Genomic DNA, 288358 nt, shown 5'->3' on the forward strand with positions numbered 1-288358 from the left:
TTGATTTGACATGTTTAGTTGCTCTCGACTCTCGAGTAAAATAGTATTTACCTCCATAATTGATTCTAACTTGAAACTAGAAATAGGAGCTTTTAATTATAGAATTGATTTTTACACTCAAATCCATTGTTCAACTCAGTTTTACATTATCCAAACACAAATCACTTTAACTTCAACTTAGTTTTTAGCTGAATCCAATATACATAACTAATTCACTCAAAATCAATTTTTGTCACCGCAAAACCAAACACACCCTAAATATAACTTTTGCAAAATTAATCCATCATCTTACCAAACATGCAAATAATCTGAGTATAAAGAATCACAACATACTATAAAACATAATTAATCAAAATTACTAATGGTAACAAAGGATTGTGCGCATACCTGAAGAAGCGCTTGTGGATAAGCGGTGCCGTTGTTACCATGCCATGAATCTGAGTTACACGAACTGTGTTAGAAGATGATATTGTGATTGTGAATCTAAGACGGGTTTTATATCTTGTTTATTGATTTTGCTTGATTTGAAATGTATAAACATCAAGGGCATTTGGTCTAGTGGTATGATTCTCGCTTAGGGTGCGAGAGGTCCCGAGTTCAATTCTCGGAATGCCCCATTTTTCAACATTTTTTAGTTGTATCATTAATTTTTCATATATGCTGCTGCAAGCATTTGTTTGTTTGTCTTCAAAAATAGATTGGCACTAAAATCTTTTTGAGTTGTATCGTTAGAAGTCGCACATTGGCTAGAGATATGGTAAAGATGGTCTTTATAAGTGTAGTGCAAACCTCAACACTCAAGCTAGCTTTTGTGGTTGAGTATAGGTCTCACAAATTCTAATATGGTATCAGAGACTATCCTAGATCCATTTGTTGTTTGTTGTGTAGACCTCCCATATTTGGGCCACTCGTTGTTGTTGATTCCATGTTTCAGCATGTTCAGTTCTGAACGTGAGAGAGTGTGTTAAAAGTCTCATATTGGCTAGAGATATGGTAATGATAGCCTTTATAAGTGTAGTGCAAACCTCAACTCTTAGAGCAACTCTAGCAATACTATCTGTGCATCCGCCAGCTAGAAATGAGGTATTTTGCAACATGGAGATGCATGACCTCAATATTGATACCATGCAATTTCTTTTTGAAAAAATTGACCTTCAAATTTGATACTATCTCAAAACTATGCAACACCATTTTTTAAAGACGATAAATTCTCCCAGAAAGGTAGGAACCTTTACCAATCATCACTGTGTCATCCACAAATTGTAAAGTATGAAATGTAGCTCATCACTAACCTTGTAGCCATGAAAATTACCGATGCCTACTGCCTTCTGCATCAACTGAGTGGAACATTTAGCTACTATTAAGAAAGAAAAAAAGGGGTAGTGGATCATCTTGCCTCAATCTTTACCAATCGATAAATCTTCCGTAGGACTACCGTTAACAAGTACAAACATTGAACAGTTTAAAATACAAGTTATCGTCCAAAAGTGAATTATCTAAAACCTTACTTTTAATAATTAAAAAATAATAACTTGAAAAGATGACGAACACTCTAGAGACTCCTCAAAATGTTCAATGTCTGAAACTCTATCTCTTGCAAAACTTATTTCCCTCATTCTCGTCTTTTAATTCCTTATGTAATTTTCATCATTCTTTCTCTCCGTGTTTCACTTTTCCCACCGGATCTGCAAAAGTAAGGGGAAGGCGATCCAAAAGAAAAAATTGAAGCTTGAAGGGTAGCAATGAAGAAGAATAATCAAGAAAGTAGTATGGTTAGGAAATTGGAGAAAAGGTTATGGGTAATTAGGTAAATATACTTCTCACCAAAAAATAATAATTTGAACTCAATTTTACTTTGACGTGAAAGCTCCAAATTGCTGCTTCGGAGTAACTCGCGTTTGGAGGCCAAATCCACGTTTCAAAGAATCTATTTTACAAATATCCAAACATAAAAAATAAAAAAAAAAAAACTTCAAATCATGTTTTGAGTAGTAGACTCACGTTTGGAGGCAGGAAACACTGAACCAAACAAGTACTAATTCATTCACTACCAACATTGCAAATTAAGTAAAGACTAAACTTACAAGGTCCACATTTTATAGGACCAAGATACTACCAACATTCACATCACATCTCATTTGATCTAATAATGAAAAGAAGTTTGTACATGGTGAAAAATTTATCTCATTTGTACACCATAAACTTAACCAGAATCATATATTGACTTGTTGCATTTAAATTCGTTAATTGAATTCATATGAATACTACATTCAATTAGGACAAGATATTTGAAAACATTTTTAACTCCAAAATAAAAAATTAATCTTAATAATATTTTTAGATTTTGTTTTTAAAATAAAAAATAATTTTTTAAATTTTACTACTAAATCTTTTATATTATAAGCTTGTATACACAAGCAATTCCTAAACCCTAATTTGTTTTCTCTATTTTCCCTCCATTTTATCTTGCAATTTTTATTAAAAAATAATACAATTTTGTCTTGACTAGGATTCGAACCTACAACCCTTCAATGCAAGACAATATTTCCAACCACTATGGCAAGTATACCAATTATGATTAAAATTATGTGCAATAATTGATAAGCACCATCAATTTTAAAAGTATATCATATTAAAATTATTGTTAACTATATTATTTATCACGAAATATTTTTATGTCTTTTCTGATCAATGATTTTTTTTTACTGGATCATAAATTTAGAGAATAATTATCATGTGAGATTTGAAAATTTATTATCACGTGTAATTTGGCAAGTTATTATCAAACTCAATTCTGCTAAATCAATTTTTTTTGCAATACAACCAAACACAACCATGGTCATGTCACTAATCACATATTTATTTTGATTTTAACATTGCAGATTTAATATTAACCGATGATCAATTGATACAATATGCACTAACAAACCAATTGTGATTTAAATTATGTCCACAAAGTGTTAAGCTCCATCAACTTTCATAGGAAAGATTTCATACGACAATTAAGCACCATCAATTTTAATTGCACAATTTAAACAATTAAAAACCGATAATCTCTTATCTCTTATATTATAAGCTTGCTAACATAAGTTAACCCTAAACCAAATTTTTTTCCCCTCTCATTTTCTCTTTCTTTTTATTGCAGCTTTATATTAAAAAAATACATATTTGTTTACGATAGGAATCGAACCTGCATCTCTTACTTACAATAAAACATTTTAACCGCTAAAACATGTGCTTCAATTATGAAAGAATTTAGGAATCCTAATATGTTAACCCTGTTTTCAATAAATTTGAACGGCGGAATTAATCACAATTTTTATTTATTTATGGATGTCTACTTAAGTTTATGTTCTTGATTGTGTCTTTAAATTTTTTTTTAACCTTTAATTATCATCAATATTTTAACCTTTAGTTATCAGCAATTTTTTTTAATAAGTAAACAAAATGATGGGGTTCCAAAATTATTTTAAAAATATATAAAATATAAAATAAGCACATAAACAAATATAGAATAATTAGTTCATGAAATTCCCTATAATACTCTTATTGAAAATGCTCTTAGAATTTTTATATTTTATTTTTTATTATTACATATTACGGCTGATTAGACCCATGGACCCCATGAGTCAAAGTTCTAGTTATTTTATTTTTATTTTCGCCAAATCAAGTTACCGAACGGTAAAAACTAGAAACTTCTTACTCTGAATTTCCCGCGCCAGATTATCTTCGTCCTCTAACAATGGAAAAGCCGCGAACATTCGAGACTCAACCGTTATAACAGAAAGTTCTCGATTCGTTTCAAACGACACCGTATTACCTCATTATCTAGAGAGAAATAGAAGAATCTAGAACCAGTTTCATTCACCACACTATATAACCTTTCCTTATTCGTTTCCATTTCGTTTCATCGAAGCATCTCAATATTCTCTCTCTGCAATTCGCTATCTCTGTGTGATTCGTTTCTCGATCGAGTTTCAATGGAAGAGGTTGAGACATTCGCATTCCAAGCTGAGATTAATCAACTTCTTAGTTTGATTATCAACACTTTCTATAGCAACAAGGAGATTTTCTTGCGTGAACTTATCAGCAATTCTTCTGATGTAAGTTCGCGTTACTTCGATTCCTCGTTTATCATCATATATTGATTCATCGATTCATCTGCATTTCAATTACTAGTCGATCTATAACTGCAATTGTTTTCGTGTTAATTTTTGAGTTATGAAGTTAATTTTAGTTTCCTAATAAATTTGTGTTTGATTTAGTCACAGTCTGATTAATATTCTGTTTATCAATTTAATCTTTAATTAAATTTTTTTTCCAGTTAGTTGCTTATATGTAGTAGTTAATCAATTGTTTTAGCTTATTAATTTGTTTTTGATTCATTCACATTTTGATTAATAATTAATTTTCCAATTTAATCTTAAATTACAACTGTTTTCCTGTGAGTTGAGATATGAAGTTAATACTATTAGTAGTTAGTTGCTTATATGAAGTAGTTAATCAATTTAAGTTAGTTTTAGCTTATTAATTCGTGTTAGATTCATTCACATTTCGATTATGATTAATTTTCCAATTTAACCTTAAATTACAACTGTTTTCCTGTTAGTTTTGAAATATGAAATTAATACTATTAGTAGTTGCTTAGATGTAGTAGTTGATCAATTTATTCTGTATATCAATATGCATTCTATTGATTAAATTAAATTAGTTTCTGAAATCTGGTACTTGAGTATTGTTGATGTTACTATAGATTGAATTATCAATTTAATCTTCAATTAAAGCTGTTTTCCTGTTAGTTTTTAATCAGTTCATCAATGTGTATTCTGTTGATTAAATTGAGTTAGTCTCTATAATCTGTTACCTTTGACATTACTATTTATTAAATTGAATTAGTTTCTGTAATGAGTATTGTCAATATTTCTCTTAATAAGCCTGTTTGTTTCATGAAGTTTATGCAATTCAACTTTCACTAACGGTGTTTTTGGATCTAATTTTTGATGCAAAAGGCTTTGGACAAAATTCGTTTTGAGGGTTTGACTGATAAGAGCAAGCTTGATGCTCAACCAGAGCTTTTCATTAGGATTGTGCCTGACAAAGCCAACAAGACTCTGTCCATCATAGACAGTGGCATTGCCATGACCAAAGCAGGTAATGTCATGATTCCTTGTTTATTAGAAGATTGTGTATGTTTGAATTGGCAATGAATTCGATATTCAAATTGGCATCATGATTTTGTGGATGTTTTGAAGTGTAGCTTATGTTAATATTATGGTGGAAAGATGTAATCCTGTTAAGCTTGTTTAAATCTAAACATAGTACATTATAAGTGTTGTTCATTTGCAATTACGATTTGGAACCTTTCTGAAAGTTCCTTTTTGGTGTTTCTTTTTTATAGATTTGGTGAACAACTTGGGTACTATTGCGAGGTCTGGAACCAAGGAATTCATGGAGGCATTGCAGGCTGGTGCCGATGTTAGCATGATTGGTCAATTTGGTGTTGGATTCTACTCTGCTTATCTTGTTGCAGAGAAAGTCATTGTTACCACCAAGCACAATGATGATGAACAATACATTTGGGAATCACAAGCTGGTGGCTCATTCACTGTTACAAGAGATACTGATGGCGAGCAACTTGGTAGGGGAACCAAGATCACTCTTTTCCTCAAAGAGGATCAGGTAGTTTACTTATCATAGTAATTCTCTTGGATTATGAATTTAACTTCTAAGTTTTCCTAGCAGAGACTAGTTTATGGATTGAAGAATTTTTTGAAATTTTGTTCATGTAGCACTACATATTTTCAATGATTAAATTAGTGCTTACTGTTTTTTAAAATGGTTAGTATTGAAAACTATATATTATATTAAGCATTGTGTTGAATAAACGAATTATTCATTTTATGAACAGTTGGAATACTTGGAGGAGAGGAGGATCAAGGATCTTGTGAAGAAGCACTCTGAATTCATTAGCTATCCAATTTACCTCTGGACTGAGAAGACTACTGAGAAAGAGATCAGTGACGATGAAGATGATGAGCCCAAGAAGGAAGAGGACGAGGCTGTTGAGGAAGTTGATGAGGACAAGGAGAAAGATCCCAAGAAGACAAAGAAGATTAAGGAGGTTTCTCATGAGTGGGAACTCATCAACAAGCAGAAGCCAATCTGGCTACGCAAGCCAGAAGAGATAACAAAGGATGAATATGCTGCTTTTTACAAGAGCCTCACTAATGACTGGGAAGAACACTTGGCTGTGAAGCATTTCTCTGTAGAGGGACAACTTGAATTCAAGGCCCTTCTCTTTGTCCCGAAAAGGGCACCTTTTGATTTGTTTGACACCAGAAAGAAGATGAACAACATCAAGCTTTATGTTAGGAGGGTGTTCATCATGGACAATTGCGAGGAGCTCATACCAGAGTACCTTGGATTTGTGAAAGGTGTTGTTGACTCTGATGACTTACCACTCAACATCTCTCGTGAGATGTTGCAACAGAACAAGATCTTGAAGGTGATCAGAAAGAATCTTGTGAAGAAGTGCATTGAGATGTTCAATGAGATTGCTGAGAACAAGGAAGACTACAACAAATTCTATGATGCTTTCTCTAAGAATTTGAAATTGGGAATTCATGAAGATAGCCAGAACAGGGCTAAACTTGCTGATTTGCTCAGATATCACTCTACAAAGAGTGGAGATGAATTGACAAGCTTGAAGGATTATGTCACCAGAATGAAAGAAGGCCAGAAAGACATTTACTACATCACTGGAGAGAGCAAAAAGGCTGTGGAGAACTCTCCATTCTTGGAGAGACTCAAGAAGAAGGGCTATGAAGTGCTCTTCATGGTCGATGCCATAGATGAATATGCTGTGGGACAACTGAAAGAGTACGATGGAAAGAAATTGGTTTCAGCAACTAAGGAAGGATTGAAGCTGGATGATGAAACTGAGGAAGAGAAGAAGAAAAAAGAAGAGAAGAAGAAATCATTTGAAGATCTCTGCAGGGTCATGAAAGAAATTTTAGGAGATAAGGTGGAGAAGGTAGTTGTCTCTGACAGAATTGTTGATTCTCCTTGCTGTTTGGTGACTGGTGAATATGGATGGACTGCAAACATGGAGAGAATTATGAAGGCTCAGGCTCTGAGAGACACCAGCATGGGAAGCTACATGTCTAGCAAGAAAACTATGGAAATCAACCCTGATAATGGCATTATGGAGGAGTTGAGGAAGAGATCTGAAGCCGACAAGAACGACAAGTCGGTCAAGGACCTTGTGCTGCTGCTTTTTGAGACTGCTCTTTTGACTTCAGGTTTTAGCCTTGATGATCCCAACACATTTGCAGGAAGGATTCACAGAATGTTGAAATTGGGTCTTAGCATTGACGAGGAGGAGACTGGTGCTGATGATGTTGATATGCCTCCATTGGAAGAAGATGGTGCTGAGGAGAGCAAGATGGAAGAAGTGGACTAAAAGCCTTTACAAGTTTTGAGTTCTATTGTTCATAATTGGTCATTGAGTTGCTATTACTTTGTTAAAATAGGTGAAAATATGATGGATGCTTTTTTTGTCTTATCATTTTTTGTCTTGAATAGTTAATGGCGCTGGGTTTTGGTTTTATATGCGGTGTAACTACATCTATTGTCTCATCAATCAAAATGAAAAACTAGTCTTTTTCTTTCCATTTTTTGGGTACAAAACTAGTCTTTATAAAACGTTGTTTAATAACTTTTGTGGTAGATTCAGTTAGTTTTGTTCTCTAAGCTATAAATTGTCTATCCAAACATAGTATATTACTGCAATGTTATTGGCTTCAGGAAAAACTAAGAGTGATGTCTTTCCCTTGTGAGAAGAAAGTTGGTAGAATCGTTGGGTGAAGTTAATCTAAGCCCAAAACATTCTTTACTTGCAAACCAATTCCATTATCCTATAACTGCACTGTTACTTCCAGTATTCTCATTCTCATACGGATAATGTGTTATGTGCCTGTGAGCAACAGAGAGAGTGATATCAATCCGGCAATGTGCTTTGTTTGGCTGTTTTTACATGAATAGAGGCCTATTAGGATGCATATGCTGAATGATGTGGGGCGGGGGTGAGGTTGATCCTAGAGTATTCTGAATAACCAACAGAAAAATCAAAGTTAAGGAAAGCAAATTTTTATGTTATCGGTTTGCCAATTCACACTTTTCAAATTTTGATGAAGTTATATTTTCATTTGAATTGGAATAATCCAACCAAACTTTATGTTTTCAAGATTGGTTTTATTTTAAAACAATATCAATTTTAAAGTATTCATGAATTGTAATAGTATTTATATATTATAAACATTTTTACTTGAAATTTTTTGTGCAACATAGGTTTTACTTACCTCGCGGCCGAACCCTGGACTACTAGGGCCCCGTCCCCTAAGAACCAGAGTGTTATATATAAAAAAAAAAAAGGGTCATTCACTCTAATACTACTCTTGCCACTCATTTTAATACTATCCTTGCTTAAACAAAACTTAATACAAATTGTGATGGAATGTAGTGCAAAAATGCTGCTATGACAACACATAAATTTATTCAACAACTCATTTTGCCTAAAATTTCTCTTTAATGTTTTTTACAAATTGTCAACCTTAAAAACTTGAACCAACCATCATTTGATCCGAAAAATATCACTCGTTGTAACATTTGATTCCCATATACAAAAATTCACCAAGTATTTTTTTTATTAGTCATATTAGTCCACAGATTTGTTTGTTTTTAACTAAACAAAATTTAGTCTTCAATTATTATCAAAAAAAAAAATTAGTCTTCAAATGTATTGGATATGAACGTTTTTCTAATTTTCATATTTTCAGAAACTAAAGTAATAATGAAATATACCTTCACAGATAATAATGAACTATTTGCCCTTCAAAACTTGAATTCGATTACATTGAAAGAAAAAAAACCTTGAGTACAAGTAATTGTCATTTTGTAGCAGTGCTGGTAGGAACAAACTCTAGTTGATTTACCTCCGTTTTTCTATATATAATGAGGTAGTCTTTGAGACTGTTTCACAAAGCTTAATAATTTTAATTTGTAGTGGAACCTTCTCATAACTAGAAAAACTATACATTTCTACATTTTTATTGTCTTTTATATCAAGGTTGTTTGATATATACACGACATAAAAATGAATGAAGAGAATCAAGGCTTTTCTTAGCTGCTAACAGCAATTACAAACTAGTACAAGATCTTGTGACTGGAACCTTTCAGCTTCTTGACTTTCCAATGCATTTTACCTAATACAACATTATAGAATTCATTTGCTGAAAAATGAACCAATCTTATGAATCCAACCCCATCTATTAAGTAGCAGCACTCTTCAACTGTTCGTCGTGTATCAGTCTATCTGGATTGAGATAGTTATTTGTCTCATGATCGACTTCATAGGATGAAAGCAGCTTCTTCTGCATGAAATACGAAGCATCTTCATCAGTCATCAGGGAAAGGGCAGATACATATGTAGAGTCTTTATCGCAAATATTAGTGACAATTTTTAAACTAATGAAGTTAATATGCTAAACGATCATACAAACAAGACAATAGAAATACTAGTATTTTAAAAATAATAATTTGATATGTCTCTCTCTCGTACTGAAACTATACTGGAGATGAATCCACAGCCCATACTATGTGGGTTTTGTTGCGTGCGTGTATGTGTGTGTGTGTGTGTGTGTGTGTGTGTGTGTGTGTCTTAAGCTAGCTACCAAATGCATTCATCATACCAAATAAACATTAAATTCAGAACCTTCATACTGTGAAGTCAAAGAATTGATGCTAGTGACTAGTGAGTTGTGTTTCTTCACGGATTTCAGCTCAAGTTGCATAAGAATGGATATGACAAATAGTAGGATAAGAAGCAAAATGTCGAAGACAAGGTGGATGCCTTGTAGTATATTAAGAACCATGACAACATAAAACATAAGTACCCAGAAAACTACGACTAAGAAACTAAGGTTTACCTTGCCAAAGGAAACCTGTTTTAGAAAATTAAGCACCACTAGCCAAATTGTGTCCAATAAGTGGTTAATAAATAGCATTGATACTTATTTCTAGGGGAGATTGCACTCACCTCGTCTGAGGTATACTGAAATGACGCATCACCTCCCCTCGGGTCTACTTAAATTATACACCCCCCTATAATTTTACAAAATAGATGGGAGTTGAGTGCAATTTATCATTATTTATACATCAAAATTAATTTCAGTGTAGAGGATAAAGTTACAGATTAGATGATGTCTTGAGATAGCACTACCAAAAATCATACTTTAATTCAGACTGAAAAGTAAAACAAAAAAATGAACTAATAATTTTATACCATAATAAACTCTTATGGTGCTTCTACAAGGGTCTAATACAGGCATATACTCATCGAGACTAGAAGATATTTTTTAACAATCTAAAGATCAGTGGCACGGTACTTACATGATCCTCAAAATCTGGGCTAGTTAAATTGATAGACAGATTTCTCATCAACAAAAGCACCTAAAAGAGCCAACATAACACAATTGTTAGTACTTTTTAATAGTCACAAAATTCATTTACACAATTAACACAAAACACATTTACAAATTCATCTAAAGATCATTTACTGTCATTTCAAAAAGTAGTTATGAAGCATTGACACAAATACATGACACAACACGGCGCTGGCATGTAGATACTAGTTATAATTTGAGAAAATGTAGGTGATTGAACAGATACACATGTGTTGGTGTCGACACAAACGTGTGTCATATACCGGACACACTTTCAATCTAAAGTGTCGGTGCTGAACAGAAAGTAACTATTATCAGTTGGAAGCATTTAAAAAAATAATTGATCAGCTGATCAGAATAACAATACCGTCTCAACATCTATTCGGTCCATTTGTTTAAGTTTCTGTAGATGCTCAGTTGCCTCTGGATCAAATACACTGCCAATGAAGTTGTACACTTGAGAAAAATCTGGAAGAACTGCATTAGAAATAAATAAAAATCATTAAAATGCTAATTAATTTATCAAGAATATAGTATATATAAGAGTTAACAATATGGTAAAAAGGAAATAGTATTATGAGAAAAAAGAAAGAAAAAGTATTTAGCGGGAGCCTGCCTGTCATGATAAAACACAAGAGATCACGACTTCCAGGGAGGGATAACAAATGCATGAAATGTAGCTATCCAAAGATAAAACACATTTGCATGAAATGTAGCTATCCAAAGATAGAAATTCACGAAACATAATATTTGTATTATCATTATTAGTGGAACGTGGTGGAATACAAATAAAAGCTCAATAGACATATCTTTTGACCTTGAAGTTAAATCACAGATCGAGTAAATATTTTGGTGTACAAGATCATAGATTTTGGGCCTAACTCAACTCCACAAAGACCAAACTGACTTTGTGAGTCCACAACTGCCCAAAACCTTCCTTCACACTCAAAACTGAACATCTAAGGTATGGACTGATGTTAGTGAAACAATAAATATTTTAAAACACAATCTGACATCCAAGACTAGACATTTAGAGCATGGAAAAATGTGGGTGGAATAACAAAGATCTTGGCACAATAAGAGGTCTAAGACACGCTTTGATTACATTTTGGACTTATAGCCTAACTCAACCTACAAAATTGGCTTGTCATTGTCAAAGTCTGTAAAAGCCATTTTTAGGCCAAATTTCTAGCCAATGTTGGTGGATAAGGCAGGCCTGAACGGGTCTACAATAGATTTTGATATGTTTTTAGTCTATCTTAACCTTACAAAATCAGCTAAATGGTGAGAATTCCCCATTTTTTATTTTTTATAAGCATTGCCTAGCGCATGTCTCTGGTCGATGTGAGACTACTTTTCGAAACTCGGGATTGAACATCTGATACGACTAATGTGGGTAGCATAACAGAGATCTCAACACTTGTCAAAAAAGATGGGTGAATTCAATTACTAGTAAGAACCCACATGACATAGCTTTTGTATAAGAAATTGGGGGAACAGCAAAACATACATGGTTATATAACATAACTTTGTTGTGCATACATGAAACCACAAACGAAAGTCAACTGAAATTGTAAAGGTAAATCATTAAAGCCTTGCCTCTCAGTGGAAGGATTTTATTCCCTTGACTATTAGATTCACCAACAGGCCACACTTTAGGAGTACTTTCACTGCTACTGCAAGAATTATTTACTGTTGGCACTGCAATAGACATGACATTGCAAGCACAAGAAAGTAGTCAGTATTTTCTTTTGGGGGTTACAAGTTTCTAATATCTTGAATAAACTATGTCAATTATTTTCATAGAAAAAGATTTGGAAGAAAAATCTGAACTCCAGAAATTGTAGCATTAAATACCTTGCAATAAATTGGTATTTTGTAACGGGTGGTTTGACCATGAAGACACCACAGTGTTCATAATAGGAGTTTCAAGCATTGGTATGGATTCATGCTTCAGTATAAATCCAGGTTCAAGCAAAGCCGATGAAGATTGAATAGATCCTGGTACTTGTGGAAGTACAGGAGCTGTCAAATATCAAATACAAATCATTAGAAAGAACTGCAATTATAATATTTCACAGAAATAAATATGGTGAAAGATAATTACCACTTTTGGAAGCTTTTTGAGGATATGGATGCGCAGCTTTTCTTTTAGGCCTGGGTGGAGGAAGATGTTCATTTGCTCCACTCTTCTGAACCTTCAGAAAGTATTTCTGTGCGTGGCTACGTATCTACATAGTCAGCAGAGAGCATTGTTTTAGTCCTTCTTAACATAATGTGTGCATACCACATTGAAACATGAAAAATAATACCACAACACAAGCCCAAAACGCAAACATTCATATACATTCATATCTTTCAAGTCATCTCCACTGTTGACACTCAATCATTTGCAAGCCGAGTCAATATAGGCTCCTCGAGTTTGACAACTTTAGTGGACACTTAATCAATAAATAACATAAAATATTTTTGTAACATGTTTGTGGAAATAATACTAATATTGTTACCTGCAATTGATGTCTTCTGTTTGACATGATCTAATTCTTGTCAGAGGTTTTACTTGTTAGTATATACAATATTGCATAATTAGAGTAATTAAGAGCGGAGGATGGTATAGTAAGAAATTAGTTAGTAAGTTTATAAGTTTGTTACGTGGTTGTTAAAAAGTTGTTATTTGGTTATTCTGAGAAAGTTTTTATATAGCCCTCAATTGGTAGAGAGGAGGATGGCTTTGAATAATCAAATTGTGACTAGAGAAAGCTCTAGCGAAAGGAGAGTGCTTCTTTAGGGTAGTATTGAGCGCGAGGTTATATCTTAATTGTATACCTTTAGTATCATCTCTTTCAATCCTATTAGCTATCCTTGTACTCTCCTATTTATACATGATACTCTCTAACTTATCAAATTACTAACCATCTAACTTCCTTAACAAATTCTCTATTCTATATATTGACATTATCCAGTTGGGACATTTCCCATCATTCACACATGGGTGAGCACTCACAGAACAAGGGAGCTGAAAGCGGGCAATTCAACTGTGCAAAATCTCATGACTTTTGTACGGTCAACTGTGCAAAGGAGGTTTTGATTGAACTGGGAACTATAGCATTAAGTATCATTCGGTGGGACGCTTACAGAATTTTAAGTTTTTTAACAACTACAACCTATTCACCATGAGGACAAAGTGAAATTCCACGGAGGGATAGATAATCCCTAGTGAGCGAGTTAGTCGGTAGAGGAGTTAAGGAGATAATTATGAAAACAGGGAATGTTAGCTATAGAAAAAAGAGTGAGAAAGACGCGTTGTCACTCGAGAGAGTTCGGAAAGTATCAGCATAAAAAGTATAGACTCTCAAAATTCTGCAATTTATACTATAATCAGGAACTCATATCATACCTTAATGAATTTTAAAATGAATCAGATTACCATAACCAACAAAAACCTTATCACTAGTAAAAAATCAGGATAAAAGCTTATGTTTTTTATGGACCAGTGGTCGAAAAAACCATTCCTACTAGAGCAATGGGGTATGATATGTCAAGGAGGGTGACATGAGAAAACAATGAGAATATGGGAAAAGATATGACTTTTGACATGTACTTTCCAACATGCTTTGGTTCCATGGGATAAATTTGAAATCAACATAACCAATTAATCAAGTTACAAGAATGATCATGGGTTTTCTACTACTCCTACCTTTTTTAAAGAAAAATTAACATGGAACATTATATATCACATGAACTCATACTTATCAGTGAAAACCCATTTTTCTTCCCATGGCTCTGTTTACTTCCCTCCCAAAACACTGTGAACAAAAAATTGTAAAAGAAAATGAGAAGAGGGAATACTTACATGTTGCAAACTAAAACAAAAGGTCTAGAGTCTACACTTAACTCATTAAATATAATGATGCACTTCTGGTAAAGATTTTAATTCCCATTTGAAATTACCTGTATAACGGTCTTTGATCCAATAAATGCTTCAATCTTTTTCCAGTCACGGTCAAACCTGGATACAGAAATAAAGGAACAAATAAATTTGAGGATAATACAAAATGGCACGCCAAGAACAAAAAGGATAGGAAGAGCCACATTCAGCATTAATTTGAAACACTATTTCATTTAACGAAAGCAATTAGTTTTGACCTTTTAATGAAGCCATGAAAGCCCTCTACCAAAAGAATGCAATGATTTACAGCACTCTCTCAAGTTATCGTGATAAATAAAGTAAATCAATTATAATTCAATGTGTATATGGTTAGAAAAAAGTGCATATATTTTCAAGAGAGGTCGTGAAGGTTGAGATGAAGTTTTTATCGACATCTACATTTATTACTAGAAAGTGTTGTGTTTCCGGCTCTCTTTGGTGCCTACAGATGTTTCAAAGAAGTTCTATTACTGAGAGGCAAAGAGATACACAGCGTTGCATTTTATAGCCACTTTGGCTTACTTGTCTCCTCTTATTACTTTTCAGGAGGGAGGGATTCTCAATTTTCGTAGATGTATTTTCTATTTTTTATTTTGATCATATTTTCTTCTACAAAAAAGGAAAAAAAATCTTCCTAAGAATGACACATAAAATTATAGTAAGAAGTATCCAGATAACATGGCTTCAGGTCATTTTGTGTTGTATAATGGAAGATTAATAATATATTTACTATGTTACTACAATTCCAAATCCCATGTATACAAGATACACATTTTCAACATATAAACATTCTAAGTAATCTGAATCTCCATAACATTCTGAATGTTGCTATAGATTAATTAGTCAATCCTTTTATTTTTAGATGTTTTCCAAATATAACTTTATCTAGATGCCATAATCAATACAACTAGGTCCAATTATACCTAGTCCCCCTCGTTCATTTATTTTCATAATGTAAAACAAGTTTTTCTTTCTAATTAAAAGTGGAAATATCAAAATGAAAATAGTATATAATTCAAAACAGCCAACTCCAACTTGACCTAGTGTCACCGAGATAGGGGAAGGTACTTCTGGTCATCTGGGAAACAGGAAACCATTTACAACTGTTCAAACATACACTATAAGTATCCCAATGATTCCATTTGAAATGGAATAGAATTTACAGGTTGCTCGAATACAGTTTTAAGTGCCATTCTAGTACTAGTATAAAGCCAATGATAATTTCCCCATTGCTTTTCTTTAACAACTGAAAATCAACCTCTCAATCCTTATTCTATAACTTGTCCAATTGATATCTCAAATTCATCTCTTTGAACATGGCACACACATGACACAGGGTTTGAACCAAAAGTTGCATTCAAATTGAGACCATAATAACAAAATAAATATGTAAACTTACAAAAAAGAACAAGTAACCATCTCTAAATCATTTTTTATACTCTCTTACAAAACAACTCACACATCTTCATCCTTTCTAATAAGAAACTATGCTATCATTCACATTAGCAAACTATATGGGTCAGTTTGCTTCGCAAAATTACTTCTGTTTACATTCCCAAACTTCATTATTAATCTAGAAAATATCAATTGAAGATGTATTTTCTAAAGGAGCAATGCTAAATCAACAAACGTCAAACATTTAGAAAATGAGAAAATGGTTCACTCCATGTTTGCGGAATTCACAATAGTAAAGGCCAGAGGGCCAATGAAATCCATTCTTCACTCTTCGTAATCAGTCTCGTGCCATTAATCAATTACCATTTTTACATAAGATGGTTAAAGAAAATGAAAAACACAAAACATTTTTAGCAAAGAAAAACACAAAATGCGGAAATATTGTCTTGGAAATTGTGTATTCAATTCCTCAAGTTTAAAAGTGATTGTTTTTAACAAACAATTTCTAATCAGCATGACCCTTTTAGTAATCAGGGGAAACTAGGAAATGAAAACATAAAACCAAGCATTTCTTTTTTTTTGGTATTAACTATTAACCCTTTGGTTCCCAGAGGAAGGAGAGAGGGGGGGGGGGAGGGGGGGGGGGTAATTCGCAAGGTAAGTAAAGTCCGGTCAAGAATTGTTCCCACCAAAAATTGAACTTGGATTCTCCCGAACGATTCTTCCTGGGGGAATTCATTAATCACTTGGGCCCAATGTTTTGGTTTAAAACCAAGCATTTCTTTCACTATTGTTTCACTCTATTAACTAAGCATTAAAAAAATTCAAACTTCACCCTTACCCATTTACCTTTTCCACTATAACATCTTCAAATTCATAAAAAAAAATCCCCAATTCAAAAACCCTAATTCCACACCTTTGCACCAATTCACCACATAAAACTCACAAAACTATTACTGAACACTCACAACCACACACTCATACTACACTAACCAAATTCTCAACTAAAACACTACAATTCAATACCAAAATTTCCATTTGCAAAAAAAAAAAAGTAATAAAAATGTGAAAGAAAAAAAAAGAAGTGAAAACATTACAGTTGAAGAGCTTCAAGGAACTTGTCATGTTCAGGTTCAGTCCAATTCTCTCTAGACTTAGTTATAGTATATGGTTTGCGAATTTTCTTGGAGGCATCATCGGAAGAGTTGGCGGCGGCGGAAACGGAAGCGAAGGGGCCGAAACCGGGTACAGCCATGGGATTCGGATCCAAGCAGAAACCTTCGGGCGGGTTCGGGTTTTTGGATACCATTGGAAGATTTTAGAGAGAGAAAGTGGGTGAGAATTACGGGTTTTTTGGGGAGAGAGAGATGTTAAGGTCGTTGTGTTGTTGATGTAATGTAATGCGATTTGGTGTTTGGTGCGAGATTTGACCAATGGTTGAATGCCACGATGTATATTACAAGAGATGTTAGGTGTTTTTTTTTATATAAGTAGAGAAAGTTGGGTGTTTGTTTGCAGCTGGTATCTTATACGAATGCTAACTAGTGTTATTGAGCTACTTCCTCCGATTATATAACTAAAACTAGTATAACTGACCCGTGCAATGCACGGGTTAATTTTCATTGAAAAATATTAAAATATTAATAATAATATTTTGTGATTTATTAATTAACAAAATTTATTTGATATATTCAATGTAATTTATCTAAATATGAAAAATGATACAGATTTTAGAGATTTTAAAGGGGAAGGTCGGAATGGTCTGACGAAGAGTGAAACTCATCCACTCTCCGTTTCCGATCGACGTGTTATTTTCTCCCTTGTAGCCATCTTCACTGGTCTTTACTACAATGCAAGGATCTCATGAACATAACAAATTGAATAAAGAAATTCTATATTATTTTTCAGATGAAGATCAACCTCCCCGTGACCATATTTTTAAATGATTCTCTTGTTTAGAAAATAAAATTGAGAAGAGTGTTAATAACATTTTCTTAATATATTCTATATATAGTGGTGAGACTCACATGAGTGTCACTCACTTAAAGAGCGAGCTGAGTAATTGAAAGTGTTAAAAAAAATAGTGTTTCTGGCCTTCTTTATTCATAAACATGTTCATGGTTTTTTTGTCAAGTAACAGATGTGGAAACTTTGTACTATATAATAGTAAACACTACAAATAATGTGGATCTACACATATTTTTTTTGAACATCAAAAGAAAGAATTCTATAAATTGCAGAAAAAAGCACTAAATTTTTTCTTTCTTTTTCTGTTTTCACAGCCAGTTTAATTTGATTCGGGGTTAATTCTGGTATCAAGTGATTTATTTGATTGATATACAACATATGAATATTCAAATGCATTTTGACATGTATTAACATCTAATGTATTACAATAATTATTATAATCCAGTTAAGCATATTCCCTATTTTTATTGCACTAATATTATATGAAGTTTGAATTTTAATAGGATGATCTTATTCATAGAAAGTTTAAATATGGTCAATGCATAAATAAGTCATTATATTGAATTGAATAAATATAATTGTTAAAAAGTTATTAGAGTAAAGACATAATTTCTTCTGATATAAAAAAAAAAATACACAATTCCTTCAATAAAGGATCCAATTTAGTCATCATGAAAAAGTTAAACCATCTTTTTAGTCTATGTCAAGGCTTTAAATTGTGGTTGCGGTCATGGATGTGGTTGCGGTTGTTGCGAATGCGGTCATTACGGTCGCTGCAACGCGCAATGCGGCTATTGCGGCGTGAAATCATTTTGACATTTCACAAGCTATATAAAATGAAACTACTATGTAACTATATTATTTATTCATCATTGCATAGTCTTAGTTTATTCCATAAACACTAATTTGAATGTGCTTAAAATACACGGTTGAGAGATGGTTAAAAGTAAGATTTTTCATTAGATTTAACACAAATTATGATTTAAAGGTCATAAATTTTATTTTTTTGTGAGAAAATTTGAACCAACATCGTCGAAAATGTCTGATGCGGCTTCTGATGCGGTTGTGGTGCGGTTACGATGCGGCTGTACACGTGAATATTGTGTTGTAATTTTTGTCTCTAACATGCAAAGATCACAAATATTTGCAAGGATCATGAATCTGCAATATACAATGAAAACAATTATAATCAACAAAAAAAATTACAATCAACAAAACAAAATTATCTATATTAAGGACATATGCATTGTAAATAGTCTAATCTGCGTAGAAAATAAATTCATAAATAAGTGCTCAATAAATTCATAAATAAGTGCTCATAGTATTTTATTGGTCATAGAGATGTATAAAAACAGTAGTACAAAAATAAGCCAACAATGAAGCAGATGAAAATGAAATATACTACTCACACAAAATAGACGAATAGAGAAAGAGAGTACCTTTAAATGTTAGCTGAAACAAAAAAAAAAGTGTACAAAAATGGTTAGAGTAGAACAATATAAACGTGAAAATAAGTAAGTGAACAGGAAAAAAAAAGTGTGCTATACCTTTTAAAAAAAATGGAAGAAAAACAAAATGTGATAAATAATGGTGAAAACTATACCTATATATTGATTCCAGGCACTAAAACGTTTTTGCTGTTAAATGATATTAATCATGATTAGAATTTTCTTTTTATAAGTCAATGAGGATTTTCTCAAAATAAAAAAACTTAATTAATGTCAATAAAGAGCATAATTACTATTCACACAAAAATTTTGCTACAAAAATAATAATAATACGTGATTGACACTAATAATATATTAATGAATTAATATGTAATATAATGAATCAAATGATTTGAATATATCCTGATTTAATTGAAGAACATTAAATTCGATTTATAAACAATAATTGAAAAATGATTGAATTTCCAAATTAGCCAGAGATTCTAAGTAAAATGATATCATCATGTATTAGAGAAATTGCAAAGGCCTTCATAATTAGCCACATAGGAATTGAAGAAATATTAGAATGCCACATAAGACATGGATCAAGGAAATAGTGCCACATAGGAATTAGACCATGAGAGAGAAACTCCTAAACATATAAATAATAGATTTGATTTTTTAGATATATCAAAAATTTAATGTATTTAGTTAATAATATAATCTCTTTTTCTATAAAAAAAAATATAGACTCTTTCCACAGCAAACAGAGCTAAGATTATGTTTGGACGAGAGATTTTAATGAGGAAAAGTAATGTTTCGAGGGAATTAAAATAATTTGAGTTAAAATTCATTGTTTGGATAATAATTTAAAGGATATGTGAAATTCCAAGAATTTTGAAAATGATTTTTTCCTTCAAAAAATGAGGAATTTTAAAGTCACACTTAATTAGACAGAATTGACAATTCTCTTGTGTTTCTAATTTGATTAAAATATAGTAATATTATTAAAATTTGAAAAAAATAAATTGGCCGAAAACCTAAAATCGACTATAACCCCTAAAATCAGTCGAAAACCCAAAAAATCGGCCGAAAAACCTAAAATCAGCCAAAAATCCTAAAATTGACTATAAATCATAAAATCGGCCAAAAAATCTAAAATCGGGCAAAAATTCAAAATCCAAACACACTCTAAATGTTAACAGCTTATCCCAAGGAGAACAGACCAGATATATTACTTTTTTTCAATGAATCTAGAAAATCAAATTTTATTTATATACGAAATCAGAGTAGTACTAGTTAAAGAAGTAATACAATAATATAGCATTGGAGATTGTGCAACTTATTTTTTCAAAATATAAGTACACTTTTTCAATACAAAAATTATCTTTTTTAGTATCTTAACATTTGGATTAATTTTTGGATTTGTCATTTTTATTCGCCCCACGATAAATAGATTGTGTTGCACTGTTGTTTTGGTCGTAACTATTGTCGGATAATTTCTTTTGTGCAAATGTAAAAACATCTTTTGGTTGAGATTGTTAGAATACATTTAGTGATGATCATTAAATATATGCAAATTTGTTCTATACATGCCCTACTATTGTGTGTGCATGAACGAGAAGGTTTTAAATCTTTCATTTCTAGGGTCATTTTCTCAAAAATGTTTAATCTATTATTAGCTTTTGATTTTAATTGGTTCATATAAAATTAATCTTCACTTAGAGTTTTTATAAAATTTTACGGTGCTTACTTTTATTGCCCATTTTTTAGTTGACGGTTGGATATGCAGATGATAGTCTTTGTTGTTAAACCAATGTATATTATTAAACGATTTTTTTAATCAATTAAATGATTGTTTTTAAGATATATATATGTTTAATGTATGCATGTTCGTGCTTAGTGTGTGTATGTGCGCACATGCATGCTAAAATAAACAAAGGAACCACTCCAATACACCATTATATGAAAATTGAAGATCACATTTTCCTCCACAAAAAGTTTCAAAATATCAACTATTTTTTAATCAGAAAAACAAAAATAAAAAGCACTTATATTGCACGAGATGGACCCAATAGTGGATTCTGATCCGTTGATTTAAAGGAAAAGCGACCAAAAACAGTGGGAAAACACGCTTTTGGGAGGATAAGTGTGTCTTGGGTAGTTGTTGATGTACATTGTAATTATGAAGATACCGACATGTACAAACACAAAACAGGGAATCAACCAAGGAAAATATCTTCTTTCTACCAGAGGAATTTCTTGAGGTTGAGCTTGAGTTGCTTCCAGTTAAGCATTCAGCGGAGTAGAAAGAGTCTCTGACACATACAAAAACTATTCTTTTGACAACTGAGATAGACAATCAAAGAAATCTTCTGAAAGAAGAAGAAGATAGAGTTTCTACGTCAAAAAAAATCTTCCCAGCTCTGTTCCGTGAGCGGTATAGCAAAAAATCCCACAACAAAGGAAGAACATAGTAAGTTGAAAAACTCTACCACCCTAGGAGGAGACGACAATGGAGAGTGATGGGTTGGGTTGGGATGGAGTGAAGAGGAGAGTGAGACATTGAGGAGAGTCCAGTAGGTTATGTAAATCGATCAACTTTGTCTTGGTAAACCCAATACCTTATCTTTTTAGCTTTGAATCCAACAACAACCTTATAACATCATCGTGATACTGACCAACATTAGAACCTGAAGTTAAAGACGATACAAAGGATATGAACGAGGGAGTAGAGTAGGCTGAAAAAAAAAGAAATTGAACGCAGCTTCAACGGGACATTTGGAAAGAAATTTCTGTCTTTTAGTTTGAGGTGGAGGAGATGAAGTTGATTTTGAGCTCCCAATCTTCAAAAATATTCTTCTACAGTAACTTCAAAATGTGTGTGTATGTGTGTGCGCACATGCATGCTAAAATAAAAAATTTATTTAATTAATTTATTAACTTTTTTCTCATCAATCCATATATTAAACTTGAAAATCTATTTAGAATAAAATATTTTAAATTTTTTTATAAAATATTGTTAACATATAAGTGATATTATTGTGTTTTTTTTAAAGTAATCAACATTCATTAAAAACGAAAATATTAAAGAAATAAAGTACAATGAGGGGGACAACAACCAAAACCCTCGTCGAATCTAAAATTTGGCAAATCACTCCTATTTCTAAAGAAATCAGCACTAATCTCATTAGGAAAACAAGACCACCAAGTAAAAATTATCAAATGAATAATTTATTTTTTTTGTCGAATAGAAAGGGGTAAATTTGTTTTATTATGCTATTGACCCATGTATATTTTTAAATAAATTATAACCAATATGTTCTAATTATTCAAATTTTTATTTAGAGGATATAAAAAATTTAATAAATTTAACTTTTTGATTTGTGATAAATACTAGTCTCACACCCGTGCGATGCACAGGTGTTATGTGGTATTTTATATTATAATGTTGAAAAATTATTCGTATAAATTGTAACAATAAGTATTGTGAAAATGATAATAATAATAATAATAATAATAATAATAATAATAATAATAATAATAATAATAATAATAATAAAAGTGATGTACTTATCACTTCCTCCAACCAATATATTTTCAACCTTATATGTTGATCCTTTCAACCAATTTTTTTATCTTTGAAATCAAACTCTTTCCCATAGTAGCAAGAATCTTATCACACCGGATGATCAAAGTAAAAAAAGGGAAAAAGTCAATAATAAAAAAACATCAATAGAGATTTTGTGAAAATGTGAGAAGTATATCAAGATATTCCACTTTTTCATCAATAAACAACATATTCATAGACGTAACCTCAGTTTGGTTTGTATTTGTCCGTTATATTCCACACATGAACTATTCGAACTTGCAACTTTAGATTTGCTTTTCCAGCTACTATAGCAGACACATGAGGGTAGATAGGAGCTATGGTTTGAAAGAGTGGTTTTTTTTAACTAAAAACTAAACTCAATAGAAATGTATGCATGAATAAAGAAGTAACTGCTATACTAATTATATATACCTATATGTATAGAGAATGAGTAGAGACCATCAAAATTGAATGAAATATGATAATGATAATGGTTATATATTTCAATCTCATAACCTAACTTTTGTCATAACCTTCACTCTTCTCTACAATTATAATGTAATTAAGTCAATAATGTATACACACTTCGTATTTTTTTGTGTGACTAAATTATAAACTCTTTGTTGTTTCTATGAAAACGGTTGACATTTAAATGGAATAAATGTTAAAAGAATCCAACTATGCTCATCTTCATTGTCACTAAGGAATGTTATAATCTATATATAATGTGTGGTACTAATTATTATTATATTTTGGATTATTATTATTATTATTATTATTATTATTATTATTATTATTATTATTATTGTTGTTGTTGTTATTTTGGGTTATTATCATTTTTTTTTATTTTGTGTATTTTATTGTTTTTTGTTCACAATAGTTAATGTTTTTGCTAATAATCTTTTGTCCATTCTTTATTTTATTGTTTTTTGTTAATCAAAACTATAACATCTTGTGACATCAATTTTTGGATAATTAGATAAGCATAATTCTTTATTATTTATTATGAAATTGATATAATATAAAAAAAAATAGAGATGAGAATGATATAATATAAAGAAGTGATGTGACATTATTGTGGGATTTAATTGGATGTAAGTGGGTGATGTGGATTAGGGTTAAGATGGATAGTAGGAGAACTATCTAGGAATTATATTATTATTATTATTATTATGAGTCAGGATCCGTTGACACCAACTAGTTTGACACCAAATGTTACACCTCTCAATAACGTTTTAACCGATATAAATTTTATAAAATCCACCGTTGGATTGAAAGTTTACATCATATAGATCATTTGTGTAAAATTTCAGACAAATCCAAAATCATTTGATATGTTATTGAGATACATCAAAATTAACGGTTTTTGTATTTTTTTAAATGCCGTTAATCTTTATGTGTCTCAATAGCATATCAAATGATTTTGGATTTGTCTGAAATTTTACACAAATGATCTATATGATGTAAACTTTCAATCCAACGGTGGATTTTATAAAATTTATATCGGTTAAAACGTTATTGAGAGGTGTAACATTTGGTGTCAAACTAGTTGGTGTCAACGGATCCTGACTCTATTATTATTATTATTGTTGTTGTTGTTGTTGTTGTTTTGGGTTATTATCCATTTTAATTTTTATTTTTTTTTATTTTGTGTATTTTATTGTTTTTTGTTCACAATAGTTAATGTTTTTGCTAATAATCTTTTGTCCATTCTTTATTTTATTGTTTTTTGTTAATCAAAACTATAACATCTTGTGACATCAATTTTTGGATAATTAGAGAAGCATAATTCTTTATTATTTATTATGAGATTTATATAATATAAAAAAATAGAGATGAGAATGATATAATATAAGGAAGTGATGTGGCATTATTGTGGGATTTAATTGGATGCAAGTGGGTGATGTGGATTAGGGTTAAGATGGATAGTAGGAGAACTATCTAGGAATTATATATATAGATATGTCCCGTGTATGATTTTTTATATAAATTATAATCTATTCTATATCTATACTATATATACATGAGTTTTGGTGTGGACTTTTCATCATAGTTTTAAAAACCGGACCGGCCGGTCGGACCGGTCCGGCTGGGAACCGGAAGGTTTGATGGGTCGGTTTACTCACAGAACCGGTTAAGCAAATAGACCGGAGAAAACCGGCGTGACCCGGCCGGTTCGACGGTCAAACCAGTAAACCGGATAAACCGCCCGCACAATGAACCGAACCGGTTTTATGTTGGTTTGAAAATTTGATAAAAATTTCAATAATTATGCTGGCAGGGATTTGAACCTCTGCATGCACAGCAAACATCCTTACCACTAGGCCAAATCAATTTATGTGATAAAAATACATAAAACTTAAATATATTTAATAGTTTATTTATGAAACATGTGCTATGATATTGGTACCACCTAATTTTTTTTTTCTAATCATCTCATGTCACATATATCCAATTTTTTTTTAAAGACATATATTTAATAAGTATTGATAAAATACATAATTTAATTATTTTATTTTTTAAAATGTATGAATTTTTATTATTTATTTTATAGATTAATTTTTATTAAATTTTATAATTATGAAACTTAAGATTTGAATTTTTGTATTGACCGGGTTAGCAGTTATGCGGTCCGACCAGTGACCCACTGGTCCGACCATTGACCTAGTGACCCAATGCTTTGGCCGGGTCGATCACCGGTCCGGGTTTTAAAACATTGCTTTTCATAGTACTAATGATTTTTTTTAGTAACAACAAAAATCTTTTATTAACAAACTCATTATAACATAAAACACATTTTTTTAGCAGCAAAAATTTTTTATTAACAAACTGACCATAACACAAGGCACGTGCCTGCCTGACCCGCTAGTTATCAATAACAAGGGTCATGTTAACTTGTGCCCTAAGGGCACATGTTAAGCTACATAAAAATAGAAATATAACATTTAATGATATAAAGAATTTAATGTTTAGATAATTAAATACACCACAAGTTCAATAATTTTTTTCCACATTTATCTAATTTATTTATTGATGAGAAAAATTATTCCGTTGCTTAAAAAAAAAAACTGTTTTTGAATGCACATGCGTGTTGATTTATTTATTTTTGATATTGAAGTCTGATATTATAAAAAAGACAAGAGAAAATTTATTTAGAATAAATTCACGAAACTGATGTTAGTCTTCGTCAGCCTAAGCTTGCTATTTTGGAATAGCCAAGACTCATTTTTGGATTGGACCGTGTCACCCAAACAAAATATGGCTGCGCGGTACATATATACCATGGACACGCAGACCGTCAGATTTCACTAGTGCGGTAATCCGCCTAAACCTGTCTCCCGTGACAATGTCTAATAGAAGGTTCTAGGTCCTCGAACCTATAATATGTCGGAGTATGTGCATGTACTACCATTCCCTAGGTCAACCATTCAAACGGTGGAAATTTAATGATCCAAAACAACCTTACAATTTAGATCTCGAAAAAGGATAAATTGAAAATAAATCTTCTAAAAATTAAATAAATAAAAATTAAATTAAGAATGATAGTTTTGTTTCCTTTATCGTCGCTGATGATAATAGACTTTAATATTATCCATTACAAAAATATTTCCCTAAAAAATATAAAATTATATATACCAAATACTTACAAAATAACATTTATATTTATATATATATATATACCAAATACGTACGAATTAAGCGCATCACATTCTTCCCAGCCGAAAACACCTTCAGGTACTGTGTTCTTTCATGCACTCATATTTGTATGTTTTTGTACTTCTGTTTTATGATTTTTGCCATGAAATTAAAATAGTACTACAATTCAATTCTTTATGAATTAATCCTACCACTTGTTTTTCTGCAGTATACTTTTGCTCAACTTTAGATTGAAAAGAAAGTTTTTATTATTTCATCACTATTTTATAAGGTAAGCATGTTGATTGCCTTGAATTTGTTTGTGTTTTTGCCTATTAAGCACGAATAAGAAACGGACACGACACTGATGATAAATTGAGTAAATATCATTCATGGTAATCGTAAGTGTCGATGCCAAATTAGTGTTGAACACCGGTGTGCTTTGAAGCACGGATTCCGTCATGGATACCTGACACGATATGGACACGTCGACACCGCTAATGTATGTAAAATACACATGATACCAACACCGCTACATATTTTTTAAAGATCCAAATTGATAATCCAAATATATACATGTGCATCTAAGTTGAACAATTTATTTCCTTAAAAATTAAAACAATATATGTTATTATTTGACTTTTATTTATCCATCTACTAGTCACAAGTGTATTACTATTAGTGTTGAACACTGGTGTGTGTTCGATACCAGAAAAATTAGGTGTGTTCGATACCTTAAAAAATTAGGTGTGTTCTGGTATCGAACACACCTAATTCGAGGAGTGTCCGTGCTTCATAGATTTTTTTCTATTGTGAATTTATTTTTTCAACTTCTACAATATCAGAGATATAATTAGCTAGAACTTAGTTGGTTAGTTACTAGTTTGTTAGTCTATATATAGAGTATAATCACCTTTGTAGTTAATTGATAGCAACAATTCTACAAAAGCTAGCAGAAACATGGAGACAGTATTCAAGAAACCATTCATGAAAAATTTCCCTTCTTGCCAGAATCTCAACAGTCCCATGTCTATTTTGAATCACTCCATGATATCCATCAACCTAAGCCTTTAAAAATACACACATGTAGTATTATTACCATCATAATATAGCATAATCCAATATAACTAAATAAAAATCACACCCTGCATCATATATACTGTCAAACTATGAAACACTGACACGAGACTGACACCGAAAAATAAGTACCAATAATGATTTAAGAAAATAGAAGGGATTAACATGTGTTGAAGTCGTATCAGTGTCAGACACCGGTCACAACTGTCATAGAACAGAACATCAGTAGGTATGTTTGATCTCATATCCAGCTTTTAATAAGAAAATCGTCCCTCTATTCGGAATATGTTCAGTAGGATCATCAACAATTATCTGCACGTGTATTATACCGAATGCAGTTATTGGAATTCTATCCACCATAGCTCCTAAAAATCTATGTTGCACCGCCACTTTATTCAAAGATGTCCGAGATGCGACACTGACACATGTAGTTACATTCAATCACTTCTTTTTTCTTAAATTGTTACCATTGTCGACGTGTACATCAATGTTGTGTCTGGTGTCCGTGTCTGTTTTACCGCTTCATAACTAAAAGCTGCACTTGACAGATCCATACTTTTCTTCTTCAGTGAACTATTTGCCCGTCTTGTTATCTCTATGTGGTCAGTCAGGCACCCTGTTACAAATTTTAGCAGGTGGCATCTGTTAGGAACACAAAAATTAGATTGTAAAGAAAAACACTTTCAAGGGTTTTCACCTTCACAATAGAGAATACTATTCACAATTACAATATTCAAAGATGGTCTCTTTATAACCCTCAATTAACTAACTACTCTAACAACTCATAACTATTTTAACTACTCCGAGTTCCGTTTATTCAATATCCTAACAATACGCCCCTCCTCAAAAAAACCTTGTCCTCAAGGTTGACATAATAGATAATTGGCTCAATGGCTTCTCTTTTCCCTTTAACATAATCTTCAAAAATGAAGTGTTACCACCTTGCAGCTTGCTCCATTTAGAGTGTTGCCTCCAGTATTCCACAAATGTAACTCTCCTTTTTAATGTTGTCACTTGTATTCCAAGGACAAAGACCTATTCATAACACCAAGCATATAAATCTGCCTCATAAACACCCTCATCATAATTATCAAACTCAAGCTACAAATGATTAGGTTCCTCCTTTCTTCTTTGTTCGACAAAGGTCCAACAACACAGTCACCACCATGGGATCACACGGCTCTATCTTAACACCAAGCATATATAAATCTGCCTCATAAACAACTGCACAAGAAGGTGTTTGCAGTAAGTGCAAACTTAGTTTGGAACTTCCTCACTAGCTTTAATCCATTTGGCAGAAAACTCAGTCACTCTATACATAATTGGTGCTTCTATTTAAGACTCATATCCATCCCTATTATAGGGATCCTTTGCCGTAGGCCTGATTTGCTTCAACGGCAACACCAAACGAATTTGCCAAGATGATGATCTGCCCATCAGAAGGTCTTGCGTCAAGGGTGATGCGCAAACATGATCAGCTTGTCATCAGAAAATGGTGTGCGTCGGAGAAGGAAATAACAAAGATGACAAACACGCCGGAGGGACTTGCAGTGGCGATGCGTACACACGGAAAACAACGAGTAAACCAGAACGGTCCACATTGAGGATAACACTCTATGAAACACTGTCACTTCGACCCCAGTAAAAAATTTCAAAAAATTGAGTTAATTGAACGTAAGAGGAGTACTAGGGTCACACCTTCTAACACACTCCTTTAAACACACTCCAACCAATTAAGGCCACATCATCCATTTTTTTATTTCTTACCTTGTAACCGGTTGAGCAAGTTGGATAGTTATCTTGTCTTTTTTCTTTTTAATATTTTATTATTTAAATTGTAAATTTTTCATCTTCCACATTCATGCTTTTCAAATTGCAGCCTTGTTATCATGTAAACTTTTGTCTTCCACTCTCACGATGAACAAAAGCACATCAGCAACAACAATCAACTAAAATTTTAGAAAAACAACATTGGAAACAAAACACCAGACACGCAACCGAACAGCAGACCGGCTGAAGAGTTATACAAATCATCTTAGAAAAAAACTAGGGAAAACTAATATATTCTTAAAAAGCTTATTCGAATTGAATTTGAATATCGATCAAATATTCTGATCGATCCTTTCGTAATCTAATGCAAATCCTGCATCCATAACAACTGTATGTTATTTATTACTCCATATACCTTATGAATCTATTTTATGAAGGGTTAATTTTTTTCATCCATATTTGTTGGTCAATGAATTTCATAATAATCAAAACAAAAACTATTATAGAAGTACCAGACAATATTATAATGTGACATTTATGTGATTTATTAAATATAATATTTTAAAAATGTGACTATTTTGCTGCTAACTTTGAATGTTAGATATGACTGCAGAATATATTGTAGATAAACAACCTATGATGAAGACATCAATGCATAGTGAAAGTGAACAAGAAGTAGATATAATTAGTACCTTGCCTGATTCTATTGTAACACACATCATGGAATTCTTGGTGACTAAAGAAGCTGTACATACCAGCATTTTGTCCAAGAGATGGAAGCACCTTTGGAAATCGCTCGCTATTTTGATAATTAACAGTAATCAATTTGACAAGGCTGAATTTTTCAAGAAATTTGTGCTCAAGGTTTTGCAACACCGCGATTACTCTAGTGCCTTGCGTAAAATTGTAGTCAAGCATAACGGGCATATTCACTTTCATATTTTGGCCAAAATAATCAATTATGCAGTATCATACGAAGTGGAGCAATTCAAACTCGACACATTCCTTCGTAATGATGTACGTAATATGTTGCTTTTTCACCCCTTGTTTTACCTTCAGTCTCTAAAACGTCTTGATGTGTCACTCCGTAAATCTGGTTGGATAGCTCAACTTCCGGTAACTCTAGACCTTCCACAATTAGTATATTGTCAATTACGACATTTTTCCTTTACTTCAAGTGATGATAAAGATTTTTCCAATCCCTTCTTAAATTGTAAGAAGCTTCGTACTTTAGTCATCGACAATTGCAATCTAAGTAACGGGAAAATCCTTTGTTTGGTTAGTGATAAACTTGTTAATCTAACCATCCGATTCTGCTTTTATTTTTATAACCCTTTCAAAGTTACAATATATGCCCCTAATCTAGAAGCATTTACTTTCGCGGGACGTCTAAATTCTACCAATAATCATGAAATCTTTGAGCATAACTTGGATTTTATCGGAGAAGCAAACATCGACGTTTTGTGCCATTCATCTATACCCGGGGTTGAAGAGACCTTGAAGAATTGGTTCAGAAGGATCAGTAATGTACACTCATTGTCACTTTGCTTGCAAACTCTTGAGGTATACTTTAAATTATTAGTATATTTTTTCAATTAATTTTTTTTTTGAACAAGATTTTTTTAATTAATTAATCATATTTACTTTAAATATTTGTTATTAAATGTGTGTCTTAACATTTGATGTGCATGCAGGGTCTTTCTCACATTCCTGATTTTCCCTATATAGAATCAATGGGATTTAGTAAATTGAAGTCAGTGATTGTTAGACGGTTTGCTGAAACAGTGCCTCTACCAAAAGGTGTATTGGACTACTTACTTCAAGATTCTCCACTTGCAGAATGTAGAATCATTCAAGGTAATAATATTAATCATATGTTTGGTATCACGACAGTGCATATCAAAATTATGGTGATCCATGATGATTTTATTTGTTGGTTTCACAACCAGTATCCGGTCCACTGAACCGCTTAATCTGATTTGAGGGTCTGTTCCAGCAACAAGTTGCGGGAGATCAAACCGTGGTCATTTCTACCAAACTTATGCATAACAAAGTCTAGCGTTGTTCAGTCTATTTCCGCCCTACTTACGAATTATGCCCTTCAATGCTCACTTATATTTTTTCGTTTCATCGGCTTAAATTGGAACTTACCAATTTTTCATTTTTCTTTGTTCAACTACATAGGAGAGCCGTTGTACTCCGAGACTTATGATTTAACGTAAAAATCATTCGTTACAATTTGCAAAGCATATTTCTTCTTTGAGGGGTAAATTATATCTTGAAGAAGCATATTTGTCGGCAACATGTTTACCGTGAAGCTAATCAAGTGGCTGATCAGACTATTTCTTTAGAAATGTTTAATTCATCTTGGAGAATTCAGGTTGTATTACATTATTTAGAGATTTATAGTTTGCTTTGAGTCTTATGCTCCTTTTATTTTTTATCAGTCCCTAAACTATTAAAATACTTCGATTTAATAAACTATTTTGTGTTTTTGGGCAAGGAAGTCCGAAACTTTGTGTTTGGAAAACTATAATAAGTTGTGATTATAGTAAACTCTCTTGGACATACAAGGGGGACCGTACTACTTTCGTTTGTGAGAGGAACCGGTACAAAAACTTTGTGTTTTTCTTCTCTCCTCTCTCTCTCTTTGTGTGTTATTATTCCGCTGCACTTAACTCTGTTTTGTAGAACACACAAATAATTTTAGAAAAGCAAAGCACAATTCTATATAAATTTCTACCTACTTTAATTTAATTTCACTTATATTTTAACAATATTGTATAACAAATTTCTAGCTACTTTAATTTATTCTATATAAATTTTTTACCTAAGTATAATAATCACTAACAACAGGATAATTAGTAATCATTGATTAATATAAAAAACATACGGGAAAAGTATTTGTCAGTGATACAAAAAACAATTTGGCTAAAAAAACTATTATGTTGAACATGAATATGTATGTAAAATTAATATACAAGATTATGTCCGGTGGAATATCAGTTACTTTCTACTGATGACATTGGTTGGGTTTACAATTACTGAAACCTGATAACCAGTGGAATTTTCTGGAATCCATATATAAAGAGATACATAGTTTTGGTCGGACTTTTCACAATACCAACAATATCCTTGATTTTTTTAGTAGCAATAAAAATATTTTATTAACAAACTCACCATAACATAAGACGTATATTTTTTTTTGCAGCAAAAATCTTTTATTAACAAACTCACCAGAACATAAGGCATATCTTTTTTTAATTGGACATAAGTTAGAGCGTTTATCTGGCCCGCTAGTAATAATAAGTTAAATATATTAATTTGAGTGCTTTTTTTTTGATGAAACTGGTTCGAGGGTCAGTTCTGACATCAAGTGGTTCTAGCCCCCTCCCGGTCGTAGTTGCGGGGGATCGAACCGTGGTCCTCCCTACCAAGTTTAGCGCCAATCACCATTGAACCAACTAACGATTGATATAATGCTTTGTGTACAACATTTAACGATATTACTTAATCACATTGGTCAACATTTTTTTTTGTTTATAACTCTCTGGTTCCTAGGGGAAAGGGGCTTAAGTAGTCCAGAGTTCGGCTGCGAGGTAAGTAAAGTCTGACCAAGAAATTGTTCCATCCAGGAATAGAACCCGGGTTCTCCCGAAATCCGTCCTTTTTGGTGAAACTCATTAATCACATGAGCTCAATGACTTGTGTTGGGTTTTTGTATGTTGGTTACATTTTGCAAAAACATATTTTAGACAAGTGTTGAGACATATGTGCATACATCAAGTGTTGAGACAGATGTACGTACATATGGAACTACACCTGTGTAGTCTGACTGCGCGCCAGCTAGCGTTATATTTTTATATGCAATCTTTCGAAAATTTACTTGAAGAATTGTTTCGTGCTTACTTATACAACAAGGCGCACATGGTTTATTAGTCTTCAGAAGGCGACTGTATTAGGTTACTTGGACCTCAAATATTATATAAAATTAAGGAATCAAAGATTTAATTTTATAATATAACCTCTGAAGATTTTCTTGGAGCAAAATATTAATGGTTCAAGGCCCACGAAGGTTTTGCTATATAAAGGGTGCTGCTAACCCTGTTTTAGTAACCGAAACCGAAGCTGAAACAAAATAACAAAGATGTAGTCTTTTAGGGTTTCATGTATTTGAGCAACTCTTTAGGAGAGTTGGTGTAAGTGAACCACTCGGGTTGTGTGATGGTCACTATGTCCTCACTTAGAAACCTGTAGGTAATGAGTTGAGTATTATACTTGAAGGAAGCTTGTAAGCAACTCCAAATTGTTAACTTAGTCAAGGGTGTTGGCTGGGTATTTGTCATGGAAGTTTGTCTTCTTGTTTATTCAGAATTGTTCTATTGATCCAATCGCTGTCTGTGATTGAAGAGGCAGTTTTGGAGGACATTGTCTAGTTGACATGATTCTTAATTATGGCCGGCGCAAGATCCTCTTTCTAAGCATAGTTAGAGTGAGATGAGTAGACTCTGGATTTTTTTCCTTACGTACTAACCGACTCTAAATTTCTTATAAGGTAAAAGTTAAATTTGTTATTAAATCTAAAAATAAAAATATATGTAACATGAGACAATGAACTTCCAATTGTTTCCATTATTTTACTAGTTAAATTTGGATGTAGGATTTTTTATCGTAGAGAATCTAAATTCATGGTAAACCACTCATATATATATATATATATATATATATATATATATATAAGGGAAAAAATCCATAAAAAATAAGAAAATACAACATTCTCTCTTAATATTTTAACATATGACACATCCAACAGGATCTTGTTCCACACTTGCAATAGAGGAATATTGAGTGTATTGAGGTTGTTGCATTTGATAATAATAAAGTGGATAAGTTTCAAGTAATTTAATTTGATCTTTGTTCACATTTGGCTTAGATTCTTCCTTCTTTTTCTCATCTTTTGCAGGTCCAGCAGAAACTATTTCAGTATGACACCACTTCCTTAGTTTGCTCACTGCATACACTGGATCAATTTCTCCAATTAAGGTTAATTTTTGGTCTTTCATGTCTACAGAAACTGATTCAATCCCTGCAAAATAATATGTAATACAATTTTAGCAAAAAAATTAATGATATCTCAATATTATATTATTTAGATTATTTTATATTTATTTCAAAGAGTTTAACAAAACTCATACATTAGTTGTTTCTTTTATTCATAAATTTGTGTGGTCTCTTGATTTGGTCACTCACAAAATTGAAAAAAAGATAGAAAGAGAAAAGAATAAAATAATGTGTATTTTTAAATAATTAAATAATATGTATTTTTCTGTGAGTGTGATCAAATATTGTGATCAAATACTTGTGACCATTTAAGTATTTTTTTTGAAAATATATTTACACTAAAGGTACATACCAATTAAATCTATATTATATTTATATATAGTATGTTTTCTCATTTATTGAAATCAAATATTGAAACTAGACATATATAATTGACATTACCTGAAAGGGCAGATCCTGTCTTCATAGCTTTTTGCTTGATTCTATCATCATATAAATCCACCTTCAATACTACTTTCTGTAACAAAAGAGAGCAAAATATTTTAGATTCAATTCAAAGCAAAAAATTAATAGTAAAAAAGGGAATTCAAAGCAATAATAATAATAATAGAATAAAACTAAGAGAAAACTAAGCTTATGATGAAGGAGAAAAGAAATTGATCACACATGAATCTAGTTCTTACCATCATTTTTTGTGAAGCTTAATTATGATGACCAAGTAATCCAAATTGTATAGAATTTGAAGAGGAAAAGAGTGTGAGATGAAGTTGTGAAGTGAAGATGAGATTTGTGCAATATTTAAGTAGTAATAAGTCAACCCTAGTCAAGGAATTGGAAAGTAGTGTGGTCCACTTTAATTAATTTGTTTGTTTCCAAACGCGGCAATGGTTCTTTCTTTGTATCTTCTTCATTTTGTCCCCACATCTTTCCTTCTTAGAAAGTGTATAGTTAGATGAACAATTCAACAATCATTAACATGAATGATAGTAAGCTTCTAGGAAGATCGATGAATGATAACTCATAGGAGTAGCTCATTAAAAAGAATGGAGCAAAACTTAATTAAAAAGTGACAATCTCATAAAAACACACTTTAATTTTCCATTAAAACTAGTAACTTATTCCTGCTAAATCACGAGTTGCGCATGGAGGGGTGTGTCTGTTAAGAAGTATATTTAGACGGATTTGTTTGTATTATGTATTTAAATTAGAAGAATGTTAACGTGTGTCTTATAATACATGTTTTGTGTTTTTTTGACATGTCTTAAGAAAATAAATGTAGGAATTATTTTAGAACTTAGTAATTAACTTTTTAAGCATTATATTTCTTGCATGCAGAATTTCTATATTAAAAACATTAACATGTGTCCTTGTATATTAAAATACATTACTTTTATTATTATTATTATTATTATTATTATTATTATTATTATTATTATTATTATTAATGTTGTATTGAATTTTGTTGTGTTTGTCTTGAATTATTGGGAACAAATAATTATAAAAGTAAATGACGAAAATAAAAGTGTAGAAATAAATTGTTTAGAAATAAAGTTTATGTCAAGCGCAGTACAGCTGAATTTGTCTTGTCAAGTTCCTAATGTTTTAACAAATCAGACACAATTTTTTTAGTGTATTTTTCTGAACTATTTTCCAGTGAACAATAAAATATATACTTTTTTCCATATATTTATAAATGTATATTCTTTTTTTTTTTTGAACCATATAAATGTATATTCTTATACATATAAAAAATAGTAAAAATCAGCCACTAGGATTCTATCTCCTTTTTTTTAAAATGGCATCAGGATTCTCTTTTTAATTCTTACTACATATCAAACATAGTAGAAATCTTGAATATAGAGTGGTTGTTGTACATGATAATAGAATGGATAAGTTTCAAAGGGTTTATCCTCTGACTTTTTCTCCTCTTTTGGTTTTGAAGGTCCAACTGAAACTACTTCAGTATGACAAAACTTTCTTAGTTTAGAAACTCACTACTAGAAAAATCTTAAATACCGACGGAATTTAGAGACAGAATTTATTTCTTCTCTAATAGAGACGAAATTAGAGACGGAAAAAAGCTGTTAGAGACCAAAATTAAAATATATGTATTAGTCACGGATTTTAGAGACAGAAATTTCTGTCTCAACAAAGTTTTGTCTCTAAATCCGTCTCTAATTTATTATTTTTATAATTATAATTGAAAACAATAGTTGGAGACGAAAATTAGAGACAGATTTTTTCCGTGTCTAATAGTTTTCGTCTCTATATCCGTCTCTAATTAGTCAACTTGATATTGAAATAGTCAAACATTTGTCAGAGACAGAATTTATTCGTCTCTGAATTAATCTGTCTCTAGAATCCGTCTCTAAACGAAATAACATTGAAAATTCATCCCGCCATAAATTTCACGCCAGTTTTTTTATTGCCCGCTCAAAATTTTAAACAAAATGATTTATTTTATTTTTTTTATAATTAGACTTTTTTAATGTTATAAAACACATTTTCCTGAGTCACAATTTCCCCTTTCTCTTCACGATGACTTAACGCTCACAAACTCATTAACTCAGTCCCTTTCCTTTTTCCGCTGATCTAACTCTGTCGTTCAAACTCAATATGCTAACTAGTCACGATTTCATTTTCTATCACACGTTATCACCACCGCCAGTCACGATTCTCACCACCTTCGATCACAATTCAAAGGTAATGCTCTTCTCTTAAGTTTCTTGATGTTTTCTTTCTCACCCATCTCTTAGATTTCTACAATATTTTGGGAGGCATTTTTAGTGGAGGGTTTACAAAACCTTGAAAATTGAGGGGAATAAAAGAGAAACTCTCGAATTCTTTTATTAAATTTCAGGGGTTTGTTTTAGAGTGCATTTGTACTCTAAGCTTTAAAAATAATAATTTTGTTTTAAAATATTTTATAAAATTCTAAAGATAATTTCCGTTCGTTTACTATCATAAATTTTTATTTTTTATTTTTAAATGTGAAGCACCTAAGTTCCTTATTTTAAAAAAAAAAATATATTCTAAAAAAACTATTAATATTAAATTTTTATTTTAAAATTAAAAATAAGACTTTAAAAATCTATTACAAACACTATAAAAATAATAAAATAACTTTTTTTAAAAAATAAATAATTATTTTCTTAAAAAAATCTAAAACAAATTCCCTCTAATCTCTGCAAATACGGAGTAAAAACTAAAAACAAATTCACCAAGCGCTCTCCAAATTTTGGTTTCCCCGCTTTTCACTTTACTTTTCCCCCTCTTTGCTTTCAATTTTTTCGTCTTTCTTTTGCAGTTACTCTTAAACCTTTTGCTCTCAGATCATTCTTTCCCAAAATTATTAAAAAGAAAAAACCTTCTTTCCCAATCTCTCTTCGAACCTGAAGTATATACCTCTCCTTTCAAGATCCGATCAATCCACTGCTTTGTCGAAGCTTGATTGGAACATTAACGGCAAATACAACTTATTACGCGATGGGACCATGACAACGCTGATGGTTCAGGTTTTCTCTCTTTTCTCGTTAAACAATAGATCTAGGTTTTCTGAGTTTACAGTTTTTCTATTAGTAGGCCCTTTCCTCTTAATCTCTTATACCCTAAAACATCCAGGAATGCAAGAATTGCTGCCGCGTAAGCTAAGAGGAGAATAGAAAGTTCGGTAGAACACATATTTGAAGAGGTTTTGGGCGTTAGGGTCAGATTTCGAACGACAACAATGGTTTTCTTCTTCCTCGACTCATCTTCCTTTATATTTCTACGATTTTCATTTGGTATTTCTCAAAATCTGTAGATTTTGTTTTTGGATTTAATATTCTTAGATCACTAGCTATCTATCAAAAGTTTAGGGATTTTTTGGTTTTACATTATGATTCTTACTGTTCTTCATGTTGTTTGCTTACTCTGCTTGTTTAAAAATTATTCAGTGTCTGTGTACTATACTCTGCTGTACTGAATAATTGTTAATAAATAGTTGGTTTCGGGTGTGTTGCTGAAATTGGGATACAGGTTAGTGAAGTTTCAACCTTGTTTTGATTGAAAAAAAAAAAGCATTTTGATATGAAAATCTAGGTGAATTAAATTTAGAATGTGGGAAGATGGTTTATTGATTATTGGATTGGTTTTGACATATGATAACCATATGCCTTGATGAGCAACATTGTTTTGATCAAGTTTCGTTAATTCATTTTCCACCGATAATATTTGATAATATTTTTTGATCTCTCATGATACCTTATGATTTCCCGTTTTACTTTGCTTGTCTCATGATACCTTATGATATCTCTCGGCAATCATACAAATAACTTCAGAAGTTGAAGGCTCTCTTATCTGAGGTGGTTGATTGTAGTGTCTATGTGACATGTTAGCTAGACCGGTACTAGATTGCAATGATTCTAATTTTGTTATTGATTTTATTATCATGTATCTACCTTGTTTGTCTAAATTAATGTTTGAGTGGTCAATGCATTGCAGATCATTAGCCGTGAAGGATGAGATATTCTGCTTGTTTGAAAGAGCTCTAGACAATTTAGGGAGCTTGAGACAACAATATGGACTTTCCAAATCTGGAAATGGCGTAGACGGAAGATCCACTGCATGTTATGATTTCCATTGCTCCTGCTTCTGGTAAAGGAACTCAATGCCACCTGATCACCAACAAAGTGACCTATATATTATTGACTATGAGTTTGAACCTGATTTAATGTTCCAGAGTTCTCTGTACTATAAATTAGATAAAGCCACCTCCACTGTTCATAACTGACAAACATAAATAAACACTATAATGATTGTCTCTGTTGTCTTTTTTAGTATTATTTGATACAGCATACCTTTGTTAACTTTAACTGATGTCATACTGAAGTTGCATTAGGCTGTCTAGTTATTATATGTATTGGAATTAATAAGATTGAACTATGAGTGAAGGGATCTGATTAGATTAATTTTCATTTAGGATTGTTATCAATTTGAATGCTAATATATGCTAGTATATGACATGTATCCTTTAGCACTGATATATATCATGTTTTGATCTTATGCTTGATACCGTATGTTTTGTGGCATTGCCTTCACTCTCTTAATAGGAACTTTGATAAGTTGTGTTCCTTTCATGTTCTAGAGATTCTATTTTTCTCATGCTGGGTTTTTACTATTGTGACTTCCATAAATAAACTATTATGCTTATTGTTTCTAAGTTTTGTTTTGAAGCTGCATGTGTAGATATCCCTTTTTATCTTTTCTTTAATTATTGGTTCTGTTTTTCTTTTTCCTATTGTAAATGATGTTCCTCTTTTGACAGATTATTTGAAGGATTTATGCAAAGTGAGTGTGTGGAAGAGTGAAGCAACAGAGCAGGTATGGCCAGTAACTCTGCTTCTGGTGAACCTTGTACATGTAAGACTAGTGGAATTTGTTTGTTTGTGTCTATGACTACTTTAACTTTGTGGAAAATGTGAGTGTCAAATTTGTGTGTTTTTGTTTGCTCATTTTTATGAAGTCTGAAATCAATTTTAGTTTTAGTTTTACCTTGTAAGTGTCGTGTATCTCTCATTCTCAAGATAATGAGTTTTTTTTTATTGGTGCTTCACATGCTTAAAATCTTTGGAATGATCCTTGTATCTGTTTGCAGTGAAGAAACTGAATGTTATAGTTTTCAAGGACTAGAGTGATGCACAATTTCTTGAACTGATATCCAACATCTAATAAATTTAGCATGCCAATATTGCAAATGTAGAAAACTATATATTGAATATTGTCATGTTCCAATATTTAATTATCTGTGCTTCTTTCTGGTCAATAATTAGTATCCCAAAACGGGTTTTATACCACAAGCGCCTAACATCTAATTGATCGATATTAGACAATGATTTGATTCTAACCTCCACATAATGTCATTTGGTAAGTATCCTATCATTTGATTATATTATTTTAATAAACCTAAACACTTTTTCAAATTTATACTCTAGACTTCCCAAAGAGTTCCATGACCAAGTGAAGGATACAAGAAGGAAAATTTGTTCCAGACCAACTTAAAAGGTATGCCATTAAAACTTGTCAGCTTCTTTCAAATTCTATATTTTTAATTCACATAATGTTAGTTAGTTCCTACACTTATATGATTTGACAACAATTAATGTAGTTAATTCATGCACATATTATGCTAATTGCGCTAATATTTGATTTTGAATTGGTTTTAGAGAGTTACATAAACTTTGGTAGAGCTAGAGGAAGAGCTAAGAGTTGCTTCTCTACATGATGAGAGGAGATTGATATGCATAAACTAAATTGTTTGAGAGAAACTCTCAAAGAGGTGAGGATAGAAGACAACATAGCCAACAATCTGATGATTGGTTGGAGGCATTAACAAGAAGGGAAACATATTTGGATTAGGATCTCAAGCAGCCACTATCAAAGAATCTTTGAAATCCAGTGAAGTTTAGTTTTAGTTATTTTCCGTTATGTATTTTCGTTAAATCAATTATATGTATTTTTTTGTGTTGGACAACTTTAAGTCTGATATTATTATGTAGTGCCGTAGTAGCGCATTTGATACTTTGTAAGAATGACATACATTTTTATGTTAATTTGCTAATTTGGTGTCGATTTTTTTTTTAATATTCTCACATTCTAGAATTATATGAATTACATAGAGTAAATAAAAATTAATATTTAAAAAATTGTATAAGCATTTATAATTACTAAACAGACAAAAAATAATAATTATTAGACACGGAAAATGTGTTGTCTCTATGGAGACAGAATTCTATGTTTAGAGACCGAATTTTAGAGACATAATTATTTAAATATAGAGACGGATAATTCTGTCTCCAATAGAGACGGATTATTGTGTTTTGAATTCAATGTTTAGAGACAGATTTTTATTTGGTAGTGACGGATAAATTCCGTCTCCAATCAGAGACAGAATATAAAATCCGTCTCTGATAGTTTAGAGACGAGGAAATCAAAGACAGAATCAAATCCGTCTCTAATTCTGTCTCTAACATGTTTAGTGACGGAATATTTGTATTTTAGAGACAGATTTTGCCTGTCGGTATTTAAGATTTTTCTAGTAGTGACTGCCTTTACTGGATCAATGTCTCCTAATAATGTCAATTTCTTCTCTTTCATGTCTATTGATATTGATTCAAGCCCTGCAAAATTATTACAAAATATAATTTTAGTTTAATTAATAATGAACCATTCATGTTATATGGTGTATGTTTTTACAGAAAACACCAATTTGTATTAGCATGCATGTGAAATAAATTATTTGAGCTTATCTCTTTTTTTGTCAGATAGTTTAGTGGTTAGAAAAATTCTACTCCGAATCCTATATATAAAAAGCAATATTCCTATCAACTAAGCTAAGTTCACAATGACTATTTGAGCTTATCTTGTCTTATCATAAAAATATTTGAGTAAATATTTTGTAGAGTTTATGAAAAATAATTTTTCTTATCATAACCCTCCAATTATCAGGAAAATGGACCCATCACAATAGAATTTTTTTTTTTTTTTTGTACAATGAAATAAGTTAATGTATATGAGAATCACTACCTGAAAGGCTAGATGCTGTCTTCATAACTTTTTGCTTGATTTTATCATTATGAATATCAACCTTCAACACTACATTCTGTTAAAAAGTAAATCAAAGAACTATTAATTAAAGCCAAACATACAATTACTTCCATTATTATTCTAAAATACACGAAATTACTTCATGGATGAAAATAGAGTAAATATATTATATGAGAAAAATAAAGAAATGGATTTCATGATTCTAATTTTGACCTTCATTGTTGTTGAACTTAATTTGTGAGCGCTAAGTAAAAATTGTTGATGTGACAATTGCAAAGGAATAAGAAGAGGGGCTAGTCGATGAAGAAGTTTGAGTAGAGAATTGATGATATGAAGTAAGGAACAGAAATGGCAATTATATATATAAGGTAGATAGGAGGATATGAAACACTTAGTTAAGACTTAAGTCAACTAGTCATTTGAAATAATATTGCTTTTTAGTATTAAAATTATTTTAGGATACTTTTTTATTTTTAACCGTGTGAACTGTGAAGTGTGAACAATAACATTAAAGTTTGAATCAACACATTCACATTCTCACGAAAGTTCCCTAATTAATATAAAAAGTTCCCTAAATTAATACTACAAAAATACTCCTAGGTGTTAGTTAAAAATTAATAGTAAAAAAGGGAATCGGTCAAATGATAAAAGTTTGCAATCATTGTTTAACAGAGTACTACAAAAATACTTCTAGTGTGTTAGTACTAGTAGTTAAAAATTGTTTTCTTCTTGCTTCTTAATTTCAAGTCAAGTCAAGTATGTACCAAAAGAAAAATCATAATGTACCAAAAAAAATTCAAGTCAAGTCATGTTTGGTTAGGTAGGAAATAATAAAATACAATTAATTGGAAAGAAATGTTGTTGAAATGAAAATATCTGAGGTATCGTCACCGATTCTCTTGTCTTCAGGCGATTATGTTAAAAAAGAAATTTTGTCATTTAGTTATGTTTTAATTATTTTAAAGGGTAGTATTTATTTTTATTTTTTTACAATGAGAGGATTGAACTCAGAATTTATAGCATACTAGTCAAACCTCTCACTACTAGACGAAACCTAGTGACTTATTTTAAAGAGTATTTAAGTAACTATTTTTGCTATTTTGAGCTTTTAAATTAATAAATGCATAACATAAAGATGAAGGGAAATCCATTAAAATGATAAAAATGGGTAAAAATATCATGATTTCCTAGTTTTTATAGTTCTTCCGAATTTTGATGAAGTTATAGGAGGCTCCGTCAGTGGCGTAGCTAGTCCGAAAATGACACCAACTAATTTGACAGAAAATATTACACATCTCAACAACGTTTTAACCGATATAAATTTTATAAAATCCACAGTTTAATTGAAAATTTATATCATATGGGATCATTTGTGCAAAATTTCAGACAAAGGCAAGACGTGACTATTTATGGTATATTAAAAAATATTTAATATAGAAATATTTTTTAAAAAAATTTGTGCTCTTATCGTATGTTTTTAGGACATCCATTAGCAAGACACAATCTAAAAAATACAATTAATTGAATAGAAGTCGTATTAAATTGAAAATTGGTTCGTTCTCTTAAATACGTGTCCAAATAAAATGGATGGAAATAATAAACGGAATATATCCATGAAGGTCCAAAATGAATACATTAATTAAGTTAATAAAAGATATGAAAAGATGATTAAATTACCTAATTAAGCTTATTTAATGTATTTATTTCATAAAATATTTTATTAACAAAAAGGCAAAATTGCCTTTGAATTGTAGGGGTTTTCGAATCCTAGCGTTCAAATGTATGACATTATGGACTTATAATTATTTTCATTTCTAGCAGGAAATAACAGGGGACTCGATGTCTCGATGGTTGAATTCGAGCGACAGTTAGAGTCAAAGAGACAATTATTCTTTTCAAAGTTGATCAAGAGATCATGGGTTCATGCGCTTGGAGAGCTGGTGAAGCACGTTTCATAGGCAGTTGTTCATTCTCATGTCTATAAATAATAGTTCCTTTAGTTGGAATAAGAGCTACAATTCAGATACAGAAAATTCAGAAAACCCAAAGTATTTTTTTTTTTTTTCGAGAAAAAATGGTTAAGTGAAGAAAATGTATGAATTCGTGAACCATTTCTTTTCTTTGTAAAACTTTTGCATTTTAATACAATTTTTATCATTCCACTGCAATTTATCTTCTGAAATCTTTAAATGGTTCTCTCATTCGAGTTAATCTCTTGCTTGATTTACATTTTTCTTCTGTAAGTTACTCGTTAAATCCTTTTCAAATTGGTTTAATAAATGTTTGTTTTAATGATGAACATTCAAATCAATGCGCAAAACATGTCATAGGATTTACTAGTTGGTCATGCAAGTAATTAATTTAAACTAGCGGTTGTTTACGAAAAACCAGCGTAAACACCCGGCCATTCCAATAATATTTTTGGTAGCTACTGTTTGAGCTACCAGACGACTTATACTAATTTTTAATAGTGATTTTCTTTTCTTTTCTACAAAGCGACTTTATTAAAGAAGGAACTTTGCCACACGTTTGTGTTTCTTGATTATTTCAAAGAAGAGTTATGTACGGCGCTTTTGTGGTTTTGAGTTTTTTTTTTAAGTTTAGTAGTTTAATGACTAAAATTTCCACCTTTAAGGTAGATAAGTGGAATGACCGGAACTCAAACTTTGTCTCCTTTATATATAATATAATATCCTGTTAATTAAGTTAAGCTCACGGGACAATAGTTTTGAGCTTCTAAACTAGAAAAAAGTAAAAAATAAGGGTAAAGTGAAAACGGTAAAAAGAGAAAATGGGCAAAATAGTATGTGTTAAAAAATTTACGGAGTCTAATATTTATACGCATCACAGTAGTCTTAATGGCCAAAACGACATGGCTTGCAAAATTTATCCTTGCTCATTTTTTCTTGATAAAAAAGTATATTTTCAGTCCCTCCATCTCCTAATAAAAACCTACCTTGCAAATTCTACATATATTAAAGAAACATTGTTTGTCCAATTGACGTGTACATTTTATGTAAGGATATTAATAAATGTCCTTTGCTAATTATAGCTACTTCCCTTGTTCCAAATTATAAAGAAGAAACAAAAATTACATTATTTTAAGAAAAATTAAAACATATGGTATTGTGTTGTTGGATCAGGTTGTATGCAGTATGATCCCTTTTTTTATTATGAGAATATTGTATACGATGAATGAGTTTCGGGTTGGGTTTGATACTACCCAAACCCACGCCCATATATTCGGATGCTGTCCGAACCCAAACTCAGTCAACTCGAATTTCGCCCGTTGACTTGGGTTTAAATTCAAGTGCGTCTATCGAGTTTAGGTTTTCCTGCCATTCCTAGTAACTCAGTTAAAAAATCATTACAAACTTTTATCATTTGACCGATTCTTTTTTTGTTGTGAGGGAACTTTCGTGTGAGTGTGATGATTAATCATACTTTAATGTTCACACGGTTATAAAAGTATCTTAAAATACTTTTCAATTAAAAAACAATTATTTCAATTGACTAACTTGACTTAACTATGTGTTTCATATCTTCCTACCTTATAAATAAATGCCAATTCTCATTCTTTTACATCATCACCACTACTTGAAAACACTTCTTCATCAACTAGCCCTTCTTCTTATTCCTTTGCAATTCTCACACTAAAAATTCTAAATTAGCTCTCTCACAAACTTTGACAACAATGAAGGTGAAAATTAGAATAATCAAATTCCTTTCTTTATATTTTCTATCATTTAAAATTCTTTCATGTTTTACATAAATGATGTTTCTATCAACTGAGTTAAGTTCACGGGACTTTCGAGTCTTCTGGGCTGTTTTCATATATACATGACTAATTCTTCTTTTTTTTTTTTAAACAGAACGTAGTGTTGAAGGTTGATATTCATAATGATAAAATCAAGCAAAAAGTGATGAAGAAAGCATCTAGCCTTTCAGGTATTTAATTTCATATATCATATAAATTCTATATAAGCTCAAATAATCTAAATATATTTAAGTTGATTTTTGTGTTAAAAAACACACTTTAGTGGTTCATTATTAATTAAACTAAAATTATATTTGTAATAATCTTACAGGGGTTGAATCAATATCAATAGACATGAAAGAGAAGAAATTGACATTATTAGGAGACATTGATCCAGTAAATGCAGTTTCCAAGCTAAGAAAATTTTGTCATACTGAAATAGTTTCAGTTGGACCTTCAAAACCAAAAGAAGAGAAAAAGTCAGAGGATAAGCCCTTTGAAACTTATCCATTCTATTATCATGTGCAACCACCACAATATATTCAAGATTTCTACTATATTTGATATGCAATAAGAATTCAAGATTTCTAAAGCCTTTTAGTATGTAAAAAACAACTTTTTTTGCTCCACTGTTGTACAAGGTTAAATAATTGAATAAGTTTGGTGCAAATTTTAAGAGAAGGGATGATCTTATTTTTAAATATTTCTCAGTTTTAATGTATCGATGATCAAGGCACATTGAAGTGGCCCAAATCGAGTAAACAGTCACTTTCATCCTCGAAAGTGTCATCCGCTGTCAAACAAGTCCCTGAATCAATGAAAGTTAAAAAAAACTCCCTGAATGTTAATTCCGTTAGTCATTTTAGTCCAAAACGTTAAACATCTGTTAACTTATGATGATGTGTCTCAGAACACGCTGATGTGGCAAGTTGACTGTGTTATTTTTAATATTTTGTTGAATTTTTATGTCCACTTGTGTTTTATTCTAATTAACATTAATTTTAAAAATTAAAAAAAAAAAGTTAAAAGAAGAAATTCATACCAACTATCTACCTTCCAACCTGGAAAATTCATCCAAAGTTGAGAAACATCACAATACTATAAAAATTATCACAATAACAACAGCAATTCGGTTGAACATACATGAACCACCCAAAAATCTATTGACGTGTTAAGGAATGAAGTTTGGATGAAAACATTAGGGGTTGTGATTGAGAGGAATGGTGGCTAGATGGACATGACGGGGGTTACGGCGGTGTAGAACAAGTTGCTGGATCTGGTGTTGATGGAGTAAGGCAAGGTGTTGCTGCAATTCCTTTTTCCCCTTCTCTTGTAGCAATTTAGTAATAACCCTGGTTGGTTCTTCATGGTGCTAGTTTTTTAGGTTGGGTTATTTTGCTTTTAAAACTGCTGGGATTTGTATTTTGAATGAGTATGCTAAGAGCAAGGATGTGGTTGTTGTTTCTAGTAGCAGTTGAGTTTGGAAAATGGGTTCATTTCGTGTGCAAGTTTGATTGTTGATGAAAAATAATTGTTTTTTGTTTTGATTTTTTCAATTCCAATTTATAGCCTTCATTGATGAATCTATGTGACCAAGATAAAATTGAGGTCAAGATTATAGGTTGAATGTGGTACTTGAATAATTTATTATCTTCATTTCATTGAAATGGGGATTATGTTTCTTCTTCTTCATTTCATTGAACGTGGTACTACACTGATGCTTGAATTGATGAAGATTTGTGAGGGAGAGAGGAGGAAGAAGATGAAGAATAATTTTGATTTTCACTGTCAATTTGATCCTTGCATAGGTGGCTGTGAATTTGAATAAAAAATTGTAACATATTGGTCAAATAGTCAAAATTTGGGACATATCATAAAAAACAAACAGAAAAATAACGTTAGGGACTGTTTTGACTAACGGAGGTTCGAATCAGGGACTTTTAAATGTTTTATGTTGATTCAGGGACTATTATGACAGCGAACGACACTTTCAGGGATGAAAGTGGCTGTTTACTCGGCCCAAATCCATTCAAGTTGATATGTAGTGATTGCACGCATTGTCCACGCATTGTCCATGTCCTGGGTTCGAAACCGGTGGCTGGTAAAATTTTCGTCGTTTTTATTATAATCAAAGTTGTTCATTAAAATAAAATTTCTCAAAAACTAGCAGGACACCCGTGCGTCCGCACGGGAGTCGCGGCGTTGCCGCTCCTCACTTGGTAAGATGAAATTTATTGGAAAGTAGATTAAAAGATAAAAAAAATAGAAATGATATAATATTTGGTAAAACAAATAGAAAAAGAACAATGGTAAAACCGATCACCAAAAAACTTTAGGTCTCCATATTAATATAGGAATATAAATATAGATAATGTAGAAATTATGAAGAAAAAAAATAGGCTACCTTATTAATATATTAGTAAAAACATAGGTGTTGAAAAATCACAAAAAAAACTTATGTCCATGTATTAATATGAGTATAAATATAGTCCCGTAAAAATTATTAAAAAATAGGCAAACGTATTAATATGTTAGTGAAAATATAGGTCTCGCAACAATCATCAAAATAATTAGGTCATCGTATTAAATATGAGTATAACCAGTAAAATTGTAAAAAAAATAAATAGACAACTTGATTTTTATTTTATTTTTGTTACAAACAACTTAATTAATATATAATTAAAAGTATAAGTCAAGTAGAAACCACACAAACAAAAAAGTTTCCATATTAATATATGAGTTTAAATATAGATCCCGCAGATGTTATAAAAGAGCGGGCAAGCTTAATAATATGAGTAAAATACATAGGTCCCCATGTACCAAAAAAAAAACACATAGGTCCCCATAAATCACACAAAAGATTAGGTTCTCATATTAATATATAATTATAAATATAGGTCTAAAAAAAATAGTAAAAATTGAAAACTTCAGTAATAAGAGTAAAAACATAGGCCCCGCAGAAATTACACAGAAGATTAGATCTTTGTATTAATATATGATCATAAATATATGTAATGCAAAAATTATGAAAGAACGACAACTTTATTAATATATGATTAAAAATATAAGTCTCGTAGAAATCAGAAAAAAATATAGGTTCTCGCATTAATATCTGAGTATAAATTTAGGTCCTACATAAATTATTAAAGATCAGGAAATCTTATTAATAAGAGGAAAATCATAGAAACCGCAGAATTCACACAAAAGATTATGTCCCCGTATAAATATATGAGTATAATACGTAAAATAATAAACAAAATAAACAACTTTATTAATATATGATTAAAAATATAATGCCCGTAGATATAACAAAAAAAGGTTCCCGTATTAATATGAATATAACCCGTAAAATTATTTAAAAAAATAGATAACATAATATATTAGTAAAAACACAAGTTCCGCAAGAGTCCCAAAAAATAGGAGATTTTCGTATTAATATATAAGTATAAATATAGATTTTGCAGATGTTATTGATGGTCAATCTATTCCAAAAAAATGGCCAATGTATTGATTACACAAAATATAAAATACCCATGAAAGTGATGATGTGTCAAATTATTAAGTAGGGCTAGCATGAGATTTTTACATGTATCTTATTTTCTTAGGTCCCTGTATTAAATATACATATGAGCATGAATATAGTCCCGTAAATATTTTTTTCATATATGAGTATAAATATAGGTCCCCCAGATGTTATAAAAGAACGGGCAAATTTATTAATTTGAGTAAAACACATAGGTCATGCATAAATCACACAAAAATTAGGCTATCGTATTAATATATGAGTATAAATATATGACACAAAATATTAAAATGGAAGTAACCATCTAAAGAAAAATATTAAAATATTAAAATTAATTATTAACTTTCAAATATGACACAAAATACCCTTGAAAATGATGGTGTATAGGATATATCGATGCCTAGTTAATAATTGATTTTTATTTAATAAAAAATTGAATTTTTATAAAGTGAAGTAATTTGAATTTGGGTTACATACAAAAAATTGGATTTTCAGATAAGAAGAAAAAAATCGTGGGAGAAGTAACAAATAAAGTGGAGTTTTGTGGTTACAATTGGACATTTAACTCATATTGATTATATGTTGGTTCCAAAAATATAACAAATAAATTTATATGGCTTAGTGGTAAATGCAATAAGAAATGTAACTAAAAGGTTAAGGGTTCAAATCCTGCTGACTGCATAATTTTTTAGCTTTTTCTACTAACTTTTTTTGATAAAGACACAAAATAACCCTGAATTGATTATGTGTCAAAAAATAAAAAAGGGGCAAATTGAGAATTTCATACGTATTTTCTTTTCATATATTGTAGATTGTAATGCATGAATCGAACCACGACCTCTCAGTAATAAGTAAATTAATCAACTAGGACGCATAACTCAATTATGTGAATATTTGAGTTACGCAATATTTAAATAACATCATTGATTAAAATTAATTATCATAATCTTCAACCTCTAGACGGGTCAGAATGACTGACCCGGTTGAAAAACTCACTTGACCCAAAACTGGAAAACGCAATTTCAGGCTACTTTAACACCAAAAATTCATGTTTTAAACACATAATCATGAATCTAAAATATTACCATATGATTCAATATTTCTCTCAATCTAAAACGCTCTTAATCTGAAATCGAAATTTGTAAATAATTAAAGCAAAATCCTGATTCTGAAACTTCCGATTTCATACAACTTTAACACTAAAATTGAAACTTAAACACAGAATAATGAACCGAAAATATTTCTTTATGGTCCAACAATTTTTCTGTATCTGAATGGCCAAAACATGAAATTGAAAATTCTTAATTTCAAACAAAAAATTCCAAAATTAGGATAGGAAAATTGCAAGGCAGAGGCAGATAAGGTTTTGATACCAAATGTTAAAATTTCCAACAATTTCATAAACAAAATTCAACCTTAAACAGCGGAAACGAAATTGAAATTAAATAGCCGAAATACCTCTCTCGTCATTACTCTTCCTTAAAGATTGTTCTTGCTACTTGAGAATTGTCTTTGCTTGATGATGTTGAGGCTCTTCTAAACCTTCTACAATCTCTCTTAGATGGTGTAAGTTACTGAATATAAATATGAGTCTTAGGGAACCCAAACAAAAGGGACTGCACTCTTTTATATAGCTTTTGTCCATCAAAAATATATTTTATGTGCAATCATAAAAAACATTCTACAATAATATTATATTATATATAAAAAAATATTAATATTAACGGCAATAATCCAACTATCAAGTTTCCATTGATGGTCAACACTTCATCCTTGGCATTACAATATTTCATCTTTAGGTGAACAGTTGATGGTACTGCCCCTATTGCTGCCAAAGTGGGTCTTCCCAAGATGCAAGTGTAAATGGGCTTGCAGGATATTACTAAAAGAAAATTGCTTTTTAGGCCTCCTATTTGCTCCCAAACCCCCCAAAAATGCCAAAATGCCCCTAAGTTTCAGTTCGGTTTCTACGACCCAAATTCAACTTGTTTCGTATTGCAGTAACCGAAACAGCATCTTCCAAAAACACTGCTAACTCGCTAATGGCTTTCATCTTCCTATCTCACTTTTCCTTTTCTTCCACTTTCAACATCACCTTTGTCTAATGCTTCCATCTTCATCTTCCTAACTTGTTAGACGTTTATGGTCCTCTTTGAATCCTTCTTCTTTCCAACCCAAAAGGTGACGGGTAGATCCACAAAACCCCAAGGGTGCGTAGCGGATCTGTTAAAATCTTTGAGGTATGTACCCTTATACGAAACTAAGTCCTTCTTTTGTAAACAACTTTCATAAATGATGTCACAAGAAGGATTCTTGAGACGTCATGTTTTTCCATGGTGGCAACAATGATTATGGGGTAAAATTCATTTGGTATCCCTCCAAATATTCCTCGTCGCTAAACCCCAAGATTGGTGTGTCAGTCCTTCTAGAGGACGGTGGTTCTTGATCCAAACACATCACAAGAAGGATTCTTGAGACGTCATGTTTTTCCATGGTGGCAACAATGATTATGAGGTAAAATTCATTTGGTATCCCTCCAAATATTCCTCGTCGCTAAACCCCAAGATTGGTGTGTCAGTCCTTCTAGAGGACGGTGGTTCTTGATCCAAACATCGGAACCGTTACCCTTCTACTTATACTCCATTACAAAAACTTGTTGCACCGTTATCCTTATCTTGTTTCATTGTGGTTGTTAATGTTGACTTCCACCATGGTGAATATTTTGATGAAACTTAAAGGACTTATTTATTACCTAAAAAACTTAAAGTACTTAATTATTATAAATGTAAAATTTAAAGGACCATTGGATGCATTTAGGTTAAATTAAATAAATGGAAATTTAAGAAATACATAAAGTAACCAAGATATTATATTTTATTTTATTTTTTGGACAAACTAGGAACCCTGCTGCCTACGCGCAACTCCAAAAATTATTTTTCAAAATAACTAAAATGGAGCGAAGATTATATTTTAAATAGGATACACAATGATTGACATTTGCCAACAAATATTTTTTCACAAGCACCCATCAGAGATCAAACTCGTGACAAAATTTATCGTTGCTCATTTTTTCTTGATAAAAAAGTATATTTTCACTCCCTCCATCTCCTAATAAAAACCTACCTTGCAAATTCTACATATATTAAAGAAACGTTGTATGTGCAATTGACGTGTACATTTTATGTAAGGATATTAATAAATAGTCCTTTGCTAATCATAGCTACCTCCTTTGTTCCAAATTATAAAGAAGAAACAAAAATTACATTATTTTAAGAAAAATTAAACATATGGTATTGTGTTGTTGGATCAGGTTGTATGCAGTATGATCCCTTTTTTTATTACGAGAATATTGTATACGATGAATGAGTTTTAGGTTGGGTTTGATACTACCCAAACTCACGCCCATATATTTCGCCCGTTGACTTGGGTTTGGATTCGAGTGCGTCTATCGGGTTTAGGTTTTCCTGTCATTCCTAATACCTCAGTTAAAAAATCATTACAAACTCCTATCATTTGACCGATTCTTTTTTGTTGTGAGGGAACTTTCGTGTGAGTGTGATGATTAATCAAACTTTAATGTTCACACGGTTATAAAAGTATCTTAAAATACTTTTCAATTAAAAAACAATTATTTCAATTGACTAACTTGACTTAACTATGTGTTTCATATCTTCCTATCTTATAAATAAATGCCAATTCTCATTCTTTTACATCATCACCACTACTTGAAAACACTTCTTCATCAACTAGCCCTTCTTCTTATTCCTTTGCAATTCTCACACTAAAAATTCTAAATTAGCTCTCTCACAAACTTTGACAACAATGAAGGTGAAAATTAGAATAATCAAATTCCTTTCTTTATATTTTCTATCATTTAAAATTCTTTCATCTTTTACATAAATGCGATGTTCCTATCAACTGAGTTAAGTTTACGGGACTTTCGAGTCTTCTGGGCTGTTTTCATATATACATGACTAATTCTTCTTCTTTTTTTTTTTTTTTTTAACAGAACGTAGTGTTGAAGGTTGATATTCATAATGATAAAATCAAGCAAAAAGTGATGAAGAAAGCATCTAGCCTTTCAGGTATTTAATTTCATATCATATAAATTCTATATAAGCTCAAATAATCTAAATATATATAAGTTGATTTTTGTGTTAAAAAACACACACTTTAGTGGTTCATTATTAATTAAACTAAAATTATATTTGTAATAATCTTACAGGGGTTGAATCAATATCAATAGACATGAAAGAGAAGAAATTGACATTATTAGGAGACATTGATCCAGTAAATGCAGTTTCCAAGCTAAGAAAATTTTGTCATACTGAAATAGTTTCAGTTGGACCTTCAAAACCAAAAGAAGAGAAAAAGTCAGAGGATAAACCCTTTGAAACTTATCCATTATATTATCATGTGCAACCACCACAATATATTCAAGATTTCTACTATATTTGATATGCAATAAGAATTCAAGATTTCTAAAGCCTTTTAGTATGTAAAAAACAACTTTTTTTGCTCCACTGTTGTACAAGGTTAAATAATTGAATAAAGTTTGGTGCAAATTTTAACAGAAGGGATGATCTTATTTTTAAATATTTCTCAGTTTTAATGTATCGATGATCAAGGCACATTGAAGTGGCCCAAATCCATTCAAGTTGATATGTAGTGATTGCACGCATTGTCCAGGTCCTGGGTTCGAAACCAGTGGCTAGTAAAATTTTCGTCGTTTTTATTATAATCAAAGCTGTTCATTAAAATAAAATTTCTCAAAAATTGTAATGCATGAATCGAACCACGACCTCTCAGTAATAAGTAAATTAATCAACTAATAGGACGCATAACTCAATAGATATTTTTGATTCAAAAAAAACTCAATAGATATTTAAATAACATCATTGATTAAAATTAATTATCATCATCTTCAACCTCTAGACGGGTCATTCTGGAAAACGCAATTTCAGGCTACTTTAACACCAAAAATTCATGTTTTAAACACATAATCATGAATCTAAAATATTTCCATATGATTCAATATTTCTCTCAATCTAAAACGCACTTAATCTGAAATCGAAATTTGTAAATAATTAAAGCAAAATCCTGATTCTGAAACTTCCGATTTCATACAACTTTACTAAAATTGAAACTTAAACACAGAATAATGAACCGAAAATATTTCTTTATGGTCCAACAATTTTTCTGTATCTGAATGGCCAAAACGTGAAATCGAAAATTCTTAATTTCAAACAAAAAATTCTAAAATTAGGATAGGAGAATTGCAAGGCAGAGGCAAATAAAGCTCTGATACCTAATGTTAAAATTTCCAACAATTTCATAAACGAAATTCAACCTTAAACAGCGGAAACGAAATTTGAATTAAATAGCCGAAATACCTCTCTCGTCGTTGCTCTTCCTTAAAGATTGTTCTTGCTACTTGAGAATTGTCTTTGCTTGATGATGTTGAGGCTCTTCTAAATCTTCTACAATCTCTCTTAAATGGTGTAAGTTACTGAATACATATATGAGGCTTAGGGACTGCACTCTTTTATATAGCTTTTGTCCATCAAAAATATATTTTATGTGCAATCATAAAAAACATTTTACAATAATATTATATTATATATAAAAAAATATTAATATTAACGTCAATAATCGAACTATCAAGTTTGCATTGATGGTCAGCACTTCATCCTTGGCATTACAATATTTCATCTTTAGGTGAACAGTTGATGGTACAGCCCCTTTTGCTGCCAAAGTGGGTCTTCCCAAGATGCAAGTGTAAACGGGCTTGCAGGATATTACTAAAAATTGGGAAAGGATTCCCTCCAGTGTGCTTTACACTGGATTTTCTCCAGTTTTATTTATCACCATTAGATTGTCCTTTATTTTCTTTTTATATTTTTTTTATAAAAAATTGGAAGGTCATGATGTCACATGAGACACTTTTCACGGGAGACGACCCACTCCCAGATTAGACGTTTATGGATTATGGCCCTCTTTGAATCCTTCTTCTTTCAAAGTGATGATGGGTTCAGGTGTGATTTCGACATAATGGACGGTTGATGAACTAGGATTATGGTTTGTAGCAGCGGTCTTGCTACTTGTGGTTCTTGATCCAAACATTGGAACCGTTACCCTTCTACTTATACTCTATTACAAAAACTTGTTGCACCGTTATTCTTATCTTGTTTCATTGTGGTTGTTAATGTTGACTTTCACCATGATGAATATTTTGATGAAACTTAAAGAACTTATTTATTACCTAAAAAACTTAAAGTACTTAATTATTATAAATGTAAAATTTAAAGGATCCTTTGATGCATTTAGCTTAAATTAAATAAATGGAAATTTAAGAAATACATAAAGTAACCAAGATATTATATTTTATTTTATTTTTTAGACAAATCAGGAACCCTGCTGCCTACGCGCAACTCCAAAAATTATTTTTCAAAATAACTAAAATGGAGCGAAGATTATATTTTAAATAGGATACAAAATGAATGGCATCTGCCAACAAATATTTTTTCACAAGCACCCATCGGAGATCAAACTCGTAACAAAATGGAGGGAAGATTATATTTTAAATAAGATAATAGTACTTCAATTATTCGTAATAGACATGGCCAAATAAAAATGATATCAAATAAATAAATTCAGGATTTAGGATTCCTCATGACTCATCAATCTTGAAGCCATTTGTGATATTAGTAGGGTGGCATAAAGCAGGACATAATAAAGTTAAGAATAAATAAAATGGCTTTTCAAGTCCTACACGGCTGTACTATGCTGACTAAGTGAGACCAATGCTATATCACAAATTAATGTTGACTTTAGTTGACTTTGTCTCTATTATAGAATTTAATTATCTAGCACTTTGTATATAATAAAACCTTATGCAAGATTTTAGTTTAACAGTTCAATTAGAACATCCTTCTTCATCAAAACTTCATTAGCAACTCTACTACACTACCTTCAAATCAATATGAAGGTGAGAATTAGTACCCTTCTTCTAGTTTTTTTTTTTTCCTAATTAGGATATCAATACCTTATAAATCCATTCAAACTATTTTTCAATTTTTTTTCCCTTTCCATGTTTGATTTATCAACTATATCATCTTTTTTATTTATTTTAGTTAAATTAAGTGATTTTTGCTACTCAAAATTTGAAATCCAATTTTAGTAATCAAATTACAACCCTTTTTAATATTTTTTTTTTAATTTTGAATATTCACTTGGATATTAATTTTTTAAATTTTTTTATGTTAGAAATTATAATAATTGTGAAATCCTAAAAGCTCTTTGATTTTCTCTATGATAGAAAATAGTGTTAAAGGTAGAACTCTACGATGATAGAATCAAGAAAAAAGCCATGAAGGCAGTATCTGGAATTTCAGGTATGGAAATTAATTTCAATATCTAATCATCTTATGAAATTATATACTCTTTTTTTTTTTACTTAAAAAATAAAGGTGAAAAAGGAGTATTAATTTTTTTATTTTTTTTTCAGGGGTTGAGTCTGTTTCAGTGGAAATGAAGGATCAAAAAATGACATTAATTGGAGACATAGATACTGTTGATGTTGTGGGAAAGTTAAGGAAATTATGTCATGCTGAAATAATTTCAGTTGGACCAGCCAAAGAAGAGAAAAAAGAAGAACCAAAGAAAGAAGAGCCAAAGAAAAAGGATCCAAAAGAAGAAATGGCTGATCTTGTTAAGGCATATGAATCATATTATAATCAATTGAGATCACAACCAAATCCTTATTACTATTATAGAACTGTGGAAGAGTCTCCTAGTGGATGTGTTATTTGTTAAGAAATTAAAATATTAATTATGGAATTTGAGAGAGTAAATAATTGAGAACAAGAGAAAAAAAAAGATTGAGGTTCGATTTTATTGGATCTTTTCTTGTTTTTAGATTTTGGCATTTTCTCTTATCTAATAAGCTAAGAAGAAAGGGATGTTCAAGCATGGGAGAATAATTTGTACATTATTTTGTGGGGTAGGCATATTTTTAATTTTTGTTGTCTTGATAATATATAGTGTATTCAAAATTATGGTTGATGTTTATCTTGTCTTGAAAATAACAATTGAGATATTTTTGTTGTTTTAATTTCTATTGCCTCTATGTGTTGTTGTGTATTTGCATCTTAGTAGTTGTATCAATGTATTATTAACTCAAATTAGGAGCATGTATGATTATGAAATTTTGTATCTCAATTTTAATATAATTGTCGAACATATAATTGTGTTTGTCATCTGCAAATCTTATTAGAAGGTGGATAGAATTTTCGGGCGATTATGTTGTATCCAAACATTTATTACTAAAAATTAAATTATAGAAATGAAAAAGAAAAAAAGTGGAAAGAAATAAGAACATTGCTATTGCAAAGCGTATGTAACTAGGATGTGCGTAATTATTAGTCATTTTTACTTATATGCTATCGTTACAAAATATTTGTTTTACTTCTAAAATATTCTTAAAAATATCCGAGATACTAATTAGCATGACTTCTTTTTGATAAAAAAAATAAAATAAAATTAGCATGACTTCTATAATCACTTATATGCTATCGTTACACTTTTTCGTGGAGATCACTGTACATGTTGTTCCAAATTATGTATGTCAAAACATCCTTTACAATGCCCAAAACCTAACTTGACATAAGGTCAGAAATTAATCTAAAGTAGTTAAATTTAAAGATGATTACGAGTTATGATAAAAATGTGACAAGGATGATTGTGATAAAAATAGATTTTAGTGAAAGGAAGAAACTATGCAGTATGCACACGACAATACAATAATTTTTTTTTTTTTTTTTTTTACAGAAACTTTACAATAATTGTTAAATTCCTTATGGATGCTGCTGGGCCTACATGGATACGTGACAAAAATGCATGATGTTATTAATACAACTTTATTTATTACGTTTCCTTCACAAAAAAAAAAAAAACTTTATGTATTACTACGTTAAAAAACTTTATTTTATTTTCTTTTATTGTTGTAAACGCGTAATGCAGTACGTAATATTGTGAATTATTTAAAGTTAGATTCCATTACATCAACAAAGGTAAAAGGACTTTCCCATATATCATTATCACACGAAAGGAATGTGCATCTATATTATATCCATGGCTGCTTTAATTTATTTCGTTCCATCTTTCCGTACTAGAGAAAGGCTAAATGGTGACGACGATGGAGTTCAGCTTAGGGTTCGATGACGGAGAAGGTTTATGGTACATGGTTTGATATATTATGGTGGAAAATGATTCAAAAATGGTGGTCGCTAGCTAGTTTCAATTGGATATTAGATGATGGAGAAGGGTTCGATGGTAGAAGTTATGGTCACAAAGAACGATTATGCTCACAAAGTGAAAATAAGTCGGTCATTATTTTTATAATAACAATAATTTTTTCTGAATAAGAAATGAAGGATTAGAGAATCAAACTTGTGTGTGTTCCTTAGCCAAAGAAAGCGCTCCTTAAGTAAGCACTAATTATTGTAGATCTCATGTCTTTCAAAAAAATTAAAATTATTGTAGATAATAGTGTTTATCCTCAAAGACACTTTTTATTAATACTTTCATAATAGATTTTAATGAAAAAATTGTTGAATATTTTGGATCTACTTTAATTATTTATTTAAAATATAATTAAAAGTGTATAATATCAAATACAATTACTTGTCATGTTTAATATAAGGCTTAATGTGAACGGGTCGTGATGGGTTGGACCGTTCTTTCTAGTCAGCCTATTGAGAGGTCCCTGCCTCCACTGATGAGTATATATTCTAGCCATCTCATTAAACTAGACACACTGAAAACATAACACGCATAAGGACTCATCAGTGAGAGGTAGAAGCACCGTCTCAACTCTCTCACTCTCTCAGATTCAATTAACATGAGGATTGATCCGCTGTCATTCCAGGTACACCGTTCCCATATATTCTCTAATATGATAATATGCTATAACTTGTATCTATTGATCTAAGGTTATTATATGTAAATTCTTTCAAAAACCACTATTATATTATTATCTATAATAGTGCGCGACCCAAAATCACTATTATATGCTCTCTTTTTTCACGTTTAATAGTGATTCCTAAAAAATGCTATTAAAATGGTGCTATTAATTTATACAAAAAAAATGATGGTATTAAAACTCAAAATTGGCGCCTAAGGAAATAGGCTACCAACTAAGAAATGTCCAACAGGAAGGTTTCATACTTTCATGACCAATGGCATCTAGAAGATTATTCCCAATTAAGTACTAGTAGTTTCCAATTACGTAGGTGATAATAATGTGATGACACAATAATATTGATTAACTCGAATTTGGATCGACGGTGTATGAATTGTATTATATGAATTGTTTTTCTGTTTGTTATTGTATAGTGGAGATTATTATATTTACTTTACGTATGAATGATCTAGCATAGTCCATTTTCTCATCTTTTTTTCTAGGAGGTCCTTCGAGGAAAGTGTGAAGTGGAAACAAGTAACTCTTAAATGATAGCTACACTATAATAATATAAATAAGAATTAAAATTACCGATGGAATGAATGTTAACCGTATATTACTTACTTAAATGCCGTAAAAAAAACCGTATATTACTTAAATGATAGCTACACTATTGATCGTGTCTGATCAGAGGATGCGATCGCGCCGGCGTTGTGCTCTTGATTGCCCTTATTGAAGTGGATGGGGGTTGTGTACCTGCAGACACTCCGACGCTCAAGTCAGTTCAAGTGTGGAGTGAAGGTTTTCTGTGCTGGATAGTACGTACCTTGTGAATGGCATGGGATCACGTATGTATAGCCTCCAGCGTTGGGCCAAGACTCTTGGTGGCATTAATGACCATCAAGTGGCTGCCGAAAAACGGCTAGAAGCCCTTGATGAGCAGTTAATGTTCATCATTCCGGTGGAATTTGACGTTATGAGAGGGTTTGGAATATAACCGTTGGGATGTCGAGCATCCGTGACATGTCCGCGCATTAGGTGCCGCTCTGGCTATATAAGCTCGTATGATTGGGTTTCCCAGCTTGTAAGCTCGGTCCAGAACAACTATAGTATAAATAAAGGTTAGAGATACTAATAATAAAGTAGTTTAAGTAAGAGTTTTGAATCGCTTAAGAGTTTTGATCAGCTTAAAAGAGAAAATTTTCATTATAGATTTTTCGACAAATATGAAGATTAGTCATCATTAATGCAGTGAAAACTAATTCGTACCTACATTATAATAATGAAAAATAAAAATAAAACGTTAGGCGATGAGAGAGAAAAACAATAAATAGAATCTTTGATTCAATTAAAAAACTTGAAATCGACAAAATAATAACTATAGGAAATGAAAAAACGGCGTGTAGATGAGTATTGAGTAGGTTGTGGTTTATATTTAAAATCACAAGTGTGACAACCGAAAGCTCCTTGAAGCCATGGGAGCCGGGAAGGATAATAGCATTTAGCATACCGCCAACAATTGACTTACAAAGTCTCCTTTTAATGGGAAAATTGCACTCACATGCCATGGGTAAATGTTTGTTTAAAAATTAGAGGAGTTATGAAAGTATTTTAAGAATCGGTTTGGATTGATGAAATATAATGGAATAGAGCGGAGTATAATAAAGCGGAGTGGAGTGGAGCGGAATAGAACGGAGTGACTTGGAATAAATCTTTTATTCTATTTGTTCGGATATTTTATGACGTCAGAAACAGACTACCGAGCGAACCATGGCAAATTCGCATATCCGTGCTGCAAAATCATGTTTTCACCAGTTAATATGATTCTTATCTTCTTTGAGTATGTTTGGTTTGCTTTACAACAATCGATTTTGTCTTCTAAAATCAAAAAGTACCGCGAACCTAATCAGCATACCGACTCTGTATACCCCCACGTACCTAATTCTATGAGAGTTGGGAACCGTGTACCCAAACCCGTACCGCGTACCAAAGTGAATTGCAAATCGTGTGACCCTAAAGCTTGAAAACTATTTACTCCTTAAAATAGTGATGATATAACAAACTAAGGGATAAAATTGCAACAATAAGAAACAAACCCACATATCAGATAACAAAGTGAAAAAAAAAATAACTTGAAAAAAAATAAAATAAAAGAGGAACAGGTTCAAAAGAAAACATAAAACCTAAAACTTGAAAATTATTTCCAATACGAAATTTCAACACAAAAATCAACATATTAGAAGAATCAAAAGAGAAAGGAAGTATGGTTTTATATTTTTTTGACCTTAAACCAGAGTATAAACAAAATAGGGTTTTTTGCATGTTGTACCTATCAGGTGGTAATCGCACGAACGACGATGATGAAGATGATCGATGGTGATGAAGATGATACTGTGTTTTTGTTTTCTCAACCTAACTGTTTGGATGAGAGATTCTAGAAATTCAAGAGATTTTAAATACTAAGCAATTCAATTGATTCAATTGAATTTCGTTGATTTTCAAATTTCATTGTTTGGATAAAGTGTTGAAATTCCATCAATTGTAAAATTCTTTTGTTTGGGTAATGTAATTGAATTTCCTTCATTTACTTTTATTTATTTTAATAAAGTCGACCATAAACCCAAAAATTGGCCGAAAAACCAAAAAAATGAGCCAAAAATCCTAAAATCGGCCTAAACCATAAAATCGGCAAAAAAACCTAAAATCGACTATCAACGATTAAATCGGCCGAAAAACCAAAAAAATCGGCGGAAAAACCTAAAATCGGTCAAAAACCATAAATCGGTTGAGAAACCTAAAATCGACTATAAACCATAAAATCGGCCGAAAACCATAGAAACCGAAAAATCGACAGAATAACCGAAAAAATTGGCCGAAAAACCTAAAATCGGCCAAAAACCCTAAAATCGACTGAAAAACCTAAAATCGACCAAAAACACTAAAATCGACTATAAACTCTTAAATCGGCCGAAAACCCAAAAAATCAATCGAATAACCAAAATTCGACCCTAAACCCAAAAAATCGGCCGAAAAACCTAAAATCGGCCAAAAACCCAAAAATCGACTATAAACCCTAAAATCGACCGAAAAACGAAAAATCAACCGAAAAACCCAAAAATCGAATATAAACCCAAATATAGGCCGAAAAATGGGTTTATAGTCGATTTTTGGGTTTTCGGTCGATTTTAGGTTTTTCGGCCGATATTGGTGTTTATAGCCGATTTTCAGGATTTTGGGCCGATTTTAGGTTTTCGGCCAAGTTTTTTGGGTTTAGGGACGATTGTAGATTTTTCGGCCGATTTTTTTGATGTCGGCCGATTTTCGGTTTTCGGTCGATTTTTGGTTTTTCTGCCGATTTTTTGGGTTTTCGGCCGATTTTAGGGTTTATAGTCGATTTTTGGGCTTTTGGCCGATTTTAGGTTTTTTCTGCCGATTTTTTGGATTTTCGACCGATTTAGTGTTTTTCGGCTAATTTTAGGTTTTACAATCAATTAGTAATTTTTAAAAGTTTATAAGAATGAATTTCAAATTCTTTGGTTTTAGATGTCATTTTGAAATTCTCAATAACATATCAAATGATTTTAAATTTTTATAAAATTGAACATGGATGATCTAAATGATATAAGCTTTAATCCAACGGTGGATTTTGTATAATTTGATCCCTCCCCATTTTCAATTTACTTTAACTTACTTTTAGCCGAAATCAATTATCAAAACCAATTCTAGTAACCGTCAAACCAAACGGAGGTTTGTTGATTAATTATCTACTATATAAGAAAATAAGATACTAATGAAATTCTCAATTTGCCCCTTTTTCATGTTTTGACACATAATCAATTCAGGGTTATTTTTTGTCTTTATCAAAAAAGGTTAGTAGAAAAATCCTAAAAAAATTTCTTAGTATGATTCGAACCCTTAACCATTTAGTTACACTTCTTATTACATTTACCATTAAGCCATATGAATTGATTTGTTATATTTTTGGAACCAGCATATAATCAAGGGTAAATAGTGTTATACCCCCCTGCAAAATAGGCAAGTTTTGCGTTACCCCCTGCAAAATATTTTTTTGAGATTACCCCCCTACAATGTCAAGATTCTTTGCGTTACCCCCTTGGCTTAACAAGTGGGCATATGACATGGAAAAATCTTGACGTGGCATGACACGTGGAAATTAATTTATTTTTTATTTATTTTTAATTGCCAACTCATTAATTAATGTGGGTTTTTAATTAAAAAAATGAAAAAAAAACTTAAAAGTTGTTATATTTTTATGAACTTACTTAAAAAAAAGTTTTGTTTTTTTTTTTTTTGACTAAAAGTTGTTATTATATATATAAAAAAAAATTCTTATATATATATATATATATAATAACTAATAATATAGTAACAAAAAAAAAACGAAGATGAAAAAAAACTAATAATAATAATAGTAAAAAAAAAACTAATAATAATAATAATAACTAATATTATTATTAGTTAAAATATGTGATTGCAGTTTTTTTTTTGGTTATATTAGTTAAAATATGTGATTGCAGTTTTTTTTTTTGTTACTCTATTATTATTAGTTATTATTATTATTATTATTATTATTATTATTATTATTATTATTATTATTAGTTTTTTGGTTACTATTATTATTATTAGTTTTTTTTCATCTTCATTTTTTTTTTGTTACTCTATTATTAGTTATTATATATATATATAAGAATTTTTTTATATATATAATAACAACTTTTAGTCAAAAAAAAAAAAAACAAAACTTTCTTTTAAGTAAGTTCATAAAAATATAAAAAAATTTAAGTTTTTTTTTCATTTTTTTAATTAAAAACCCACATTAATTAATGAGTTGACAATTAAAAATAAATAAAAAATAAATTAATTTCCACGTGTCATGCCACGTCAAGATTCTTTCCATGTCATATGTCCACTTGTTAAGTCAGGGGGTAACGCAAAGAATCTTGACATTGCAGGGGGGTAATCTCAAAAAAATATTTTGCAGGGGGTAACGCAAAACTCGTCTATTTTGCAGGGGGGTATAATACTATTTACCCTATAATCAATATGAGTTAAATGGCCAATTATAACCACAAAACTTCTACTATATCTACTATATAAGAAAAGAAGATACTAATGAAATTCCCAATTTGCCCCTTTTTCATTTTTTGACACGTAATCAATTCAGGGTTATTTTTTGTCTTTATCAAGAAATCTACTATCTACTATATAAGAAAAGAAGATACTAATGAAATTCTCAATTTGCCCCTTTTTCATTTTTTGACACGTAATCAATTCAGGGTTATTTTTTGTCTTTATCAAAAAAGGTTAGTAGAAAAATGCTAAAAAAAATTCTTAGTATGATTCGAACCCTTAACCATTTAGTTACACTTCTTATTACATTTACCATTAAGCCATATGAATTGATTTGTTATATTTTTGGAACCAACATATAATCAATATGAGTTAAATGACCAATTGTAACCACAAAACTCCACTTTATTTGTTACTTCTTCCACAATTTTTTTCTTTTTATCTAAAAATCCAATTTTTTGTATGTAACCCAAATTCAAATACCTCACTTTATACAAATTCAATTTTTTTAGTTTTTAGTTACACTTCTTATTACATTTACCACTAAGCCATATGAATTAATTTGTTATATTTTTGGAACCAACATATAATCAATATGAGTTAAATGACCAATTGTAACCACAAAACTCCACTTTATTTGTTACTTCTTCCACAATTTTTTTCATTTTATCTAAAAATCCAATTTTTTGTATGTAACCCAAATTCAAATACCTCACTTTAAACAAATTCAATTTTTTAGTAAATAAAAATCAATTATTAACTGGGCATCGATATATCCTATACATATTTATTAACTGGGCATCGATCATCTGCCTCATTTTTGTTAATATAGGTAGATTACATTTTTTTTTTCTTTTTACCTATAAATCCAATTTTTTGTATGTAACCCAAATTAAATTACATCACTTTATTTTTATTTATTTTTTAATCTAAATTACCTCTTCTCCCACATTTTTTTTCTTTTTATCTACAAATCCATTTTTTTAATTACCTAAAAAAATAAAATATTAATGCTATATTTGTCTACACATATATTTTTTTTAATCTTACTTAAAACAAAAATAGTTGTCCTTTTATTTTATGTTTCCATTTTTTTATTTTTTAAAAAGTTTTATATGAAAAATTTTCATCAATAAGCCAGCAATACTAACTACCTAAAAAGAATAAAATATTAATGTTATATTTTTCCGTTTATTTTATATTTGTCTACACATATTTTTTTGATTTTTTTTAATATCAACTTTATTTATGGACTTCCAGCCAATATTCAATTAAGTTAATTTTTAATTCAACTAAATATATTTAAGAACAAAACTTATAAACAATTCCATAGAAACAGTTTTTTTTTTTGTACAACCATAGAAATGGTTTTTATTGTGACCAATTGAAACATGACACATGGATTAATTTATTCCATATCACTAATTTCAATTTTAATAAAATTCATTTTGTCAATTCGAATTTCGTCGAGCAAGTGGAAGAGAAGAGTAAAGCGATGGAGATCACCACTACTCTTTCCTTCAATTCATCCGTTCCTTTTTCACCTTCTCAACTTATGGCTTAACAACATATATATATATATATATATATATATATATATATATATATATATATATATATATATATATATATATATATATATATATATATATTCATCAATGGGAGGACTCAAACGATTTCAGTTTGTTGGCCTTTCATCAAAGTCTCTCCATGGTTAGGGGTTATTGTCATGTTTATACTGTTGTTGTTGTTGTTGTTGATTTCACTTTCAATGATACAATAAATGTTGATAACAACGGTGGAAATTAAAAACCTAGTTTCACTTTTAGATTTTTAGATAATGGTGAACTGACTGAGTTTAATAAATTATTAATGACGAATAAATTAATTCAGGTGTCGCATTTTAATTGGTGAACAATATCAACAGTACTTATGGAACTGTTTCTAAGTTTTGTCCTATATTTAATTAATTTAATATGAGAATATGGTGGGAGAAAAATGGAACCGTTTCTAAGTTTTGTTTTATATTTAATTAATTTAATATCAAAATATGGTGGGAAAAATTGAAAAACTCCCGAAAAAATGTTGACACTAAAACAATAAGAATTCTCAGTCATCTCGAGGGGATTGGTCTCTGCAGGGTTGTGCGGATGATACTTTTAGTTTTTTTTAAAAAAGAATTAAATACAAAGTTAAAAAATAAATGACTTTTTTTTCGAAGTTTTTTTTTGGAAGATATTTTGTTGTTGATATAAGGACTAATTAATTTTTTGAGAAATAAATTACCTTTTATTTTACCATAACAAAAAATTCACTTGTCATCAATACATTGATCATTCTTTTGAAATAGATTGACCAATACATTATGCAAAATTTATATTTAGTCTCACGGAACTTGTGTTTTACTAATATATTATGTTGTCTATTTTTTTTTTAATAATTTACAGGTTATATTCATATTAATATGGGAGCATAATTTTTTGGTTATATCTACGGGCCTTATATTTTTACTCATATATTAATAAAGTTGTATATATTTTTATTAATTTTACGAGTTATACTCATATATTAATATGAGGACATCATCTTTTGTGTGAATTCTGAGGGACCTGTGTTTTTCTTCTTATTAATAAGGTTTCTTGTTCTTTAATAATTTATGTAGCACATATATTTATACTCATATATTAATATCAGGACCTTTTTTGTTTTTAATTTCTACAAGATTTATATTTTTAATCATATTTTAATAAAATTGTTTAATTTTTTATAATTTTACGGGTTATAGTAGATCATATATTAATACAGGGACCTAATTATTTTGTTGATTTTTACGAGACCTGTGTTTTTTATTAATATATTAATAAGGTTGTCAATTCTTTCATAATTTCTACATGACATATATTTATACTCATATATTAATTAACACAAAAATAGAATCTTTTGTGTGATTTCTGCAGGGGTGTATGCTTTTACTCTTATTAATAAAGTTTCCAGTTTATTAATATTTTTTGTGAGATATATATTTATACTCATATGTTAATACAACGACCTAATGTTTTGTATAATTTTTGTGGGACCTATGTTTTTTACTCATATTAATAAGCTTGCACGTTCTTTTATAATATATGTGGAACCTATATTTATACTCATATATTGACATCAAAACTTATTTTTTATGTTGTCTATTTTTTTTTTACAATTTTATGGGTTATACTCATATTTAATATTTAATACGGTGACCTAATTATTTTGATAATTTTTGTGAGACCTATATTTTCACTAACATATTAATAAGGTTGCCTATTTTCTAATAATTTATACGGGACTATATTTATACTCATATATTGAATACACAGACATAAGTTTTGGATATTTTTACAAGACGATGTTTTTACTAATATATTAATAAGGTAGTCTATTTTTTTTCATGATTTCTCCATTATCTATATTTATATATATTTTTTTTAAAAAAAAATTATATTTATACTAATACAGGTATCTAAGATTTTTTTGTGATGGTTTTACCATTGTTCTTTTTCTATTTTTTTTTTTACCAAATATTATATCCTTTCTGATTTTTTTTTATCTTTTGAATTACTTTCCAATAAATTATTATTTCATGTTACCACGTGAGGAGCGGCAATGCCGCGACTCCCGTGCGGACGCACGGGTGTCCAGCTAGTTGCAACATAAAGCTCAATCACACCCACCCCCTAGTGATTTTCTTCTTATCCAAAACTAAGTTGCAGCAACCAACCGCACACAGTTGCAGCATCTCATATTCTTCTTCTTCTCAACGGCCGTTAGAATGTCATTTTCAGTGTTAAGTTGTTACGGTGTCAGCGGTGCTATCTCTCTTTCTCCTTCCAACAATTTCTGTCTTCCAATTCCCAATTTCAATTGTCCCCGATTTTACTCTCAACCTCATTCCAATTCCCAATTACGTCACAATCTTGTCAACCCTACACCATCATCCGTCTTCGAACTCGGTAAGATGTTAACTTCCCTTGTTAGAAACAAGCAGTTTCACACTGCTATTTCACTCTCTCATCAAATGGAGCTCAATGGAATTCAACCTAACTTTGTTACTTTGAACATCTTACTCAATTGTTTCTGCCGCATTAGTCAACTCAATTTTGCATTTTCTGTATTGGCTAAGATTATTAAACTAGGTTATCAGCCTAATACAATAACAATGGCTACACTTATGAAAGGCATGTGTCTTAGTGGTCAGGTTATTAAAGCTTTGGATTTTCATGACGATGTTATATCAAAGGGATTTCAGCTTGATCAAATTAGTTATGGAATCTTGATTGATGGCTTATGTAAAAATGGAGAAACAAAAGCTGCCCTACAGTTGCTTAGAAAGATTGAAGCGTTAATGGTTAAACCAAACGTGGTAATGTACAACACAGTCATTCATAGTCTTTGCAAAGATAAACTCGTGAGTGATGCCTTTCATTTATATTCTGAAATGATTGTCAATAATATTTATCCTGATGTTGTCACTTGCAATACTTTAATATATGGCCTTTGCATTGTGTGTCAATTCAAAGAAGCTGTTGGTTTGTTAAATGAAATGTTGTTGAAAAACATCAGCCCAAATGTTCTTACTTTTACTACACTGATTGATGGTTTATCTAAGGAAGGAGAGGTGAGAAAAGCTAAAAATGTCTTAGCTGTTATGATAAAACAAGGTGTGAAACCAGATGTTGTTACTTATAATTCTTTAATGGACGGGTATTTCTTGGTTAAAGAAGTGAACATGGCCAAATATGTATTCAACACTATTGCTCAAACGGAAGTTAAACCAGATGTTTGTACTTACACAGTCATGATTAATGGGTTATGCAAGAATAAAATGGTGGATGAAGCCATGTATCTCTTGAAAGAAATGTATTTAAAAAACATCTCTCCTGATACTATAACATACAGTTCGCTTATTGATGGGCTTTGCAAATCGGGGAGAATCTCTGATGTTTGGTATCTTCTTGATGAGATGCATGATAGAGGCCATCCTGCTAATGTGATCACTTACACTTCTATATTGGATGCATTGTGCAAAAACCATCAGTTTGACAAGGCAATTGAATTATTGGCGAAGATCAAAGACCAACGAATTCAGCTAAATATGCATACATACACTATACTTGTCAATGGACTATGCAAAAATGGAAGACTTAAGGATGCACTAGTAGTTTATCAGGATCTTTTGATTAAAGGCTACCATTTAGATGTGACGATGTATACTGTTATGATTAACGGGCTTTGTAAAGAGGGATTGATTGATGAAGCATTGTCCTTGTCAAATTTTATATTGGACCTAACTCATCCTCACAAAACCGACTTGTAAGGTGAGGACTGTCACTTGCTTATAAACACTACACAGGCCATATCTCTTAGCAATGTGGGACTAAATCCACCCCTTCACACCCAACACAATGAAGGTGTTGGAGGCTGCAATGAAGGCAACTCAAATGCCGCAATTAGACAGATGGGGGCGGACCGCAATGAAGGCAGAATATCCAACACACCCCCTCACGCTTCAGGCCCGGCCTGAAGCGTGGACGATGCGGGAAACCCAACAATAGATCTAGGATAGGCTCTGATACCATGTCAGAATTTTAGAGGCCTATACTCAACCACAAAAGCTAGCTTGAGAGTTGAGGTTTGCACTACACTTATAAAGGTTATCTTTGCCATATCTCTAGTCAATGTGGGACTTCTAACAGTCCTTAATGTCAAAAATGGAAGATAATGGTTGCACCCCTGACGGCATAACTTACACAACTCTTATTGATGCTTTGTTCAAAAATGGAAAGAATGAGAAGGCGATGAAACTTTATCGTGAAATGATTGCTAGAGGTCTTTTATAAGAGTCGAACTAGGTGAGATGCTTGCAAGCTACAATTTGTTATTTTGAATTAGAAAACGACCATCTAATTTTTATTTCTTTTCATATTTATAAAAGATGGTTGGTGCAATTGACTCACTATTACATTTTTTTTCAATTTTAATTAAAAGTTATACTTTGGTAATTTCATTATGATATTTGTTACGGCAATTGTGTTTCACTTTTTTCATTCTTTAATAACTATCCTTTACTTCCTAATTTTTTATGAATTTGCATCATATTTTTCTAGGATTTTTTTCACTCACTGTCATTGTTAGTGTTCAATTTATATTTTTCAATGATTTATATTTATGAATCTGCATCATAAAGGGTATGCCCAAGCTTGCATTGCCATACCTTCCATATGTTGAGATTATTTATGCTAGTGGGGAAACTGTTGATGATGGTGCATCTTTCCTGCCGGAAATTGCCGCCAGTATGTATAATCTCAAGATACTTTCCATCAAATTTTTTCATGAACTCAAGATACTACCAAATGAACTCAACACTCTCAGTTCCATACAAGAACTACACATTTCATGTTGTTAAAAGCTTGAGTGTGTACTGCAAGGTTTGAGTTCTCTTTGAATTTTGAGCTTTGAATGTTGCAGTAGCTTAAAATCCTGGCTCCAACGTCCAACAAACCTGACTTGTCTTGAGAGAATTGAAATTGCTATTTGTCCCGATCTCATTTTACCAGCTACTATGAACATGCTAACTTCCCTTTGTCAAGTGAGAATCTATGACGAAGATAAAAATGGAACGTTACCAAATTTCTTAGAAGGTATTCCCTCGCTGCAAAATTTATATTTGTCAAGTTTTCCTTCTCTTGTAACCTTGCCAGGCTGGTTGGAGACCATGACTTCTCTTCAAACATTAGAAATCAATTGGCGTCCAAAATTAACCGCATTACCAGCTAGCTTTAAAGAACTCATAACCTTGCATCAATTACGTATTTATGACTGTCCTATGTTGGTGAACCAATGCAAGAAAGAAACAGGGCAAAAATGGCATAAGATAGATCATGTTCCAAAATTTAAATTGGAACTTGTTGAACTTGAACCGTCATTTTATGGTAATTTAATGAATAGTTTTCTTTTCTTACTATATCTCTAGTTTTATCATCAAATTTATGGTGTTTTTAACATATTGAACTTTGTGTGCAGAGAAAACGATGTCATTATGGAAGAAGTCGAAGCAATTTCTGCGTCGCCATCAGGACTATTACCATTCAGAGGATGAATCGGACAATATAATTGATGATGACCTGTGAGTATATTATTCAAATCATTGTTGTAGAGTGTGTTTGGGTGCCAAGTGCATATTCATTTTCTCACATTCAGAAGCATATTGTACCGTGTGTTAACCGGTGAAAGAATTGTTTGATAAAGGAATGCTACTTTTGTTGGTGTCTAATTAAAATTCATAAGGAATAGAAATTTCAGAGCACTTATGTTCCTGTCCAAGCTTGTTAAAATCGCGAGTTAAGTCAGAATCGTATTCCACAAGTCTATGTATCAATTTTATGTTGACTGCTGTAAACTAGAATTTCAACAAATTTGTAAATGAAATCGAGTTGACAAAGCATTTTAGGATTTATTCTCATTTTTCAAATTTGGTTCTTTTTAGCATTTCATCTCAGTTTTCAAATTGTAAATGAGATACACTGTTAAATCAAGATATACAAGGAGAAATTCATCTACAATGAACACTTTAAAGTGCCTGGAATATGTTGTGGTGATTATGTAGGAAATGCATACCCATGCTGACAAGTTTGACACTGAAACAGAATGTAGGGATGAAATCAATGATCAAATTATGATGCAATAATTTAATTTCCAAAATGAAGGGAAATGCATAGCCCATGTTTTCTTTTAAAGCTTATTATCTTCTTCCTATATCACTTTCTTATTTTTTAGTCAATTAATATGTGTTTTTTTCCTTCAATTTATTGCATTAGTGGAAAAGGTACTTGTATGACTTCTAATGAGGAGGAAGTCAATGAAGAAAATGATAAATGTGATGATAGTTTAGAAGCAAATATTGTTCATGTAGCCTTCGATGCCATCTCTTATTTTCGTCCAATCATTTTTTTATTTTTCATTACATATTTTATTTGGATATGTACAGGTACATCCGTTAAGGTGGATAATTCTAATAGGTTCACAAATAGTATTTATTAATTTTTTATATTAAACACTTTTTTTCAAGCAAAAAGAGAAAACTTAGTTGATATAAATTAAGAAGGTATCGAACTAGGTATCATCCGGTAACATCAATTACTTCGTAACAAAAAGGAATTTGCGCAAGGATCTATATTAAACATTTATTGTGGACATATCGGAATTATCCAACTCAGCGCAGTGTATGGTTTATATCCAAATAAGATGTGTACTTAAGTGTTCAATTGTTTTTTTTTTAATTTTATATGGTTTAGGTGTGGCTACTTTGATGTTCTAGCTGTTTTCACATGCAATCATTTTTTAGGAACACTCTTTTGAAATAAATTAAATAAGTTCAAATTTTGTAAAGAAGAAAAAACGGGTTTATAAAAAAAAAACCGCTATAAATATTCCGGAAAAAGCTAACTTATTTTTAGTAAATTTTATTTCAGAGATTTGAACTGATGAGGATTATCCATCTTAGTGGTTGGGAAAAATTCTCAAGCTAGGTTATCAGCCTGATACAATAACAATGACTACACTTATGAAAGGCATGTGTCTTCAGTTGGAACCTTGATCAACAGCTAGGTTAAAGAAGCATTGGATTTTCATGACGATGTTATATCAAAGGGGGATTTCTGCTTGATCAAATTAGTTATGGAACCTTGATCAACAGCTGCCCTTCAGTTGCTTAGAAGGATTGAAGCATTAATGGTTGAACCAAACTTGGTATGGTAATGTACGGTACAGTCATTCATAGTCTTTGCAAGGATAATCTTGTGAGTGATGCCTTGCATTAATGGTTTCTAGCTACAATGTCATGATTAATGGATTATGCAAGAATAAAATGGTGGATGAAGTCGTGAATCTCTTAAAAAAATGTAATTAAAAAACATGTCTCCTAATACTATAACATGTACAATTCACTTATTGTTGTGCTTTGCAAACCGGGGAGAATCTCTGCGTTTGGGATCTTCTTGATAAGATGCATGATTGATAGAGTATAAGATAATTAATAATTAAATAATTTATATTATTAACGAAAATTTATATTAACGAAAATACCCATTTTATTTTCAAATACAAAAATATTATCTCTATATATCTCTCCGGTACAGTTCTGTCATGTACTATATTATGTTGTTTTGTCCTGTACTGTTCTATCCAGTTCTTGCTGTTTTACGAATCAAACGCACTCGTAGGGTTTGTAACATTTTAACATAATCAATGAAATGAATCAATTTATCTTTATTTATTGTCTTTTATTTCCTATAGTAATTTTTAATGTCTTTTACCTAGTTTAGTGTAGAAACCTAGTTTCTTAGCTTGATAAAATTCATCTTCCTATCAATGATAGAGGTCTACGTGCTAATGTGATCACTTACAATTCTATATTGGATGCTTTGTGCAAAATCCATCAGGTTGACGAAGAAATTGAATTATTAGCGAAGATCAAAGACCAAGGAATTCAACTAGATATGGATACATACCAATGTTTTAAAAACCGGATCGGAGATCGAACCGGTGAGAGCTTCGGTTCATGGTTCAACCGGTTCAATCGGTTGAACTGCTATTAAACCGTTATTGAACCGAATAATTAAAAATAAATATGATGCTGAAGAATAAATAATAATTTTTGACTCAATAATTTGATTTTATTTTACATAGTAAAAAAGAAAGTTAGTTCTCCAAAAAAAAAAAGTTAGTTTTATTTTATAATATATTGGGCCATTATTTTATCAAATTGTATTGACCCAAAAACTCAATTATAAGCTAAACCCTAGAATTGAAATATCATCTCATTCCTATTAGTGAGCAGCCTCCACTCCACTTTCTATCTTCTTCTCTCACGTAATTTCTTTCTTTTTCTTCTTATTTTCTTGTTTCTTCTTTTTCTCTCTTACTCAGATCTGTTTCATTCCTTTCTTATGTATGACCATCAAGAAATAAAAAATTATTGTGTGACTACAACAAATCTATTCCTTAATTTCTCAAATTCATCCGTGTATTTTTTTCTTCTTCTTTTTCTTATAACAAATAACAGTGGCATTTTCATGTTTCCGTTTGACACTTATGTTCCGGTGAAAAGAATAACTCTACCGTAGTTTGAAAATAGAAAATAATAATTTTTTTTGAAATTCCATTTTTTTTATTAGAAGAGAACCGGCCGGTTTTTCCGGTTTCCGGTTCGCCGGTTTTTTCGGTTTATACCGGTTCAGACCGGTTCAAAGCGGGTTTATCCCGGTTTAATGGACTAGCGGTTCTGGTACTTGTTCTGGACCGGTGTTGTGTCCGATTCACGGTCGAACCGGTCGAACCGGCCGGTCCGGTTCTTATAACATTGATACATACACTATACTTGTCGATGCACTATGCGAAAATGGAAGACTTAAGGATGCACTAGAACTTACGTTGGTAGCATGTGTAAAAGCAAACCAGTTTTGTGCCCTTCATATGCTGGAATAGTTACATGCATACAACTGAAGAGTTTGATCTTCACTTACCTTGACAGGTCATCACGGGGAAACTTTGTTGAATGCACCAAATGAAACATCTGAAAGATAACTAAGTTAACTAGGTTCTGTTTATCTTTGTTATGCTTGTGATTTTCGACGATATTGGAACCTTACTTTCATGGTTTGTCAAATGTATACTGTGAACCATACACTCAACCCATTTAAAAACTTGAGTTTGTAATTGAGAGGAAAAAAATTGACCAAAGATGATGCTAGAAAACTGGTTTGTTATGATGTATGACCATACATTTCAATGAATTATTGCTAATGTTTTGCTATACATTTGTGCTTAGTAGATTTCAGAGTATCCTCCTAATAGTAGAGATCAAACAAGCTTTATGTATATGAGGTAGTGATGTAATACATAAACCCTAAAACTTGAAAATCATTTCCAATACGAAATTTCAACACAAAAAACAACATATTAGAAGAATCAAAAGAGAAAGGAAGTATGATTTTATATTTTTTTAACCATAAACCAGAGTATAAACAAAATAGGGTTTTTTGCATGTTGTACCTGTCAGATGGTAATCGCACGAACGACGATGATGAAGATGATCGACGGTGATGAAGATTATATTGTGTTTTTGTTTTCTCCGACTTAACGTTCTCACTCCATTTTTACGTTTGTTTGAGAAACATAAGGGTTTGATTGAGAGAGAGAGAGAGAGAGAGAGAGGCTGAAGCGTTAATAGAAACAAAGAGGGAAAAAAATTATTTTAATAATTTTGTAACTTTTTAATTTCAGTCAAATTGCCCGACATGGCATCCTAACACCGTACACCACGTCACCTTTACTAGCCACATCATCACAATTAACAGAACAACTAACGAAGGAGGCAATTTGATTGACGTTTTAATATTTCAAGGGGTATTTGTTTATTTCCAAATTTCATGGGGTATTTGACAAATTTTGAAATATCAGGAGGTATTTGGCGTTTCACTCATTAACTATTTGTTGTTTCAAATTGGTCCCCTTACTTATATTTTGTTTGCCAATTTGGTCCTTTCTACTAACTTGGGTAAAAAACGTTAAGTATGCATACGTGGTTGTGATATGGCAATTCATGAAGTGAAGGTCTGTTTGAATTGATGAAATGTAATGAAATGGAGTGGAGTGGAATAAAGCGAAATGAAGATGGACGGAATTGAATAAATTAAATATTTTATGACGGAACACAACAAATTTATTATTCCATTGTTTGAAAAGTGGATAGAATTGAATAAATTATAATATTTTATTACATTTTTAATTAAATTTGATTAGCATTCTAAATTAATATTTTTTTTTTAATTAAAGTGGACAGAATTGATTAAAAATATAGGAATAATTACATGGCTAAATTAGTTATTTGTTGATTAATTATTGCAACGTAAACCTAAATCATACCCATCCATCCCCCATTGATTTTCTTGTTATCCAAAACTAAGTTGCAGCAACCAACCGCACTACCACAGTTGCAGCATCTCATATTCTTCTTCATCTCAACGGCCGTTAGAATGTTATTTTCAGTGTTAAGTTGTTACGGTCTCAGCGGTGCTATCTCTCTTTCTCCTTCCAACAATTTCTGTCTTCCAATTCCCAATTTCAATTGTCCCCGATTTTACTCTCAACCTCATTCCAATTCCCAATTTCATCAAAATCACAATCTTGCTGTTGATGATGATGCTGATTTTTCATTCAATGGAATTCTCGATGTCAACCCTATCCCATCATCCGTCTTCGAAGTCGGTAAGATGTTAACTTCCCTTGTTAGAAACAAGCAGTTTCACACTGCTATTTCTCTATCTCATCAAATGGAGCTCAATGGAATTCAACCTAACTTTGTTACTTTGAACATCTTGCTCAATTGTTTCTGCCACCTTAGTCAACTTAATTTTGCATTTTCTGTATTGGCTAAGATTATTAAACTAGGTTATCAGCCTAATACAGTAACAATGACTACACTTATGAAAGGCATGTGTCTTAGTGGTCAGGTTAATAAAGCATTGGATTTTCATGACGATGTTATATCAAAGGGATTTCAGCTTAATCAACTTAGTTATGGAATCTTGATTGATGGCTTATGTAAAAAAGGAGAAACAACAGCTGCCCTGCAGTTGCTTAGAAGGATTGAAGAGTTAATGGTTAAACCAAACGTGGTAATGTACAGTATAGTCATTAATAGTCTTTGCAAGGATAAACTTGTGAGTGATGCTTTTCATTTATATTCTGAAATGATTGTCAACAATATTTATCCTAATGTTGTCACTTACAATACTTTAATATATGGCCTTTGTATTGTCGGTCAATTCAAAGAAGCTGTTAGTTTGTTAAATGAAATGTTGTTGAAAAACATCAGCCCGGGTGTTCATCCTTTTAATCAATTGATTGATGGTTTATCTAAGGAAGGAGAGTTGAGAAAAGCTAAAAATGTCTTAGCTGTTATGATAAAACAAGGTGTGAAACCAGATGTTGTTACTTATACTTCTTTAATAGATGGGTATTTCTTGGTTAATGAAGTGAAGGAGGCCAAATATGTATTCAACACTATTGCTAAAACGGAAGTGAAACCAGATGTTTGTACCTACACAGTCATGATTAATGGATTATGCAAGAATAAAATGGTGGATGAAGCCATGGATCTCTTCAAAGAAATGTATTTAAAAAACATCTCTCCTGATACTATAACATACAGTTCGCTTATTGCTGGGCTTTGCAAATCGGGGAGAATCTCTGATGTGTGGTATCTTCTTGATGAGATGCATGATAGAGGCCATCCTGCTAATGTGATCACTTACACTTCTATATTGGATGCATTATGCAAAAACCATCAGTTTGACAAGGCAATTGAATTATTGGCGAAGATCAAAGACCAACAAATTCAGCTAAATATGCATACATACACTATACTTGTCGATGGACTATGCAAAAATGGAAGACTTAAGGATGCACTAGTGGTTTATCAGGATCTTTTGATTAAAAGCTACCATTTAAATGTGACGATGTATACTGCTATGATTAACGGGCTTTGTAAAGAGGGCTTGATTGATGATGCATTGTCCTTAATGTCAAAAATGGAAGATAATGGTTGCACCCCTGACGGCACAACTTACACAACTCTTATTGATGCTTTGTCCAAAAATGGAAAGAATGAGAAGGCGATGAAACTTTATCGTGAAATGATTGCTAGAGGTCTTTTATAAGAGTCTAACTAGGTGAGATGCTTGCAAGCTACAATTTGTTATTTTGAATTAGAAAACGACCATCTAATTTTTATTTCTTTTCATATTTATAAAAGATGGTTGGTGCAATTGACTCACTATTACTTTTGTTTCAATTTTAATTAAAAGTTATACTTTGGTGATTTGTTTATGATATTTGTTACAACAATTGTGTTAGACTTATTTCATTAATAACTATCCTTTTCTTCCTAATTTTCTTATGAATCTGCGTCATATTTTTCAAGGATTTTTTTATTCCTTGTCATTTGTTAATCTTGTCATTTGTTAATGTTCAATTTATATTTTTCAAGGATTTATATTTATGAATCTGCATCATAAAGGGTATGCCCAAGCTTGCATTGGCATCCCTTCCATCTGTTGAGATTCTTTATGCTAGTGGGGAACCTGTTAATATAAGAACTATTTTCCATCTTTCTTGACGGAAACTGCCGCTAGTATGTATAATCTCAAGATACTTTCCATCAAACATTTTCATGAACTCGAGGTACTACCAAATGAACTCAACACTCTCAGTTCCATACAAGAACTACACATTTCATGTTGTTATAAGCTTGAGTCTGTCCCCGAGTGTGTACTGCAAGGTTTGAGTTCTAGCTTTGAATGTTGCAGTAGCTTAAAATCCTTGTTCCAACGTCCAACTAACCCGACCCTTAATTTTATGGTTATTTAATGAATATTTTTTCTTTCTTACTTTATCTCTAGTTTTATCATCAAATTTATGGTGTTTTTTAACATATTGAACTTTGTGTGCAGAGAAAACGTTGTCATTATGGAAGAAGAAATATCGGCGTCACCATCAGGACTATTACCATTCAGAGGAAGAATTTGACAATATAGTTGATGACCTGTGAGGATATTTTTCAGAGGAAGAATTTGACAATATAGAAACAAATTGCAGCTCATATGAAACCAGAAGAACCAGAAGCACGAAGAGTAACAACGACACGAGGAGAAACGACGACTCAACAGAAGAAACAAACAAAAAACATCAAAACGGAAGAGTTGGAAGAAACATCTAGAAAAGAGAAACAATCTGGAAAATGAAACGAGAGATGAAGAAAAGATTTCTACTGCGTACGATTTTTGGTGAGAATGAAACGACAGAGTTTGAAAACGATTTTGCTGCCTTCAATTTCCAGGTTTGTTTGTTTCTTTCAAATTCTTCTTCTATTTCTTCTGAATTCGATTTGTTGCTTTCGATTAGGGGTTAGGGTTCTCTGATTTCGATTTATTGCTTAACGGCCTTCCTGCATCTCCTTGTTTTTCTATTTCTTAATTTTTTTTATTTTTTTATTTTTTAACATTAATTTATTTAATATTTAATTTAATAATAGTGATAATAGCCCACCAAAAAAAAGCTCACCAAAAAATAATAATAATAGTGATAATAGAAACCTATATATATAAATTCATCTCCTTGTTTCAAAATAAAACTTCAAAACACAAAAACCCTAGCTGAAGAAACAATAAACTCGTCAATCCCTCAAACGAAAAAAATTCGCACTAGCCAGCCATTTAGATGGAATGGAACCCTCAAACTGGTCAATCCCTCCGCCAATGCTTCCTCGACACTCTCTCCCCAGCGCTAGAGCCTTGCCGTGTTGCCGAATTTCGCCTATCAGAAGCCGCTGGCCTTACCAACTTTGGCCTTGTCATCCTCCGCCTTGTCGCTGAACCAGACGAGCAGATTGAATCATCCATCGACGAGCAGATCCGACTAGCTGCCGCCGTTAACTTCAAGAACCACCTCCATCTACGATGGTCATCGGAAGACAATCCGGTCACTGAATCCGAGAAAGAGCAGATCAAAACCCTAATCGTTCCTCTCATGCTCTCTGCAACTGCCAAAATCCAATCTCAGCTTAGGGAAACCGTAGCTATCATCGCTGATGGTAATTTATCAAAATCATGACCCTCACTCTTCCCTGAACTCGTTTCTAATCTTCAGAAATCATCTCAGGATTCAGATTATGTTTCCATTAACGGTATTCTCGGATGTGTTAATTCAATTTTCAAAAAATTTTGTTGCGAGTATAAAACCAATGATCTCTTGTTTGAATTAAAGCATTGTCTAGATAATTTTGCGGCTCCTTTGCTTGAATTTTCCTTGCTTATTGGCGCTGCTGCTGCGGCACCGGAGCCAACTGTTGCGACCGGACCCCTTTTTGAGTCGCAGAAATTGTGCTGTATGATATTTTACTCGCTGAATTTTCTAGATTTACCTGAGTTTTTGGAGGATAACATGATGGAATGGATGACTGAGTTCTGAAAATACCTTACTAATAGTTACCCTTTTGTCGAGGGGAGTGGAGCTCATGGTGTTGCGCTTGTGGATGAACTTAGGGCTGCAATTTGTGAGAATATTAATCTGTATATGGATAAGTATGAGGAGGAGTTTAAGGAATACGTGACAGGTTTTGCACATGCTGTGTGGACTTTGTTGCAGATTGTGTTGCAGTCAACTAGTCGCGATCAACTTGCCATCACAGCTATCAAGTTTTTGACCACGGTTAGCACTGGTCCTCACTCCTCACCATACTTTGTTTGCTGCTGATGGGATTATACCGCAGATTTGCCAAGGCATTGTGATCCCGGTTGTGATGTTGAGGGAAGATGACGAGGAGCAGTTTGTGATGAATCATATTGAGTATATTAGGAGGGATATGGAAGGGAGTGATCTTGATACAAGGAGGAGGATTGCATGTGAGCTTCTTAAGGGGATTACCAAGTATTACGGAGATGTTGTAAGACACATTGTTTCAACGCAAATACAGAGTTTGTTAAGTTCCTATGCTGCAAACCCGGCAGTGAATTGGAAGCACAAGGATTGTGCTATATACTTGGTAGTCTCTCTTTCAAACAAGAAGGCTGGAACCAGTAATGTCTCCACAATCTTATTGATGTTCAATGCTTTTTTCAATCTGTGATTGTCCCTGAGCTGCAAAGTTTGGATGTGAATGGGTATCCAATGCTTAAGGCCGGTGCACTAAAATTCTTTACTATGTTCCGGTCTCAAATATCAAAACATGTAGCATTGCAGTATTTACCAGATTTTGTTCATTTCCTTACTGCGGAGTCAAATCTTGTTCATTCTTATGCTGCAAGCTGTATCGAGAAACTCTTAAAAGATGAGGGAGGTAGGGCACGCTATAGTTCGGCAGATATTGCTCCAATTTTCCCAATGTTGATGAACAATCTTTTTAGTGCCTTGGAGCATGGTAGTCAATCCCGGGCGATCCCAGTGGGATCCCGGTAGAGCAGAGCGGAGCGGAGCTCTGCCGGGACGGGATGGGATGGAGCGGCGCAGCTAAGCTTCTCGGTGGGATCCCAGCAGGTTCCCAGTGGACCGGAGCGGAGCGGGTCCCGGGTTGCCATCCCGGGTTAGGACTGAGATTTTGTTTTCATGGGTTTTAAAGGCCATTTTTGAAATCTCACTCATTTTAGTAAGGGTAAAATTGGTTTTTTACCTTTAAAACTGTTACTTACTCCTAACTAAACCCTAGCCGCAATTCATTCTTTCTCTCACGCTATCGTACTATCTTCTCTCACTCTCAAGATCCAAACTTCTTCAACCTTCATCTGCTATTTCTTCTTCAACCTTCATCTGCTATTTCTTCTTCAACCTTCATCTGTTGTTTCTTCTTCAACTTCGGATGATTAGACTTAGACTTTGATGATGAACTCGAGTTTTAATTTTTATTTACTTTATTAATCTAAATGTTGGAGACTTGACTTTTGTTGGTAATTTTTAGTTACTTTATGATGAAGGTGTTTTTTTTTTTTTTTTGACAAAGATGAAGAAGGTGTTGTAGACTTGAGATTTGTGTTTTTAATTTTTAATTTATGAATGTTTTATGGATTTTGAGATGTTTGTTTAATTTTACATTAATTATATGTTTATAGTATTATTTATGTAATTTATAAATAAATAAAAAATAATAGCAGCATCCCGGCCATCCCGCTCCCCGGGATGCCGCTATCCCAGTTTTGGGGTTGGCCGCTCCGCTCCGGGATCCGGGATTAACTACTATGCCTTGGAGCTCTCAGAGTCTGAAGAAAATCAATATGTAATGAAATGTATAATGACGGTTCTTGGTGTTGCAGATATACAACGTCATGATGCTCTAGTTTGCATTGAGGGATTGGGGTCACTTCTTTATGAAGTTTGTAAAAATCCAAAAAATCCATTCTTCAATCAATATCTCTTCGAGTCAGTAGCTATTCTTGTGAAGCGTGCCTCGGAAAGGGACCCATCTCTTGTGTCTGTTTTTGAAACAAGCCTTTTTCCTAAGTTTGATATAATATTTTCCAATGATGTGGCCGAGTTTTTACCATACACATTTCAGTTGCTTGCCTCTGCTTGTCGAGTTAAACAGACCACCCATCCCACCAACCTACATGCAGATATTTGAGAGTATGTTGTCACCTGATTCTTGGAAAACCGCTTCAAATGTCCCTGCCCTCGTGCGTCTACTGCAAGCCTTCCTTGAAAAGGCACCAAACGAGATAAGCCAAGGGGATAGACTGAACAAAGTACTTGGTATATTCGACACACTCATACAATCATCAAGCACTTCTGAACAAGGATTTTATGTGCTTAACACTGTCATTGAAAGTCTTCAGTATGAATTTATTAAGCCTCATATTTCTTGCATTTGGAACGCTATTTTTAGAGAGATCCAGAAAAGGCAGACAGTAAAGCTCCTCAAGTCTCTCTTGATATTTATCTCACTCTTTCTAATTAAACACGGTTCTTCAAATGTAGTCGATACTATCAACGCCGTCCAGCCTGATTTATTTAGTGTGATTTTGACCCAGCTCTGGATTCCTAATCTTAAACTGATTACCGGAGATATAGAGCTCAAATTGACTGCAGTTTCTTCAACCAGACTCATTTGTGAATCTCCAGTTCTTTTGGATTCTGTGTCCTGGGGTAAATTGTGACACTTCTTACCCGGCAAGAACAAGATAGGGTTGAGGACCAAGCTGACATACCAGATATTCCAGAAAATGTGGGTTACACTGCCACCTTTGTCCGACTTCAGAATGCTGGAAAGAACAAAGAAGACCCACTAAAAGAAATAAGATATCCCCAAGAATTCTTTATTGCTTCATTGTCCCGACTTTGTGCACATTCCCCTGGAAGGTATCCAAAGATTATCGGTGAAAATGTCGATCCTATGAATCAGGCAGCATTGCTTTAACTCTGCAACACTTACAACCTCTCATTAGTTTGAGTAAGTTGGTATTTGAGGTTATTGTCTTTTGTTTTGATTGTGCTAATTGGTTTACTATCCATGACTTTTTCTTAATCTACCCTTGATATATTTTGTGATACCGAAATATTGTCCAATTTTTTCAAACTGTTTGTTCTTATTCTGTTGGTACTTTTGTTCCCGAATGTTTAGCATTTAAATCTGTTTTCTGTGCTTTTCTCATTCTCTTGTGGTTTAATTAATGTTTGATCAATCTTTATATAATTTCACTGGCTGCAAAGTTGTTTCTATGCTTCTCATCAATACGTTGTCTATGAGTTAAGTGCTTTTTTTTTTTTTTTGGTTGAAAGTGAGAAAGATTATAGATTGTTTGTTTGTTAGAATGAGAAAAGAAAGAATAACTTTCTCTATCCCTTTGTTTGATGAGTAGAAAAGAGAGAAGACAGAGAAGTTATGTTACTTTTAGGTCATTATTATATATATAAATGATCTCTCTAATAAGGTATTCATTCTACTTCTCAGGACTTTGTGCTGGAATCTGATTGGGCACTACTACCTGGATCCTCAGCCTGTTGCAACATTTGATTGGTCTGTTATCCTCAGCCTACCGCCAATGGTGCTTCTTGCCTTTCTTGCACCGACACTTTGAATCGAATGCATGTCCAGTGTCCAACACATATCATTGTCCGACTCCGACACACACCAACACATGTGAAATTACATTCAATAATATGATTTTCTCAACGACACGTATCATTGTCCGACACCAACACCGAGTCACTGACACGACTCCGATGTATCACTGTCTGGTACCGCCACCCACGTATCAGTATCATATCATTGTCCGACACCAACACCGAGTCACCGACACGACTCCAACATATCATTGTCTGACACCGCCACCGACACCGCCATATCAGTATCATGTCCAGGGTCTGCATCAATACTTCATAGCTTCTTGCATTGCAATTGCAGCAAAGTGATTTTAACAACTATTATCAATTTATCATCATCCAGTTTTGTCAGTGTCGTGGTGCGGTGATGAACTTAGGTTTCCTGTCATTTCCATTTTGATTTCTGTAGGCAATATTTGTTTGAAATTTAAATTGCCATTTGTTCTATTGGCATTTTAGTGTGAACTTTTCATGTTCCTATTTCAATTTCCTGTAATTTTGTGAGCAAGTGGTAGTGAACACAGCTGCTGCAGTCAATTTAGTGCACACTTGCATATTGAAGTAAATGACAGAAGGGTTATTAATAACGATTCCATGTTTGATTTTTATTAGATTAAAAACTATTATTGTTATTAAGGTTAAATGTTTGTCTATTTTGAAGGAGAAAAAAATACATAAGTGTATTTATTTAAATGTATTTTATGCTGTTTTTCAGTTAAAATATTCACAACCATACAGTATTTTTGTAATTTTCTCAAAAATTTGTTATAACCAAGCAAGAATATTTTGAGTAAAAAAACAAAAAATTAAGGTGTATTTTAAGTGAAGAATAGTTCGAAAACACAAAAAATATGCACAAGTTCAGTTACGATCTATCTTCCCATTGAGTCTTTTATAATTTTTTTCTTTAAACACAAAATATGCACAACTTCTTTTCATGCACATCCTCTAAGCCGAAAAAAAATGTCTTTCGTTCGCGGGTATCGCCACCTGGCTTAATCCGGAAAACTATTTCAGGAATAGAACAAAATAATATAGCGCACATTAGAAAAGAGAGTACCCCCTTTATAATATAATAAGAGAGGCCATCTGCGTCCTTTTTCATAGATGCAGCAATCCTCACTCGACAGCTCGAAAGAGAATACTTATCATTCTAGATCAGTAATATCTGACCTGAATGGTCTCACGGTGTTCTTACCTATCAAGTAATCAAAATATGAAACAAATACTTTGTCCCCTCCAAATTTAACACCATTAAAGTTTGATAAGGATAGATTTTGCTCCTTTTTTTATCTCTACTCAAATTATTGAAGCATGTCTATGTAACATTAGTTAAAAAATCAAATCAATAAAGTTATTTTAAAATTTATGTAGTCAATTTCTTAAAAAAGAAATATATAAAAATACTCTTCTCAATATTACATGCTTAGGTGGAAAATTTCTCATTCTGGCCCCTCACTTTCTCACCTATCCCTATTTTTCCATTTTTGCCCTTCGTCAAAAAATTCGGAACGTGTTTTCCGAATTTTTTTTGCCTTTAAAAACATCTTCGAAATGTGTTTTCCGAATTTTTTTCAAATTTAAACTAAAAAAATTTGAAAAACACATTCCGAATTTTTTGACAAGGCAAAAATGGAAAAACAGGGGTAGGTGAGAAAGTGAGCGGATGTGATGAGAAATTTTCGCTTCACTGCTTGTTATTATTCCAACTTCCAAGTTCTCAAATCCCAATCAATACTATCCTTAAATCATGTCCACCACACCAACAAATCTCATAGATTTCTTGGTTAACCAAGCTAATGGTGTAAAAGGTCTTGCTGATCTAAATCTCCCTAATGTTCCTCCCCAATATTTCCAACCAATTCAAGCTAGATTAAACAAATCCAAAATTATCCCACAAGACTCAGAACAATCAATACCCATCATTGATTTCACAAACTGGGATGACCCAGAAGTTCAAGATTCAATTTTTAGTGCTGCAACTAACTGGGGTTTCTTCCAAATTGTGAATCATGGGATACCCATTAATTTACTTGATGATCTTAAAGCTTCTGTCCACAGATTCTTTGAATTACCAGTTAAGGTGAAGAAATCTGTGAAAGAGAATTCACCTCCTGAAGTTGTGAGGTTAGGCACTAGTTTTAGCCCTCATGCTGAGTCAGTGCTGGAGTGGAAGGATTACCTACAGCTTGTGTATGCTTCAGTGGAGACAATTCATTCATATTGGCCTGCTGTATGCAAGTAAGTAATATACTTCTCTTTGTCTATGATTTGCTTTGTGCATCACCTGAAATTGAATTTATAATTTATGTGATGTCATGTCATCTGTTTTCATGAAATTTAACTTTTTAGGATTTTAACATATAGAATATGAAATGCTGGATTATTATTGGTATTAACCCTCTGAGACCTAGGGGAATGAGATCCGGTAATTTACAGTTGGACCGCGAGGTAAGTAAAACTTAGTTATGAAGTGTTCCCTCTAGAAACAAACCGGAGTTATAGTATGTGTTCACCTTAAACACAAGGTTAATACAAAAGGTGAGCTGCCCTAGAGAGTTCTAAAGCCCTCTAGAAAAATGATTGTTACAATGCACTGTTTACAATAGGAATAATGGATCTAGCCCCTTTTCCCTCCTAAGTGCCTCATTTTATAGTCCATCATTTCTTGACCTAATGGGCTTTCCTTAGATTGGGATGTCAAGCCCAATAAGCTACGGCCATGATTACATACGCAGCTCGTCCGTACACGTGGAGTTGACACACGTAACTCACGTGTAGATCACGTGGAGCTGACACACGCGTAGCTCATGTCATTCCCACTGTTTACAATAGGAATAATGGATCTAGCCCCTTTTCCCTCCTAAGTGCCTCATTTTATAGTCCATCATTTCTTGACCTAATGGGCTATCCTTAGATTGGGATGTCAAGCCCAATAAGCTACGGCCCAGATTACATACGCAGCTCGTGCGTACACGTGGAGTTGACACACGTAACTCACGTGTAGATCACGTGGAGCTGACACACGCGTAGCTCATGTCATTCGTCTGTGTAGGTCACGTGGAGCTGAGGTACGCATAGCTTATGTCACTGTTTCTCCATACAGAACGCATGGCAGGCCAAGACGAGGTCTCATTGACTTGCATAGTTGATCTAAAACTTGAGCTCAACATGACCTGGATGGCCAAGATGAGCTTATTGTGTTGAGGTGGAGCTCAGGGTAGAGTTGGGCGGTGGCTGGCGATGGAGCACATAATAACTTGTGCGGTTGAAGTGTAACAGAGTACATGCGGTATAATCCCCCATTCCAGTCCAGAATGAAATTGTATTTTTGGGAAGAGATGATAGGATTGGAAAAATTACCATTTTATTTGCGGACAATTGTTTATGTAACAGAGAAGAATATGTAAACAATGATATCTGAATGTTTTTTAAATCATAAACTGTATTATTGTACCCTTTTGTGCTTATTGCGGAGAAAATAATTGGTACACTTTTCTACAAACATACATTTATTTGGCTACTTGATAATGTGCTTAAAAATAAAGATAAACAAATTTATGATTTAACACATTACAAAATCTAATCTGATATATTAATAAATAATAATAGTAATCAAATTTATTTATATTAACTTAAGTAAGCTTATTAGGTAGGCCTAAAATGCTTTTTTTTAATATGGCTTGTAACCTTGTCTTTTTAGTTCAATAGGCTTTTAAAAAAGCCTTTGACCTTGCCTATTTAAAAAGGTCTGACCAAGACGGATGTAGGCAAGGTCATAGGCCACAGATGGTCGACCTTACCTATTTCTCACTCCTAAGTACAATGATATAAACTTATAATTGCTTGTAATTTCTTTTGAATATGTGAAAATAAATATTGATATCAATCTTCATTGACTATCTTATTTGCAGGGATGAAGCACTAGAATATATGAAACATGCTGAAGCTTTTATTAGAAAATTACTTAAGGTGCTTCTTAAGAAACTAAATGTGAATGAGTTAGACAAAGAAAGAGAACAAACCCTAATGGGTGCAATGATATTAAGCTTCAATTACTACCCAGCTTGTCCTGAACCTGAACTAGTAGCAGGAGTATGTCCTCATTCTGATATATCATCTATCACTGTTCTTCTACAAGATGATATTGGTGGACTTTATTTAAGAGACAAAGATGGTAATAGTTGGATCAATGTTCCTCCTGTTAATGGAGCATTGGTGATCAACATTGGAGATGTGCTACAGATAATGAGCAATGGAAGATACAAAAGTATAGAGCATAGAGTGGTTGCTAATAGAAATAAGACTAGGATCTCCATGCCAATATTTGTTAACCCTACACCTGATAGTGTCATTGGCCCTTTACCAGAAATGTTGGAGAATGGGGATGAGCCACAGTATAAACAAGTTGTGTTTTCTGACTATTTCAAATATTTCTTCAGCAAAGGTCATGATGGGAAGAAAACTATTGAATTTGCAAAGATATGATGATTTGTTCTCATGAGTATTGATTGAAGCATGGTAGGTAGTCTTGTTGGTGTAGAAAGATATGAGAAATATTTGTGTATTTTATGTGTGTTTCAAGTACAAGCAAAATCTTCTATTTATACTGTAGGATTGAAAACAAAGAAATAAAGAAAATAATTACACATAAAGACTAATTAATCCTAACATAATTACAATATAAATTACAATAATGAGAGATTTATAACATATCATAACATCCCCTAAAACTGAAGTGGGTGGAGTTTTGTGGACAAATTAGCAGGTTGATCAAAATTACCAATGGAGATAAGATGAAGTTTTCCATGAAGATGATGGTGGTTAATGAAGTGACAATCAATTTCAATATGTTTTGTTCACTCATGGAAAGCATTGTTGTGGACATTTTGAATGATACTATTATTGTTACAATAAGATTTGTCCAGAAAGGCTAAGATGTCTCTAAATCGGCAAAAAGCTAACAAAACCATACTGTACCAACAAAACAAAAAAACCATAATATCTCATAAATCGTTTCAGAAAGAGCGCGTTATTATGCTTTTGTGCTAGAACGGGCTATCAAAGTTTGTTTCTTGCTAAGCCGGTAATCTCCTAGGAAAATTATTTAAAAAAAAAAACTTGTGGTGTATCGAAGATCACTATGGATCACAACCTAATCGAAGTCAGAGTAGGCTTTGAGATTCAATGAGGATGCAACTAAGTACCCATAATATATCGAATAATTTAGAGGATATCAACATAATCGGTGGTACCAGAGGAGGCCATGAACTGTGAGGTAAATCAAGCTACCTACGAGCTGCCGACTTGAGCCGGAGTAAATCCAACATTGGGTTCTAGAGGAGTATTTTCAATTTTACCATCAATGAGACATGTTCGAGAAACAAGAACAAAAGTGTTAGAAATAACATAAAATCATTGATGTAGCTCTATCCTAACAACTTAAGTTTTTGGGATAATCAGTTATTTGATATGGTATCAGAGCCTCTATGACTAAGTGGTCTAGATTTCGATCCTCACTCACCTCATTTTCTAATTAAAAAGTGGAATTTAAGCATATGATAGGTGGGCCTATGCATTATCCACGCTTCAAGCCCAAGTGAGGTCTTGCGTGATGAGGCGTGTTAAAAATAATATAAAATCATTCATGTGACTCTATCCTAACAGCTTAAGCATTTTGGATAATCAGTTATTTGACAATAAAAAAAATACTTAGCTTGTGAGAGAAATCTGACCGAGTGATCTTTACTTTTCTTTTACTTGTAATTATTTTTTTTTTAAACTTGGTGTCCGGCCCTATGACCGACTAATCCAATGAGACCAATTTCACCGCCCACTTGCGGGTCCCATTGAAAGCCAGAGATTTTTTTTTTCCTGTATGATATTTGCCAACACCACTAGACCAACCCGAAGTGGGTTTACTTGTAATTATATTGTGGTCATTCATCATATTACTTTTGTTTTACTTGTAATTCTATCGATCATTCATCAAATCATTGAAAAAAGATATTCAACAAATAAAATTGCTAGCAAAATGGTTGTCACTAAGAATGATCTTGTTAAAAAAAAAAATCAAACTTGATTTTGCTAGCGAGACCTCCATCGTTTTTCTTTATAAACATTCTTGACAAAATTCTCAGACATATATTCATGCATATATTAAAGGAAAACAACACTACTTAAAAATATAAGATCGGCATCCATATCTAGCAAAAGTGAAACTCAAGTTTCCATTACCTATTATAAGAACGTTACCAATATCAACTTAAACTACTAGTATATTACACTTGCAACACGTGCAAAAATGTGATTAATTAAGTTAATCGAGTAAATATTAATTTAATCCACGATTAAAATTATAATTAATTCAACTACATAATTAATCACAAATATCATTGTGGTCTAAATTAACCATCTATTCAACTGAATTAACTACGATATAATATTACATGTGATTAACAAAATGGGGTAGCGAAAAATTGCATGTTTATAAAACATTTTTGTATCATCAATAATAATGGCGCTAGCTACGAATTTAATCATCACTTACATCCTCTTGTTGCCACATCTCAACCCAATTCTTCTCAATTTCTTGAAACCCAAGCAAAGTACCTTCTCTCTCAGCATCCAAACTACTAGAAAGTACACCATATGCAATTCCAAGTGAAGAAGCTCCAAAAGTTATAAGAGTTGTCATAAATGGTACCCATAAAGGACCATTCCATATTTCTCTTTCTTTTAACTCACCATAAAGATGCAAAAATGATAATCCTAATGCCATTGGAACTAAAACACTAAACAATATTCTACCTATTATTCTATACATAACTACTTTAGGAAGCTCATCCTCTTCATCATTATTCTTTTTGTTGGGATTCTTCATGATAGTAACATCATTATTATTTTTATTTGTTGATGATGGTTTTCTTGTATTGGAGAAGCCTTTTGCACTTGCTTGTGGTTTCAATGTGGTTAATTGGTAGTTGAATTTTTTTGATGTTTTGGGGTGAAAAATTGGTAATTTTGGTTTGAATGGAGAATGTTTTGAGAAATGGAGAGATGGGTTTGATGCAAAAATTAGAGTTTTCATGGTATCTTTTGTGTGATAATGTGTTGAATTTGGTTATTTGTTGTTGGTTTTGTATGGAGATATTTTTAGTGAGATGTATCTTATCCTAAATGTTAATGAATGGTCATGAAATGAAACTCATCGCTCTATTATCCTTATCTTAAACTTTTTTTTTGGGTTGTGCTTTATTTGGTTGAGGTACTGATTTTGATTTACAAAACACATAAGAATGGAGTTAATTAGATAAGTTGTACTTTTGACCAGCTTAACTTTCACAAACTTGCAATTTTAACCTCTTAACTTTTAAAATAACACTTTCGACACTTTAACTTTGACAAACTTACAATTTTGGTTCTCTGACCAAATTAACGCATATGTGGCAAATGACTTACACACCACGTCAGCATATATCGCCACGTGGACAATGACTCATATCTCATGTGAGTCATTGTCCACGTGTCAAGATATGCCGATGTGGCAAATGAGTCACTTGCCACATGTGCGTTGACTTGGTCAAAATCAATGGGGTCATCCTTTTGCAAAATGGACTAAAGTTAGGTGGTCAAAATTGAAAGTTTGTGAAAGTTAGGGAGACCAAAAGTACTATTTTAAAAGACAAGAGGGCAAAATTGTAAATTTATAAAAGTTAGGAGGCCAAAAGTACAATTTAACCTATAAAAGATAATGTAACAATTTAGATGAATGTAGTAAAAAAAAAAAGTAAAGCACATTTTGGAATTGTTACTGTTTGCTGTTTTTAGTATATATCTAAAAAACAAAAAGCATAACATTGTAACAAATGTATCCACAAATGAAATCTTAATTAATTGAGAGTAAATAATAAAGTAAATATTTGTTAGCTAGAAAGTTGTTCAACGACGACTGGATCCAAATGTTCTTCTTGATGATCTTGATTGTGATCTATGTGATTGTTGCAGGTTAATTCTAATGCTGAAAATAAGAAAAAGTTGAAACAAGAAATTTGTTATTGTTTTATTTGGGTAAGGGAAAAAATTAGAAATAAATATGATACCAATGGGAATTCAATAGGAATTTACTCACTTCTTTTGAAGGTGAACATATTCATCAGTTTCATCCAATATGTCTCCCTTGTAAAGCAAAACAACAACATATAAAATCAGCATCAATGGTGCATGGTAGAAAATAGTATTACTGAAAATATATATTATAATTATAACACCAAAAAAAATTGAATTATTATAAATAGAAACTTGAGAAAGTCATGTAAGTACTTTTTTTTTTTTTGGGTACATACATGCAAGTACAATTTTAGTTGGTAGTTGTAAAGGTCTTAAATTAATAGTGGCCGTAGTGTCTCTATGAACAAAATTCAGTTGGTAGAGATATTGTAATAAATTGGAACTCATAATTTTTCAACTATTCACCTTAAATAGTAAAATTTATCTGATCATGGTCGCATTAAAGATTTTTCAATTTCAGCTGTTACGAATGTCATGTTATGGATTGTAGTCCTCGCAGTGTGAATTAATCACAAAAATTGAAATGTAGGGGTCTAGATTAGAATATCTCCGAGAGAAATAATTGTTAGCCACAACATCAAATATTACATGTTAGGCATACACACATTGAATGAAAACAATTAAAAAGAAAATGATTAAAGTGATATTCATTAATGTGACTATCTTATTTTGATTTATGCGTGTGCGCCTAAATTTTGTGTCTATGTAAAAGTATCCCTTCACGAGATTCTTCAATTCTCCGTGCTAATGTATGTGAGTCTAAACACTAACAAAATTTAGAAAGAAAAAAAATATTAGCATGATTTGTCAAAGAATAAAATAAAAGTACTATGCTAACCTGTAATAACTCCTCCATAAGATCCTCCATTGTAATGATACCAATAGCCTCATCATGCATAACACCAGAATTAAGAGACATTATTTGTTCATGTGTCATACATCCAATTTCTTGATCCCATTGCTTTGATTCTTGTCCAACATCATTGTCTAGTACCATCATATTTTCTAATGTTGGACTATGAAATTCCACATCACTTGATTCCGGAATTGAACTTCTCTGACTCATTTCCAGTACATAGGAAGAATTTGATTCTGCATATTTCATATTCACAAACATAGTTTATACATTTTATTATAATATTAACCAACATTTTCCAGAAAAAAAAAATGTTTCAAGGAATTAATTCATCTTAATAAAACCATCTTTACTCCCTTTTTATTAGTAGCTTTAGTAGTTTTTAGATAGGGTGCGTTTGATCCGCTAAAAAACAGGAGACTTGACAAGATAACTTTTGTTGTATCCTGTTTGATTTGAAACTGAGTATGGTACTAGACAAATTAGGTAGCAAGGGACCGGACAAAAACAAGATTTTTTGTTCCTCACTAAATCACGGGGACAACTTTTTGTCTACGGTACAACTATAAAACATACGAAAATACCCATTTTATTTTCGAATATAAAAATATTATCGTCATATATCTCTCCGATACAGTTTTGTCATGTCATGTATTATCTCGTTCTATGTACTGTTCTGTACAATCCTTGCTGTTTTGCGAATCAAACGCACCCATATATTAAGAAAAATATAAAGCGCAATTAATGTGTATATTTTAAAATTTTACTAAATTATCCTTTATAAAAAAAATATGGTAAATTATGTGTTTCACTTTGAAGAAAAAATTTGTACCAAATTATATGTCGTTTTACAATACTAATGAAGCATTAAATGTTATTTTTCCTATTATACCCTTAATTATTTATTACTCTCTATTCTTTCAATTTTTCAATTTATCTTTCTCATACAATTAATGAAGGGTAATTTTGTAAACTAACTCATAATTTCTCTTTTCCATACAATATTAATTATATTTCTTAATATGCGTAAAAGTACCAAAGTAACATATATTGTGGTACGGATGGACTAGTATAAATATTAATAAAGGGTATGTTAGAAAGAAAAAAAATGAAAAAAACCCTAATAAATGTATTTAAGAATTTGAAAAGGTACTTATATTCAAGGGCAAGTTTTTTCCGAATGAGCTGTGCTATTTACGGTGAATACCATTATAACGAAATTATTGCGAATGAATTGTGAGTGTACCCTATATGTATAATTAGGGTATAATTAGGGGAAAATATAGTACTCCCAAAATATAAGGGAAAATTAGTCAAAGAAAATTGATGTATTTGGTTAAGAATTTGAACTAAATACATCAACTTTGGTTGACCAATTTTCCCTTATATTTTTGGACGGAGGGAGTATGTTGTTTGATTTGATATGATACTATGTGAAAAAATTGTGTAAGATGTTACCTCCAATATTAATTTGAGCTTGATTTGATTCTTTATTAGTTATTATATTCAAAAATATAGGTGAATCCACAGCATGAGCTTCATTGCTTTCTGTTTCCATTTTTCCCTTCAAAACAACGGCCATATGGCTATGACCTTTCTTGAATTGATTCAATATCTCATATAGTGGCCAACTTTCATATACCCTGTTGTAAATCATGCAATTAGTATATTAGTAATAATTCAAAGCATGATTATCGAATCAAGATTCAAATCTTAAATTCGGAAGACCTATTTTTTGAGTCATAATCGGTACACATTGCCAAGTTTCCTGGGTTACTGAATATAAATGTGGTTGGACACGCTCATCTTATGAACTAATTTTTGAGTGCGAGATCCAATTTCATTTAACAAGATTCATGTCAAGATAGATAAAATGCCATTCTATCGGGTTACCACGCAAACAAAAATAATTCACATTTGTTGTCATTTCATATATAACCTTCACGGATTCCCTCAACATCCTTAACGGCAATTCTTCCCTTCCTTCTCTTCTCACTCCCCGGGTTTAGCTCCCGACTGGAGGGAGAGGGGCAAGGCATTAGGGATTGCAGCTTTCGTCTCCAGTAATGGACACACTAGAGATTCGTATCAATTGGGTTTAGTTTAGTATCGAATCAAGATAATGCCATGATTTTGAGTCTAAAATAACATTTGTCTTATAAAATTTAGTCATACTAGTTGTCTTACCTAGGAATTTTCCTGATAATCAAATTCTTGATTGGTGTCTCATCCTCTGGTCTGCAGAAGATTAAATTCTTAACCTATGCAAAAGAATTAATTGTTTAGTAACATTATATGAATATGAATATATGATATAATTATAAACAATGTTGAGAAAAGTAGCAGATAACAGATAAATTAATTGATACTAGATGAATTTATGTGAGAAAATGATCATTACTGAGCAGAGTATTTGCCAGCACTAATTGATGCAATCAATTATGACTACTGCAGTTCACATCCACAGCCGTGCGCGGATGCGGATGCGGTAGCTGCCACACAATAAGAGCTACCACAACCGATACGTTGCGGCCACATCATCTAACACATGCAGTTTAAAATTCAAATAATAGAAATTACATAAATTCATTACATTCATCATATTTTATTCTTCAATTACTTACCAAGATGAGGCCAATAATATTTCTGGGATTGCCAGAATGAATAGGTACTCTACTGTGACCTTTACTCATTATTTGTGTCATTGTATGCCTGATGAAGACAATTAACTTCATTTAATCATTACAGATTGAAAAGAAAATTTATATAAATGACTTAAAATTTAAGAGTAATGACATATTATTACATGTCTAATTTGGAATTTATATCAAGAGAAAAAGTTTCAGATATGTGTGTCATTGCATCTATAGCTGTCTTCTGAGTCAAATCCATAGCACCTGTGATTATAGAAGTTTCATGATGTGACAATTCTCCACCCTTCCCTGCCTGCATATGAATATTTTAGCTACTTGCTTATCACTTATGATCAAGGACATGTTTGGATTAATTTTTTGAGCTTTTTTTCTTGGAATAGGAACTTTTGAGACTATTCCAGAGAGCTTATGAAAAGAGTTTATAACATTTTCATAAGTTCTTCGGGATAGCTTATGAAACAAGATATAGCTTATAACATTTACATAATAAGTGCTTATTCTATAAGCTTTTTAATTAAGTTGTTTATCAAAACATGGCTTTAGTCCAAATAGAATATATTAGGGGGGAAAACCTGATCTGCATGCAAGTCTACAAATGTCTTCAACTCTGATCTTCTTAAAATAACTGAATGTTCTTTTCCTAGAGCCCAATCCAGCAGCTGTCAAAATATAAAGAGACTTAGAAATATTAATCTTTTTATAACTATGTAATAGGCAGGCACACAAAAATTCATCGTCTTTAGTAGTAACTAATCTCTGTCGAGATATCTATTGGACAGACAATGTTTAAAACTGGTCCACACGACCACACTTAACTTGATTTTCTCATACACAACAGTCAATGATTGAACTCCTAACCATTTGCAAAAAATGTCCGAGTCCCTTATCATTTAGACCAACCACTTGTTGTTTGTATCTATGTTCATGTCTGCGTTAGTACTTTTTTTTGGCTAAATTGCATCTTTGTCCAAGTCAACACACATGGACAGTGACTCACATGTCATGTTAGCATTTCATAGGAGTCATTGTCCACGTGTGGTTTGGCTTGCTGACAAGGCATATGAGTCATTGTCCATGTGTGCGTTGACTTGATCAAAATTAGTGGGGTCAGCCTTTGACAAAAGGGGCTATAGTTAGGAGGCCAAAAGTGTCATTATGAAAGTTAGGGGGCCAAAATCGCAAATTCGTAAAAATTAGAGAGTCAAAAGTGCAATTTAACCTACTTGTTTTTTCTCTCTTAACCCTTCTGTTCTTCGGGAAAATAGACCCCGATGATCCAAAGTTTAAGCGAGAAGTAAATAGTTTGTTCAACAATTGTTCCAAACCTTAACTGAAGTTCATTAACCTTATTAACCAACCATTTGAGTCTAAACTCTTGTTCTGCCGGTGTCCTTTACAAATTTAATACATAACATTGGCTAGATATAATTAATAGGGTTAATGATATCGTGCCAGTTTAACAAGTGGTCCATCGTGAACCAATGCTTAAAATCATCATAAATCCTAACAATTGTCGATAATATTTTTTAAAAATAAAATTACGACCCTGCTCATTTTTACAGTAAAAAAATGACATTATTAACGTCAATTTAGTACGAGTCACGTCTTTATTATATGTTTTTTTAATCAAACCGATGTCAATTAAGTCATTATTTTAATCATAAATGAAAATTACCATTAAATTATACTTTCAACGTATATTGTCGATAATATTTTGAATACTGTTCCACCATGAACCACTTAATGAAGTGGTCCATATTAGAATTTACAACGTACAACAAGCATATTATTTACCTTACTAGCTGGATAAGTTATTGGGAAGAAGATCAACAGAAGCAAATGAGTAAAAGGAGCCAATTTTGCTCCAAAAGAAAGTCCATATCTAGAGCATACAGCTTGAGGTAAAATCTGAAATAACATGTATGATATAAGTTAAATTCAAGAAAAACTGGATTTATTATATAATAAATGTAACTTCATTTATTGAAACAAACATTACCTCTGCAAATACAGTCACCAATGGTGCTGATATAAGAATAGTAAACCATGATGGTATGATTGTGTCCATAAAAATTGGCAGTGCCTTCAACAGAAACATTTAGGATCAGTTTTTGGTCAATGATGTAAATAAAATATCATTTATAATCTTGCAAAGGTAAATGGAAAGAGTAATACAAGTAGAATATTTGAGGATCCAATTCGTGCGATTAAAATTTGGAGACCAAAATTGTACAATTGAATAGATAACGTACTTGTAGACTATTCGTCAAAAAAAAAAAGTACTTGTGGACTAAACTTGCAATTTAGCCTAAGTTAAACTTCTATAACATGATTAACTAACATAGTATATAGATGTGGTATGCGCATATATATACTATTTTAAAATCTGGTATGTTTATGAATGTTAGAATGAGAGATACACAAATAGGAAAAGAGAAAGAGACGACTAGGGTTTCAATAGAATATTATTGCATTGCTTAACATTACAAAAGGTTATTGGAGAGAATATATAATAAAACCTAGACTATTATTTTATAATAAAACCTAATGGACTCTAAACTAATAGGCCTAATAGGCCCAATAACATAGACTATTATTTTATTATCTAACACCTACTCTCAAACTCATGATGCATCAACAAGAAGCATTATGAGTTTGTCAAACAAAATACGAAAATAAAATAAACTACCAAATAAAATAAACTTCTAACATCACCCCTCAAGCTAAAGCTTACTAAGCTTTAAGCTTGTTACAAATTAGCCCTGACAACAAATCAACCCAATTAATATCACGATCAACTAAGAGCAGCCATTTACCATCAAGGAGGGGAGAACCAAATCAAATTAATCCAACATCCAATCCAATGCAGTCCAAGCTAACCATAAACAAAATCAATCGAACAAATTCAAACTAAACTAATCATAAGAATCAATAGGGAGAAGTGCAATGCAATCAGAAGAGAAGTGCAATAGAGGGAGAAGTGCAATGCAATCAGAAGAGAAGTGCAATAGGGGGAGAAGTGCAATGCAATCAGAAGAGAAGTGCAATACAATCAGAAGTGCAATAGGGAGAAGTGCAATGCAATCAGAAGAAGTACAATAGGGGGAGAAGTGCAATGCAATCAGAAGAAGTGCAATAGAGGAGAAGTGCAATGCAATCAGTAGAAGTGCAATAGGGGAGAAGTGCAATGCAATCAGAAGTGCAATAGGGGGAGAAGTGCAATGCAATCAGAAGAAGTGCAATAGGGAGAAGTGCAATGCAATCAGAACAAAAGTGCAATACGAGGGAGAAGTGCAATGCAATCAGAAGAAGTGCAATAAGGGGAGAAGTGCAATACAATCAACAAAGAGAACAACACACGACCGGAATCATATTTACTGTCTGTTCCAATATTGCAAACAAAGAACTAAACCATTGCAACAGAGGCACACTAAAACACTTGTTAACGAAAAGTTTCAAATAACCTTTGATTACCTCACGGTGAGAAACCGTTTCAACCAGGAGAACAAAACTAAAAGATGGGATCCCAAAGAGAACAAGCAACAAGGTTGCAAACAAGACAAATTCAATTGTTTCTCATCCAACATAACTAAAGGTGATTACCTCACAATTTGATTGCTACGCCGCAAAAGCAAAACAAATAGCAAACTGATTCCAATCCCAACAAAGCAAAAAAGTATTCTCAAACTTTTGAGAACACAAGCAATGGAAGCGACGACGAACGGTTCAAGGCGGATCAAACCATGCTCTGATACCATGTTAGAATCAGAGATACACAAATAGGAAAAGAGAAAGAGACGGCTAGGGTTTCAATAGAATATTATTGCATTGCTTAACATTACAAAAGGTTATTGGAGAGAATATATAATAAAACCTAATGGACTCTAAACTAATAGGCCTAATAGGCCCAATAACATAGACTATTATTTTATTATCTAAGAATGAAGAATCAACTTAGTGGTAAAAAAGGGTTCAAACAAATTCCTCAAAAAATAGGTGTAAAAATGTGTTATATCACTTGTATACATATACCTCCATAGCCAATGATTTTCCTAGAAGAAGAGTACACAAGACAAAATGTCCATTCTTTACAAATGGTTGAATCCTTTCTGCAAATAAAGTAACACATCAATGCAATTTAAGCATTTATCGTATAAGTGCTTATATATAAGCTATTTCAGTAATAAAAGATAAAATCAAATCTTATGGAAATAAGTTGAAAACAACTTATGAACATGTCATAAGTTGTTTCAATAAGTCGTTTCAAATTGCCTCAAAAGTATTTGTTAAGAAGTCTATTGGTTAGAAATTTCATCATTAATATGTCAAAAAAGAAAAAAAGAAATTTCACATTTAAAATGAATAATTGGAGTGTTCAAAGTTTGAACTCTGATTTTTGCATATATATAATACAACGTTCCTACCAACTGAGCTAAGCTCATAGGAACATCACATCGTATTATATATGCAGGGGATCATGAGCAAAGAATGTAGTGACATATCTAAATAACCAACCAACCTGCATTCTTTTTATCTTTTGGTCTGCCTGCTTTAATGAGAACTTCAAGATCAACTGGATTGTATGACAATATTCCTAAAGCTAAGCCTGATGTAATGCCTGCCAATGACACAATCACTAGACACATAATTAGATACAACCAAAAATTATACTCACAACAAGGATATTCATATTCATGCATTGTGTGAATTAATATTTGATGTATGAAGTGTAGTACTATACTTGTAGAGAATAATAATGGATGCAAGGCTTTCATTTTAAGTGAAATTGTTATGACTAATTCTTGTGTAAGTTACATAATGACAATTAGAAAGTGATAAAAGATAGGTACAAAATTATGTATAGCTTAAGCGGCAAATACTTGAAAGCTTTTCTAGTTGAATAAAGTACAAAAATATCATTGTTGAAATATAAGAATTTACATCTTTGAAACAAAAATTGACAGCCAAGGGAGTTGCTCAAAATTTATTAGATGGGGTGTCATGGAATGGTGATAGGTTGGACTGAATAAGACTTTGCTTAAATAATTTTTATTTGTCAAACTTAGCCTATTATTTGGCAAAAATTTGTCCCCCCCTCTTTTAACCTAGATCACCATTTCTTTTTCTTCTTTTTATCTATCAAAAAAGAGCGGTTTAAAGTCGGTTTTTATTTTAAATCACTCTTTCAAATCGTTTTTTCTTTCTCTTTCAGTTAAATAGGAGTAAGTGATTAACTTTAATTTAGTATAGATCCGATCAATTACGTTAACGTCGTTAAAGTTACAAATTCGGAGAAATGAATATTTCAAGCATGTAGTTTTTGTAGACTTATGCATTTTGCCGGATCTTTGGGCCCATGTGGGTTAGTAACAAAAAATAATTTGATTGACGTAATAATTTTTTTTAGTGAAGACAATAAGGGAAAGTATAACTATATGTGCTAATAAGCTGAATCTTGGTGGAGATTACATAGTAAAGAATAAATGTTAAATAGACAAAATTATTTAGAGGTTGACAATGACTTTCCCTCAGATGAGACAGACACCAACATGTAAATCTTGAATTATATTATACATGAATAGAATTCAATCTTTGTAGGTCAATGCATGTGACAAAGCCTGCCTTATAATTGTAGCTTTTTCAATTATTAGTGAAGACAATATTATAAGTAATAAATTGTCAAATTCTATTTTGTAATTTTTAAATTTTAATTTCAATTCCATTGTGCTTATTGATCAAGAAAAATAAAACTTCCAACAATGACACTTATGTACTTGTAGGTACACCCCCTCTATTTGGGAACCTGTTGGCCAACGTGACCTGGAGGAGGTAAGCAGTGGCTAAGCCCCCCTCCCTCTTAATTACATATACATAATATATCATATATAATTAATATATTATAATTTGTAATTATATCTGTTATTTATCATTTAGATTATATAAATAAGAATTTAATTGATATGTATTTATGGTGTAAAAATATTTATATTGTCGAATAATTATAGGTGTTGAATTATTAAAAATATAGCATTTTAATTAAAAAAAAATAGTTGTTTCAATTGGTAAGAGTTTTGGGTCTCTTAAGTAAGTGATCAAAAGATTGATATTTGGCTCTTGCACATGAACAAAATTCGATTGAGGGGGAAGAACTCATTTTTTGTGCCTCACATATTCCCAGAGACGTTTAGTCATCAGTCACTATTAAACAACAACTTCCTAAAAATCAAGGTTATCAAAACCGAACCGGACCAGTCAGACCGTGAACCGAGCATGAAGACGGTTCGGTTTGGAGCAAAAAACGAACAGCAAGCCGACCGGAAAAAAACTGTTCAGACCAGTTACGAATCGGTTCAAACCGGTGTACCGGCCGGGCGGTTTAGCGGTTCTTGAGTTTTTTTTTTTAATCTGAAAACAAAATGAGAAGGAGGAGGAGGAAATAAAATAATAACGTGTTTCTGAATTTCAAGGAGGTGGAGAAGAAGAAGAAGCAACAAGTAAATATTCATTAATAAAGGAACCATTAAAACATCATGTTTAGAAAATGAAACGAGAAAAATAAGAAGAGGAAAAGAACATGTTGTTTGGAGATTGAATTGGGAAGAGAACAAAATAATGTGGCGGCTGCTTCTTTTTTCCTTTCTTTAGTCAAATACCAATATTAGGGTTAAGAGATATATAAGTGGGCTTGGGTCAAAAATGTTTTTACTATTCATTGGCCCAAATATAAACTACTACTAAAATTTTTAATAATGGATTACTAGTTTTTTTTTTTTTAATAAAAGATTACTATTAGTAACCTATTTTTTTTAGGGAGATTACTAATAACATGTTAGATTGTTAGATAAGAATTGAGTACAACTTTGTAAAAAAAATAAAGAAAGAATTGAATACAAAATATTTAATAATGTGAAATACAAAATATTATGTAATTTTTTGTTTAATATTATTTTATATAATATAAAAAATATTAAAATATATATTTAATTAAAAACGGTTCGACCCGATTGAACCCCGGTCCGACCAATTGAACCTTGAACCGGTAAGTTCACCGGTTTGATGACCGGTCCGGTTCTGACAACCTTGATAAAAATAATACTATAACATAAAAAAAAATTACATGGACTGTGTAACAAAAAAATTTATATTAATTTTTATTATTTTACTATTTTTTGGCCCCCAGTGTACTAAGCTCCTGGATCCGTCACTACGTCCACCGGCTACAACCTCCCTCACTCTTGGGTGTGTTTAGTCTGAAAGGATTAGTGATGTCGTTTATGGGAAATGTGTTAAGTTTTCCACCCTTTTTGTTTCAAGATCCAATGACTAACATAATATGTGTACGATGCTATATTTGAAAACACAAACCCTCAACAAGTTAATGGCATAACTGCTTCATCATCCCTTAAAACGAACCTGAATCAACCTAAAAGGGAGATTGTTCCTCTTCTTATCCTTTTTGGAACCTCGAGACGAAGGAGATTCCGCCCTTCCAGGGCAGTCATGGAACTAACAACCTACCTAGGAATCTGTCTGTGGCTGTTTAAAGAAAATTTGAAGTCATTAGAGAGCAAGACAAACATTTGGCTTGCGTCGAACATGACCAATTAAAGCTTCCACCGACCGTAGTTGAAATATTTTTTAAGGCCTCACATCACAAGTTGCATTTGCAACTATTTTTTAAAAAAAATTGACTACTTGCAACTATTATTTGACCAAAATATGTTAAAAAATACTGATGGTACGTTTGATTCGTAAAACAGCACAGGACAAAACTGTACCGGAGAGATATAGGGCGATAATATTTTATATTCGAAAATAAAATGGGTATTTTCGTATTTTTTATAGTTATACTGTGGACAAAAAGTTGTCTTGTGGTTTAGTGAGGGACAAAAAATCTTGTTTTTGTCCTGTCCCTTGCTGCCTACTTTGTCCAGTTCCATAACCTTTTTCAAATCAAACAGGGTACAACAAAAGTTGTCTTGTCTAGTCCCTTATTTTTTAGCAGATCAAACACACCCTGAGTATAAAATTTCAAATTAAGGAATCAAAATCAAACCATTCTAATTTTTATTTTTTGTTTTCTATAATTTTGACAACTGAATTAATTTTTAATTTCTTGACACGTCTATGACTTTATCAAAGCACAAAGAAAAAAGTGCAAAAAGAAAAAGTAAAAGCCCAAAGAAATTGGCAGGTTTATATGTTCAAGTCCTTTTACTTTCTTCTCTATATAGTGGGCCTAGCATATTGTGATGACAAAAATGGAATAAGATAGAGGTGATGAAAACAACATATATGAATTATGAAGCATAATTATAATTATTTTATAATTTTTTATTTTATGTAATTTTACTATTGACAAAGCCAGCAAATAAACCATGCACAACCTATTGAAGTACATTCTTTATCCTTCTAGCTATGCTTTTGCAAACTCTAATCCAAACTATCTATAGATCGAATAATAATTAACTAACTTTATGTGCTTTTAAAACAAAGACTGAATATCAACATATATTCAGTCAATAATAGCCATAAAACTCAAAGTATTCAGATGAGATTATTCAGACCAACTTTAATACAATGTTCTAAAATTCAAGATACAAAGCAAAATAATCAATTTGTGGCCATTTTTTGTTGCAGTATAGGTAACTCAATTTGTTTGTCTTAACTTACAACCTTAGAGTTTGAAAAAAAAGAAAGAAAAAAAAACAGAGAAGTAACAAGACATATTACTAATGAAAATCCGCTTAATATCAATTATTTCCCACACTTACATCCTAGGATACTTTTTTTTTGGTAATATACAATGCTAATACAATTAAAGTTGTTTGGAGTTGTTTTATAGTATAGCATCGCGTAAAATCCTAAATTGTCAGAGGTATAAATTGTTAAGAAGTTGCACATCGACTGTGAGTTGGCTTGAAAAAAGATTTATAAGTAAGCGACAATCTTCACCTTACAAATCGGTTTTGTAAGATTGAGTTAAGCTTAATTACTCAATTCTAATATGTTATCAGAGTCTCTCGAAAATCCATTGGACCAATCATCATTTATATCCACCTTCCAAGCCGACAATGTATGATATTATGTGCTTTCTTGAGTTAGTTATTGGGATGAGATATGGGTCCATTTAACATATACTCCCTCCGTCCCAATTTGATTGACACGGTTGATTGTTTTACGCATGTCGATGCATAACTTTGACGATTAATATTTTTAATTGTATAATAGTAAAAATTATAAAAATTTGATATTTTGACAATACTCATCGAGACAAATCAAACAACATTTTATATGCTAATATTTATTTTTGTTTATTAGTAAAAAAATAAGGTCAAAACAATATGTGTGAATAGTGTACAATAGTCAATTGTGTCAATCAAATTGGGGTGGAGGGAGTATGTATTTTATACAAAAAAGTAATAGGGATCCATTTAAAATATACTTATTTTATACCAAAAAAAAAAGTAATAAGGATGGGGTATAAAGTGTATTGGATTATTTGTAACAAGCAGTTTTTTCCAAAGCATTGTTTTCCAAGAAGAAGAATCAACAAAAGAACAACTTTTTCTTTTCATCACTTAAATTTTCCCGCCCTTGAATACCTTCCAATCAAATTACTCATCAAATCACCATAAATACAAACAATGAAAAACATCATCACTATCACAAAAATCACTTCACACACACACATAGTTATAATCCAACATGGGAAATTGCTTGTTAGGTGCCACGTCAGATCCAGACACATTGGTCAAAATCATAACATCAGATGGTAACATCATGGAATTCTATCCTCCAATTACAGTCAATTTCATCACAAATGAATTCCATGGTCATGCCATATTCACAACCAATGACCAATTTTCCAAACAACTTTCCCAATTTGATGAGTTGGTGGCAGGACAGTCATACTATTTACTGCCGATGACCGTCCTGTCATCTTACAACAAAGTTGACCGCTCTTCTGTTTCTGCCGCCGCTCTAACCAGCGGCGACAGCCAGATTATCCGACAAGGACACATTAGGTCTCAAAGTGTTCCTACTACTCCTCTCCCGGCACCGTATAGAATGTCATTGGATTATCAATACTATCAAGGTGTAGGGTTGCTCAAAAGAGCTTCTACAGAGTCTCTCTCTTATAGGACTAATAGTGGTAGTGGAATTAAGAAAAAGAGTAATAGTAGTGGTAAGAGTATTGGGGTTTGGAAAGTGAAGTTGTGTATAACACCTGAAAAGTTATTGGAAATTTTGTCACAAGAGTCTCAAACCAAAGAGTTGATTGAGAGTGTGAGGATTGTGGCCAAATGTGGTGTTGCTGCTGCTTCTGGTGGTTGTGGAATTTCATCAAGAACAAGCTTTGTTTCTGATCAATGGAGTCTTTCTAGTAGTGGTCGGAGTGCTCCTTCTAAGATTGATTCCTTAGTTCTAGGCGTTTAAGAGTCTGTTTGGATTGATTTATTTGAGCTTATTATGACTTGTGAGATTGTTTAATCAGGAGAGCTGATGAAAATAGCTTATTTTCATAAACCTCTTATGAAAACTTATAGCTTATATGACAAAAAACTTATAGCTTATATGACAAAAGTTTGACTTTACTTTACCTTTTTTTTTGGTGACTACTTCTCTACCCTCACATAAATTGAGGGTAGTTGCCCTATGCTGATGTAGCACCAATGAAATTCATCCACGTGTATTTAAGTCAAACATAATTAATTTCTTACCATAAATTATTTTGACTACTTTTATTTTCAATTAATTATATTTTATGTTACTAATTTTCTTTAATTATATTTTAGACTATGTGTAAATATAATTAGAATTAATTTGATCATTGAATACTTGTTTCTAAATGTTATATATTGATTCTAAAATACCAATGTTATTAGTAAAAAAAAAATCAATGTTATAGATTCGAAAAAATAAATATATATCAATGTTAGTTTAAATAAAAATAATAAGAGAACAAAAACAACAAAGAAAAAAAAAACTAATATCTCTAATTTAAATATACAATTCCACTTGTACATTTATTAAATGAAATCAAATAATGCTTCAAAAAAAATCAAATCAAATAATTCATGCTATTCCAGTGTAAATACTCCCTCCATTTCAAATTACTTGTCGTTTTAGAAAAAAAAATTGTTAGCTATCTAAGTCACTCATGTAAATTCCAAATATTTAGGAGTAGTTGAAACCGTAAAAGATTATATATTTGGAAAATTAAAGTTTGTTTTTTTAAGTTTTCAAAAAAAAAATGTTTGTTTTAAAAAAAAATTGGTATATAACATATTAAATTTATTGGAAAGATAAAGTGCGTGGAAAAAAACAAAATAAACTTATTGGTGAATTAAAATAAGAGTATAATAGGAAATTAAGTGCAAAAATACACTTTCTTAAATTTTTTTCCTTCTAAAACGACAAGTAATTTGACACAGAGAAGTATATAGTATTTATTTTTTCAATCTCTTTAAATCATTGCATAGATTAACGTTGGTCGATATGATGTCGATCTTAGAAAAAAGAGGGGGGAAAATTAGGTTAAGTAATTAGGTTTAGGTTTGCGACAATGGTCCGACCTTTCTTTTAGTTCAGATGAACTATTTATATTTTTACTTGTGATCAATAGTTAAACCCTAAACAAGTTCAAGAGTTAGTTCGTCTTCTTAAAATAGTCGAACCTTTTCATTTTGATCGGATAAATTTCAGGTAGACCGCACTTGTGATCGATCAAGCTTCTGTGTGATTGTTTTGCGACAATGGTCCGACCTTTCTTTTAGTTTAGATGAACTATTTAAATTTTTACTTATGATCAATAGTTAAACCCTAAACCCTAAACAAGTTCAAGAGTTAGTTCGTCTTCCTAAAATAGTCGAACCTTTTCATTTTGATCGGATAAATTTTAGGTAGACCGCACTTGTGATTGATGGATTATTTCGCAAGTGAACGAATTACCACGTAGTAATAAAAAATATCGATCCACAGGGATTGTGTGATCAAACTAGTCGAATCGTGTTCATAGACATTATACCGAAAATACACATAAATTGGGTGTATGTTGAGTAATCAATTGGTAGAAAACGAATGCTTAGAGAATAATGGAAAAATGAGGTAGAATCATCGGAATCATCTAGTCTATAGCTAACCGCATGCAACCTACAATGTCATAAGAACTACTCAAGTGTTCACAACTAGATCGACACATTAGTGAATCGCAATCTCTTGTCAAAATCCACTCTATTCGTTGTCGATACTCCCCCGATCTCTCGGGCGGAAGCTACCTACAACGAATGATATTAACGCACGTCAATCGTTCGCTACACTCTATGCCTCAATCTCTCGACCGGAGACACTCGAGTGCTCAATACAATTCAGTTCAGACATTAAATCAATACTCACGTGACTTAACTCAAAATCATTATAACACTAATGCAGGATTATAAAGCATTAAAATCAGATTGTATTGAATGAACACTATAAAGAGAGTACGATCTTACAACATTTGCAGGTTACATTCAGCTGAACTACATTCTAAACTACCCTAGATCCTACCTCCAAAGGAGTTTAGCTCCTCATCGTTCTTCGTTCGCTTCCTCGCTTCATCGCCATGGCTTGTGAATCCATGCTCTCGATGTGCTTGGAGCTCTCCGCTGGAGTGTTGAATCACGATCTTCAAGTTCCAAAACCAGAATGTAGTGAAAAGTTGCAGAATTTTCCAACCCGAAAACAGAATTATGCAGAAAATATATATACAGAAGGCAACCACGCCGCGCGCCAGATCTATCACGCCGCGCGTGGTTGCAATTCCATCAACTACGCCGCGCGTGATAACAGAATCACGCGGCGCGTGATCAAGTCAGAGGGAAATCTTCTTCTTCAACAAGGTTTCACGCCGCGCGTGGTCGAAGCTACGCCGCGCGTGGTGAAGTCAGAGAGCAATCCAGTTCCTGAACAAAGATTCACGCCGCGCGTGGTCAGGTATCACGCCGCGCGTGATCAGAGTGAAAATCCTGGCTCCCTGTGAGCTCCATCACGCGGCGCGTGATGGGCTACGCCCCCAGCGTAGTGAAAATCATTCATTTCCTGCAATTTTTCCTGTTTTCTTGCAAATCAAGTAATCAAGCTAATGGTTAGATTTCTCTCATATTTATTGCTAAAAACCTACTAAAATGTATCTAATGTTGCTAAAATAGGCATGAATTATAGAGTGTGACGATTCGTCATCACAACCCCAAACTTAAACCTTTCCTTGTCCTCAAGGAAACAACTTTTACCTCAAGCTTTTGTGTCAAGACCTTGGCATTTTCCTTAAATTCACTCGAATCATACATACGTGAGACTCACCTGATGATCAATGATCCACCTGCAAACAATGCTCAATTGCACAATTGTTCTCGCAAGACATTTTCAAGTAGTTCACACTTTCCGACCAAGGCTCTTATGATTTCATCACACTACTCACATGCACTCTACAGTTTTGGCAATTCACTCAAATCAACACATCAATGCAAGTCAACAATAATTTTGCAAGTAGTCTAAGAATTCATTCGGTTCACTTTGTGCACACACATTAGAGGTCTTTTAGGGTTATAACGTGGCTTGGCTAGGGTGGATGGTGACATATTTGGATAAGTAGTAGAAAAACTTGGAGTTAGATCCCCCTATGGTCAAAAATTCATAAACCAACCCGTTTCTTTTGAACTATAGTGGACTAGAGAACTTTTTCACAACATCAAACAAAGTTTTGCAATTCTTTTTTTGTAATCAAGGCTATCACTTCTTTTAGGACTTCTTTTCTATTTTTTTTTTCTCAAATGCATCTCTTTTTTCATTTTTTCATTTCTTTTCAACATATCTTTCTCTAAGGCCTTGAATCTTTGAAAAAAAAATTATCAATTTTCAATTTTTTCAACCAAAAATTTTTTGTAAGTTCTCTAGTACCCTCACCCCAAACTTCATTTTTTTGCTAATTCCAAAGAGCAACCCCAACTTAGTGGTGAGCATTGCGCATCAACCACTAATTAGGTGCCTAACCTCCAAGAAAGTCATTCCTTTTTTTCTTCAAAAATTTCTTAAGGTTTTGCAAAAATAACATATTTTCTTTCAGCTCAAAATGGTTAAGCAAATGATATATATGTAAGGGTGGATAGAAAGGCTCAAGGGTACCAAAACAACATGCCTCGTGTGTGCGACAAAATTACCAATCAAATAAAGAGACGACAAGCAAAATCGAGAGACAATACACGAGTGGATATCACACATAGAAAGGATGAGAAGTGTTTGGCTCAATACCTCACGGTTGGGTCGAATCAAAGAGCCGGTCAAAAAGTGTGCGTTCCCGTCCTTTGTCTCTTGATCACATGAGTGCAACAAGCTATTGCACTGCAAGTTTCACAAATCACACATGGAGAAAATCAAGTAATTGATACTCAAGTAATTAGAAAGAACATGCCAAAATATTGAAACAAACTCTAAAAGTAAAAACCATTCCACCATTAAACAAGAGAAGATTCAAATTCAGAGTACACAATTAAACATCCAGCCAATATCCAAGCAACATCAAATATTATTACAAACTAACGAAAGTAAAAGACAATTAAGTAAAGATAGAGTAGAGTAGTAGAGTAGTAAAGTAGTAGCAGCAGCAGCAGAACATCATCACCAACAACGTCAAACCGCGTCATCCGGCTGGCCAGTGAAGTAGTTTGTGAACGGGCTATTCAAATTCAAATTCAGCCCATCCACATCCAGCATTTCCCTCTCCATAGCAGCAGCCTCATCCTGCTCAACCCGGCGTCTCCTCTCGATCTCGGCCAACTCAGAAGCTCTCAAACCAGAATTATAAGCTTGTCTGGCCTGAAAAGATGTCAGTTCCCTCGCCTGATGCGCCTCCCAATCAGTATCAACGGGATACAAAGTCCCAAAAGTAGGAGGAGGGAAGGTAGACCGGTAAGTCATCGCCTCGGTGTACATGGAAGAGGCGGTATCAAAGTAGAGATTCGGCAGCCCGGAGTATTGTGAGATTTCCATTTGATGCAACATTGAAGCAAGCTGATTCATATCATGAGAGTAACGAGGAGGGTCTTGAGCTGGTATATCGTGATACTCATGTACCGGATCCCCCTGTTGATCCGGATGATTACCCTCTTCAAACCGATTAATTTCTTCCTCCTCCCTCAAAACTTCTTCTCTTGCAGCATTCCCCTCACCGCGGGGCACAATAGGACCTCTCTCAAATCTCTTCTCAAAGTATGATAAAGATAGTGGACGAACGGGATGTAAGTCACCTTCTTGCACACACATAGGTACATTGCTTGCTCTACACAAAGCAGCAATTAAGTTGCAATGCCCCAAAGTAAAAGTCGGATTATTATTATTTGCCATTTCATGTAAATCCCTTTGTAACCAAAGACCAAGGTCGATATAACGACCATCAGCTAATAATCGAACAGCGGCCACATTGTCAATCTGGATTTCAGAGTTATTACCAACCACCCTCACATTCTTAAGCCAAAATTCACCCCAAGCACGGTGAATAGGGTTAAAACTCGTCAAACTCAACCTAGTAGGAAGGGATGAGGCTGAGTGTGATAGCCATCTAGCTCCAGGCCTACAAACAATCGCCTTTAACTCCTCTCTCACCGCAAGGCCACCATTAGCGATCCTTTCTTTCTCGGATACCAACTCACAAGCACCTCTCACACGACAACCCAACAGTGTATTAATGTGAGCTGCGGAATAGTGCACTCTAATTCCCCTAACTGTCGAATAATACTCCGAAACCGATGACTGATCAGGCAAATAAGCGTTCGCGAGAAACTCCCTTACCCACATCTGATTTCCCGGATTAGCTTCATCTTTAATCATCAACTTATTAAACTTCCCCCATTTTCTAGACTTGACCTCATTTCCTAACTCAGCCACACCCTTCAACAAGTCCTCTCCAAAACCTTTTTCTTGATTAATAGTAAAGGTTTGGATTTTTGTGTACCTTTTTTCATGAACTGCACTGATGAAGTGGGGATGGACCTGTGGTTGAGTCACATTGCTCCGGCGAGGAGGAGATGCTTGAGCAGACCGAGAAGATTGGCCCTTGCTTGCACTCATCTTCGTCCTTGGTTTCTTGGGTGGCTCTTGTGTTGGATTAGCATCACTCTTCTTCTTTCCCTTTCCGGTTAGCCGTGTCAACATCTTGATAATGTAAAGATTGAAATGGGTTAATTTGGGAAGGTGGTGAAATGTGATGAAATGAGGGATTTGGAGTGGAATTAGGTGTGGGTGATATGGGTGGTATGTCAATGTGAAGGAAATGGGTGATTTAAGGTGCTTAGAAGTGAAATTGGAGAGGTTTAAAGAGTGAAAATAGGTTATCAATGGAGTTTTTCGTGTGGGAAACCGTGTGAATTGATGATGGGATGGATGGAGTGGTTGAACAGATGAAGAAATTCAAATTTGACACGCTTTCCTGTGTAACCACGCCGCGCGTGATCCTTGCTACGCCGCGCGTAGCACCAATTGTAACGGTCAAGAACTTCTTTCAAACAGGTCACGCCGCGCGTAATCACCATCACGCGGCGCGTAATCACTTAGTCAGAGACTCCATATTTCTCCAGGCTTCACGCCGCGCGTGATGCATCCCCCACGCCGCGCGTAATACATTCTGAAAACTCCTTCCTCTGTGTTGAAGGATCACGCCGCGCGTGATTGTACCACGCCCCCGGCGTAGTAGAACTCTGTTGTGCCCTGTTTTGCTTCCTGTCCTTGCTTCTGCTACACACCTACCTACATACTTCAAAAACAAACATACTAAAACATTAGAAACCGTTGGGTTGCCTCCCAACCAGCGCTTGTTTAACGTCCCGATGCTTGACGTTCCATACCCTTAAGGGTTAAGGAAAAGAAGTGCCACCATGTGGCAAGTAGTGTGCATTCCAAGGTATCTTAAAAGCATTTTGAACCGTGTGATCATAAACCTGAATTCTAAAACACTGTGGGTCTCCGTCATCCCATGTCATCTTGTCAAAGACATTGAATGTAACCTGCTGATCATCGGTCCTTAGCATGAGTTCCCCCATCTCTACATCGATTAGGGCACGGCTAGTTGCTAGGAAGGGTCTACCAAGTAGCAACGGTTCCCACTCCCTAGTTTCTTCTATGTCTAGAACCACAAAGTCTGCGGGAAACACAAATTCACCCACTCTAACCAATACGTCATGAAGGATACCTTCCGGATGCACTATTGATCTATCCGCCAAAGAGAGACTCATCTTTGTCGGTTTTGCTACCGCTCCCGGTATCTTCTTCATCATTGATAACGGCATCAGATTAATGCTCGCACCCAAATCACACAACGCCTTTTTAATAGTGAGATTTCCAATAGAGCATGTAATTGTAAAGCTCCCCGGATCTTTCTTTTTCTGAGGTAGCTTCCGCTGAATGATGGCGCTGCATTCTTCCGTCATACTTACCATCTCATCATCTAATGGTTTTCTTTTCTTTGTAAGCAGCTCCTTCAAGAACTTTGCATAACTCGGCATTTGCTCTAATGCCTCAACCAAAGGTATGGCCATCTCAAGCTTGTTCAACACCTTCATGAACTTCTTGAACTCCTTCTCTCGCTCAAGATTCTTAACTTTCTTTCTCCTAGGAAAAGGCATCCTAGCATACGGCGATTCATCAACTCCTTTACCTTTCTCAACCTTCTTACTCTCTTTTTCTTTTATCTCCCTCTGTTTTTCAACTTCTTCTACTTCATCCTCACTAATCTCAACTTCCTTAGACAGATTTTCATTTTCAACTTCTCCCTCATGTCTCTCATTTTCAACTACAACTTCTTGCTTATTTTCAACTTCTCCCTCATTGACTTTCTTTTTCAAGGGCTTCTCCACAGCTGGCCTTTCCGGTATCTCTCTACTCCTCAAAGTGATTCCATTGCAAGTTTCATTTTTCGGATTATCATGAGTGTTTCCACCGAAACCTCCTTGGTTTTGCAACATAGAAAACTGTCTTGACAGCTGACCCATTTGCACCTCAAGATTCTTTATAGAAGCTTCATGATTCTTGTTAGAGGTTGCTTGACTCGATTTCATCGCTTCAAAGTTGCTTTGGGTCATGAGCATGAACTGATTTAGAGTCTCTTCCATCCTTGATGGAGGCCTTTGCTGCTGTTGCGGTGCACCTTGACTTTGCATACCGTTCCCCCACCCGGAACCGTTGTTATTGTTGTTGTACGGCTTCCGGAAATTGGCTAGGTAGCGAGCCTCCTCTGAACCCTCCGGGAAGCATCCGCCATTTGGGTGATCCTGCAAACAAAAATCACAGCGCACATTGTCAATTTTACCTATTGGAGAAGATTGAACTTGCGGATTGGACAGCAGCTTCATCATTGCTTCCATTTGGCTAGTCATGAGCTTTTGCTGTGCCAATAGTGCTGTTTGAGTATCCAATTCCAACACTCCGCCTTTCTTTTTGGCTCCTCTATCATTAGTAGCTCTATACTCGTTTTGAGCCATGCTTTCCACCAATTCTCTTGCTTCAGTTTCGTCACGGTTCTTCAACGAACCACCGGCTGATGCGTCAAGTATCATTCGCGTTTGAGCCCTCAAACCTTGGGTAAACATTTGCATCTGATTGTGGCCATCGAAACCGTGATTCGGACACCTTTTGAGACAAACTTTGAACCTCTCCCAAGCATCATACAACGTTTCACCATCCGCTTGTTCGAAGTTGCTAATTTCAGCCCTTCTTTCTAGGAACTTATGAATAGGGAAGTAACGATCTAAGAACTTCCGCTCCAGCTGTCTCCAAGTCTCAATAGTTCCGGCGGGTATCGTGTCCAACCAATCTTTAGCACGGCCGGTGAGAGAATGCTTGAATAACCTGAGTCTTTTGTCCGATTCGCTCACCCCCGGTGGATCGGTATAGTCGCAGGCTTCATAGAAGTGAGACAAGTGTAAATTCGGGCATTGAGCTTCCGAACCTGAATAAGGATTTTCCTTTAGGGCGGAAAGGACCGTGTTCTTGATGTCGAATGAGACAGGATTCGCCGGCTGAAAGCCTTGGTTTGCCAACGCGTCATTGTCTCTCCTCCCATACTCACCAAGGGTTCGCCTTGGCGGTTGAGGAACCGGTGGAACCTGTTCTTCTTCCATTGTTGCTGCAGCCTGTCCTTGACAGTCCGGTGTATCCCTTAGTAACGCTGTTCCCCTTGAAGCTTGAGCTTCCCTTGTTGCCTTTCGAATTGCGCGAGCTGTCTTTTCAATCTCTGGATCAAATTGCAGCTCTTGAGGACCTGTTCTCCGCATGCACAATGAAACACACAAGTAGAACGCTCCGGGAGAAAAATATAAAACAGAAAAATAAAGAAAACACAGAAAAATATGAACACTATCGCCTTGTCGAATCAATCACAATCCCCGGCAGCGGCGCCAAAAACTTGATGGATTATTTCGCAAGTGAACGAATTACCACGTAGTAATAAAAAATATCGATCCACAGGGATTGTGTGATCAAACTAGTCGAATCGTGTTCATAGACATTATACCGAAAATACACATAAATTGGGGGTATGTTGAGTAATCAATTGGTAGAAAACGAATGCTTAGAGAATAATGGAAAAATGAGGTAGAATCATCGGAATCATCTAGTCTATAGCTAACCGCATGCAACCTACAATGTCATAAGAACTACTCAAGTGTTCACAACTAGATCGACACATTAGTGAATCGCAATCTCTTGTCAAAATCCACTCTATTCGTTGTCGATACTCCCCCGATCTCTCGGGCGGAAGCTACCTACAACGAATGATATTAACGCACGTCAATCGTTCGCTACACTCTATGCCTCAATCTCTCGACCGGAGACACTCGAGTGCTCAATACAATTCAGTTCAGACATTAAATCAATACTCTCGCACGTGACTTAACTCAAAATCATTATAACACTAATGCAGGATTATAAAGCATTAAAATCAGATTGTATTGAATGAACACTATAAAGAGAGTACGATCTTACAACATTTGCAGGTTACATTCAGCTGAACTACATTCTAAACTACCCTAGATCCTACCTCCAAAGGAGTTTAGCTCCTCATCGTTCTTCGTTCGCTTCCTCGCTTCATCGCCATGGCTTGTGAATCCATGCTCTCGATGTGCTTGGAGCTCTCCGCTGGAGTGTTGAATCACGATCTTCAAGTTCCAAAACCAGAATGTAGTGAAAAGTTGCAGAATTTTCCAACCCGAAAACAGAATTATGCAGAAAATATATATACAGAAGGCAACCACGCCGCGCGCCAGATCTATCACGCCGCGCGTGGTTGCAATTCCATCAACTACGCCGCGCGTGATAACAGAATCACGCGGCGCGTGATCAAGTCAGAGGGAAATCTTCTTCTTCAACAAGGTTTCACGCCGCGCGTGGTCGAAGCTACGCCGCGCGTGGTGAAGTCAGAGAGCAATCCAGTTCCTGAACAAAGATTCACGCCGCGCGTGGTCAGGTATCACGCCGCGCGTGATCAGAGTGAAAATCCTGGCTCCCTGTGAGCTCCATCACGCGGCGCGTGATGGGCTACGCCCCCAGCGTAGTGAAAATCATTCATTTCCTGCAATTTTTCCTGTTTTCTTGCAAATCAAGTAATCAAGCTAATGGTTAGATTTCTCTCATATTTATTGCTAAAAACCTACTAAAATGTATCTAATGTTGCTAAAATAGGCATGAATTATAGAGTGTGACGATTCGTCATCAGTGATCAATCAAGCTTCCGTGTGATTGTTTTCCGACAATGGTCTCTATTTCCTTGATATAGTGCAAGTTTAAGAGTATGTTACTTGATATACCTAGTCTCTATTTCCTTTTATGGAAAGGCAAAACAAATCATTTTTATTTATTACTAGATCATTCCTTACAAAACCCGTGTCTATTGCATATTATAACCCGAGTAAACTGTGAAATACCCCCTGAAATTTTAAAATTCGTCAAATACCCCCTGAAATTTGGAAATTGACAAATACCCCCCTGAAATTTTAAAAAGTCAACCAAATTGCCTTCTGGCGTGGACTCTGACTGGTAGTGCAAGGGGGCAATTTGATTGACTTTTTAAAATTTCAGGGGGTATTTGCCTATTTCCAAATTTCATGGGGTATTTGACGAATTTTAAAATTTTAAGAGGGTATTTGACGGTTTACTCATTGTAACCCATTACTTGGTGCAATTAATTCGATTCATTTGAGTTTTGAATTTTCAATAATATGGTAATAAATATTGAATTATATTCCTTATTAGTCAACAATCATAAATCAAATTCTTCTTAACTCAGTGGTCAATCAATTGGATCAATTTTCTTGATTACATTCTCCTAATTTCATTTTGTCTTCTCTAAACTATTTTGTTTTCAATTTTTTCCCGATATGGACAACCAAAGAAAACAAAAACAAAATGACGATGAAAAAATAAGTTAAAAAAAAAAATAGGAAAAAATACGCTAAAAAACATAACATCTAAGAAATTGAAAATCACAAGTTTTAGAATCTTGAAGAAATCTGATAGATCGGTGGCGAAGACTGTAGTAAAGATTGACATCGGATAACACAAAAGCGGAGGAGCCGTAGAATGCTAACATGACGGTGGTGGAGGCTGCAGCAGAGATTGAAAGCATTAAGAAGAAGAAGAAAGTTTTTTGACAATAAGAAGAAAGTTTTTTTTTTTACGCGAAGAAGAAAGTTGTTTGAGACGTAATACAATTTGAAGAAGAAGCAAACAAATCAGAAGTAATTAGGTTCAAAATATAAATTCATAGAATATAATACATAAAATATAATTAAATGAAAATAAAAATAGTTTAAATTACTTTATGATAAAAAATTAATTATGTTTGACTTAAATAAATATGGATAAATTTCATTGGTACCACATCATCATAGGGCACCTACCCTCAATTTATGTGAGGGTTAATTAGAAAAAGCCTTTTTTTTTTATTTTATTTATAGAAATAGCTTAATACTATATGTTTGTTTCTTTGCTTTCTATCTTTAAGATACTTAGTTTCCTTTTCTATTATCAGCTCTTAAATCACATTTGTGTCTTTATCATTGATATCATTGAGGATCAAGTTCAAGTCAAGTGTGATTGATGCAACCTTAATTAGTTGTGGTCTTATCATAGTTGCAAAGACATGAAAAACTACTTTTATGTCGCGGCATATATTAAAAATTTCTTTTGTAGCTTTTATCATTATGCTTCTTTCTCAATTTTTAATGGTGCCGTCTAAGGTGAGGGAGCTGTTAAGTCCCTCACCGGTGGACCACTAATATTTTACCATTAGATATAATCAATGGCTTAGATCTATTAAAATTAAAAAAGATAACATGGACTATTGTTCACACACAATCCAACCATAACCATAAATCATCATCTTCCAACATTGATTCTTCAATCTATCTCTAGAGAACCCAACAAAACCGAGACATTCATCTTCAACCACAAACTCAATTTCTAGTGAACTAGAAAAATCCCAGAAATCCCAAAAATGGGTTATTATATATGTTAGTAAAAACTAAAAAGATGGTGATTTTTTGAATTTAACATAAAGAAAATATATAGGGTTTTCAAATAGAAGGATTATGGGAGGTGTGAGAGAAGGACAAATGAATTTTGTTTTGTTTTCCTTAATTTATGGGAGATGCCAATGTCTACGAGAGAGAGAGAGAAAATAATGAGGAAATTTTTAAAAAAGTGATTTGCTTAAACGATCACAATTTCAGAATGTTTTGTTGAGATGATTTATTAGAAAAGAAGTTTCTGGGTTAGTGGAATTGTTGTTGAAGATTAGTTTGTGGTTGTTAGTTTTTAGATTAAATAAAATAATGAGAGTTTAATTGTATGGAATAATTATACATGTTCTTTGTTTAATATTAATAAATTTAAGCCATTGATTACATTTAACGGTATAAATTTACTGGTTCACCGGTGAGGGACTTAATAGCTCGCTCACCTTAGACGTCACCATTTTTAATGAACAAAGTTGAATTTTTCATTTTATACTGACTAATTAATTAAAATGTAATTCGGTTGGCAATAAAAAAATCGATCAATATGTTTGTCACATATGGATTAAGACATACATTAAAAAGTTTAATAACGACACATGTTTGATGAAAATGATTACATAGATGTGTGTATATGGACAGGCACTACTCTATCTTTGTCAAATAATAATATATTGAATAAATTAATGTCTTAACTTTGCCTCTTAGAAATTTCCAAAGAGTTAGGAATTTTTAGTTTGTGACCTTTTATCAATTTTGCAGGCTTAATATATACAAAGTGTTAGTCTTATATATACACTTTTGATATACATTCCCTATTGCAATATTCTTGCATATGTTTTTGATATTTTCTTTTGCTTCTAATTTCAACCATTCTAAAGAAATTAATATGAGTTCATACGATAATAAGGAAAGTGAACATTGTTGTGGAACTCATTTTTGGTTTCTAGTACTAATGTGTTGGGTTTTTATGATATTTGCTGCAACTTCATCAGCACTTGCTCTAGGACTTTTGTCCTTCAGCCAAGTTGATCTTGAAGTTCTTGTTAAAGTTGGACAACCTCAAATCCAGAAAAATGCAGGTATATGTCTTTGATTTCTTCTTAGTGTAATTTTATCCATAATCTCACTAAACCTCTCAAAGAAATATTATTTGACCAAACAAAACTAAAGGACAAAGTTTTATTCCTTACAATGACGTTGATATATATGCCCTGGATTCAAATTTAAAAATTTCGCACTTCTTCACAATTAAAATAAAAAGTGAGTCTAGTTAATAAGCTTTTATCCCAGTTAATAAGCTTTTATCTCAAAAAATAAAAAAGACAGTTACTTGTCTTGTAAGTTTTTATGGTAAAATGCTGCGGAAACATTAATTGGATGTATGGATTCAAACCAACATTAATTGATTATGTTGGGGTGCGGATTCAAACCATCAATGGTCATCTTCTCCGCACTTAGTGTGTCTAAGTTTTGCCGCTATAGTTTTTTGATAAAAAATAAATCACAAAGATTTGGAAATTACATTGCCACCATCTTTTTTCCCCAAATTACCCCATGCAAGAATTATACCATATAAGTGATTTGCAAAATCAAATTTTATGGTGCGTTACTCATAAACGCTTGAATGAGATGGTTTGAGACTCTTTCAATTTAATTATAGCTCTTGCATTCGAATTTATATTCCTAAAAATGCAGCAATGTCAAAACTCTTGAATGAGAATATTGCCGACTATTGGGGTCGGCCAACATGTTTATAGAGAGGCCTAAAACAACTTCTATTGTGAGGCCTTTAAAAAAATAAGTTATGTTAACATTCTAGAAAAAAAATATTGTTATGTTAGTATTGAAGATAGATAATATTTGCATATGGAACTTGAAATACGTATTCCTCTATCTTATATACAGCGAAGATTATGTCCATTGTTAAGAACGAACATTTAATTTTATGCACCCTGCTCATGGCTAAATCATTGGCATTGGAGGTATGTTATTACCTTCCTTTTGTCGTTTACTTACACAATAAATTGTACTAAATTATATAGTAGGAAAACAATATTAATATTTTATTGATATTAAAAAGTCACTTAAAATTTAGGATGAAGAAATATGGTATTGAGCTTTGAAAACCATAAACAAATAAGAATAAAAAATTTCTATAAAAGCGGTAGTTCTTTTATACAAAAAAAAAAAAAAAAAAAAAACTAGCTAGTAGCTAGGTTTGAGGGCGAACAATGCCTAAAACATTGGCTATCAAAATATGACTAAATTGAGGGGAACAACTATGCTAAGCCTTTAGAGAGGCTAGAGCCCGTCTTGACAAGCCAATATGCACATTCTTTGCATTCTATAAGTGTATGATGAAAGGAAATAGTCCTATTCAACTTTTAGAATTATCAAATTTTCTTGATGAGAGAAGCATAAGGATGGAGAGCTGTCGTGTACCACCTAATTAGTCATAATCGTAGAATCTGATTCAATAACCACATTGAAACCCATTGATTGATTGCTAAGCAAAGACCATTTCAAATGCCATGAAGCTTGGATTGTAAACCAGTAGCAATCCGAAGAAATCTAGAAAAATATTCAAGTAGCCTGTTAGCTACAATGTTGCGCATGATACCTTCAAAGTCGGATCTACCAGAATTATTGAGGAAGCTGCCATTCAAGTTTTGTGAGTAAAATCTCACCAATAGTTATTCTATTCAAAAATCAAATTTGTCATTAAGTTGATCTCATTAACCATTTACAAGTTAATAGGCACTTGATTTAACTAAGTTATTGGCTCAAGTGGTTAATGAGCTTCACCAAAAATGACGGATTTCGGGAAAACCCAGGTTCGATTCCTGGGTGGAACAATTTCTTGGCCAGACTTTACTTACCTCGCGGCCGAACTCTGGACTATTAGGGTCCCTTTCCCTAGGAACCAGAGGGTTATAAACAAAAAAAATAGGCACTTGATTTGCGTCTAGAGTTCGGCCAAAAATGAGCTTCACCAAAAAGGACGGATTTCGGGAAAATTCGAGTTCGATTCCTGGGTGGAACAATTTCTTGGCCAGGCTTTACTTACCTCGCGGCCGAACTCTGTAGGACCCCTTTTCCTAGGAACCAGAGGGTTATAAACAAAAAAAAATAGGCACTTGATTTGCGTCTAAACATATTTAGTCATACCTATGCTTATGTTAATGGGCACTATAATAAACTTGTGTTATTGAAGGGTGTTTCTGTTCTTATGGAGGAAATGTTCCCAGAGTGGATTTCTGTGTTGCTTGCAGCTGCCCTTGTCAGTATCATTGCAGAGGTCAAATTTCTTCTATATAGCTCAGTTAATTTTACAATGTTTATTGCTAATTTATTTGTATACATTATATGTACATAAACAAATAAAATTAATACATAAATATTGATATAATAATGAATGTACTTTATTTAAATTTAAATTCTCATATGAGACATTGATATCATCAGGTCATCCCTCAAGCCTTGAATTCTCGATATGGTTTAAGATTTGGTGCTACAATGTCTCCTTTTGTTCGAGTTCTGCTCCTACTTTTCTTCCCAGTTGCATATCCAATTAGTAAGGTAATTAAATTTTCTTTAGAGTCGAGATTATTGTTGTTCTAACAAATGCCTAACATTTCAAACTTGGAGACGTAAACACAATTGACCGAACTCGGTACTAAATACTTTGTGTTGTTGCTTTTCAATATTTGACTTGTAAGCTGACAATTAATTCTTGCTATGATAGTTGTTAGATTATCTTCTTGGCAAAGGACATACTGCACTTTTAGGAAGAGAAGAGCTAAAGACTTTAGTCAGTTTACATGGCAATGAGGTTAATTAATTACCAGCTTATTTTTTACTCAATCAAGAAATTTAATTTTATCATATCATATGCTAATAATTAATGTTTATATAATCAGGCAGGGAAAGGTGGAGAGTTGTCAGTCCATGAAACAACAATAATTGCTGGAGCTTTAGACTTAACAAAGAAAACTGCTAAAGATGCTATGACACCTCTAAGTGAAACATTTTCACTTGACATAAACTCTAAACTTGATATGTATGATATGACCCTCATATATATCTATTAATGATTTTTAACCCACTTGGTGTTGGTCGAGTGGTGTTGGCTTGGGCCCTTGGAGTATGCTCCTCTTAAGGTCTCAGGTTCGATTCCCACTAGTGTCAGTTTCGGTGGGCTAAGTCCATACAGAGCAAAAAAACTCTGGCTTTAAATAGTCGGTCCTAAGGCCGGATACCAAGTTTTCAAAAAAAAAAAAAAACATTAGTACTTTTTTTATCTTCTAAATTCCGTATTTATATTTTTATTTATAGGCATACAATGGGCATGATAATGAGCAAAGGTCACAGCCGTATACCAATCTACTCTGCAAGACAAACAAATATTATTGGTCTTATCTTGGTAATCAACCAAATAGCCCTTTTCTCTAAGGACTTAATTTTGTTGAAACATTTAGCTAATTTTTATGATATGCAAAACATTTATCCAATATAATAATATGAGAATTTTATATAATAGAAATGCTTGTTTCAACCATATGATTTAGGTGAAGAATTTAATGTTTTGCCGTCCTGAAGATGAAACACCAATTAAGTTTATGACTATTAGGAGAGTTCCAAGGTATGAAATTTCTCTCCCATGATGATAAAAGTATCTTTCAATAGAAAAATTAAATAGAGAAATATGACAACTAAGTATATCTTACTACTAATTGTAATTGATTAATAAGCTACACTAGTAAGCAGAAACAGTTATTTGTATAATGTATATAGCTTATGCCTTATGATGTTACTTTTGGTTAACAGAGTAGGTGAGAATTGGCCACTATATGATATACTGAATCAATTCAAGAAAGGTCAAAGTCACATGGCTGTTGTCCTCAAAGAGAAGATAAGAACTGCTGCATCTGATACAGATGGTATGAATAATTGATGTACATTCATAAATTATTTACATTCAAAATATATGACATGTCAAATTTCATTTTTCACATAAGAAAATTTTATGGCATAAGCATCTCGGTCGTTTGTTATAATGCAAATCTTATGCTGGCCCTTGTCTACCATGGATAAATACTTTAAAATTGTTCAACATTACAGTGACTGCAAAAGTTGCCTTTTGAAAGTAGAAATTCGCAGTTCTCCTTGTTTTCACAACTGAGAATGTGGTTTGATCGGTGTCAGTTCAACAAAAGAAAAGAAAAAATGAATATATGTGCCTTAAATCCGAACTCATGCATTTTCTCTTGTTTTTCTCGAACTGACACCGATTAAGTCCTCGTCTCAACTGTAGCGGAGAGGAGGATAACAAGCTTCTACTTCTAAGGAGTGACGTTGGTCAACGTTAAGTTTATAAACCTTGGACAGTCATCAGATTGCATGTTGATTTTGCAAGGTTGAGATGGGAGGAACATATAATATCATCATCTATTTTGGCTTATGTTTTTTATAATATAATAGGTTTTTGATATGGTATCCAAAGTTTAAAATAGATTTTGATGGACTTAGATACACCGTAGGCCGCAACACGGTGCAGCAATCTATAGAACAATAGATCTATTTTGATCTGACGATCCTATAGGTTGTTGCACCGTACATTGACCGTAGATGATTCATAAAAAATTTCGGGCTTCCAGTACATAGTATAACAAGCCCTTAGATTTCCCACACTTTTATAGTGTTTGGAGTGTTTATGCATTTTATATGCTTCAGCCTAAATAACTTTTGCATAAAAAACACAAACTTTTAGAACAATTGGTTCTAAAAAACATCTAACCTTATAACTATGAACTGCAGGACTTGGCTCATTTTTACCACATGATTATATTAGCATCTCAACTGAGGCATCAGAAGAATCAGAATATTACAGTGCAACATTGAAGAATACCATGCTTCAAGAGAGTAGTGAGTCAGATCCACTGCATAAATCAAGACAACATGACACAAGTATATCCTTAGAGAATATGGAGTCTCTTCTAATTGATGAGGAAGTTGTTGGGATTATAACTTTGGAAGATGTCATGGAAGAGCTACTTCAGGTTAAATTACTGTCTATCATAGATACTATAAAAAAATTCTTCTTCTAGACCCTCTCTGCTATACGAGTCGAGTCATATGAATCCATCGTAAATCTCTTTTTAGAGTCAATTTTTCTATACACAAGACTCGAACTGAAATCTTACTTAAAGAAATCAAACTCCTTGTCACTTTGACCAACTGGCTTTGGTAGAAATTTGGTTTTCAATTCAATAGTGATAGCCAACAATTTTACTTGGTTGCTGATTTATACAAATTAATATACTGACACTTCAAATTGAATGGTGTCAAACACAACACCGACACGTGTGGTTGCATTTAATCAATTCTATTTTCTTAAACTACTACTCATGTCTATGTGTTAGTGTTATGTTTGGTGTCATGTCACTGCTTCATAGCATTACACAAACCTTGCACAGATAATTAGTAATTCAGTAGGCACTAGCTATGAATCGCTGACACGGACACTAACACTAACACTGACACATTGATACTATTAATAATTTGAGAAAATGAATTAATTAAATGTATTCACATATGTTGTGCCAGACACCAAACACACATTTGATCATAAGTGTCGGTGATACAAAGTACACCGTTGATGTTAATTAATATTAACTTGTATAATACAGCTACTACTTTTTTTTATCTCTGCATTTTAAATAAGGATGCTAATACATAATTGTTTTGATTATTCAAGGAAGATATATTGGATGAAACTGATCAATATATTGATGTCCATCAAAAGTGAGTACAATTTATAATTCCATAAACACATTGCTTTAGTTATTATAGTCTTAGATTTTTTATGCTATATATCTTGTTTCAGTATCACAATCAAATTGCAACATCCAAGAAGAGGGACATCAGGTTCTTCCAAAAGAGCTTCAACTTCTCATCAACAAAGGAGAAGTTCAGATGCATCTCGAGTTCGATTTTCAACTCCTACATTTACTTCACCAATTTCTCCTTCCAACTAAAACTAACTAGCTCTCACATGGTTCTGCTAACAAATTTGTGCCAATTGTTTTAATTTCTCTGTCTCATCTCATGTTTGTTTATTGAGTATTTATGACATAAATCTCTCTAGACTCTCTATTCTTTCTTCTTCTTTTTTTTTTTGACAGAATTCTTTCTTTGTTAAATATATGTAAATTATATATATATTAAAATCGTTTAAGAAAAAATATACTTCATAGAACTTTATACTTGTCATACTATGAGGAGCTATTTTTGTTTTTGAAGTATTGTTTTTTATTTATATAAACCAATATAAAGCATGCAAAGTCATCACAATAGAGAAAATAATCCAAACTAGATTGGCACCGAAAACTAACAATCATTTACAACACGCCATAAGAATAACAATAATAAAAAGAGAAAATCGAAGTACAAAGAAAGTGGAGGACATAAACTAAATCCACAAAAAGAGAAATTAACAAAATGTTAAGGTAGGTATGCTAAACCTATTGCGGAAAATTCCACTCTGACAAACAGAGGAAGTAGAATCTGTTAAGAAATCTCACATCGGTTGAGAGATGGTCTGACTAAGTGCTTAAAGCAAATTGAAAAAAAAATTATGTTTGTTTGTGGGGCACATAATTCATTCACAAATCTACAAGCAACATATCCTTAAATTATTTGTATTTATTTAATATATTATTCTCATCCACACACAACCATTGCAAAACTCAATTTGCAATTGTCAGTAATGGATTACGAACATTATTGAATTGACTAACTGGTGGAATTAAAATACAAGTGCATGTGTTTTTTCTACAATGAGGAGCACCACTAATACCAATAAGACAATTACAACAATTTGAACACGTATTATCATTTTGACATGAGCTTGGACAATCTGCCGTACAATCTGTAACTCTCTGTGGGGTTACAATCTCACCATTGATTCCTCCTTCTACATGTTCCATACACATATCTGCACATAAAAGATACATGAAATTAAGAATAATGTTATATCTTTAATAAAAAAAATGTTTTACAATGTAATTAAAATGCAAAATTTAGATTTGATGGGTGAGATCAATTAAAATCAAGTTATGACGAATAGAATATTTTGTGACCCGTGAGCTTAACTCAATTGGTGAGGACATCAACATTTTACATGAAGAGGTTGGGTTCGAACCTCGGACATTCCACTATACATTAAAAAGGTTGAATTTTTAACCACTAGACTCTCTGACAAAAAAACAAAAAGAATATTTTGTCAAACCTGATGCAATGATCAATAAAGCAACAAACAATGTAAATTTGAGAGAAAAATGTCTTGTTGTTTCCATCTTAATTAGTTATAAATTATAATACATATGTTCTTTCTTCTGGAAAATATTTATATAGGCAAATTGTTTCAATGCTACCTTTTTTTTTGTTATATGGAAGAAACAAAGTCAACCATTTTTTATGAAATTGTATTAATTTTAATGCTTGAATAAGTAAAAGAATAAATTTCAATAAAAAAAAGGAAAACAAGTAAAAGTTTAAATATAATATAATTGTATAATTCTAGGATAAAATTAAATGCGGATGATAAGGACAAATTTCATAGTAGTAATTAATTAATGTAGTCAACGAGAGGTTGTGTGGACAAGTTTGCTTCTTTATTTAGGACAAATTTTATAATTTATGAAGCACATACCCATATATTGGGCACAACACATATATATTATTTTGACTAATTGTAATTTAAAAAAAATGACACAATTTAATATAATTATAAGTGTCGGTGTTTCATCGACACATTATCTACACTGAGACATGTCTAATCCGTAAAATTCCCGTGTTTCATAGGTTATACTTAACGATAATCAGAAAAATATGAATATACAAAAATAATATTAAGACCTAAGATCGACTTATGGTATTGCGAACACCAAAAAACAGCGAGGTAGACAAAATTATTTTGTGTTGTCATCAACCTCAACAAAAAAAAAAAATCAGTTTAAAATTCACAGTACACATTTTACTCTTTCTCAAAAAAATGACATTTATAGAAAAAAAGTTAAAAGAAATTAAAATGGAAGTTTCTAAAATAGGAGTGGCAATTTTTTTTTTTTTTTTTGGAAATGAAGAGGGCTTTCGCACAAGGAGCGGCACTTATTTAGATCTAACATGCCTGTATGCTTTGATAGTAACTCAAAAACGCGGATAATGAATGCGGATATGAATACTTAAATACCTAGAGGATACATGTACGGATACAAAGATATATTGTTATCCATACGAATATACTATAAGTTTAAATATGGATTGTTTTTTAAATTGTCGATACAAAGATATGTACTATATTACCCTACCCATAACTATTATATTTATTGTCATTTCTACATGAAAGATATAATTTTTCAATCAAAAATATCCACACTATATGAGCGGAAAAAATAAAAAGTTAACTTGTGGTAAAGTAGAAAATAACTCTGTTTTTTTTGTTATTAATTCTCAGGTTTTTAGGTGTAGGGAGTCCCAATAATTTAGTGTTCGGCTGCGAGTTAAGTAAAGTCTGACAAATAATTGTTCTCACCAGGAATCAAACTTGGTTTTTTCGAACGATTTGTTTTAGGACAGCTCATTAACCACTTAAGTCAATATCTTTATTTGTATAAGAAAGAACTATAAGACTATTATTGTATTTGATTAGTCAATAATTGGTAATCAAATACAATCATTGACTAATAAATACAATAATAGTCTAATAAGAACTTTCAACAAAAGAAAAAACACAAAGAACAAAGTGAGATGCAGCGAAAGTGAATGAGAATGAGAATGAATGAGGAAGAGTTGTAACCGGAAAAAAAAATGTTGATGGGAAAAGGGGAAAAGCAGGGAAAATAAATGAGGTCGAATGATATAAATAAAATTGTTGAAAGCGGGAAATTGAAATGTTTTTATAGGTTAAATGTAAACTAAACTGATTTTTTCACGAATAAAGTAAAATAGATTTTTTTTTATTGATAAATAAAGTAAAACTAATATTTGTCCATTAATATGAATTAAAAATAAAAAATATTTTGAAAAATAAATGCAAGAAGTTTAACAAGGTGGTTGTAATTAGGCGGATTGATTGAGTGTTTAGGAGGGAAACCGACACCGTATCCCGCTTTAATATATTAAAAGTTAAAAGTATTTTATATTTTAGATTTTATATTAAATAAATAGAAATTGTGATTAATTATGCGTTCAAATTTATTGAAATACAAGATTAACATTTTAGTATTCTAACTTTAATCACAATTGAAACATATGTTATAATGGTTGAAAGATTTCATTGTAAGTAAGAAATTTAAGTTCAATTCTAATTATAGACAAATTTGTATTTTTTATAATATAAAGCTGCAATAAAAAAATTTGGGGCTAGCATAACTTAACAACATAAAATAAAACATAAGAAATATATCAATTTCGAACTATGGGTCATTTGTTTCAGATTTATTTTTTTTCAAAAAAATTTTTTTCTCTAAAAAATCACTTTTTTTTTTTTTATAATTTTACTTATGTTTGTTTAAGATTTTTTCAAAATGAAAAGCAATTTTCAATAATTTTCTTCAAAATCTATTTTTTTAAAAATTATTTTTTGAATTAATAATTTTTTGTGATGGTAAACAAACAGAAAATAACTTTAAATTTACTTCAGAATCTCTTAAAAAATAGATGTTTTTTGAATTTTTTTTTTAAGCTTAAACAAACAGCTATAAATATTAGCTTAAAAAATGATTTTGAATATAGCTTATGGAGGCAAAAATAGATTTTTCATGGCTCGTCAGCCCTAATGATTAATTTTCTCATCTCAATTCCTCCGCAAAATTATCTTTTTTGGTGAATTCTTCCGCAAATTCAAATTCCCGCCTAACGGGAAAGTGAAAGAAAATCGAAAATTCCACAATCAGAAAATTCAAATTCTCATTTTCACAGAAAATTGAAATGTCATCAACCTCAAACAACAACATGAACGATGTTGATCGTTTGTTCGCATGCTTCAAATGCGGTTTATCACCCCCTAGTAAGTTTTTCAATTCTCTCTTTTTTCCATTTTTTTTTTCATTTTGTTTTTGTTTTTCTCGATAAAAAATTGAAACAAACCCTAGGAAACTATAAGGTTCATTTTCCTTGTGAATTAATAGTGTTCATTTTTATTTTTTTTTGTGTTATAAAAAATAGTGCTGATTATTTTCTTATTGCTGAGTATGAAATTAAAAATGAAAAAAAATAATTGATGAAAAAATTATGGTTGGTTCAGAATCTGCTTTGATTGAAAGAAAAAGGAGGAAAAGGAAATTGGAGAAGGAAATTCCAAAGAATGGGTCACCGGGAGAATGTTCAAATCCAGGATCAATTGGAGGAGAAGAGAAAACTCCGTTGTCTTGCATCAAAACAACAAATGTGGAATCTTCTATTGAGAAAGTAATTATTTCTGTTAGTAAACTGTTTTTGAGAGTTTTAAATTTATTAACTAATAATTAATTCTTTTGTTTTTGACATTTTTGCGTTTAATCTGCTAGGACTGGACAATTTCGGTTGTATTGTGTTTGATTTTAAGATTGTTTCTGAGACTAGATACATTGGGGGGCAAGGGAACAAAAACTGAAATTCGTGTCTCTTGCAAAATTACATCACAACTTTTTGTCCCAAGTACTAGTTGTAACAAAAAAAAATTATATTTTGTCCACCAAACATTATACAAGACAATAAGTTGTTCGATGCCTTAAAAGTTTGTCTTGTGTTGTTTTGTCCTATGTTGTTCCGTCGAGTTTTTACTTTTTGCAGATCAAACGAACCTTAAGATTTGTTTGGATTGACTTATTTGAGCATGTGAGACTGTTTGGAAGAACATATGGAAACAAGTTATGACTTGTCTATAAGTTGTTTAGAGCTTATTTCTGTATGCTCTCCATGATAGCTTATGAGAACAATTTAGAGTGTATATGGAAAACGTTATTTTATATTTTGTTATAGAAATAGCTGATACATAAGCACTTATATACTAAGAGCTTATGTTATAGGTTCTTAATTAAGCTGTTTATCCAAACAATCTGAACAAATTACAAAATGTTGCTGTCAAATTATTGCTTTTTCCTAACTACTACTTGTCTTCAAATGCTATGAGAATTGTATGTATGTATCTTTTGTTATCTTATGGTTTAATTGTTTTATTTGTTTCTTTACATATATTTTTTAATTTTTATATAATGCACAAGATCATTACTGGTGCTACTTGGCTCATACTTCATCTTTGTGTCAACTAAATTTTCTTGCATTTCAGCTTAAATCAGCAATAGCTAAAGCAAAAAGCTCTAGTAATCGGAAGCAGATCTCGCCAGTTGTATTCTACGGTTCTCCTCATGGTGTGCCTCCGAAAAAACCGACCCGTTTATGGCGATTGTTGCATGAGATACGTATTGATCTCTCTCAGAGGAAAAAACTGAACTTAAGGTCTTTTTCCGAAGCTGGTTTCTACCCGTTTACTTTTTCCACCTGTTTACTTTTCTTGTACTTAATGTATCAGAATATGACTTGAATCAAAGCTTTATTTTTCTAGGAAGGAAGTGTGGTCCACATTCCCAAGGCAGGATGAAGCAATAAACTTTGCCAAAGGACAAGAAGATGTCCATCTCTTTAGTTATCAAGATCACTTCAATGGCCAGAGAAGGTTCCTTGCGTCTACATATACAGAATTCTGGCGAAGGTCTCCTTCGTATAATTTTCTTTCTCGTCTGAATCATCATCATTTTCGACTGATTAGTTATGACTAAGATCCTTGTTTCTGTATATTCATATTGCTGAGTTCTGTACTCAGGTACAAAAACATGGATTCAAAATTCCGTCATCATTATGAAGTGATTCAAGAGGTAAATAGTCTTGTATGTTTTATGTTCACTGATTTAACGAAAAAATGGTTCTGTCGTTACATTGTCATGTGAGCGGTCTGGGCGCCATATGCATGTTTGTTCCAGTCTTAAAAGTTTCTTTGCTCCCAGGGTTTACCATGCCACCTTTATTTTGATTTGGAGTTTAATAAAAGAGTCAACGTAGGAAAGAATGGAGATGAAATGGTTGATCTTTTGATATCAATAGTTCTAGAAGCCTTACACGAAAAGTATGAAATCCATGGAGACCACGATTGGATAGTAGAACTCGACTCTTCAACTGAAGGTTTGGTTTTTCTTCATGCCTATTCCATTTGTAAACTGTAGTTCTGAAACCTATAGTGAATAAGATTTTTCTGCTTGCTTATATGCCTTTTATTTTGGGTTCCATCTTCATTTATTGAAATTTCTGAAACCTATAGTGAATAAGATTTTCTTTTATTTATTGTTTCTTAATTGTGATTTAGGGAATAGTTTATAGTTAAACTGCATACACTCGCATTGACAGTTTGGCTTTGGAAAATATTGATTACCACACGAGAACCGGTGTTCATTGGTTCTATAATTGCATGCTTTATCTAGTTGGCTCTCTCTCAGTACTTTATAATTCCTTATATGTGCTAGTGGATTGATGCGATTTGCACCATATAGGTAATTCAATCCCTTGTAATTGTGTGGAGTGCTAAGGGGCTTTACCATTGAGCCAATTACACATTTATATTTGAATTAAGTGTTCTATATGTTTTTAGCTTTCAAAATGGAGCAATTGTTAGGTATTGCTATGACAAGGATTCTAATGTTTTCCCATGTATAATGATCCTTATCTTTATCCTTATAATTTCTTATTAATTTGACTTGTAGATAAGTTCTCTCGCCATCTAATAATTCGCATACCAAAGGCTGCTTTTAAGGATAACTCCCACGCAGGTGCATTTGTTTCAGAAGTAAGTCCAAGTTTACTCATCTTTTCCCATCAAAGCTAGAGATAAAATTTGGAAGGCTTAATTAGTTAAATGGTCCCTTAAAGAGATTTTAGGTTTCACAATGGTCCCTTAAAGAAAAAAAGGTCTGAATTGGTCCCTTAAAGACATTCCGTTAGCCAAAAAGGTCCTTTCCGTTAAACTTTAACCCCAAATGTATAAGGTGGACTAACACTGTAAATGGTCCACCATAGACCTCATTAAATTTTTTAATTATAAATTTGATCTTTTTCTTAAGATAACCTTTGTTGTTGATTTCAAAATAATTGCTTGTGTGAGAAATGGAAGAAAACACATAAAGACCATGTTTTTTTGGTTCTGTAACACTAACATCCTATGGGTGGGTTTCGTTTTGCAAAAATTGGGTATATAGATGGATGAATTGGGTATATAGAAAACACCAAGTTATGATGATGAATGGTGTGAAATAGCTAGCTGAAGTTGTGAACCTCGTGAGCATTGATGGCGATGGTATTGAAGTAGCAGTTTGGTTAGGAGAATGATTTTGGCTAATGGAATGATTTTGACAAGATGAGAAGTTTCCAGATCTTGCAAAGGATCTAAAGAAGAAGGATTTTTTTTTTTTATTTCAACTTTTCAGTTTGATGGGTTGAAATAATTTATGTGTTTTTTAATTTAAATTCTATGGATTGAGTTGTGTTTCTTGGATTTGTTTGAAGATCTGGATATTTTTTTTTGTTGAAGTTTATGAGATGTTGAAGAAGAACATCAAGAACAAATGAATGAAGATGATGAAGAAAGGGGAAAAAATTAGGTGTTGATGATTTATCATTCGAACAATATACATACAAGATCCAATGGTTCTGATTTGGACAAAAATATCTAATGGTTCACATTTAGACAAAATAACTTTTGATGTTAAAAGTTAACGGCAGGGACTAACTTGACTAACAGAGATATCAATAAGGGACCAATTCGAACTTTTTTTTCTGTAAGGGACCATTGTGAAACCTAAAATGTCTTTAAGGGACCAAAATACTAATTAAGCCAATTTGGAATTAGGGTGATATCCTATTAATTCATGAGAATCCACTACTCTTCATTTTCATCTTTCTGATAGGAAATTACATCAGAAATTTACAATGGGTCGACTGGTAGACCAAATTAGTCATGAGCCGAGGCCTTGAAAAGATTTACACAAAGAAAATGTCATGTGGCAAAGAGGAATAGGGGGACTTAAAAATAGAAATGGAAGAGAATAATGGAAAGGAATAGAAACTGGAAAAGGGTAATAATTTAGAGAGAGAGAGAGAGAGAGAGAGAGAGATAGTGAGAGAGAGAGAGAGAGGTTTTCCTGCTTTTCTGGGAAGTGGGAACTAAGAGTTGTTTTCTTGCTTTTTCTGTTGTGGTAAGGTAACCACTATTTCAGTAGAGATTCCTATATTCTCATGAATAAAAGAGGGATTTAATTTATCTGTATTATTTTCTATCATTTTCTTTAATCGGTTAACACACATAATGAGTCATTTTATATATATTTTTAATTTAGTAATTATCAAAGCTTTGAAATTACTTACAAAAAGGATAATTATATAGTATTTCTTTTGGAGAATCATCAACTATTGATTATATTGACAGATATGCTCAAGAATTCTAAACGCAAGGGGGAAAGATAAACGTTGTGAAAAATTGTTTATAGCAAAAGATTCAAGTACCGATGAATCTGCTTACCAACTTTTTGTGGATACTGCTGTATATACTCGGAATCGTGTTTTCCGTCTTCATCTATCTTCAAAGGCAGGAAAAAGTTCAATTCTTTTGCCAACAGAGAGATTTAAGTGCAAAAACTTGGTATGGCATTTTTCTTACGTAACATAGTGGTTTCAAATATTTTTTTTGTTTACAATGAGTTGGAGATCGAACCCAGCACCTATAGCATACTACCCAAATCCCTCACCACTAGACCAAACCTAGTGGCTTAGCGGTTTCAAATTTTACCATCAAAATAGTTTTATCAAGAAAGGATTTTCATCAAGGAAGAAGTAATAATAATAAAAATATGAAAATTGGAATAACTAGTGTCAGTGTTGCGGACTGCTCTTTGCATATAATAGAATGGGACTCGACTGGAAGATAAAAAATGGGGAATAACCAGTCACCATTTGATTTTTTTTTTTTTTTGTCAATTAGAAAGGATTTTGGCGTGTGTTTTTGTTAGTTCTTGACCTGAGAAGCAAAGATTTTCTGTTGAAGACAGATAGGAGTTGTAGTATCTTATTCTATTTAAAGAAAGGCAAAAATATATACATTACCATGTGCTAACTGCAGTATTTATATATACTCAGGCTCCATTTGCTAAAATTAAGCTATAAGTTTGCTGATAGCTCAAAAGCTAGCTTATATCTGAAAAGATAGCTGATGCATTGTTGCTGATGGCTTATAGCTGAAAAGCTAACTAGTTGAAATTGAAGTGTTTGGTAAATTTAGCCGTTGAAAATATAAAATGACATAAAAGTACATGTTTTTTAAATTATTTTACTTTGTATAAAATAATAACACTCCTTAAGAGCACTACTCCATGTTTTAATTTAGCCAAAAATCATCTCTATGCGAAGATAAAAGAATTTGATTTATCTGAAGAAAAATAATACCATTTGTCCGAGTTGGGATCCTCTCCATTTTCTATTGTTTCCATTTCTTCCATTACCAAAGTTTTTAAATGTTTTTGGGTGTATAAATGATATTTGAACCCACTTAATGTCACACTTTTACATTTATATTCCCAAAACTATATAATAATGGAGGAAATGGAAATAATTGGAAATGGAGAGGATCCTAACTCTGTCCATTTCTTTTCTTTATGTTAAGATGTATACTGGCGAATTTAAGTATGGTCTTATTTATCATATGAAATGTTGTGATGATTTGATACAGAGAAATCCAGAATTGAGAATGAGAGCAGCATGAGTGGTATTTATATTCTTTATGTACCAGTAGTATTTCTTTAGTCAAAGATAAAAAAGAAATCTGGAAAAGAACTACTGTGGCAGGATTTTGGAAAGTAACATGAAGCAATAAACTACAAATGTCTGCAGTTTAACTTGAGTTTGTGGTCAGTTATTTTATTTTACAAAATGAATAAGTAATAATATTAAAATAAAAGGTTAAAATGGGAGAAAATACAAAAAGCTATAAGGTCTAAAAAAAACTTTTTACCAAACATATTTTATATTATCAAATAAGCTTATACGAGTTACAGAACGGACACTTATTTATTTTTCAGTTTTGTTGTTTAAGTGACAGAGTGAAGAAGACATGTTCATGGCTTCCTTGATCTGCAACATGGATGTTGATTGTGGAAAGCTTCTGGTCTGCAAACCAGACTTAGATTGCGTGAAGACTCTGCATTTTGATACAGAGGTAAAACTTCCATTGCAGCTATTTATTTCTTCTCAGTTTAATTTTAAGGCTGTCATATCTTTCAGCATTATAAAGTTTATTTCCTTAAATTAATGATTGCTGCTTATTTGATTTTGACAGTTGAATTATAATGTTGGAAACTCTGTCCAAATGCATCCAGAATTTACATTGAATACTTGCACAAGTGATGTTTCGGGAACATACTTCATGGGAAAGTCACCATTCCCATTTATCGACGAATTTATATTATCGGTTGCCTCTGTTGGGAATATACCAGGTGATTGTTATCAAAACTTGTTTCGATAGCAATAAATGGAAAAAATAAATGAGTGTGAATTTGTTTTACCGTTACGAGTTTCAGTAACAATACCTGCACCGGTGCAAGTATTCTATCCTCGCAAATCTTCACAAACTCCCATGATATCCATCGGTAACAGCTTCGTCCCACTTTCCCTTGGGCTTGGAGTCAGAGATGTTTGTGAGAATAAAGTTCTTTCAAATTTCGTTAGTCTGAACTTTTTTGCTTGCTTTCTCCGCATAAAAAACATTGTGGTCCGCTGCCATCCGCCTAATTGCGGCATTTGGGTTGCCTTCATTGCAGCCTCCAACACCTTCATTGTGTTGGGTGTGAAGGGGTGCATTTAGTCCCACATTGCTTAGAGATATGGCTTGTGTAGTGTTTATATAGCTAGCTTGGGCAACCCTCACTTTACAAGCCGGTTTTGTAGAGTTGAGTTAGGCCTAATATAAAATCTGACAGGTACCTGTCCCTATCTTGAGATTTCAATGTAATTCTACTGACTGTGTTACTTTGCTGAATATATAGGAAAAATTCATAGTTGGTATTTATTCTCTGAATTTGGACTGATGGTCTACAGCATGACAAAAAACAGATACTGTGAGCGAATTGGCAGACAGCATAAAAGCAATAACGGTAATCTCCTTCAAGTTCTTATTTTTGTATGCAGATTGCAGAGTATGCACTTATTTTTCTCCTGAAAATACTTTTTGGTCATGTCTGAATGTTAAAGATTCTTGATTGAGTTTTCACTTTTTGGGTTGAGATTCCTTTTATTATGATTATGATATGATTGTATATTTAGCATGTTGAGGGACCAATCGCATGTCTGCAGTAAGAAATGGTGTTTCCTATGTCTTTCATTTTAGGCTTAAATATGTTACTAGTCCCTGCAGTTGTAGCATATTTTGGTTTTGGTCCCTGCAATTTTTTTTGTTTGGTATTAGTCCCTGCACTTTGAGAAACTTTGTTTTTGGTCCTTGACATTAGTGAGTCTGTTAAAAAAAAGTGAAAGTTAACTGGAGTACCACGTGGCCCAATCATTTTATGCCACTTGGCATGGTAAAATTGTTATTTTAAAATTTAATTAAATAAAATAACAAAATTGATTTATAATTTGTTTTATTATTATTAATTAATATTAATAGAAGAAAGAATAAACAAACACAGATTCCCTTACCAAAAACAAAAACAGATCCTCATCCTACCATCGCCCCCCATCACCACCTTATCACCAATCTTCACCATCACCACCTCCATTGTTAATATTATTACAAGTGTTAAGAAGGAGTGTGGGTCTGCTCAACATGAACACCAATAGAAGGTTTTGTGAAAGGGGAAGAGTGAAACCTTGAGTTTTAAATTGAACGTGAATCAAACTTATAACTTCGAAATTAACTCTAACCGGTTCTTCTATAGCCTCTGCTCGCAAATGGATGAATAAATTTCGAAATTTTGCAGTCCAATTTTGAATGAATTGAAATAGGGTAGAGTGGGTTGGTTCATGATTCCATATGAGTGCCGATGGTTTCTTAATTTGTTGTATTTGAAGGGTTTTGATGAACTATGAGTGGTGGTGATTTGATGAGTTAAGGTAGCCATGATTTTGGTGATGGTGTCTCTATGGTGATGGGGGATTGGTGGGTGGGGCGATGAAGAAGAAGACAACCATGATTTTGGTCTTTTTTTTTCTTTCATTTTAGTCACTAATTATTATTGTTAAAATAATTATAAATAACAAATTATAATTGTGCCACGTGGCATGAAATGATTGGGCCACGTGGCACTCCGTTAACTTTCACTTTTTTTTAACAGACTCACTAATGTCAAGGACCAAAAACAAAGTTTCTCAAAGTGCAGGGACTAATACCAAACAAAAAAAATTGCAGGGACCAAAACCAAAATATGCTACAACTGCAGGGACTAGTAACATATTTAAGCCTTCATTTTACTATGTTCTCTTTTTTTCTAATTGCAACTTACTAATACGTTTGATATTTTTCTGGTCCAGTGATATACGTTGTTGATCTAAGAAGGGCAGTGTATTATCAAAAATGTCACGATGCTGACTGTAGAGGTTATCGGTCTCCCTTGCGACCAATTCCAGTTCACGTATTCTCCAATCCTTCAGTTGCTATTGGTTCATCTGAGATGTTAGATGATAAATATCCAGTAGATGATGGGTGGGGAAGTCAACCTGATGATAACAACAAACCCAATCTTCTACAATACGAAGACACTGTTGAGGACAACTCCAGTGATTCTTGGTGGCTAGAAGCCATAAAAGTAGTTGAGGATGTGGAGAATAAGCAAACGGCAACAGAACTAAACACCAAGGTTAGTCTGTCTTAATTTGCATTCCAATGTTACAATTTACAGTAAAATGGACATTAGGCTCCCTCGTTGTCTTATTTAAAAATGGCACTGAAACCACATCCCCTTTATTTAATATGTTTTGAACTAAAGGACTTATTTAAATTTGAATTGAAGCTGTAAGGATCAAATGAGTGACGTGTCTACAAGCTCAGCTGGTGAAGACACCTTTACTAGTGGGTGCAAGGGTGTGATAAAATCCTGCCTTCACCCCTGCGGAGTGAAAAATGACTCAATGTCGGAAAAATTAAATTATCTTAGAGCATGATTGTTCTGAAGGTGTTTTATTTATCTTAATTGTTCATATGAACACAACATTAAATATCTGTTCCATAAATGTGTCAACAGAATGAGGAAATTGATGATGGAGATGATGATGATGAGTGGTGGCTGGCGGTAGAAAGGACTGCATCCCAGGCTGAACTGGCATATACTTCAACTAATTCAGGATGTTAGCGGCACAATTCAGCTCGCCAATGAGTTTCCGTGGCTCTCTACATGCCGGATCAACATAATTAGCTCCACTTGATGATTGGCGCCAGAAAAGGAGTTTGTTGCACTTATCTGCAGCAAGCAACATAAAGATGAGATCCTGAAAAGCAGAAAAGTTTGGGAGAAAATCCGGAAAATGAGCTTAATGACTAAAGGAAAATGAATTCTATTGTTGGAGATACAGACTTCAATTTTTGCACTGTCAAAACTACTGCCCGTCCCTGTTGAAGGGTTGTAGGCCATGCAGAATGTTTCATGGTTGTGCAGGGCACATGAAGACCTTTGCATGCCCGTGTAAAGTGTGATCACTTCTTGGCGGATTTGGATCATCGACAACTGTGGCGCGGTGCACACCAGCTGCAAAGGATTCATACACCATTTGAACCTCTGTTGGGCCTTTTTGGATCCTCTCCTGCAGAAAGTAAAAGGGAGGGACTAGAGAGAGAAAAGAGAGGAGGGTAAAAAAAGAGAGAAAAGAGAAGAGAAATAGAGAGGAAGGAGGATGCACATTGTACACCATACTTTCTAAGAACCTAATTTGTTATCTCATCCTTTTTCTTTACAAATTCAAATCATGGATGTTAGAATATTATAAAGGATTAAATATGTTTGAGATCCTTATATTTATGCGACCTTTCAAGATTAAACCCTATTTGAATTTTAATAAATATTTAGTCACGAGAATTTTTACCGTTTGCAGGAGCGATCTTTGCTGTCAAGTTGATGACTGGACAAATAGAATTACGACGTGGATGTGCCACAAGGATACAACATGGACATTTTTAGTGATGTGGTGTTTGCATGGCAACTGAGCCAGGAATTATATTATTAGTCACATTTAATAATTAATAATTAAAATCAATTTGCTATTAAACTAATTAAATTATGAATTAAGTAATCAACAATAACAATAGTTTATACCAATAAAAACCAAAACCATAATCAATACTCTCTCCATCGCATATTAGATGACTTGTTACATCATTTCACACAAGTTAAGAAAAATGTAATAATTTAACATAAAAAAATGTTAGAATTAAAGAGAATGTGATTTTTACTTAATTGCCCTTAAAATGTATTGATGACTTACTTTAGAGTCGTGAAAAAAGTAATAATGATTAGAGGTAAACACATAAACTTGTAGTTTCTGGTTGGAATTGTTCCACTAAGAGGGTTAAAATTTTCAAATTCATCTTAAATCCCCAACAGTTTGCTAATTTGATCTAAGTACTTAAGAATGGACAATCTCTTCTTTATTTCATGCTTTCTAGCTTTGATGAGATTCTTTCTTAAGACTTATTATCGCCTTTGAGTGATGGCTTATTTATAGCAAGCTAGTTGACAGTTGCAAAAGGATATGGTGATCAAGCAAGAAAATTAGTTGTTACTTTTGTCCTTTAGTGATGAAACAATGTAACTTCTTGTTTTCATCTTAGTGTTCTTCATTCTCTTGTGAAAATGAATGATGTGATAATTAATCTCATATCCATTCTGATGGGCAATCTTATCTCAAATTTGAAGATTGAAAGGATGATCATGATTCCACGATGCTTAAACATTTCATGTTGGAAAATTTGTCATTCTGAAGTTCATTCTCATGTCCATTCTCAACTTCAAAGTTGATATTTTCATTTTGATCTACATTCTCATGTACGTCGAGCTTTGCCATTTGACTTCAACTGATTGAAAAGACCTTGTTCCACCTTGTCAATGCTTGTATCTTGATATCAACAAGTTTTGATCTTTTGTATATTGACCTCATTTTTGCTTCTTTGAGATCAATCTAAACTTGATCTTGAGACAGGCTTTGCAGCTTCTGTGATGTCATTCTCGTGTTCTACTGACATAGCAGAACATTTCTGAGCTTGAGATTACTTCTGGTATGTGTACTTATGCTTGAGATTGATGTTTCCTCCATTCTCAAGCGGATCTCATGATTGTGTCTCAACTCTTGTGGCATCATTCTCATGTATGTTTTGATGTGCATGTTTCTTCAACCTTATGATCTTTTTGAAATATTGATTTGTAACATCCTTTTCTAGAGATCACTCCAGTAGATTTGCTAAAAACAAAACACATCAAAACAAAAATGATACAATATTTATTTAATATCGGCTCTAAACTAGTATTTTATAAAGGGTCTTGCTAACCAGTGCCCCCGAGGTACTAGTTAAGGAACCAAAAGAAGAAATAAAATAAAAGTTGTGCATGGAAAACATCAAAATATAAACTTTTGTTGTATTGACTACACTATTTCCAAGGAAAACTTTCTAAATTTGAATCCTTAACAAGTGACCCTGGAACACTATTTAGCATTTACCTTTTATAAAAACAAATCAAATATCCAACGCTTCTATTTTTTTTAGCTAAATCTATATTTCTTTTCTTCACAAGTTGGGGAAGCAATATGTAACATCCCGGATTTTTTATAGAGTTTGAATCGAAAAATTTTATTTTTTGTTTACAAAAGAATAAAAATCATTTAAACTTATAAATAATAAGTGTACAACGGAAAAGTATTTCATTTAAATTACATATTTATAAAAACCCATATTCTTTTATCCCCGCAAGCAACATACCAACTTCACACATCGATATGTGTGAAGTTGGTATGTTGCTTGTATGCGTGCGGAGATAAAAGAATGAGTTTTTATAAATATGTAAATATTTTTCCGTTGTACACTTATTATTTATAAGTTTAGATGATTATTATTCTTTTGTAAACAAAAAAAAATGTCTTACTTTTTAAATAAATAAAATTTTTCTATTCAAACTCTTTATCAAAAATCCGGTATGTTACACGATACATTTTATTACGACGATAAAGTCATGCATTTGCAGCCTATCAGTGGTCGTATTTTGTTGTATATATATGCTATAGCTCATTAGTAAGTGCTTAGCTTTGTAACATCAAAGGTGCCGAGTTCAAATCTCGTCAGATTCGATTGTAAAAGGTTATTAGTGTCACTTTGGACTAGTAAATATTTTTGCATCCCCCATTTTTTAAAAAAAATAAAAGTAAAAGTATACAAGTTTTTAGAGATTAATTTGCATACGATGTTTGAATTTAAGGTATATGTGATTAAAGTGAAATATTTTTAATGATCCATAACAATTAGGATTGATTAACAATGTAAAAAATATTTACATCGCCGGTGCATATTTTTTGTCCTTATAAAAAATTGCATCTTTTCATCCCTACAAAAATTGTATGCACGTAATTTTAGTCCATTTCCAGGGCACTCTTTAAGCATTCCATTTAAAGGAACTTTTTATTCAAAAAGTTAAACACTACAATTTCCAATGCGTTGACTTTACGCATTCCGATAAAAATTCCCTAAAAAGCTTACTATTTAAGGGCTTAAAGAGTGTCCCGGGGGCACTATTTAGCATTTGCATTAAATAAAGAACATATGAAGGCCTTGTTTGGTTCACTTTTGTAAAACTGTTTTTCAATTTTTAGAAATAATAAACCAAAAAACTTGTTTGATAGATCCTTTTATAATTATAGTTTTCAAACCTGTTTTTACTATTTTAAGAAATGAAGAGGATCTCAACTCATGCATTGCATCGCATTACATTATATTATTTGATTAGAATTTAAAAAGCTTACTAATATATTTGTCCCCATGACTAATGTCTCTAGTTACTTGTTGCACTTGCAGGCATTAGACTAATCAACAACAAAATTGAACAAATAAAGTATGAAAGCAAATGAGGAAAACATTACTTCCAATTATTGATTAATGCAACAAAAATTACACAACCTGATTGTCATCTGCATGGGACATTTTACCCTGCCTTCACTACTGTACACAATCATTGGCCGAAGTCATACAAGCCGTACAAAAAAATTGTCCGGTTTGTGACATTTTACTATTTTAGCATTCATTTTGATGTGTTAGCTTCGCTTTTGGTTGCTTTGGGTGATTTCTTGAAAATAGTAAATCATTGAGTTGTCTCTCAGCATTGTATTCTGATGTAGCCTGCAAATAATGATATTTTAAGCGTGAATATTAGGAAGATTAGAAACATTAAGTAAGTTGCAACATCATGCACAAACTAAACTAAAATCAGCTATATGAAGGTGGTGTTTGTCAAGGTAAGACAAATTCTCAGCACAAAATCTAAACACAATGGAGCAATTCAGAAAATTATAAAGTTTAGTTTAATTGTGATCTATAAAGTTTTGAACCAGCCTTTTACTAAACCCTAAATCTGACAAATATACTTAACTACCTTGAATTTGTATTTCGCGGTATAATACAAACGATATCATGACTTATATAAAAGGCATTTAAATTTGTAGCTATGAGAAACAACTGATGTACCCTTTTCCTGAATCCGAATCTCAGTGTTTGAACTTGAGTTCCTGAACAAACCCTTACGTCAATCCCAAGGGAGTCCACACAGATAATTTGTGCCTCCTGCAATGAATTGCAATCAAAGTTGATCACTGACTGTAACATAGCAAATGTACTAATGCTTGTACTTAAGTGTTCTAAAAAGAATGTAAAAGATGACGAGGAAGGTAATGAAATTCCAAAATTGTATTTAATCATTTCTACTTTCAAGACAGATAGATGTCCTTTAGCAAATCATGGTAGTGAAATGCTGTAGAATCAGATCTTGCATTAACTTGTACCTTTGGTTGTAAATGAATGACACAACTTTCTTAATGACACTCCAAACCAAATACACAAAATTCGGTCATAAAACTATTTAACCGTGGCAACTATCAAGAGATTTATTAGAGAAAACAACTCAACAAAAGTGCATCAAAGAAAATATTCCAAGAGCTTATTACCTCCACTTGAATACCCTTACACCTCCAACAGAGAGACTTAAGGGCTTGCAAAGTCTTTTCTGATTCTCCACCAGCTTTCAAATGAGATATAATTTTGGAAGATGACCTTGCAATAGCATCAGGTTGAGCTTTCATGTAGTCTTCCAAATCAAGGATAATCTGCGCAGAATCAGAACAGAAATTTTAGTTTCCAACAAATGAAATGTCTAAATAATACAATTTAGCGTTTTACAATGTAATGTTCTTATATCATGCAAACTTAACCCTGGGATGGGTCATTTACCTCATATTTCTTTCTAAAAGCCAGCAAATAGAAACATCATAAATTTCCAGGTAATTAGCACAATTTTGAATTATCTGTGTGCCTATCTGTTTAAAGATTCTAACCAATTGAGTTATTAATTAGAGAAACTATCTGAGCTTGTTGCGGGAGAAAAATACCATTGGTGTCAAAATGTCAGGTCAATATTTATAAAAGCTATTTTGGTTATTTCTGTATTTTTCCTTTTTAAACAAAATATATCCATCATTTCTTAGCCAACTGGCTATGATTACCGACTAAAGAAGTCACCAAATTGCATCATAAAACACCAATATATGAACAAAGTGCATGATCAATCAACTTGACGAGTTCCTAGAACATGTCTCTAAACAATCAAACACATACAAATCAGCCAGCTTACAGGATGTCCATGTGCAGAGAACACTTGAATCTTAACCATCTCCAATCTGTAGAAGGAAGTATCATCTATAGGTATATCACTATTCCCATTATTTTCCACCTGTTTTGATGTATTATCTTCAGATGACTCTGTATTGTGCTCATGACCATTAATTGCACCAATACTTTCGTCTTTATTTTCTGTGGCTTTACTAATGTCGGCAGTACTGGATTGATTGGCAGTTAGATGCTTCTGTATTGGAGAATTTTCTTCGATAAATGCAGGTCTTATAACTCCTTGGAAGATTACACAAGCCGGAGGCTGCTCCATCCAATCAACTGGATCATCTGAAGCAATCTAGATAGAGAGTAGCAGTAGTAATAAAAATATGGAGTTAATTAATATCAATAAAATCAAAGTAAAACTGCGATAGAAAAGGCATTAAAATGTAGTCTCCAAAAGCCACAAATTAGGTAACATTAACATCTACCTCGGTCAATTTTTTAGCAAAATCCATTGGATGAGAAAATCGCATTGTCTCCAATTTTGCCCAGTCTGCAAGTGTTTCATCGTCATCATCATCCATTTCATCCTCATCTGAAAGAATAGCCATCCATCCCTGCAAACAAGAAAATGAATAATAGTGGATATTATTTTGTTTCAATAATGTATGATTACAGTTGAGAAGTGAACATAAGCCTCATAATTACATTAAAAACAATGAAAAATTCAGACCGAGTCATAATCCTCATTCTCATCTACATTTTCATCTTCGTCATCTTCATCATCGCTGTCATCTAAATCATCAGTATCTTGATCATCAATTTCTTCAATCCCAAAGTCAATTTCTGATGGACCTGATAAGGCCATCTCATTGATCATTTCCATGGTATCCACACCAATTATGACTTGCTACAACAACACAAACAAGACAATCCATAACCCTTTTAAGATATGCAAACTTTGTAGAGTGAAACAGAACTTGAGAATTGAGATTAGAACAAAAGGATTTGAAAAATAAAATGAAAGATGAAAGAGAAATATACTTAAGCCATTGTAGCAAACAAATCATGGATATGGCTTAATACATCAAATAGTACAATGAAACACAACAAGACAAAAGGTGAGGATATTAAATTATTGTAAAAGCCCAAAAGGTAGCAAATTAAAGTTTCTTGATATCAACAAATGAACATCAACAAAATGAAGGTAATTTTATAATTGCTTGCTTAAAAAATGCCATTAATAAAAGAATCAGGCCATCAAATCTAGGTATCATGTGTTTTCCTCAGTACATGTCTACTTGGTTTTTTTTTCTGTTAGAAGTGCATTGTCTACTTGTTATAGTAGAAGGAAAGTACACAAAACTGTAAGTATGTGTGAATGCCTCAAATGAACTGTTAGTATGTATTTCATAGAAAATTATATACCATTACTTACAAAGTTAGAGACATGGTCATACCACAAAATTATTTTCTGAAGTTAGGGACTGCAAAATATCTTCACCGTTCTTTGCTTGAAAATATATACCTGCAATGCTTGTAGAATTTAATTAGGGGGGTGAAACTTCCCAAGCACAAGAAACTCAATACATAGTAGAGGACAATCATATAGCCATCACTTACTTCCATGTTCATCAGTCAAATAAGGCAAATCTGGCCAAACAACATTTTCATGAAAATCATCATTAACATAAGTTGAGAACACCATTGTTGCTTTGCTGTTAACCTATAAATATAAATGATATGCCACAATCATCATTAGCTATGCATTCGACAGAGAATAAAAGCAACTGACATGCTTCTAGATATAGTTATTTTCTCAAATACAGAATTTTCATTACATCAGTTGAGGTCATAAAAGGTTCAACATTCAGTAAAAATTATGTTAGTGACGTTTGACATATTTTTCAATAATTCTGTAAAAAGAAACAATGGGTTATTGTCACATACATTAAGCAAATCCCAACAAAAATTATACATTATTTCATAACTAGACTTTTCACACTTCTGATATTCTCTATTAGGGTTGCAAACTTGCCATCAATCTTGGCAACTTCTGCAAATTCAATAAGACAAATCAGGCTGCACCAGAAAGGAAAACTATGGAGCAGTTTGCTCTAACAGTTGAGTTAACCATAATAACACAATTCGGTCTTCGATCGCACAAATCCGTGCCCAATTTGCAGAAAATAATGAACCAATGAAGCAGTTCACTTCGGGTTTTAATGAGCACGGGAACAGCTCACAGAACAAAAACTGGTCTGTAACCATAAACCGAGTATGGGAACCAGTGTAATATATTTTCCAATAGTTTCCCTGGTGCAATGTGCGCTGCCTTTTTATATAGCTAATCATCCTTTCTATAGTTTAGAAACTTTTTATGTGGAACAATTTAACATTAGTGTAAAAGCTTAAACTAGAGGGGGGGACTATGTTGTATGCTGCAAAGTTTCCATGTGGAACTATTCTTATCTTATAATTGTTAGCTGTTGGGTTTTTATATTTTTATTTTAGGATGTAGTTTATTATTTTTAACTAGACAAGATGAAAAGTTAATGATACCGTAACAATTAAAATAGTAGAAGAACATACAACGAATCTAAATAACATACTAGCTATATATAACCCCCAAGTACCCAACAACACTTCAAGAGTTGCATACCGCATACACCCGTACCACATACCAAAGCGAATTGTGAATCAGGTGACTATGGAATAAACACATGGATTCAAAACAAAGAATAATACTTTAAATGGCCAATTAAATCTCCTATTTATCTTTAATACCTTTTCGAGGGCAGGCAATCCTAAATGAGCACAGCATAGAACAGTATTTGCTAAAATGAAATGGAGACCTTGACTATGGTTTTAGGATCTAAATTTATCATTATTAACTTTCCTTCATGTAAGAACATTACACACGTTGCCGCATAGGATAATGTCTATTGTCTAGCCATCATTTAAAACAAGCAGTACAGTTTTGTTTCAATATTGAACAAAAATAGCACTGAAATAAGAAAACCTAAATATTTGCCAAATTTGATTTTCTCATTGTGACGTTACTTCACTAATAGAAAAAGTAATACAAATTAGTACCTCAATAACAGTTCTACTTGTTTCTGCTGCAGTAAGTCTAACATCTTCACTATTCTCCAATGTCGAAGCAGCTATTTCCTCAAATGGGTGATAGGATGGCTTCTCGTTTTTCTTTACAGGCTCCTGATCTGAGCCAGGATGTTCTGATGATACTCGAATTCTATTCTTCAGAAGTTTGTTTCTTCTTGTAAATGGAGCGCCCGGGTACTTTTTACTTCTTATCCTGTGTAATTATATCCATTTATTATTATTTATTTCCTCTCATAACATTTAGTATTTTTTGACTTGAAAGGTAGACAATTTGTCAATATACATTACAGGTAAAACAAGAAGTCGCAAAATTTGCTTTATGAATTCATTGTTCAGGTTAAAGATAAATGTGTTTCGAAATTATGCCACTTTAGGGAATTGCATCTTACATGAAAGTTTATCTCAACAAATCGGTACTATCACAAAAGTTTATCCGTAAAACTCAACAGTCTCAAGTAGGGATGTTTGTGTGACGGTTTAAAACAGGTTTTGCTAGTCGCTCACCTTGCACTAATTTTTTCATCGGGTCAGTTCTTTAGACATGAAACCAACTATAAACCCAAAGAAACTCAACAAAGTCTAAGTCTTATTAAGAATGGGTTTAAGCAAGACAAGACTGAGTTAACCAAAAACTCATATAAAGAAAATCAAAGAAATGACCATATAATAATAGTGATCAAAAGAAAATAGTTCATACAATTAGTAAATATATCATATAAACTATAATTTTCCTCAATAAATGCAGTGATTTTTTACTTCCTTTTTTATTTTAGAATAACCACCGTAACTGATTTCAATAATTTCACAACTAAATCATCCAGGAAAAAAAAAAAGCATAATCGTCCCCTTGAGCTTAGCTCAGTTAGTAGGGACATCACATATATTATGCAGGATCCGAGGTTCGAACCCCGGACACTCCACCGGTGGATTTTCTAGCCGCTAAGCTAAAAAAAAAAAAAACATAATCACAAGAATAGTTATTGTGTTTGATTTCAATAACCATACCAAGGCACATCAAAACCGCAGCTACAAGCGAGTCGTCGACACGACGCCACGTAGCCTAATCCGCCATTCATATCCTCCGTAGTCCACATTGAACGGTTATTATCTGCCAAGCGAAGAATGTGACAAATATCAATGAGCAAGTGTATAACTAATTAACCAGTAAGTAGTAGTAGTAATAATAACTCCATTTGAACTCAAATCAAATCAAAACGAAGCCGTTTTAGTTTGTTAGTAGTCAGAGAATATAGAATAAATTAGGAAAATGGAACAGAGAGAGGGAGAGTACGAGGTGCGGCGGAGGAAAAGCGAGTGGCGGTGGCGGCGAGGTGGAAACGGGCGGCGATAGGAGGATCGATTATCATCATAGTTGGTTTGTTTGGAAATGGAAGAGTGTTATTATTATTATTACGCTATGTTATGAGAGATGCATAGTTGTGGAAAGAAGAAAGAAGGAGATGAGGTACTCTATGCTTTTGGATTTGTCTTCGTCGTGATTGGATGCAGCCGCAAACATGCTCAACTTTCTGATATTTATTTTTATTTTAACTTTATTATATTTTTTATAAATGATTTTTTTCTATTTTATTTATACAATACCATTTAAAATATAATAAAAACCTACGAATATCAAGGTTCGAACTCTGATCTTGCATATTGCATGCACATTGCATGCAATGTCCATACCAACTGACTTATGCACACGCTCACACAGACCAAACTCGATCAATTCTAAAATGACCGAAAGTTTTTTTTTTTTGTCTAATAATCAAGTGACTAAAAATTTCATCTTAAAGGTGAATAAGTAGAGATGCATATATAATAGATGTCCTAAGAAACTAAACGAACACTATGAGGCATGCAAGTATCGGAAATATCATAAAAAATGAGACTTTGAAGCTCTCTAGAAGGTGTCTCCAAAACATGCAAAACAAAAGAATTTAAAATTTGATCGTAATTAGCTAACCAATTAGTTGATTTGTTTCCTTCACACCAAGTGTGATTAATTTGGACAAGTTGGTAAGATCATGAATACGTCTAATCAAGGTCGAAATATTCTCGTTGACATTGCTATTTCGTGTTATCATTTCAACCAACACCTTCGAATAACTTTCCACTTAAAGATGAGTAATTATTTGTCTTCTAGCCAAATCCATTCTGATTTACATGCCCACATCTCAACATGGAGGGCATCACGGGAATCAATTATACAGGCAAAATTACTCAAAAAGATGAAATTGTTGTCTTAAACAAGACCGTCACACCCTAAAAGGTTCATTGGTCTTTTATTTGTATCATCACAGTTAAGTTTGATCCATCTTTCTCGACATTGCTTCCTGGACCGGGCAATGGACCAAGAGAAAATTGACTAGGCTCAATAGATCCAAGAAAGCAAAGCCCAATCAAAGGCGGTCCATGAAATTTAAAAGACACGAGGGTGAGAATGAAAGCATGTGGCGCCAGCAATCCAAAAGTCGGTGTCACGCCAAAATATCACCTTCTCCAAGATTCTTAACTATTTAGCTTCACGAGGAAGAAATCATCACCATCCCACGATTTATCATAGCTTCGAGACGAAGGAAAGAATAACTGCCCCTGTTTAAACGTGGACTCGCCGGAGAAGATGGTAGTTACTGAAAAATAAGGAAGCTAAGCTTGGAGAAGAAGAAATCAAAAGACTATAAATAGCATTGCATATTCATTGTAAAAATAATGGGTGGTCAATCACTGATCCAAACTTATTAATAATACAACTCCCCTTGAGTGTTCACCAGAACACTTTCAAACAATAAAGTAATATCATTTTGTTGAGGCCAACCATTAAAATAAGCCTGCTTACATCAATCAATTTTCATTGTCATCTTGAGAATCACATGAGTTGAGTTGTTAAGACATCAAAAATTATCTTAAAAGATACTCTTATTTTTCTAGATCTACAAGTACTAGCACGCCACCATTAAAAGAATATTTCATTCTTTATTGTGGTCTTATGCTATATTATAAAAAGCTAAAATATGTTTTAAGTCCATATTTTTATAATGAGTTTTGGTTTTGTCTTTGTATTTTAAAATCATTCTATCTTCTTAATTCATTACCATATTTCTCCTTTCTTTAAAGCTCTCTTCTTTCATCTTATGTGCTTCCTTTTTTTTTTTTTTTCATTATCTCTTCTCCACTCAATCACCAGTTTTATTTTGTTATTATTATAGTAGTATATTTTTTATTTTACTAAAACAACAAACCCAATCCACTTGGTTTTGAAGTGCATCATCATTCAATTTCAATCACTGCTGCTTTCACCGGCCTTGTATCAGCAGCAAGTCGGAGTCAAACTGAACTCTACTCATCTCCCCGTTGAAACCAAAAGCTTGCCGGAAATCACCGGCGCAGTCAGTTATCGACCGCCGCCACCACAAACAGTAACAAAATCCATAATGCTTGCACTCACTAATTCGCCTCTACTTATAGCTAAATCATATGAAGAAATTAAAATAAAAAGTACACGAAGCATTTTTCTGGTAATATTCTTATTCTTAGTTCTATAGTTATTAACTTATTACTTTTTAAGATATAATTTATTTATATAAAATGAAATAATTTTGTGACTTTGTTTGAATTTTTATTGTTTTTATTATAAGGTATGTGCTGCTGCAAAAGGTCCAAGACCAAGATATCCACGAGTTTGGAAGACTAATAAAAAAATTGGTACCATTTCTAAAGCTGCTAAGCTTGTTCAATCTGTAAGTTCTTCATTGCATTTGCTCTATTCATTTATATTGTTAACTTTGCTGGAAATTTGTGATATATGAAGCAATGACATAGACACTAGACACATACTGAGACGTTGGCATCGGTAAAAAATTGACAAAAATAATGAATTAATTGAACCTAACCGTCAATGTCGGAGTCGGACACTGGCACGTGTCCGGCATTAGCATGCCTTCCATAAGAAGTGTGATGCTATAGTGATTGTGATGGTGGAATTGATTTTTTTTCCTTGTATTAACCCTCTGGTTCCCAGACGAAGGGGCTTCGATAATCTAGAGTTCTGATGCGAGATAAGTAAAGTCTGACCAAGAATTGTTCCACCAGGAATCGAACTTGGGTTCTCCCGAACGATCCGTCCAAGGGGAGCTCACTTGAGTCCAATTTCTTGGATGTGGGAACCAGCTTTTTAAATAAACTGCAATTGCGGTCTAGGTTGCGATGTAGACTCTCTTTAATGTTGTCGAAACTGCAATTGAATATGTGATTCTAAACAATATCTAGAATTGCGATGCAACTGCAAACATTACCGCCATGGTTGTCAAACACTCATCTTAACTTCTAAGAGTTTCCAATTCTAGGTCTTCTTTTAGGTTAACTCTTAAGGTTTCATGTAAACTTTTGATAAAATCGGTACACTCCCAATTTCATTAGCAATATGAAATGCAAAATTTTGGTCAATATTATTTGGTAACTGATTGAATTATTTATGTGGTACAATGTATATTTGGTTTTAAAATGTAATATTACTACTCCATTGTTACAGCCTAGTGGTTTGGCTGTGAGGAGATTTTATGTGGAATTCCGGGTTCGATCTAGGGTCACCACACTTTCCCCTCCCCGTGTGTGTTTTATTTTAGCATGTGTTGGCCACTACTAGGCCAATAGCAAAATAAAAAAAAGAAAGTAATATTACGTTTTTATTGTTGTTGAGAGGGACAATTGTTAGTACTGTGATAGCTATTTTAAAAGCAGGGGTGGAACTCTCATTTTATACATAAATTTTCAGTCTGGTTTTTCCTTGGATGATTTGCATTTGTGGAAAAATAATATTTCTATTGTCTTGTATACAGATTAAGGAACTTTCAAATGTGAAAGAGGAAGTTTACGGAGCTCTTGATACCTATGTCGCTTGGGAACTAGAATTTCCTTTAATTACGGTGAAAAAGGTACTCAAAACTCTAGAATATGAGAAAGAGTGGAAGCGGATAATACAGGTATTTCAAAATAACAATTTTATCCTTATGATTTTTTATGTTCATTATTGAGGTGCTATAATGTAGCAAAATTTCAATAAACCATTATTTTCTGCGATCCGTGATTACTACAGTGCTGAATTTTTATACGTTCGTTATTTTCTATATTTGTGTCTCTTTTAAGTTGTACTGACCGAGTGGTTTGATATATCTATAGATAAAATGTTTATGTTTAGCCTATATTTAGTTTGTTTTCTGAGTTTTATTTTATTTTATTTATTACTATTTTCCCTTATTCTTAGGATAGCTTCCGAGCTAACATAAAATTATGAAAATTACTTATGACACACTATAGGTAACAAAATGGATGTTAAGCAAGGGTCAAGGAAAGACAATGGGAAGCTATTTCACATTACTTAATGCTTTAGCAGAGGATGATCGACTAGATGAAGCAGAAGAGCTTTGGACAAAGTTATTAATGCAGTACACGGCAAGCTTGCCTCGTAGATTCTTCGATAAAATGATATCTATCTACCGCAAAAGAAGCATGCATGACAAGATGTTTGAGGTATTTATAATGTGTTTCTGATATACCTTATAGATAGTTGAGTAGTATTTTTGGTTTTCTACTTCATTATATTCCATGAAATTGTCAAATTCTTGGATATTCAAAGTTCATATGCCAAAGTATATATATTCAATAAAAGATAAGTTATTGGAGACGAAAGAGAACAATCACAATTATAAATAATAATATATCGACTGTAAATATAGCAGAGTTGCATAACCCAGACATGCTAATTAATGAAGCAAAGATGCTCTTTCTCTCTAAATATACAGCCAAGAAATCCCCCGAAATCAGCTAACAAGACCTCTGTATTCCGTTGGATGGCAAAGTATGTTTGCTGAACCTGACATTGTTCTGATCAGGGAAGGGAGATGAAAGAAACCGAAAACACAGAGGAAGAGGAGAGGAAAGAACCGAATGAAAACAGAGAAAGAAAAGGGATAGGATAGGATAGGATAGAACAGAGGCAGAGATAGGAAATGAAATGAAAACAACTTGTCGGATACTTTGCTGGAGATGGAAGAGGATGTGAATGGAATGGAGGCAAAGCACAATACGCTTAGATATTTAAAGAGTTAAGGTTTAATTATATGCGAGAGGAGTTTGACTTTTCAGCTGTGCTATTCTAAGAATGAGCGCACATATGTTGTGATTTTTCAGTGCAGGTGAAGGTGGTAAGAAAATGAGGGAAAACATGATAAAATCTCAGGGAAAAGTAATATGGATAGGATTCTATGGAATCTGTAATGGAATGTTGATTGTTACATTAGAATACAGTAGTGTCATTATTTATAGACTCGGCATAGGGTTAACTGATTTAGGGCCTATTTGTTTAAGCTTTAAAAATATGATTTTTTTTGAAAAAAAACAGAGATTTTTTTTGTAGAGATTTTGAAGAAAATCTAAAGTTATTTTCCGTTTGTTTACGATCACAAAAATCTATTTTTTTAGAAAATGGTTTTAAAAAAAATAGATTTTGAAGAAAGCTATTAGCTTTTCATTTTGAAGAGAAAAATGAGTTTTTTACTAAAATGATTTTTGAAAAAATATGAAACAAAATAAAAAAAAAGTGATTTTTTTTTAAAAAAATAGATTTTTTTTTGCTGGAAAATCTGAAACAAACATGGCCTTAATTGTTAGTTCACTAATCTAACAACTGTAACAAACAATAACTTCTACAAACCTATACACTAATAAGCACATATATGATACATGCAGAATATAGTAAACAAACAAATAGTGTGGTAGATGAGAAGACTCTGGTTGATGATTTTCTATCTTAAGAAGTAAACGTACGGCTTCGTATCCTTGGTCCTAGAATATAGGGCTGGATTGTGAAATATACTATACTAAAGTTGTCACAATAGATAACAGGAGTTTGAAAATAATTTGAGTTCAGTGGGAAATCATTGGACCGAAATAACTGATTGCAAAATGTAACTAATTACAGTTATGCGAGGAAACTAGTAAAAACATATACTCTAAAGCACATAATATTATAGTAAACAAACAAATGATGTATTATGAATTGAATTCAAGCTCAATACTTAATTTCTCATGTAGGTATTTGCAGACATGGAGGAGCTTACTGTTAAACCTAGTATATCTGTTGTCTCAATGGTTGGCGATGTCTTCAAGGAGCTAGGTATGATGGACAAATACGAGAGGTTACATAAAAAATATCCACCACCCCGATGGGAATATAGATACATCAAAGGAAAGCGTGTAAAAATCAAGGCGCAAATTCAGTCTAATGATGTCGACAAATACATAAGAAAGAATGACAATTTTGAACCAAATTCAGGCTTAAGAGAGGATGATAGTTCAGAAGAGACTTCAGAGTTAACTGATGATGAACAGTTCGAACAAGATGCTGATGTAACACGCATGGAACCTGAACAGATTTTTGACGAGTCATCTGAGAGCACAGAACCAAGTTTAGATGTATAACAACAGAAAGACAATTTACTATGACTAGAAGATAAGTTTCGGTTGGCGGTTATTATTAGTTACAAGTGAGAATCATTACATCGGCGTCCAACTTCTACACCTTGTTAGGAGATAGGTGAAGACACTCTAGGAGAACATGCTTTTAAAGTTTAAAAAAAAATGTAAGCCTGAGAATCTGGTGGTAGACATTTCATTTATGATTTATGAGGGTAACAGATCATTTACAAACCAAGAAATGTAACTAGTACTTCAGATTCCTGCCTCGGTGAATTCCAGGATCATAAGTTGTTATGCTCTTCTGTCGAGGCAGTATCAATGCTGATTTCGAAGTGGGTACTTTGGCTTGAAAATTTCAATGCATAATATATGGAGATTGTAGGGTAATTTTTCAATGCATATAGGCTTTGATTAGGATATAGTTGTGCAGGTTTGTGTTATATTGTTGGTCATAAAATTTGCATTGTACTCAAATTCTTAAACCATGATGATTAAATACTCCTAGAAAGGTCTCGGGTTCAATTCTCTAGTGCCAATTTGAGTGCACTAATTTAGCTTATTCAAAAAAAAAAAACTCCTAGAAAGAAACAAAAAACAATTCTCTCTTTTGTTTTCAAATTAAAATGTGTCTACAGTTGTGAGGCGGTTCATAGAAAATAATGCATAAATTTGACAGACATATTTTGAGCTTATACTCTATAGTTTATTTGATAATTTACATCGAAAACTTTAAAGATACCACCACCACTAACATCATCATCTTCCTCGATATTTTGACCATCATCATCAACATCATCAAACTCTGAAGCAAAAGGGGCATCGGTGATGCAGACGAGTTGAAGCACTAACCTTAGGTTGAACCCTTTGCTAGCATCAGCCTATAGGGGTGCAAATTATTAAAAAAAATTAAATCAATATTTTAAAAATTATATAATATATTAAAAAATTACGTTGTACTAAAACAATTACATATATATGTTTTACAATTGTTTGCTATGCCGTTTTATTTTGGAATCGCTGAATAACCAACTCATTATCTATATTGTTGAACAAATCTCTTTCAACGTAAGTATTAATTACATGAGAAAGATATCAAATAAAAAAGAAATCAAACTATAAAATAGAGTTGGAATCCTCTCCATTTTCAATCATTTTCATTTTTTCCATTACCAAAGTTTTTAAATATTTTCGGATGTATGAAAATGATTTAATCTCGTTTAATGTTACATTTTTGCATTTATTTTTCCAAAACTATATACTCATGGAAGAAATGAAAATAATTAGGATCCCAACTCTATAATACATTCATAAGTATTGATTTAGTAACAACACAAATACACAATCACATGGTTATTTTTCTCATTGATCGATGTTAGTCGATTCTTTATATCTATTACTTGAGTATATACAGACCAATAACCAACACAAATATTAGCCGCTTCGCGAAAACACTAATTTCCACATGGCTAAAATTGAAACCAATTTGTGAATGACTTGGTTAGAAATTGTAAAACAGAAATTCAAAGATGTATTTGAACCAAATTACGAACTGCAAACAAACAACCAACAAAGCACAAACTATCTTAGGCCATGTTATTCTTTTTTCTTGTTACTACAAACTAAAATTATTGATTAGTGTTTTCATCTAAATCAACATTCTCGTCCTTTTGAACTATGTTAGCTCATGAAACACTCACAAAATCATAGTTGGTTAGGTTGCACTAGGAGCAATTGAGCAAGCCCTAAAACTTGCATGTCACGAGGAACATTTGCATTAAAATTTGACAAATTAGAATCTAATACCACTATAGTCATATATAGAGCCCCAAAAGGAAGCGAATCAACCACAACATCCTCGTGCTGCTCCTGTCGAAAGAAAATATCAATTGAGTTTGTATCAGATGTTTCATCACGATTCTTAGGAATATTTACTTGATCCGAGGAAGAAAATTCCTTAACTCCTATCTCACAAATGAAATGTGATTAACAACCTAAACATCTTCTGCGATTGCTACCGATAAAAGTAGCAATACCACAATATTTGTAAGGACATAAGATATTACATTTTTTTCATCTTATTTTAAAGCTTCAAAGAGACTAGAATCTTCTTATTCAAATTATTTGTTGTCCTTGCCTCTTGATAGGAGTTTATCAAATTCCACCTATGAATTTTAGATTTATCTTATTAAATGAAATATTTTTTTCCATAATTCAACTTGTTACAAAGATTATTTGTTTGTTTTAGTTGCTAAACAAAAAACACTTATCACACACAAAAAAAACACTTATCACACCACAAAAAATTTCAATTTTTTAAAACAACACAGTAACCAACCAAGAAATCCCTTTACCCAAACACAAATCCCATCCGTCCGTTCATGCGAACTGCATGGCTCAACCGTCCGAACCTCATCGCCGCCGTAACAACAACCACATCTCCTCCTTCCTCCAATCCACCACTTCAAATTTCCTCTCTCTATTCAATCCACCTCCTCCTCCACCTTCACCTCTCCCTCCCTCCACAATCTCCCTCCCTCTATTCTTCGCGCCACCTCTCTCCGCCGTAACATTCGACTCCACCGCCGAGTCAACTCGTCCTTCCGCTAAATCGGTTAGAGTATCGAGACTCAATTCCAATGGTAAAAGTGGTGGTGGTGGTCCCGCTTTTGTTGGTCAGGTTTTCAGTATGTGTGACCTCTCTGGAACTGGTCTCATGGCTGTTTCTACTCACTTTGATATTCCATTTATCACTAAAAGGTTTAGTTTTATTCCAATTTTCGTTATTCCTTTTGTTCAATTCAGCTTTGAAATAGAAATTGAAGATTGTGTTTGTTTTAAGATGTTATCTTTGTCAAATTAAGTTATGACTAAAGTTGCACATAAGACCTAACTCAACTGATAATGTCGATATTGTTAGGTCGGACATGGGTTCAAACCTAGATAGTTATGTGTGTGTGTGGCGTGCGCGAGTTTAAACGGTGTTTGACACTTCATCTAAATATTAAGATTAAAGTTGTAACTTATTTTGCTGTTGTAATTTTGTAATGTTATTGTTAATTTGTGGATAAGATGATAAGTTTGATTAGGTTATTGCATAGTTAAGTAAAAAATAGTTTGTGGAATCCACTTTGGATCTAGTAATGTTATTTGCTATGAAGCACCCAAACAAACACTAGACACCGAACAAGACATTGACCCGTCGTCACCACCGGTCATAATTTGAGAAACAGCACTGCTAAATATGACGAAGGTATTTGTACAAGAAGGGAAAGAATATACAATGTGTAATGATTTAAAGAAATTGAAAGCACTTAAGCCACTTTTGATGGAAATCATGCGTTTTAGATCTACGGACAAAACAAGTTCGTGTATTTTGTTTTTGATGATTTCGTAATAAAGAGCATTATCCTTTGAGAAAATAAATCAATTGAATGTATTCGCACGTGACAGTGTCGTGGTCGGTTTTAGACACCAGAATGACTTCGATCAAAGGGGTTATGCGATATGCGATTTCGCACAAAGCCTTGTCAAATAGTGGCTATAGCATAGCAGAATTTGAATAAACTGCTGTTTTCTGTAATTAGCGATTGACAACACTGCCAAAAAGTGCTTATAAGCTTATATGATAAGCTGTTATTTAAAACCTGACAGTTGTTGCAAGATTGTATAATATTTTTTACTATAAGTGTTTAGTTTCTCTTAGAAATCTAGGCATCCAATAGAGATGTTAAGAGTAAGGCTAATCTCATTTCTCATACCGATGTAATGAACACGGGGCATCTTGCTTAGGAAATCCAAGATGCTTGGGTGTTGGGGAACATTGATTATATATTTAAGACCATTTAAAAGAATATAGTGATTGAAATTGTGGCTTGTGTTTGATTAAAACCTCATTGAAGTATAGAGTAAGCTGTTACCATCCATCATTTTTTTAAAGGCATAATTTTTTTTCCGCATGTAATTTATTTTCTGCAGAACCCCAGAGTGGCTGAAAAAAATGTTTGCATCAATCACCAAGAGTGAGAGGAATGGTCCTGTATTTCGCTTTTTTATTGATCTAGGAGATGCAGGTTAGCTCATCGATAGTACCCCTTTTTACTGTCCTTTAATTTGCTTGTAACATTATCGATCCATTTATTCTTATCATATTCTTTAAAGTTTTCTTTATAACTTGTTGAGTCTATGGTTGTGATGTTATTTAATTATCATCGCTGATTCTCGGCTGACTTTAACTTACTGTCTATGTATGCACTTTTGGCCTTACTGATCAGTTTCTGATTATAGATAAGCTTAATTCTTATGTATTCAGCTTTTAGTCAAACACCTTTTGAATGCTAATTAGCTTTTTTGATGTTATGAAAAAGTCTCTTATTCAGTTTTATTTTGTAAAATAGAACATTTTAACAAGCTGATGGTTAGTTGTTATTCACTCCTTTCTTATTTGTTTGGCTAGGGGATGGGATGGGGTTCGGCTTTAATTTATTTATTTTTAAAATATAAAATGAAATTTCATTTGAGTGAACTCAAGAAAAATAAAGCTAAGTGGTCTTCCAAAACATAAAAAACACGACAAAAGAATCAAGTATGTGACAGGACTGACCAATCTCTGCATATTCAAATGGCAACTCCATTAAAGCAGCCATGTGCACAACACCAATAGTAATCTGAAAACAACACCCTATCTCATAATTTTAGTGGCAGAAAGGTACCCCTAAAGATTTGTGCATTTGGCTCCAACCAAGTGCATTAATGTGACATATAATGCATACAACAACAATAACAACAATAACAACAATCAAGCCTTATCCCACTATGTGGGGTCAGCTACATGGATCAAACGACACCATAACGTTCTATTTTATTCATATATCATATCTCCAGGCGTCGATGCAGCGGTCCTTGCTCAATTGGCACTGTACTCGAACTTTACAGTGCATTGCTTCAGGGCAACGTCCTAGCATTCACATTATAATGTATTTGATCTAGGTCATAGAGATTGGACTAAGTTTTACGTTGGCCGTTGTTTGCCTAACACAACCCTCTCCTTTTATCTGGGCATCGGACCGGCTATGCATAGCACAGCGCATAGGGAGGATTTTGTGACATATAATGCATACTGCCATAAAATTTTACTTGCCTACTTTTCCAAACTTTAATGATACAGCATTGTTCCAAAGTGAAATGACAAACCCAAAGCCCTTGAGTAAAGAATCCCAAAGGGATTTTTCGAACCTCAAGTAGCTGTCCAATGCAAATAAGTGACCTACTTACTGTGACTGAACCTCATCCTTGAATTAGACATTTCTGACCTTCTGTGACCGAACCTGATCCTTGCATTGCACATTTTTTGTGTGCTAAAATATTATCTTGAACACAGTCTATATTTTGTACTTTTATCAATATATGTTTACATTCCTTTTTTCCTTGAATTGTTCTCTTACAATCACATATTTTGATTAATGTTGATCTCTGATTAGCAACTAACACCAAACACTGACCTTTTTTAAATTTTAATCGTCTTAGTTTCATATGTCAAAAAACTGAATATTCCAAGTGGCGTGGTGGGTGCCTGCCGTCTTGATTTAGCATATGAACATTTCAAGGTACGGTTAACTTTTTCAAATTGCAATTTGAGATATATGATCCATTATTTATTTGGTGTTTAGAAAGACGTAGAGATGCATATTGCATGCAAACGGTTGTTCCGATAATGAAATTGAATATGTTAATATTCTATTCTTACTTCTATGTTTTTTGCTTGATTTATAATGTTGCTCACTACGTACCATGCAGGAAAAGCCTCATTTGTTCCAATTTGTTCCAAACGAGAAGCAGGTATTATTTCTCTTTCATTGTTGCACATATTTTAGTTTTATTTGACATTTTGACTACAATCTTTACCTATTATAAATATTTTACCTTCAGGTCAAGGCAGCTAATAAACTTCTGAAGACAATCCCTCACAATGGTGTTGGGAAAAAGGTCGATGGAGTGCCTGTGTTTAGTGCTCAGAACTTGGATATTGCAATAGCAACTACAGATGGAATTAAATGGTACATATTGCTCATTAAACTTGTTTTTGTGTGAATTGGTGTTGTTGTCATAGAACTTGCTTACATGTTTATTTGAAATTTAATATCAGTAAAATGATTATTGTACATTTTGAAATCTCAGTTAGAGCAGTAACTCAACAGGGATATCCCTTCTCATGTTTCTTTTACACATGTACGAACAGAAATTCTGTTTTTTCTTCTCGGTGATTAAATATAATTGCCTTAGACTAGCCTCCTTTTTTTTTTTTGCCATTGATTCTTCTTTCCTTTACTTAGTTTTACAGTAGTTTTAGCATTTTTTGCATTATGCTGTTGTGATGTGAACTTATTTTGATTATTTATTCCATTATGTTTACTTGAAACTTGAAAGAGAAAATGCTGAATATTATTATTTCGAGGACAACCAATTTGTTCTCTCAAATTTCCGAAATAGCAAATATTCCATGAAATTGAAGATCATCAATCAATTAGTCCTTTTGTCTATCAATTCAATCAATTTTGATGAATTTGGATTACAAAATAAAAAGATCAGTTGAAACCATAAACAAATTTATGAAAATATACTTCATTTGAGCATGTCATTGACAACTTCTCAATTCAGCATATATGACCCTTTTAGACGATGAAAGGTTTAGATTGGTTTACAGGCTTGAATTTGAGGGACTAATTTTCCATTTCGTAAATTTGAATGATATATTGCCAGACCAACAACATCATGCAGCAAAATGGTGATTCACTCTTATTATTTCTGATGATTTTAAAGGACCAGCTCAAATACTATTACGTGGACTAATCTTAATAATTAATAATAAAAAAATGAAAATAATATCTTGTCCCAATAATGACTGGCTATCATGGTGAAGTGTAGTGAAAAAAAAGGAAAGAATGAAATATTTTATCCTAAAATAGTGTTATTTATGTATTTACAACATTTGCGTCAAATGAGGAAATGAAGTATTTTTTACCAAAGCAACAGAATATTTATGCCCACATTATTGCTTGGTTTGAATAGGTATACTCCCTACTTCTTTGATAAAAATATGCTTGATAACATTCTTGAAGAAGCTGTTGATCAACATTTCCATACATTAATCCAAACGCGGCAAATTCAGCGGCGGCGAGATGTGGTTGATGATAACTTGGCGGCAGAAGTGATTGAGGAAATTGCAGATAGTTTAGGGGAGCCTCCAGAGGTATGAATAGTTTTTTGAACATTTTATTGATTAATGAAGTACAAGGTTGTGGAAGAAAATTTCAAAGTAGTGAGTAAGAATCTGACATGGAATTCAGTTTTCAATTTGAGCCTTTCATACTGATTGACTAATTTGGTATTTGTTTGACATTCAAGTAAATGATGATGATGATGTTTGTTATAGAAAACAATGTTGTCAAGATCAAGATTGAATGTAGGGGGGGTTGCAACATCATAAAATATAGGAATGCTACCTTAACACTCCAATCTATTCCCACTGAACGTTTCCAAACCATAAAAAAGAGGAAAAGGAGTGATATTTTGATTTCAGTATCCTAATCTCAGCCATTTATTTTGATCTAATGGCTGAGAATGACTCCTCTCACTCACATAAAATAACTATTCTCACTAGATATGCCCCTATTAAAAATAACTAATAAATGATAATATTATTAAAGCAAAGTTAAATCTGAAGTTTCGGAACCAAAACATCCCAAGTCAAAAAAAAAAACCATAACATAAGAGACTAAGACAAAAATCTAACTACAGTAATAACCACTACCATAGCATTTAGCAGTCACTATTCACTACAAACAGGCTCCACTACCTTAAGCCCCGTTATCACCTTGCTCGTAAACAACCGTCCTCCCCCAGAACTTTCCTGGTACCAACCTTCAAAACAATGAAGAATTTTTTTTGGTTAGAAAACAAGTTATTTTAATCATAAAGTCCTATCATTACGATCAGTTTCTGACAACCACAGTTGTCGGCCAATGGTTATGCACAGCCCATGCCCATTCATATTTATAGCAAAAAAAAAATGCAAATACATAAATTGAAATGTCATTCATCCTCACTCATAGTTACAGAATCTAAGGAAAAACGTAAACATTGTAGAGAAGAATAAGGGATTACCTCCTCGGAAACGCTTGTGCATTAGCATGGTTGGTTGTTCCAGGACTGCTGCCGGCCCCATGCTTGCATTTGAGCTTCCGATTCTTTGCTGACGAACTTCAAAATAATGAAGAAAAAAATATTTGTAAGAAAACATGTTATTATAGTTTTAAAGTCCTGTCATAAGTCCATCCAGTTTCTGACAACCACAGTTGTCGACATATGCTTATACATAACTCATTCATATTCTGATAGAAACCGGGTGTAGTTTTCCAATATTATTTCCTATAATTATTGTAATGTGTCTATGTGTAATATTATTATTATCAATAAAATTGATAATAATTCTGGAGAATGATTCTAAACCAGAATATTACACATAGACACATTACAATAATTATAGGAAATAGTATTGGATAACTACACCAAGTTTCGAGAGCTTGGCCTCTCTCCTTCCCAAATGTTCGAGAGTTGGGTCTCTCCGCTAACAAAGCACTTAATAACTTTCTGATAATCCTATTTTGTCTGACCTCTAATACACACACTAGAAAATAACTGCTCACAATAAATGCTAATTAATAACTACTAACCGTCCAAAATAACTGCCAATTAACATTAACTTCCAATTGACACAGAAACTGACTATCTAACAATATTCCCGCCCTAGAAGAATCACCTTGTCCTCAAGGTGAGGAATTACGTAAGTGTCCACCAGGATCCCAAAACATGAATTCAACCACCTCATTTTCGGCCTTCTCTCTTTATATTCGTGTTCAGCCATTATCAGGACTTGTAACTGTTTGCTGGGACATCTATGACCTGGACCAAATTTTTCGTCACACCGGAAACATAGTCCTTTAACCCTTCGATCTTGCAACTCTGCATCAGTTAATTTCTTGAATATTTGTCCCTTAACCGCCTCAGAAGATTTTGAACTATTCCCCTCTCCCACACAACTTCCAACCACAAATTGGGTTGTTTGTACTTTCTTCTCTGGCTCCAAAGTTATAGTTTTGGAATTATTGAAAGTTCTCGTTGATCTTCCAATTGAACCTGTTTCAATACTCCCTTTGGTTAATAACATATTTTTCTCATCCACCCGTTGAGCATAATCCATCAATTCAGTTAATTTTTCTACAGGGTGGAGTTTGAGTTCAGCCCTTATCACATCTTTGGGTCCATTTAGGAAAATTCCTTTCAAATACGCTGGTTCAGTACATTTTAGGGGTCCCGCATACAATTCAAACTGCTCCCGATATTCTTCTATTCTTCCCGTTTGTGTAAGACTTAACAATAATTCAAAAGGACTTTGAATCATTGAAGGTTGGAACCTTTTAAGGACAGCAGTTCTAAATTCCTCCCAACTTGGGTTTTGGGCAGAAAACTCCCACCATTGGTACCAAGCAAGAGCCTTTCCTTCCATCGCTACCATCACTGCTTGCAATTTTTCCCTATCGTTAAACTTTTTCAGTTCAAAATAGCGATCCACTTTGTTTAACCACTCGTAGGCATCAGTACCTTCAAACACCGGAATTTTTAACTTCCTCCAACGTTCTTCGCTCGGCCTGTTATGGTCGTGATGCACCGACGTGTCGTCGCTGTCAGTCTGGTCGCCATCACCGTGTGTCTCCCCCTGCATATGTAAATTGCGACACATTAAAGCCGTCAATTCTGCAACTTGTTGGCACGCTTCCAGCCTTTCTCTACGGTCTTCTTCCAGAATTTTCTCGACATTTTCTCTCATTGTTAACAAACCTTCAAATCCACGTTCCAGAGTTTCCAATCTGGCCTCCATTTCTCGTGCAGACACCATGATGCAGTCCCGGAAGGCAACTGCTCTGATACCAGTTCAAAGAAACCGGCACTAAAGAGAAACAGATTGACAATACAAATACTTTATCGATAATAATTCTGGAGAATGATTTGAATATTACACATAGACACATTACAATAATTATAGGAAATAGTATTGGATAACTACACCAAGATTCAAGAGCTTGGCCTCTCCCCTTCCCAAATGTTCGAGAGTTGGGTCTCTCCCCTAACAAACCACTTAATAACTTTCTGATAATCCTATTTTGTCTGACCCCTTTCCTATTTATTCTTCTTACAATCGAAAATACACACACTAGAAAATAACTGCTCACAATAACTGCTAGTTAATAATAACTAACTGTCCAAAATAACTGCCCATTGACATTAACTTCCAAGTTCCAATTGACAGAGAAACCGACTATCTAACATATTCATAGCAAACACAAAACAAATACATAAATTGAAATATGTGATTCGACCTCACTCATAACTACATAATCTAAAGCAAAATATAAACATTGTATAGAAAAATAAGGGATTACCTCTTCTCGGGAGCTTTCACAATATTCTCTTTCGAAGCATTGACAGACCTATCATCATGCTTGCGTTTGAGCATCTGATGCTTTTCCGATCCTTTTCTGATGTAAGAGAACATGTTATAAACAACACATTCATATTCATAGCAAACACAACACAAATACATTATTGAAATATATCATTCGGCATCACTTCTAATTACCGTATCTAAAGCAAAATGTAAATATTGTACAAAAGAATAAGGGATTACCTCTTCTCAAAATCTTCAACAAGATCAGCAGCACAAATTAAATTTTCTCGAGGCTCCCAAGTGCTATCTGTCTCATCCCATCCGAACCTTGAGCGATAAATAAATAGAAAAGAAATAAAATATTATTAAATATATCACGTTGACCATTTCCCCTTCAGTTTTATCACAATTTAGCTCTATAACAAAAACAAAAACAAAAACAAAAACAAAAACAAAAACAAAAACAAAAACAAAAACAAAAACAAAAACAAAAACAAAAACAAAAACAAAAACAAAAACAAAAACAAAAACAAAAACAAAAACAAAAACAAAAACAAAAACAAAAACAAAAACAAAAACAAAAACAAAAACAAAAACAAAAACAAAAACAAAAACAAAAACAAAAACAAAAACAAAAACAAAAACAAAAACAAAAACAAAAACAAAAACAAAAACAAAAACAAAAACAAAAACAAAAACAAAAACAAAAACAAAAACAAAAACAAAAACAAAAACAAAAACAAAAACAAAAACAAAAACAAAAACAAAAACAAAAACAAAAACAAAAACAAAAACAAAAACAAAAACAAAAACAAAAACAAAAACAAAAACAAAAACAAAAACAAAAACAAAAACAAAAACAAAAACAAAAACAAAAACAAAAGGGGCACTCACCATTTGACCAAATACTCCACCTTACCCTGTAAAATTGCCATCAACAAAAAGAAAAGTCAGGCATAAGAAAACAATTGGACAGAAAAATCATTATCATACTCCAAGACGTATAAGATATAAAAAAGATATAAAATAAAAATAAAAACCCTGGAATGAAAAAAGAAGAGAAGGAGCAACATGACCTTGCGGACCCTCTTTTGAAGAATAGATTCGGCTTCATAAAAGCCATCATCGAGAGATGGAAAATTTAAGGCCGGAACATGTTTCGGAGCTACCGCGGTTATCTTTTGGAACATCGTGACGATAGAAGATACGACGAGAGAGAAAGCGAAGAAAGAGCCTATGATGTTAATAGCGGCGCTAGTTTTGTAGTGGTATTTAGCCGCTTTTTCCTTTTGTGGGGAAAAATTGATGAGAACCCTAATTTTGGAAATAAATCATAAAGTTAGGAAACGATAAATAACAATTGAATTGGGGTTTTTGGTTGGAAACGATATTCAATTAAAGAGAAACAATCAATATGATAAAGATAACCAATCTATTAGCTTCGGTACTTTTGGATTTCTATCACAGGTTTCAAAAGATCATTCGTTCTATGAATTTATTCTTGTTTGATAGAAACTAACCGAACAAGCGTCGAGTAATTTCTATTCGAATTCCTATTGATTAAGCATCAATTAGTTCAATTAACCATGGCAGAACATGCGTCTATAACATAATTAATCTAAATCCAAATTTGATCAAACCTATAATTAAGCATCATAGACTTTATCAATTTCTATTCAACCAACCTAAACAAGCAATAAATCGGTTGAACAAAATATCAATGAATTGCACAAAACGAAACTACATATGATTAAGCATCATAAGACAAATCAATTCACACAAGAATAATATGAAATTGATAAAACATAAAACGAATTTGACATTAACATAGAACCTCAAGAATCTGTATAAAGTACCCTTCGCCAATGAATTGATCTAGAGTTTTAGTTCTCCATGAGCAGCAGCCGTATTTTCTCTGTGAATTTCGTGGATACTAAATGAATGAACCCTAGGCTGCGTTTTTTCCTTTTAATGTTATAGAGGAATTGGGCTATAAAGCATCGGGCCGAAAATTATATGTTTAAACTGAATTTTAATTATTATTACTAAGTTTGGAAGTAAAACATAAATAAACGACTCGTTTGCGCTCCGAAGAAGGTGTCAATTAAAAGTTAAGATGAAAAATAGAGTACGAAAATAAAATAAAGCTAGAAACAATCTTAAATATAAAAACACACTAAAATAGTAAAAATAATAGAATAAACTATAGGATTTCCCAAGTACAATAGTAGAAGAGTGTGCATCAAAATGAACTGATCATGCGCCGTTTCAACGCTTCTCAAATACTTCAACGCTCTTCTCCTCTTTTCCTTCAACGCTCTCCTTTCTCCAAATCGACTACTTTGTTCAACGCTCTGGATGAAGAAGAATTTGAATCAAGTGATGAGCAAGGATAATGTTAATGTGGTGGAACTTAGAAGTGACGATGAGGGAGATGCAGTTGTGGAAGCATGATTTTAGATTAATGGCTTGTCATGTTGCTTACTTTTAGAACTTGCTTATGCTTTATTTTAATGGGATGTCATTTTGAGTACTTCTAGAACTTGATGAAATGTTATTTAGTCTTTATTTATAACCTATTTTAATGGTAAATGACAATATTTAATATAATTATTAAGTATGAAAGTCCCTTTAATATTGTGTATTTTTTTATTTTTTAGTATTTACGTATGTTGTTGGAATTTATGTTTAATTCCTACTTGTTTTTTTGGTCTTCACAGTAGCGGTCATTCCGCTTCCCACTATACCGCTATAGCATTTTTTTGGGTCGACGCTATGCGCCGCTATCTGAGATTAACAACACAAGAAAGAGCAAAATTCTCCTGTTTTTTTCAGCAAAGAATTACGAGACTAGAAACCATGGACCCTACTACCTTTTTCCTTTCTCCGCAAATGAGCGAAGAAATACCGGAGAAAGGCGTTGATATTTACTGTTCCACTATTACTCATTCATATTCATAGCAAACACAAAACAAATACATAAATTGAAATATGTCAATCGACCTCACTCATATTTATAGAATCTAAAGAAAAATATAAACCTTGTACAGAAAAATAAGGGATTACCTCTTCTCGGAAGCTTTCACAATATCCTCTACTGAAGCATTGACAGACCTATCATCATGCTTGCGTTTGAGCATCCGATGCTGTTCTGATATAAGAAAACATGTTATTATAATTTATAATTATAAAGTCCTGTCATCAAGTCCATCCAGTTTTTGACAACCGCGATCGTCGACCTATGCTTAATAGACAACACATTCATATTCATAGCAAACACAACACAAATACATAATTGAAATATATCATTCGTCATCACTCATAATTACCGTATCTAATGAAAAATGTAAATATTGTAAAGAAGAATAAGGGATTACCTCTTCTCAAAATCTTCAACAAGATCAGCAGCACAAACTAAATTTTCTCGAGGCTCCCAAGTGTTATCTGTCTCATCCCATCCGAACCTTGAGCAATAAATAAACAAAGAAATAAAATATTGTTAAATATATCACATTGGCCCTTTCCCCTTCAGTTTTATCACAATCTAGCCCTACAACAAGAACAAAAACAAAAACAAAAGGGTCACTCACCATTTGACCAAATACTCCACCTTACCCTGTAAAATTTCCACCAACAAAAAGAAAAGTCAAGCATAAGAAACGATTGGACAGAAAAATCATTATCATACTCCAAGACATATAAGATATACAAAATAAAAATAAAAACCCTGAAATGAAAAAAGAAGACAAGGAGAAACATGACCATGCAGATCCTCTTTTGACGAATAGATTCGGCTTCATATAAGCCATCATTGAGAGATGGCAAATTGACAGCCGGAACACCTTTCGGAGCTTTCGAGGTTATCTTTCGGAACATCTTGCGACTAGAGAAGATATGACGAGAGAGAAAGCGAAGAAAGATTAGTATGCAACTTTGATAAACGTTCTGTGGTTCGGAAAAGAATTTAGTGATTCAAATTGTGGCTAGGGTTTGACTAAAACATCATTGAAGTATAGATTAAGCTGTTACGATCCATATACAAGTTAATGCCCTTGTTGCTTATGTATTTGTGTAACATGGTTTTTGTTTTTTTTGTTTTTGAAATTGAAGTTTAGAGTTGTGTATGAAATTATTTTTATGAGACGAATATTGAAGTGTTTAATGATTAATTAATGGTCATTAGTTAACCAATTGTTAGTTAGTTCAGTGGTGATTGGCGCTGAACATGGTAGGGAGGACCACGGTTCGATCCCCGCAACTGCGATCGGGAGGGAGCTGAAACCACTTGATGCCAAAACTGATCCCCGAAACAGATTAAACTGGTGGTGAAAAGCCAAAAAAAAAAGACCATTAATTAATTATTATACACTTCAATATTCGTCTCAAAAACATAATGTCATACACAGCTGTAAACTTCAATTTCAAAAAGAAAAAAACAAAAACCACGTTAAACAAATACAGAAGCAACAAGAGCATTAACTTGTATATGGATGGTAACAACTTAATCTATACTTTAATAAGGTTTTAATCATACCCTAGCCACAATTTGAATCACTAAATTCTTTTCCGAACCACGGAACGTCCATCAAAGCTACATACCGATCTTTCTTCGCTTTCTCTCTCGTCATATCTTCTCTTGTCGGAAGATGTTCCGAAAGATAACCTCAGAAGCTCCGAAAGTTGTTCTGGCGGTCAATTTTCCATCTCTCAATGATGGCTTTTATGAAGACGAATCTATTCGTCAAAATAGGGTCTGCAGGGTCATGTTTCTCCTTCTCTTCTTTTTCATTCCAGGGTTTTAGTTTTTATTTTTTATATCTTTATATGTCTTGGAGTATGCTAATGATATTTCACTCCAATCGTTTCTTATGCCTGACTTTTCTTTTAGTTGTCTTCTAAAGAAAACTGTTTTTTCTTTGTATATGCTCACATTCAAACACAATATATATATATATATATATTGTTAGAAATAATATAAAACCATTGATATGGCTCTCTTATATATATATATATATATATATATATATATATATATATATATATATATATATATATATTATTAATATTATATAGTGTAAATAGGTATAGGATTTTTGGGAGTACTTTTCCTATTTAAAAAGTGATCATATTTTCAATTGTTCCATTTATTTTAAATATAAGTAGGTATAGAATTTTTGGGAGTACTTTTCATATTAACTGCAAGTATTTTTTTATTGATTCACTTATTTTAAATATAAACATAATTTTTTTTTAATAGCTACTAAATATGAAAAAAAACCTATAAAGAAGAACATTAAAGCAAAGTTAAAAGTGAAGTATTATTACCAAAACATCCAAAACAAGTCATAATTAGTCAGATACATAACATACGTTCCACATTCAACTATAATAATAACCATCAGAATAACATTCAGCAGCCTCACTATCCAGCCACTGCCATCCATCCCCACTATCACCTTTCACAGAAGCCATTTGCAATGAATTTGAATGCAGATCAAGCAATGGCACCACAGAAAAGCAGAGAGGGTAGATGTGAAGATATGAGATGAGCAGAGAGGATTGAAATTCGAGACTAGTGATGGGGTAAGATGTGTGAAGTTGAAGAGATCAGTAGAGAGGGTCAAGAGATTCAAGTCGAGGGAGTTGGGTGTTGTTTTGGGGAGTTTTATGACGGGTTTAGGGGATCCCCCGTCCCCGGTTTGGAAAGGCCCATTTTTGGGATTGCAAGAGATCTCACGATCTTTACAATCTTGTTCGTGTTTCACCATGATCTTAGCAATTTGCGATTTCACGTGTGATTCAAGTCATACAAGGGGGGGCATGATTGATAACAATGGATAAATCATAGCCTGGGATACCTACTAATACTATATCTTATTCTTGAATATAAACAAGTTGTGTTGCATTTTTCTAAACGGATTAAGTTGAGGTATACGTTTCATTAATACCCGTATTTATTTTTCTTGGAAAATTGTTAAGTTTCTTGTTCATTTTTCCTAACAGGTTCAAGATGTGCTTGATGAAATGGGCCATCCTAGTATACCATTTAGTGTTATTTCGAAAGCTGCAGAACTCGAGTTCCATTATAATGTTGACAAAGTACTCTTGGGTAATAGGTGGTTGCGGAAAGCGACAGGCATACAACCGAAGTTTCCATATATGGTTGACTCATTTGAAAGAAGGTATATTCTTTGTTGTTTTTAACTGGTGGAATTTTCTCTCTGCCTATTCTTAGTCCAGTGGTTTCTTGGTGATGTTATTATATCTATAAGTATAAAAGAACAAATAGTGGCAATTGGTTCCCAAGAATAAAGGATTGTTATACTAATCTTGATTACTCTTTTTTTTTTAACGACAAAATATATTAAATGAGATGAGAAAAGTACAATGAGTACTAGACCCATAACTGAGAAAAGTACAAGGCGTACTCTAGCAACCCAAAAAAGACTAGAAGATTAAAAACAAAGGTGAGGATTTGTAGTCCACTCATAAAACAAAACCGCCTCCTCTTATTTCTTGATACAAACCACTTCCAAGAGACAAGCCTAATAGCCTCAACTGTTTCGTCAACCTCCGCCAGTTTAGAAGAAAAAATTACTCCATTCCTAGCTTCCCAAATTTTCCAAACAGTTGAATGCCAAATGAGAGATAATCCTTTCAGAGACTTTGAACCAGAAGTAGAAGAGGTAAGGCTGCATCTACCAAAAGATTATACGCTAAACATTACCTGCAATGCTGCATCTACAAAACAGATGGTCTTCAACTTCCACCACTCCCGGACACCAAAGGCAATCAGAGTCAGGACCGATGCTCAGGACATTCCTTTCGTTCAGGTCACTATGGGTTGGTAGGCAGTGATGAAAGAGTTGCCAAGAAAAAGTTTTAACCTTTGAGGGCGCCAAGGAATTCCAATTATTTTTTAAAACTCTCCGAAAATCCTCACTTAAAAGACAAGGTTGAGGGAGTAAATCGCTAAGAGCCTTGTATAAAGATTTGACGGAAAAGTAACCGCCGGTTCCAAAGTACACTTCCACCAATAACTATCAATATGAATGGGAATCCCACTAATAAGATTCCACAGTTCCAAAAACAAATTACTTTAATACTTGTGTTTCATATTTAATTATGTTACCTTAATCTAGCATCAAAATTCTTTGTAGTGTGATTAGTTAGGTCCGGGTTCATTAGGGAAACTAGGACCTGTGTATTCTCTTTGAGATCAATATATGTTTTTGTTCTTATTGTGCATTACACATGTCATGTCAATGATTTTCTGGCTATGCTTCTCTTTTCAATTTGTCTCCTAGTATTAGACTTTAAAGTGGCAACGCAAACTGTGCCTACCTGGTGTGCTCATGATTGTTTTTTATCCCCAGTCAACCGTGTTCTCAGGTACTTGCATTTTTATACAGTTTACCCCTGGCGACCTTTCTGGTAGGTGACTCCATCACTAGACTCTTAGTCACCCATATGAGACAGAGCCCAAAAGGTGCTTTTCAGTGAGCCCCACATCATTGTTATTGCTGCATGTAGTAGGTCATTCGGCTGCCTTTGCTTCTTGCAGATATCCTGTCTGATCTTCCTATTTTTTCCGTTGTTCTGATTTGGCCGTCTGCTCCTTTCATGTCCTGCGTTAACATTTGTAAGTCATTCACGTGCTTTATGGTGGTTTTGTGTTCCAGTCTTTGTTATCTAACTTGAAGGCTAGTTGTCAATGATCATTCAAATGCTCTCTATGACTCTAAAGTTTGAGACCCTTGTTTTCAATAGTTATACGTCATTTCTCTCCTAACAAATCAGATGAAGTAACTATGACACCGTCGTTTCTGTTGTGGAAGTCTAGTCTAGGCTGGAAAAGCCTAATTCTCGAAGGAAGAAACGTGTACCCAAATGAATTACCCAAATTTTCATTTTTAAAAAGTTGGTACGTAGTTTGCACTCACCCATGAGTATCAAAAGAGTACCAGTTACGGTTATGACTTGAATTTTGGAGTATCCATACTTCATAGCTTTATATAGCCCCAGTAAAATTAAATTGTCTTAGGCCAAAAAAAATAATCATATTGTTTGGTTACCTCTGGAGTGCTACATTGGTCAGATTTTGGGTTTTCCAATTATCCCTACTCTGGCTACAGCTTAGTCTAATCTGCTCTATGCAGGTCAAATAATTTATTTTAGCCTAGTTTAATATTCTGGTTCATTGTACAAATGATTGATTAGGTCCAGGTTCATTGTATATATGTGAAACTAAAAATATATATTCTGTTGTTTGCAGCACGTTTTAACACGGTTTTCAGTATATGCTTCTATTTTCTCCCTCAATGACTTGAATACAATTTATAATTGTACTTTCTAAAGTTCAGTATATGCTTCTGATTCAAATTTTGACAATTCTTTTTGAGATGTTGAGCACCTCATCTAAATAGATTTGTTGTGCAATGTACCCAAAAAAAAAAAGATTTGTTGTGCAAACCACAAAGAACTTCTTTTTCTATTTATTAAAAACATTTCTTATAGATGCAGAATGAACAGGATTGGAGAGTGAAAATGGAAAGTCTAGACAGAGAAAATAGCTTTTTCATTTCTTATTTTCACTAATTATTATAAAAATTCCATCTAGTTTTCATTGTTTCCTGTTTCCAAAGATTCGTACAAAAAGCAATGAAAACAACTATTTATTAATTTCACTATTTTTCTGTATGAAAACAAGATGATACTTTTTTAATTACTTGGAAAACAGGAAATGAAAACAGGGGGCATTTTCTGAAGCCAATTTGATTTAACGAAATTTATTTTTGTTTCTATATTATTTTTTAATTAATAATGACAAGAATACTGTCTGATTCAATGTTATGTTTTCTCTTTGTAACACTTTTTGTTAATCATGCAGAAGTGAAGCATCGTTTCTGAGAATTACAGGATCAAGCAGCTGCCCCGATAATCCTAAATTCGACGATGAAGCTAAACAAACTGACTGTACAGACTCTTCTGAATATAATTTGGATGACAGCACTGAAGCAGCCAAAGACCATCATTCCAAATTAAGGCTACCTTTTGGTGATTGGTTTCATCACCCAGATCCAAAACCTTCACCTGAAAAATCAGGGTTATCCAGAAATGGTGTAAATAAAGAAGATTTGAAACAAAATACCTTAATTCCAAAAATTACAATGGTTGGTCTCTCTACAGAAGAAGCAGGTCAGATGAGTAAAGCTAGTTTGAAAAAAACAATGGATGATTTGACAAAAGAGTTGGAGAAGACAGAACTAGATAATATTTCTGGTGGTGGTAGCAACCAATGCAAATTAGAAGATAGGGATCCATTGTTTGTAGCTAATGTGGGTGATTACTATTCTAGCGTTGGAAGGAGAGGAAATCCTCGTTGGATTCGAGGAGGATCGAACTAAAACTTGCTTGGTAACCATTTCTCATTTTGGTCGAAAACTCACAAACTACACATTGGATTTGATTCGAGGAGGGTCTAACTAAAGCCTTTTTGTTGTCAAGAAGAATGTTTCATTTGGCGGTTGTTTTGGATATTTATTGGTGTCTCCAAACAAATAAGATTGGGAAAATCAGGTTACTGTTTAACTAAAGTTGGATGATCAATCTTGAGATTATGTCTGATCATAATGTTGTACATCATCATCATCATCATCTATGTAATTTATCAATGTTTCCCATTTTTCTGACTTCTGGGATGTTGAATAAAAATCTTGTATTACAGAATAATAACTAGCTAGAAACTTATACTTAGTTCTGTGGAAAAAAAAATGAAAGTATTATCCATCAGACTAGCCTGAAGTTAGATCCCTTATGGCTTATTTTATGGCTTATTTTCTTACCTGATTATTTTTTTTGCTGCATGCTGAAATTAGAAAGTATATTTTTTATGCATGTAATGTGACACTTACGTATAAGTTTAGTAAGAAAATTTAAATAGATATAAACTGTTTTCAAGGTTAAGTTCAAGGGTGTGTAAGTAGTTATAACACTAAGGGTCTCTTTGGTAAAATTAAGCTATAAGTTAGCTGATAGCTGAAAAGCTAGCTTATAGCTGATAGCTGAAAAGTTAGTTGATTTAAATTGAAGTGTTTGGTAAAATTAGTTTTTCAAGTGGCTGATAAATATAAAATGACATAAAAGTACATGTATGTTTAATTTTTAAAAATTATATTTATAAACATTTTTAACTATAATTTATTTTAAATATTTAATTTATTTAAAATTATAGTTTGAAAATTATAAATGTGATATATGAAAATTTAATTGAGATTTGTTTAACTGATAATGTTTAACTTTATTATCAAATCTTTATATTTTTATGTTTTAATGGAAAATTATATGGTTTTATTTAAAATGGTAAATATGTAAAAAAAAAAATAAAAATATAAACATTGACATGAATTCAACAAAAGGAGTCCGTTGAAAAAAAATCAATAAGGCAAGTGCAGTTATTGTTCAGTTCCTAAAAGAAATAACGTGGGTAGTTAGAGAAGCTCTAAGGATAAAAATGGAATAAGGGTGTGTTTGGTAAGTCCAATAAGCTAGCTTATAGCTTATTGGACTAGCTTATAAGCTTGTTTGAAAAAAATAAAAGTGTTTGGTAAAAAGCTTTTTTCACGAGCTTATAGCTTTTTTTGAGATGCTATTTCAAGTAGCGTTTGAGCTTATAGCTTATAGCTTTTTACAGTTTTTTCCATTTTTAACCTTTAATTTAATTTTATTATTTTTTATAAAATAAAAAACTACCCACTAAAAAAAACTACCCACTACATATAAATGTCCTTTCATGTCTTTTTATATTTTTCAATCATTTAAAAAGCTAATTTTACCAAACACTTTAATTTCAATCAGCTAGCTTTTCAGCTATCAGCTATAAGCTAGCTTTTCAGCTATCAGCTAGCTTATCAGCTATAAGCTAGCTTATAGCTTAACTTTACCAAACAGAGCCTAAAGGGGTCTGTTTGGTAAAAATAAGCTATAAGCTAGCTGATAGCTGATAAGCTAGCTGATAGCTGAAAAGCTAGCTTATAGCTGATAGCTGAAAAGCTAGCTTATTGAAATCAAAGTGTTTGGTAAAATTAGCTTTTAAAGTGGTTATAAATATAAAATTACATAATTGATAGTGGGTAGTTTATTTTTTAGAGTGGGTAGTTATTAAATTAAAGGGTAAAAATGGAATAAAGTGTAAAAAGCTATAAGCTATAAGCTCAAATGCTACTTGAAATAGCATCTGAAAAAAAGCTATAAGCTAGTACAAAAAGCTTGTTACCAAACACCTCTAATTTTTTGAAACAAGCTTATAAGCTCATATAATAAGCTATAAGCTAGCTTATTTGTGTTACCAAACAGAGCCATAAGCTATAAGCTCAAACGTTACTTGAAATAGCATCTCAAAATATGCTATAAGCTAGTTAGAGAAGCTCGTTACCAAACACCGTTCATTTTTAACAAACAAGCTTATAAGCTAGTCCAATAGGCTATAAGCTAGCTTATTGGACGTACCAAACAAACCCTAAATCATAATTTGTTTTTCTAATTAGTTGTATACTAGGATGATATTCATGCCATGCACTAGATATCTCTCTATTTTTAATATTTTTTACTTAAAGTATTGTATGAATTTTTTTATTTGTAATTATATAGTAAATGTTTAATTTTTTTCTTATTATGTTAATTTTATTATTGTATTATAGTATATTTTTGTAATTTGTAATTTTTTTAAAATTAAGATAAAAAATTTAACCTAAATTATCCGGTATATGTTCCCCGTGGATCTTGGCAATCACTTGTTTTGATTTACATATTGATCATTTCTGAACTAATAGAAAACTTTTTGGTGGACATCGTCGTGACTTTTGATAGTTACATACAACTCTATATTACATATAAAAGCAGGATATCCATGATGTGTACATGTAGGGTTAACTAAATCCTTTATTATTCCCTTTGCTTTTCCCAAAAAAAAAAAGGGTTAACTAAATCCTCATTAAAATTTATTTTTCCGTTCGAGGGGGCTCGCACATATTCTGCAGTACCCCTTGTAAAAATGTTAGGATAAAATTTTGCAGACAAGTTCCATACCGTACTGCAACGAGCTAGTCTCACAACGACTATTACAACATATCTATTTTGTATTCGTCTATAAATAGAAGAGTTGTTTGTAATGATATGTGTGTGTGTGTGAGAGAGTGAGAGAGATTTTGTATGAAAATCACACCAACATAAGTGGTGATGGTGCATGGTCAACTTCTGATGAGTGAAAGGAAATCACCGGTCAAACCACCAAGGTTACACAAAGGTCTATTGTGTAAACCTTCAAGAAGTTCTCCCATCCTTTGCATCAAGAATAATGTGCAATCATGACTACGCAACAGCTTTTCAAGTGTGAAGTACGCACATAATAGGATGATGGCATCACAAAAACAATATGATAAATATATGAGGTAATCTAATGAATGCATTAATGTTTATGTTAAGCATTCAACCTCTTGATATGCAAAAGACATGTTCTTGATTGGATTTAGATTCTCTCTAATTTTCTCTCTCATGTTGTCTCTCATTTTCTTAATCCAATGGTTGGTAAATCACAAAGAGCTAAAAAACATTTATATATAAGAAAAGTGAATAAATAGCTAAGATTACTACAACATAACCAACACGAGAGAAAAAATTGGAGAGGATCCAAATCCTAATTGATTCTCTAGGAGAATCGTAAAAAACCTAGAATATAAATGATTTATGAGCTTTAGTTAGATCCACTCAATTTGAGAGTAACTTAGATCATTGTAAAATCAACTAAGTTTGTCATTAATACAATTTAGATTGATTATAAGATTTTCATTGGATACTCTATATATGAAAGTTAGAATCCTAGAGCATGACTTTGTATTAGGGGTGTGCACATCAACATGATCCGACCGAGAACCGAAACACCCGTATCCATAATCATGCTTTCGGGTCGGTTGAATCGGGTCTGCGGGTTTTCAGATTATAAAAATTAGGTTGACATGAGTATTGGTGGGCGGGCTCTGTTCTCGTAATTTAAATTTATTGATGACCGAATCCGACAGATAAGGGAACATGACTGCTAATATTTACAGTATACATTGGTGAAAGAAGTGTTTTTAAAATCGGACCGGACCGGCCGGGAACCGGTAGTGTACACGGGTCGGGACAGTTGCAGGACCAGTTTTGCATTTGAACCGGTGAAAACCAGAGTGACCCGGTCGGATGTCCGGTTGAACTGCGAACCGTAGAAACCCAGACTAAACCGGACCGGACGGGTTAAGCATAAATAAATTTTCAAAATATTCTAAATGTTGCCAGGTGTTGAACACACAGGGTCTTTAGATGATAAGAAGGAAAATTTACCAGTTGGCCAATTTAAGTTTTTGTGATAATAATGCATCTAATTAATATATAATTATTATATTATAGGTAACATAAAAACCCCAGCCAGCACAATTATGAGACTTATGTTAACATTTTTGTTTTGTTTTATGAATACCTATTAATATTATGTTACATCTTTTTGTTTTGTTTTATGAATACCTAATAATAAAAGACATTGTTAGTTTTTTTCTGTATATTTCATTTTTGAAATATTGTTTAATTTAAAATATATATATATATATATATATATATATATATATATATATATATATTAGAAAGTATATTGTAATAAAAATAATGATAGAATGAGGAGTTTTTGAACATATGATTTTTTATTTAAAAACATTGAAAAAATATTTATATTTAATTTTATATTTGATCAATATTTTAATATAATTATATATTTTTTTAATAAAGACCGGGTCAACAATCATGCGGTCCGACCAGTGACTCATTGGTCCCACCTCTAACCTAGTGACCCAGAGCTTCGACCAGGTTGATCACCGGTCTGAGTTTTAAAACTATGGGTGAAAGTGACTGGCGACTGCTCCACAACTGCATAATTTGGCTTTGTTTTTTACCTTTTTTTGGGACACGTATCATTTGTTGAATATTGTTGTCAAAAGACCCTATCTATATGAGTTGTCTTTTGCAGAGATTGAATAGTGTTTTAAAGAAAAACAATTCTTTTGATGTGACTCCACTTTTAATTAGTAAATTTATTTTTTTATTAAGAAGTCATGTGCATAATTGTCTGCTACTTGTCCATTTTATTTATTTATTAGTACGTTTCTCTGTTTATCTTCTTCAATTGTTCTACAAAGGAGACTGTAAATATTAAAAGTGACGATACTACCACTCTCTACTGGAGATGCGACACAGTTATGAACCCTCTATATTCTTCTTTCTCATTCTTTGTTGTGCCCTTGCTACCCGTGTAAACTCACCCGTTAACCCGTCATCCGTCAAAACCCGCACAATGCTACAATCGAAAATGGGTCTCAAATATTGCCATCGGTGGTTCGTCAGTTTTGGCTTTTTTGGGCCAAATCCGACCGAAACCGAACTGTGCACAACCCTACTTTGTATCACATTGATAAAAACTCAAAGATTATGGAAACCGCCCATTAGTGGCAACAACTTGTAACCCAACAAGGTATTCCTTCTTGGAAGGCAAAAAGTCCTGATGTGCAACACTAGATGGAAATCCTCTTTTGTGAGGTTGAAGTCTTTCCTAGTTTGGGAAACAAGGAAATCTAAGATATTTTACCTAAATAATTGTAATCGATTGAATTTGATTATGATTGAAGAAGTCTCTCAGAAAAATCATTCTGTAAGTGCTGAAATTGACTAACTGATCATTTAATAGTGAACCATTATAAAACTTATCATGTCATTTCTCTTTCCTTGTACTCTAGGTTTTTAGTTTTATTTATGTTCGTTATAATTAGGGGTGCTCAAATCCAAACCAATCCAAATAAAAACCGAAAACCGATCCAAAAAAACCGAAAACCGCAAAAAACCGAAGTTTTTTGGATGTGTTTGGATGTTCTTTTGTGAAAACCGCTGGATCGGATCGGATTTCGGATTGATTTCTTAAAACCGATCCAAACCAAACCAAACCGCATACATATATTTTAATATTTATTTATCTTTTTATTAGTATCTATATATATAATTCCTAAATAGTTCTCCTAACCCTAATCCACTTAGACCAATCAAATTGTTTCATTTAGCCACATCATCTATATTATTATTATTATTATTATTATTATTATTATTATTAGTTATTATTATAATTATTATTGTCATCTCTATACTTTTCATATTCTACATTTATATACTTATGCCTTTTTAATATACACTCACTCAAGCTTTTACTTAGCCTTTACTTTTTTTGGTGAATATAATAATTTTTGCTTACTATATTATAATAAGGAGAATACAAAAATACACACTAATTAACTTTGTAACTCACGGTAATATATTTTTCATCTCTTAAGTCATAATTCAATTTTCATCTCTTGGACTCTTCTACCAATATTTTAATATATAGCTTACAACTGTTTTAATTTGTATCCTATTCATATTTTCCTAACTAACCATTACGAATGTTAGAAACAAATATTTTCATCCCCTGGTGCTCAATCATGTGCTTAATAAGATTACCATTTGTTTTTCCGGTTGAATGTGAGAATAGATTTTTTCATATCTTATAATGTGCAATTTCTCTTTCCATTATCTTGCCTCTTCATCTTTTGTGCATCGGGTATAAATACTTATGTTATTTTCTAAAACCATGATTTGTTGTAGTTATTTTATTTTTTGCAAAAATTAACTTTTTGCATAACAAATAAAATTAAGAGAATTTGACATTTTTTGTTTCTTGCAGATCATACATTCAACTTTTGTGTTGCACATCATTTATAGGTTTAGTTAATTGTTACTGTATATGTGTATTTATATTCTATTATGATACAAATTAAATAATATATACTTTATTTTTAATTGAATTATGTAATAGTTGTTTTACTTTCCTTTTCTTTACTTTTTTATTTATTCATTTTTTTTATTGATATACTTATTTTTATAATTTTTGATTTTAGGCTTTGGGTCATCATCTCTTACTCAAACGAACTGAACTGTGAGGTTGATGCTCTTCACATATGTCCCTTTGGAATATTTTTAAAAGGTATGTACCCTTTAATTTTATTACTCCTGTATATATAAATTTTAGATAGTCATTTTGTTACTCATGTAAAGTAAATCATAATCCTTAAACCAATAATATTTCTTCATTTAACCACTCACTTACAATGCCACACCACTTCTCCTTAGAAAATAAATCTTTTGAATTTCGGATTCTCTATTTTATTATTATTATTATTTTGATAATATGTAATGTTTTAGTTTTATGCAATTGTAAAATAAAAATAATTTCATCACACCCGTGCATCGCACGGGTAAGGGTCTAGTAAATATATATATTGCATTTCTACCCAAAAAAAAAAATATATATATATTGCATTAACTTTTTTCATTTTAAATTTTGTTAATACTATATGTTAGTTTAATTTAATCTATTTTAAATTTTGTTAATACTATATGTTAGTTTAATTTAATCTTTTTTTTTTGACTTTTTGTATGTTTCGAATATAATTGGTAATTGTCATTCCAAAATATTAATTTTCAATATATTATATGTTATATTTTACATCAAACTTAATATTTATTTTGTCAAAAATGTCAAACTATTATTTTGTAGCGTTTTTTATAATATTTATATTTATTAAATAAATTATAATTTATAATTTGGATATCCAAAAACCGATCCAAATTAAACCGCATAATATTGGATCGGATTGGATCGGATTTTTTTTATTTGTCATCCAAAACCGAACCAAACCGCAAATGAATTTATTTTTGGATCGGATGAGTTTTTGGCTCAAAACCGATCCAAACCGAACCGCGAGCACCCCTAGTTATAATTTATCTCCAACCTGGACATTACAAAAAGTGTTAGTTGACTAACGAATAGCCACATGTCAGCACCATGATGGATTTTAAACAAAAATATTTATTAATAAAGATTTTTTATTTATATTAAAAATCAGAAAATAAAAACCCTACCGCTCAATCATTTTCTTTCTTCTGTAGATTATTGCAAAAACCGAACGCACCGAAAAATCCAAAGTAGATAGAAGACCTTCAGCAACGTAGTATATGAAGAGTCTTCTTCATTGGCAAAGGACTGACTATAGTGATTTGATATATCTGCAAAACGAGAATGATGTACGAGGAAGATCGTATCGGGATACGGTGCTGGGGGGGAAAATGGAATGGTGAGGGCCAGAGTCGAGGTTTTGAGGAGATCGCTGGGGAAGAATTGCGATTGTCCTGCCATTGTGCTATCTAAGGTGAGAATCTATAGACATTTCTTGTAACATAATCGATCAATTTGGTCCGGTGGTATTGACTTGGGACTTGGGAGTGTACTCATCCTCAAGGTCTCATGTTCGATTCTCTCTGGTGCCAATTTGGTGGTGGGGGGCTACTCTAACTTTACGGTGTGTTGTTGCTTCAGGGCAATGACCTAGCATTCACAATATAATGTATTTGATCTAGGTCATAGAGATTGGATTAAGTTTTACATTGGCCGTTGTTTGCCTAACACAACCCTCTCCTTTTATCCGGGCTTCGGACCAGCTATGCATAGCAAGGCTAGCATAGGCTGGATTGTGTGACATATCATGTATACTGCCATAAAATTTTACTTGCCCACTTTTCCAAACTTTAATGATACATCATTGTTCCAAAGTGAAGCGACAAACTCAAAGCCCATGAGTAAAGAAATTCCAAAGGGATTTTTCGAACTTCAAGTAGCTTTCCAATGCAAATAAGTGACCTACTTACTGTGACTGAACCTCATACTTGAATTAGACATTTCTGACCTTCTATGACCGAACCTGATCCTTGCATTACACATTTTGTGTGCTAAAATATTCCCTTGAACACAGGCTATATTTTGTACTTTTATCATTATATGTTTACAATCACATGTTTTGATTAATGTTGATCTCTGATTAGCAATTAACACCAAATACTGACCTTTTTTAATTTTTAATCGTCTTAGTTTCATATGTCAAAAAATTGAATATTCCAAGTGGCGTGGTGGGTGCCTGCCGTCTTGATTTAGCATATGAACATTTCAAGGTACGGTTGACTTTTTCAAATTGCAATTTGAGATGTAGTTGTGCTGGTTTGAGTTAGTGCATTTACGGGTTATATATGATCCATTATTTATTTGGTCGTTTAGAAAGACGTAGTGACGCATATACATGCAGATGGTTGTTCCAGAGAATGAAATTGAATATGTTAATATTCTATTCTTACTTGATTTATTTTTTGTTTGATTTATAATGTTGCTCACTACATACCATGCAGGAAAAGCCTCATTTGTTCCAAACGAGAAGCAGGTATTATTTCTCTTTCATTGTTGCACATATTTTAATTTTATTTGACATTTTGACTACAATCTTTACCTATTATAAATATTTTACCTTCAGGTCAAGGCAGCTAATAAACTTCTGAAGACAATCCCTCACAATAGTGTTGGGAAAAAGGTCGATGGATATAGCAATAGCAACTACAAATGGAATTAAACGGTACGTATTGCTCATCTAACTTGGTTTTGTGTGAATTGGTGCTGTCGTCATAGAACTTGCTTACAAGTTGTTTATTCGAAATGTAATATCAGTAAAATGATTATTGTATATCTTGAAATCTCATTTAGAGCAGTAACTCAACAGGGATATCCCTTCTCATGTTTCTTTTACACATATAAGAATATAATTGCCATAGACTAGCCTCCTTTTTTTTGCCATTGATTCTTCTTTGGTTTTCTTAGTTCTACAGTACTTTTAGCAGTTTTTTACAAATATTGATTTTTGATATGCTATTATGATTTGAACTTATTTTGATTAATTATCCCATTATGTTTACTTGAAACTCGAAAGAGAAAAATGCTGATTATTATTATTTCAAGGATGACCAATTTGTTTTCTCCAATTTCCAAAATAGCAAATATTCCATTAAATTGAAGATCATCAATCAATTAGTCCTTTTGTCAATCAATTTTGATGAATCTGGATTACAAAATAAAAAGATCAGTTGAAACCATAAACAAATTTATGAAAATATACTCCATTTGAGCATGTCATTGACAACATCGATTTGGCATTTATGTCCCTTTTAGACGATGAAAGATTTAAATTGGATGACAGGCTTCAATTTGAGGGACTATTTTTCCATTTCGTAAATTTGAATGATAAATTGCCAGACCCACAATATCATGCAATAAAATGGTGATTCACTCTTATTATTTCTGATGATTTTAAAGGACGGGCTCAAATACTATTACGTGGACTAATCTTAATAGTTGATAATAAAAAAATGAAAATAAAATCTTCTCCCAAAAATGACTGATCATGGTGAAGTGTAGTGAAGAGAAAATGAAAGAAAGAATGAAATATTTTATCCTAAAATAGTGTTATTTATGTATTTACAACATTTGCGTCAAATGAGCAAATGTAGTATTTTTTACCAAAGCAACAGAATATTTATGCCGACATTATTGCTTTGGTTTGAATAGGTATACTCCCTACTTCTTTGATAAAAATATGCTTGATAACATTCTTGAAGAAGCTGTTGATCAACAATTCCATACATTAATCCAACCTCGGCAAATTCTGCTGCGGCGAGATGTGGTTGATGACAACTTGGCGGCAGAAGTGGTTGAGGAAATTGCAGATAGTTTATGGGAGCCTCCAGAGGTATGACTAATTTTTTGAACATTTTATTTTATTGATTAATGAAAGTACATGGTTGTGGAAGAAATTTTCAATGTAGTGACTAGTGAGTAACAATCTGACATGGAATACAGTTTTCAATTTGAGCATTTCAATGTATCGCCTAATTTGGTAATTGTTTGACATTCAAGTAAATGATGATGATGATGATGTTTGTTATAGAAAACAATGTTGTCAAGATCAAGATTGAACCTAGGGGGGGTTGCAACATCATAAAATATATTAAGATCCTTATTAAAAGTTATACTAATATATATATAACCTAGAGGAAAATGAGTGTTATATTTTGATTTCAGAATCCTAATCTCAGTCATTTACTTTGATCTAATGGCTGAGAATGACTTCTCTTACTCACATAAAATAGCTATTCTCACTAGATATGCCCCCATTAAAAGTAATTAACTAATAAATGATAACATTATTCAAACAAATTTAAATCTGAAGTATCGGAACCAAAACATCCCAAGTCAAAAAAAAAAAACCATAACATAAGAGACAAAGACAAAAATCTAACTACAGTAATAACCACTACCATAGCATTTAGCAGCCACTACTCACTACAAACAGGCCGACCTTCAGTCCCGTTACCACCTTGCTCGTACACAACCTGCCTCCCCCAAAACTTTCCTGGTGCCAACCTTCAAAACAATGAAGAATTTTTTTTGGTTAGAAAACAAGTTATTTTAATCATAAAGTCCTATCATTAAGTCAAGTTTCTGACAACCACAGTTGTCGGCCTATGGTTATGCACAACCCATTCATATTCGTAGCAAAAGAAAACAATGCACTGCATAAATTGAAATGTCATTCGTCCTCCCCATAATTATAGAATCTAAGGAAAAACGTAAACATTGTAGAGAAGAATAAGGGATTACCTCCTCGGAAACGCTTGTGCATTATCGTCATTAGCATGGTTGGCTGTTCCAGGACTGCTGCCTTCCCCGTGCTTGCATTTGAGCTTCCGATTATTTGCTGACGAACTTGCTGACGAACTTCAAAATAATGAAGAAAAAAATATTTGTAAGAAAACATGTTATTATAATTTTAAAGTCCTGTCATAAGTCCATCTAGTTTCTGACAACCACAGTTGTCGACATATGCTTATACAGAACTCATTCATATTCATAGCAAACACAAAACAAATACATAAATTGAAATATGTCATTCAACCTCACTCATAATTACCGAATCTAAGAAAATTATAAACCTTGTACAGAAAAATAAGTGATTACCTCTTCTCGGAAGCTTTCATAGTATCCTCTTCCGAAGCATTGGCAGACCTATCATCATGCTTGCGTTTGAGCATCCGATGCTTTTCCGATCCTTTTCTGATGTAAGAAAACATGCTATTATAATTTTTAGTTATATAGCCCTGTCATGAAGTCCAGTTTCTGACAACCGCAGTCGTCCATGTATGATTATAGACAACACATTCATATTCATAGCAAACACAACACAAATACATAATTGAAAATATATCATTCATCATCACTCATAATTACCGTATCTAAAGAAAAATGTAAATATTGTACAAGAGAATAAGGGATTACCTCTTCTCAAAATCTTCAACAAGATCAGCAGCACAAACTAAATTTTCTCGAGGCTCCCAAGTGTTATCTGTCTCATCCCATCCGAACCTTGAACGATAAATAAACAAAGAAATAAAATATTATTAAATATATCACATTGGCCCTTTCCCCTTCAGTTTTATCACAATCTAGCCCTACAACAAGAACAAAAACGAAAGGGGCACTCACCATTTGACCAAATACTCCACCTTACCCTGTAAAATTGCCACCAACAAAAAGAAAAGTTAGGCATAAGAAACAATTGGACAGAAAAATCATTATCATACTCCAAGACATATAAGATATAAAAAATAAAAATAAAAACGCTGGATTTAAAAAAGAAGAGAAGGAGAAACATCACCTTGCGGACCCTCTTTTGACGAATAGATTCGGCTTCATAAAAGCCATCATTGAGAGATGGAAAATTGATGGCCGGAACACGTTTCGGAGCTTCCGAGGTTACCTTTCCAAACATCTTGCGACGAGAGAGAAAGCGAAGAAAGATCAGTATGCAGCTTTGATGAACGTTCCGTGGTTCGGAAAAGAATTTAGTGATTCAAATTGTGGCTAGGGTTTGATTAAAACCTCATTGAAGTATAGATTAAGTAATGGGATCTGTTACTTGACTTGTGAAGCCCTGTGCTCGAAGCAAAATCAGATTACTTGCACAAAGAAAGTGACCAAAGATATATTAAAAACTTAGAAAGAAGTTATATTCTTTGTTGTTTTTAACTAGTGGAATTTTCACTCTGCCTATTCTTAGTCCAGTGGTTTCTTGGTGATGTTTATTATATCTATATAAGTATGATCTCATATACAAGTTAATGGAAAAAGGCGCAGAACGTTGGAAATGGGATAATCAATCTTTCTATCTTACGCAAGTTCCGCTTTTTGTTTAACATGGTTTTTGTTTTTTTCTTTTTGAAATTGAATTTACAGCTGTGTATGACGTTATTATTATTTTTACAGTTGTGTATGACGTTATTATTAGTTTTGTTTAATAGAATATATATATTATGCAGAGATGTTATATTCGTCTTTTAAGGAAAAACATTATAGATCCTTTTGACATAAGGATGTTAAAATTAATTCTGAACAATTCAAAGTGCAATTCATTGACATCCCTCATATTTTTAATAAAACAGTGCAGAGCGATGGATTTTAGATAGATTCATTTATAACTCAGATTCATATACCTGGTCATAAACAGATGCAACTTTTTGTATTTGTGTTTCTCTCGCAAAGAATACGACAATGATGTTATTCTAACATTTCCGCTGTGTCTACGCAATTTCATTTCCCCTTTACATTGTTGTGACTATAGAGGCAAAGTTGGAAACAAGTAAAAGAAATAAGGCTATTTTCCAAATATTTCACAGTATTCACGTTCATTCATATTTGACTGCAAGGGTGGGAAAGATAATAGTGGAACATTAATGACCATTAATTAATTATTATACACTTCAATATTCGTCTCAAAAACATAACATCATACACAACTGTAAACTTCAATTTCAAAAAGGAAAAAAAAAACCCACGTTAAACAAATACCAAAGCAACAAGGGCATTAACTTGTGGCTAATGCTACGGTGGACCACCTTCACAAGTGGTCCACCGTGGACAAGTGATCTACTGAATACGAATTTTACAAAATTTACTGTTAGATTGAAAGTTTATATCATAAGATTACGGTATTTAATAAACCGTTAATCTTGATGGGTCTCAATAACATATCAAATGATTTTCAATTTTCCTAAATTTTTCTATGGATGATCTATATGATATAAACTTTCAATCCAACGGTGGATTTTGTAAAATTCGTATTCGTTATGTTATTCATGACTGGTCCACCATGGACCACTTGATGAAGTGGTCCATATTAGAATTTACCATTAACTTGTATATGAGATCATACTTATATAGATATAATAAACATCACCAAGAAACCACCGGACTAAAAATAGGCATAGTGAAAATTCCACTAGTTAAAAACAACAAAGAATATACCTTCTTTCTAAGTTTTTAATCCACTTTCTTTGTGCAAGCAATCTGATTTTGCTTCGAGCACATGGCTTCACAAGTCAAGTAACGGATCCCATTACTTAATCTATACTTCAATGAGGTTTTAATCAAAACCCTAGCCACAATTTGAATCCTTAAATTCTTTTCCGAACCACATAACGTTCATCAAAGCTGCATACTGATCTTTCTTCGCTTTCTCTCTCGTCATATCTTCTCTTGTCGCATGATGTTCCGAAAGATAACCTCGGAAGCTCCGAAAGGTGTTCTAGCCGTTAATTTTCCATCTCTCAGTGATGGCTTTTATGAAGCCGAATCTATTCGTCAAAGGAGGGTATGCAGGGTCATGTTTCTGCTTCTTTTCATTTTCATTCCAGGGTTTTTATTTTTTATATCTTATATGTCTTGGAGTATAATAATGATTTTTCTGTCCAATTGTTTCTTATGCCTGACTTTTATTTTTGTTGGTGGCAATTTTACAGGGTAAGGTGGAGTATTTGGTCAAATAGTGAGTGGAGTGCCCCTTTTGTTATTGTTGTAGGGCTAGATTGTGATAAAACTGAAGGGTTGTAGGGCTATATAGTGTAAATAGGTATAGGATTTTTTGTAGTACTTTTCCTATTTAAAAAGAGATCATATTTTCAATTGTTCCATTTAGTTTAAATATTAAGTGCAAGTATTTTTTTTTTTATTGTTCCATTTATTTTAAATATGAACATAAGTTTTTTTTAATAGCTACTAAATATGAAAAAAAAAACTATAAAGAAGAACATTAAAGCAAAGTTAAAAGTGAAGTATTATAACCAAAACATCCAAAACAAGTCATAATTAGTCAGATACATAACATACGTTCCACATTCAACTAAAATATTAACCATCAGAATAACATTCAGCAGCCTCACTATCACCAGCCACTGCCATCCATCCCCACTATCAACTTTCACAGAAGCCATTTCCAATGAATTTGAATGCAGATCAAGCAATGGCAGCACAGCAAAGCGGTGAGGGTAGATTTGAAGATATGAGATGAGCAAAGAGGATTGAAACTCGAGAGTGGTGGGGTAAGATGTGTGAAGGTTAAGAGATGAGTAGAGAGGGTCAAGAGATTCAAGTGGAGGGAGATAGGTGTTGTTTTTGGGAGTTTTAGGACGGGTTTAGGGGATCCCCCGTCCCTGGCTCGGAAAGGCCCATTTTTGGGATTGCAAGAGATCTCACGTTCTTTACGATCTTGTTCGTGTTTCACTATGATCTTACCAATTTGCGATTTCACATGTGATTCAAGTCATACAAGGGGGGGCATGATTGATAACAATGGATAAAGCATAGCCTGGGATACCTACTAATACTATATCTTATTATTGAATATAAACAAGTTGTGTACGTATCATTAATACCCATATTTATTTCTCTTGGAAAATTGTTAAGTTTCTTGTTCATTTTTCCTAACAGGTTCAAGAAGTGCTCGATGAAATGGGCCATCCTAGTATACCATTTAGTTATTTCGAAAGCTGCGGAACTCGAGTTCCATTATAATGTTGACAAAGCACTCTTGGGTAATAGGTGGTTGCGGAAAGCGACAAGCATACAACCGAAGTTTCCATATATGGTTGACTCCTTTTAAAGAAGGTATATTCTTTGTTGTTTTTAACTTGTGGAATTTTTGCTCTGCCTATTCTTAGTCCAGTGGTTTCTTGGTGATGTTTATTATATCTATAAGTATAAAAGAACAAATAGTGGCAATTGGTTTCCAAGAAAAAAAATTGTTATACTAATCTTGATTACTCTTTTTGAACGGCAAAATATATTAAATGAGATGAGAAAAGTACGAGTAATAGACCCATAACTGAGAAAAGTACAATGGGGTACTCTAGCCACCCAAAAAAGACTAGGATTAAAAACAAAGGTGAGGATTTGTAGTCGACACATAAAACCAAACCGCCTCCTCTGATTTCTAGATACAAACCACTTCCAAGAGATAAGCCTAATAGCCTCAACTATTTCGTCAACCTCCGCCGGTTTAGAATACAAAATTACTTCATTCCTAGCTTCCCAAATTTTCAAAAGTTGAATGCCAAATGAGAGATAATCCTTTCCGAGACTTTGAACCAGAAGTAGAAGAGATGAAGCTGCATCTACAAAACAGACGGTCTTCAACTTCCACCACTCCCGGACACCAAAGGCAATCGGAGTCAGGACCGATGCTCAGGACATTCCTGTCGTTCAAGTCACCATGGATTGGTAGGCGGTGAAGAAAGAGTTGCCAAGAAAAAGTTTTAACCTTTGAGGTCGCCAAGGAATTCCAATTATCTTTTAAAACTCTCCGAAAATCCTCACTTAAAAGACAAGGTTGAAGGAGTAAATCGCTAAGAGCCTTGTATACAGATTTGACGGAAAAGTAACCGCCGGTTCCAAAGTACACTTCCACCAATCACTATCATATTTAATTACGTTAATAAACAAATTACTTTAATACTTGTATTTCATATTTTATTACGTTACCTTAATCTAGCATCAAAATTCCTTGTAGTGTGATTAGTTAGGTCCGGGTTCATTTTAGACGCGTTAATTAGGGAAACTAGGACCTGTGTATTCTCTTTGAGATCAATATATGTTTTTGTTCTTATTGTGCATTACACATGTCAATGATTTTCTGGCTATGCCTCTTTTCAATCTGTCTCATAGTATTAGACTTTAAAGTGGCAACCCAAACGATGCCTACCTGGTGTGCTCGTGATTGTTTTTTATCCCCAATCAACCGTGTTCTCAAGTACTTGCATTTTTATACAGTTTACCCCTGGCGACCTTTCTGGTAGGTGAGTCCATCACTAGACTCTTAGTCACCCGTATGAGACAGAGCCCAAAAGGTTCTTTTCAATGAGCCCTTATCAGTGTGCCCCACATCATTGTTATTGTTTCATGTAGTAGGCCATTCGGCTGCCTTTGCATCTTGCAGATATCCTGTCTGATCTTCCTATTTTTTCTGTTGTTCTGATTTGGCTGTCTGCTCCTTTCATGTCCCGCGTTAACATTTGCAAGCCATTCACGTGCTTTATGGTGGTTTTGATCTCCAGTCTTTGTTATTTAACTTGAAGCCTAGTTGTCAATAATCATTCAAATGCTCTCTATGACTCTAAAGTGTGAGACCCTTGTTTTCAATAGTTATACGTCATTTCTCTACTTACAAATCAGATGAAGTAACTATGACACCGTCGTTTCTATTGTCGAAGTCTAGTCTAGGTTGGAAAAGCTTAATTCTCGAAGGAAGAAACGTGTACCCAAATGAATTACCCAAATTTTCATTTTTAAAAAGTTGGTACGTAGTTTGCACTCACCCATGAGTATCAAGAGTACCAGGTACGGTTATGACTTGAATTTTGGAGTATCCATACTTCAAAGCTTTATATATTGTTCCTATCGGCCTGCTTTCGTCACCATGGCTAGGAACAATATTGTAATTGATGAGACACTTTTTGTGGTCAAATTGGAAACGATATGACTAACTGAAACGAAGGCCACTCAAATGGGACATTACCTCTCTGCACTGGAGTCAAAACTCGGTCCAAGTACTTGGCGTAATGCTGGGAAATATGGATGGTGGAGCAGCTAAGTTGGCTTCTGTTGGACCAAAAACAGAAGATGCACATGGACTAGCTAAGTGCCGCCGGCCTGCACTTATAGGCCCAACTCTTCCATTTGACACCTAAAGATTGATATTTTCTCTCCCCACCCCCCACGTTTCTTTTATACCCCCCTTAAATCCCAGTTTGCCCTTCGAAAATGACCACTTTTTTGGTTAGCAAATTCGGGTTTTACGAATCGAAAAAATTAAAACTTCGGTTTTTAAAAACCACTCGCTTTATCCTTCGAGTTTTACGAATCGAAGTATGTTTATATAGAAAGCAACCTCACATTCTTCATCACTTTCAATACTTCATCCCCACACTACCAAAAGAGATCCCAAAATCCAATCCGTTTTTCACTCAAATCGCTGCTTAAAATCAAGTTTGGAACGTTTGCTAAGGGTTGGAAGGCGATTTGAAGCACAATATTAAGGTAATCTTCCGTTTAATTTCTTTTATTTTCAACTGTCATACATGCTAGGTTGGTAGGTTTCTGACACAAAATCGTTCGATTTATAGAAATCGAAGGAATCCTTCGGTTAATACGAATCGAAATGACTGGAACTTTTGGTTTTGTGTTGGTTTAAACGTGTTTGCTTGCCAAGCCTAACCGAAGGATTCTTTCGGTTGATACTAACCGAAATAACTGGAACTTTAATTTTTGCAATGTAAAATTATTTGCCTTGACTGTCTGTTTTGCTTGCATTGCCTTAGCTGTTATGGATTATAGAATGTGCTACCAATTTTATATGTATTAAGTATTATATGTGGCTAATTATGCGTTTATCCCTCTTATATTATGTAGTTATGGCGGGCAAACGAGAGCTTGTGCTAGGTATCTGTGCCCCGGGAATTGTTGAGGTTCCGCCTGATAAACCTCCATCTAGACCTGTTGCATATGAGATTGATACATCAGATCATTTTTACACTGAAATGGCAACCCCTGACCGAGATGAGTTGATTAGATGGGCTCGGGAGATTGCCTTAAAGCTAAAGTTTGCAATTGTAATTGGCAAATCCGACAACGGCAGCGATAAGAGGAAGCAATATTTCAGGTTGGATTGCGAGCGGGGAGGCCGGTACGTGTCAACAAATAAGAAGTTAAAATCTGATCAAACCGGCACGAGGAAATGCGGCTGTCCATTTCGACTCCGTGGTTATTGTCATGCCGATAAAACATGGCATTTGATCGTTGTAAATGGCAAACATAACCACGAGTTGGACAAGGCAGTTGAAGGCCATCTCATTGTCGGTCGTCTCAAACCGGAAGAAAGGCAATGTATGGAGGAAATGTCAAGGAATTTGGTTCCGCCTAAGAATATAATGTCCACATTGAAAGATAGGGATCCAAACAACAAGACAACGGCAAAGCAACTCTACAATTTAAGTCATCGATTAAAACTTAACACTCAATACAATCTTAACATGGAAAAATATCTTCACACTCAATACAATCTTATAAACTATGATAAATTCAAACTATAATTCAATCAACATTTAATCCTAACACCTATGGTTAACATTATTCATATGGAAGCATATTGAATTTTACTTACACATTTTGTCAAACACTTAGTGTACACCATAATACCATCTAATTGCATACACAAATTAAACCTAATATCACATGCATTCATGTTAACATCTAACTAAACTAACAACTAACCATTAATCAACAATTCAAACATAGAATTTTGAGATAGAAAATTACTCAGGGAGGGAAAAAAACGTAGAAAAGAGTGAATGTGATAAGAAAAACATGGAATGAGAAAAGAGTGAATGTAAATGCATGGAACTTACTTGATTAAGAATGGTTTGAGATAGGATGTTGAAGTTTTCCACAAAATCGCTCTCAAGAAGAAGAAGGAGTGGTGTTGTTGGTGTTTAGAAGAAAAAACGTAACTGAGAGGTTATGAAATGCTTCTGTTTCTATATCAGTTAACTTCGGTTGACAAAACTCGAAGTTAAACGCGATCGATTTCTATTAACCGAATTTTTTTAAAGTTCGATTCGTATAACCCGAAACACCGTGCAGGGGCAAAAACGTAAGTAAGGGGGGTATAAAAGAAACGTGGGGGGCCTAAAGAGAAAATATCCTAAAGATTTCCAGGGGGACATCCCATTTAGGCCTTTATTGTTATATGAGTCTCGCTAAACAGTGCTCTAGGGACACTCTTTAAGCATTCCATTTAAAGAAATAATTTATTTAAAAAGTGAAACATTTTAATTTCCAATGCGTTGACTTCACACATTTCCATAAAATCTTAACAAAAACTTACTATTTAAGATAATTAAAGAGTGCCCCTGGGGCAGGTTGTCAGGATCAGAGTTTTTACCTTAACTCGTTTTGCATAGGTAAACTCGACAAGTAAACTCGAATAGTAAAATAGTACGAGTTTACCTAAAATTAAAATAATATTAAAATTATTATGTATATGACATATATACTAATATAATACTATAAAAATGTCAATATTTCTAAATATTAACTTAATTATAAAGCCAAAATATACCAAATAACCATATAAACAGCATATGTCCATAAACATGCATCAAAATACATAATTATCCCAACAAAATCATATAATTGAACATCCAAATCTATTCAAAATAAGAAGATTCATAAGTTTCTAAGTTAATTATAGGAAAATGTTAACTTATGCCCTTAAGGGCACATGTTAAGAAGATAAATGTGGAAAACATTTATTTAACTTGTGGTGTATTCAATTATCTAAACATTAAATTCTTTGTATCATTAAATGCTATATTTCTATTTTTAGGTAGCTTAACATGTGCCCTTAGGGCACAAGTTAACATGACCCTTACTTTTGGTTAAGTAGTCTAGTGGCTAGAGTCTCGCATATTTAAATGTGAAGAAATGTGGAATCGAGGTTCGAACACCGGCCACTCCAATAATGTCCCCGGTAGCTACCATTTGAGCTACACTTATGAAAAAAAAGAAAACACTTTTTCAAAGCTAAAACGTGTAGAATGTGTACTTCAATTAATTTAATCTTTGGTTCTAATATTAAGGATCCTTTATCATCTAGAGAAGAATTTGATCATGTAGGAGAATATAATTAAGGGTCATGTTAATTTAGTATGTCTTCAATCTTTTATTATGTCATTTCATATTTATAAGTTAGTTCAACCGCTAATTTCATACTTATAAGCTAGTTCAACCGTTAATTTTACCAAAAATTATAAATTCAATCGACTAGTTTATTCACAATAAGCTAAAAGCTAGCTTATAAGCTATCCGCTATAAGCTAACTTATCAGTTATTTTTTACCAAATAGAGCCAAACTGATGCGTAATTAATGAGATTCTATTTTATTTTATTTTTGTTTTTACCACCAGTATCTGGCCCATTGTACTGCTTAAATCGGTTCGGGGATCAGTTCTAGAGTCAAGTGGCATCGAGTAATAATTAATGAGATTCTTGATTTTCTTTGAAAGTTTGTATATTAAATATTGACTTCCTATAAAAGTTTTTTAATTAATTAAATAGAAACAAATAAATAAATCACTTTTTTTTAAAAAAAAATAAATTTTATTCCATAAATAAATAAATAACTGAATAGTCAATACAATAAAAATAATGAATTTTTTTCATAAACATATACTGTAATTTAGTTACTAAATTCACACAATATATGTGTTGAAATATTTTAGGGGGTTTGAATTCCAACCCCTTCCTAATAACTATTAAGTGGACTACCCTTATAAACACTTTTTTTTTATAGCAATGGTAAACAACTTTAATCCTATTATTTAATATGATATCTGAATTTAATTATTTATTTTATAAATTCATTAAATTATAGTAAATTAAAAAAGGAAATATTTTTTTGGTAAATTATGAGCCTAAAAGCATCAATTTTATTTTTGGTAAATTAACAAAGAAAAACAAATTTGGAAGATGCAACAAAAAAGGAAATTATTCCAAATTTGTTTTCCTTTATTAATTTACCAAAAATAAAATTGATGCTTTTAGGCTTATAATTTACCAAAAAATTATTTTCTTTTTTATTTTCTATAATTTAATGAATTTATAAAATAAATAATTAAATTCAGATATCATATTAAATAATAGGATTAAAGTTGTTTTCCATTCTTATAAAAAAGGTGTTTATAATGTACCAAAAAAAAAAAAAAAAAGGTGTTTATAAGTGTAATCCAATTAATAGTTATTATTAGGAATGAGTCGGAATTCAAACCCCTAAAATATTTCAACATGTATATTGTTTGAATTTAGTAACTAAATTACGGTATATGTTTATGAAAAAAATTCATTATTTTTATTGTATTAACTATTCAGTGATTTATTTATTTATGGAATAAAATTTATTTATTTTTTAAAAAAAGTGATTTATTTATTTGTTTCTATTTAATTAATTAAAAAACTTTTATAGGAAGTCAATATTTAATATACAAACTTTCAAAGGAAATCAAGAATCTCATTAATTATTACTCGATGCCACTTGACTCTAGAACTGATCCCCGAACCGGTTTAAACGGTACAGTGGGCCGGATACTAGTGGTAAAAACAAAAATAAAATAGAATCTCATTAATTACGCATCAATTTGATTAGGACAAAATAAAAATTATGAAATCTATTATTTCAAAAAATTGATGAAAATAAATAAATTATTTTCATTAATTTTTTTTCATGCATGTATATAATAAAAAAAAATTACAATTGCAAAGTTATTTTTGGTTACAATTCTTTGAATAATTCATGCATTTAATATTTTATATATATAAACAAATTCGTTTTTCACATAAAATATTTCTTATTTCAATTTATTATATGTATTTATATATTTTTAAAAATTCACTAATTACTATAAATTAGTAAATTTAATTATTTTTTCAATTAAATAAAAGAATAGTTTTTTTTTTTTTTTTTTTTACATTTTGAGGTTCTGAACCAAAGTGACTACTCCCTCCGTTCGTAATTATAGGAACCTTTTACAAAAAAAGTTTGCATTGTCTCTAAATATATGACCCTTTACAATTTTATACATGCAATTATTACTCTTTTTTCAAATATATCTCTCGTTAATACCACTAACTTGCATTTGAATATGAAAAAATAACATTGAATACATTAAATATAAAGGGCAAATTAGTAAAAGTTTCACAGAAGTCAAACAAAATTATTACTCCAACAATTTTTCTTAATACTCGTGTTTTTTTGTAGGAGTTCCTATATTTAGGATGGAGGGAGTAGTAGACAACATTGTGAGTTTGCACTAATCCTCTATCTCTTATATATAAATACATGGAGATATCATATTAAACCCGTGTAACATTTAAGTCTTGTTGTCGCATCAATTTTACTTTTTATGTTTATTTGATTATTAATGTATTTAATTCATATTATGGATAGATTCATTAATAAATTTGTTGCGCTCCACCATTAAATAGCTTGCTTTGGTCGCTCCTTGCTGTCTATCTATTCTTTTCTCTCTTTCGTTCCATCTATCTGTCTCTCTCTATATCAACTAAATTTTTTTGTTTTACTCGAAAAGTTAGGTTTTTTGTTCCTTTAATTTGGTTTTCTCTCTCGAGTACCCATTCAATTTAATTAGGTAAAAACAAAATCACTAAACACATTTTTCTTCAGTTGAAAAAATACACACACAGTGTGATTGTGATTCTGCTTAGATTTCAGTTCTCGTCACCCCAAAAAATTAATGTTTTTTGTTTCTCCCATGGATAATAATGATTGGGATCTATTTGCCATTGTGCGTAGCTGCAAAGCAAGCGCCTCTACTCCTCATGACACCATTTCTGAAAATCCATCTCCACCTCCAACCCCAACCACTACCAACACCACCACCACCACAAATAACACTATATCCCATCAAAGGGCCACACCATCTTATTTTGATAATCGTACTTCTGCCAATCGAAATAGCTCGATCTCTTTTGCCTCCCCCACCATCCCGATCCCTACCTCCACTATCCCAACAATTATTACCAATACCACAACTTCCCCCACCACAACTATCCCCAGCCTCAACACCACCATCATCCCAACAACAATCACCACCACCACCCCCACAACATTCACTACCACCGCCCTCACTTCCACTATTTGTACCCTGACAACCAGCATTGCTACCCCGGCTACAACCACTATTCCAACAATAATTACCAATCCCAACACCTTTATTCCAATCCCAACAATTACCCCCATCTACACTACCACAACCGTCACTTCCTCTAACCTCACAACCACCCCTGCTACAACCATTATCCCAACAATCATTACAAATACTACATCTTCCCCCACTGCAATTATCCCCGCATTCTCCACCGCCACCATCCCCAAAAAAATCACCTCCACCACCAATACCATCACTAACACTAACACTAGCTTCCATAACTTGAATCGAAGTTCTACCTTTTTCAATATCCCAACATTCATTGAACAACAACTGATGCAACCAAATGAGTTGACTGAGCTAGAAAAATTGACAACCACCAGATCTATCCCCACTACCACCATTATCCCAACAATTTTTAACAACACAACATCTTCCCCAACCACTATTGTCTCCACCCTTTCCATGACCTCAATCCCAACGTACATCACTACCATCAGTAACACTAATAATAGTGTTCATAACTTGAAAGAAAGTTCTACTTTTTCTTATTTCCCTACACTCATCAAACAACAAAATGAGTTGATTGAGCTAGAAAAGTTGAAACACAACTTCAATCCCAACACCACTATTTCAATCCCCACAAACACTTTCAGCACCTTCAATATCATTAATCCAAATACCACAAACACCACGATTGCCCCCATCTACACTACAAATACCTTCACTACCCCCACCCTCACATCAACTATTTGCACCCATACAACCAAAACTACTCACCCCACTATGAATAACACTAATATTAGTGTTCAAGGAACCAACCAATATCCTACCATTTCTAATTTTACAATACCCATTAAACAACAAATTCAACCAAACAACAACAATCAAGTGTTTTTTCCCAAACATCTTACCCACATTGAAATGACAAATCTTCATTTTGATCGTACATACAATCAGCCATCAGTTCCACAACAACTCCCAAGAGAGAGCAATCAACTACCTCTAGTACCCCAAATTAATTCTCAGGTTTTATCAAGTACACATCCACAAGAACCACAACACAACTCAAGAAAAAGGTAAAGTTTGGATTCCTATTAGGCAATATACTTTAATCATTATTTTGTCTTATTATATTGAAAATAATGGTAATAATTTTACATAACAACTCCTTGTAACCTAAAATCATTTTACCTTTTATTTTTTACAGAAAAAATAATAATCAAATGGGGTTGGAGGGCCATGTGATTGAAGAGAAGGTCAAAGAAGATTCATGGACATGGATAAAATACGGACAAAAACCCATTAACGGGTCTCCACATCCAAGGTTTTTACACATTCAAAACTTTAACTTTCACAATTTTTTCTTTCCTTTCATATTTTAAAAAATAATTTGGTTAGGTATATGAAATCACACACTCACACCTAGGATTTTAGATAGTGCATAGGCATTGAATTCCTTGATATTTCGTAGAATTGTGGTTAAATTCGACATATGTGGCCGAACCACGGTTGCATTTGATTTTATTAAAAAAAAATTAAAAACTGTTACTTAATACCGCAACTAATTTTAGTCCTCATTTTTTGAAACTAAAATTGAATATTTTTTTACATAATGCATGGACCAATTCTAACATGAACAAATTTTGTTGGGGCTCAAATAAAATAAGACCAAAAGAAAGAAAAAAAAAAGGTATATTTGTAAAGAAAACAAAAAAAATATATATTTACAACGACTTGAAAGAAGAAAACAATTATATGTTTGTATGGATCAAAAATATATTATTTAAACCTTACTTTTTTCAATGTAACATTTAATTAGTATTAAGTGCATCACTCCTAAGCCTGTTTCTTTCAAATTTTATATATATATGAATCACTCATTGGGTGATTTTAGCTATTAAAATGTAATAATTTAGAGATGATTTATTTACAAGGAAGTCAATCAATGTTTTTGTAGGAGCTACTACAAATGTAATAGTTTCAGCGATTGTCCGGCAAGAAAAATGGTACAAAAAAGCAAAACCAAAAACAACACTTATGTTGTGACGTATAAGAGTGATCACAACCATATAAAACCAGCAGGTAATCTAAACTCGATGATTGGGACCTCCCTGAACAAGTCATCAGAGACTAGATTACCCGCTACAAGAGAACCTGGATCATCTCCAAATGTTGGAAACTTCCATTTGCCTAACGTGGCGGTGCTGCAGTTTGATCAACCAGAGAGCAGCAATGTTAGCAACTTCAGATCACCTAATGTGATGATGTTGCAGTTTGATCAGTTGGAGAGCAATAATGGTCAAATTTTTGCAGATGAATCAGATAAAAAAATTACTGGAAGCTTAGATGATGATGATGATGATGATGATGATGATGATGCCATTTTGCTAGAAAAAATGAAAACTATATTGGAGAATTTCTTAGTAGATTTCAAGCACATTATGGCGCTTATTCCCTTAGATTGATATAAACCAAAGATCTTTCTCAATTTGATCCGATTAAGTTTTGAATCGCCCTCCAAATAATATATGATTCAATGGTTTTTTCAATCGGTGCACAATATTTCACTAAATAAATATTATTAAATTGGTCACTTTTCGTTTTACCGATTAATTTTTAATATTGATCTTATTATTGACAAAGTGAGCAATTAATAATCTTTATTGGGAACAAAATTGTACCCATGCAAAACCATTTAAAAATCATATTTATTACACAAACATGGGTTTTTATTTTTGTTCTTATATTTAAGTGTGATTTTTTGTTGGTTATATTTTGTGTCACATGAATGGTGTAGACATTTGATTGAAAAGTTAATTATGAATTTTTTTAGATGAACTAAAACTATTCAAATAATATTAATGATTCTCGAAAGACGTGCATTTATATCATTGATTTATTGCAAAATTATAATAATTGACAACATCATTTTTTTTGGTAGAGTGGACAACACTATTTCTTTTGGGAAATGAAGACGATCTTTACTCCCAACGAATACCTATTTTATACCACACACTCGTAAATATATTCCAAAAAAGGAATTATGAATGAATTTAAAATTGATCAAGATAAGTATCATTGTATCAAGTAATTATTTTTGAAAAACATAATGTTGGGAGATACAAGAGGCAAAAAGTAAGTCATACAATCGAGAGAGATGCTTCCATGGATCTCTAATTGCACTCCCATCAAATTGATCCTCCCTTAAACTAGTTAGAACCATATTTTTAATGTCAAAGGCAACGAGATTCGTCGGTTGGAAACCTAAATTTTTTTTCCCTGCATCAGTTCTTCGACAATAGTCACCCATTGTACACTTGGGTGGGTTTTCATCTTCCATAAAGTCTTCTTCGAACTGTGATTCTTCGTTTGATGATAAACTACCTTGTGCTTCGGTTATCGCTCTTTGCTAATCGTGCTAACTAGACTGCTTTTCTACAACTTACATCAAATACTATTATATAAACAATTTTTTTTTGTTTTCACCACCAGTTTAATCTGGTTCGAGGGTCAATTCTGACATCAAGTAGTTCCAGCCCCCTCCCGATTGCAGTTGCGGGGGATCGAACTGTGATCCTCCCTACCAAGTTCAGCGCCAATCACCACTGAATCAACTAACGATTGGTTATATAAACATAAATTAACTCTCTCTTAAAAGGATAGATTTGTAAAGACATCATTTATTATTAATAAATGACCAAATGCATCGAAGAACCTATAAGTTTCGAATTTGTAATAGTTAGATCCTTTAATTTTTTTTCGGTAACAAATAGTTCTTTCATGTTTCTAACTTGTTGCACCATTCCCCTTTCAGTTACATTCATTACAAAAATTTGTTGTATCGTTACCTTTCCAATTACCTTGTTCATTGTTGCACCGTGGCCTTTAACGTTCACTACCACCACAGTGAATATTTTGAAGAAAAAAAGGCACATATGTTGGAGGAAATTAAAAGGAAGGGTAACACTGCAACAAGTTTTTGTTTAACGCAACACTGCAACGAGTTAGAGACTTAAAGACCTACTTATTACATAAAAAAAACATAAGACCTAACTTTAAAAATATGAGACTTAAACGACTTTTGGATGAATTTAGCCTTAATAAATTTATTAATACTACCATTTTTTTTTAATTTTCCGTCATTAGCGACAGGTAGTAAATATTAATATAGATATAGATTTAGTAAAAGAAATATATATAAAAATTATCCGAAACCTAATGCAATTCAAACAAGATTTCATATCTTATACTTATAAAAAAAAAAGGTTCTGCTAACATGTGTCCTAAGGGCACATTTTAAGGTGGATTTAATTAAATAATATCTCATTTAATTTATTTCAAAAATAGCAATAATCAACTTTATTAATTAAAAGATATGGTTCACTATATTTATTAATAAAGTGTAATCTAACACCATCTAAATTCATTTTCTCTAAATTTTTATATGTTTCTCTCTCTTGATCAATGTTGTAAATTACACTTTAATCAACTTTATTAATTAAAAGATATGGTTCACTATATTTATTTCAAAAATAGCAATAATCAACTTTATTAATTAAAAGATATGGTTCACTATATTTATTACCCATTTAAAAAAATTGCATAGGCAAAATATGATACTTGCCAAATAGTTGATGTATGATTAGGCGCTTGGTCAATTTTTTTTTTGCTACAAAGCTTTTTTTTTGTCAAACCTTTTTTTTAAAGTTGAAAAAAACATTAAATTAAATTATAGTAAGTATTGTAAAATTCTAAAACATATTAGTAATTCAAAAGCTAAAACAGTACTAACAAATCGTTACCATTACAATATAATACTATAATACTTGATCTTGTTCACCGAAAAAAAAACAAAAAATACAAGTTATCATAAATCAAGTATTACCAAGAGTACTATAAGTCTGATTGTTAACAAACCAAAAAAAATTGGATGCATATAATTATGGTCGTATTACCATCCGTGTGATCATAAATCAAATTTGGCAGCTTATCATATTTTGTCTTTCCAATTCTTTAATGGTAATAAATATAGTGGACTATATCTTTTAATTAATAAAGTTGATTATTACTATTTTTAAAGTAAATTAAATGAGATATTAGTTAATTAAATACATCTTAAAATGTGTCCTTGGGGCACATGTTAGCATTTGCCAAAAAAAAATCATATCTTATAGAAAAACAAAATCTCCTAATATTTTGTTTTGTCAATATTGATACAAAGTAAAGTGGGTTCTTCCCTCCAAATCAAATTATTTCCATATCCACGAGTCATGAATTGAACCGTTGACCACATGTTTAAGGGGAGGAAGACCGTTACCACTTAGACCAATTAATTATTTGTTCACAATATCCTAATTATTTACTATTTATAACAAAAATAACAAACTTTTTTATTCATTTTTTTAAGCAACTTTTTTATTCATTTGACTAACAAAAATAACAAACTTAAAACAAGGATCCGGACGCATCATCGTTATTAGAGGATATTAAGCTCTTTTCTTGGTTATGGTTTTCTCGTCGTTATAGCTGTAATGCTTGTATTCCATTTCTTAGTTGGTGTTTAGTCGGTGTCTTGTATTCAATGTTTTTGACTTTTTATGTCAATTGTAAAGGTTTGAGTACCCCTTGTAATCCTTTATAATAATATTTTTTTCGTAAAAAAAAACAAAACTTAAAACAAATATTTTTGTTAAATATACACAAGATTTCCTCTAAAAGAAAAAGATAAAAAAAAGATATTTTTCTCACTAATTAAAAAATAGTACTTGCTTAACAATTTCCTAATTATTATATTTTTATATACATATTTTAGAAGACTTGTGAAAGTCTACTCCTTTCCCCCTTGCTGCTTCCCTTCCTTCCTCCTGCCAGCCCTTATAATCTCTCTCTCTCTCTCTCTCTCTCTCTCTCTCTCCGCTCAATCAATCAAACTATTCGTCAGATTTCTCTTTCTCTTCCAAAAACCCTTTCGTTTCCCTCTCTCTCTCTCTACACCCTTTCGTTTTCTACTCTTTCTCTCTCTAAATTCTCTCTCTCTCTCTGTCATGGCTTCCGATCTTGAACTCAAAGCCAAAGAGGCCTTTGTTGAAGACCACTTTGAATTAGCCGTGGAACTTCTCACACAAGCCATTGATCTTGACCCTAAAATTTCAACACTTTTTGCTGATCGTGCTCAGGCCAATATCAAACTCAATAACTTCACTGGTATTGTAACTTTCTTTCTGTTTTTCTAATACCCTTTTGTTTGTTTTGTATGAATAACAAAGTTTTTGTTAAAAATTTAAACTTTCTTCAATTGGGTTATCTATTGTCTTTCATTACTGTATATGATAATGATAATAATTGTGTTTTTCTAATACCATTTTGTTTGTTTTGTATTTATAACAAAGTCTTTGTTAGAACTTAGAAAGATTGGAACTTTGTTCAATTGGGTCATCTATCTATTGTCTTTGATTACTATACATGGTGGTGATGATGATGATAACAGTAATTAGGTTTTTCTAATACCCTTTTGCTATGAAACACGGTACACTATTCGGATTAGTTGTGTCCCGGTGTCGTGGACACTGACACGTACTCTTTTGTTTGTTTTGTATGTATGACAAAGTCTTTGTTAAACTTTAAAATTGAAACTTTGTTCAGTTGGGTCATCTATTGTCTTTCATTACTATATATGATGATGATGATGATGATGATGATGATGATGATGATGATGATGATGATGATGATGATGATGATGATGATGATGATTGTGTTATTCTAATACCCTTTTGCTATGAAGCACAAACACTCCTCGGATTAGGTGTGTCCAAAGACACCGAAACGCATGATTACACAAGCTAGTGTATGTGTCGTGTCTGGTGTCTATGCTTGGTAGCCCTTTGGTTTGTTTTGTATGTATAACCAAATATTTTTTAAAAAATTGAAACTTTGTTCAATTGGGTCATCTATTGTCTTTCATTGGTATATGATAATTTAATGGCTAAATTGGATGTTTGGTCTTTTAAGTTGGTCCCTTGCATTACTAACATTACAATAAGTTAGTCCTTTTAGTCAAATTTTTGTTTAAATCGTGCACATGACGTGACTAACAAAGTTGCATCTGTGGATAACTTAGGGGGTTGCCACGTGGAAGTTTTAGACGGGCTTAAAAAAAATTTGAAATGATGATGGTTATTTTAAACTTAAAAGACAAACTTAAGTTTTCACCTTTTTCTTAAAAAAAAATTATTGAGGGATTTTGATATATTTGTACTTTTATTCATTTGTGTGGGTTTGAAATGCGAGTCTTTGTCCATTCGAGTTGTCTATGTTATTGCAAATGTTTTGGAATGTAACTTTCCTGTGTACTTCTGATTTTTACATGATAATAATTTGGGGTTTATAGTCATTTATGATTATGTGTACTGTGTAGACATGTAGTTGTAATGATTTACTGATTTCGGCAACCAAATTTCTTGTCTTTTGTTCAGAGGCTGTTGCTGATGCAAACAAAGCAATTGAGTTGGATCCTTCTCTATCAAAGGCATATATGCGCAAAGGGTAAATACAACACCACCTTGTCTTTCCCTTTATTCTTACGTATTTGGTAGTTGTCGTTACACGCATTGAGGTTTTTGAGCAGAATATCCTTAAATGTTGTTTTTGCCATGAGTAGAATATCGTTAAATGTTGTTTTCGCCACAAGTTATCAAAAACTTATCTATTCTAGAATGTGGGTCTGTGGGACCGACATGGTCTTTATCCATAGGTTCCCTATATTCATTGTCAAAGCAGCCATTTTTCTTTGTTTCCCTTTAATCATTTCCTCGGTTAGTCACATTACATGGCCTCCTCTCTCTTTATTGAATTGAGCACCCAAAAAAAATATTAGCGATGTGTTTTAAACACCAATATTTTCCACTTAGTCGTGTCTTCATATCTTTACTGCATTTGGTTTTATGGTCAAGAATTGATTTTTATGTTCAAATCTTATTTTGGTCAACTTGGTGATCATTTGTCAACCTATGACTTCAGTGATGTGGACATATGACCTTGCTAAATCACCCTCCTTGCCTGCTATCTCCACCATGCAAATTGCGAACACAAATACTACTGCCTCTGACGTTAGACCACAAATGTTCAATGTTGTCTTTTCCAGTCCTACCTCGTGCAATAGAATTTTAAAATACAATTATAAAATTTATTCTTTTCCTGAGGAACGGCTTCTGAGATAGCATATAACTTTTGCTTATTGCAAACCAATTTAAATTTATACGGGCATACCGTTATATACTCTGAGAATTAGATGTTACAAGGATATTTCTGGGATGGCATATCTTACAAATTTGTATGATAGGCACCGTAGATATTCTTTCTTCCTGTTAAACTGTGATGTAGTTACTAAATTTCTTGATTTGTTTTTCTATTTATGACTTTGTTTGCAGTATTGCATGCATGAAGCTTGAGGAATATCAGACTGCTAAGACCGCTTTGGAGACAGGTGCCTCATTGGCAGAGGACAAATCAAGATTTGTTAATTTGATCAAAGAATGTGAAAAACTCATTGCAGGTGAACTTCATTCTTTTTGTTGAAAACTCTTTCTATTTGGTGAAAATTGTATTGTTAATTTATTCACCTTTTTGGTTTACTTTTGGTGTTTTAGATTTTTGTTTGAGTTAATATGTGACTGATGATTGTATCTTGACCATTGAAAGGGAAAATTTTGGATTTTTCGTTTTTGGCTAGAAAACTGACATGAGCTTCGTGGACATATTGTGTTAAACAGAAGAATCTTATACCATACCTACACAGGAAAAGTCCACAGCACAGGATGCAATTCCTCAAGATGTTCAGCTACAAGATCTTGCAGAGAAGCCGATAGTGGCGGTTGCTAAGCCTAAATATAGGTTAGTACCGCTTTTTTATTGTTTGTCCTTTGCTAGGATTATCGTTTGTGTGGACTGTGGAGTGTGCTAATGCCGATGTAATTAATAGGGTTTCTTTAGGTATTTACTATCTTTAAGTTCCTACTAAAGTTTGATACTAATCTGCGGAAAAATTATGCAGGCATGAATTTTATCAGAAACCTGAAGAAGTGGTTGTGACCATATTTGCAAAGGGGGTCTCAAAAGAAAGCATTACTGTCGAATTTGGTGAACAAATAGTACGGTTACATTACAAATAATATTTAGGCTTTTTTTTTATTTAACTTTAACTTTGTTGAACAAGTTGGATATAACATTCTAAACTTACTTCCCAAGCTTTTTATTTTCTTTTGTAGCTAAGTGTCAAAATTGATGTCCCTGGAGAAGATTCATATGTTTTACAAAATCGCTTGTTTGGAAAGGTATGAATCGGAGCTTTCATATGTGTAATAAGTTTGGATCACCGGAAAAGATGTAGCTTACTACTTTATAGGCTTATACTATTTTTTTTTTTGTGTATAGTTATAATGCTGATGCCACAGATGGTTATAATTTTGGTTTTAAGCCCTTTTATTCAAAAATTAAAAATTAAACTCCAACATATGTTTGATCACAGTATTGTTTTGTTATTCTGTATAATATTTTAATCTGTGATTATATCTACGATCAGATTGTACCTTCCAGTTGCCGGTATGAAGTTTTGTCCACCAAAATTGAAATTCGCCTTGCTAAAGCTGAATCTATTCACTGGAAGTCCCTTGAATTCACCACAGAAACCACTGTTGCACCGAGGGCTATTGTCTCTTCAGGTAACTTCAGACTTATCTACAGTTTTCACTCCTTCCTTGCTCTTTGGTGATAATTGAGAAATTATTTCTTTCTATACAAATACTAGTGTTGTAAGTTGATCTTTGATCGATTTATAAAGCATACAATCAGTCTATAATAACGAAACCACAATACTAGTGAACCTTTGTACCGAAAGGAGTAATACAGGCCTTTATATTGATACCTATGGTTTACTTCTGCTAGTAGTGCTTTCTATGTTGTCAGGAGTAATTGTTTTTCGGATAATCGTACCAAAATATTAGCACATACATTTATTAAAATTGTCCGCCCTTTAACGTTTATCATTATTTATGCTCTATTATGCTTTATTTAACCCTTAGCATGAAATTTGCAGTTACTGGAACTCAAAGACCTACTTACCCTTCCTCAAAACCGAAAAGAGTAGATTGGGATAAGCTTGAAGCTCAAGTTAAGAAAGAGGTATTTTTCCTTCCTGGAAAAAAAAGTTTCAGTACTTTATATTTTAGTCCACTTCTTTCTCCTAAACATTTTTTTATTTCAGGAAAAAGATGAAAACCTTGATGGCGATGCTGCATTGAACAAATTTTTCCGAGAAATATATCAAGATGCTGATGAGGATACTAGAAGAGCAATGAAAAAATCATTTGTAAGTGTATTTTTATTTTTCATATTTTTTCCTGACTACATAATATAACATAAATTTTCAAGGACTAAAACATAAAAATTGAGTATGTTATTAGCGGCTGAAACAATATTAAAGTTTTTTTTTTTTTTAATTCCTCCTTATTGAACATTATTTCATGTTTTATCAACATTATTACATTGATTCGAGTGAAATTGAACTACAATACCTTATGTCAAGCTTTGAATTCGAGCCTTATAGACAGAAAAAAACGTGGTTGCGAGGGGAACTTCACCTGACAAAGTCGGTGGATACTTTGCACCAATAATACGTTACCAAAAATCTCGTCATTATATATTTGTTATAATTATTTGCAGGTGGAGTCTAATGGAACAGTGCTGTCAACAAACTGGAAAGAAGTGGGAACAAAGAAGGTTGAAGGAAGTCCTCCAGATGGCATGGAATTGAAGAAATGGGAATATTAATAGCTTTTTTATGAATCAATCTTATGTCTCTACATTACATTGTTTTGAAGCATTATACTTTGGAATTTGAATGCTTAATTTTGGTTACAATATGATGATGTATATCTACATTTGTGGTTCAGTTTTTTTTTTCTCTATTTGGTGAATACAATGCATATTCTGGTTTACTTGTCATACTTCTATTTGAAGAGTTTTCTATTTTTTAATTGAATTAAGTGTTTGTTTTGTATTAAAAAAAATGAATTAAGTTTTTGTCAAGTGTCAACAACTAAGATTATTTATAATTTTTTTCCCAAGAATTTAATTTTTTCAGTCTGTTGACATTCAATTTCTCTCATACTATGACATAATTAGTTTAAACTATTTTTTTTTTGACACAAGTTTAAACTATTTTTATGAATAGTGTCCTACTGTCCTATAATTCAGAAGTGGTAGTGCATTGAATAAACGCAAAATACTACAATATAAGTTGAAAGTTATTATAAAATAAAATGAAAAAAACACAAGGCTATATTTGGTAAAAATAAGTTATAAACTAAAAGCTAACTTATAGCTGAAAAACTAGCTAGCTAGCTGATGACTGATAGCTTATATCTGAAAAGCTAGTAGAATAAAATTAAAGTGTTTGACAAATTTAGCTGTTGTAAGTACAAAATGACATAAAAAAACATGGTTAGCGGGTAGTTATTATATTAAAAAAAAATAAAAAGGGTAAAAATGAGAAAAATGTAAAAATCTTTAAGTTATAAGCTCATACACTACTTGAAATAACATATCAAAAAACGCTATAAGCTAGTTTGAGAAGCTCGTTACGAAACACTTCACATTTTTATCAAACAAGCTTATAAGCTATAAGATAGCTTATTGGACTTACTGAACAGTGCCCAAATAATAAACTATGTTTTTCTTTTTCTTTTCACTAACAGTTAAATCTAGTTCGGGGGTCATTCTAGCATCAAGTGGTTCCAGCCTCCTTCCGATTGCAGTTGCGGGGGATCGAACCGTAATCTTCCATACCAAGTTGAACGTCAATCACCACTGAACCAACTAACAATTGGTCAATCATAAACTATGTTAATCCCCCTAAAATTTGCTTCGGCAATGAATGTGAAAATCTTATTATCTTAACATGACTCTTATCAAACATTGTTTTATCTGAATTTCGATTCTCTCCTTTCCAATTTTCTACGTCTCTCTCCTTCCTCTCTATTTCTTTCTTAATTTTAATCTCTCTCATCAATAAAAAACAATAAACAAACCAAGAGAGTGAAGATCTAATTTGGTTTTATCTACGGTAAGTAGAATTCAATAGAAGTTCCTTGTGAGCATGACTCAATTGGTAGAGACAATTTCATGTAATACTCCCTCCGTCCCAAATTATAAGGAAAAAAAACCCATTTTTTTTTGTCCCAAATTATAAGGGAGAAAGTCATTTTCAAGAATGTTTTTCCCTTATTCTCATAAAATTAAATGCAAATTGCATTTAATTTTCTCTCTCTACCCTTTTCTCAAAAAACAACAACCAATAAAAATTGTTTTTACAACTTCCTATGCAACTTATTCCAAGGAAAACCCACAAAAACATATTTCAAATTCTCATGTTTTACTTTTTCTTAATAAGTGTGATTTTTTTATTTTCTCTTATAATTCGGGACGGAGGGAGTATGTAGGGACTGAAGTTTGAACTCTATTTCATTTATCACTTATTCATTTTTAAATGTGAAATTCTAGCCATTAGGCTATTTACCCAAAAAAATAAAATATTCCTTCCTTCTCCGGTCTTTAAGTCTTTTTATCCTTATTTTATTAAGAAAATATATATATATATATATATATATATATATATATATAATAATAATAATAATAATAATAAATGTTTTAGTTTTTGTGAGGTAGAAATGGTAAAACATTATTAATTATATCTTAATTTTTTTTAAAAGAATTAAAATTTTAGGACAAAAATAAAAATCTTAAAGGAGAAAAGATTAGGAATGGAGAATATTTTTGAAAGAATAAAAAACTAAAAGAAGAAAGAGTAGAGATTAGTTTTCTAATTTTTATAATTAATAGATAGATATATTTGATTTGTGTTGTGTGGTGTTGTGTTTGATCATAGAAATAATTTGTTTTGTTTAGTTTATATCTTTTTTTTTTGGTAAACAAGTTTAGTTTATTTTTTGACGGTAACAAAGTTTAGTTTATTTCTAATTATCTATATTTAGCATTTTGTCAAAGCAAACGCATTAAACAGCAACAATTGTAAAATATATACAGAAAAATCCACAATACAATTTTATATATTATTAGTAATGAAACTCAACTTGGTGAACAAAACAGAGTTACCTATTAGTTGTCTTTGACTACTATTTGCTGGAGATTGTCAATATGTACAACGAAAAACAAAACATAACTTTTTTGCATTTGAACTTTCTTTATAATGATGAATTTTCCTTTCTCTTGTTAATTTAATAGAAGACAATTAATTAAAGAACATAATTAACATTTGTAGTTGATAAAACATGTCTTCTGAACATAATGATACAATTGCTCAATTAAGAACATGCATATACCTGCCTCCGCGGGTAAATTCGCAGAGACCATGGAAGGACATGACCGATAATCGTTTGTTTTTAGAAAATTCTTTGCCTCTGTTGCAAATGCAGATGTGTTTGATCTTTTTTGGAACTCTTTTCTTCAAATTTATATTATGTCGTTTTGGAATCCCCAGGTTCACATCTATGAGCATTGTAAGTCCAATTATGTTCATGTATATATTGTCATTGTTCGTTCATATATAGTATATGTTATAACATGTTATATTACAAACATGATCATTGTTTTTGTTGTTGTTTTTTCATATACTAATATATGTGATAACATGTTACATTTTGTGTAAGAGATAGCATGTTAAGCTGTTATTATTTATAATGACTAATTATGTAGCACCATAATTTATAACGAAGACGTGTCTGATGTTTGAAATATGTTTGTCTCGATCGACACAAACACATATAGTTACATTCAATCGGTTTCATTAGTGTTTATATGTCTGTGTTTGCATTCCATCGCATCGATGGCTAATACATGCTCTAATTGTTGTTATATATATATATGTAGGTTGGTCTAATCTTTGCAGCTACATTCAATAAAACATGGACTGGAAAAATGAAGATGTTGTTCTACTTTGATTCACAAGAAAATCTAGGACTAATTTCAATGTTTGGGTACATGCTCTTCCTATTCTACATTGGTGTTAAAACAGAAATGAGTGTAGTCCACAAAACTAGAAGTGGTGTCACTAACATAGGAGTTATTGGTATAATAGCTCCATATTTATGTGGCATGGCTGTTCTAAATTCCTACTCATCAAAATACCTAACAGATTTGCAAGTAAGACTCCTTGGAGCTATCATTGGATTGTTCAGTATGGCCCCTTTTCCTGTCATTTCCTCAACTTTAAGTGATCTCAAGATTCTCAATTCAGAATTGGGCCGAATTGGTCTATCAGCATCATTAGTTAGTGAGCTTTTCAATGTGTTCTTAGCATCAATGATAACAATTTCTAAATTACGTGAAGAGCGTGGTGAAGTGAATGCTATGCTTTGTGCTTTGGCTGCTATCTTGTATATTCTCTTGGTTATATTCATTATTCGACCAGCGATGTTTTGGATTATAAAACAAACACCGGAAGGTTCGCATGTGAGTGATAACTATGTCTATAGTATACTCACACTAACTTTGTTTACAGGCTATGCTTCATATAGATTTGGATTCTTTGCACTTTTTGGACCATTTATATTGGGTTTAGCTATTCCAGAAGGACCTCCATTAGGCACAGCTATTGTCAAAAAAATCGATACTTTTGTTAATGAGATTTTCTTCCCCATTTTTGTGACCACATGTTGTATGAGGGTAGATTTGAAAGACTTGTTGATTTGGAGAAATCAAAGTGATGGAAGTGTTGATTATTTTATGGTACAAACTTTGGTTATTGTTCAAGTCATTGTTGTTACCAAATTTGTTGCTTGTATGATAATTCCTTTACGCAATGGGATGCCATGGAACGATGCTATTTGCTTATCTTTGATTATGAGTTCCAAAGGCTTTGTTGAAATGGTTGCTTTCTCTTTGGTCAGAGATTCCAAAGTAAGCATTTTATCATTTCATAACTAACTCTGATTTTTTTTTTTTTTATATAAGCGAAAAACTACTAACTTGTATTTACTTAATTATTATTTGAATGCAGGGTCTACCAGGTAACATCTTTGCATTATTGATGATATGCATCATAGTAAACTCAACATTGATTCCAATGATGTTGGGTTATATGTACGATCCAACAAAGAAATACGCAGGTTACATAAAGAGAAACATAGCAGATCTAAAAAGTAACTCAGAATTTCGAGTTTTAGCATGTATTCATAGACCAAACAACATTCCTGCAACAATAAATCTTCTAGAAGCAACATATCCAACAAAAGAAGAACCAATATGTACTTATGCACTTCAACTCGTGGAATTAATAGGAAGAGCTTCACCAATTTTCATCTCTCATAATCTTCAAAAAAAGAATAAATCAAATTCAGACACATCAATGGCAGATAAGTTACTTGAATCATTTAGAAGTTTCGAAAGAGAGTTCCAAGATTGTTTAGTTGTCAATGCATTCACAGCTATCTCACCACCAGAAATGATGTACGACGACATTTGCACATTAGCACTCGATAACTTTACATCACTTATTATTCTTCCTTTTCATCGACAATGGTCTTGTGATGGTAACTCAGTCGAGCTTGAAGACGAGTCATTAAGGGACATAAACTATAGAGTTCTGGAAAGAGCACCATGTTCTGTTGGTGTTTTAATCGAACGAGCACAAATGACACATATTTTTTCACCCGAAACACCATATAATGTGTGTTTGATATTTATAGGTGGGAAAGATGATAGAGAAGCACTTTTTTTCACAAAGAGAATGACTAAGAATCCACATGTGAAACTTACCGTGGTTCGATTCTTGTCCTGCGATGATGATGTTGACGATGATTCGAAGGGAAGTGGTTGGGAGAATAAACTTGATAATGAACTGTTGGATGAAATTAAGACAAAGAATAAGATTGGTAATGTTAGTGTTAAATATGTTGAGAGAACAGTGAAAGATGGACCAGAAACAGCATTGATTATAAGGTCTTTGGCCACTGAATTTGACTTGATTGTTGTTGGGAGACAAGCTGGTGTTGAAACTCCTCAAACTTCTGGATTGTTGCAATGGAGTGAGTATTCTGAACTTGGTGTTTTGGGAGATTTGTTGGTTTCTACTGATGCTGGTGGTAAAGCTTCTGTTTTTGTTATACAACAACAAAGAACAACTATGGATGTTTAAATATTTTTTATTTTTTTATTTTCTTAGCTTTTTAGACATTTAATTTGAGGGAAATACTTAGGTTAAGTTAAATAGGTACTCAAGTTCATCCAATTTTGCACTTCTCTTTTGTCAAATTATATATTTGCTCAATTAATTTATTTTCTGGTTTTTTTTTTGTTTATAATGAGCTGAAAATCGAACCTATAACCTATAACGTACTACTCAAACTTCTTACCACTAGACCAAACTTAGTAGTTGTTTATTTTATTCATGTAACTTTATTTTCATTAATCATATTATTCATTTCTGATATATTTCATTTCAAAACGTTAATTTCATTTAACATGTCATTTGGAGTTGGTTTTATACCCTCTCCGGTCCTTTTTACAAGGAATAATTTTTTTTTTTGACAAATTATAAAGAACAATTTGAAAGAAAAAAAAATTGGCTCTTTTTATAAGAAACAATCATTAAATTTATTCTTACAATTTCATTTCTACCCTTATTAAATTGTATCAAATTAATCCATTACAAAGTTATGCATTAATTAGAGTGATATATTCTCTATATTACAATAGACAATGATAAATTAATACACCAAGGTTAGTATTGGAATAGATGTAAAATTTTAGAGCACAGATAAATTCATATACGCGTGTGTAATGAATTGGAAACATAGCACAAATTAAAATTAGAGAGATGCTAAATAGTGCGAAACTGCGAGTGAATACCACGCAAAAATTCACCAATGTGCGCGCACAATCTTTCTCCCACATTCAGGCGGTGCAATTTCAGGTTTTAGTAAATTATTAATCGAACCAATAAGTATATTATTAATCATATATTTATTTATTTAGTTCAGCCCACACCATGTTATTGGCGACATATAGATTGTATTTTGTATTTGAAAACATATGGTTTCTATTTTGTCAACTTTGTTTGAATTAAACATGCGTTTGAAAACCATTGTTTTTTCAAGTAGCCTAGAACCATTGTCTTTTCTTTTATACATGTTGTATGATATGATGATAATTGATTACACCAAGTGTTATGTGTAACTGAAAAAATTATAGCAGGAAATATAGCGGATAAAAAATAATAGCAGAGAATACATCGAAAAAAAAGTGTTGCAAACCGATTAAAGTATCTGAACCAAATCGAATCAAACCAACTAGTTTAGTTCAGTTTCATTTTTGAAAAACACCAAAAACCGAACCAAACCATTCGAAAGTTCATTGGTTCAGACATTATATTCACCAAAAAACCAATCCAAATCGGTCCAATTATACCCCTAACCTGTAGCATCTTTTAAAAATGATCCGAAAATTTGTCTTTATAATGATTACAGCTCAATAGTTTAATGTATATTGAGTTTTATCCAAATTAAGAGCATGTAGGTATTTATTTTCTACATGTTATGAAAAAAAAAGAAGGGAAGAAACACAAAATTATAGGACGGTCTCAAATTACAATAATCATATATTAGTTGGAATCCAAAAAATAACTACAAATATATCATTTAACGAAGGACAATTTAGTAATTGTAAAATCAAAAAAGAATATACTTCGTCCGTTCATTTTTAAGTGGCGTTTTAGATTTCTGCACATATGTCAATGCATAACTTTGATCACTAATGTACTCCCTCCTGTTCTTATTACAAGAAGAAATTTACTTTTTACATTCATTGAATGTTAAATATATATAATCAATAATATAGACCAAATACATTCATCATTCTATTATAATGTTCCGGGTGAACTAATTGTTTTTTAGGCTCAAATCCTACTTCATCTCTAACCTATAAATTGCGCACGGTTTCTATTAAAATAAAATTCTCCTTCGGCTATATAAATTGCGCACTCACCTTCTCCTAAAACGACCGCTGCCTCTATCCTCTCTCCTTCTCTGAGCGCCACCACGTCTTCGGCCGTTCTCTCTGGCAACACATCTCACTATTTGCAGGTAACCCTAAAACTATCAATCTCCGGCCGTTCATTTCACTATCTTCATCTTCACTATCATGTTGTTGGCTGTCAACGTCTTCTTTCCATTCCAATCCTCTTGATTTTTCACCAGAAAACAATGAAGAATCATTGGTTCTCATTCTAACCAACTACCAATTTCATATTATTCAATTCAATTTATTTACCCTAATTCATTCGTTTGCCAATTGCCATCAATCACACTTTCTGTATTTCTACTCTCTTAACTCAAACCCTTTTCATTTATTGAATTATTTTACAATTTAATTTCTTCTCAGTTATGCTATGATACAAGCAATAATATATATGTAGGTATATGGGTAGCATTACCAAAGATTGTTCTTCTTTAACAACCTTGCTCACTTGTTAGTTTGCGTTTTTTTTCAGTTGGTTTAACTCTCTACACTCTCAACACAATTAATGTCGTTTTATTCACGTGGTCGTGATTTCTTATTCTGTCATTTGTGTGGGACAAAGCTTCATTATCCTTCAATTCATTATGCACAATGCCCCTTGTGCAAAACCAAGAAAGGCTTAGAAGGTACACTTTTTTTTTTTTTTTTGCTTCTTCAAATTATATGTATGCTTGTTTTTCTTTCATTATTACACTTGTTAGGCTTGTCCCTTGTATGGTTTGATGATGAATAATGAAACAAAATAGTGTTCTTATATTGAAAGGGCATGGTTCAGAACATGTGTATGCTACACCTTGCTTGCTTTCTCTTATTTACAAGGGTTAAATATGCTTTTTGTCCTGTAAAATTAGTGAATTTTAGGGAATTTTTGTTTTGATCGGTAAAAAAATCACATATTTCATCCCAAAAAATTTCTGTTTTGTTTTAATCCGGACAGTTTTTTAATATAATATCGACTTATATGGGTCTAACATGGTATATAGACATAATATAGACACATCTTGAACATAAAAGGTCACAACATTGACGTTAAAATGAACCTAAATTGTCCCCGTGAGCATAGATAAGTTGGCAAGGACATCGCATATATTATGCACGAGCCAGGATTCTGTTAGATCCCAAACCTTGTTTACTAGGTATAGAAGAACAGTTGATCCAACAAGTTACTAATGGGCCTAAGAATGGGTAGAAGAGTGTTGAAGGGAAACGGTATTGATAGGACTGAGGTGAATTTACCACAGTCAAACATGGAGCTAGTGAATTACAGGTCAAGTGGTCCCAAGGAAGGGAAGGTATATTCTAGAAGGGTTAAGATAGTAATTAGTGGTTGAGGAGAATGTGGTGACTAGGACAGAGTATTGAGAGCTACTAACTGTTTCCATGATATAAGGAGTGTGAAGGAGGGTAGAGAACTTATCTTAGAAATTGTTATTCAGTTAGTATGAATAGGGAGCTTTAAGCTACCTATCGGAGCTCAGCTCTGGTCAGGATCTAGGGACAGATTTCCCTTTATTCTGCAATATGCTTTCAGACAAATTAGTTTCCAAAGGTTTATTTGATTTGTTTTGAGTTGAATGATTCTATAATAATACATATTTTTTTTAACAAATTGTGTGCCCTGGTTAACTTGTAATAAAATGTCTTATCTAATTAATGCTTATGTTTTTGCAAGATATCTTTGTGATGGTTTTATGTTAATGATATGATCGGCTGTAATTTATAAATCTATCTACTTTTAGTATTCCATTGGCATAGTGGTACACCAGTATTTTGTTTCTCCCTTCCGTTCTTTATTCCTTTTTGTGATTTGTGTCCTGTGTAAGACTTTTCGAAAGCTATTTTATGATTCATCAGGCAGAGTAGACTTTTATGGTGCTTCTGAATGAAAGAATGTAATGTCCTTGCATGTATAGTAAATACTTTGTTGTGAATGAGTGCATATTGTGTTCAATTGAACTAATTTTTGTGTTTAGAAATCCGATTATGCATTATCCTAAGTAAATGTCCTGTCTTCTTCAGGTATTAAAGATAGGGAAATAAGTTACACAGTTTATGCTGAGGTATGGTTTTGCAGATCTTATTTTTATTGATCAGTTTAAACATGTTATTGCCATCTCCTAGCATATGATTATATCACTATGTTCTATCACTTTGGCTTATAGTTCCTACGATTGAGTGACTGTGTTTGGGCAGAGGGTATATTCATATGTGCATTGAGTGACTTGGTGTTTGGGTAGAGGGTACATTAATCTTGACTACTAGTTCTAATTATTTTTGTTCCACGATGTTATTTCTGTTGTTCTTATAGAGTAATTCTCTTCTTGTTTATTATATCCTCGGCACACATGGCAATGGATCCAAAAAATGTAGGCAAAATATATTGATGAGAGATGAATGAAAATAGTAGAGAAACATTGCTCTAAACTTTTTCTTCTAATTCTAGTTTCCTTCTCTATTTTCTGGTGACTAACCCTTTTTGAACAGAGTCACAATACCTCTCTTATCATATATTAACTATGTTCAGTGCCGGTGTATTTAGATGAACATGATTATGTCCAATTCCTCTATGACTTAGGCACATATAATTCATGAATCTGTGATAAACTGTATTTTTTGGTACATGCAAGTAAAAGACACCATGATTTATTTTGTCTTGGTGGTATATGGAGTAAATAAATACCACCGTTTTAGAAGTATGAATAAATAATTAGGCTTTTTGAAATATCAACCTAGGTTTAGGATTTGATGTCAATATAGAAATAATTGTGATGTGATTTTAAGCACATACATACTCGGAGAAGGAATAGCTGTTGTAACTGCGTTGACACAGTAGTCATTATCGATCGTCTGATTGCTGAGATTAAAACTGTGTTTAAACTACACTGGTTGATCAGAACCGTCTGATTGCTTTTGGACGGCCAAGATTGCTTGCTGTGTGAAGCAACAGCAGGCAATCCAGGTCCTACATATTCACATATTATCGATTATTGGCAAATGATCCTTGTGTACTTTGTGGTTAACTGAACAGGAAATTAGAAGAGAACTTGGAATCAGTCAAATTGAAGATATGGAGATGAAAGAGTCTACGGTAATTATGCATCCTGCAATATATATTTAATGGCATGATCTTTAAGCAGATATTTACATGTTTTAATGTAATGTTTCTTTACAGTGCAACAAGACATGTGAGAAATGTGGTTTTGGTGTAGCTTCCTATTTTACCAAACAGGTATTAATAGACTTGATAATGAAGTTTTACCAATTTAATTTGAAGCTTATTTAGTACTCCAATTTCATGTATCTAAATCTTGCTAATTTCAGATGAGATCCGCGGATGAAGGGCAAACTACTTACTACAAATGCAAGCAGTGTGACCATCAGTTTCAGGAGAATTAAGTTGGAACTGTATATGAACAGATAGATTGTCTACACTATTTACTTTCTTTTTTGTCCTCTTGAGTGAATTCTGCTGGCTCTTGTTTGCATAATGCAGAAACCACCTTTTTCTATTTTTATCCCTTCAATTTTTTATGGATATTCCTACATTACTAAGGTATTGTGGTATGGTGTTTCCTATAGTGTGCTTATTTATCTACAACTTTGTGTGTTGATGTTAGTACTTAGCTCCTTTTTTTGGTAAACACTGACTACTTGGATCAGCTAGTGTTTGTATGAATTTATTTTCTTTTCGATATCATTCTATTTTCTTTTCTTTTCTTTTTTTATCAAAAATATTCCATTCAAACATGTAGTTAAACAGCCAAATAATACCATCTAAAAATCACTCCACTATCAGGATAAAGATATACATAGAATAAAACGATACAATTTTAAGCTTCAGACTTGCTCTTGACTATTATATCGATCTATCAAATCATGGTTACATTGACAAGCTAAGAAGGAAGATAATTTTTTTTGTCATTCTACCTATTTGTGTAATCTACGAATTTACCATTTTTATACTTAAATCCAATTTTGTACTTTTTTCCCGTATAAAATTAAAATATATTCATTCATTCAAATTGATATAATACATCAAATAAAAATACAACTGTTAAAAAAAAGTAGAAATACAAGTTTAATATTGCTTAAAATGAAAATCATAAATTAGTGAACAAGGTCACAACCTATGAAGCCCTGATATGTGACACGATACCGATATGATATGACTTCGATACGGAAAATTTTTCAAAATTCTCGATACGATACGGTCGCGATACGTTATTTAAAAATTAAATTTAAAATTAAATATATAAAAATGCACAATATACAGACATAACTAAAATCAATAATGATAAAAAATTTACATTCAAATTACTCAAATTGAGCAAACAAGTAACAATATCATATCTTAAGTTAAGTACTATCCAAAAAGGGAAGTGTGATGGGTAACTTAACTGATTAATTAATTGAACTAAGAGTTAAGGAGTTGGAGATCCGGGGTTCAAGTCCTGACAAGGAGAATAACTAACATAACAATATAATATACTAACAATTGCTTATAAAAAAAAAATACATACTACCCAAAAATACTCTAATATTCAATGCTTAAAAGAAAACACGAATTGTATTAGTCTCATTTTCTACGTTTTCATCATCAAAGAACATTAATTGTCCGATACTTTTCCGATACGTGTATCGGAGAAGTATCCGACACGTATCGATTATATTTTTTTTAAAAAAATAATATTAATTTTACATACTTTTCCGATACATGTATATCAGAGAGTATCAGACGAGTATCGGTATCGAGTACGTATCGGACACGATACTTCGTCAGTTTTGGAGTATCGAGGCTTCACAGGTCACAACATTCAAATTAATAACATAAAATGACATATCCATGCCAACAAAAATAACTACAAAAATAAAACGAAATACCTATGCTTAAGGATCTGCGTCACTGACGACCTAGTCACAAGTTCAATTAGTAGTTGATCGAAGTTGATATGTCAATGTATATCTATAAAATTGTACCCAAAAAATGTATATCTATATAAAAAGTTTCAAGTATATGATAAAAGCCTTCAAATATTTTTAATTCTTAATTCAACGATTGGTGGTGTTCCTTCAAAAAAAAAAGTTTATATTAATACAAGCTATTAAAATATTACACGTGATTAAAATATTACATAATATATTAATATATTATTTGATGAATGTATATGTAAAAATTTATATGGATAATGCACAACAATTAAACTCAATTTTAAAAGCATACTTTTTTATACTTCAAAAGCATACTTTCAAACAATGTCGGTGTAATAATTGTTTTTGGATGTGTTCATCGGCATAATTTTGAATAAAAAAATTTGTACACCACAAATATATATAGGACGACAAATCTAGTCTCATTTTCTAAATCTAAAAACACAAACATGCATCCGTGCCCCTTAATTAGTGTATACCCACTTTTAGTACATAATAATGTACGTACCCACTTTGACCACATTATTTTTTTATTTTGGTACAAATTACCACATTATTATGTCATCATGTCATATCATGGTATCTTGATTAAAGATTCACATTATTATATTCTTCATGTAACCCACTAACCGTATCATTCTACTATCTCCGTCCTATTTTATAAGATATTATTTAACTAAATGCATTATTTATATGTATTATTTTGACCGTATTTTTTTAAAAGTATATAAATATAAATATTATAATATAAGATCTTGTTTGATTTGTTTCGACGAGTATTTTCAAAATATCACATTTCTATAATTTTTATTAATGCATAATGAAAAATATTCGTAATCAAAGTTATGTATTGGTGTACGTGCAGTGATCAATTGGTTCTTATATTTTGGGACGGAGTGTCTTATTGTGAAAGATGGGAGGAGCAAATATAAACCATAGTATGTAAATCAATGGTTCAGATTAAATTCCACTTTTATGCGCTACTGCAGGCTATCTCTGTCTTGTCTTCTCTCTCCGGCCTCTCTTTTGGATTACTTGCACCCAATTAATGGAACGCAGTAAGTAACCTTTCAATTGTTCCACAAATTTTTCAATTAGATATATAAGAGGCATGTAGTTGATTTAGCTGGGCTATTCAAAAATCGTTGTTCCAACTTTGAGTTAATGAATGGTTTGATTTCATTTTTAATGGTCAAACCTCAATAGTGGATCCATGGCAATCTAAGCAGATTTCCACATACTAATGGGCAAAACCTTTCTGCAATTGAATACAAAAAAAAAAAAAGCTTTATGCAATTATTGAATACAAAAAAGAAGCTTTATGCAATTGTAAGGTTATTCTAAAGAGAGAGAAGATGGACGACCCCTTTAAAAAGTCCATCGCCGCCGCCGTAACGGCGTCCTGTTGTCGTCAACCGTATTTTAATAGTCGTTGTTGAAGAAACCGAGCGTCTGTATTTGAGATAACTGAAACGATGAAGGGGTAGAGATGAAGCAAATGGCACTATTATTTACTTTAAGGTGAACCTTTTTAATCTGATCCGTTAAATTTAATCCAAAGGCTAATATTAATTCCTCTCATCTCTCACAATAAGACACTCCTCTCACTTGAAGTATCTCATATATATATATATATATATATATATATATATATATATATATATATATATATATATATATATATATATATATATATATATATATATGGGGAGGGATCAAATTACACCGGTGTAACATTTGAGTAATGTTACACCGCTCAATAACGCTTTAACGAATACAAATTTTACAAAATCCACCGTTGGATTGAAAGCTTATATCGTATAGATCATATATGTTGAATTGTATAAAAATCTAAAATCGTTTGATATGTTTTTGAGATAGATCAAGATTAACGGTATTCAATAAAAACGCATAAACCATTAATCTTCATCGGTCTCAATAACATATCAAACGATTTTAGATTTTTGTAAAATTCAACATGGATGATCTATACGATATAAGCTTTCAATCCAACGGTGGATTTTGTAAAATTTGAATTCATTAAAGCGTTATTGAGCGGTGTAATTTGATATATATATATATATATATATATATATATATATATATATATATATATATATATATCATTTTGGTTTGTTAAAAAAATTACTATATAATCTAGTTTTAGATGATTTATTTTGAAATAAACTACCTATATAAAATAATGAGTTTAATGGATATGCATTGACGATATAAAATATTTTTACATGATCGTCTAATAAACAACTATCATTTTGACATGTCATATCAAGAAAGTAGGGTGAAATGGGGTGATGTGGCGGAAAACATGGTTGATATTAGTTTACAGTTTAAAATTATTTTACACTGTCAATGCATATTCTTTTTTCTCTAAAATAATACCCTATGTATAATTGCAATTTGGGTTCATCATTTGGAAACTTGTAATCGCAAATAAATGTCCATTTAGTTATGCCTCTGCATAACCCTTAACTACTTTGACTTTCATTAACCACAAAAATTCAAGTCACTAACTAGAGTGTTTTTTATGTGTTTTCTCGACCTTAGATATAAACTGAAAAACTCTAAATTCTTAGGTTTTGATGTCCGAATAATTCGTTCTTTTTGTCCAAGTATTTCCCAAGAATCTTCCTCAAAAGTTGCACAAACTAATTTTTATAAACTTGTTGTCTCAGACGCCCCACAAATTGGCGCTTCACTTGCAAAACTCTCGGATAACTCGACTCATAATGTGAATCAAAATGGTTTGAAAATATTGATCTTTAATTTTAAGTTTTGATGATAACAATTTATATGAAACAGTTTGATACTCTAACATATATTTGATACAAAATTTAAATCCTAATAAGCACAAAGTTGACCATTATGTTTCAAAATTTGAACTCATTATGTTCTAGAGAAGTCATCAATCTTAGTGAAAGATAGAAACCACCCCATGAGTAGCTACCCTTGTCGGACTCTAAAGATCCTTGTGAACATATCCAAGTGGACTACTGGAATTATGTCTACTCTTCCCAAACTTTACTCTATATTGTTGGTCAAGTATTCAATTATCACAAAATTATAGTTTGTTCAATTTTTAAGATCGTAGCAAACTTTGTTTAGCTAACTCAATCAAACCTCTTCACTAAACCCTAACTTCAAATGTCACAACTAGGTTTTATCATGAGAGTCATCACATATATAGAGATAGAGATGCTCCCCCACTTTCAAAGGGGTATCTTCAAAGGTTGTAGCAATATTTATGATAGTTTACGATGTTCTGACTTTGACTTTTGGCAAGTTAGAGAGACATACACAAATTCAACATTATTCTTTATTCTCAAACATCAAATCATCTAACCCACTCGATTTGGTCTGGTGGTATTGACTTGAGACCTGAAAGTGTGCTCCTCCTTAAAGTCTCAGGCTCGATTCTCTCTGGTACTAATTTGGATGGACTTATTTAACTTCTTAATTAAAAAAAACATCAAATTATCTTCTTTAAATCTTGGTACATCTTGTTAGTTCTGAGATGAATACATGAATACATAACTTGCTATTATGCCCTTTTTCCATTATCAACTTCCTCAAATTCCATTTTCTTCTCTGAAATCTTTTCATGTTCCTCGAGCAATGAACTTTCTTTTCTTAAGGAATTATTCATATTCTTGATCCTTCCTAATTTGCTCTATAACAAATTGCTTGTTATCTTAACCATTCTAAGTGTGACGTTCCTATCTGCAGTTCAGATCTCAAACTCAAAGCTTTGAAGTCCTTTATCATCTTAGATTGTTTCATGATCAAATTCTCCCACACTACATTTTTAACTAAGTGCTCAAAGGAGAATGTTCAGAGGGTGAAGGTGGATATGTCAGATCTAAACTTGATGGTAAATGGAGGAATCTTCGTATCATTAGGGAAAAAAGGTATCTGCAACAATGTTAGCACTCTAGAGCTCAAGTCAATATGTGAATGAGGTAAGAGAAAGTGCTAAATTGAGATAGAATGTGTACCTTGAGAGTGAATGCATGAATGCTTATAAATTAGTCGAATTTTTAGGATTAACTGTATGGTGGGATCCTCCATGTACATGAAATCAGTCACAAATATCTCTTGAAGTATCATTTATCCAGTATTTGGTATCATGTATTGGAGTAATAGAGCTTCATTTTGTGGTCATTAAGAGCCACGTGGAAAATTTATCCGTTAATGTGGACCTTTTAGTATATTGAACTTTAGCAAGTCCATAATTGTTGCCCCCAAGTCCTTACTATGAATATATGAAGGATTTCAGAGTTATTTGGTGTGATTTTGAAAATTTTGGTCTGTTGCCAATAATTTATGCAAAACAATTTAAAAGTCATACATATACAATTTAAATTCTTTATCAAATAAAATAGCTGTCTTACAATTTCATGTGAATTGGTTGACACGTCATGAGGCCAATTTTTTTTTTTACAATACCCATGTATGATCGTAGTAGAAGAAGCTCACTTTAAGGATCTCTTAGTCGAGGAAGCAGGTGCATTAACTCAACCGCCCTGACAGTTCTTTGCATGATCACCCCTCATATAAAACCTCAATCTCGACTACCATCCTTACCAAACAATTTCACATCAAACAACGGTCTTTCCCTGTCTTAAGGGAACAACCCCTCTCATAGTTTATTTCCAAGTCTAAATGACCTCGGTCTTAAAAGGAAAAAAAAAAAAAAAACAACAACTTTATCATTTTTATAATATTAATTTTATAATATTAATCTCGTCTATCCACTAGAAATTTGCAGAATCTCGCAAATGCACGGTATTTTGTAGGTACTACATGATAGAGAAAGCTCAAAACTAACCATAAAAAGTGGGTGGAAAGTTTAACTTAAATATGCAGGCTGGCATATCGATCACACAAAATGACATGCCATGTGATGTCTCAGCCACTACTTTATTTGCCAAAGACAAGTGATGACAAACCGAAAGCATTTGTTTATATGCATGAGTCATATAGATAAATTATAAATATAAACACAAAAGTTATTTTACCAATATAATTTTTTTTTGTATGTTTAATATGAGGGTGCACAATGAAGCTATTATTTTTTGTACTTAATTAAGTCTAATATATGTAAAATATCACTTATTTATCATTTTTTAATAATAGTTATTATTAAATATTTAATTCCTTCAACCCAATATTTTTTGAAAAGTTTTAAATAGGTCAAACTAATAATTCTATATCATTATATATTGATCCCACTGAAATATATAAGTATCAATGCTTATTTAAGAAGCGGTACCTATTATGTATCATTTTATGTTTTGCTCCAATGATGGTATGGTTGTACTATTAGATACTATATAGTACTTAAAAAATAAGTACTCGCTATTGAAGATTGTCTAAATGTCACAGTGATATTGTTTAGCATGAATCATATAAATATATAGTATATATTATTGATATTATAAATAACAAATGCGTCCAACGGTTCTTTAAGTTTCTCATTTCTAAGAGTTAGGTCTTTTTTAACTTGTTGCACTGTTACCCATTTAATTATCCTCCGATCTTTTATAAAATGTTACAAATAAATAAAATAAACAACTTCGAGTGTAATTTTGGCTATTTGTAACTTTCATTTTATCATATTATAAATATAAAACAATTATGGTTGTTCGATCACCAAAGACCATGGACAGATTGGAGGGGGGCAAGCAAGGGCGCTTCCACAAACCCTGACCCCTCGCCATGTTTATGTATAAGTGAGTGGATGGAGTGAGTGTTTTAGTTTTTTATTATGGGAGTGAGGGTTTTAGTTATTTTGTCTTTTTGTGTACTAGTGGTTCAAATATATGAGCTTTTAAGGTCCGTTTGGTTCTATATATGGAAATAAAGTGGGAAGAAAAAAAATTACGTAAATCAATGCATGAATTTGAACTAAAGTTAATATAAATTCATGCATTGGTTTTCATAATTTTTTTCTCTCACTTTCTTTCCATAGAACCAAACGGATCGTTAATGTCTATGGAGATTGCTAATGGGTAATGACACATCCTATTATTCGTTACTTATTTTTTATTTCATTTTTTTTTTGACAAACTCTTTATTTAATGTTTAATCTGATATATATTTGTCTATTCTATTTTAGAGTCTTGCTAACTTGTATTCTAATAAGAAACGTTAATAAATTCAAAGATAGAAATTTTGTATTGATAAGAGCAGTTTTTTTTATAATTTTTAAAAATTAATTACACAATTTTTGAGTCAAAATTATCATATTCAATTTTTTAACATGTTAGCATTTTCCTTTATTTTATCATAAAATTTTATTTTGTTTAAGGTGCTTGTCAAAAAACATTTAGTAATCCTATTTTATATATACTATTTTTTTTGTTACAAATATATACTATTTATTGTCATTAAAAAAATTCGGCCCCTGATTGATTTATAGATCCGTCCTGCAATCTCTATTGGAATATAACACAAGATAAATTCTCATAAATTTTCTCCACATGTAAATATAAAAAATGAAATCTCTGACTATTTATTTATGGGATCCAAAGTTGTCACTTAAATCAATTTATTATTAATGTGCAACTTTTTTTTTTCATTCTGTGTTCCTTTTAGATTTTTTTTGTTAAAATTTGACATTTTGGTGTCAATTGATTCTAACTCATAGAATAGTATTTATATTTTAAAAGTAAAAAACACATAACTAACTAAGTTAAGTCCATGAGATATTCATCCTAAGAAGCTTGCCAAAATACTAGAAAACAAACGGGGAGCCATCTATCAATACAAGCTACACTGTCTACACATTCCACATGTAAAGTAGATACTTTTTTTTTTTTTGTTACAAAGAGGGAAAGGAAAGAAAATGACAGTAAAAAACAAACAATAAAAGAATTATTTAGAAAATAAAGTCCTACTAATATCGGTTCGTAGGAGGAGACTTATTTTGTTAGGTGGAATAACTATAGGAGAATAAGTTTCAGGGTTGCGTGCTTCAAGCTTGGCTAAATAGTTTGCAAAATGGTTGCCTCTCGAAGGGTATGAACAAGAATCCTATATTACAAAAAAAAAACCTTGTACCCACGCACCATCTGAGTTCCAAATCAAGTCTCCGAAACCGAATACTCCAGAATTATCGATACTACTTCCATCAACATTCAAGATCATACATGTTCCACCATGAGCATTCCAAAGAACCATTCTAGTGTCCAAACTCACGTGATATTTGAGAAAACACTTTTTAAGCAGATGAACATATAGTTATCGATGCAATTCGTGAGAGTAAACTAAGGAATAATCTAATTTTCTATACACATTTGATTTCTTGCTCTCCATGACCATGACCACGACCACCAAACCGCATCCAAGATACATCCTTTGTTCCATAACAAGTATTACATTTGGAGAAAAGAAAATTGTCATCATAAGTTTCAACGTAACTTTAATCATTTATTTTTAACTCTAATATCCTTATAAGTTAGAAGTATGTATCTTTTTCTTTCTTTATGAATAATACTCTCTTCGTTTTTTTATAAGTGTCAAGTTTTATCAGATTTAGCGTTTTTAATTAACTGTCTAGTTTGTCAAGAAAAATTAACAGTCTAGTTTGTCAAGAAAAATTAACAGTCCAGTTTGTGTTTTAAGGATACGATTTGTCAATTATACTCTTTGTCAATTATTATTATATTTTTCAATAATTTTTTAAATATATATTTGAAAAACTTAACAAAGTTTTTTTTTTAAAAAAAGAAAGTTTGTTCATTTTTTTTACAATAGGAAATTTTGTTCCTTGTTATATTCAGATTTAAACAAAATTTGTTACCAATAATAATTGTTCATTTTTTTTTGTATAACAATAAATTTAGTTGAAAGAGTGCAAAAACATGCTCACTAACCTGACTATCTTTTATCTTTTATTAAAATCAAACTTTATTAAAAACACTTGTTAAAAACATAGGTTAATAAAGTTTGATTTTAATTATAATTTTTTTTTTTTAACATATACTCTTAAAACATGCTCACTAACCCGACTATCTTTTATTTATCAACTTTCTTTTGGTCAAAATCAACTTTATTAATTTGTGTAAAAATGAAATAGTTGCGATACTTATTTTGTAAGAGTTTAAAAGACACTTACCGTAAGTGTAAATTAATTTTACTTCATATCAAGAAAGTGAAATTAATTAAATGGGATAATGTAGTAAAAAATATGATTGTAATTAGTTGACTCGTAAAATTATTTTATCTATACACATTTCTTTTTTCTCATTTTATAACAAATATTGTACTTTTTTTAACATTTATGATAAATAAATAAAACTAGGTGCGGTTGTGCCAAATATGGCACAAAAACAAATTAATATGGGAAGAAGAAAAGCAATGAAATTGTGACGTATCCAAGGAACAAAACAAACAAATATGGGGAGGAAACATATAAGAAAAAAAATAATTGTGACTTGTCAATGTCTTGTGATCAAATAAAATCTTGAAAGACTACTCTCTCTTTTTTTTTTTTAGTTATAAAAAGAAGTCTAGAATACACAAGCAATTTAGTGTCTATCATACTATTTAATTGTGCAGAAAACTTGAGTTAAAATCTTACATTATTTGAAAAATTGAAAGTTAAATAAAATATACAAGGGAGATGATTTATAAACTCAAAATGGCTTTATAATTTTGGGTTAAGATATAGTGTTTTTCTCTTTTGCGTGTTTGCTCTTGATTCAATTTGGGTGATATGTTGGCCTCCCCTCATAAGTCATAACTCAACGGTTGTATTTGAGTCTATGGTTCAAGAACGTTTCAAATGATTTTGTCAAAAATCTTTCTAGTATTGGTAATCCTCTCCATACCTGGGATCTGGATGATAAGGCGGTGAAAGTCGTCGTGATAAGACTTTAGTTGGTGATATAGATGGTTGTTGTTGGTGGTGTTAAAAAGTCTCACATCGCTTATGAGAATAATATTTTTGTTTAATAAAATAATTATTAGTCCTATATATTTTTTAAATTCAACTAAATAAAAAATTTGAATTTAATTTGTATATAATGACAGTGCAAAACTTTTTAAAGTTATATGTATAAGAGTCTGTTTGGAATAACTTATTTTTGAGCTTATGCAAAATAACTTATGCAAATAAATAAATTTTTATATTAATTTATAAGTTTCCACTAACAAAAATTGTATTTTTATAAACTATTTTTTCATAAACTACCTTGACAAACTTATAATAATACATATCGCACTTTTTTATATATAAATATTTTGAATTTCGTTTTTAGTTCTATAAAAAAGTTCAACAACTTTTTCTTCCAAATATTTTCTGTTACAATTTTTTGTTCAAATTTTTAATCAAAATCTTCTGTAATTTCAAGTTTCTTAATGATTTTTTTGTATTCATATTTATAATATTATAAGAACATCACCCTAAAAATTTAGAATTTTTAAACGTAATATATTTTTTTTAACGCAAAAAACTTAAAAATTCATATTTAATTCATCCAATTTCTTAAAAAATTAAACATTTACAAGAGAGATTTTGATAGTATACTAAATATGATTGCGAAAAAAGTTCAAAATTTAAAATGATACGGCATAAACCAAAAATTGCGACATAAAATATTAGAGGGATAAAAATGATATTTAAGATATATTTATAGTGACCAAAGACATTTTCAACCCTTAAAAATAATGATTTTTAAATTGTATAGCAAAAAGTTTATGAATAATCCCAAAAAAAATCACGAAAGAATAGTTTGAATGAAATGTAAATTAATAAAATAAAATTAGTGTTTAAACTAAGAAAAGAAAATGTTTAGCCCATAAAAAAATATTTAATCATAATTTTAGTCCTATATTTTTACTCACTAATAAAATTAATCCTCTTCTTTGATTTTTTTAGCTTATGCGAAATAAGTTATGCAAATAAATAAATTTTTATGTATTTTTATAACTTTTTCTTTTATTTGGTTTATAAATGTTTCCAATGACGATCGAATCTAAGACTTTATACTTACTACTACAAACCCGTTACCACCAGACCAAACCTAGTTGTTTATTATTATAATTTTTTCAAGATAATTTCTGAAAAAACATCTTATAAAGATACAATTTTTGTTTGTAAAAACTTATAAATTAAAATAAAAGTTTATTTATTTACAAAAACTTAGAATTTCATTTTTTAAGGTTAAATAGTGGGAGTACCGCAGTTTGAACCACGGTCCCTTCATTTTATTTTAATTTTTTGGTTTTCACCATCAGTTTAATCTGGTTCAGGAGTCAGTTCTGGCATCAAGTGGTTCCAGTCTCCTCTCGATCGCAGTTGCGGGGGATCAAACTGTGGTTCTCTCTACCAAGTTTAGCGTCAATCACCACTGAACCAACTAACTATTGGTTACAGTCCCTTCATTTTACATGAAACTGAACTATGCTCATGAGGACTTTGCATAAACTATTTATTTTTGGCTTAAATATGTTACTAGTCCCTCCAGTTGTAGCATATTTTGGTTTTGGTCCCTGCAATTTTTTTTGTTTGGTATTAGTCCCTGCACTTTGAGAAACTTTGTTTTTGGTCCTTGACATTAGTGAGTCTGTTAAAAAAAAGTGAAAGTTAACGGAGTGCCACATGGCCCAATCATTTCATGCCACGTGGCACAATTATAATTTGTTATTTATAATTATTTTAACAATAATAATTAGTGACTAAAATGAAAGAAAAAAAAAAAAGACCAAAATCATGGTTGTCTTCTTCTTCATCGCCCCACCCACCAATCCCCCATCACCATAGAGACACCATCACCAAAATCATGGCTACTGTTCTGGACTGGGCCAAGAGCTGGCCCAATCACTTCTGCCCGACATTCGGGCACAGCCCAATAAGGGGAGACTTCCCCGACACGTCAGCCAATGACGTGCCCTGCTCGACATAATGGGTAAGCAGCACGTTAAACACGTGCTCATCTATCCATGCATGTTGATCCATTCCACCGTAGCTTAACAGCTAAGCAGCACGTTTAGCACGTGCTCCTTCATCCAACCACAGCTGTCATGGAGCTTATCCCTTACCCGCGAATAGCGGAACGGCTCCAACCAAGATAGAGGCAAATAACGGCCTTCCCCTACGATACAGGGACTATCTTGGCAGTTGAGTCTATTGGGCCGGTTATCCCGGCCCAATAGACCAACCTTTGGCCCAGCGCTGGGGGCACTATATAAGCTCTCCTAGACAGGAGAGCCAGGTATTCTGAATCATTCTGCATTCTACTTTCTCTCTCTTCTCTTGTATCTCTCTTGTTCTCTTTGCTGACTTAGGCATCGGAGCACCTGCAGGTACAAACCCCCCCTTCGGTGTGGAAGCTTGCTCAACGGACCGGCCTCAACCTTTCTGATCAACAGGTTAGATCAGTGGCGCCGTCTGTGGGGACTGAGTTCCTCCCCTTCTTTAATCTTTCCTAAAGAAACAAAGATCAAAACCGATTCTCTCAACAACTTTCACCATGGCTAGTTCATCACAGCAACTCAACACCGATACCGGCGACGAGAACGTGCTCAACGTTCCACCCTCTCCGCCGCCGCAGCATAACACCGTTCTATCACCGGTGCGTGACGATACCACCGTATCACGCGGTCCAGAAACCGATCCCCGCGACGGACGGGAAACCTCACTCTCATCCGATGAAGAAGATGTCGAGGTCCTAACCGATCGTCGAATGGGCAAACGCCCGCAATTCAAACAAGAAACTCCGGCAAACAACGCTGGACAACCCGCCACCTTGGCCAATTCCGAGATCACGGCCTTGATCGCTGCTCTGAAGCAAACAACGGAGGCCATGCAGGCTCAAGGTCGTCGGTTAGACGAACAAAGCGAAAGAATCGCCGCGCTGGAAAGAGTTCGGCGCCGCAGAAAGACCAACTCTCCCCCGCGGAGACACCAGGCTGATCCTTCCCCTCCCCGTCCGGCGGCCGTCAAACATCGACGCCCCGACCTAGAGAGGGTCGAAGTTACTCCTCGGAAGAAAGATCGTACTCCTCCTCATCGCGAGGGTAGGTCCCCCCCGGGCAAGAAAGGGAAGCACGAAGCCCCGCGCCGCCATTCACCCCAAGGGTTGGCGCAGATGTCCAAGCAAGGCGCGTCGGGCAGTTACCATCCCCGCAACTTCAAATCTCGTAGTCCGACGCCGATGCCCGGCGATTATTCTCCCCGGTCTTCCGAGGACCATTCTCCCAACGGGAGTGACGAGGGTGATCCCCGATGCCCCCTGTCCACAAACATTCTGAGGAAGCGTGTTCCAAAAGGCTTCGAGAGACCTCCTACGCTCCCCGCGTACGATGGTTTGACCGACCCCGACGATCACATAGCTAATGTCAACGCTAACCTGGATTTCAGGAATATTAGCGGTGCCATCAGGTGCAGACTATTTCCGACCACGCTGAGGAAGGGAGCGATGGCATGGTACCAAAGCCTGCCCCCTCAATCTATCTACTCGTGGAAGGACCTTACAGACCAGTTCTGTAGACACTTCACTGCTTCCCGCAAGCACCCAAAAACTGTGCACGCCTTGGAGGCCATATACCAAGCCGAGGAAGAAACTCTCCGCAATTTCGTCGAGAGGTTCAATAAAGAGGCTGTGCAAGTCGAGACGACCGACGACATGAAGAAGTACTTGCTGCAGAGGGGCCTTCGCCCGGGCAGCGATTTTGCCAAAGCTATTGGCATAGAAAAACCACCCACCTGGGACGACCTCCTCCTAAAAGCTCAAAAATACATTGAGTACGAGAAAGTCCAGGCAGCTGATGTCGCCCGCCTTGCCCGACCTGGAAGCAGCCACCCTGCCCGCGAGTCCTCCCATAGGAGCGATGATAGGGGCGGCGACAGAGGCGGCGATAGGGGTGGCGAGAGGGGCAGAGACAGAAGGAGGGGCGAAAGACGAGAGCCCCGTGGCCCTCCAAGCGCATTCAGCACCTACACCCCCTCGTCAAATCTCGGGGAGAAATATTTGTTGAAGTTCACATCTCCGAGTTTAACAGAGCAGGTGTGAAACAACCAAAGCCAACCCCTCTGAAGCCTGGCCAAGACAAGAATAGGTATTGCAGATACCACAAGAGTTATGGTCACAGGACCGACGACTGCATCCAGCTGAAGGATGCTATTGAAATAATGATAAGGAGTGGACACCTGAGAGAGTTCATCAAAAGAAACAACGACCCTCGACCAGAGGCCGCGGAGACACGCGCGGTCGAGGAGATACCTCCACAACCAGCCGGGCAGAACAACGCCAAACAGATAGCTATGAGCGTATCCCGCCCAGAAGATTTTGCTATCCCCAGCGGTTTTGGGGACACCTATACTGGTCCTACGCTTAGCACGTGGGACTATTTCACAGACTCATTCGTCATATCCGGTGGTCACATGGACAAGCACACCGTCGGATCAATAAAAAGAAAATTCGAGGATCTCATCAACACGTCCTCGAATATGAACGCAACGCTGGACAAGGCGAAGGGGCGATCAATGCCTTTAGCCTTCTATCGAGAAGAGCTGCCCGGTGGGACAGCCAATTTCCAAATTCCCCTCCTCGTCCGGGCAGACATGGCCAACATGGACGTTCGTCGGGTCCTCATCGATCCGGGGAGCTCCTGCGACATTATGTACGCCAGTTTGTTCAGGACCTTACAGCTGGACGAGACACACCTCACCCCGTACTTGGGCTCAGATCTCACAGGATTCAACGGGGCAACCACTAGGCCTTGGGGCTATGTCGACCTCATAGTCACTTTTGGCTCCGAGGAAACTGCCAAGTTGATCAGGGTCAAATTCTTGGTCGTGGACTGCCCCTGCCTCTACCAGTGCATCATCGGCAGGACGGCCATAGCAGACCTGATCGCTGTCCCCTCCACTGCCCACCTGAAGATGAAGTATTACACTCATAAGGGGCAGGTTGCTACTCTACACGGGGACATTGAAGCCGCGAGGAGGTGCTTTGACGCAGCATCCAAAGGCAACAATTTCATTGGCAAAGCTCCTGAACCAAAGAAGCCAAAGCCTTCCTCGGAAACACCACCAAAGCCATCCCCGGAAGCACCACCAAGTCTGCCCGGTCCAAGTGTGAGCTCTGTTGACCTTGACAGCCGCACCTCCAAGAAAGAACATAAGGAGGAGAAAAAGCTGAGGAAGGAGGAGAAGGAGGACGACGAGGCGAGCAAAGAGCATTATCGCCCCATTCCAGATGGAGACTTTGAGATAGTCCAGTTTGGCGAGGATCCAGAAAAAGGAGTCAAGATTGGGACAGGGCTCCCCGAGTTGGCGAGGAAGCAGCTGAAAGCCTGCCTTAGAGAAAATGCTGATTTGTTCGCATGGCACGCTGCCGACATGCCCGGGCTGGATCCAAACATCGCTTGTCATCAACTCACTGTCGACCCACTTGCTAGTGCCGTAGTGCAACGTAGGCGTAGGCAGTCTCCCGAAAAAGCGGAGGCTGCTGAAAAAGCTGTAAAAGACCTCCTAGAGGCAAATTTTATTTCTGAAGCCAGATACACTACCTGGTTGTCTAACGTTGTACTTGTGAAAAAATCTAATGGAAAATGGAGAATGTGTGTTGACTATACCGATCTCAATAGGGCCTGCCCTAAAGATTCTTATCCTTTACCTTGCATTGATAAACTAGTCGATAATTCTTCTGGATTTAAATTATTGTCTTTTATGGATGCATATTCAGGATACAATCAAATCCCAATGGCTGTGGCCGACAGGGGAAAAACAGCTTTCATGACCGAGTCGGGCAACTATTACTACAACGTAATGCCCTTCGGTCTAAAAAACGCTGGTGCTACATACCAGCGGATGATGAACAGAGTATTCCGGGGAGAAATAGGCGACATGCTCGAAGTCTACATGGACGACATGATCGTAAAATCCCACGAGGAAATCGACCATACCCCCCACTTACGTAAGGTCTTCGAGCAGGCCAGACGACACAACATGCGATTCAACCCAGAAAAGTGCACCTTCGGAGTACGGGCAGGAAAGTTCCTCGGTTTCTACCTAACAGAACGAGGAATCGAAGCCAACCCCGACAAATGTCGTGCCTTTACGGAGCTCCCAACTCCGAGCAACAAGAAATCCATACAAACCCTGAACGGAATGCTGACCTCATTGTCTCGCTTCGTAGCAAAATCTGCTCAACACGCATTGCCCCTCTTCAAATTACTAAGGAAAGAAGCTGTGTTCGAATGGACGGACGAGTGCGAGCAGGCCCTCCAACATCTTAAGAAGGCCCTGTCCGAACCCCCAGTCCTCTCGCGCCCGGATGTCGAGGAAGTGTTATACATCTACCTCTCCGTCGCATCTGAGGCCGTCAGCGCAGCCCTTGTCCGTGAAACAACGGAAGGACAAAAACCAGTGTACTTTACAAGCAAGGCTCTCCAAGGGCCCGAACTCAGATATACACAAATCGAGAAGGTGGCCCTTGCCTTGATTAACGCAGCAAGAAGACTACGTCACTACTTCCTAGCACACACAATCGTAGTCCGAACCGACCAACCAATCAAGTCATTGCTTGGTCGGCCAGATATGGCGGGCAGGATGCTCAAATGGTCCCTCGAGCTTTCCGAATTCGACATTCGTTACGAAAGCAGAAAAGCACTAAAATCACAAGTCTTAGCAGACTTCGTGGCCGAAATGACGAGTCCATCCTCCACGACAAGCGAGGCAGACAAATGGACAATATTCGTCGACGGAGCATCAAGTGCCACGGGAGCAGGAGCAGGAATTATCCTGGAAAACGAGAACGGGATCATCATCGAGGTATCCCTAGCGCTATCCTTCCCGACATCGAACAACCAGGCAGAGTACGAAGCCTTCCTAGCAGGACTACGGTTGGCCGAGGACATGGAGGCAAAAGAGATTAAAATCTTCACAGATTCGCAACTGGTTGCCTCACAGGTATTAGGGGAATATCAAGCCAAAAATGATAACCTCTCCGAGTACTTAGCATTAGTGAAGGAAAAAATCACTAAGTTCGAGTCCGTGGAGGTGCAACACGTTCCACGCGAGCATAACAAACGGGCAGACATCCTGTCCAAACTGGCGAGCACAAAAAAGAAAGGCGGAAACAAGTCCGTCATTCAAGAAATACTCCCTCGACCAAGCATCGAGAAGACGACCAACGTCCTCGACATAAATGTCATTGGCGACAAAAATTGCTGGATGACCCCCGTTTATAACTTCCTCGCAAATGGAACCCTCCCCGACAATCAGAAAGAAGCAGCCATAATTAGACGTCGAGCATGCGCATACGTCATCCTCGACGGAAAGTTATACAGACGAGGGTTCTCAATCCCGCTCTTAAAATGTGTCGACGAGGAAACAGTCGACTACATCCTGCGCGAGGTACACGAGGGGATCAACGCCCAGCACCTGGGAGGAAGATCGCTGGCCAGGAAAGCTCTTCGAGCAGGATACTACTGGCCCACCATGCAGCAAGACGCAAAGGACCATGTGAAAAAATGCGACAAATGTCAACGACACGGGGACACGCACCTGGCTCCTCCCCACGAACTCAAATCTTTGTCGTCACCATGGCTCTTCGCTTGGTGGGGCATGGACATACTTGGCCCCTTCACAAAGGGACTCCACCAAAATAAATTTTTGATAGTCGCCGTGGACTACTTCACCAAGTGGGTAGAGGCAGAACCCCTCTCCGACATAACGTCGTTCAGGATACTCCGTTTCTTCAAACGCGACGTACTCTGCCGATTTGGGATACCACAAGCCGTCGTCACAGACAACGGGACACAATTCACGGACAAAGGATTCCAAGACTTCCTCGCTGCCCTGGGGACCAAGCAACATTTCACTTCCGTGGAACATCCCCAAACTAACGGGCAAGCCGAGGCCGCCAACAGAGTAATCCTGCGCGGCCTACGACGAAGATTGGACCAAAATAAAAAGAAATGGGTCGAGGAGCTCGAAAGCGTCCTTTGGGCCTATCGCACAACACCACACTCCACAACCGGGGAGACTCCATTTAGAATGGTATATGGAACAGAAGCAGTCATCCCCGTGGAGGTGGGCGAGCCATCTCGCCGAACCGAGCAACCGCTCGAAGAGGAAATGAACGACGAAGCTCTCCGTGAAGAGCTTGATCTCGTCGAAGAGATCCGCACGGGGGCATCCCTTCGGGAAGCCACCCTTAAACAAAAAATAGCTGCCCGACATGACGTCAAAGTCATCAAAAGAGAATTTGAAGTGGGCAGCCTCGTCTTAAGACGAAATGCTAAGGACTCCCAGGATGGTAAACTGGCGGCCAACTGGGAAGGACCATATCGCGTCATTGACAAAACAGAAAATGGCGCATATTATCTCGAGGATCTTCGAGGAAAGAAACTTCCTCGACCTTGGAACGCCCAAAAATTAAAACAATATTATAGCTAAGTTATTGCCAAAATAAAAAACACTTCTAAAAGGCTGCTCGGATCCTCAAGCAACGAGCCCGACACCTCGACAACGGAAAGCACGCGGGCACACGTGCTCGATCCAAACAATTGAAAAGGAGATACTCTGGCTCAGGAAGGGCAGAGCGTCTCCCGACGAGGATGACCTTTGAGACAAGCTCCTCGTCTTCGTGCCAAGGCTTAACGCCCAGCTCGCGATGGGAAGTTCAAGCCGCGGGGGCGGGCACAACAACGTGTCGGCGTCCGTATTAGCCTCAGAAACAACTCTAGGCGCTTAGACAGTTCCCTAAACTGTCTAAGTTAAATCCGAGGACGACCTCCTCGACGACACGCGCTCGAAAGAAAAAACTTGCAAATAAAGAAAAAGGTTTTGTCGAGCAGGCATACAACAATGTCGAGCAAATAAACAAACACCAAAACCAAAAATTTGTTAAGTTAAAAACGAGCAAGCATAAAGACATGCGTATTACGAACAGGCATAACTTAGCAAAAAACAAAGAGCAATAACTTAAACATACATACGAAGAGAACGAAATAAACGAGCAGGATTAACAAAACGGGCACTGTTATAAAATACCGGGCATAAAAACCCACTTGTTCGGATATTACAAAACCGGGCACGCAGGCCCCCAAATATTGTTCAAAATAAAAGAAAATTACAAGTTAACGGCGCGCAGGCCCAAATAAAAGAGTCGAGGAGGATCAGGTGCTCTCATCATGACCCTCTGGGTTATCCTCTGGTGCCTTGTCCTCCCCGACGGCTTCCTCCTCAGCGTCCTCCTCCTCCTCATTATCATCACCACCATCCTCATCATACTTCTCCTCCTCAAGCCCCATCTGCTTGTAATCTTCAGGAATAACAATCATCAGTTATCAAGCCATGCTCGGCATTCACAACCTTGAGCTGGGCGATCGCATTCTTCCATCCATGAACCATGCTCGCCAACATCAGGCCCCCGAGCCTCTTGATCTCCTTGACCAGGTCTGCTCGACTTACCAGCCTGGAAGTCTCAATAGCCTCATCGGCAGCAGGAGCAAGCTGGGACTGCAAGTCGGCTATCACTTCCTCCATTTTCTTCTTCTCCTCGGCACCCCGGGTCTCCACCTCCTCGAGTTTTTTCTTAGCAAGTTGCAGCTCATCCCGGGTTACCCGAACATCTTCCAATAGCTGGCCATAATTCTCCTGCTTGCCCCTCAAATCGATCAACTCACCCTCCATCAACACAATTTTTCCCTCCAGCTTGGCATTCCGGGCAGCCAGCTTTTCCACCTCATGAGTTGGTCCCCCTTCATTTAACACCAAGGCTGTCTCCGCCAGCCGGATGACAGCAGCAACATCTTCATTGAGCTGGTTCTGTCGGGCAGATGAAGAAGAGCCCAGGATATAAGCCTTCTCAGACGCAGGCACCTGGAGGGGATTCTTATCAAAGAACTTCCGATTGCTCAAACACGCGGGGAGGACAAAGCCACCTTCCCCCTCCGACAAGTCGACGATATGCGTCATCTGTTCCTCCCTCTGCCTCTTCACCCGGCCAGACCCGGTCCCAGCCGAGCTTCCCACCGTAGAAGATTGGGTAATGCTCCCCGAAGCAGTCTGCTCGGCAACAGAAAGGCTAGGCTTGGACTTCCTCGCCTTTTTCTTTGATTTCTCCCCCTTATGCTCAGCAGCTATTCTCATTAGCTCGGAAGCAAGATCAGCCATTCTACCTGCAAAGTTAGCAACGTGGTCAGAAATACGGGGAGAAATTCAAAACATCAAAAATGCTGAATATAGAACAAGTAAAAAACGGGCAGGAATTAAAATATACCCAACAAAGTGTCCTCGGCAGAGACAGTCTTGCACGACAATAATAATTTGGTATTAACATAACGAGGTTCGATCCTCGATTTACCGTGCTTATCTAAAGCAACCTCCCCTAAACTAGTTACAACCTTACACGGCTTAAAGCCATCCACGTAGGCCTTAAGCTTCTCAAAGCCTGCCATCTCCGCCGGGGTCAGGTCCTCGACAGACGTCAGATACTCGTCGGTTCGCAGTACAAAATGTTCCGACGACCACGACAGTGGGAATCGAAGAACCCACTCCATTACTTGCTCCCCTTCCTCGTCCAACTGAGGAGACCCATCCTCGAGGAACACGGGCCTCTCCATGTGCAGAGAATCCAAAGAAAACTCCGTCACCGGCTTCACCACGTAGTACCTCTCCTTGAAACCCCGAGCAGACTCGACGAACATCTTAAAAATTTTGCTCGACTGGTGCTTCAAGGAAATCCAACCCTGCCGACTCCCGACTTTCTGTCGTTGGATTTGGAAAATATAGAAAAATAAGGCAACAGTAGCTTCCACCTCCAGATACCGACAAAGGATCTGGTACGCCCGGATGAACGCCAACGAGTTCGGGTGAAGCTGGGAAGGAGCCACCTTTAACCGGCCAAAAATCCCAGCTTCAAGGTCGTTTAAGGGCAGCCGAAATCCCAACTCCTTAAATGCCATCTCGTACATAGTAAATCTACCTCCTGTGTACGACGAACAAACCCGCTCCCCTTCGGCAGGCGCATGAACCTCCCAGTTTTTCGAACCAGCCTCCTCGACGACAGTAAAGAGCCGCGGATCTTGGGCGGTAATCGTTGAAGCAATTCCCCGAGGCTCGGGCGCAACCCATGCCAGCTCTGGGTCGGTAATGGTGTCGACCAGCTTGTGTTTCGATGTTGCTTGGCTCCCCGTCGCTTCCTCTACGTCGGACATTTTGAAAACCTGAAAAGCAGCGAAAAGACAGTGAATTCGACAGTTATCAAATCCACCCTTTCACCGCAATTCAAGTGAAAGGGCGTGAAAAAGGGCGAGGACGCTGTCCCCGACCAAAAGCCCTTATCAAAATGGCAGAACAAAGACGAAAACAGAGGAAACGAGGAGAACCATTTAACAAAGCCAAAAAACGGGGAGAAGGTCCCCGACACAAGCCCAAAACGTTGCTCGACGCTTAGAAGCAAACTTAGTTTTGCATAAAAACCTAAGTTAAAAACGGGGAGAAGCTCCCCGACACAGAGTTTCTACAAACTCCTTTACCTACAGAAATTTCCCAGCGAAATAACGGGGAGAAGCTCCCCGACACAGAGTTTTTACAAACTCAACGAAAAAACGGGGAGAAGGTCCCCGACATTCATACAATTCACAAAGACAATTTAAAGATTCGCGAAGGGGAAAGCGAGGAGAAGCTCCCCGACACAAGGTTCAACTAACCTAGCTTTTTGCTACAGCAAACGGGGAGAAATAACGATTCGATTCTCCCCGACGAAAAACGCATAGAATTCCAGAAATTGAAGCGATATTCATCATGTTCTTCGCAAATTCCCAGAAATCCATGAATGTTCTTCATGTTTTTCCCAGAAATGCATGGACGCTCATGCATATTCTTCGTGTTCATCCCCTTTTCTAGAAAATATCAAACGAAGTGCAGGGAATACTCATGGTGCTCTTCGCAGAACCCAGAGATTCATACCAAAACTCGAAAAAGTTCGAAATCAGAGTACAAAGCGGGTATTTGGGGACGAGTTTATCACAATTAAACACTGAATCACACTAAGCATAGTGATTAAAACCCAAAACCCAAAACACCAAACACAAAACATAAACCCAAAACGCATATAAGCAACAAAATGGGTACAACACAGTAACGAAAAAGCGAAGGAAAACATACCTTTGTTATAGAAAAAGAGAAAGCTTGAGACTTCAAATGAGAGGAACCAAAACTTTTGAACTCTTGAGCAAACCTTGAAAATTTCACAACCACACTAGCAGCAGCAACGAAGGAACAGTGGAGAAAAGAGGGGAAAAGGAGAAATGAATCACTTCTCCCTTATTTAAAGACCCTTCGTGACTCCGCGCCTCCACAACGAAAAGATACGCCCTTCAAATCGCAGCCGTTGATTAAATCCAATGGCCCATGATAAAAGCCATCAAATGGCTAAGATTTGATCTCACAGAAAACCAAACGACGTGTTGATCCAATGGCTGAGAAACTCCCTCGTCAAACGAGGCAATTAACGCCTATTCCCAAGGTAATGATGGCGCCTCTTCATAGCCCACACACGCGGCTTGAAAAGATGAAACGCCTGTCTTTTCAGGTCACTTCAAACTGACGATGCGTTCCACGAGGAACTCATCGTTATCCCCAACACAAATGTCTCCTCGACTCCGCGAGCAGGCGAAAATCACGGGCAATTGAAACAAATGTCACAAGCAAACGTGCCCGTAAAACGGGCAGCATCAACAAGATGCAATTAACACAACACTTCCTCGACAACCCGTCGAGGAACGTAAAAGCAAATGGCCTAGAAAGGCAAAATCCCTTCCCCGTAATTTCCTCCACGAACATCCTGGCACGCGTCACGAGCAAAAGGAAGATTCCTCCTTGGATAATTCTCCTCGTCGTGCCAAGGAGGAATTTACGAGCAACATACAAATGCGCTCCTCGCGCAAACGAGCAACAACCATAATCAATGAATTATGAACTCCTCGACATGCGGGCCTGGACTTTAAGTCATTACTCCTATGCCTAGGAGCAACGACTTGGGGGGCTCCTGTTCTGGACTGGGCCAAGAGCTGGCCCAATCACTTCTGCCCGACATTCGGGCACAGCCCAATAAGGGGAGACTTCCCCGACACGTCAGCCAATGACGTGCCCTGCTCGACATAATGGGTAAGCAGCACGTTAAACACGTGCTCATCTATCCATGCATGTTGATCCATTCCACCGTAGCTTAACAGCTAAGCAGCACGTTTAGCACGTGCTCCTTCATCCAACCACAGCTGTCATGGAGCTTATCCCTTACCCGCGAATAGCGGAACGGCTCCAACCAAGATAGAGGCAAATAACGGTCTTCCCCTACGATACAGGGACTATCTTGGCAGTTGAGTCTATTGGGCCGGTTATCCCGGCCCAATAGACCAACCTTTGGCCCAGCGCTGGGGGCACTATATAAGCTCTCCTAGACAGGAGAGCCAGGTATTCTGAATCATTCTGCATTCTACTTTCTCTCTCTTCTCTTGTATCTCTCTTGTTCTCTTTGCTGACTTAGGCATCGGAGCACCTGCAGGTACAAACCCCCCCTTCGGTGTGGAAGCTTGCTCAACGGACCGGCCTCAACCTTTCTGATCAACAGGTTAGATCAGCTACCTTAACTCATCGAATCACCACCACTCATAGTTCATCAAAACCCTTCAAATACAACAAATTTAGAAACCATCGGCACTCATATGGAATCATGAACCAACCCACTCTACCCTATTTCAATTCATTCAAAATTGGACTGCAAAATTTCGAAATTTATTCATCCATTTGCGAGCAGAGGCTATAGAAGAACCGGTTAGAGTTAATTTCGAAGTTATAAGTTCGATTCACGTTCAATTTAAAACTCAAGGTTTCACTCTTCCCCCTTTCACAAAACCTTCTATTGGTGTTCATGTTGAGCAGACCCACACTCCTTCTTAACACTTGTAATAATATTAACAATGGAGGTGGTGATGGTGAAGATTGGTGATAAGGTGGTGATGGGGGGCGATGGTAGGATGAGGATCTGTGTTTGTTTTTGGTAAGGGAATCTGTGTTTGTTTATTCTTTCTTCTATTAATATTAATTAATAATAAAACAAATTATAAATCAATTTTGTTATTTTATTTAATTAAATTTTAAAATAACAATTTTACCATGCCAAGTGGCATAAAATGATTGGGCCACGTGGTACTCCAGTTAACTTTCACTTTTTTTAACAGACTCACTAATGTCAAGGACCAAAAACAAAGTTTCTCAAAGTGCAGGGACTAATACCAAACAAAAAAAATTGCAGGGATCAAAACCAAAATATGCTACAACTGCAGGGACTAGTAACCTATTTAAGCCTTTATTTTTTTATGTCAATTTGTTTAGTGACTAGAAATTCAAACTTAAGGTGGATAATTGGAATAACCGAGGTTCGAACTCCAACCCTTTATATATATAATGTAATGTCCTGCCAATTAAGCCAAGCTCACATGTTAAATTCTCCCTCTGTCCCAAAACTTTAGTCTTTTTAGAGTTTTGCACGGAGATTAAAAAATGATAAGTAAAATCATTTTTACCCTTACTTTATTAAGAAAGAGAAAATATATTTAATTAATGCTTTAAATTTTGTAAAAAAATGGTAAAGTATCACTAAATGTGCATTGATTTTTTAACTAAAGTTTTGGGACAAAATTAAAAAGATAAGAGCTCGTTTGGAGCGCAGGATAAAATAGTGATAGGATAGGATATAAAACAGGATAAGGATAAGATATGATATCAGCAGGATAACAGTTATCCTCAGTTATCCTATCTTGTGTTTGGTGCAAACAGGATAACAAACATGATAACTATTATATCATGTTTTTAATACATACTTGCTCATAATAATATGATAAGATATATAAAATATTTAAATGACAAAATTACCCTTGTAAATCAATTGTTATTTTTTTAAATTATTTTGTAATACTTTGAATTTTTAAATAAAAAATATAAATAAGTAATCAAATAATTTTATATAGTTTTAAATAAAAAAACATGTGAAAATAATAAAGTTTAATTTTTTATATGAATCATGATCAAATAAATAACCCAATGATATATACATGTTAGATAAGCTAAATAAATATATGATATATCTCATACGTAAATAATAAAAATAACATTGCAAAATAATTATATTTAATTTCTTATAAAATTTAAATTAATATTCATATTTTATGGTTTTTTAATAATTACTTTCAAATTATTTTATTATTTATATTTTATTAATTTTCATTTTTTTATTTTAAAATATATTTTATAGAATAAATCAATAAATTTTTTTTTATCGTATCCTGCTGGTAACCCAGCTCAAATTCAGGATAAGAATTTTAACTGGAGAGACGGGATAAGATAAGCTACAAGATTAACTTATCATATCCTGCTGTGTCACCAAACACTGGACTGAAACAAGATATAATACAGTTATCCTATGCTGTCTCTTATCCTGTGCATCAAACGGACCCTAAAAAGACTAACGATTTGGGATGGATGAAGGATGAAGTTGTGAAAATAAGATATTTAACCTTGATTTCGGTCAAAAAAAGATATTTAACCTTGAAGTCAAATATCTAATGATTACGGACCATTCATATACAGTATATAAATTAATCTTATTATTGTTGGCGACACATGCTGTGCTGTGCTCGGTGTTTATCTCGTGCTGACTGCTGAGTCTGTTTTTCTGTTTAGTTTATATATAAGCTTCTTCAGAAAAATTAGGAGAGAATATAAAATCGAAGCTGAAAACCGCGTTTTCTACTCATAAGCTGGAAAGTTGCAACTGATCACCGGTATGCATAATTGTTCCATTCGATCTCAATTTTCATTCTTCCAAATTACTTTTAGTATCTGCAGATATATTTTTTGGAGTTACAAGTTGTTGCTTCAAGCAAACACTTGGTATTGTAATTTCAAAGCTTAATTTTTGACTCACTAGAAATAATCAATTAATTAATTAGCTTTGTAAGTGTTTTTAGTCTTGAATTAATTAATATCATGATATGTTGTGTTTTGCTTGATTGAAATAGTTGATTGTCGCAACTGCAATCTGGATGGGCTGAATCACTTGATATCACAACTGACCTCTGAACTAGATTAAACTACTGATGAAAGCAAAAAAATACTAGTTGATTGTGAAATGAAATTGTTATGATATGGTTAAACTATTCGTATGGTCATGAATTAGCAAACGCTTATCATGATAAGCTCTTATGTATAAGCTATTTCTATGGAAAAAGATGAAATAAAGTTTAATTGTGTTTTGTATATGCTATAAGTTGTTTTCATAAGCTATCTTCTGAGAACTTATAAAAATAAGCTAAAAGAAAAAGCTTATAAAAATGTCATAAGTTGTTTTTATAAGTTCACCCAAACTCAATGGAGCATTCAAGTATTCAACCACTTTCATGATTAGGGTGGCTATATACCTGCTTGCTGATTTTTCTCTCTTTTTGGTTAGGTGGGCGTTATTGTTTGTTTGGTTCCTTTTTGTATTCTTTGACTGCTGTTGCTCTTCAATATTAACACTTTTTGTGATTAAACCCACTTGAGTTGGTCTGGTGGTATTAACGTGGGACCTGGGAGTATGCTTCTCCTTAAGGTCTCAGGTTCGATTCTCTCTTATGCCAATTTCGATGGGCTAATTTAACTTCTTAAAAAAAAAAATTAATATATTTTTATAATTTTGCGTCAAAAAAAATTATTTTGGCTTTTTCAATTTTTTTTTGTTTTTGAAATTGTTATGACGTGTATGGTGTTCATTTTGATGAATAAGACGAGATACCCTTTTGAATTTTCACTGTTTTAACACTCCAGTTACTAGGCGAAAGGGGTCCTAGTAATTCAGAGTTTGTTTAGGAGTGAAGGGTAAGTAAAGCCTGATCAACCCGATCGATTCGACCTTGACTGAAACTCATTAACCACTTGAGTTCAACCACTTGGTTTGAGACCCTTTTTAATCGGTTATTGATTTTGTTTACTTTCATTGAGCAAAGTCCTTTATGATTGCAGGAAGAGATGGTTGCCTTTGGGAAAAAGTTGAAAGACAGACAAATTCAAGAATGGCAAGGGTATGTATGAATGCTCTTGTGTTATTGAGGGTTAAAAAATAATTTCGAGTTGAATATTAGTTCCAAATTAATGGTACTTTGGATTCATAAGTTTGATATTTTGTATCTATAGATATTACATAAACTACAAACTCATGAAGAAGCGAGTAAGGCAATATGCACAACAAATTGAACAGGGAACTCAAGATCGGCGGCATGTTCTCAAGGATTTCTCACGAATGTTGGATAATCAGGTTTTTGTTGTTTCCTTTGTTGAATTCTTTATTATGGAATACTAAATGAGATTGTAGAGCTCAAATTGGGTTCTGCTTATACGAGTAAATGTGATTATCTGAGTAAAATGAATCAATCATAAATGTCGTCTTACATTGATTTTACTAAATGTTGCTGCGAATTATTTAATTAATATTTGTTTCGATCATTTTACTTTTGTTAAAATCCAGATTGAGACGATTGTGCTTTTCCTATTGGAGCAACAAGGGCTTTTGGCAAGTAGGATAGCAAAGCTTGGAGAGGTGCATAATAATTTGCAGGAGGAGCCTGAAATAAACAAAATAACTGAACTGCGAGAAGCTTATAGAGCAGTGGGACAAGATCTATTAAACCTGCTCTATTTTGTAGAGATCAACGCTATTGGCTTGCGTAAGATATTGAAGAAGTTTGATAAACGCTTTGGTTATAGATTCACTGATTACTATGTCAAAACTCGTGCAAATCATCCTTACTCCCAGCTGCAACAAGTGTTCAAGCATGTGGTAATATGTTCAGTTCAAAATTGAAAAACTGAGAAATTCTCAAACACATATTTATTATAAATATAAAAATTTGTTTCAATGAATGAACATTGACTGAAGGATATGGGTTTGTAGGGATTAGGTGCTGTTGTGGGAGCCTTATCTCGCAATCTTCATGAGCTTCAGGATCGTCAGGGGAGCTACTTATCGATTTATGATCAGCCCTCTCTTCCTCTCCAGGTTTCTTTTTTCATTTTCTATTCTCCTTAAAACACTAATGTTGTTTTATATATTTTTTTCCTCTTGGTGTGTGTGTGTGTGTTTAGTTTTGTGGCGACAAAAATTGATTTTGAATGAATTGATTTTGTAAATTTGATTATGGCTAATAGTGTGTTGAATGTAAAGCGATTTATGTTTGGATACATTCATTCATGTAAAAGTGGATTGAACATTAAATTTGATGCATAAAATCAATTGGAGAGGCAGAAGCTCCAAATTTTACATTCAAATTAGAATTAATTCTAGAGACAAAATCAATTCTACTTGAGAACGTCCAAACATGTTTTAATGCATGCTTTATTAGCTGGTTAGGGAACAGCACAAGATTGGTGTTTGATTATCCATCTTGTTTTACTTCATTTTTTATGCAGGATCCTGTCGTTGATTTGATAAATGCAGCTGTTGATAGGTTATCCAACTCAACAAACTTTCTTAACTTTATGGCACAACATGCACTCATTATGCACGATGAACTTCCTACCCCTTCGGAGGAACATGTTGACGATGAAAGATACCATTTTATGTCTCTTCTGCTGAACTTGGCAAACACATTTTTGTATATGATCAACACATATATCATTGTTCCTACAGCAGATGATTACTCTACAAGCCTTGGTGCTGCACCAACGGTTTGTGGTATTGTTATTGGGGCAATGGCTGTGGCACAGGTGTTTTCTTCTGTGTATTTCAGTGCATGGTCAAACAAGTCATACTTTAGACCTCTTGTATTCAGCAGCATAGCACTTTTCATCGGAAACATCTTTTATGCATGTGCATATGATATTCATTCAATATGGATTCTCTTAATTGGTCGTCTTTTTTGTGGGTAAGCAATATTCTATCCTCTAACTTCTCTTCCTGTCATTAGTTGATGAGCATAATTTGTCACGATGTGCCTTTTTCCTTTTGAAAAGGAGGCATTAAAACAGGAATCTTAATCTATGAAACACAAAAATGGATGCCTGCACAACACTGAAAGATATCGATAATAATTTGAGAAATGAGAGTAATGTAATGTTACATGTGTCGGTGTCTTGTTGGTGTTAGGACACACCTTCAATCTAAAGTGTCCATGATACATAGATTTTGTATATCATTATTTTAATGAAAGTTATGTTCTTTGCTTGATTTGTGTTGTAAATGCACTAAGCTGTATATGACATTTATCAACATTTAAGACTTCTGTTTATGTTGCTGAAAACATTTGATTGCTTTTCCAGATTGGGTTCTGCCAGAGCTGTTAACCGGCGTTACATAAGTGATTGTGTTCCGCTTAAAATCCGCATGCAAGCATCAGCTGGTTTTGTCAGTGCCAGTGCTCTTGGAATGGCATGTGGTCCTGCATTAGCTGGCATACTTCAGACCAATTTTAAGATTTACAACCTTACATTTAATCAAAATACTTTACCCGGGTGGGTTATGGCTATTGCTTGGATGGTATATCTAGTATGGTTATGGATCTCTTTTAAGGAACCTTCTCATGATGTTGAGGAGAATCAGACACCAAATCAGTCAAATGATGGTATTGTACTTTTATTGCATCTACATGTTGATGATTGCTTAACTTTTTTATTAAACTTCTTGTATGACTACATAATCTTAGACGACATTCCGTTTCATTCGGTACTACTCTTACTACCTGTCATTACATTTACTCCTGAATCAATTGAATGGTTAATTTCGTTAGGACATAGAAGTTCAAGTACGGTTTCTTTTATTGAAAATGGGAGGAAACAAATCATTGTTGTCACTTGAATCAACGAAGACCTTTTCTATCCATATCTAAAGAATTATATATATTTTTTTATTTTTATGCGAATTGGTCCTTGTTATCTTAATAAATGATCCATAGATATAGATGCATATTGTTCGGTTGCTGCACTATTCATGTTGATTGATGCATTATTCAATTTACTTGCTACTCTAGACTATCCATTGCGATGACTGATAAGATGTTTTATTCGTCTGTACCGTCTCTTTGTAAAGTTTGCCCTTATTTTTTAAGTTTTGATTGGTGTTTGTTGTTCAATTTTGATATGCTCCACACCAGTTCTAATACCCATAATGCCAAATTGTTAAGATGTTGTTCTTTAATACACCGTACATTATTACTCATTTTTGCACGCCCTTTTCAGAACCATACTGTGACGGGAGCATCATTAGGTTTCCGTTTTATGAGTTCTATGATTCTGTTGAACAGCAACTAAAAAATAACATTATTTTTCTCCCTATGCAGCAGCAGAAAATGGTGCACTAGAAAAAGGCCTAAAACAACCATTATTAATTACTTCGGATGATAAGGTAGATGAAGACAATGACCAAGATTATGATGATAGTGAGGAAGCTCCAGAGGAATCTCGCCTACCAGCCAATTCAATTGGAGAGGCATACAGACTCCTTACACCTTCTGTAAAGGTTTGTGAAAAACTCACTGTCGCTGTTATGATATTGCAATTCTATCATGCATTAATGATTTCATTAGATACACAATTTTCTAATCATTTTTGATGTTCAGATGGAATCTTAGTTTACTGGTGTGTAAGTGACACACGTATGGTCTTCTATGAGTGTGGAAGACACTTTGGTTTTAGAAAATTATAATTGAGAAAATATAGGAATTGAACTGCTATTTGCATTTGATACAATACTAGCCGGTGAACAAGGCTCGTATATGTCAGTTACTAAGAAAGATTCTCGTGCTCTTGAGAAATTTTTGGGTTCTCTCATCCGTTGGATATATCAAAGGGCATATATTTGTGGTCGAAACACAACTGTAGACATTTATGAAGGAGAGGATCGAGACACACATATATTATGTATTATTAATTTATTATAAAGTCCTCTAGAAACTAACCAAACTATCACTTGATAACTCAATCTAGTTTGTACAAACAAAATGCCAAGATGATATTAAAGGTCTTATTAACTCTTAAATAACTGCATTACATGAAATAGTGTTTATTACTTATTTTACACGATTAGCGTATGTTATATAATATTTCTTGTAGTGCTGTTTATTATATAAATTTCACCATGTTCCAATGGAAGATGATGATCGGATCAAATGGAAAGTTAAATGCTTTACCTGACCAAATTTTGTAATATCTGCAGGTTCAGTTATTGATATATTTCATGCTTAAATATGTAATGGAGATTTTACTATCTGAATCTAGTGTCGTCACAACATACTACTTCAACTGGACAACCAGCACAGTTGCTGTTTTTCTTGCTTGCCTTGGCTTGACAGTTCTTCCTGTAAACATTGTTGTTGGAAGCTACATAAGCAACATGTTTGAGGACAGGTAATCTATACCAATATATAAAAAAGAGATGCTAAGTTTATTTTGATTTTACCCTTCATTTAAACTATTTAATGTGCAATTCTTTTCCTTTTTATCTAATTAAATAACTGAACTTTTCTAAATGACCTTATACAAATTTATAACTTCCAATTATTTTTTTTTTGAAGAGCAGACAAGCACGTCTGCATGCTAGTTTCTAATGAAGTCCATGCTTTATTTGATTGTCAACTATAATATTTTTATTTTTTTTTGCTAAACTTGTCATCTATAATTATGTTTATGCTCTAAGTGAATTTTCTTAAAGATGTATAGTTGCTTATTCTCTCAAAATGATTAAGAAAACCATTTAGAGCCTTAATATTGTTGAACATGTATTATTTTTCATAAATTGTTTGAGGGGTCATATTTTCTCTTTGTTTTAGGCAAATTCTGTTGACATCAGAAATTATGGTCTGCATCGGAGTTTTACTCAGCTTCCATGTAATCATTCCATATACTGTGCTACAATACGTTTGTTCGGGTCTCCTTTTATTTGTTTCTGCAGAAGTACTGGAAGGTAATCTCTTATTTTTCTTTACATATGGTATTATAGCCAATATACAGCATGCTGTTAAATATTTAATACGGAACCGGGCATCTGTTTTTCACTGTTGTGATAGTAAAGGTTGAACTACAATTGTTGACGACTTCGACCTTTCTGCTTTTAAAATTAAGGGATGAGACACTTCATTGTATGACTAATGTGCTGCCGCTGTATATATTAAGCTGCATGGAAAATGCAGATACCTATGCTGATAATACCGTATTGTTAGGTTTTGAGAAAACGTTTTGATTTAAGGAGATTACTTCTGAATATATGAAACTGACACATTAATTTCAACATGTTTATATTTCAAAGATTTTTACAGTAAATAGTTAAAACTTAAAACAGTTGTGTTTATTGTTTTGGCACAAATATGAAGAAAACGAAAAACCTCACTGTCTATTTCAAAAATCTCTCAACTTTATCGTTGTGATGTAAATGGGAAATGGACAATGTAATCATTTTCTTGCTAAGCAAGCACAGATATTCGAAAGAGTTAAAAGATGTTGTAGTTAGTTAATTGATCTGTATGACCTTTTTGACAGTATATATCATTGATTCCAGGTGTCAACTTGTCACTACTTTCACGCGTCATGTCATCAAGGCTTTCTCGCGGAACATACAATGGCGGCCTTCTATCCACTGAGGCCGGAACAATCGCTAGAGTAATTGCTGATGCTACCATTACCTTAGCTGGATTTTTGGGTCAGAGTAGCCTCCTTAATGTCACCTTGCTTCCTTCACTCATCATTTCAGTATTCTCTATCATGGCAACCTGCTATACCTACAATTCTTTATACTGATTTCTATCCAATGAATGCTCTTTTTCAACTAGACCTCTTTCTTTTGTCAATCAAGCTCAACAACATTTGGCAGAGCATCTTGGTTGTTAGTTATATAGGTTGTTCCAATGTGAAATTCTTGGTAAAATGGATTTCTCAATTGTCACTTTAATTTTTCTTCGATGATTTATCATTACTTTGTTGTCTGCCTGTATTTCTTTTTCGGCCAATTTTATGGTGTACAAGTGGGACGTATCTTGTATCATGCACAAGTTGGCTTCTACTACTGGATCAATAAATCACACAATTGAAAGAAAAAAAAAAAAGAGATATATGATGTGATTAATTGATACAATGGTGAAAAATACACTTGTGCATAGTAGACAAAGACTTATTTTTCATCCTTTTAGCTATAGTTATGATTAAGATTAATTAGAGATGTAAATGAATTGATGCTATTAGCTATTCATGAATAAATAAATTTGTTTTGTTTAGTGCTTGATAAATGAATTGTAAGTGCAAGGTTTGATCTCCACAAAGTACTAGTTTTTGGTAGAGATAAAGAGACTCATCTGGGACCAAGTCTTCAATCGAAGATTAATCCAATACAATTTCAAACACCTATTGTTTTATTAACCCATGTGAGTTTTTCTAGGTAAAGTCATTTTGGTTTCCGAATCATACGACTCTCAGTGGTGGTCCTGAGCATGTTTAGGGTGTGCGATTGCACATGTACCTAGGCGTTGGGTTTTACTTGTTGAAGCTCGAACACACACACGCTTCACACATACATAAGAAGAGATCAAATTATATCGGTATACTATCTGAGTTACTCCACGTAACAAAGAAAAATCTACCATAATTACAATTAAATTGACAGATAATATCATATGAAATTTGACATAAACCTAAAATCATTGAGACATTAAAGATAAAAGTATTGAGGAGGATATTGATAAGATTTATCAAACAACTAGAGAACTGACATGGTTATAGCACCAGTTCCAAAAATGTTTTTTGTTAATTCTCTTTAATAGGTTTTTTTTTTTTTTCCTTTTGTTTTTCATTCGGTTTTGGTTTGTCCCCAGTTTCAAATTTTTAAATGCCATGCACATGACTTGACTTCAGAAGAAAACAAAATACGTATATACACAAAAATAGACACTGAGATATGCCTGTCACTGCCATGTTCTTCTAAATCTTGCACATTATTTTCTAATTATTAGTGTCCATGCCTTTTCGATGTGACATTTTCAATACCTTTTTCAACATATTTTTTATCTTCCTAAATTGTATATGAAATCTCAATTTTGTCTGTGAAATTGTTAGGTGAGTGTATTACGGTGGATCACCTTTTAGTCTTTGCTTTTTTACTTAAGTTCACTACTTTTTTTATTTAGACACCGCGCATTCTCACGGGTCATTGCCTTTTATCGATATTGAAGTTTATAAATTATGTAAAAAAAAAAAATCAGTTTGTTAATACAACATTTTTCTGCTAAAAAAAAGGTGTCTTACGTTGTAGTGAGTTTGTTAATAATTTTTTTTTGTTGCTTTAAAAAAATCAAGGGTATTGTTAGTATTATGAAAAGTTTACACAAAAACTCATGTATTCTCTTTATATATAGTATAGATATAGATAAAATATTTAAAATATATTGTTAAAATATAAGTGAAACTATTTTTCCTTTCTTTTAAAACTTATTAAATCAATAATTTTTTTTATATAATTAAATCAACAAATTCTCTTTTTTCTTTTAATAGCTTATTGAGTTGATGTATTAATCTGTTTTGTTGTTATTTTTACGAGTATAGATCGTTCTGTTTTGTTCCAATGTATAATCTGTTTTGTTTCTATTTTTAAGCAATTTTTTTTTTGTATTTATCTTATACTTCTTTCTATATATATTTTTTTATTATTTTTTCAGTGAAATTACAATGAAGATATAAAATTTGCAACGTGGTTAAAAGTAATAAGGATAAATTAGTAACTTTGATTGTAATCGATTTTAATATATTAGTAGTAGATTATTTAGTGAAATTACAATGAAAGATATAAAACTTGCAACGTAGTTAAAAGTAATAATGATAAATTAGTAACTTTGATTGTAAATCGATTGTAATATATTAGTAGTAGATTTCGTTCAAACTTTCATTCATCTAAAGTTTGATGACCTAAGAGTTCGTTGTATCCTTGTGTTAAGTTTTTTTTTTTTAAAGGAAGATTATTATTGATTTAGGATCCGTTTGATCTGCAAAATATAAATACTGGACAGAATAGTACAGGACAATACAACACAGGGCAAACGTTTAAGTTATTGAACAAGTTGTGCTGATGACCATAAGTTGTCATGTCCATGTCCCTTATGTTTTAGTAGTTCAAACGCACCCTAAATTCAATAGATCAATCTGTTTCACCTATTCCATGTTGCATTCAATGCTGAACGTTGCCAACAATAATTTGGATCTAAAAATAGGGCGGGGAGAAACTCGCAAGTAGCGGATGAGTTAAAATAAAACGTGCTAGAAACTTGTACGTAGCGGATGAGTAAAAATAGGGGGCGCGAAATTTTTTAATCCTATGTAATATTTGTATAATATAAGAGTAATGGTTAACATAGCGCAGTAGTTAATTTGAATCTTCAATTTTGGCATGCACAACACAACGTATTTTTTTTTTTTTGGTTTACTCACAACGTACTAGTTTTTAGTTATTTATAATGTTGAGTTTGAGCACTAAAAAGTTAAAAAAAATAAAAACATAAAAAACCGGGCCGGCCCGAAAGCCCGACAACCCGTACCGGGCCGGGTTCAACACTAATTTTTATAGCCCGTTTTTTATCCGGACTTTTTAGCTCGGCCCGACAAAGCCCGAAGCCCGAAAAACGGGCCGCCCGTTTTGACAACTCTAATTTGGACCAACTTTTTTTAAGTGTATAAGCTATTTAAACCGTAAAGCTATAAATAATAGCTTTAAAACTAAATTTAGGGCTCGTTTGACCCAACTTTTTTTAGTGCTTATGCAATATACATTAGGTTTTATGCTGTTTTATAAGTTCACACTAGTGAAAATTATAATTTTATAAGCTATTTTATGATAAACTACCTTCACAAACTTATAATAATATATAAAAATTGCATAAGCTGTTTACATAAGCTATAAAAAAAGCTGGGGCAAACAAGCCCTTAAAATTGTTTAGTAAATCTTATTTTTTTTTATAAATGTTGTTTTTTTAAATATTATAGATTTAAAAGATACTCCATGTTTAGTGAAAAAAAATTATAATTTTTCTAAAAAAGTAGAAGCTAAAAAAAGGAAAAAAGTTAGGACAAAGGTAGCGTAGTAATTCACGAAATCAAAGGCTCAAAAGATCGAGTTGAGATCCTCTCCATTTCTTATGTTTTCCATTTCTTCAATTACCAAAGTTTTTAAATATTTTGGGGTGTATAAATGACATTTGGACCCACTTGATGTCACATTTTTGCATTTATATTCCCAAAACTATATAATAATAATTAAGGACAATACCGTAAATTCGTTCACAGAAACTAGGGTTCACTATAGTCTCTACCTATTTAAACCCTCGTTCGTTCTCACCGCTTCTTGTTTTCCTTCATCGTTTTCTCTCAAACCCCTGTCTTTAATGTTAATCACAAAAAATCTTAATTCTTTAGTTTCAAATTTTATTTTATTTGATTTTAAGGCGGTGATGAATTTATGTATACCATCAAACTTTGAAAGCTAAATTAGCTCGGTGATGCCAACTATACAATCTGAGCCTTGTTTTGCTTAAACTTGTTTTAATTTTAATTTGATTTTAGTGTTTTGGATTTATTGAATGAAAAGGCAACAATTTAGAGTCTCTGATTCGCTTATTTGATAGTGATTTCATTAACTGAGATTCTGGTATTAGCCATCGATCTTCCTAAATTTTCAATTTTTTGTAAATTCTGTTTTTTTAAATGTTTTCTAGGTTTATATTATAGTGACAATTATTTTGATTTTAATTTTTGCTAAATCATTTTTTTTTTGGTTGAAAAACCAGTATTCATTGTTGTTTAGTTGAAATTGTTGTGTATTTGATTGGTTTATTTAAGGTTTATTGAAATGTTATATATGAATCTCTTCTCCTCGATTTTTTGTAATGTTTCTGTTCTAGTTCAATGTTTGTTCATACATTTATTACTTTCTAGTAGTATGGAACTAAAGACGCTCTAGTTTCCACAGGCGATTATCCCCAACAGTGGAAACACCTATTCAGGTAGATATCTTCAAATTTTATATTTCATATCCTTTGATGAACAAGATCTATGATGTTTCAAGGTATTGGTGTGTTAACTATTATTGATCTAACCTAAAAAAAAACTATTATTGATCTAACCTAAAAAAAAACTATTATTGATCTGGAAGGCTGAAACATAGCATATGGTTCTTTGGTGATTCCCGTATTATGATGATTAGATTAATTAATTGTGATTTGTTGATTAAATAGTTAAATCATATGTTTAGTTCTACCTTTATATTTATAATTAAATTTGTTGAGAAAGGCAACAATTTCTGTTTCACCTATTCCATGGTGCTTCAGTTATGAACGTTGCCAACAATAATTTGGATCTGAAATTCTGGCATTGGCCCTTGTTTTTTCCACAGGCTGATGCATAGGCACAGAACTTACATAGATGGAGTGTGAATTGGGGTCAGCTGACCCCACTCCTCTTCGAGAAACTACACCAATTATGTCACATTTTGATATCTTGGCTCCACTTCAAATAATATATTGTCCTCACATAGTTCAATTAATTACATGACAAACAAACTACTTCTATGATTTTTATACACAAAATGGAACTTTGTATTTATCAGAAATGAGTTCTATATTGTAGGCATTAGACAAGATTAGGTTCGTATCCCTCACCGACAAGGAGATTTTAGGTGAAGGCTACACTGTCAAGCTTGAAATCCAGGTTATCATTGCTAAATATTTAATTTAAGCATATATTTATATCATTACATTAGATTAGTTAATTAGTTTATTTTTCCTATATTATTTTTGTTAACTTATGATGAATACCTAAGAAATTCTTGATAGTTAATAGCTTTTTTAGTGGTTTGTTTTGTATAATTGTGCTGCTGAGGATCTGTGTTGAAACTTCTCTTCCTGGTTTGCCTTTATGTATATATATGATTGTATGGTCTTACTTCATTGATATGTATACCCTTGGTTGTGCCAATTATTCTTGGTTCTATACCCTTGTTTGTAGCAGCAAACAAACACAAAGAAAAGGGTAATTTCATATTGGGAAGAACAATTTGTATGATCTTACTTCAATGATATGTATACCCTTTTTGTGCCAATTATACTTGGTTTTATACCCTTGTTTGTAGCAGCGAACAAACACAAAGAAAAGGGTAATTTCATATTGGGAAGGACAATGGTTATTAGCCATCTGATGTAGTTATCTATTAGAAGTCATCAAATTACTTCCAAATTTGTGGTCTTTCATTGTAATTGCTTCGTATACTTTAATTAGTTGAGAAAGTTAGGGTATATACCTTGTATAAATTGTTGATTTAGCTCATTTAGTCATTCTTTAACTTTCACAAAACAAAGAGACAAATGAGATCTAAGAGAATTTGAGGAGAAAAAGATTGTGAGTTTGTAATCTTAAAGTGTAAATCTAAGTTTTATAGTGGGAAACTTAAATACATTTATTAACCCCTGGGATAGGTCCTGAAATCTGTCTTTCAATCTATGATGTTTCAATGTATCGGTGCGTTAACTTTTATTGATCTTGAAGGCTGAATCATAAACCTATGGTTCTTTGGTGATTCCAGTATTACGATTATTAGAGTAATTAATTATGATTTGTTGATTACTCCCTCCGTCCCAAATCTTTAGTCCTTTTACCTTTTTAGTTTTGTCCCAAATCTTTTGTCTTTTTAAGAAACCAATGCACAATTAGTGATACTTTACCATTTGTACCCTTACTAAAGTTAAAACATCAATTAAATATATTTTCTCTTTCTTAATAAAGTAAGGGTAAAATTGACTTAATTTATCAATATTTATCATTTCTTAATCTCCGTGCAAAACTCTAAAAGGATCAAAGTTTTGGGACGGAGGGAGTAAATAGTTAAATCATATGTTGAGTTCTACCTTTATATTTATAATTAAATTTGTTGAGAAAGGCAACAATTTCTGTTTCACCTATTCCATGGTGCTTCAGTTATGAACGTTGCCAACAATAATTTGGATCTGAAATTCTGGCATAGGCCCTTGTTTTTTCCACAGGCTTATGCATAGGCACAGATCTTACATAGAAGGAGTGTGAATTGGGGTCAGCTGACCCCACTCCTCTTTGAGAAACTACACCAATTATGTCACATTTTGATATCTTGACTCTACTTCAATTAATATATTGTCCTCACATAGTTCAATTAATTACATGACAAACAAATTACTTCTATGATTTTTATACACAAAATGGAACTTCGTATTTATCAGAAATGAGTTCTGTATTGTAGGCATTTGACAAGATTAGGTTCCTTTCCCTCACCGACAAGGAGATTTTAGGTGAAGGCTACACTGTCAAGCTTGAAATCCAGGTTAGCATTGCTAAATATTTAATTTAAGCATCTATTTATATCATTACATTAGATTAGTTAATTAGTTTATTTTTCCTATATTATTTTTGTTAACTTATGATGAATACCTAAGAAATTCTTATAGTTAATTGCTTTTTTAGTGGTTTAATTTGTATAATTGTGCTGCTGAGGATCTGTGTTGAAACTTCTCTTCTGGTTTGCCTTTATGAATATATGATTGTATGGTCTTACTTCATTGATATGTATACCCTTGTTTGTGCCAATTATACTAGGTTCTATACCCTTGTTTGTAGCAGCGAACAAACACAAAGAAAAGGGTATTTCATATTGGGAAGGACAATTTGTATGATCTTACTTCAATGATATGTGTATCCTTTTTGTGCCAATTATACTTGGTTCTATACCCTTGTTTGTAGCAGCGAACAAACACAAAGAAAAGGGTAATTTCATATTGGGAAGGACAATGGTTATTAGCCATCTGATGTAGTTGTCTATTAGAAGTCATCAAATTACTTCCAAATTTGTGGGCTTTCATTGTAATTGCTTCGTATACTTTAATTAGTTGAGAAAGTTAGGGTATATAACTTGTATAGATTGTTGATTTAGCTCAGTTAGTCATTCTTTAACTTAACTAAAACAAAGAGACAAATGAGATCTAAAAGAATTTGAGGAGAAAAAGATTGTGAGTTTGTAATCTTAAAGTGTAACTCTAAGTTTATAGTGGGAAACTTAAATACATTTACTAACTCCTGAGATAGGTCCTGAAATCTGTCTTTTCATCTATGATGTTTCAAGGTATCTGTGCGTTAACTTTTATCGATCTGGAAGGCTGAATCATAAGCCTATGGTTCTTTGGTGATTCCGGTATTATGATTATTAGAGTAATTAATTGTGATTTGTTGATTACTCCCTCCGTCCCAAATCTTTAGTCCTTTTACCTTTTTAGTTTTGTCCCAAATCTTTTGTCTTTTTAAGAAAGCAATGCACAATTAGTGATACTTTACCATTTGTACCCTTACAAGTTAAAACACTAATTAAATATGTTTTCTCTTTCTTAATAAAGTAAGGGTAAAATTGACTTAATTTATCAATATTTATCATTTCTTAATCTCTGTGCAAAACTCTAAAAGGACTAAAGTTTTGGGACGGAGGGAGTAAATAGTTAAATCATATGTTTAGTTCTACCTTTATATTTATCATTAAATTTGTTGACAAAGGCAACAATTTCTGTTTCACCTATTCCATGGTGCTTCAGTTATGAATGTTGCCAACAATAATTTGGGTCTGAATTATGGCATAGGCCCTTGTTTTTTCAACAGGCTTATGCATAGGCACATATCTTACATAGAAGGAGTCTGAATTGGGGTCAGCTGATCCCACTCCTCTTCGAGAAACTACACCAATTATGTCACATTTTGATATCACGACTCCATTTCAAATAATATACAGTCCCCACACAGTTCAATTAATTACATGACAAACAAACTACTATATTTTGATTTTTATACACAAAATGGAACTTTGTATTTATCAGAAATGAGTTCTATATTGTAGGCTTTAGACAAGATTAGGTTCCTTTCCCTCACTGACAAGGAGATTTTAGGTGAAGGCGACAATGTCAAGCTTGAAATCCAGGTTAGAATTGCTAAATATTTAATTTAAGCATCTATTTATATCATTACTTTAGATTAGTTAATTAGTTTATTTTTCCTATATTATTTTTGTTAGCTTATGATGAATACCTAAGAAATTCTTATAGTTAATTGCTTTTTTAGTGGTTTATTTTGTATAATTATGCTGCTGAGGATCCGTGTTGAAACTTCTCTTCTGGTTTGCCTTTATGAATATATTATTGTATGGTCTCACTTCTATGATATGTATACCCTTGTTTGTGCCAATTATACTTCTATACCCTTGTTTGTAGCATCGAACAAACACAAAGAACCGGGTAATTTCATATTGGGAAGGACAATGGTTATTAGCCATCTGATGTAGTTATCTATTAAAACTCATCAAATTACTTCCAAATTTGAGGAGAAAAAGATTCTGAGTTTGTAATCTTAAAGTGTAACTCTAAGTTTTATAGTGGGAAACATAAATACATTTATTAACTCCTGGGATATGTCCTGAAATCAGTCTTTTCATTTCCTTCGATGAACACGATCTATGATGTTTCAAGGTATCAGTTCTTTGGTGATTCCAGTATTATGATTATTAGAGTAATTAATTGTGATTTGTTGATTAAATAGTTAAATCATATGTTTAGTTCTACCTGTATATAATTAAATTTGTTGAGAAATGCAACAATTTCTTTTTCACCTATTCCATGGTGCTTCAGTTATGAACGTTGCCAACAATAATTTGGATCTGAAATTCTGGCATTGGCCCTTGTTTTTTCCACAGGCTTATGCATAGGCACATATCTTACATACGAGGAGTGTGAATTGGGGTCAGCGGGTCAGCTGACCCCACCCCTCTTTTAGAAACTACACCAATTATGTCACATTTTGATATCTTGATCCCACATCAAATAATATACTGTCCCCACATAGTTCAATCAATAAACCTTACCATAGAATGCGACCGATGAGCACTGTAGAAGGCCTCATATTCATCCGTGGCCACCACACGGTTGCCTTTCTCCCGTCTCCTTCCATTCCCTTTTCTCTTCAATGTTTGTAAGCTTTTCCCCATTTGTAAAGGTTTTTGGCTGAAAGGGATTTGCCAGAAAGGCTTTCCATTTGTGTCAGATGCAGAACTATTTCTCGTGTCCTTTCCTTGCAAGTTTGCTTTTGTGGTTTGTTTGTCTCGTATCCAATTCGTTTTGCTTTCTTCTTAAAAGAGACGACGGAGATTCACTTTTGTTCAGGTTCTGATTTACCCTTTTTGCCCTTATCTTTCATTTGTTTCCCTAGAAAAAGTAAGAACAATTTTCCGTTTTTTCAAATCTTTCATGATTAGGGTTTTATTGTATATTGAGGTTTTAGTCATCAAATTTGTAATTTTAGAAGTAATTGGATAATAAGTAGTCTCATATTGTAGATTTTTCGCGAATAGGAGGTTTTGTTAGTGATTGGACCAAAGCTTTGTTCCTCTGTTTGTGTTCAACACTTTTGTTCTCAAATCAAGTCAAATCCCTTTCATTCATAATTTGCATTCTCTTCCTATAAATCAGAAACCAACCTTCACAAACTTCAACTAATTAATCTCACTTTTTAGCTTTTCTTGTCTTTCCAACCAAATACACACATAAACATAAACATGGTTCTAACACAGTCACTTAAGTATTCTTTTCTGTTATGTTTCACCTTTGGTTTCAACCTGTTAACCACTTCTGTTTATGCCCTCAACATAGGAGCTGAAACCACCGGAATAGCTGTTTCTGTTGTATGCATCTTAATTAATGCTTAAACATATTAATTTTGTTTTAACATGTGTAAGTGTAATAACTAATTTTTTAATTATTTCTATTTATTACTTAATTTTTCTGTTGAGCAAAGATTGTAGGAGACAATGTGAGTCAAGTTTCTGCTCAGGTACATGTCTTAATAATAATTATTAGTAATTTTTTTATATATATTTTTACTTTGTTTGTTTTTTTGATAATTGAGTTCATTGGATTTAACAGTGCCTCCGTTGTTGATAATTGAGTATTGTGGACTTTTGTATAGCGGATGCCTTGGTTAAAAACCTTGTGATGGCCTTGATGCTTGTTGTATGAAGCATGACCAATGTGTCACAGTAAAAAATAGTGAGTTCAATAAATTATAATTGATTACTCTTAGAATTAGGTTTATGCCTACTTTAATCCTAGAAGCTATATGGATAGTCAAATTTGCTCATTACAGAAAATATGTAGGTGATCTGATAACAAGTGATTCAATAAATTATAGATAGATTCGGAAAGCATCTTAGAATTTGAGAATTTGAGCTTAACTATATTCTAAAAAATAGCTCATAAAGTAAGAATTGCCATCTTATAATCATTATAATTTTGGATTTCCAACAATCACTAGGTCCCTTTAGAAAGTACACCACTGAATTTTTTTTACTCAAACACACTATGAAATTAAATAAAGATGGTAAGTGGGTGTTATGGATTTTTTACCTAATAAAATTACTTTTAATCAGTAGTATATCATCAGCTGGCCTTGTGCTTGTTATGAAGCTTATGGACACACATATAAATAAGGACTAATTAATCATGACCCTTCACCTAATTACTTCATTTCTGGATATTTTGTAATTCATGACCCTTCTCCTTTTGCTCAAACGTATACACTTAAGAGGACTAAATATTAGTAGTGTCACCAAACTAATATCATTTACTACTATTTTATGGAATACTCAAAACTATTATTTTTTATAATTTTCAAAACGACAATGAAAAACAAAAACAAATTGCCATATATCCATCTATGTTCAATCAACATCACCTGCAATTTCTTAATCTTCAGTGTCTGCGAATCCTGCTACATTGATTGATGACTTCAGGTTTCTTCTCATGTGAGCATGGCAAGTACTCAGTTTACATCAACAAGGATGTTGAACAAGTATGCATATGGACTCAAATTTCATGTAAGATTAATGTGACATTGCTTTGCTTTTTGTTTAGTTAGAGTACTGTTGCTACTCTTTATCTTCTTTCTTTTGGCTATAGAGAAAAGACAAATGAATTCATTGCAACAAAAATAATTCAATTTCAATGATTAATGCTTTGTTTTTTTTGTTTAATGTGACATTGAAACATGATCTTTTTTATTTATTTATTTATATAGTAGGCATATAATATAAGCATACCGCTGCCCATTTGCAAAAGATTTCAAATAAGACTTATGCTGCTATTCATTTTTTTCATCTCTTCCTCTGGGGCCAGATTATATACAATGCAGAGCTTTAATATTTCAATTGCAGTGATTAATTTAGAGAGAAGGATAATTTTTTTACTTAAGTCCAACTCTACCAATGTTCAATCATCTTCGATTGTGTCATTGTTAAGTCGCTATAAATTACAATAGTTGTGAGTAGCTTATTCTTGGGGGATGAGTTCCTAATTGAAAGGCTATTAGACTTATGCAGCTTGCATAACTATGCCGGAGATGCATTTTAACTATTGCATTTAAGCATAATAAAATTAACTAACACTCTTGGGGTTTCAAATCTTTAAATCAATATATGAATGGTAAATTAACAATGAAGTGTAAGGTGATTATCAATATTTGAAATTATAGTTGATGAAGTTCTTGAGAGATAATATTTCAACTTAATTTTTAAAATGGTCCGTCTTGAGAATTTATTCTTGTTGCTCAACATTGTGCAGGACATCAGCTTATTTTGATATCTATTACTAGGCACCTTTGTAATCTTATACTGTTTCCTTTGTCCTTATCTGCTGAATTTCAATTTCACTATACTATTAGGTTAAACCACTTAGTTAGGATTTAGCTGATTTTTGGGCTTGTCAGTTAGTTATGAAATATGTGGCTTGAAAATAGAATAATTTCGAGTAATTATGAGTTATTTTTTTGGGTTACTGATATATAAGTAAGGCATTGTGTGGCTTATGAGGTGAAAAGAGTGTGGTTTTATGAAATATACCAAGTTTTATAAACATATATTGATAATAAGGTTTATGTGCAAAGTTCTGACACATACTTAAAATCAACATTTCAGTTCAAACTTGGTATGGAGTTTAGAACATGAAGACTTCAATGAAGCCACTCAATGAACTCTTTGTTTCAATTGAAGTGCATGAGCTTGTTTGTTGAGTTTTGCTGCTGTTATTGATTTAGTTTGGGCCTAGATTTTTTCTGTTTTGATGTTACTGTCAAGTTTAAGGCTTGAGGGATGATGTGTTTGTGCAGGAAATTAGTTTCACTGCTTTTTGTGTTGGAGCTTTGTTGCTTCTTTTAGTGTCATTGTTTGTATCATAGAGGCTATTGGTTCTGAGATTGGGTGAAGTTTTGTTCGTAACTTATGTATTTTGACTTTTGAGCCAAAGAGCCAAAGAAGGATGTGCTTGTTCTGCAGAACTTTGATATGCATAACACAATAAAATGCACATAACTTAGATAGGCATAATAGAACAAAGGCAACACAACTGTGAAGAATTTGACGGTACAAGGGCAAGACACATCAAGTTTTTCTTTAAGATTTGAGAAAAATAGAAAAATTGTAAAGTGGTATTTATTACCAATGAACTATTTATTACTCTCTCTTCTTTTAATTCTTCAATTTATTTTTTCCTACCATAAATGAAGGATAATTTTGTCCATACAATATTAATTATCTTTCTTAATATGTGTAAAAATGTCAAAGCGACATATATTGTGGTACGGAGGGAGTAGTTTCTAGAGCACTGCTGAGGACACACGCACTGTTAAACAAAATGTGGCTACTAAAAAAGTTGCTTTCAATGTGCAACAGGTAACAGGTAAAGGATTTAAAAAAATTAAATGAGTTGGCTGATTATTATCGGGGTGTGTTGAAAGAGTGTGTTAGAGGGTGTGACCCTAGCATTACTCTTAGTTTCTATTTCATTATAATTTTGTAGGATTTTTTTGGATATAATGATTTGAAGTTCTCTGCACTTATAATGATTTGAAGTTCTATGAAAAGAAAATTAACATGCATCTTTGAGTATCAAAGAAATTCAAAGGTCATAGAAATATATGGTTGTGTGAGAAAAATCATAAGATTAACATTATGATGAGCAGAGAAAATTAAAATTAGGCATAATAGAAAACAATTTTTTCATCAACACGATTAATACAGTAGCATTCACTTTGAAGACAATGCTTAATTTGACGAGACCGACATGAAAGATACATACAATGCACGTCTGAAATACACTTTCCTGAAATATAAAAGAATTTAAAATTATATTACTAAAAATGAGGTTATAGTATAAACAAACTACAACGAAAATAAGCTTACCACCACCAACGTTTACTACAACGAGAAATAGGGAAACAAAGAAGGTTATAGTATAAACAAACTTGAGAATTTTAGTCATTTTTTTCATAGTTGCATGTAGAATATTTGTTAAATGGATTAATTGCTACTTTATATAGTAAAAACTCTTGTGCTATGTAGAATATTTGTCCCTTTAAATGTCTCAAAATTAAATTGATGTATAATATTTGTCCCTTTAACTCATGTATTGCACATAATTTTATTTTTATTTTTTATTTTTCATTTGGCATTTCATAATATGGACAAAGGAAAATCAACATTATTTAATGTAGGGAAAAATGTTGTAAATAAAAAAAGAAGTCAATTTTGGTGTTGGACTTTGTAGGGATGACTACAGTTCGATTTACTGCAACTGCAAATAGGAAGGGGCTCGAACTACTTAATGCCAAAATTTACCCTCGAACCAGATTAGACGGTCAAGTGGGCCGGATACTGGTGGTGAAAATAAATAAAAAAGGTCAATTTTACCAATCGTTAGTTGGTTTAGTGGTGATTGACGTTGGACTTGGTAGAGAGGACCATATTTTGATTCCCGCAACTGCGATCGGGAGGTGGCTGGAATCACTTGATGCTAGAACCGACCTCCAAACCAGATTAGACAGTCTAGTGGACCGGATACTGTGATGAAAAACAATCACTTTTCTAACACTTCTAGTATAAAGAAGAAAGGAAATAAATAGAATTTGAAATTTCTCAGTATTTTTTTTATTATCAATTTTACAGATTTGAAATCGAACGAAATAAACATATTTAAATTGAACCGTTAAATAGAATTAAAAGATAATTAACAATTAGAATTAAAATAAATAAATAAAAAATATTATATTTTGTACCCCCAATTTCTAATATCATCAACACTAGCTATTTAAATTTTGGGAGTTACTTTTGCCGTCCTACTGGTTACTCAAACACTGTCCGCGACTTAGGTAGCAGACGGCTTTTTTTCTTCCCAAAACGCCCTATTTTTACATATCCGCTACTTAAGTCGTGAATGTATAAAAATAGAGTGCGCGAGTAACCCGTAGGGTGACAAAAGTAGCTCTCTTAAATTTTGTTTTGAGACCCTATATTTTGAGGCCCTATGCAGTGGGTAGCCAAAGTCACGAAAATTTCTCATCCCACCACCCACTTTCTCACCACACCCCTGAAAATTCTATTTTTGCCCTTGGTCAAAAAATTCGGAACGCGTTTTCCGAATTTTTTTAGTTCAAATTTGGAAAAAATTCAGAAAACACATTCCGAAGTTGTTTTTAAAGGAAAAAAAATTCGGAAAACGCGTTCCGAATTTTTTGACCAAGAGCAAAAATGGAATTTCCAGAGATGTGATGAGAAAGTGGGTAGTGGGATGAGAAATTTTCCAAAGTCACACATGCATAAGGGTCGACCCAACAATAATTGTTTTTTATTTTATTTTATTAGTTTATATTGTAAAACATCTCATGTTCTTTCATTCAATAAAATAGATATTAGCATTCATAGAACAATCTTTGAAAAAAAAAAGCATTCATAGAACAAAAAAATATCCACCTAAACTAAAATTTCAAGGCTCCGTTTGGATTAGCTTATTTTTAAGCTTATGCAAACAGTTTATGCAATATAAATTATGTTTTATGCTATTTTATAAGTTCACACTAGTGAAAATTATATTTTTATAAGCCATTTTATCATAAGTTACCTCAACAAACTTATAATAATACATAAAAATTGCATAAGCTGCTTGCATAAGCTTAAAAATAAGCTAATCCAAACGGGACCTCAATGTCTTTTAAGTATATAGATCTGTTTTGTTTGTCTCATTAGGTAACTTGACCTAGGTAAATATCTCTTATAAAATTTTGATTGTCGACATAGTGCATTCTTTTACGGGCTATAATGATAGATATAAGAGAAAAATAACAATGATGAAGGATGAAAAATTAGTTGAAGGAAAAATTTAGGAATGTGGTGACAACATATCCATTCTTAAATTGAACCACTTCATTAAAATAAGAAGAATTAGTAAATGTCTCTAAAGTACATTGATGTATCAAGTTTGTCCCTTCAACTCATGTAATTCATCACTTGACCTTAGAATATATTTTACTTATAATTACATTGCTTGCACGTCCTTTCATTCTTGTTTACCGACCATTTATTATTATTATTATTTTTTTTATATAACCTTTCATAATAGTAAAAGGAAAATGAACATTATTTTATGATGATTATATTTAAGGGGAATTGGACCTAGATATGTCTTAAGAAAGGTCATGGTTGAATCTTATTGAAGAATAAAATATGGTCGGAAAGGGATTGCCCCATTAAAGGTGATTAATAAATTTTCCAATGTAGATTAGTTATTTATGTCAAATGGATAATGTGCGACTAACATGCATCCACTTTGTCTCCCTTTTCTTTGGAATCACATTCTTGTTTTGGACCGAGCTTATAAGTCCGGAAACCCAATAATTACGAGCTTATTTAGCCGGGCTGGCTCCTAATGTGCGGACATATAACGGATGCTCGACGCTTCAACGGTTATATCCCTGGGTCACTTGTAACGTCAGATTTCACCGGAATGATGAGCATTAACTGCTCATCAAGGCTTTCCAGCAGCCACTTGATGGCCATTAATGTCGTCAAGGGCCCTGACCCAGCGCTGTGGGCTATATATACGTGATCCCTTATCATTCACAAGGTACGTACTATCTAGCACAGAAAACCAAACTCCACACTTGAACTGACTTGAGCGTCGGAGTGCCTGCAGGTACACAATCCCCCTCCGCTTCAACAGGGGACATCGAGAATACGACGCCGGCGCGGTCGCACATTCTGATCAAGACACGATCAATTCTCATTCTTGATGTGTTGGAGGATTTTATTTGAACACTATAACCTTCATCTCTTTAAACCTATCTCTGTTTGTGGTATCATTGAATTCTTGTAGCAAACAAAAGTTTACATCTAACGCTTTTTCATACTTACAAACTCTTTTATTAGTACGTTCATTTCTTTCAACATTAGGCAGCAAGGATAAACTTTGATAAGATAAATCTAAATAACATTCTTCAATAATAAAATCAACTTGCGTCAAAAAAATAAAATCAACAAGGTTAGACTCATAAGAAAAAATGTTAAATGAAGAATAGTGCAATGGATTAGCTAGTTTAAACTTAATTTATTTTCTCATAATGCTATGATACTTCTGAAACAAATGAATTGTTTTATTACTGTTAAATATGCTTGGATCTCATCCCCAAAAGCTAGCTCAAAGGGTGAGGTTGTCCTCACATATTTATACACTTGGGAACCTAAGCAATGTGGGACTTCAAACAATCTCCAACAACACAACAACATATTCAACACCCACCCTCACGCCTAGCGTGGTCCTGGGTCAAATGCCCACATTGCAGTCCTTAACCCGGCTCTGATACCATGTTAAATATGCTTGGATCTCATCCCCAAAAGCTAGCTCAAAGGGTGAGGTTGTCCTCACATATTTATACACTTGGGAACCTAAGCAATGTGGGACTTCAAACAATCTCCAACAACACAACAACATATTCAACAATTACACATATTTTTAGAGAGGGAAACCAGGTAACAAATTCTCTTGCAAACTTTGGTTTAGCTTTAACTGATATTGTTCATTGTAATGAGACTCATCTATTTATTATAATGGTTTCGTTAAGAATCAACTAGGGTTGTCTAGTTTTCGTATATGCACCTCTTAATGAAGTTTTGGTTCTTATCCCCTCCATTTATAGTTGCTGCCTTTTTAAATATATTTTCGGGTGTCTAGCACTTAGCTAGCGTCTTTTTGGTTTTAAAAAAAGTTCTCATAATCTTTGCTCCATTTCTTATATATCTCATCTTCCTTCCTACTCATGTGCTTCTCTATCCTATATTCATTAAGAATTGCATACTCCTATCATAATGTTGTGGCAAGTGTGAGTAGTTAAGTTCTACATTGCTTAGAAAAGTGGAGGTTGAACACTTTATAAGTGAGAGGACCCATAAACCTAACACCTTAAGGTTTTGGGTTAAAGTATGATGTCCAACTCACTTGTATAAGTTGTTCTTAAACCCAATGTGAATGATCCCCCAACTACCCCTCGTGGTGACCCAACACATAATTCTTAAGAATAAGATTACGCCTGGGTTCTTTTTGAAAAAATGATTTCCGATCATTACGAATTATAGCATTATATTCTTCCAATGAAACGTCTTTTGAAATTTTATTGATTGATGGTAATTTTGACAAGATTTTAATTTATTTGAAAAATTCATAAACTTAACAAATTTTATCCTATGTGTTTTCACTAGACTTAGGATTAACTAGAAGTTGGTTTATTTTCTTGTTCTACGCGCTTTTGTGTGGACGCCTGGGTTATGTATATGTCCCCCAGTTATTGTATATATCTCCATCCGTCCAAAAATATAAGCAAAAGTGAGTCAAAGAATTATTTGGTTAAAAATTTGGACCAAATACATTCGTTTTTATTAATAATATGAGCTATAGGTATAGGACGATGAAGGATAGGTATGCCAACTAAGTTGGGATGTCTGTCCCTACCTTAATATCTAGATGCTCTTAATTTATCAAAAATAAATAAAAGCTGGAGTTACAATTATAAAGGGATGTGTAGCTCAATTGATTGAACTGATTGAACTAAGGATCAAAGGACTTGGAGGTCTAGGGTTTGCGATCAATGAAGATGAGTAATGTAATCATGAGCATTTTCTGTTTAGTTTCCTGTATTAAAAAAAAAACTTTTCATTTGATTTGTTGTTGTAATTTTGTGTTGTTATGGTAGGAAAAGCTTAAATAATCTTGAAGGTTTAATAAAATGCTTAAAGAGTATTTTTTTTTTTGGATACGCTTAAAGAGTATTTTAAGAGTCATCGTTTCATTGTTCTTGCCATATAACTTTGCTATCGAGATGGATAGGAGGAGAAAAGAAGAGTAAAGAAAATAATAATTATATAGTATTGTTGACACTCAACTAAAACACTATCTTTATGAAACATCAACTATAGGTAAAACACTATCTTTATGGGAGATATATATATATCTGTTATGGTGGATAATATACATTTTTTATTTTTTTATTTTTTTACAATTGTTAGATAATAATTTGAAGTTGTTCTTTTGAAGAACTAATTTGAAGTTGTTGATTATCTTAACCTCGAGCAAATTTTTTTTATTTTTCGATTCTTAATTAGTTTATTCTAGATAACTTAATTTTTTTTTAATGAGTAGATATTTTTTTAATGAATATAGTAATATAATCTTGAAAGTAGTATATTCAATGTCTTCAAATTTTCAAAATTAATTTTTTCCATTTAAATTTTTTGCTTTTTTTTAACCTTTGCCCAAGGGCACCTTTTCGCATGTCCGTATATATAATTAACACACAAGACTGATAATTTTGAGGAAAAATAAGAAAATAAGAAATGAAAATTTATTAATTATTAAAATAACACTAATTCTGACTATTTTACAACCATCCTCGAAAGAAATATAAATTTCATGAACAAATTAAAAAACAAACTAGGTGAAGTTTAGGAAAATTCAAATCATTACATAGAGAAATCTTCGTCATCTATTATAAACAAGTCTTCAAGCGGATTGAGTTATAATTCCGAGTCTTTAATCGGATAAAATATCTTCAGCGTCAATGATAACAAATAAAAAATATAATAAGAAATTTATTATTTACTAAAATTTTACCAAACTCAATTTTATAGTTGTCTCTAAAGGAATTTAAATCGTTCTTTCATGTAACCATTGAGTTGACACTTCTTAAACAAATTGAAATACACCTAGATGATTTTTTTTAAAAAAAAACTAAAAATCGAATTATAAATCCATATCGGGTATAACTCTGAGTATAATACCGGGAACAATATCTTCAGCGTCTCGAATAAGCGGATTCCATAACAAGATATATGGATCATTGCACTTCTTCCCTATGCTTTCCAAGGTTTCTCCTTCATCAACAATGTAAAATTCAACACAAGGTAGTTCATCAATGTCGTTCTCTTTTGCATCACTAAATGTAAGTAGCAGTGGTGTAGCCAGGAACTCGAGGCAGGGGTGCAGACAATTTTACCTTAATAATTTTTTTTTTGTTTCAAAAGTGTCTTTATTTGTGTTAGCATTTCTTTTTGTTGAATGAGCAAGTTTTCTTAAAAATCACTTACAATCAACACAATTTTAAAAAATATATTTTTACAAATCTATATTGCACACATGAGATAAGTCATCATACACATTTGTTTGATTTCATATGTTTATTTATTTTTTTGGTAAGTAATTTAGAGGCTAAAATTTCACGCTTAAAATAAATAAGTAGAATGTCCGAGGTTTAGATTCTAACTCTTGCATATATAATTTGATGGAAATCTAACCTGTTATAAAATGTAAAATAAAAAGAATAATAATTTATAACATTAGAGCCAAAAATAAAAAACAGTATAGTTTTTTGTCGAAAAAAATAATAGTATAGTTTTTATGGGATGCAATTTTTCTTTTATATGTTTGTTTTAAATGGAATTAAACCCAACGTAACAAAAAAAATACAAATATAACAATGGGCCACGTAGAAAAAAAAGCCAAAATGAGTTATTAGTGAAAAAACCCTAAATAGTATCATATTATCATCTTCTAGAGAACGATTACAGCCACCGCTCTCTCACTTTCAGTTTCTTTTTCCATTCTCTGTTTCTCTATCTTCCGGTGAATGGTTGATCCTTTTATTTATCTTTTTGCCTGCATTTCTCTATTTCTATTCCTCTGTGTTCTCTTCTTCTCTTAGGTGGGTGCAAAAGTAATATTTTAGGGGGTTTAGAAAGCAAAATATATAAGGATATACGTACAAATTTTTCAAGTTCAGAAGGTTTAGTTGAACCCCCCTCAGCTCTACCTGGCTACGCCCCTAGACCACACACCGGTGTTTAAAAAATATTTAAAATGTTATTAAGTTCAAAATTTTGCTATAAATAGAGTCATTCACCATCACAATTATTCATTAAGAAAAAACATCATTCTACAAGTGGGGAGCAGCAAACGAGGGCATAGAGCTCTCAAGGGAAGGTAATCTCCCACCATAGAGAGTCGACTTTCTAGCGTTTCATTGAGGTTACTTTTTATGTGTAATTTTCTAATTCTTTTCTGATGTTATTAATTATGTCTATGAGTAGCTAAACTTCTAAGGTTAGCTCGAGTAGATGAACTCGCCTAGGAATACTCGAAACATATAATTTGGTTTAAACAAGATTATATTACTTGCAATTAATTTTATTATTTCTAATTTTATATCCTGCTTTGCTTTTATATTCGTAAGTAGACATATTTATAAATTCTTCAAGAGAATTCGGTGTCGTCGTAACAGAGCCCTAAATCTGGAACTAGAATACTTAGTCTAGCCGACATTGGGAAAAGTAACTCAAGCACCCGAGGCTATAGGTAATAGGATTAACGCTCACAAAAATATTAATGCTTGCATGATTTCCAACGGGTGTTAGTGGCCGGTGTCTTTAATTGTATAGAGTGATTTTATTATGCGAAAACACATTTCACCATTTTAGGGTTAATCTGCCAAGATAATAGAAATAATTGCAAGAGATATATATAACGCCAAATTACCAAGTAGGAATAGGGGAGAGATTCGAAAGTGCCTAACCAATATTTCTCAACTTATTTCTTTCTCAATCTCTATCAATATATATCAATCTATCCAATTATAAGCGAATGCAACTTTAGTTTACGGTTTAATTCCTAAACAAAACTAATTACTTTGACACTATCCATGTGGAGATGAACTTATTATAAATTTATTACTCGATTCATTTCTACATAAAAGTCCATGTTAGCGAGCACTAACCATTATGATGAGTAGTTGTAAAAGGTGATATTATCCGAACCAATCCAAAAGTAAAACCGCAAACAAAACCAATCCAAACCGTAACCGCAAAAAACCGCATTTTGTTTTAACCGCACGGATCAGTTTTCTTTTAAACCGCACGGTTTGACTTGGTTTGCGATTTTCATTTCATAAAACCGAACCGAACAAAACCAAACCAAACCAAACCGCAATACTTAACTTTGCTCTATCAACTTTTAGCAATCAACCCAAATTGAGTCCATTAAAGAATAGGCTGTCGAAACATATCATTTCACGTGATCAAAAACTATACTATTATAGTATTAAAAATAAGTTATTATATTATATATATGTAATTTCTTTATATGCATATTGTAGCTTATAAACAATAAAATAAATTAAAATTTCCTACGTTTATTTTGTAACAAGTTGGAAATGTTGTCATGTTTTTTATATCGTGATAAACCGCACAAACCGAACCAACCCTAATCGCATCGGTTTGGTTTGGATGACTTTTTAAAAACCAACCGAACCACATGCATTTTTGACTCGCGGTTAGGATGATTTTTATGCTCAAAACCAAACCAAACCGCACCGCGAACACATGTAGTTGTAACTTCAAGAGTTTCTTTTCTTACTAAACGGGTTGATGCCACAACGGAGAACTCGCAGAACGGATATGCAGAAGAAATTAGGTTATTAAGTAAAATAATATTCGATTATCATTTTTTGTTAAGCTATGACTTATATGGACTATATATATCAAAAAAATATTTATCTTTATTCAATACAAATCATTTCTCTCAATACTTTCATGAATATCATATTTACTAACAGTATCATTGCACTGAAGTTCAAAGTTTATAAACAATAATAAAAAAAATCAATAATTTGTTGAACACTCCAAAATAAGAGTCTAATTGGTTGCATTACGGAGAAAATAACCTTGATGTAAATAAATAACCACTTAAATGATTATATATTTACATGTAATGTACATTACCTTTATTACAATTGAATTGCTACGAGAAAAATAAGACAATTTTTAAGCTAAACACTCGCAGAGCAGCTCTCCTTTGGCAAATTAATGGCTAGCTCTTAGTCAAATACCTGCCAAAAGAGACGTACCCTACGAGTGATTTGCTTACTTACTAATTAAAATTTCACCCTCACTGTTGTTCTCTGTTTTGTCTAGTTTGTCAAGTAGTAAATGCCACCTCCCAACAAGTTATATAGGCACAACAAACACGGCTAACCACATATACAATTTATATGGTATCTACTCAAAGGGTTTTATGCTTTGGATATCCTATAGTCTCAAAATCAACTGCTTCCTATTTTGTTCCTAAGAGTGGCATATGCTTGGAGGAGCTAAGCTAGATATCATATAGTCTTCAAATATTTTATAATTAAGATATTTTATTTTTCATTTTCAGCTTTTCCATATAGAATCTCGATATGCTCCACTGCATGAAGTTGTTGAGTGACCACATCCATGGTTATTGTCAACACCACATCATGTAATTTTACTTTTCTCACATTAATTATATACATAGCATTTGGGCCAAGTCTATGGTGAAAGTCGCACAAGTTATAAATATTATTATAACGAATAGGAATTTTATAAAATCCATCGTTAGATTGAAAATTTATATCGTATAGGTCATCCATAAATTTTTTAAGAAAAATTGAAAATCATTTTATATGTTATTGAGACTTATCAAAATTAACGGTTTATGAAATTTTATTGAATATCATTAATCTTGACGTGTCTCAATAATATATCAAATGATTTTTAAAAAATTTTAAAAATTTTATGGATAATCTAAACGATATATATATATAGACTTAGTTAAGTCTCACATGAGCGAGCTTAGGAGAGTGAATTCTCTCCGGTGATAATTTCCTTAGGTGAATGTTGACCTTCCAAAAATCAAAAGAGAGAGTTAATAAAATATGGAATCCGAAATGTTGCAATGGTGAGATTTTAATCGGAGAAAAATTCAATGAATTATGCAATTGAGTGAATCTTTTCTCGTGAATGAGCCATAATTTGAAGCATATTCCCAAAAGGTTTCGGGAGATGTGATGTTCTAATTTCTCGGTGGTGCTGAATTATTAGTCGCTTGTTCCTCCCTAAGCTCCTTTGGGTTTTCAACCATAATTTATTTATGCTCCAATTTTTTTTTCTATTTAACCAAAAGTAAAATCTGATAAAAAAATTCTTTCCACCAATAATTGAATTCAGATTTTTCCGAACGATTGCGATTCATCCTAAAACGAGTTAATTAACCATTTTTTTTACAATAACTTATGGGTCTTGCTAATGATTGTCCCGTGGCATTCTTTAAACATTTCATTTAAAGAAACTTTTTATTTAAAAAGTTAAAGACTACAATTTTCAATACTTTGACTTTACAAATTTCCATAAAAATTATATAAAAATTCACTGTTTAAAGTCTTAAAGAGTGCCCCGGAGTAGGGGTGCTCAAATCCAAACCAATCCAGTTAAAAACCGAAAACCGATCCAAAAAAACCGAAAATCGCAAAAAAACCGAATAATTTTGGATGCATTTGGATGCCCTTTTGTAAAAATCGCTGGATCGGATCGGATTTTGGATTGATTTCTCAAAACCGATCAAAACCAAACCAAACGGCATACATATATTTTAATACTTATTTTTCTTTTTATTAGTATGATATATTACATTAACCAATATATATTGGTTTTAAATTATTTTTTATATCTTGTAGTTACTCCAAATCCATATAAAATCCCATGGTTAAAACTCAATTGTCATAACGGCAATAATCCTAAATTTTTTATTGGTTCTTTTTCTTTCGCAAAATAATTCTCTTTGATTTCCTCTTGCAATTCTGAAAATATGGATTTCTAAACCGTCCACCAAGTATCATATATATATATATATAATTGTATCCTATATATATAATTAGTTGTTTGCTTAATTTTTTTTCCTAATAGTTTCAGATAAAATATATTTTTTATATTACAAGTATTTATGCATTGTTTATTTAAAAACCGAATAAAACCGAACTAACCGAACCGAAGTAAACCGCATAAAATTGGATCGGATATTTTTCTTGGTCATCCAAAAACCGAACCAAACCGCATGCTATTTTTTGTTTGGATCGGATGACTTTTTGCCTCATAACCGATCCAAACCGAACCGCGAGCACCCCTACCCCGGAGGCACAATGCCCCGGAGGCACTCATTGACATTTGCCATAACTTATTTTGATGCAAAATGTGGGAAATAGTACTAATGATTTTTTTTCTTGTTAAGTAGTCTATTGGTTAAAAATTTCATCCTTAAAAGTGAATAAGTGAAATGTCCGGAGTTCGAATCCCGACTTCTTCATATATAATACGATGTCCTTACCATTAAGTTAAGCTCATGGGACGGTAATGTTGATTTAATACGGTCTAAAAAACTGCCTAAAAATATAGAGCATCTCATTTACTCATTTACCATATTTTACCTATCAACATAAATGCTAAGAACAAATATCTTCATTAAGCTATCAAGCTTGTTAAAAATAAGAATATGTATAAAAAAGCATAACAAAGAAAGGTAAAGGATATAGAATCAAACATACTCTTAAACAGGACCATTCCACTCAGAAACTTTATATATGAAAAATAAAATACCCTTATTTTATTCCGGCAAAATTACACTACAGCTCCTTTATCTTATTTTTTTGTAACACTTTGGTCCTTTATCTTTTTTTGTAACACTTTGGTCCTTTATCTTTTTTTTGTAACACTTTAGTCCTTTATTTTTTTTTATTTGTAACACTTTAGTCCATTTTTTTGTAATAGTTTGGTCCTTTATCTTTTTTTATTTGTAACACTTTGGTCCTTTATTTTTTATAAATAAATAAGATAAGGACCAAAGTGTTACAAAAAAGAATATGAAGGACCAAATTATTACAAAAAAAAGATAAAAGACCAAAATGTTACAAAAAAATAAGATAAAGGACCTGTAGTGTAATTTTGCCTTTTATTCCACTTCTTTAAAGGTTTCTAAGTTATAACCCTTGGCTATTTGGAATCAACAATTATATCAAAAGAGATCAAATAAAAAACAATTTATTTTGGATATTCATAGCATAATCCTTCCAGTATATGCTTATGTTTCATTGGTTTATTCCATTTTATTTCCTATAAAAGCTTGCTTAATTAAGTGTCAAACACAAACCAATGTTAACACAAGACACTATGTTTCATTGAAAATCCATCAATAAGCAATTCTGCAACAGGGCTCCTCTCTCTTTGCAAGTAAACAAATTATATTTTGAGTTGCTTGCCAAAGGAGAGTTGCCCTGTGGCTGCTTTAGCTTAATTTCATATATAGAATAGCAGCAAAGATAAGGAATAAATAAAGGTTACAAAACATTCATGTATTTGAGCTTAAGGGAATTTCTGTTTTATTATTACATTTCACTAGTGTGACATAAAAGTTGACAATTATATACATGTTAAGAAAGAGAGTTGAATATGTTTTTAATCTTTTAACTATACAAGTTTCATTTTTAGTCCTTCTAATTTTTTTTTAAAATTTTTTGGTCTCTCTAAATTTTTAGATAAGTTCATGTAACATGTTTTAAATGACTTTTTTTTGAAAATATACTATTATTAAGACCTTAAAATATTATTAGTTTGATTATTTAACTATTTAATTTGTAGTTTAATAATTTAATCTTTAATTTGAAATTATCATTAAATTAACAAAAATTAATTAAATACTAAATAGTTAAATTATTAAACTAATTGTATTTTTTTTTTTGATATAGAAGAGGGCATACGCCCTAACTAATTGTATTTTAAGTTCTTAATAATGATATGTTTTAAAAAAAAAACTCATTTAGAACGTGATACGCGAACTAAAAAACTAATTTTGAGAAAAAGTGAGACTAAAATTGAAAACTGAAAATTTATAGACTAAAGTTTGAAGGAAACTTTTATAGGCCAATTCAAAAAGAAATTTAGCATATTTAGAGGGAGAAAAATCATTTAACCCTATGTAAGATGTTCAAAAATGGTAGTTTGTTTTGAATATGTACTCCGTCTTGCCAAAATATAAGACCTAGTTGACCATCGTACGCATGTCAATGCACAATTTTGAAAATACTCATCAAAACAAATCAAACAAGATCTTATATGCTAATATTTATATCTATATATTATTAAAAAAATTTGGTCAAAACAAAATAAGTGAATAATGTCATTTAATCAAAGTAGCTCTTATAAAATGGGACGAGGCAGCATATAACTCTAAAGGCTTGGTCTAGTTGATAAAATGACTGGTCTTAATCTGAGAGGTCATAATTTCGAGCTCCACCGGTGTGTATATATTTATATCTTTTTTCTTCATATTCACCAAATAACAAACATTTGTTGTTAGTTTGTCTACTCTCATGAATTCAATTATTCAATACTGACCTTTCTTCACAATAGGCATTAATGCACATAGAAAAGTTCATTCGACCTACAAATATTTGTGGACAATCTTCAAGATCAAGAGAGAACAAATTTATGAGTACAAGTCATATTTGCAAGGCAGTTGAAATATTTGCGAAACATTCAAAATCATGAGAGAAAAAGACAATCTAATTTCATTTCGTTACTAACATTTTAGAGTACAAAATCAAAGTTACAAAGTGCGTGAAATTAAGAAATAAAAAATAAAAAATATGATTATCGGTTTGTCTGCAAAATCATATGACAATTTCATATCTTGTACAGTAGCCCTTCATGCATATATAAATAACGTTGTCGTCTATGTCATGATGTTTACACTCTCTAAAAGATGTACATTTGACGGATGTTACAAAAATTTTCAGATTACCGTTAGCCTCCATTGTAGTAAGAAACAGAAAATTAAATAAAATTATTGTGGAAATTAACATGAGAGTTTTAACCATTTTTTTTCTCTTCGTATGATATAACAAGTATCATACGGCTTGATCAATTTATAGTGTATAAAGCTAATGCTACATCCGTCAAATGTATTTGCCCATTTAGAACACTTAATTAGTATATATCTTTTCGGTATAGATCAAAGTTTTAAGTTTGTCCCTTAAACACACTTAGTGAAGGGGGTTACGTAAAAAACTTTCTAATCATTAGAATTCATTATTTTTTAGGGTTAAATAAGTTTTTGGTCTCGATCTATAAATATTTCAAATTTTGGTTTTGGTCTGTATAAAATATTTCAACATGGTCCCAAAAATAGTTTAGTAAATAGTTTAAAGTCAACACCTGTGTATCCTTCAAAAATTTATCAAAAACTAGTTTATAGGAACTAAAAGAAATAGGAAAAGAATTAAAGTTATAGCAGGAATAAACTTGAGAGTTTTTACCATATGTTTTTTTCTCTTCGTATATAACGAATAGAATAAGATTTGATAAATTTATAGTGTATCAAGCTGATCAAATGTTAAAAACAATTAAATATTTTTACCACTTAAGTTGATTAATGTCTTCTATTTGCCCCTAAGAATACTATGTAAATGTGTCTCTTCGGTAGATCAATGTGTTGAGTTTGTCCCTCAAACACACTTATTAGTGATGGAGTAACATAAGAAACTTCCTAATCATTAGAATTCATTATTTATTTTAATGTGAGAAATAAGTTTTTTGTCCTTAAAAATATCTCAAAAATGTTTTAGGCCCCGTTTGAATAAACAGCTTATAGAAATATTTATAGTATTATAACTTATAATACGAGAGCTTATATCATAAGCATATTCAATAAGTTATTTATGTTTGGACGTGTACACTAAAAGTATTTACATAAATTGAAGTGTTTGGATATATGTGTCATTATATAAGCAATTATAAATTTTAGATTGATTCAAAAAGATAAATTAAAAAATAAAATAAAATAAGTGGGGTATTTTTAAAAAGATAAGTATGAAGAAGAAAAAAAAAATAACATTTAAGATACGTTTAAGATTGACTTAAAAGATAAATTTTAATACATATATGTTAATATTGTTTAGAATGGAGCGCAAGAATCAAAGTGAGTATTTTTTACAACCTCCATATTAAGCCCAATATAATAGGCATATTATAAGTGTTTATTAAAATATCGAATAAATAGCTAATGAAAATGTTATAAAATTTTTTACCCTCTTAGGATTGGCTTATTTTTTAAGATTGTGTAAACTTATCTAGTAAAGACTAGAAGAAGACAATCAAGATTAAATCTTGGGAACCCTCTTTTGATTGTTGCACATCGGGCGGTTAGCAATTTTGTTTTCTCATTCCTTTTCATTTTTTGCATAGTTGAAATTCTTTATTTCCAATTCTTTTATCATTCTTTTTAACGTTTGCATCGTTAACATTAAGGATTGGCTTGTAATCGGTTGATGATGTAAGGGTGTTTAGGTCTCGGGATATGAAGGGGTCAGGTTTTTTTATTTTATTTTAATTTTTATAAGTAAAATTTAAATTATAAAAAGTATAAAGAGTACTCAACCCTTACAATTCAAGGACAAACACCTTATATGCTTTGAAAGCAAGTTACAAGGTTGTTACATCAAACAGAGAAATCAAAAGTAACATTGCTCCTAAACCGTCCTATAAATCAAAACCACGCAATGTAAATAATTTGGTCCACTATAGATGCAACATTGACACAAGCTCCTCTAAATAATATGTTATTACGAATGCGCCATATACTTCACGTCATTGCCAACCAAATGATATGACGAAACCTCTTATTAATTTTTCCTATGCAAAATGATTTGAAACAGTAACCATGGGGATGCAATTTTATTAAGCTATATTTGGTAAACTGATTGCAAGTAATATGAGATCAAATTTTATTTCCTTTGATAGTTTTATTTATAGTTGTATATGATTAGGCTCATGTGTATAATAGAATTAGCAATATCTGAGGCATAAGTTTAGGAGCTAACATAAGCCTCCTCTTGTATATAAACTATGACATATTTGAGGAATAGAAAACGTGAATTAATCATTTTTACCTGGTATCTAGAGCCTAACAACCCTAAGGCTAAAAATACCTGGCGGTTGTTATGGAAGGAGAAAAAGATCCAAAATCTTATGTGCTTGTTACAGGAGATGATCAATCTCAGAAGAAAAAGCCATCACCCTAGCTATGATCTCAACTCCAATGATAACCCTGGATGTGTGATCACGCAAGTGCAATTGCGGGGTGAAAACTATGATAGATGGTCTAGAGCTGTGAAGACATCCTTGAGAGCAAGGAGAAAATGAGGGTTCATTGATGGAACCATCAAGAAACTTGAAGAAGAATCCTCTATGATAGAGGATTGGTGGACTGTTCAAGCCATGTTGGTGTCATGGATCTTGAATACAGTTGAAAGTAGTCTTCAGACTACCATGTCCTATTTTGAAACCGCTATGGAACTTTGGGACGACATAAAGGAGACATAAAGGAGAGATTTGATGTTGTGAATGGCCCACACATTCAGCAACTCAAATCAGAATTGGCTCAATGCAAACAAGGACGTTTGTCCATGGTGGCCTACTATGGAAAATTGAAGTCTCTGTGGGATGATTTAGCAAACTATGAAAAAGCATTGACCTGCACTTGCAAGAGGTGCACATGCGGTATTCAAACAAAACTTGAAAAACGCAGAGAAGAGGAACACTGTCACGTGTTTTTTATGGGCTTAGATGATATGATGTATGGAACTAGGCGTTCCAATTTGCTAGCCACCGACCCCATGCCATCTTTAAATAAGATGTACTCTATTCTGGTGCAAGAAGAATGAATTCAACCTATCACACGAGGAAAAGAAGAAAGAACAGAAGTGATGGCCTTGGCAGTTCAAGCTAGTGCAAAGATGAAGGGGCGTGAGATCAAGAATGATTCTGCTTGTACACACTGCAACAAACCAGGTCATGATGAAGCAGGCTGCTTCCAGCTGATTGGATACCCAGAATGGTGGGGTGAACATCCTAGAAATGATGGAAAAGTCGGAGGACGAGGAAGAGGGAAGAATCGCACCAGAGGCACTGATCCAACAACAGACGTGCACAAATGGGCCCAGCGCGTGCACATGCTATCCAGAACTTGGGATCCAACGGTGGAGATATAGAGAACTCCGTGATGACATGATTAAGCAAAGAGCTAGTGGCAAACTATAGTAGAAATGCTTAACACTTCAAAAGTTACTTCAAATGAAAGCATGACTGGTAAGACTAAACTTAATGTTTGGATCCTCGATAGTGGAGCATCTAATCATATGACAGGATGTTTACAAAACTTATCCGATGTGAGGGAAGTAGTCGGATGTCCCATTGGACTTCCTAACGGACAAACTGCCATGTCAACTAAGGAAGGAACAATGAGGCTTGCTGATGATTTAATACTTAAAAATGTTCTTTATGTTCCTCAGTTGAATTGCAATTTAATTTCAATATCACAATTGTCAAATGAATCCAATTGTAATGTTCAATTTACCGCTAACCTGTGTTCTATATAGGACCACACTTCGAAGATGGTGATTGGAGCGGGTGAACGAAGGGATGTACTCTACTTCTTCCGGGAGGTTCTGAAAGTAAAAGCTTAAAAGGTTGACGAAATAAATCAACTAGAAGTATGACACCAACGCTTAGGACATCCATCTTGGAAAACTACTCGGTTAGTCTCTAATTGTAGTGGAAGTAGAGTTAGTGAATTGAAAAATAAAGTTTGTGATACATGCCAAAGAGCTAAACCAACTAGAGAAACATTTCCATTGAGTAATAAACATGCTTCTGATGTATTTGATTTGATACATTGTGACTTGTGGGGAGCATATAAAATTCCTTCTTCTTATGGTGTTTCACATTTTATTACTGTTCTCGATGATTGATCGCGTGCAGTTTGGATTTTGTTACTAGTTGATAAGAAGGAAGTGTCACAGACACCTACAATTTTTTTTCCTATGGTTGAAAGGCAATATAATAAAAAAGTCAAAATTGTAAGAAGCGATAATGGAACTGAATTTATTTGCATGAAAAAGTACTTTCTTGAACATGGGATGATTTTCCAATCTTCTTGCACCGGAACACCCCAACAAAATGGTAGAGTCAAAAGAAAGCATCGCCATATGTGGCACGAGCTTTGCGGTTCCAAGGAAATTTGCCTATTGATTTTTGGGGTGAATGTATCTTGACAACGGGATACTTAATTAATCGAACTCCAAGCTCCAATTTAAAAGGAAAAAGCCCATCTGAAGTATTACATGGACATGCACCATGTTATACTTCATCTGCGTGTTTTTGGTTCTTTATGTTTCGTGTAACACTCAAACCCATTATTTAAATAGTTCTTCCTTTATTAAAATCTTTTTCAAAATACGCAACGAAAAGTCACAAAAATGTTATTATAAAATCATAGTTCAAGTATTACATTCTTCGCAAAAACGATACTAATACAATTAATTAGTAAAACTGCTCGTTTATACAAAATAAATCCTCTTTATAAAGATACATTTTCTAAAGTAAATACAAATAGTCATGAAGGACACTATATACTAAAAACAACCATTTTTCCGTGTCACAATCAGAGCGGAGCTTTACCGACGACCCGACATCGATAAACACATAACCTGTGAATCTGAACCCCAAAGGTCCAGCACATAACACATAAAAGAGAGTTAGAAATTATAAACACAATATACAATTGCAAGTAATATACTTAACACTTAACCACACTATCATGCATTTTCTAACTCATCCATATACTTCATTAATCTCATTCAATTAGGAGTTACAACACAATTGTACCCACACTTCATTTATAAGTATACATCATTAATTTCATTTAATTATAAGCTACAAGAAGTTATAATCAAATATCAATCATAATCCACAAACATCAAACATTTTCAATTATGTGTCACATATCAATTATCTCCAAAATGTACATATAGCCTAATGCATTCTGATGACAAATCGTCACACTCTCTATTCCATGCCTATTTTAGCAACATTAGATACATTTTAGTAGGTTTTTAGCAATAAATATGAGAGAAATCTAACCATTAGCTTGATTACTTGATTTGCAAGAAAACAGGAAAAACTGCAGGAAATGGAGGATTTTCACTACGCTGGGGGCGTAGCCCATCACGCGCCGCGTGATGGAGCTCACAGGGAGCCAAGATTTTTACTCTGATCACGCGCGGCGTGATAACTGACCACGCGCGGCGTGAACCTTTGTGCAGGAACTGGATTGCTCTCTGACTTGCCCACGCGCGGCGTAGTTTTGGACCACGCGCGGCGTGAAGTCTTGATTGAAGAAGAAGATTGCCTCTGACTTGATCACGCGCCGCGTGATTCTGTTACCACGCGCGGCGTAGTTGATGGATTTGCAACCACGCGCGGCGTGATGGATCTGGCGCGCGGCGTGGTTGCGTTCTGTATATATATTTTCTGCATAATTCTGTTTTGGGGTTGGAAAATTCTGCATCTTTTCACTACATTCTGGTTTGGAACTTGAAGATCGTGATTCAACACTCCAGCGGAGAGCTCCAAGCGCATCAGATCATGGATTCACAAGCCGTGGCGATGAAGCGAGGAAGCGTACGAAGAACGATGAGGAGCTAAACTCCCTCGAAGGTAGAATCTAGGATAGTTTAGGATGTAGTTCAACTGAATGTAATCTGCAAATGTTGTAAGAATTTACTCTTTCTATAGTGTTCATCCAATGCAATTCTGTTTTTAATGCTTTATAATCCTTCATTAGTGTTATAATGATTTCGAGTTAAGTCACGTGCGAGAGTATTGATTTAATTTCTGAACTGAATTGTATTGAGCATTCGAGTGTCTCCGGTCGAGAGATTGAGGCATAGAGTGTAGCGAACGATTGACGCGCGTTAATATCATTCGTTGTAGGTAGCTTCCGCCCGAGAGATCGGGGGAGTATCGACAACGAATAGAGTGGATTTTGACAAGAGATTGCGATTCACTAATTTGTCGATCTAGTTGTGAACACTTGAGTAAATTCCTACGACATAGTAGATTGCATGTGGTTTAGCTATAGACTAGATGATTCCGATGATTCTACCTCGCTTTTCCTTTATATCAAAGCACGTTTTCCAGCAATTCATTACTCAATATACCCCCAATTTATGTGTATTTTCTGTGAAATGTCTATGAACACAATTCGACTAGTTTGATCACACAATCCCTGTGGATCGATATTTTTATTACTACGTGGTTTTCGTACACTTGCGAAATTATCCATCAAGTTTTTGGCGCCGTTGCCGGGGATTGTGATTGATTCGACAAGGCGATAGTGTTCATATTTTCTGTGTTTTCTTTATTTTTCTGTTTTATATTTTCTACCGGAACGTTCTACTTGTGTGCTTCCTTGTGCATGTGGAGAACAGGTCCAATTGAGCTGGAATTCGATTCTGAGATTGAGAAAGCAGCACGAGCAAATCGTAAAGTGGAAGGAAGACATGTTTGAATCATACAATCAAGAGGCACTTTTAACTAGTTGCAAGTTCAATAATGTGTTTCTACAAATCATTACCAAACAATTAGAAGCTCAATGTATGGTGCAAGCAACCTTTCAAAATAATCCTCATGTCAACACCTTCAATCTTGGAGTGAAGAATCACATGGATTGTTCTTATGGAGCTAATCTGAATCAAGCATTTCCTCAAGATCAACATTTTGAAGATCACCTTGAATCTTTTGAAGATACTCTTATCTTGGCCATGAAGATGACTCAAAGCAATTTTGAGGTGATGAAGGCAAACCAAGAGGTGTCAAGCGAACGTCATGAAGCCTCCATCAAACATCTCGAAAACCAAATGGGTCAACTAGTAAGGCAAGTCTCTTCTCTACAAACTCAAAGTGGTTTTTGTGGAAACACCACGGATCCTCGTAATGAAAGTTGTGATTCCATTAATTTGAGAAGTAGAGAAGTTTCATCACAAAAAGTAGTGGAGAATCCTAAGAATGATGAGAGTAAAAATGGTGTAGTTGAAAAGATGAAGGATGGTGTAGTTGAAAATAGAAGAGAAAATAAGAAAGAAGAAAAAAATAAGGAAGAAAAAGCTTATGAGGGTGAAGTTGAAAAGAGAGTGGAGAATGAGTCTAGTGCCAAGAAAGGCAAGAAACCTCTTGTGAAGGATCCCAAGTTTCAAGTTCCTTCACCATATGCTAGAATGCCTTATCCTAGGATGAAGAGGGTCAAGAACCAAGACCTTGAAGTTTGTGGAGGGGTATCCGAATGTTTCAAAGTGGAAGTGCTAGAGGAAGTGGTAAAAGATGAGAAAGAAGAAGAGTGGGATCATGAGATTGAAATATTTCTTCAAAACTTGGATAACCCCCTAGAAGAGGAGAAAGAGCCAAAGGCAATAAAAAAGCCACCAGAATTGAAAGAACTTCCTCCTAAATGGAAGTATGTGTTTTTGGGTGGCGACTCAAGGAAACCCGTGATCATAAGTGATTTGCTCACTCCACTAGAAGAGAATGACTTGTTAAAAGAAGCGGAGAAAGTGAATGACGACCTAGGATGGGTCTTGGATGGTGTGGTTCCTATCTATTGTTTGCACAAGGTGGCCAAAGAAGAAGAGCCTGATCCGGTTGTTAATCCTCAAAAGTCTTCCACTTCAACATGGAAAGCTTCGGTGAAGAAAAGTTCTAAGAAATCTCTATCACGGTCTAGTAAGAAGGAAAGAACTAATTTGAAGACCAAAGGGGAAGATCTCAAGAGTGATTCGGGAAGTGTGAAATCATTACTATTTGATATTAATATTGCTCCTTTGAATGAAGAAAACAAGAGGAGCCGGGTTGAATCAAAGTTGAAGTATCCTCCCTAACTTGTGATGATGAAGCGTCAAGCTAATGACGAGAAAGAAGCGCTTCATGGGAGGCAACC

At 33.1% G+C, this 288358-nt stretch overlaps 24 protein-coding genes, 5 long non-coding RNA genes, 2 other non-coding genes and 2 pseudogenes across 50 annotated transcripts in view; 24 read left to right on the forward strand and 9 right to left on the reverse strand.

Annotated features, from left to right (window-relative positions):
• The window catches only part of LOC123906163 (UDP-N-acetylglucosamine transferase subunit ALG13 homolog), a 5321-nt gene extending 4142 nt beyond the window's left edge, over positions 1–1179 (reverse strand). Inside the window, exon 1 of the mRNA XM_045956016.1 lies at positions 388–1179. The gene's annotated coding sequence lies outside the window, so the exon portion shown is untranslated. The remainder of the gene's footprint in view (positions 1–387) is intronic.
• Positions 545–616, forward strand: TRNAP-AGG. Its single transcript has one exon. It is a non-coding gene; the product is annotated as a tRNA-Pro (tRNA).
• Positions 1180–3753: 2574 nt separating the features above from the next.
• LOC123906164 (heat shock protein 83-like) lies at positions 3754–7609 on the forward strand. Its single transcript, XM_045956018.1, has 4 exons — positions 3754–4103; positions 5010–5151; positions 5399–5679; positions 5909–7609. The coding sequence occupies exons 1-4, from the start codon at positions 3981–3983 to the stop codon at positions 7460–7462; spliced, it is 2100 nt and encodes a 699-aa protein (XP_045811974.1). The 5' UTR covers positions 3754–3980; the 3' UTR covers positions 7463–7609.
• A 1282-nt stretch (positions 7610–8891) lies between these two features.
• Positions 8892–17247, reverse strand: LOC123906165 (protein REVEILLE 6-like). 2 transcript variants are annotated; one of them, XR_006808785.1, is made up of 9 exons: positions 16923–17247; positions 14454–14511; positions 12610–12733; positions 12360–12527; positions 12102–12203; positions 10870–10979; positions 10450–10509; positions 10097–10161; positions 8892–9431 (listed from the first exon to the last, which is right to left on the reverse strand). XR_006808785.1 is itself a non-coding variant. In XM_045956019.1 (8 exons), exons 1-8 carry the CDS (start codon positions 17132–17134, stop codon positions 9330–9332), a joined length of 936 nt encoding a protein of 311 aa, XP_045811975.1. In that variant the 5' UTR covers positions 17135–17246; the 3' UTR covers positions 8892–9329. The 2 variants fall into 2 exon arrangements, 1 of the variants encoding a protein (XP_045811975.1); XM_045956019.1 differs by lacking the exon at positions 10097–10161 and having other exon boundaries at positions 16923–17246.
• Positions 17248–26509: 9262 nt separating this feature from the next.
• On the forward strand, positions 26510–30570 carry LOC123906166. Its single transcript, XR_006808786.1, has 3 exons — positions 26510–26547; positions 26678–26740; positions 29909–30570. It is a non-coding gene; the product is annotated as an uncharacterized LOC123906166 (long non-coding RNA).
• Positions 30571–33894: 3324 nt separating this feature from the next.
• On the reverse strand, positions 33895–35192 carry LOC123906167 (heavy metal-associated isoprenylated plant protein 39-like). The gene is made up of 3 exons (XM_045956020.1): positions 35040–35192; positions 34798–34873; positions 33895–34381 (listed from the first exon to the last, which is right to left on the reverse strand). The coding sequence occupies exons 1-3, from the start codon at positions 35043–35045 to the stop codon at positions 34086–34088; spliced, it is 378 nt and encodes a 125-aa protein (XP_045811976.1). The 5' UTR covers positions 35046–35192; the 3' UTR covers positions 33895–34085.
• Positions 35193–36149: 957 nt separating this feature from the next.
• Positions 36150–42249, reverse strand: LOC123906168 (annotated as a pseudogene).
• On the forward strand, positions 38000–39895 carry LOC123906169. Its single transcript, XR_006808787.1, has 3 exons — positions 38000–38086; positions 38839–38991; positions 39662–39895. It is a non-coding gene; the product is annotated as an uncharacterized LOC123906169 (long non-coding RNA).
• Positions 42250–45516: 3267 nt separating the features above from the next.
• LOC123906170 (heavy metal-associated isoprenylated plant protein 39-like) lies at positions 45517–46570 on the forward strand. The gene is made up of 3 exons (XM_045956021.1): positions 45517–45640; positions 45813–45888; positions 46029–46570. Exons 1-3 carry the CDS (start codon positions 45635–45637, stop codon positions 46259–46261), a joined length of 315 nt encoding a protein of 104 aa, XP_045811977.1. The 5' UTR covers positions 45517–45634; the 3' UTR covers positions 46262–46570.
• Positions 46571–52924: 6354 nt separating this feature from the next.
• Positions 52925–53780, forward strand: LOC123906172 (heavy metal-associated isoprenylated plant protein 39-like). The gene is made up of 3 exons (XM_045956024.1): positions 52925–53048; positions 53230–53305; positions 53446–53780. The coding sequence occupies exons 1-3, from the start codon at positions 53043–53045 to the stop codon at positions 53676–53678; spliced, it is 315 nt and encodes a 104-aa protein (XP_045811980.1). The 5' UTR covers positions 52925–53042; the 3' UTR covers positions 53679–53780.
• Positions 53781–56063: 2283 nt separating this feature from the next.
• Positions 56064–57295, forward strand: LOC123906171 (heavy metal-associated isoprenylated plant protein 39-like). The gene is made up of 3 exons (XM_045956023.1): positions 56064–56208; positions 56539–56614; positions 56728–57295. Exons 1-3 carry the CDS (start codon positions 56203–56205, stop codon positions 57033–57035), a joined length of 390 nt encoding a protein of 129 aa, XP_045811979.1. The 5' UTR covers positions 56064–56202; the 3' UTR covers positions 57036–57295.
• A 10720-nt stretch (positions 57296–68015) lies between these two features.
• LOC123904773 lies at positions 68016–84569 on the forward strand. Its single transcript, XM_045954392.1, has 12 exons — positions 68016–69619; positions 70005–70137; positions 70416–70438; positions 70496–70601; positions 70866–70949; positions 71010–71240; positions 71332–71434; positions 72126–72216; positions 76239–78041; positions 78822–79207; positions 82173–83305; positions 83807–84569. The coding sequence occupies exons 1-9, from the start codon at positions 68081–68083 to the stop codon at positions 78027–78029; spliced, it is 4101 nt and encodes a 1366-aa protein (XP_045810348.1). The 5' UTR covers positions 68016–68080; the 3' UTR covers positions 78030–78041; positions 78822–79207; positions 82173–83305; positions 83807–84569.
• LOC123906173 (disease resistance protein RGA2-like) lies at positions 69880–72951 on the forward strand. 3 transcript variants are annotated; one of them, XM_045956025.1, is made up of 5 exons: positions 69880–70160; positions 70496–70651; positions 70777–71240; positions 71332–71434; positions 72765–72951. In XM_045956025.1, exons 2-5 carry the CDS (start codon positions 70530–70532, stop codon positions 72790–72792), a joined length of 717 nt encoding a protein of 238 aa, XP_045811981.1. In that variant the 5' UTR covers positions 69880–70160; positions 70496–70529; the 3' UTR covers positions 72793–72951. The 3 variants fall into 3 exon arrangements, with proteins under 3 accessions (XP_045811981.1, XP_045811982.1, XP_045811983.1); XM_045956026.1 differs by having other exon boundaries at positions 69880–70651; positions 72780–72951; XM_045956027.1 differs by having other exon boundaries at positions 69880–70651; positions 70777–70949; positions 72780–72951.
• On the forward strand, positions 79233–83305 carry LOC123906174 (annotated as a pseudogene).
• A 1032-nt stretch (positions 84570–85601) lies between the features above and the next one.
• Positions 85602–88613, forward strand: LOC123906175 (feruloyl CoA ortho-hydroxylase F6H1-3-like). The gene is made up of 2 exons (XM_045956028.1): positions 85602–86199; positions 87873–88613. Exons 1-2 carry the CDS (start codon positions 85709–85711, stop codon positions 88444–88446), a joined length of 1065 nt encoding a protein of 354 aa, XP_045811984.1. The 5' UTR covers positions 85602–85708; the 3' UTR covers positions 88447–88613.
• A 1740-nt stretch (positions 88614–90353) lies between these two features.
• Positions 90354–91160, reverse strand: LOC123906176 (uncharacterized protein PAM68-like). Its single transcript, XM_045956029.1, has one exon. The coding sequence runs from the start codon at positions 91046–91048 to the stop codon at positions 90494–90496; it is 555 nt and encodes a 184-aa protein (XP_045811985.1). The 5' UTR covers positions 91049–91160; the 3' UTR covers positions 90354–90493.
• A 578-nt stretch (positions 91161–91738) lies between these two features.
• Positions 91739–100313, reverse strand: LOC123904774 (DUF21 domain-containing protein At2g14520-like). Its single transcript, XM_045954393.1, has 12 exons — positions 100058–100313; positions 99571–99647; positions 97538–97621; positions 97333–97446; positions 96111–96197; positions 95691–95830; positions 95509–95596; positions 95072–95145; positions 94343–94527; positions 92867–93120; positions 92090–92136; positions 91739–91978 (listed from the first exon to the last, which is right to left on the reverse strand). Exons 1-12 carry the CDS (start codon positions 100311–100313, stop codon positions 91900–91902), a joined length of 1485 nt encoding a protein of 494 aa, XP_045810349.1. The 3' UTR covers positions 91739–91899.
• A 4894-nt stretch (positions 100314–105207) lies between these two features.
• On the forward strand, positions 105208–106272 carry LOC123906178. Its single transcript, XM_045956030.1, has one exon. The coding sequence runs from the start codon at positions 105247–105249 to the stop codon at positions 105976–105978; it is 732 nt and encodes a 243-aa protein (XP_045811986.1). The 5' UTR covers positions 105208–105246; the 3' UTR covers positions 105979–106272.
• A 12655-nt stretch (positions 106273–118927) lies between these two features.
• LOC123906179 (DUF21 domain-containing protein At2g14520-like) lies at positions 118928–125176 on the forward strand. The gene is made up of 12 exons (XM_045956031.1): positions 118928–119161; positions 119988–120064; positions 121297–121380; positions 121548–121661; positions 121828–121914; positions 122003–122142; positions 122418–122505; positions 122651–122724; positions 122910–123022; positions 123900–124141; positions 124840–124886; positions 124969–125176. The coding sequence occupies exons 1-12, from the start codon at positions 118969–118971 to the stop codon at positions 125117–125119; spliced, it is 1410 nt and encodes a 469-aa protein (XP_045811987.1). The 5' UTR covers positions 118928–118968; the 3' UTR covers positions 125120–125176.
• Positions 125177–128875: 3699 nt separating this feature from the next.
• On the forward strand, positions 128876–139162 carry LOC123906180 (DNA-directed primase/polymerase protein-like). The gene is made up of 13 exons (XM_045956032.1): positions 128876–129153; positions 129391–129554; positions 130414–130583; positions 130690–130836; positions 130948–130999; positions 131129–131303; positions 131879–131961; positions 133597–133809; positions 135262–135378; positions 135499–135655; positions 136205–136312; positions 137688–138013; positions 138398–139162. Exons 1-13 carry the CDS (start codon positions 129075–129077, stop codon positions 138503–138505), a joined length of 1899 nt encoding a protein of 632 aa, XP_045811988.1. The 5' UTR covers positions 128876–129074; the 3' UTR covers positions 138506–139162.
• A 3094-nt stretch (positions 139163–142256) lies between these two features.
• LOC123906181 (uncharacterized protein At3g49140-like) lies at positions 142257–148661 on the reverse strand. Its single transcript, XM_045956033.1, has 11 exons — positions 148430–148661; positions 148144–148246; positions 147109–147331; positions 145636–145738; positions 145473–145540; positions 144746–144922; positions 144501–144629; positions 144032–144367; positions 143349–143507; positions 142873–142968; positions 142257–142527 (listed from the first exon to the last, which is right to left on the reverse strand). The coding sequence occupies exons 1-11, from the start codon at positions 148506–148508 to the stop codon at positions 142423–142425; spliced, it is 1578 nt and encodes a 525-aa protein (XP_045811989.1). The 5' UTR covers positions 148509–148661; the 3' UTR covers positions 142257–142422.
• Positions 148662–150178: 1517 nt separating this feature from the next.
• Positions 150179–155139, forward strand: LOC123906182 (pentatricopeptide repeat-containing protein At4g21190-like). Of its 2 annotated transcripts, XM_045956035.1 has the most exons (6): positions 150256–150485; positions 150572–150659; positions 150780–150881; positions 151980–152123; positions 152458–152670; positions 154234–155139. In XM_045956035.1, the coding sequence occupies exons 2-6, from the start codon at positions 150576–150578 to the stop codon at positions 154618–154620; spliced, it is 930 nt and encodes a 309-aa protein (XP_045811991.1). In that variant the 5' UTR covers positions 150256–150485; positions 150572–150575; the 3' UTR covers positions 154621–155139. The 2 variants fall into 2 exon arrangements, with proteins under 2 accessions (XP_045811990.1, XP_045811991.1); XM_045956034.1 differs by having other exon boundaries at positions 150179–150659.
• A 1610-nt stretch (positions 155140–156749) lies between these two features.
• On the forward strand, positions 156750–174910 carry LOC123906183. The gene is made up of 8 exons (XM_045956036.1): positions 156750–157374; positions 158593–158687; positions 160141–160220; positions 160411–160452; positions 160543–160670; positions 161683–161863; positions 171122–171300; positions 174009–174910. Exons 1-8 carry the CDS (start codon positions 157007–157009, stop codon positions 174523–174525), a joined length of 1590 nt encoding a protein of 529 aa, XP_045811992.1. The 5' UTR covers positions 156750–157006; the 3' UTR covers positions 174526–174910.
• LOC123906184 lies at positions 163233–168837 on the reverse strand. The gene has a single exon (XM_045956038.1). It carries the CDS (start codon positions 164567–164569, stop codon positions 163403–163405), a length of 1167 nt encoding a protein of 388 aa, XP_045811994.1. The 5' UTR covers positions 164570–168837; the 3' UTR covers positions 163233–163402.
• A 7230-nt stretch (positions 174911–182140) lies between the features above and the next one.
• Positions 182141–200691, forward strand: LOC123906185 (cell wall protein DAN4-like). Of its 2 annotated transcripts, XM_045956039.1 has the most exons (9): positions 182141–182433; positions 183150–183229; positions 183461–183492; positions 183583–183681; positions 184668–184848; positions 189921–190097; positions 197299–199287; positions 199419–199535; positions 200169–200691. In XM_045956039.1, the coding sequence occupies exons 7-9, from the start codon at positions 197795–197797 to the stop codon at positions 200674–200676; spliced, it is 2118 nt and encodes a 705-aa protein (XP_045811995.1). In that variant the 5' UTR covers positions 182141–182433; positions 183150–183229; positions 183461–183492; positions 183583–183681; positions 184668–184848; positions 189921–190097; positions 197299–197794; the 3' UTR covers positions 200677–200691. The 2 variants fall into 2 exon arrangements, 1 of the variants encoding a protein (XP_045811995.1); XR_006808789.1 differs by lacking the exons at positions 197299–199287; positions 199419–199535; positions 200169–200691 and adding an exon at positions 192897–194029 and having other exon boundaries at positions 189921–192524.
• Positions 200692–204016: 3325 nt separating this feature from the next.
• LOC123906186 (protein SGT1 homolog A-like) lies at positions 204017–209202 on the forward strand. Its single transcript, XM_045956040.1, has 10 exons — positions 204017–204415; positions 205684–205753; positions 206638–206762; positions 206980–207100; positions 207261–207357; positions 207475–207540; positions 207789–207927; positions 208302–208387; positions 208470–208574; positions 208928–209202. The coding sequence occupies exons 1-10, from the start codon at positions 204256–204258 to the stop codon at positions 209033–209035; spliced, it is 1077 nt and encodes a 358-aa protein (XP_045811996.1). The 5' UTR covers positions 204017–204255; the 3' UTR covers positions 209036–209202.
• A 3097-nt stretch (positions 209203–212299) lies between these two features.
• Positions 212300–214418, forward strand: LOC123904779 (cation/H(+) antiporter 3-like). The gene is made up of 2 exons (XM_045954399.1): positions 212300–213181; positions 213282–214418. Exons 1-2 carry the CDS (start codon positions 212300–212302, stop codon positions 214416–214418), a joined length of 2019 nt encoding a protein of 672 aa, XP_045810355.1.
• Positions 214419–216208: 1790 nt separating this feature from the next.
• Positions 216209–219995, forward strand: LOC123906187 (DNA-directed RNA polymerase I subunit RPA12-like). The gene is made up of 6 exons (XM_045956041.1): positions 216209–216363; positions 216771–216924; positions 218318–218358; positions 219327–219386; positions 219471–219527; positions 219620–219995. Exons 2-6 carry the CDS (start codon positions 216804–216806, stop codon positions 219692–219694), a joined length of 354 nt encoding a protein of 117 aa, XP_045811997.1. The 5' UTR covers positions 216209–216363; positions 216771–216803; the 3' UTR covers positions 219695–219995.
• A 25828-nt stretch (positions 219996–245823) lies between these two features.
• On the forward strand, positions 245824–253516 carry LOC123906188 (SPX domain-containing membrane protein At4g22990-like). Of its 2 annotated transcripts, none has more exons than XM_045956042.1 (11): positions 245824–246052; positions 247272–247330; positions 247443–247563; positions 247774–248085; positions 248200–248304; positions 248715–249169; positions 249564–249865; positions 250580–250758; positions 251455–251645; positions 252068–252201; positions 252793–253516. In XM_045956042.1, exons 2-11 carry the CDS (start codon positions 247278–247280, stop codon positions 253029–253031), a joined length of 2091 nt encoding a protein of 696 aa, XP_045811998.1. In that variant the 5' UTR covers positions 245824–246052; positions 247272–247277; the 3' UTR covers positions 253032–253516. The 2 variants fall into 2 exon arrangements, with proteins under 2 accessions (XP_045811998.1, XP_045811999.1); XM_045956043.1 differs by having other exon boundaries at positions 245858–246052; positions 250583–250758.
• A 3119-nt stretch (positions 253517–256635) lies between these two features.
• On the forward strand, positions 256636–266171 carry LOC123906191. 14 transcript variants are annotated; one of them, XR_006808802.1, is made up of 6 exons: positions 257290–257975; positions 259537–259617; positions 261172–261252; positions 263118–263153; positions 263246–263368; positions 264075–266171. It is a non-coding gene; the product is annotated as an uncharacterized LOC123906191 (long non-coding RNA). The 14 variants fall into 14 exon arrangements; XR_006808797.1 differs by adding an exon at positions 256636–257272 and having other exon boundaries at positions 257662–257975; positions 259537–263153; XR_006808798.1 differs by adding an exon at positions 256636–257272 and having other exon boundaries at positions 257895–257975; positions 259537–263153.
• Positions 256713–256792, forward strand: LOC123912053. The gene has a single exon (XR_006810914.1). It is a non-coding gene; the product is annotated as a small nucleolar RNA snoR116 (small nucleolar RNA).
• An 86-nt stretch (positions 266172–266257) lies between the features above and the next one.
• On the reverse strand, positions 266258–266773 carry LOC123906189. The gene is made up of 2 exons (XR_006808790.1): positions 266554–266773; positions 266258–266473 (listed from the first exon to the last, which is right to left on the reverse strand). It is a non-coding gene; the product is annotated as an uncharacterized LOC123906189 (long non-coding RNA).
• A 14889-nt stretch (positions 266774–281662) lies between these two features.
• LOC123906192 overlaps positions 281663–288358 on the forward strand; it is a 15761-nt gene continuing 9065 nt past the window's right edge. The window contains exon 1 of the long non-coding RNA XR_006808806.1: positions 281663–281729. This is a non-coding gene — a long non-coding RNA (uncharacterized LOC123906192). The remainder of the gene's footprint in view (positions 281730–288358) is intronic.

The sequence above is a fragment of the Trifolium pratense genome, linkage group LG2 (assembly GCF_020283565.1).
Source record: "Trifolium pratense cultivar HEN17-A07 linkage group LG2, ARS_RC_1.1, whole genome shotgun sequence".
Classification (NCBI taxonomy): Eukaryota; Viridiplantae; Streptophyta; class Magnoliopsida; order Fabales; family Fabaceae; genus Trifolium; species Trifolium pratense.

What these genes read in the sequence shown, in the direction of transcription:
- LOC123906176 (XM_045956029.1), bottom strand. Translation starts at nt 91,048, where the DNA reads ATGAAAACTCTAATTTTTGCATCAAACCCATCTCTCCATTTCTCAAAA.
- LOC123906170 (XM_045956021.1), top strand. An exon ending in GAAAGCATCTAGCCTTTCAG is followed by an intron (nt 45,889 to 46,028) that starts GTATTTAATTTC and finishes ATAATCTTACAG; the next exon opens with GGGTTGAATCAATATCAATA.
- LOC123906172 (XM_045956024.1), top strand. An exon ending in GAAAGCATCTAGCCTTTCAG is followed by an intron (nt 53,306 to 53,445) that starts GTATTTAATTTC and finishes ATAATCTTACAG; the next exon opens with GGGTTGAATCAATATCAATA.
- LOC123906179 (XM_045956031.1), top strand. Translation starts at nt 118,969, where the DNA reads ATGAGTTCATACGATAATAAGGAAAGTGAACATTGTTGTGGAACTCAT. An exon ending in TCAGTTTACATGGCAATGAG is followed by an intron (nt 121,915 to 122,002) that starts GTTAATTAATTA and finishes TTATATAATCAG; the next exon opens with GCAGGGAAAGGTGGAGAGTT. An exon ending in TCATGGAAGAGCTACTTCAG is followed by an intron (nt 124,142 to 124,839) that starts GTTAAATTACTG and finishes TGATTATTCAAG; the next exon opens with GAAGATATATTGGATGAAAC.
- LOC123904774 (XM_045954393.1), bottom strand. Translation starts at nt 100,313, where the DNA reads ATGAAAGCCTTGCATCCATTATTATTCTCTACAAGTATAGTACTACAC. An exon ending in GAAAATCATTGGCTATGGAG is followed by an intron (nt 97,622 to 99,570) that starts GTATATGTATAC and finishes TTTCTGTTGAAG; the next exon opens with GCACTGCCAATTTTTATGGA. An exon ending in TAGACTTGCATGCAGATCAG is followed by an intron (nt 95,831 to 96,110) that starts GTTTTCCCCCCT and finishes ATTCATATGCAG; the next exon opens with GCAGGGAAGGGTGGAGAATT.
- LOC123906182 (XM_045956034.1), top strand. Translation starts at nt 150,576, where the DNA reads ATGCTTGCACTCACTAATTCGCCTCTACTTATAGCTAAATCATATGAA. An exon ending in AGTGGAAGCGGATAATACAG is followed by an intron (nt 152,124 to 152,457) that starts GTATTTCAAAAT and finishes GACACACTATAG; the next exon opens with GTAACAAAATGGATGTTAAG. An exon ending in TGCATGACAAGATGTTTGAG is followed by an intron (nt 152,671 to 154,233) that starts GTATTTATAATG and finishes TTTCTCATGTAG; the next exon opens with GTATTTGCAGACATGGAGGA.
- LOC123906175 (XM_045956028.1), top strand. Translation starts at nt 85,709, where the DNA reads ATGTCCACCACACCAACAAATCTCATAGATTTCTTGGTTAACCAAGCT. An exon ending in TATTGGCCTGCTGTATGCAA is followed by an intron (nt 86,200 to 87,872) that starts GTAAGTAATATA and finishes TCTTATTTGCAG; the next exon opens with GGATGAAGCACTAGAATATA.
- LOC123906164 (XM_045956018.1), top strand. Translation starts at nt 3,981, where the DNA reads ATGGAAGAGGTTGAGACATTCGCATTCCAAGCTGAGATTAATCAACTT. An exon ending in CATTGCCATGACCAAAGCAG is followed by an intron (nt 5,152 to 5,398) that starts GTAATGTCATGA and finishes TCTTTTTTATAG; the next exon opens with ATTTGGTGAACAACTTGGGT. An exon ending in TTTTCCTCAAAGAGGATCAG is followed by an intron (nt 5,680 to 5,908) that starts GTAGTTTACTTA and finishes TTTTATGAACAG; the next exon opens with TTGGAATACTTGGAGGAGAG.
- LOC123906188 (XM_045956042.1), top strand. Translation starts at nt 247,278, where the DNA reads ATGGTTGCCTTTGGGAAAAAGTTGAAAGACAGACAAATTCAAGAATGG. An exon ending in AACAAGTGTTCAAGCATGTG is followed by an intron (nt 248,086 to 248,199) that starts GTAATATGTTCA and finishes ATGGGTTTGTAG; the next exon opens with GGATTAGGTGCTGTTGTGGG. An exon ending in AGCAACATGTTTGAGGACAG is followed by an intron (nt 251,646 to 252,067) that starts GTAATCTATACC and finishes TCTTTGTTTTAG; the next exon opens with GCAAATTCTGTTGACATCAG.
- LOC123906165 (XM_045956019.1), bottom strand. Translation starts at nt 17,134, where the DNA reads ATGGTATCCAAAAACCCGAACCCGCCCGAAGGTTTCTGCTTGGATCCG. An exon ending in GATCAAAGACCGTTATACAG is followed by an intron (nt 12,734 to 14,453) that starts GTAATTTCAAAT and finishes CTGACTATGTAG; the next exon opens with ATACGTAGCCACGCACAGAA. An exon ending in TCAAAAAGCTTCCAAAAGTG is followed by an intron (nt 12,528 to 12,609) that starts GTAATTATCTTT and finishes GATATTTGACAG; the next exon opens with CTCCTGTACTTCCACAAGTA.
- LOC123906183 (XM_045956036.1), top strand. Translation starts at nt 157,007, where the DNA reads ATGGCTCAACCGTCCGAACCTCATCGCCGCCGTAACAACAACCACATC. An exon ending in TAGCATATGAACATTTCAAG is followed by an intron (nt 160,221 to 160,410) that starts GTACGGTTAACT and finishes CGTACCATGCAG; the next exon opens with GAAAAGCCTCATTTGTTCCA. An exon ending in GTTTAGGGGAGCCTCCAGAG is followed by an intron (nt 161,864 to 171,121) that starts GTATGAATAGTT and finishes TTTTCCTAACAG; the next exon opens with GTTCAAGATGTGCTTGATGA.
- LOC123906180 (XM_045956032.1), top strand. Translation starts at nt 129,075, where the DNA reads ATGTCATCAACCTCAAACAACAACATGAACGATGTTGATCGTTTGTTC. An exon ending in TATACAGAATTCTGGCGAAG is followed by an intron (nt 130,837 to 130,947) that starts GTCTCCTTCGTA and finishes TTCTGTACTCAG; the next exon opens with GTACAAAAACATGGATTCAA. An exon ending in ATTATGAAGTGATTCAAGAG is followed by an intron (nt 131,000 to 131,128) that starts GTAAATAGTCTT and finishes CTTTGCTCCCAG; the next exon opens with GGTTTACCATGCCACCTTTA.
- LOC123906187 (XM_045956041.1), top strand. Translation starts at nt 216,804, where the DNA reads ATGTCGTTTTATTCACGTGGTCGTGATTTCTTATTCTGTCATTTGTGT. An exon ending in AACCAAGAAAGGCTTAGAAG is followed by an intron (nt 216,925 to 218,317) that starts GTACACTTTTTT and finishes TGTCTTCTTCAG; the next exon opens with GTATTAAAGATAGGGAAATA. An exon ending in GTTACACAGTTTATGCTGAG is followed by an intron (nt 218,359 to 219,326) that starts GTATGGTTTTGC and finishes TTAACTGAACAG; the next exon opens with GAAATTAGAAGAGAACTTGG.
- LOC123906186 (XM_045956040.1), top strand. Translation starts at nt 204,256, where the DNA reads ATGGCTTCCGATCTTGAACTCAAAGCCAAAGAGGCCTTTGTTGAAGAC. An exon ending in TCGAATTTGGTGAACAAATA is followed by an intron (nt 207,358 to 207,474) that starts GTACGGTTACAT and finishes TTTCTTTTGTAG; the next exon opens with CTAAGTGTCAAAATTGATGT. An exon ending in GAGGGCTATTGTCTCTTCAG is followed by an intron (nt 207,928 to 208,301) that starts GTAACTTCAGAC and finishes TGAAATTTGCAG; the next exon opens with TTACTGGAACTCAAAGACCT.
- LOC123906184 (XM_045956038.1), bottom strand. Translation starts at nt 164,569, where the DNA reads ATGGTGTCTGCACGAGAAATGGAGGCCAGATTGGAAACTCTGGAACGT.
- LOC123906171 (XM_045956023.1), top strand. An exon ending in GGCAGTATCTGGAATTTCAG is followed by an intron (nt 56,615 to 56,727) that starts GTATGGAAATTA and finishes TTTTTTTTTCAG; the next exon opens with GGGTTGAGTCTGTTTCAGTG.
- LOC123906167 (XM_045956020.1), bottom strand. An exon ending in GACAGGATCTGCCCTTTCAG is followed by an intron (nt 34,382 to 34,797) that starts GTAATGTCAATT and finishes ATTATTTTGCAG; the next exon opens with GGATTGAATCAGTTTCTGTA.
- LOC123906173 (XM_045956025.1), top strand. Translation starts at nt 70,530, where the DNA reads ATGTTGAGATTATTTATGCTAGTGGGGAAACTGTTGATGATGGTGCAT. An exon ending in AATTTTTTCATGAACTCAAG is followed by an intron (nt 70,652 to 70,776) that starts ATACTACCAAAT and finishes TGAATGTTGCAG; the next exon opens with TAGCTTAAAATCCTGGCTCC. An exon ending in ACTTGAACCGTCATTTTATG is followed by an intron (nt 71,241 to 71,331) that starts GTAATTTAATGA and finishes CTTTGTGTGCAG; the next exon opens with AGAAAACGATGTCATTATGG.
- LOC123906181 (XM_045956033.1), bottom strand. Translation starts at nt 148,508, where the DNA reads ATGATGATAATCGATCCTCCTATCGCCGCCCGTTTCCACCTCGCCGCC. An exon ending in TGCGGTTTTGATGTGCCTTG is followed by an intron (nt 147,332 to 148,143) that starts GTATGGTTATTG and finishes ATAATTACACAG; the next exon opens with GATAAGAAGTAAAAAGTACC. An exon ending in CTTCAGAAAATAATTTTGTG is followed by an intron (nt 144,923 to 145,472) that starts GTATGACCATGT and finishes GTGTTGTTGTAG; the next exon opens with CAAGTCATAATTGGTGTGGA.
- LOC123904773 (XM_045954392.1), top strand. Translation starts at nt 68,081, where the DNA reads ATGTCATTTTCAGTGTTAAGTTGTTACGGTGTCAGCGGTGCTATCTCT. An exon ending in TTTTTTCACTCACTGTCATT is followed by an intron (nt 70,439 to 70,495) that starts GTTAGTGTTCAA and finishes TGCATCATAAAG; the next exon opens with GGTATGCCCAAGCTTGCATT. An exon ending in CCTGCCGGAAATTGCCGCCA is followed by an intron (nt 70,602 to 70,865) that starts GTATGTATAATC and finishes TCATTTTACCAG; the next exon opens with CTACTATGAACATGCTAACT.
- LOC123904779 (XM_045954399.1), top strand. Translation starts at nt 212,300, where the DNA reads ATGAGTGTAGTCCACAAAACTAGAAGTGGTGTCACTAACATAGGAGTT. An exon ending in CTTTGGTCAGAGATTCCAAA is followed by an intron (nt 213,182 to 213,281) that starts GTAAGCATTTTA and finishes ATTTGAATGCAG; the next exon opens with GGTCTACCAGGTAACATCTT.
- LOC123906185 (XM_045956039.1), top strand. Translation starts at nt 197,795, where the DNA reads ATGTTTTTTGTTTCTCCCATGGATAATAATGATTGGGATCTATTTGCC. An exon ending in CAACACAACTCAAGAAAAAG is followed by an intron (nt 199,288 to 199,418) that starts GTAAAGTTTGGA and finishes TATTTTTTACAG; the next exon opens with AAAAAATAATAATCAAATGG. An exon ending in AACGGGTCTCCACATCCAAG is followed by an intron (nt 199,536 to 200,168) that starts GTTTTTACACAT and finishes ATGTTTTTGTAG; the next exon opens with GAGCTACTACAAATGTAATA.
- LOC123906178 (XM_045956030.1), top strand. Translation starts at nt 105,247, where the DNA reads ATGGGAAATTGCTTGTTAGGTGCCACGTCAGATCCAGACACATTGGTC.